At 39.8% G+C, this 284850-nt stretch overlaps 1 protein-coding gene and 1 pseudogene across 1 annotated transcript; both read right to left on the reverse strand.

The window, feature by feature from the left end:
- Positions 1-56442: 56442 nt before the first annotated feature.
- Lingo2 (leucine rich repeat and Ig domain containing 2) lies at positions 56443-228542 on the reverse strand. The gene is made up of 2 exons (XM_051157711.1): positions 228388-228542; positions 56443-58353 (listed from the first exon to the last, which is right to left on the reverse strand). Exon 2 carries the CDS (start codon positions 58316-58318, stop codon positions 56498-56500), a length of 1821 nt encoding a protein of 606 aa, XP_051013668.1. The 5' UTR covers positions 58319-58353; positions 228388-228542; the 3' UTR covers positions 56443-56497.
- On the reverse strand, positions 203245-203344 carry LOC127207546 (uncharacterized; annotated as a pseudogene).
- Positions 228543-284850: the final 56308 nt, after the last annotated feature.

Here is a 284850-nt window from a genome sequence, read left to right on the forward strand (position 1 = left end):
GCTCCCATGGCCTTTTTGGGATGAGTGCTCTGGCCAATTCTGAAAAGAAAGCTTTTAGCAAAAGTGATGCATGTACTTTCAAGTGGGAATGTCATAATATCTGTGAGAAGTTCTACAAATTATTATTTTCTCCACTGAGCTGGGGACTGGATAGGCAAAAAGGGTAATTCTTCACCACACTAGGTTCCTAGGTAATAAAAAATTCCCCTTGTATGTTCACAATATACATTGTGAAAGAGAGTGTAATTACATTTCTAGGCGCTGAGATTGAGGAGATAATTGTTGCAGTAAATTATGGCCTTTCTTGACTACTTGCTATGTGATGTTCCATTTCACAGTTCTAGATGCCATTTCTTTTTAAAATTAGCTAATTAAATTGTTTTTATTGAAAATAACTTTTTCATACATTATATTCTGATCATTTCCCCTTTCTCGTCTCCTCCCAGATCTTTCCCACATCCTCACCCATCCAACTCCACATCTCTCTTTCTTTAGAAAACAAACAGGCCAATAAAAAAACAACTAAGCCAAAATAAAATAAAGCAAATAGACAAAACAAACAAACAAACAACAAAAACAAATTAAAGAAAAAGCATGCATAAGAAACACACACATACAACGATACCCCTCCACACACACAAGCACATGAACAAGCTTCATGCAAAACAGAAAACTGAGTGGAGAGCATGGGTGTCTCTGACTCTGCTACCTGCCCTTGGAACCCTTGGCTGCCGCATCTAGCCTCAGTAGAAGATGCACCCAGTCTTACGGCTGCTTGATATGCCCAGGCTGGTTGATGCCATGGGAGGCCTCCCCTTTTCTGAAGAGAAAGGGAGGAGAAGTGGATGGGGGGTGGGATTGACTGGAAGGAGAGGAGGGAGGGGGAAACTACAGTTAGGTATCAAATAAATAGGTAAATAAATAAATAAACAAAAACCCTCACAAATTCAATAAATATACCAGAGAAGCAAAAGACAAGTATACAAAAATGCCCAAACAAAGCATTATGACACAAACCATCACCAAAAATACTAGTGAGTTCATTTTGTGTTGGCCATCTACTGATGGGCATGAGGTCTCACTTGAGTGTGGTTTGTGTACTCAGTGAGATTACATTGAATAAAACTATTTTTTTTTCCTTTGCAAGTGGTTGTCATTTAGAGATTGCTTCTGGTTTAGGGATCAGGCTTTGTGTCAACTTCCTCTCTCAGCACTGGGACCCCATCCATCTTAGACCTGTACTGGCCCTGTGCATGTTGCCAGTCTCTGTGAATTCATATGTGTATCCGTTCTGTTGGGTCTAAAAGATCTTGTTTTCTTTAAGTCTTCTACCCCACAACTGGCTCTAACAATCTTTTTTCCCCTCCTCTTATGCTTTGTCCCTTGAGCACTAAGGGAAGGGATTAGATGGAGACATCCCATTCATGACTGAATGTTCCAAGGCCTCTCACTCTTGCACACTGTCCAGTTGTGGGACTCTGTAGAGCCCTCATCTCATGCTGGAGGAAGCTTCTCTGATGCTGTCTGAGATAGACACCGGTTTATGGGTACATCGAATCATTTTATTGCTATGTTCCTTTAGCAGAACAATAGTATTTTGTTTCCCCCTATGTTCATGGCCTGTCTAGTCTCAGGATCTTGGCCACCTGAGTATTGAGCATGGCTTCCATCTCATGGAGTGGGTCTTAAATCCAATCAGATAATGGTTGGCTACCCCTACAACTTTTGTGCCACTAATGTACTAGTGTACCGTGCAGGGAGGGTCACCATCACAGATCGAAGGTTTTGTGTCAGAGTTGGTGTTTAGCTTTCTCCTCTGGAGACATTGTTGGGAAATTGTTGGAGGTTGGTCTGATGTATTTTGATGCTAATTACTGCTTGCTATCTCTGTGACCTACCTTGCCTAAGAACCTAACCTATTTGACCAATAAAAGGCCATCACGCCTGGGCAGGCCAAATGCCATAGGCGTGACTAAGATTCCCAGCTTTGGAGAGACAGAGAGAATCATGGAAAGAAGAGAGACCAGAGGAGAGGAGGAAGAAAAGCTGCCATGGGTTAGGTGGAGGAGAAGCACATGGCCAGTGTGGATGGGAGATTTGGCCCAGATGAAGAACATTAGCAAGTATATGGGATTGTGGACGGGAGGTAGCTTGATAGAAATTCTTAGAAGCAGATGGCATGGGATTGGGACAGTTATCCCTTACCTGCCCCACTATGGAAAGTAGTTTAGGGGACTAATATCTGCCCTAACCTCAGGTTAACTAAGGCTATTTTAAAACATAACTGGTGTCTGTGTCTTGATTGATCGCTAGCGGGTTAGAAAATACTGCTGTAATAATAATAATTATAGGCCTAATAATAAACATGATGGGCCATCCTGGTAGTTTAACTGCAACAGGTTACTTACAACTTTTGTGCCACTATTGTACTAGTGTATTATACACACAGGTCACTATTGTGGATCAAAGGTTTTCTGTCAGAGTTGGTGTATAGCTTTCTCCTCTGGGAGCATGAAGAGTACATTCTAATTCCATAAACACCAGTGAATGTGAAGACCATCAGCTAGACTTCTCCATGTTTGGTGAGATACGTAGGTATTGTCTTCAGCAATAAGTCCTTGCTATGCATTTGTGGAGAGCATCCAATAGCCTTAAAAATAGTCTTTGTAGGGGTGCGTTATAAGGCCCTTTGGCCAACAACTCAATTAGATATAATCCATTATGGCCACTGGAGGTTTTACTTGGTGTCAAGAGAGGTCTAGTTGGGGTTTTGTCTTTCCCAATATCTTATGATTCCATTTATATTTCATACATATACATATTTGTGAATATAGACATATAAACATATATAAGAGTATATATATGTATATTTCCATGGCAGTAGGATTTCATGTGGCCCCTCAAATGGCTCTTAGTGTTAGCTGTCCTTCCCCATATTCTACATATTCCCTTCCCATATTCTTCATTTTCCCACCACTTCTCTACTTAATCAATCCTTTTCAGTCTTCCCTCTTCTCTCCATAACTATATATTCTTTTTTTTTATTAATTTATTCTTGTTACATCTCAATGTTTATCCCATCCCTTGTATCCTCCCATTCCTCCCCCCCCCCCCATTTTCCCATTATTCCCCTCCCCTATGACTGTTCCTGAGGGGGATTACGTCCCCCTATATATTCTCATAGGGTATCAAGTCTCTTCTTGGCTACTTGCTGTCCTTCCTCTGAGTGCCACCAGGTCTCCCCCTCCAGGGGACATGGTCAAATGTGAGGCACCAGAGTACGTGAGAAAGTCGTATCACACTATCCACTCAACTGTGGAGAATATTCTGACCATTGGCTAGATATTCTATTTACACACCTTAGGCGCTCCTTCCCTGACACCTAGTCCGTTACTCTATACTTAACCTCTGTGACTATACAGACGGTAACATGGCTATAGAAGGTACAAAAGCTACATCCACATATAAGAAAATACCATATTTGTATTTTTGGTTCTGGGTTACCTTATGCCATAATGTAAATGCACTGTGTTTTCTTTATCCGCTTATCTTTATCCAAAGAGCCTGATGGACATCTAGGCTTTTTCCAATTTCTGGCTGTTATGAATGGAGTAGCAATGAACATGCATGAGCAACTGTCTCTATAGTGATATAGAGTCCCTAGGGTATACACCCAAGAGTAGCATAGCTGGATCGTGAGGTAAACCTATTCTCATCTTCCTGAGAAACTGCCGCACTGACTCCCACAGTGACTGTAAGTGTTTTCACTCACAGCAACAGTGGATGAGAATCCCCCTTATCCCATACCCTCGCTAGCATGAACTGTCATTTATTTTATTGATCTTGGATATTCTGACTGTTATAAGATGAAATCTCAAAGTAGTTTTGATTTGCATTTCTGTGACCACTGAGAACGTTGAACGTTTCTGTAAGTGTTTCTCCCATTGTGCTTGCCTTTTGAGAATTCTGCTCAGAAGTGTACCGCATTTTAAAATTTGGGTTATTTGTTTTCTTGATGCCTAGTGTTTTTTTTTAGTCCTTTAATATTTTAAAAATTAGCCCTCTATTGGATATGTGGTTGGTTATAATAACTCTCCACTCTAGCCAGCCAGATAGTGATGTCCTCTGCCCATACAGAAACTTTGTAGTTTCATGAGGCCCCATTTATTGATCATTGATTTTGGTGTTTGTTCTATCAGAACTCTATTTGGAAAGTCCTTTCCTATGACAGTGAGCTCAAAATTACTCTGCACTTTCTCTTCTATAAGATCCAGTATATCTGGCTTTATGTTGAGAACATTGATTATTTACAGTTAAGTTTTATGCAGCATGGTAAATATGTATCTATCTGAATTCTTCTACATGGAGCCATCCAATTTGACCAGCACCATTTGTTGAAGATGCTGTCTATTTTCCCCAGTGTGTATTTACTTCTTATATTAAAAAAATCAGGTATCTGTAAGTGTATCAACTTATTTTTGTATCTTCGGTTGATTCCACTGATCAATGTGTCTGTTTTATATCAATACTATGCTGCTTTTATTACTATAGCTCTTTAGTACAATTTGAGTTTGGAGATAGTGATGCCTCTAGCAGTTCTTTTTTTTTTTTTTTTTTTTTAATTTAATTTTATTTATTTATTTTCTTTTTTTTATTAATTTATTCTTGTTACATCTCAATGTTTATCCCATCCCTTGTATCCTCCCACTCCTCCCCCTCCCCATTTTCCCATTATTCCCCTCCCCTATGACTGTTCCTGAGGGGGATTACCTCCCCCTCTATATTCTCATAGGGTATCAAGTCTCTTCTTAGCTACCTGCTGTCCTTCCTCTGAGTGCCACCAGGTCTCCCCCTCCAGGGTACATGGTCAAATGTGAGGCACCATAGTACGTGAGAAAGTCATATCACACTCTCCACTCAACTGTGGAGAATATTCTGACCATTGGCTAGATCTGGGAAGGGGTTTAAAGTTTACCTCCTGTATTGTCCTTGGCTGGTACCTTAGTTTGAGCGGGACGCCTGGGCCCAAATCTGCCTATCATATTGTTCTACTTGTAGATTTCTAGGACCCTCTGGATCCTTTTATTTTGCTATTCTCCCATGCGTCTCTCATTTAGAGTCCCAATAGGATGCTTTCCCCTCTGTCCCAGTTTCCTGGTAAGTGAAGGCTTTTGTGGGACATGCCCCTTGGGCTAGTATGCAGATATAAGTGAGTATATACCATTTGAGTCTTTCTGCTTCTGGGTTAACTCACTCATTATGATCATTTCTAGCTCAATCCATTTATCCACAAATTTCGGGAATTCCTTGTTTTTAATAGCTGAGTAGTATTCCATAGTGTATATGTACCACAGTTGCTTTATCCACTCTTCTACTGAGGGACACTTAGGCTGTTTCCATGTTCTGGCTATTATGAATAAGGCTGCTATGAACATGGTTGAGCAAATTTTCTTGTTGTGTGCTGGAGCATCTTATGGGGATATTCCAAGGAGTGGAATAGCTGGGTCTTGAGGAAGTCCTATTCCCATTTTTCTGAGATAGCACCAGATAGATTTCCAAAGTGGCTGTACTAGTTTGCATTCCCACCAGCAATGAAGGAGTGTTTGTTTCTCCCTACATCCTCGCCAGCATGTGGTGTCGCTTGAGTTTTTGATCTTAGCCATTCTGATGGGTGTAAGATGGAATCTCAGAGTTGTTTTGATTTGCATTTCCCTGATGACTAAGGAGGTTGAGCATTTCTTTAAGTGTTTCTCAGCCATTTGATACTCCTCTGTTGAGAATTCTCTGTTTAGTTCCAAGCCCCATTTCTCAATTGGGTTATTCGGTTTGGTGGTGTTTAATTTCTTGAGTTCTTTATATATTTTGGATATTAGACCTTTGTCAGATGTAGGGTTGGTGAAGATTTTTTCCCAGTCTGTAGGCTGTCGCTTTGTTCTCTTGACAGTGTCTCCTGCCTTACAGAAGCTTCTCAGCCTCATGAGGTCCCATTTATTAATGGTTGACATTAAGGCGTGGGCTGTTGGTGTTCTGTTCAGGAAGTTGTCTTCTGTGCCAATATGTTCCAGGGTCTTTCCCACTTTTTCCTCTGAGTGGCTTAGTGTCTCTGGTTTTATGGTGAGGTCTTTAATCCCCTTGGATTTGAGTTTTGTGCAAGGTGACAAATATGGGTCCAGTTTCATTTTTTTAAACATAGACCTCCAGTTAGACCAGCACCATTTGTTGAAGATGCTATCCTTTTTCCATTGAATGGATTTGGCTTCTTTGTCAAAAATCGTGACCATATGTGTGTGGATTCATATCTGGGTCTTCTATTCGATTCCACTGATCAACCAGCCTGTTGCTGTGCCTGTACCATGTTGTTTTAATTACTATTGCTTTGTAGTACAGTTTGAAATCAGGTATGGAGATTCCTCCCGAGCCCTTTTTATTGTACAAGATTGTTTTAGCTATTCTGGGTTTTTTGTTTTTCCATATGGAGTTCAGAATTGAACTTTCAGAGTCTTTAAAAAATTGTGTAGGTATTTTGATAGGGATTGCATTGAATCTGTAGATTGCTTTTGGTAGGATGGCTATTTTTACTATGTTAATTCTCCCGATCCATGAGCAAGGAAGATCATGCCATCTTCTCAGGTCATCTTCAATCTCTTTCTTCAGAGTTTTGAAATTTTTTTCATACAGGTCCTTCACTTGCTTAGTTAGGGTAACTCCTAGATATTTTATATTGCTTGGGGCTAATGTGAAGGGTGTGGTTTTCCTAATTTCTTCCTCTGCAAGCTTGTCATTTGTGTATAGGAAGGCTACAGACTTTTTTGAGTTAATTTTGTACCCAGCCAATTTGCTGAAGGTGTTTATCAGCTTTAGGAGTTCTCTGGTGGAATTTTGAGGGTCACTTAATATACACTATCATATCATCTGCAAATAGGGATAATTTGACTTCCTCCTTTCCCATTTGGATACCCTTGATCTCCTTTTGTTGTCTTATTGCTCTGGCTAGAACTTCGAGTACTATATTGAAAAGATATGGAGAGTGGGCAGCCTTGCCTTGTTCCCGATTGTAGAGGAATTTCCTTGAGTATCTCACCATTTACTTTGATTTTGGCTATTGACTTGCTGTATATAGCCTTTATTATGTTGAGGAAAGTGCCTTGTATCCCCGATCTCTCTAAAACTTTAAACATGAATGGGTGTTGGATTTTATCAAATGCTTTCTCTGCATCCAAGGAGATGATCAAGTGGTTTTTTATTTTCAGTTTGTTTATATGGTGGATTACATTGATGGATTTCCGTATATTAAACCATCCCTGCATGCCTGGAATGAAGCCTACTTGGTCATGATGTATGATATCTTTGATGTGTTCCTGTATTCGTTTTGCAAGTATTTTATTTAGTATTTTTGCATCTATGTTCATAAGAGAAATTGGTCCGAAATTCTCTTTCTTTGTTGAGTCTTTGTGAGGTTTAGGTATCAATGAGACTATGGCCTCATAGAAATCTAGCAATTCTTTATTGTTACTCAGGGTTGTTTTTAGCTATCTTGTTTTCCGTGTGTGTGTGTGTGTGTGTGTGTGTGTGTGTGTGTGTGTGTGTGTGTGTGTATGTGTGTGTGTGTGTTTTCATATGAAGCTGGAATTTGTCCTTTCAGTTTCTATGAAGAATTGTATTGCATTTTGATGGAAATTGCACTGAATCTGTATCATGCTTTTGGTATATACCATTTCTTTTTAATTAATTAATTAACATTACATCCTGGTCATAGTCCCATCCATCCTTAGCTCCCAGTCCCCCTCTCTCCTCCCTGATACCTCCCCTCCTCTATTCCTCAGAAAAAATGAGTGCCTCCCCCATCCACACTAGCTCATCAAGACCTATCAGAACTAAGCATGTCCTTTTGACACAAATAATTATATTCTGCTGTGATGGCAGACAGAGCCTAGTAGAGTTGTTTTCTGAGAGGCTCCACCCAGCAGCACCTTGAAACAGATACTGAAATTCATAGCCAAACATTGGGTGATGTAGGGACTCTTGTGGAAAAGTGAGTGGAAGGAGAAAAGGACCTGGAGGTGCCAGAAGCTTCCTAAGAAGACCAACCAAGCCTACTAACTAGATACCATTTCTTAATAGATAAGTTACATGTATTCACTAATTATAAAATCTTTCTAGTTCTTGCTCAATTTGTTTCAGGTCCAGTGTTTAATGCACAGAGCATTTCTGCTCTGACTCTACAGCAACTTACAAAATTAATTTTATTGTTCGTGGACTTTTGCCACTCCTTGCCATTTGAGGAATTGTATACATATACAAAAAATGCTGGCAGCATTAGTGAGACCATGCGTTTTTATCCCAAAAGTCATCCGAGAAATCCTGTACTTCAAAATAAGCCCATACTTTTATCACATAAGTTTTATAGGCCTTGATGATATTTAGGTAATTAATTAAAAAATGTTCCTGGAAGACTCTTCCATATCTTGGGAAGTCTTTCATCTATTGTTATTGTCTCCTACTAACAAATGAGCTTAGTGTATACTCACCAGATATGTCCATATCTGCCATGTGTATGTGTAGTCTATGTGTGCATGTGTGTGTACAATGTGTACACATGTGTGCACATATATGTGTATGCATATATATGTGTGTGTGTATTACATATTTGTGTATAGGTGTCTATGTATGTATATATGTATGTGTGTGAAACATGTTATATAGACAATGTTGAAAGGAATTTCAAGATGGTAGAACCAAGAAATTATCTCTCATTAAGTGGTGTGATTTATTACGTTTATTTACAAGATACTTAAACATTTTTATTATATATGTGTATGTACATTGTATATAGTATTTTGTTAAATGACGACATTCCATACAAGCATATTAATATGTTAAACATATTCCCTCTCATATCTTTTCCACTTTCCCTACAACTAGTCCCCTTTGGTACACTAGAAAGTTTTACTTCTACTTTCATGTCATATGAACATACATGAGTTTGTATATGTATATAAAATATAGGAACATACATATGAGTAAATGTGTTTGTATTTCAAAAACTGCTTTATATCACTTAATATGATCATCTTCAGTTGTATCAATTTCAGGATGAAATACCTTCGTGCTTTGTGGATGAAATGTCTTACTGTATACATACAATACACTTTCTTATACTTTCATTTGTTTAATATATAGGCTGACTCAGCTTAGTATTCTGAGTAGTGCTGGAGTAAACATAGATGTGTAGTTTCCTGTTTTATGCTGACTTGGACTCCTTGGGGTAAATAATCAGGAGTATCTGACTGGGTTTTATGTAAGTCTTTTTTCACCTCCTTGAGGCACTGATTTCCATACTACCTGGTTTTGTTTGTACTGCTATTGCGCTGAAATTCTTGGGAGCATTTGTTGTAATTTAAAAAAAATTATTTCTCCTCATCCAAATATTTTTTTTCATTAAAAATTAAACAATAATTACATCATTTTTCCTATCCCATATGTCCCCTCATGCCCTCTCAAATTATGGCTTCTTTTTCTTTTATTACTGATATATATATATATATATATATATATATATATATATATAAATTCAACCTTCTAAGCATGTTTAATGTTGCTTGTTCACTTGCATATGTGTGATTGTAGGGCTGAGCACTTGGTGTTGGATAACCAGTTAGGGGGTTCATGTTTGGAGAAGATAAGCTCCTACTCTCAGCAACTCTGACTAGGGTTCGGGGCCTTGCACTATTTCTGTCTCCTGTGTTAGCATGTCCATTGGTATTGTCACTGTTCAGGTACTACTGAGTCATATTGTTGAGTTCTCATGAATATAGTTTCTCCATCATTTCTAGGAGACACCATCTCACAGCCAACTTCCAGGTTGGCTTACAGACTTTTTATCTTTTCTCCTTACTTGAAGAGAAAACCCCACAATAAGTTGCTCTCTGTTTTTTGACCAGCTGTAGCTTTTTGTAATGTTCTCTATCTGCTTCGAAGAGAAGTTTCTTTGATGAGCATCAAGAACTACACTTACATATGGATAAAAGGCTAAGTATTTAGAATACAGCCATATTCATACTGGAACATTATCTCCACAGGCAGCACAACTTCCCTGGGTTTGTATCAAATGCATAAATTGTACTTGGCAGAAGGGTCATTTTTTACAATGTCAGTTATCCCAATCCATGAGCATATAGGGTTGTCCTTGCATTTTCTAGTGTGTTTTTTGACCTCTTCAGGATTTTAAAGTATTCACTGTAGAAGTACTTCACTCCTTGGTTGGGTTATCTATCTATCTATCTATCTATCTATCTATCTATCTATCTATCTATCACCTATCTATCTATCTATCATCTATCTATCTATCTATCTATCTATCTATCTATAGCTACCCATTGAGGTTATTGTGAATATATGTGTGCCTATAATCTTGTTCTCAGCATAATTGTTTGTTGGTGTATAGAAAGGCTATTGAGTTTTAGAACTTGATCTTGTATTCTTCCATTTTGCTTAAATTGTTGGATATTTCTAGATGTTTTCCCATTATCCCACACATCTACCTTCTATTTTATATGTATATATATACATATATGTATATACACAAAAATATATGCATACACATATGTACACATAGATTGTATGTAGATATGCTTATGTACATATATGTATACACACATATATTTGAATTATGGTTGCTTGGATGTGAAGGGGTGTGGCATTGTTCACTGGAATATGTAAAACTTATTAGTAGATATACTCTTGAATAAAACAGAACCCCCTTTATTAGCCACTAACTGCTAATAGCTTTTCAGCTAGTGGTGGGGTCTCATTTACCACTCTTCCATTCCTGATGTAAGGTTGACACTCTCTGTTTTGATCTTCTGCAAGTAATCATAGGTTCTGTGAATTTCTGGGTTCAATAGCTGTGTCATGTGCAGAAGACAGTTTCAAAGCTTTTATTCCCCATCCTCTGTCTCTTATATTTTTGTACTTTCTCTTCAGCCATATTCCTTGAACCTTACTGGGAGTACTGGTGCTGTGATAGAAATGTCCCACTGACAATTGAGCACTCAAGTAGACACTTACTCTCAGTATCTGACTATGAGTCTTTACATTACCAACTTGAGTCTTACGTGTAGAAATTCTTTTTTTTCCATAGAAACCAATTTTGACCTTTCTTTGAGTTGGGGAGAGAAAGTTGAAAATAAGATTTCTTTATGCAGCCCTGACTAACCTTGAACTCAGTCTATAGCCCAAGCTAGCCTCGAACTCATAGAGCTACGACTGCTTCTGCCTCTCAAGGGCAGAGATTAAAGATGGGTCCTACCATCACTCCACATGTAGAAGTCTTAATGCTCAATGTGATTGTGTTAGAGTTACAGACCATTGAGAAGTTATTCATCTGTTGTTAGGTGTAGTATTCAATAGATATTCATTAACAAATTAAGAAAGTTTCCATCATCTAATGCTAATTTATGGAGAATCTCCTTAATCATATATAAACATTGAATTTAGTCAAATTATTTTTCTGAATTTACTAATGTGGTCATATGATTTTAGTCTATGATGGTTATAGTTAATTTTGAGTGTTGGATCAGCCTTGTTGTAAAGAGCATTATTGAACTTTATATACAATATTTTATAATTCATTTTTGTATCCCTCTCTGTATATGTGATATATGTATATATATGTATATTCTTATATGTCTTTAGTTTTTGCATTAGAGTAACCTTAATCTCATAGAAGAAGTTAAGAGTTATTCTCTTTGCCTATGACTCTTGAAAGGGTATTAACGTGCTTTGTTAGTTGAATGTTTGGTAGCATTCACCAGCAAACTTGAATTGTTAATAACTTATTTCTTTTACAAATTTAAGATCTGTTTTTATTCTATCTCTCACTTGTGTTTTATAAGATTGTGGCTCCAAGGAACTGGTCCATATTATCTATTGAATTGTGTTTATAGACATAGAGTTTGTAGAAGTATTTTATTGTTTTTGGACATCTATAAGATCTGTTTTATTGGTTTTCTCTTGGGGAGAATGCTATGGATTGTTTGATGGAAGTCATAGATGCTTCTAGAATAAAACAAAAAAAAAATCACAAATGTAAGCTGGTCCCAATGGCTTACATCTGTGATCTCAGTACTTGGGGAGGCAGAGGCAGGCGGATCTCTATGAGTTTCAGGCCTGTCTGCTCTACAAAATGAGTCCAGGACAGTCAAAGCGACACAGAGAAACTCTGTTTCAAAAAAGATAAGAAAACAAAAATCGAAAAAAAAATCACAAACGTACAAACAAAAACTGTTGCAGTTATTTTTATAAAACTGTGTTTGTTTCTCAGTATCTATCACACAAATAATTATTTATACAAGCTTCACAGCACAAGAACTGAACATTTTTTTTTTTTACTGTATTCTGAACCCTCTAAGGTAATTTGACTTCCTTTTATTTTATATCCCAGGGATACTTGCACTTTGTAGCTTTTCCTGTTCCAGTTCTCTCTGCTGATGCCTCCTGGACCTCACCCATTGTTGAATCTCTTACTTCCTCCTCTCTGACTCCTCCTCCTCTGGCTTGCAGGAGTTCCAGCCCTATCCTCTCCCCTGCTCAGTGATTGGCTTTAAGTTGCTTTATTAGGATACCAGGAAACAAGTGGGGAGCAGTGTTTATACTACAGTGAGACAGATGTTTCTTTTTCAAAAATATTTTTTATTAATTTATTCTTGTTACATCTCAATGGTTATCCCATCCCTTGTATCCTCCCATTCTTCCCTCCCTCCCATTTTCTCCTTATTCCCCTCCCCTATGACTGTTTCTGAAGGGGATTACCTCCCCCTGTATATGCTCATAGGGTATCAAGTCTCTTCTTGGTAACCTGCTATCCTTACTCTGAGTGCCACCGGGTCTCCCCCTCCAGGGGACATGGTAAAATGTGAGGCACCAGAGTACGTGAGAAAGTCATATCCCACTCTCCACTCAACTGTAGAGAATGTCCTGTCCATTGGCTAGATCTGGGTAGGGGTTTAAAGTTTACGGCCTGTATTGTCCTTGGCTGGTGCCATAATTTGAGCGGGACGCCTGGGCCCAAATCTGCCTTTCATAATGTTCTACTTGTAGATTTCTAGGACCCTCTGGATCCTTTTACTTTGCTATTCTCCCATGCTTCTCTCATTTAGAGTCTCAATAGGGTGTCCTCTCCTCTGTCCCAGTTTCCTGGTAAGTGAAGGCTTTTGTGGGACATGCCCCTTGGGCTAGTATGCAGATATAAGTGAGTATATACCATTTGAGTCTTTCTGCTTCTGGGTTAACTCACTCATTATGATCATTTCTAGCTCAATCCATTTATCCACAAATTTCGGGAATTCCTTGTTTTTAATAGCTGAGTAGTATTCCATAGTGTATATGTACCACAGTTTCTTTATCCATTCTTCTACTGAGTGACACTTAGGCTGTTTCCATGTTCTGGCTATTATGAATAAGGCTGCTATGAACATGGTTGAGCAAATTTTCTTGTTGTGTGCTGGAGCATCTTCTGGGTATATTCCAAAGAGTGGAATAGCTGGGTCTTGAGGAAGCCCTATTCCCATTTTTCTGAGATAGCACCAGATAGATTTCCAAAGTGGCTGTACTAGTTTGCGTTCCCACCAGCAACGAAGGAGTGTTCCTCTCTCCCCATATCCTTGCCAGCATGTGGTGTTGCTTGAATTTTTGATCTTAGCCATTCTGATGGAATCTCAGAGTTGTTTTGATTTGTATTTCCCTGATGACTAAGGAGGTTGAGCATTTCGTTAAGTGTTTCTCAGCCATTTGATATTCCTCGAGACAGATGATTCTTAGAACAAGGCTTGCAACTAGATATGAGGGGTACAGAAATTGGCATTTGAAATACATAATAGCCTATTGACTATAACTATCTATGTCTATCCATGAAACTTCTCTTCTTTTTTAGTATACAGCTTGGCTCCTTGGTAAAGAATTCATAATTTTTGGCACACTCTCGGTCTTACCTTCTCTTCAAAGCTGTATGTCAGATTCTGATTTTTGTAAATATCCAATGTAATTTCACTATGTAAATATAGAAGTTGACAAAAATACACTTTCTTCTTTAACCAGCTTTTTTGTAAAAATAGTGTTGTTTTGTTGTATTGTAATTAATATCATCAAAATGGAAAGTGATCCTCCCCACCAAATGAAGGCTAAGAAAAGAACAGCTTGCTTTTCTTCCCCATGTGAATCCATGTAGTCATTTTCTGAACATTGTTTTCTGGAAATTCTGATTGTGTTGGATAATAAATTCAGGGTTTTTTTTTTCATTTAAAATATGTTAAAATTTAGTTTCTATCACCTGTGGCCAAAATATATCTGGTGTTCTCCTTTATTTATACAAAAAGTCAAGACTCAGAATGGTAAAATGATTTGCTGTAGATCACAGTCAGAATTAGAATAAATGCCCAAATCTTTCAGGCTGAAACTCTTCCTATCTCACTCCTCCATATTTTAAAGGTGATTCCTGAACCCACAGCTTGGGAGGTTGGTGATTTTCCATCTTGCTTCATGTTCATTGTAATTCTCTGACTTTATCAACCTTTCTGTGTCACTTGCAAAATGAAGTTCCCAATCGTTCATGTCCCTGACACAGAGGCAATAGAACTGACAGATTCAGAGGCAATAAAAGAGATGCCTTTTTCTTCTGAGTATTTGTCTTCTATGAAATAAATAAACTTGCCCTTTGAAAGGATGCCTTGTGAATAATTCTTAGATTGTATATTCAGAGCACCACTATTTCCAAGGCTGTGGCAGCTACTACAGATGAGACTGTGTATTTTCCTGCTTAGCTTGACTTTAAAAATGGAAATTTTACTCTTCCTTCTAATATGAAACCTTCATAAACTGCTTCCTTAAAAATTCTAATCTAGGGAATGCTTTAAATTTTATTTTGGTAAGAATGAGAACATGAGCATTGATTTTAGTAGTATAGGAAAACCTTTAGTAGGATTTTGGAAAAGGTCTAGAAAGCTTAGATTGAAATCATCTTTGGCTTTCCAGTATATTACCATTATTAAATTAATTTGGAGGCTCATTCTCTCACTAGAACAATTCAGGAAGAAAAGCGTTTGGCCTTTCCACAAGGAGAGGTCTTGACCTTGACTTAGAGGCCAGCATTATGGGGGATTCTTACTCCTGCATCTCTGATATTTCATAACTACTTGAGGAGGCATTGTGAATATTAAAGTGAATTTCTTTCTTAAAGTACGTGGATGTGGAGTTTCTTCATCCAACAGCAAAGCCAAACACAGCCGTAGTAGCCTTGCTGCTCTTATCCCTTCAACATTATGAGTGTCAAGGTGATGTCAGGATGGCATGAGTGGGAAAGTAGTCAACTGGACGCCTGTGAACATAACATAAACCAAGTGAAACGCTACATAAAAGCACAACAGAAAATTGTGGCTGTGGCCATTCTATTTCCAGACGGAGTCAAAGGATAAGAATAGTTCTTTTTTGAACTAGTGCAAAAATCCTGCCTTCTGAATTGGAAGTCCCAGTTAGGGTCTAGCAGTTAAGAAGTTAATGTGGTATCGGTTTGCCTGCACAGAAGTGGACCTAGTTACTCTACAGAAGTCACGTATGTGTTTCTTCTCCTTCTCCTCAGTGGATGACTAGAAAAGGAACATTCACTTATAATGCACAGATGTGTCTCAGTCCTTAATATAAAGATTGACATTTCCTGTCTTTATATTTCTTTAGTCCTTTGAACAACATTTGATATAGGAAGAGAGTAGCTTTAATAGTAACCAGCATTGCATTTGATCTCTTTGGAATGAAAAATTAAAAGCAGTTATGATTCCATAAAGAATAGCTCCATGAGAGGTTAGATGTTAAAAGCACTTTTTGCTCTTCCTGAGTATATGATTTCAATTGTCAGCACCCACATATTTTGGCTCATAGCTACCCATAACCTCAAGTTCAGGGTGGGATCTAGCTCCAGGGGACCCAGCACTTTGTCTGGATTTGATGACAAGGACATACTCTGTGGATACCCATATGCATGTGCACATACCACCACTCAGACACAACATATAGAGACATATAATTTAAAAATATATAATGCAATATAAAATGTATAATTAAAACTTAACAATAAATCTTTAAGATAAACCTCCTAGATTTTATTGTCTGAGAAATCAGAAATAAGTCCTCTTGGCCTATATTTGTGGCTAACTCAATTCATTCAATAGGGAGGGCAATTTGAAGGAATATTTCATGTCTTTAACCCAGTTAATTGAGGAGAAATTAAAGAATTGCCAAAGGTCTGAGAATGTGCATCTTTGGTAAAGTGTTTGCCTATTATATGCAAGGACCTAGGTTCCATGCTCAGTGCCACAAAACAAACAAAAAGAAACAACAACAACTTAGAGGTATACACATATTGAATGGTATGTAAAGACAAATTTTGATGGACAACAGCAGAGAACACTACCAAGACTCTTGAAAGATTCAAGGCTGGCATTTATTGAATGGTACTGAACTAGTCAGAGCTATAATAGCCAACACCTTCTTTTCTTCAGAAGTTTATGTTGCTTCTCTGAATCCTAGCAACACTCAGAATAGGTACTGATATGTGAAATATAGAGGTCGAAAAACTTATCTCAGATTAAGTTGATAGCTAAACCAGAGACCTCACTTATATCAGAGACAGAATGCAGGAAGCGATAGCCAAAGATAACTTTGCTCTTCTTGTTTGGCTTTATTGAGAGAAGTCCCCAGGCCATACATGATCAAACCTAACACAGCACTTGGGAATGTTTCTTAATCTCCAGAGAGATTGCTGGTACAGCTTGGTCTTCAGACCTCTGGCAAGCAGGCCTGTTCACCACGACACACCATTTTACCAGAAAGAGACTGATGCCGGAGATGGTACAGAGAGCACGGGAGGCAAAGTCTGTGACTTACAATGAAATCAGACAAACATTCAGGCTCAAAAGGTTTAATGAGATCTTTAGAATCTCTTCCTTTGCTTCTGGAACAGTGTTGTTGAAAATTATCTTCAGCTGTTTGCTGATATATGCGGGTCTTTGTTAATTCTGGGTAGCTGGCATTGAGATAAACCAGGCAGCTGAATTGCTCTAGTAATTTAACATTTTGGCCAGCACTTAGACACCTGCTTTTTCCTGACATTCTGACTATCTATCTTTTTCTCTCTTTCGTCTCACTCGCTGTCTTGTTTTTCTTACAGGTTTTCTCCTGGGCTTACAATAGGGAACAAGGACTCTGACCAAGGAAAAAGGATTTGATGACAAGGACATACTCTTGGAAAAAAATAGAGGCTGTATTCATTGTAGGTTTCCTGGTCTACAGAATGGACAGAGCTTCTTAGCTCAGAGGATGGAGGTTCTCTCAGAGCTCAGGGCACATTCAGTAAAATGAACTGTAGTTCTTGACAACACAAATTTTGTGTTTTGTCCAAAGGGCTGCCCTAGTTTTAAGACATAGCACCATTCTATGTCGGTTTTGTTTGTTGCTTAGACTTATTTAAATTTTTCAGTGGCAGAGATGGCTCATTGCTTAAGAGCATTGACTGTTCTTCTAGTGGACCAGGGTTCTAATCACAACACCCACCTAGGACTAACAATCTATGACTTCAGTTCCAGGGCATCAGCTCCCCTCTTCTGGCCTCCATGGGTATTGTATTCATGTGATGCATAACATACATGTAGGAAAACATCCATATGTATAAACTGAAAATAAATAGGTCTTAAAAATTAATTATGAATATATATGTATGTGTGGGTGCCTGTGGGATCTGGAAGACCCCTGGATTCTCTGTAATCCCCTGTGGCTGACATTACAAATGATTGTGAGTGGCCTGACATGGGTGTTGGAAGCCAAACTCCAGTCCTCTGATAGGATAGAACAGGAAAGATTAAGAACTACTGAGCCAATTTTACAGCCCTTCCAAGTCAGTTTTATATCACGGGCAAGTTTCATGGAATGTCCAGTTAGTGCAGCTATAACATAGGGATAAAAACATCTCTATCACAACGTAATTCTAAGTTTTAAAACAAAAAAAAAATTCCTAAGAGGTGACACCATGAACTGTAGCAGTAACTGTGAAGAGCAGTTACTACAGAGACTTCAGTAACCACGAGCAGTTACTGCAGCACAAGGTGTGTGGTTGAAGTGGCTTGACAGGGTTCCACTCACTGTGGTGTTAAGTCATTCTTCTCCTGGCCATTACTTTTATTATTCAACTCCCATTATCCCCGCTTTTGCTAAGACGTCATGTATTAGCTAATTCTTTATCGCCATGTTAAAACACCATGATCAAAGACAAGAACTTACTTCGGCTTGGTTCCAGAGGAATAAGTAAATTATGGAGAAGGGGAGGCGTGACAGCAGATGGCAAGTGTGGTGCAGGAGCAGGAGGGGTGAGGGAGGCAGAGAGGGACGAAGGAAGGGAGGGGGAAGGGAGGGGATCAACACAAGAACAAAATAGCACTGTAAGGAACGGCTATGAATTCTCAAAGCCAGCTTTAAGTGATAAAGTTTCTTTATCTTGTTTGCACCTCCCAGACCTCCCCCAGACAGCAGTACGAACAACAGGGGACCAAATGTTCAAACACATGAGCCTATGGGGGATATTTCTTGTTGAAACCATCATTTAGTAGTGTGCCATCCCCACAGTATTGGTCTTGGAGTTAGTTTTCAAAGGCAATAATAATTAAAATACTGAGATTTGAATGTTTTGTTTACCACAGTAGAGTGACGCTTCTTATATACCTTGTTTTTTTCCCAAATGCATTGTTCTGAACATTTCAAATATGTAAATGTATACGTTTGAAAGGCCTATGTACTAAGTCCGTAGGCCCATCCTTGAAACTTCTGTTAATATTTTACTGTACTTGCCTTGTCACTTAACCTGGCAATCCATCTATCCCTCTAAGTGGTCATCAATCAAATCTTTGAGCAATTCAAAGTAAGTCGTAGATAATGGCATAAATTCACCTCAATATGTCAGTATATATGATGTTATTATAACTCAATATTTTAAAATTCTTTCTTTAGCTGCATTTGCAGGAAATGTAAAGTTCTGAGTTTTGACAAATGGGGCATACCTGTGCAAGCTCCCTCCTAGTCTTCCACAGCCTATATCCTCTAGCCCTTCTCTGAGGCCAAGTGCCTTAAGGCAGAGTTGAATATTAACAGGAGGTAGGAACACCTGGATATTTGATGGTTGGGGTAAGGATGGGAGGTTGGGGTGGAGGAGTGGGGAGGTAGGGGGTATACGGGGGAGATAGGGGGTAGAGGGGTGGGGGTGGTCTTGTGAATCTCAGCACTCCTACACAGTCAAGACGCAGAAAATCGACATTACTCCAAAAAAGTCCCTCCTTCAGCTTCCTGTGGAAGTAAGTCATATGCGTGCCTCCCCAGACAATTCTTGGCCTTCTGTTTAGTGCGTCAGAGATTAGCTCTAGAAACTTTCTGTCTGTGGAACCATAAGGTATGTATTCTTTTGTGAAATACTCTTTAGTTAGCATAAAACTTCTAAACATGGCTCTTATCACTGAAGGTTGTTTTCCTGTCTTTTAACACGCTGCACTTTTTAAAAAGCTCTCAACTAGTAAAGTCCTCACCTCATGGAGCTGCTTCATGTTGATGGCGGCACAATGAATCTACTGTGACCCTCTTCCCCTAGGAATTATTGGAGACATGATTGAATATCTCTTGGTTAATACACACATTTAGGCATACATATTGTACATATATATTTTATGTGAGTTCCTGTTGTTCACGACATTTTTAACAGTTGAAGTAACCTGTCTTCTTAACCCATTCATTCTGGTGTGTGTGCTAGTATCTCTTTGTAGTTTTCATATGCATTTCTATAAAGAATAGTTATGCTAGACCCTTTTTATATGGTTACTGACTGCTATTTTCTTTTCTCTCAGAATTTTGTCTACTTTTAAGTTATCTGACTGTTATCATTATAGGGATTCGTCCTTTTCTGAGATATATTCTTTGTTAGATATGCTTTTTGTGAATATTTTCTCTGAGTATTATTTACTTGAGGTTGTTTTTGGTAAAACTATGATTTCGATGAAGGTTAATACCTTTTTCTTTTTGTTTTCTGTTTGCATCTTGTGGAAAAAGCATTACTTATGTCTTAATGGTGATGGTATTTCCTTTTGGACAACTTCTGCTCCTATCTTTCAAGTTTAGGCCTATGTCCATCTCAAAGGCAGTTGTTGATTCAGTACCAGTTAGGAGTCAGGAGGGTGTTGGTCACTAACAATGTGTCAGCATCATTTGCAATAAAGGCTTTGTTCTCCTTGGGAGTTCCCTGGTGTCATTTTCTAAAGTGAATATGTAGATGTGTGTCTCTTTCAGAGTCTCTCTCTTGACCTGTTGGGCATTTCATTGATTCTTCACGCTGAAGCCACACTGCCCTCCATCTTCACAGTAAGCCTCGGCAACAAGATATATTTGCATTTCTAATTTATATTTCTTCTTTAACAGACAGTAGATACTACTTGGGTATCTAGTAAAATGTTGACTATATTGCGAGCAGACGTCCTTGCCTTGTCTAAGGGAAACGATTTTCAATACTTAAGGCAAATGACGGAATTAATTAATTCAGTAAGTGTTCACAAAAATGGGCAGTAAAATAGGTTATTTTAAGCATGAATGGATGAGAAAAAAGGATGATTTTCAGGGAAAAAAACCTCTAAAAAATTAGAAAATAAAGCCCCCACAAACATGAAACTAAGCTGTATTAAGAAAATATAAATAATTAAAAGATATCCAGAATTGGTAGTGAGAGTCTTTATTTAAAACATTTTACTTATTAATAAGTTTTTATTTACCTGTATGTGTTTGAGTGAATATATGCCACATGTACTCGTGCCCAAGGAGACCAGAAGATAGCATTTGATTCCAGGTTGCTGGAGTCACAGGCAGTTGTAAGCTGCCAAGCTTGTGTTCTGGAACTGAGCTAAAGGCCTCTGGAAGACTGGCAAGCACTCTTAGTCACTGAGCCCTCTCTCTGGGCCCTAGCAAGAACCTTTGCTGCTGCTGAAACAAGTTGGCGCAACTTTACTGCACGGAAATTAGTAATAACGACGAAGACAAATGTGTTCTAGCACTCTTAGCTGGTTATTTACTTGACTGGTGTGTTTCTAAGACTTTGATGTGCTGCTGCAGCTTGTGTGCCCCACAGCAGAGCATGCAGTATCAGCTTCGGCTTCCTCTGGCCACGTGATCATTCTCCCTCATGCACATTCCCATCATCATCATGTGCCGTGTGGTACTGTGCTGTTTAAAGTTTTATCTATCAGCTGAAACTGTGAATTAAACTTCTTTTTTTGTTAGTAGTCAGCTTCAAGTTCAAGCATTCTACTATATTAATGAAAATGGGCCTCTACACATCTTTCACTAAGACTTAGTCCTTCCTTTTATTCTTTCAGTATGTGATCTTTGCCAAGATAGGACGCTGGCCTTTTCCTGCTGTCTCATTCACGTCTTCCCAGATGTGGGACAGAATCTTATGAAAGCTTATGCTGGCCCCAAACTTGTTATATAGTCAAAGAAGGCCTGAGATTTCTCATTTTCCTGAGGCTTACACCACCACACCCTGCTGACACATGTGTGGACTTGAAAAGGTGGCCCTGCCTGTGTGTCTCCACCACTGACTGCCTCTGTCCTTTCTTTTGGATTCTGCCTGCAAGTAGTGCCTTCCACATTGTAATCCTCCTGACTGAATGTGTGTGTGTGTGTGTGTGTGTGTGTGTGTGTGTGTGTGTGTGTATGCACAGGGCAGTAAGTCTTGTCAGCTTCATGGATGGACCTTTTGAATCTGCAATGAACTCTACTGCTGACAAGTTTAAATCACATTATCTGACATCAGCTTCTTAAGAAGAAAGATCTGGAGAGATGGTCCAGCAGTTAAGAACACATGCATTCCTTTTTTTTTTTTTTTTTTTAGTGTTGCTTGTATATGTTATTTATTTATTAATTTATCATAATTTATTCATGTTGCATCCCAATTGTAAGCCCCTCACTTGTATCTTCCCATTCCCACCTTCTCTCCTTTTCCACCCTTTTCCCCTCACCTAGACCTCTGATGGGGGGGCACCCTCCTCCCCCACCGACTGACCACAGCATATCAGGTCTCATCCTGACAGCTGGCAACCGCTACCTTTGTGAGCCTGTACAGTCTCCCTGCCAAGGGGAGGTGATCAAATTGGTAGCACTAGAGCTCATGTCAGAGGCAGTCCCCACTCTCCCCGCAACAGTGGGGAACGAGCTGTCCATTGGCTACATCCAAACAGAGGGTCTAGGTTCTCTGCCCGCATTGTTCTTGGTTGTTGCAACAGATTGCACAGCTCCCCCTGTCTGCCACCCTGACGCCGTCCAGATCCGCCAGTCTTGATGGTCTTCTTGTGAGGCTCCTGAACCCTCTGGGTGCTTCCACCCCTCCCCCATTCTTCCACACAACTCTCAGCACCCGGCCAGGCCAGAGTCCAGCAGCAAGTCCCAGTATCTCTCCAGATCACCCAGGATCCAGGCTTTGTTCCCAGAGTGCACATGGAACTTCATAATTGTCTGAAAATCCAGGGAATCTGGTTCACTCTCCTGACCTCCACACGTACCAGGTTTTCACACAGTGCACATACATTCATGCAGGTAGAAAAATCACATGAATAAAATAAAAAATTGTAAAATAAATCTTAAAAAGAATGAAAGTATATTTTTCTCTTACATCTCTTCTCCTTGGTAGAGGACTTCGGTAGGAAAAAAGATGTCTTGAGAAAAATTAAAATAAGTGAGATTTTAGGTGTAAGATAATCATAAAGCTTTCAACTTCCACAAATTGATGCCTTTGCATTGAGTAATGGGATATTTTTCATGAGCTCTGCCTTGTTTTTACTGTTGCTTACTGGAATTGACAGGTTTTATGCCTTCTTTTATGTTTTACTCTTAGTTTTAATAAGATGAACTGGAGTTGACATCTTTGTCCACAGGGCAAAGGCTATTTTTCTATGGGCTCCATCAGCTTATGGAAGAGTTCTTGGGCATTAAAGAAGATATAGGCATTAGCAAACATGTCAGGCCCAACAGCAACATACCTTCTCTGCTATAGCCCTCTGGAAAGCTAGCTTTGTGCAAGAGGGATTAATAAACTTTGGCTTTCTTATAGACGATGTCAATTGAGTGTCTGCTTGGAGGTTAGTGATGTGAAGGTCCACAGAACACAGTGGTATTGGTTGGGGTGCGGAGAATAAATTAGCACTTACCAGAAGCTCTGGTTCACTGAGTTATTTATGTGTCTGAAGAGTGGAACTAAAAATAGGGCCTAACATCTCATCTATTATAGGATACTCCTTCCAGTATCTGTGCCTTTGTCTTGTCAGAGCATATAAAGATAAGGCAGTGTGGCCATAATTCTGTGTCAGCGCCAGTCTACCTTACCTGTTCATTCCTTACCACTACTCCCCCCCCCCCTCGGTGCCCCTGATTCCTGCTTGTCTCTGTAATGTTTTTTCGTAACTCTTCCCTCAAGCTTTTCCTGGTAGTTTACTTGACTTTTTCCTTTGATGAGCTCAGAACTTCATAGTAAAGGGTCTGGTATTATTAGTTAATGTTTTGCTTTATTTTATTTTATTTTTTATAGACTAAAATGCCATGGGAAATGATATTTGTTTCTTTTAGGCCCTTAGTAGAGCCCAGTCCTCTGTACCTCTAAGGTAACACTTTGGGATTATTGGGTAATTTATAACTTTTTGAAAATTTCCATGTATGGATGATCTAGTCATATCATTTCCCCCTCTTTATGTCATCCTCCCAACACCCACCCCCCAATGCTCACTCTCAGATTCATGGTCTTTTTCTTTGGTATTATTACACTCTGCTGAGTCCATTAGTGTTCTTGAATGTATCTACCTTTACAGCTTCCCACCACTTGATATTAGATAAACAACTAAGGGGCTCAGGCCTGGTGAAGAGGGCTTCTTCCTCTTGCAGCAGTAGTTAATTGCTGGTAGCTCTTCACCGAGAAGTGGGGCCCCATGAGATTTCCCCTGTGCCCATTTGGCATGTCAACTGGCGTTGACACTGTTCAGATTTTGGTATAAGCAGACATATTGTTGAGGTTTAACGGGGTTATTTTTCTTGTCGTTAGGAGAAGGTACTGTATGAAAATTTTAATTGACCATATAAAGGAGTGCTTTTTAATATTTTTAAATACAAAGATTTAAAATTTTCTTTATTATTGCTACAGTGTGTGTGTGTGTGTGTGTGTGTGTGTGTGTGCGTGTGTGCACGTGAACATGTAGAAACACTTACATCCATGTCACAGTGTGCATGTAGGAAGCAAGCTTACTAGAGTTTCTCTCCTTTCATCTTCACATGGGTTCTGGGCTTGTACTGGGCTAGCATGCCAAGTACTTTTATACCACTTAAAAACTAAATGTGTTTAGCCTTCTAAAGAACACACCTTTGTTTTTATTTATTATTTGTGTGTGTGATGTGAGGTCAGTTTTTTTTCCAAATTTTACTTGGATTTGGGGGATTAAATTAGGTGGTCAACCTTATGTGACAAATGCCTTTACCAACTGAGCTGTCTCAGCAGCTTAGAAAGGAACTTTAATTTCAATGCACTCAATGAAAACTATTTTTGCTTCCTTGTATTTTTTTTTTTTTTTTTTTTTTTTTACCAAAATTTCTTTGGGTCTTTTTCTCATTGTGAATTTACACTGAAAATAGTATTTTTAATTCTTTTTCTACTTAAAATCTTATCTTTAAAATATTGTCATTTAATCAATCACATAATCTTATGGCCTGACCTTATACCATAATTAATATAATAATATTTTGTTTGAGGGGGACATAAAATAATTTTCACTTTTTTGCTACAATACTAAAATTAATAGTTTCAAGTATGTAACTTTTTGTTCTGTCACTTTCTGAGGTTGAAATGCTAGAGCTTTGGTCCGATTGATAACAGGTGCTCAGAAAATGACACTTCCAGTGCTTTGATCAGTTAAATCACTACTCAAGCTCCATTTTTCTTTGGTTAACAAAGACATCTACAAACACTGTTTATCATAAAACACTTTTGTTCCTACTTATAATTTCAAACTTCTTTGAGTCAGGTGGAAATGCTGGAGTAAGTTGCTGACACGGTTGCTTTTCTGTTGGAGCCTCAGGCAAGAGGCTTAACAGCTTCAGAGACACTTACATCTGATGTTGACTTCCCAGACTAAAATTTCATGCAGAAAATTCTGCCACCCAATGATCTTGTCTCTACACAAATGGCCAGCACAGCAGTGTGTCCAGGGAAGTGCCTGCTGGCCCCTCTTGTATCTCTATGTTCAGTCCAGCATCCACTGTTCATTACAAATGCAGCAGGTTTGGCTGGAATTTATCATGGGCTCACCAGGCTATGCTCCTTTACAGAAATAATCACAAACCATAAAACATGCGAGAAATGAAACAGAGTGTATGACACTCATATAAGGACAGCTGTGATTTAAGAGACAGGAAATATAATTGTGTGCTGCTGAAGTTCTTGCCCTTGTTGGTGCATGCAAGGACACAGCAAACACAAAGTTTCTGGGGCCTACTGAGTCTCTGCAAAGTCTTATTCTGCCTTGGAGAGATGTCAGAAACCGTGCCTGATTACCTCCTCTCCTGAGATTGTACTTCAGAAGTGATCATAAATTGATTTGTACACACACACACACACACACACACACACACACACACACACACACACACACAGAGAGGGGGGGGAGAGAGGCATAATGTAGGTATTCCCATTTGTATACTGTATTTCTGGGTAATCCCTCTCAAGATTTTTGCTGTTATGAATCCATCTAAGTATTTCTGCAATGTAGGGGACAGAAGGTACGCTTAATCCCCAACATGCCAAGCATAACGGAAGAAACAGAAGGGGATGAGGAATGAGAAACACAGAGAGATATACTAGCTTGTTTCATATGTCCGCAACTGGCACTGCTGTCTTCACACTATGGGAAGATGGCTTTCACATCCCCCTTTCTCCCTTTGACAGTTCACGCAGTCAAGGTTCTTTGCGTGATACAGCAACCAAAATATTTCCTCTTAAAGGACGACATGGTTTGTAGTGATTCCATTGATGTTTAATTTGAGAGTCTGCCTTCAAAGTGAACAAACTGGCTTAGTATGGCTTTGTGGGTAAGAAGGGGAGCGCACATGGGTGAAGTGCCTGGGTTATGGAAGCTTGCACTAAGGTTCCTGGAAGTACGTTTCTGGACTTGTGTGGTGCAGAATCAGTGTCCCCACACGGAGTCTCTGGGAGAGACCATTCTGTGATGTGGTGAAGGGGGAAGCTTGAGGGCCGTGCTAGGACTGTGGAATGCTTGCTGAGGAAAGCTGCAGACACGGAGTTAGAGATGGCTCCAGAGAGGAGCTTTGTGTACTGCAGGCAGCAGAGCTAGAGTGGGCTACTCAAGGATGTTGGAACCTAGAAGACCCACTTACCCAACACGGAGATGCAGGGTTTGGTGTTTGCCCTGTTGGATTTCAGTCTTGCTTTGGCCTTTTCTTGCTAGGCCTGATTCATTCCACTTGGCATGGGAATGGTTATTCTGTGCTATTATTGGAAGTGTGCTATTTTTTTTTAACTTGCTCTTATAGGAGGTCACAGTTAAGAGAAGTTCTCTGAGAGAGAATACACCTTTTACTTTTGAACAGTGTTGGGAATGTTAAAGCCTATAGGGACTTACAGAGTTGGTTTAAATGTGCTTTGCATTATGGGATGAAAATGAGACTTTGAGAGCAAGGGGTTGAATGTTATGATTTAAAGCATTAGGTTTGGGTATCAAGTTGACAAGGGCTTATCTTGCCATCTTGTGATGGCTTATCTTCATTGTCAGTTTGACTGGATTTAAAATTACCATGGAAACACACCTTTTGGAATGGGAACGAAAATGTTTCCTGAAAAGTTTAACTGAAAAAACAAACAAACAAAACAAAAACAGAAACACAAACACAAACCTACCTTAAAATGGGTGGCACCATTGTATGGGATGTGTTCCAAATGGAATAAAATAGAGAAAGCAAGGTTGAGCAGTGGCTCTAACTTGTCTCTTCCTTTTGAATTATGAGTTATTGGCCTGAACACATTCTTACTACATATAGATGCAGTGTAATTAGTTGCATCATTCTCCTGCCACAATGGACTCTTTCTGCTTAAACCAGGAAGTGAAGCTCAGCTCATCCTCTTTAAGTTTCTTCTGTCAGATATTTTAACCCAGCAAGGAGAAAAGTAACTAACGCATAGGGAATAAATGCGTGAGAGAAGAAGGAGCTTTATCATAGAAACTGATGTGAGAGATAGTTGAAGAAACGAGTGTGGCCAGCATATGAAATGCTAGTGAGAAGCAAACACAGTTGAGGCTTTGATGTCCCACAGATTTCACATGAGACTCTCTGACAATCTTTGCAAATAGCTTCGATGGCAGATAGTTGTGTGTACGAAAGATGGCATGGGAAGAGAAAAGAAGCACCAACTATTTGCTGGCAAGAAGCAGTACTGGATCCTGGTGAGGAGTGTGTTAGTGGATAGCGTTCTGATAGGTCATTGTGAGAAGAGTTCCAGATAGTATACATTTGCTGAAATCATAGCAGAATAAAAACTGAGATCAGTAGGAAGTGCTACCGCACTTGCACTGTGACCAGTGGAGGGTGGATGTAGGCGTGCGAGAGGGCTTAGCTGATTACCAGCAGAGAGTGGAAACATTGCCATGCCAGGATTGTAGCATGGGTGCTACAGATGTAGAGTTAGAAATGACAGTGGAAAGGTCAAGATCTCTGTTTAGGGCAAAGAGTAATGGAGAAGACTGGGTGTTTGAGAGGGTGGTGTAGAATTGCCCTTAAAGAGAACAAAAAAAGGGGCCAGACGTGGTGCCACAAGCCTGTAATCCCAGCACTCGGAGGCAGAGGCAGAGGCAGGCAGATCACTGCGAGTTTGAGGCCAGCCTGGGAGCAAGAGAGAACAGAAGAGTATTCAAAGCAAACCAAAAGTCAAATGGATTGTCTGTTAACAGTGCTTATGTGTTGACTTTTTTTTTTTTTAACTCTTATTTTATTTTGGGTATTGACTGCCTCTGCCTCCTTTTCCACCTTAACCCTGGGTAAGAGAGAAAGGTTACTGGGGAGAGGGGGAGCAGACCTCTTTACTTCCCCCAGCTGTTTGGGGTCAATTGGGTGCTTGGGGGGGGGCAACGCTAATGCCAACAGCAAACTCAGCAAGTGGTCTCCTCTAAGCGGCAGTAATGAAATGTCTCTCTCCGAATGTCTCTGGTCTCTCCAAAGTACTACATGTCATCACCAAGGCATGCTAAACAGCATCACACACTGCCCTTTCTTCCTCTGAGCTCTTCTATTTATCTTCCTCAGAGTCCTAGACCACGCCTCTCTTCTTGCTGCTGCACAAGGCAGGTCATTACCAGCTGGCAAAGACCACAACAACCCTTATCAACCGTGGACAAACTAAAGTCCACACTAAAATCCCACACTTGGGGTTAAAACAAAAACATATTTACATAACATAACAAAAAACCCAAAACTTCTACCTATGTATTTATAGGTCAAAGGGAACACGCAGTCGGGCGCGGGGTGGCTTCTGAAGGACTGATAGCTAGATTCAAATGTAGTTATATGGGTCAGTGTTTTTCAGACTAGATGTAGGATTTGCATTGTAAATAGGTATCTTTCTTTAAAAGAACGATTGGGAAGAACACCTAAGAAATTCTATTGTGCTACGTGGTATATGAGAAGTCTTCAAATGAGCAATATTGCTCCATTTTATTTAATCCAATTTCCATGAAAGAGTTCTTCATAACTTGGATATGCTGGACAGCTCTCTTCCGCATTCTCCTGGACTATTTATATGTCTTCAAAATACCCAACTCTTCTCCTCACGTGCTTTACACAGGATGTTCCCTCAGCTCAGACCAGCCTTTTCCTTGTTCGTTTTGCATATGACTGTCTAGATAGAGAAACCGCGTGTTCAGGAAAGCCTTCCTTGGCTTATCTCACCTTTGTGTTGCTTGTGTGGACTGATCCGTTCTTCCTTTAGTCTCACAATACTATCACTCCACGCTGGTGTACCCCTTTCCTCTGCTAGATTCTAAGAGATGTGAAGCAGTGGATGTGCCACTGGGCCCCTAGATCTAAGAGTTGAAACAGTATCATGTACCATGGCATGTGGCTAGAGTGAGAACACTGAATGTTCTTTCCTTTCACCAGGTGGGTGCAAGAAGGAGAGGCAGTTGTAATAAAAATACCATCAAGTGTGGATTGGGTCTCTGGCGAAGTCACAAAATCAACAATATCTGTTAACTGGAGACTTGCACTTCTATATTTAATTGTTATGATTCACACAACTACACGTGCTCAGATATACATCCTTGCATGCACATGTGCATGCGTGCGCACATACACACACACACACACACACACACACACACACACACACACACACACATGTACATGCAATTTGGATTGCCTATTTTCTCAGGTTTTATTTCCATCTCCTCCAACTGCACCAAATTCCTTATGGATTTATGGCTGTTTTCATATTCTTCATGTTATTCTTGATCTCTCTCCCTATACAACATTTTCTTGTGTTCACTCCTCTGGGCCTTTTGGCCTTTCGTTTTGTCTTTTATTTCTTCACTGCTTTCTGGCTGCAGAAGGCTCCTCCCAAAAGACTTTGAATCGGAACACACTGAGGCTTACTTTGGCAGTGCAGATATTACACAGTGGCAATGTTCGATGCCTTTTTTTTAAACTACAGAGACTAGATGCACACAGTGTTTCATAGCTGGTTCTTTGTAATAGCATTGCAAAGGCAAAGTGTTAATCAATTATAGCAGCAGAACTAATTAAAAGGCATACATTATACATCTTGTGGACACTGTCTTAATTAGCATACACTCTCCATATTACAAATTCATGTCAGAGGGAATTAAAAGGAGAAACATAGAAATGAAAAGACTCACATTCAGAAGCCCTGGTACTTGTTTTCCCAAGACTTTTTCAGAGTGTGTCTTTTAATTTTTATGTGACTTTAAAAGAAAATTAATTCTCACCTTTATTTCTTTTTAAATCCAACCAGCCTTAAGACAATCAAGCTAATCCCACTCCCCTACTAAATCTCAGATCACAGCCAACAAACAGAAATGGAAACACTTAATTTTGTTCTTTCCTAATATCCTCCACTAAGCCTTTGATGTTAAGTACACAGCCATTTCTCTCAGATTAGTAATTCCGTTGTTTTCGGTTCACTTCTTAGTCCATACCTATCTTGGTTAGGTGCCAAGGGGTCAAGGACATATTTTCTTTGCCTAATCTCCACTTGGTTATTTGATTTCTTCCTGGAGGGGGGGAGGATGACAGCATTTGGAGGATGACTCGGGCCTAAGAGTATCAGACTGTTTTGTGTGTTCTGAAAGATTCATGAGTGTGTTAGTAATTCTCGTAACTTGATCTCTAGACCATCTGGAAACAGATGCCATGACAGAAATGATTAGGAGATGACTAGACATCCCTTTGTTCCTGAGGCATGTGACAGACGCTGGCATTGTTTTTTTTTTTGTTTTTTTTTTTTGTTTTTTTTTTGTTTTTTTTTTTGTTTTGTATCTAAGCATGAGTGATCATTTGCATCACCTTTAAAAAAAATTCTACCAAACTGAATACAAAAGCTTAAATAGTTTTCTGCTCACATACGCAGTTTAAGCTTTCCCCTTGCCTTCTGTTTTTGACACTCAGTCCATTCACTGTAAATGTGGCCTTGGGGAGCCACCACCAGACTGGGAGATTGGGGGTGGATCTCTGGTAGACAGACAGACAGACAGAATGACAGGTAACAAATAGAAAATCAAAATGGCAAAGCTGATATCCAAGATGGCGGCGAGCAGTGTGGACAGTGTTTAGAAGCTTCAGTAAACAATTCAGGGAATTGCACAGAATTCTGAACCAGGAACACCGAAGTCCCCACACCACTGCAGCAGGAGTGCTCCTCAGTTAGAAGGGACCAGGGTGCAGAGGACCTGCGTGCCCCTGCACACAAGAGGAGCGTGGATTTTCTTGGACTGGAGCGGCAGAGGCAGCAGCGGTGGCAGCGGCAGTGGCAGCAGCTGAGGTTTGCAGCTCAGAGCCCTCCAGCGCAGACGATTGGTGTGGTGGCCAGTGGGAGTTGCTGTGGGAGAGGGGACTCTGGGCAGGATTTGGGCCATACCATGTGGTTTGGGCTCCGTGACCCAAGCTCAATTTGGTGCATGGCTCATGCTCTGACCCCAAACTGGACTCGGTGTGCAGTTTGGCCCCAGAGACCCAGGCTCAGCTCAGCATGCAGTTCCACCGCGGAGACACAGGCTCAGCTCAGCGCGCAGTTCTGTGGCAGAGACACTAGCTCAGCTCAGCATGCAGATTCGACCCAGAGTCCCTAGCTGGACTTGGTGGGCAGGTTTAGCCCAGAGACTCTACCTGAATTCTGCGTGCATCGCGGCACTGAGACTCTGGCTGGACTCTCCGCGCAGTTTAGGCCCAGAGTCCTGGGCTGAATTCAGTGCACAGTGTGGGTCCAGAGTCCCTGGCAGGGCTCAGTGTGCAATTCCACCCCTGAGACTATAGCTGAGCTCGGCGTTTAGTTTGGGGCCAGAGTCCCTAACTGTGCTTGGCGGGCAAGTTGGGCCCAGAGACTCTAGCTGAGCTTGGTAAACAGTTTGGCCCAAGAGAACCTGGCTGATCTCAGAGCGTGGGTTGAGCCTGGAGTCCCAGGCTGGTCTTGGCAGGCAATCCCATTCCTGAGACTCTGACTGGACTCGGAGGGAAGTTTGGGTCCTGAGCCTCTAACTGAACTTGGTGAGCTCAGTGTGTGCTTTGGGCCCAAGACCCAGGTTGCACTCAGCGCTAACTGGACTAAGTGCGTGGAATAGGCCCTGAGACCCATTTGGACCCTGTGACACTAACCTGGACTCTGCAAGCCGTCTGGGTCTTGAAACACTACCAGGAACCACAGACCAGCAGAGCACCAAAGCTCCAGGACTAAGAAACTCTCAGGGAGACAGGGAGTAGAGTGGCCATCAGACCACCTCCACCTGACCTGCTTCAGGCCCTGGAGAGCTCCGGTGCTACAAGGGGACCCAGAAGGCTGTGGACACTTTGGCCTCACCCATTGCACATTCAGAGACCCAGAACGATTGCAGGACACACAGTACAGGGGAGCTGAGGATCACTGGCTGTGAGAATACAAAATGACAGGGCTATCCTCCTGCCATCCAGACCACTGAAGCATCAAAGCTTCCGGCCTAGGAAAATCATGAGAAAACAGGTGAATCTATCAACAGACTCTCTCCACCCAACTCTGGAAGCGACCCAACAAAAACAGAGATGGCAAGATGTCTAAAGGACAGCATAAAAGCATATGCAAAAAAACCCCAAAACAATATGGCATCTTCAGATTCCAGCTATTCCAAAGAAAACAACCCAGACAACTCAAACACAATGGAAATACAAAAAAAAAAAAAAAAAAAAAAAAAAAAAGACCAGAAATCCTTAGGAATGAGGATGATAATGGAGGAAACAAATAAAATTCATAATCAAATGCAGGAAGATGCAGCCAATCAGGTGGAAGACATAAAAGAAGCCAGTAGAGAGGCACTGGGAAAAAAAATCTCAGGAAAATACAAACAACCAGATGAAGGAAATCAATAAAACAGTTCAAGTTCTGAAGGCCTATAAAGAGGCAATGGAAGAAACTCAGGATTATACAAACAATCAGATGAAAGAAATAAAAAAATCAGTTCAAGATCTGAAGATGAAAATAGATTCAATGATAAACACACAGACAGAAGAAAAACGAGAACCTCAGACATCAGAGAAGAAGGCGAGCAACATAGAGACGAGCTTTTCTAACAGAACCCAAGAGATGGAGGAATGAATCTCAGGTCTAGAAGATACAATCATAGATCTTGAAGCAACCATTAAAGAAAAGGCTAAATCTGGAAAAATCCTGACACAAAACATCCAAGAAATTAAGGACACCATGAAAAGAAGAAATCTGAGAATAACAGGCATTGAAGAAAGAGATGATGCCAGACTCTAAGGCCCAGAAACTATTCTCAACAAAATCATAGAAGAAAACTTCCCCAATCTAAAGAAAGAGATGCCTATAAACATACAAAAGGCCTACAAAACACTAAATAGAATAGACCAGAAAAAAACTGCCTTTCACATAATAATCAAAACACAAAATATACAGAACAAAGAAAAAATATTAAAAGCTGCAAGGGAAAAGGGCCAAATAACATTTAATGGTAAACCTATCAGAACTACACCTGGCTTCTCAGCAGAGACCATAAAAGCCAGAAGGGCCTGGACAGAGATCCTGCAAACCCTAAGAGAACACAGATGCCAGGCCAGCCTACTTTACCCAGCAAAACTATCAATAACCATTGATGGAGAAAACAAAATATTCCATGACAAAAACAAATTCAAACAGTACCTATCCACAAATCCAGCTTTACAGAAGGTACTAGAAGGAAAACTACATCCCAAAGGGTCAAACTACAACCCAAACTACACAGGAAATAGATAACTATACCATGGCAAACACACAACTACACAAATGCTTGACTGGAATCAACATCAAAATTAAGACTCTTAACAGTCACTGGTCATTAATATCTCTCAACATCAATAGTCTCAATTCTCCAATAAAAAGACGCAGACTAACTGAATGGGTGCATAAACAAGATCCAACATTCTTCTGCATCCAAGAAAAACATCTCACTCTTAATGATAGACATTACCTCAGGGTAAAAGGTGCCATGAATCAAATGGATTAACAGATATCTATAGAACCTTTCACCCAAAGGCAAAGGATTATACCTTCTTCTCTGCACCCCATGGAACCTTCTCCAAAATTGATCACATAGTAGGTCACAAAGCAAGCCTCAACAGATATAAGAGGATTGAAATAATACCCTGATCCTATCAGATCACCATGGCCTTAGGCTGCAATTCAACAACAACAGAAATAACAAAAAGCCTACACACATGTGGAAACTGAAAAAAATCTCTGCTAAATGACACCTGAGTCAGGGAAGAAACAAAGAAAGAAATTAAAGACATCCTGAAATTCAATGAAAATGAAGGAACAACATACCCAAATTTGTGGGATACATTGAAAGCAGTGCTAAGAGGAAAATTCATAGCTCTAAGTGCCTTTAAAAAGAAACTGGAAACAATAGCACATAAGCAACTTAATGACAGAGCTGGAAACCCTAGAAAAAAAAGAAGCAGAAACACCCAAGGGGAGTACACGTCTGGAAATAATCAAACTCAGGGCTGAAATTAACAAATTAGAAACCAAGAAAACAGTCCAAAGAATCAACAAAACCAAGAGCTCATTCTTTGAGAAAATCAACAAGATAGACAAACCGTTAGCCAAACTAACTATAAGGCAAAAAGACAGTATCCAAAACAACAAAATCAGAAATGAAATGGGAGACATAGCAACAGACACTGAAGAAATACAAAGAATCATAAGATCCTACTTTGAAGGCATATATGCCACAAAATTTGAAAATCTAAGGGAAATTGACGATTTTCTCAATCAATTTCACATGCCAAATTTGAGTGAAGAACAGATAAACAAGCTAAATAGTCCCATTTCCCCTAAAGAAATAGAAGCAATCATTGATAATCTCCCAACCAAAAAAAGCCCAGGGCCAGATGGTTTCAGTGCAGAATTCTACCAGATCTTCAAGGGTGTGCTAATACCCATACTCTTCAAGCTACTACGAAAGATAGAAATGAGTGGAACATTACCAAATTCATTCTATGAGGCCATAGTCACATTGATACTTAAACCTCATAAAGACCCAAGAAAGAGAATTTCAGACCAATTTCTCTTATGAACATTGATACAAAAATACCCAATAAAATACTTGCAAAACGAATACAAGAACACATCACAGATATTATTCAGTATGACCAGGTAGGCTTCATTCCAGGCATGCAGGGATGGTTTAATATACAGAAATCCATCAATGTAATCCACCATATAAACAAACTGAAAAAAAAAAAAACACATGATCATCTCCTTAGATACAGAGAAAGCATTTGATAAATTCCAACACCAATTCATGTTTAAAGTTTTAGAGAGATCGGGGATATGAGGCACTTACCTCAACATAATAAAGGCTATATACAGCAAGCCAATAGCCAAAATCAAAGTAAATGGTAAGATACTCAAGGAAATTCCTCTACAATCGGGAACAAGGCAAGGCTGCTCAGTTTCTCCATATCTCTTCAATATAGTACTCGAAGTTCTAGCCAGAGCAGTAAGACAACAAAAGGAGATCAAGGGTATCCAAATGGGAAAGGAGGAAGTCAAATTATCCCTCTTTGCAGATGATATGATAGTGTACATAAGTGACCCTCAAAATTCCACCAGAGAACTCCTAAAGCTGATAAACACCTTCAGCAAATTGGCTGGATACAAAATTAAGTCAAAAAAGTCTGTAGCCTTCCTATACACAAATGACAAACTTGCAGAGGAAGAAATAAGGAAAACCACACCCTTCACATTAGCCACAAGCAATATAAAATATTTAGGAGTTACTCTCACTAAGCAAGTGAAGGACTTGTTTGAAAAAAAAATTGAAACTCTGAAGAAAGAGATTGAAGATGACATGAGAAGATGGAATGATCTTCCTTGCTAATGGATCGGGAGAATTAACACAGTAAAAATGGCCATCTTATCAAATGCAGTCTACAGATTCAATGCAATCCCTATCAATATACCTATAAAAATTTTAAAAGACATTGAAAGTTCAATTCTGAACTTCATATGGAAAAACAAAACAAAAAAACCCCGGAATAGCTAAAACAATCTTGTACAATAAAAGATCCTCTGGAGAAATCTTCATACTTGATTTCAAGCTGTACTATAAAGCAGTAGTAATTAAAACAGCATGGTACTAGCACAGCAACAGGCTGGTTGATCAGTGGAATCGAATCGAAGACCCAGATATGAATCCACACACATATGGTCACGATTTTTGACAAAGAAGCCAAATCCATTCAGTGGAAAAAGGACAGCATCTTCAACACATGATGCTGGTCTAACTGGAGGTCTACATGTAAAGAAATACAACTGGACCCATATTTGTCACTTTGTCCAAAACTCAAATCCAAGTGGACCAAAGACCTCAACATAAAACCAGAGACACTAAGTCACTTAGAAGAAAAAGTGGGAAAAAGCCTGGAACACATTGGCACAGAAGACAACTTTCTGAATAGAACACCAACAGCCCAGGCCTTAAGGTCAACAATTAATAAATGGGACCTCATGAGGCTGAGAAGCTTCTGTAAGGCAGGAGACACTGTCAAGAGAACAAAGCGACAGCCTACAGACTGGGAAAAGATCTTTACCAACCCTTCATCTAACAACGGTATAATATTCAAAATATATAAAGAACTCAAGAAATTAAAGACCACCCAACCAAATAACTCAATTGAGAAATGGGGCTTGGAACTAAACAGAGAATTCTCAACAGAGGAATATCAAATGGCTGAGAAACACTTAAAGAAATTGTCGACCTCCTTAGTCTTCAGGGAAATGCAAATCAAGATGACTCTGAGATTCCATCTTACACCCATCAGAATGGCTAAGATCAAAAATTCAAGCGACACCACATGCTGGCAAGGATGTGGAGACAGAGGAACACTCCTTCATTGCTGGTGGGAATGCAAACTAGTACAGCCACTTTGGAAACCTATCTGGTGCTATCTCAGAAAAATGGGAATAGGGCTTCCTCAAGACCCAGCTATTCCACTCCTTGGAATATACCCAGAAGATGCTCCAGCACACAACAAGAAAATTTGCTCACCCATGTTCATAGCAGCCTTATTCATAATAGCCAGATCATGGAAACAGCCTAAGTGTCACTCAGTAGAAGAATGGATAAAGAAACTGTGGTACATTTACACTATGGAATACTACTCAGCTATTAAAAACAAGGAATTTCCAAAATTTGTGGACAAATGGATTAAACTATAAATGATCATAATGAGTTCACCCAGAAGCAGAAAGACTCAAATGGTATATACTCACTTATATCTGCATACTAGCCCAAGGGACATGTCCCATGAAAATCTTCACTTACCAGGAAACTAGGACAGAGGGAAGGACATCCTATTGGGACTCTAGATGAGAGAAGCATGGGAGAATAGCAAAGTAGAAGGATCCAGAGGGTCCTAGAAACCTAGTAGAAGAACATTATGATAGGCAGATTTGGGCCCAGGGGTCCCGCTCAAACTATGGCACTAGCCAAGGACAATACAGGCCGTAAACTTCAAAGCCCTACCCAGATCTAGCCAATGGACAGGACATTCTACACAGTTGAAAGGAGAGTGGGGTGTGACTTTCACACGTACTCTGGTGCCTCATATTAGACCACATGCCCTGGATGGGGAGACCTGGTGGCACTCAGAGGAAGGATAGCAGGCTACCAAGAAGAGACTTGATACCCTATGAGCATATAAAGGGGGAGGAAGTTTCCCTCAGTCACAGTCATAGGGGAGGGGAGTTAGATGAAAATGGGAGGGAAGGAGGAATGGGAGGATACAAGGGATGGGATAACCATTGAGATGTAATAAGAATAAATTAATAAAATTAAAATAAAAAAATAAGTTAAAAAAAAAAAACCCAAAAAAGAAAATGGCAGAGTTTCTTCCTTATACTCCAGACCAGTCAGCAACAAATGCCTAAAGGCAAATTAACCATTTTCTCCTGTCAGTTTGGGTCTCTTGCCATCAGAAATGGTCAAGCAAGCTCAAGGCTGGACATTTTACCTCGACACTGTAGGCTTATCAGCCTCCCTGTTGTAACTTAGGGAAGAAAAACTCCTCGGAGACTCCTCAAACTCCCAGGTCTCAAGGAGAACCTGACTTTCAGGTCCCCAGTCCCCTGTGCTCTGCTGAGGGCTTTTCTCCCTGTGTGCCTCGTTGCATATGTTTCCTCACCTCTAAATGAAGCCTTTCTTCACTGGTTGATTCTGCTGCTGCATCTAAGATTTCTCCTGCTGCCATTCATCGTGTTTGAGACATCCCTGCCTGCTTTTTAATGCTTTAACCTACAGGGAAAATTAACCCAACAGGGACCCCTGGATGTTAACAGGATTACATCACATTCCTGTTAATGAAGAGGAAATTTCTAAGTTCTCTAAAAGTCTGATCGGTCCCTTATTTTATTTATTATTCAATTAACATCCCAGTCATAGCCCCCACCCTCCTTGTCTCCCCCTTCTCCTTATGTTCCAGAGAGGGGGGCCCCTTTACTCACCCACCCCAGCATATCAAATTGCATCAGGGCTAGGTGCAAATTCTTCCCCTGTGGTCTGGTGAGGCAGCCTCGTCTGAGGAACGCAATAAAAAAGCAGGCATCAGAGTCCACGTCAGAATCAGCCCCCATTCTTCTTACTAGGGGGTACCCACATGAGAACCGAGATGCCCATCGGTCCCATCTGTGTAGGAGGCTTAGGTCCAGTCCGTGCAAAATACTTCTTAATTGCCCTTATCATCATTTTTACTTTTCACATGACTGCGAGTCTCACCCGCTTTGCTGTTGGAGTTCTCAGCCTTTGAACACACGCCAAGCATATTGTCTCCTCGGAATCCTAGCATCAGCTTTCTCTTCTTTGTGACGTTCTTCTACTCCTGACGTGAACGACACACTGCGTTCATTCACATGTGGCTGTTCGTCTCCTTTGAGGTTACGTCTCCAACTAGCTCATCAGGAACGCTAGGCAGCACTTACGGCTACCTGATAGAGTGTCTACTTAACATGTGTATTTCCCCTCAAGTCTAGCAAAATCTAAGCTTCTGAGAGCTAGGACCTGTATACATTTTAGTGTCTTATAGCTGTGTCTAGAAGAGCAACTGTTACATTGAGGATACTTGGTTTGTACTAGTTGAATAAAAGAGTTTCTGATTTCTGAATTATCTCATCTACCATAATTGACTTAAGAAGAAGGAAAGCTGTTAGGCACATGCCTCTGAAATGCAAGACTTTGATAGAGACTGTTAGAACATGTTGAAAACACTGGAGTCTAGTATTGTGAGACAATAATGTAGTCTCAGGTGGATTTTATTTGTGCTTCACCTAAAAGGACAAAGTGGCAATATTTACTTTATTTAAGATCTTTAAAACTGGAATCTAGAGTCATTCTGTAGGAATGAAGGAAAAGAGCCCTTTTAGAACCTACTGGTTAATTTGTGTATTGGTTAATATACACACTATTAGATTAATTCATTACTATTTAACAAAAGCAATATGCTTTTATTAATGTTGATCTGGTAATTCTAATTCCAATAACTTCTTAAGGAAATGATTCTAAGCCCAAACAAAGACTTAGCTCCAAAGTTATCTTGTATACAGTTATTATTATAAGGACAATTAGCAATCTAAATATCTAACAATGTCTTTAGTTAGTTACATTATAGTTCAATTAAGTGACAGAATTCAGTGCATATAAAAGAGACTTACAATAAAATGCTTAGGGAAAAGATACATAGGAAGCAAAATGTATTTAGTAAAATATGTATGTGTCTAGAAATAAGGGCTTTTGTTTATGTTAATTTAAGCATTTAAGTGTTCACAATAGTTGTTTCTTCATGTGCAAATAGCTGGAAATTGTACTTTTTGTTTTGTTTTATCATAAGTTTTTATAATGGTTTGATAATAAATAATTTATGCAATTAAAATCGGCAGTAGAAAGCTTCACAATACGGTGTACCAAAATTCCTCATACAGAAAAGCATCTGGGGCTCGTTTGTGACTGTGTTCATTGGTTCAGTACTGTCTGTTTTGGAGCTGCACTTGCTGAGCATCTAGAATGTGCAAGCAGGGCAGCCGAATGAAAGATTTGCAAGGAGGCCAGACATCTGTACATTTCTTCCTCAGGTGCTCACAGGAAGCACCTGAGAGTAAGTTTACTTGTCTAGATTCCTCATATCCATCCTTGGGATGTGTCAAAATATAGGAAATTTGGGAAGACTCTCTGTATGTAATAAATCTGAGAAATGGAAGAAGGCTGTGGCAAACTGACAAGCAACGAGAGGGAACATAAAGGATGCTTGCTGTAAGGATCTGTAAAGATTGCCAGAGCGTGCAAAGACAGCCAGACCTGGCTCTGTTTAATAATATGAGGGCATTTAATTATAACTCCTAATAACATCTTAAGTTTCCTGTGTTGGAATTGTTCTGTGCCTCCTTCCTTATCTGTCCCTGAGTGAGGTGATTTCATACAGCGTGCGTACACTGTGTTATTCAGGACCAACCAACAGCAATGCATTGTGATGAAACGTTCTCTCCTGGTAAATGGGACCTGTGTGTGACAGTTTACAGTTGCCACCTTCTGACCATCTGCAACCTTGACCTCTGATAAGGCCAATAGCATTTATTTCTCTTTTCCAGTTAACACAAATTCTCAGTGATCCTCAATGGCCAGTGTATCCTGATAAAGATAACGTGTTCAGTCTTTGCTTTCTCCAAGAACCATCCTCTTCCACTAGAAATGGAAGTTCTATAGAAGAGGCAGAAATGCTCCCATGTAAATGGCAGAAGAGATTTCCTCTAGGGGAACTATGCCTAGTTTATTTCTTCTTTTCCTTTTTTTTCCAGTCAAACAATTTTCTCATCAAGAAAGATACATTGGACGAAAAACATAGCCTTCTTTCTTATATTTGAGGTACATAACTAATTTTCCAAACTACCTAATAAAAAGGGAGCTTATTATCAGGGTTGACAAATTTTGAAAGTGATAAGTGGTACCCATTGTGGTAGAAATTACAAGATGGCAATTCGGGGGTGGGGTGGGATATACCATTTGAGACAGTTGACAGGCTTTTGAAAAGCAGGCAACCAAAGCCTATACTATACCGTCATATGGTTGTTAAGTAATATTAAATTATAATTGTAGTTTTAAAGCATCTAATGTTAGACCCATGTTACTAGTAAGCAAGTTACTTGGAGGGTATTGCTGCAGAAGATACTAGGAGAAAGACTAAGAATCATGACTGCTGTCAGGGGACGTACAAAAAGAAAGAAAGAAATGAGTAGCAAAAGTAGGGCTGGGAGATGAGTCTTCCAGAAATCATAGACACTCCTCTGTGCGCAGAGATTATTAGGATTTATCCCACCTAGGAAAGCAAGAGCTAGGTGTAGAATGGCCAAGCGATTGTAATTAGACAGTTATAGGTGAACATATTATAACAGCAGTTCTTACTCTGTAGGTCATGATCCTTAGGGAGCGATAAATGACCCATTCACAGAGGCCACATATTAGATATTCTGCATTTCAGATATTTACATTAGAACTCACAACAGTACCAAAATTACGTCTATGAAGTAGTGATGAAAATAATTTTATAGTTGCGGGTCACCACAACATGAGAAATTGTATTAAAGGGTTGCAGCATTAGGAAGGTTGAGAAACATTTTGCTATAGTGATGAGAAAAATAAATGGAGATGCTAGGGTCACTTGGGAGAATAATTAATCTGTTTTTAGGCAAGTACGTTCTCAGTAGCTGGTAGCTGTCACTGCCTCAAGTTTGGAACTATAAATTTCAAAGATGCCCTTGTAGACTCGTTGGGTAAGAATATCTTTCCAACAGACATTTAAGGGCACAACTCTAGTGATGATCACTGTAGATTTTCATAGGATTCTTTTCTGATATTATGGATAAGAGAGTAGGCAGGTTACCTCTGGTTAAAGAAAAAAGTTATTTTGTTAGTAGTCCACAAAAGTGTCAGAAATGTTTCTCAGTGAGGGGGAGATTAAAGTGCAGGGCCCTACAGCAATCCTGGAGGGCTAGCGAAGTATGTGCCTCTCCATTGTAAAGCCCAACTTACGATCTTGAAAGGATCAATAAGGATGGTCCTCTAGTAATAACTCACTGCTTTTTAAAAGATGGGACTAGAAAAGCTCTTTTCTCAACCTCTGTGTACTTTCTAAATTGAGCAAGCAGATATTACTATTACAATTAGAAAAAAACATTACAATGGGTTTTCTATTCTAATTAGAGAAGTTATGTCTCTTCAAAAGTACCATTGGCAGAATGTTTGAAGAGCTGGCTAATGGTCAAGTATGTAAAAATAGGATGGTGATGTTCAGAAACTCAAGTTTCTGTTGTACAATTACCATAAACAAGATAGACACGTATCTTTAACTGTTTTAATGTTGACAAGACACAGGACAATTTGTGTCATGTGAGTAGTCTTGCTTAGCACAGACAAAACTAATCTTTAAAAAAAATCAATGTTTTGTACTTGACTCAATTTCTTAATCTTTTATTGTGTTATATGAGAAAAAAGTCTAGACCATTCTCCTTGGGAACCTCAGTATGTGTGCATACTTTTGACATACGCTGGCCTATCAGACCTTGGACACATGAAGCCAGAACCTGGTTTTCCACTGTCTACAGAAGAGCTGGTGCCAACTATGGAGCTTTCATGCACCACGAATGACTCTTCCTTTAGGTAGTTGTCTCTTAGATGCAAATAGTTCATGTCTTGTCATATCAATCACGAGGGCTCTTAGACAACTGACAGCTACTCTTAGCCAACCAGCAAGTGCTGAAATGCGGGGATTTCTATAAACACATTGATTAACATTTCCAGGCCTGCATAAGTAAGCCTGTCACCTGGCACCCAAGGATATGCCCGTCTGCCTACTGAAATGATCTAGTCGAGTAGGATTTAGAATAAGCCTTGGGTCATGGTAGGGAAAGGCAGCATATGCTTTGTCTTGCATAAAGCTCTCTTTAGCCAACGGAGGATAGAAGCACAATCAAAGGAAACCTGATATATCTGGAAGATTTGGCGGAAGGATGGCTTTTTCCAAGAAAGAAGTTAACTATGATATTAATTAAGAAAAGCCATTTATAGGTAGTTAAAATGTTAGGAGAATGTCTACACGGCTCTGGGTGAATTGTGATGAGCAAGAAGGTGCAGCCCTTTAAGGACCTTAGTGATTATAGTGAGAAATCATAGTGTCTCTTCAAAGCAAGACAACAGCGAACTTCTGCTTTACTAGTCTATTGCTGTGAGCAGGGACACAGTGATTGTAAAAAACTGACCAGCCAAGGAGACAGCAAATAAATGAAATATAGAAGAATATTTACTAGTGTTGAAAATCTTTTTCTATTCTGACTTTTGTTGTGTATATTAGCTTTTTGTTTGCTTTTTGCCTTTTGTTTTTTGTTTTTTGTTGTTGTTGTTGTTGTTGTTTTTTATTTTTTTGAGACAGAGTTTCTCTGTGTATCTTTGGTTGTCCTGGACTCACTTTGTAGATTGGGCTGGCCTCGAACTAACAGAGATTCTCCTGCCTCTGCCTCCCTGAGTGCTGGGATTACAGGTGTGTGCCACTGTGCTATTATATATCAATTCCCATCTTAACTAGAGGCTTCTATCAATGTTCAGTAGCAACTGCTGTGGACTAAATTGCTCACTTACCCCCAGTCTACACGATGCCAACCCTACTCCAAATGAGACTATATTTGGGAATAGGGTTGTCAAAAGTTAGAGTTAAGTGAATAGTGTGGTAGCTAATGTTCGTTGCTAAGTACTGGGCAGAGAATCAGTTAGGATATTGAAGATTCCTCTGAGTATGTCTCTGAAATCATTTCCAGAGAGGATTAGCTGAACCGCTGGTGAGATCATGGATTCATGGCAGGGAGCCTTAGGAGGAGGAAAAGAGGAAAAAGGAAAAAGCCAGCAAAATTGTCACATTTTTTCAGTCGGTTTCCTGGATTGCTGTGATGTGAAGGGCCATGCTTCACCTTCCAAACCGTGATAGTCTGATTCCTCTGAACCCATGATATCAAGTGAGACTTTCCTCCTTCTACACTGTTCCCTGTATCTTCTCGTAGTGACAAGACAGGCAATGGAGAGAATGAGGGTCCTGATCTGACAGAAGTGGTGGCTTTATGGGAAGATTTTCTGTGCCTCTGCCTTTCTGCCCGCCCTATGTGCAGGTGTGTACATGTGAGTGCATTATAAAAGACAATGGTAGCATGACGAAGGCCGCCATCTATAACCTGTGTGGATAGTAATCCCTAGGGATCAAGTGTACTGGCATCTGAGCTTGAACTTACCAGCCTCTAGCACTGTGAGAAAATAAATTCCTGTTGTGTCATGGGAGAATGGCAAAATAGAAGGACCCAGAGAGTCTTAGAAACCTACAAGAAGAACCTGGGGTTCTGCTCAAACTATGGCACCAGCCAAGGACAATAGATGCAGTAAACTTTGAACCCTGAACCAGATCTAGCTAATGGACAGGACATTCTCCACAGTTGAGTGGAGAATGGGGTCAGACTTTCACACGAACTCTGGTGCCCCATATTTGACCACGTCCCCTGGATGGGGAGACCTGGTGGCACTCAGAGGTAGAATTGCAGGCTACCAAGAAGAGACTTGATACCCTATGAGCATATACAGGGGGAGGAGGCCCCCCTCAGTCACAGTCATAGGGGAAAGGAGGAAGGGGAAAATGGGAGGGAGGGAGGAATGGGAGGATACAAGGCATGGGATAACCACTGAGATGTAATATAAATAAATTAATAAAAAAATAAAAAAGAAATTTCTGTTGTGGAAGCCACCAGCCTGTGGCACTTTATTATGGCGGCCAGAGCTGAGTATGACACCAATTGTGTTACAGATGCTTGGTTTTGTTGCAATTTGTTGTTCTAAGTTGCATTAAATTATCATGGCATCATGTTGGTGTAGAACTTTTTACGATACGTGTATATATGTTCCTCTGTGTGCATGCAAGCACATGTGTGCATGTAGAACCCAGAGACTGATGTTGGTGGCTCTTCCTCAGTCTGTCTCTCCTTTAGTTTTAGAAGGACGGTCTCTCCCTGAGTGTGGAGCTTGCAAATTCACCTAGCTTTGCTGGCCAACATGCCTCATCAATCCTCTTGTCTCAGGCTCTTTAGTGCTGAGATTTCAGGCACTACAGTAAAATGGACATTGGGGATTGAACCTGGTGCACTTCAGTTAACTGACTGAGCCATCTTTACAGAGCTTTCAAAAGTTACGCTTAGTTTTTCCTTTTTTTCTATATAATGTTTCTTATAGTTTCCCAAGTAATGGAAATAATACTCCCTGGCCATTTCTTATCACTTTTGGTGACATTTCCCATTGGTACTGGTGATGGGATAGACAAAAATCACTACATATCTTGAAAGGCTTTTTTAAAAACACTGATTTGCCTAACATAACACCATGTTTGGTATCAGATACAGAGCCTTTCCTCAATACTAAATCTTCTATTGCTCGCCAAGTGTATGTAACAAAGGATGAAGGTATGTGAATGGATTTAGAAGGTGAAGCTATTATAACTATGGCTAAAAATAGAACAGCACTAAGGAATCATTAAAAAGAAAAGGTGTAAACACTATTTTTGAACATTCAAAAACAAAGTACATTTTTAGGAAAGTATTTTATTTTTGTTTCAACAGATGAAACTCATAACTTTGTTTTTTGATGAGACAGTTCAAACATACAAATCAATTACAACAATTTATTTATCAGATTTCCCCCTCCCACCTCTATATTTTAAAGCGGCTAACAATTTTGAAGGACACCAAGAAAATAGGGCTTAGCTAGACAACGTGGCAATTAAAATATGGCCCTCTAAGAAAATAATTGCAACAGTTGTTGAAACGAATTTGTCTTTTGATCAACCAGACTGCAAAGAATCATCGTGAAATAAGAACTGCAGCTTCCTTTCCAATTAGAAAGAAAAGGAGGGAGCATGTCAAAACAGAAAGCCGGGGAGTCAGACTGAAAACAGCAGAAAGCCCTAGGCAAGTACTTCTTCGAATAAAATGCATCTACTTGAAGACACCTGTTCAAACTCCCATTCCTCGTCAAACTGAATATCATCAGCCTCCCCACCCCCAGGACCTGGGAGTGAATCACTTCTGTTCTCGTGTAAAATGAATAAAATTTCCAAGCCAGCATCTCTCAATGAGAGAAGAGAATTTTATTTCTTTAAATGAATTTTTGCAGAAGCCGGCGATGTTAAAGCTCAGCCAAGCCACAGAGGCCAGAGTGCTGTCCTCAGAGACCTGGGACTCCCAGGGCTGGCGTCAGGGCCGGGCGGGGTACTCACTGCTCTGTCCTAATCGAAATCCCACAGTAGCACCTTTGTGACAGGTGTGCAGTTCTGCACAGTGTCCTGCATGCTGTTCCCAGTAGTCCTCACAGCACCTTTGTGAGGTAGGTAGTGTTACAGTGATTTAGGACAGGATGCAGAGATGTGCAGGATTTTTCCCACAAGGAAAATGAATCCAGAGACAGAGTCTTGGGGACTCTCACTCTAGATCTGTACCCTCTAAGTGCTTAGCTATTCTGACTCCCTGAGAGTGGGTCATTAAAGCAGGTAGGCCCTTGTTGCCAGACTCATGCCTGGACAGGCGGAGACTAAGGACCATCTCCAAACCACCTAGTTTGGATGCTGGGATGAGAAGAAGGTTGTGATCAGCATGGAGGCCAAAGGAATTGATGCACACATTGATGATGGCTTTATTTAGTGATGTCCAGCTGAGCTACTTTGACTATGGATACTCTGCAGCTATTACATGAGCAAGGTGAGTCTGCTTGGATGGTGTGAAACTAAGTTTTTTGATATATATTTCCTAAAAACAGAAGCTGGAGACATTTGACTGGTAATATCTAATCAAAGATGGGAAGGAATTTAGCAACTTCATGAATTTTTCTGTGGGAATTTGAGCTAATATTGGCAGTGTTTGAAAATGAATAAATATAAAAACACTTAAAATTGTTTTGGATACAGAACGTGTCTGCTTATGGTTTGGTACCCAAACCAAAGGCTGTTTGTTTGAGGTGGTGTAGCATTCACAAACATCACTGGTTTTCTTCTGTAGCTCAACACGCTTACATGCGCTTACTCACTCACAGCCGTTTGTTGAAAGGTTTGTACCTCCCAGTTTGCAACATGTGCCGTTTTGAGAAGACACTGAATTGCCTAAACAGCAAACCACTGTTATCTCTCCTTACCAGCCAGGAGACAATTTCCAGTTATTTTCCATCTCTGTGAACCCATTTATTCATTTTAGACGACTCTGGGCAGAATGTGCTTACATTGAATCCAGTCCTGCACACTACTACCAGCTCCTTTATATCCGTGCCAGGGAGGACCCCCGAGGCCACCGAAGCACAGGCAACTGGATTCTCCATGTGCTGCCAAAATGAAAGGGCTTATATAAATCAAGGTGGTGGGGCTGATCTGGTGATCTCTTTGCATTACATGTTTGTTCTACACTCAGTGAGCTAATTCCCAGTAGGGTGTTTGAACTGATACAGTGGGAAGCTTAAGGAAATCTGTCATATGGTTCTCTGTAGCTCTGTCTCTCCTCTGTCTCTATGTCTGTCTCTGTCTCTGTGTCTCTCTCCTTCCTTATCTCTCTCTCTCCTCTTCCACCCCATGTGCGTGTTGAAAGTACTTAACTCCCATGGGAGCTCTGTATGTGTACGCAAGCGCTAATAGCCCATGGCTAAAAGCGTAGATTAGAAGCAGCACACCACTTCTATGCTATGGCACTAGCATCTCAGTGCCTGCTGCTAAGGAATAATATTCCCAGGGAGGCCACAGTTAGAAAAAGTTCACATAGATGTCACTTCTGCCTTAGAGGGATAGCTGCTAAACCAATTTGTCTCCTAATGTGACAATAAATACCTATTTTGCAATTGCATGTACGATTTAGGGCTTTTTCTGCCACAGCTCTGCCCTGTCTAGTGGACTGTGGTTCAAATTTCAGAGGATAGCTTCACAAAGATTCTCATTGTAATTTTTGATAATGACAATCTTCAGGTGGGACATAATCTCTTAATTACCTTTTCTTTTTATCTTTTTGTGAAAAGTACTTAGTAATATTGAGGTGTGTGTGTGTTAACCGGCATTAAAATTTATGTGACAAGGGACTTTTAAAAAACCAAGCCAAGGTTTTCGACGAAGGTTTATAATTTTTGCACTGAGTTATTTATAGGAATTGATGAAAGGCGCTGGGTGGCAAACCCTTGATGCTACTGCCTTCAGATTTCCCAGTATTGGTGGGAATGATAGGTGAATTTGCCCTCAGGCTTGTACTAGCCTTTCCTTGACATGGCTCTGTTACACATGTGTCTTCTTGCTCTGTTTTGGGTCTGACGATGAATAATTAAGAAAAAAACATAGGGTCATGTAATAGGCTTCTCTGCCTTAAAGGTAGGAACTCCTTTTATTTTTCACTGCATCGTGACACAGAAATAACAAAAGTAGAGCAGCATATACTCGTGAATGAGAATGAGAAATTAGAAACAATAAAACCAGAAACACAAATTTATGATGAATTTGTACTTTATAAAATAGTGCACAACCCAAGAATCTTCAGGAGCGTGGGGTTAGAAGCCGGGAAGTGCATTCAAAAACCCTGCTTGGAGTACATCTAGTGATTTTGATTCAAGGCATCATATCTTTCTCAATGCCTAAGAGCAAGTTCTAAAGTGGGGGGCTCATCACACCCCTGACAGGGTTCCCTGGACAAGCCAGATTGTGATGTTGGTGGGAGTGTGCACAGCACATCCTGAACCATGCTGTCATACCAAGTGATACCGTGATGGCTGTAACTAACTACTCTCTGACCAGTTCTGGTAGTCGGGGGAAATTGTTTTTCAAGGATAAGAAAATATTCATCAAGCTCTTCATTTTGAAATTAAAGAACAGCAAACTTCATTTTTTTTTTGGTGGACTTTCTCTAGCAGCCATAGACTTTGTACATATTTGCAGTGGCCTGGCAATGAGTCCAAGCTTTGTTGTCTTCTATTAGTGTGATATCCAGGTACCGTGACTGAGTTTCTCCTTCTTTTCTGCCTCTACCCTCTTGCCTGGAAGTCACACCATGAGCTGCATAGAATAAACAGTACCATAGCATGACAGCTACCTGAGCTTATCTTCATAAATTTATTCCTGGAGGTATACCACAGAAGGACTTACTTTTGCCAGTAAGATTGCTCAGGAAGAAGTTTCAATTTATTTTTTTTCCTTAACGCTAAAAAAAAAAAATTCTCTTATTTTCTATTAGAAATATGCCTATAGACCAGACACTTCTTTATTACTTTGCGCATTTTTACTATACACTACGTCTTGGATTATTAAAATACAGTTGAGCAAAGACTTAAAAAAAACCCAGATGATACTATTGCATGTACGGCTTGCTGGATGATTAAAAGTCAAATGAATTTTACAATTATATAAGCAATGAAGGAGTTATCGTCACTAAAGCAGCATATCGTTATAGTATGGCCGACCATACTTAGATTTCAGTGTCCAGCAGGTCAACCCATGACCGCTTAATAATACTGAAGACTAGAAAACCTCATAGCTTGTCCTCTCTGTGGGTCGTACTCACTCCATCCTCAGAAGTGGATTCAATCGGTTATACATCTTCCTGCACATTTTCCTTTACCTGTTTGTTGCTAATGATGTTTCCAACTGTCTTATGTTGCTTGTGAGGTTCCTATACCCTAACCTTTCTCAACAACGAAATGTTTCCCAGATGACTCCAATTGCTTTTTTTTTTTAATTACGCATTTCATTTTAAAAATAATACCACAACAGATTTAACTGAGATTTTAGATGTGTAAGCCCTTTTCATCTGCAAACAGAATATGTTTTCTAATTTATTTCATGTCGCTATGTTAACTTGTTAACATGGAAAGACTTCCCCACGTGCCCATGATAATTACCCAATAATAATCAACAACAAGACATAAATCTAAATCAAGGTCCTTTTGTCTTTAGCATGAATTTCCTTTAAGAACAAAATGAGGCTTTTGGGCTCTAAAGAAAAGATTTGTTAGGCTCCTGGTTAGTACCATTCAATCATGGTACACTCCTTAAGAGGAGTTTTGGGAAAAGCCACTAGAAGGAAATACAGGCATAAAATGTTTCCTTATTCTTTGTCCCATTCAGGCTCACCAACTTTTTAAGCAGTTACATTTAAAATATTTATAAAAGCCACCCACTTTTATATAACAGCTTTGCCACTGATTATGATGTAGGCTGTTTCAGAGTTTTTGAAGGCAAGTATATTGTGTACTAAATGCCCGAGGTAGGCATGGAGTACTTGATCTTATAGCTGGGGAAGAAAACAGGATGTTTCCATTGAAATGTCTACTATACAGCCTACACTTTGCTCACAACCCCACTTCACTTGTCTGTCACATGGATGTGTACACAGGTGAGTGTGTAGGTGGACACACTGTTGTAAGAAACGCGAAAAAAATCGCAAGTCTTTGTTAAATCTTCTTTCTCGTTATTATTTTTGACCATATGGCTTTAGATTTTGACAATTGTTTTGCACTGTAGAATAGGATGTTAAAGCAATTTAGAAAGGGGAGGTGTGCACCACTATAAAGGAAGCTAACACGCAGACAATGTCCGCTCCTTTGGAACCTCCTAGTTCAAGAACAAAGTTCTTAGATCAATTTTCAGCATTGGCAGTTACCTTTAGAACAGTATTGGAATTAAAATGTGGTTAACCGATGTAAAGAACACAGTTGCAATTTAGTGTTTTTTCTAAAGAATTTTTTTTACTATATTACAGGTAGAGCCTTTCTTAAAATGTTAAGTGTTCTCTTGATTATACCAGCTTGTTTCTTTTTTGTAAGGCTATAAATAAAGCTCTCTCGTTTAAAGTTGGCTTTATATCAGCCCACCTGCTTCTGGGAGGGAGAGAAAGAGAGAAGAATTCAGTCTCCAGATTTCTGCCAGAGTGTGATTATGAGAACGGGAAGCCTTAACTTGGAAAGGGTTATGTGCAAAAGACTGGAGGGATCCTGTGCCTCTCCCCCCACCCCACCCCGCGTCTCTCTCCCCACCCCACCCCACCCCTCTGAGACAGTTTCTAGTTAACAATACACAGGGAATTCTGAGTTCTAGCGAAAGAAGACTCTCTCTGGAGGGAGCCTTCATTGGTAAGGCATGGCAGCATCTTATAGGTGGCAGTGATGAGTAGGCAAGCGGAGAAGGACCTGCCATTTCAGGTCATTTCATTTGTGGCCTCTGAAAAGCCGCAGGAAGGAGGCAGGAATACAGGGCATCCCCTAGGCTGTCCTCCGCCTGTGGACCTACTACCAGGTCAGCTTCCAACGGAAAGCTGAAACGTATTATCATTGTTGTTCTGCCTCATTATCAGTGCTGTTATGCTTCCATTGCACCTAGTTTATAAAGTAAATCTTTTCAATAGCTATGTGTGCACAGGGTAAAATAAAGTATGCATAGGACTTGCTACTGGTTGAAGCTTCCACTACTGGCGCATGGGGGGGTTGGGATCTACTCCAGGACAGTAGGGGCATCTGATATACACCCTGCTGCTCCCTCATTTCTATTCAGAATGTCTTGCAGGGAGTTTGGGGTGATGGAGAAGGTGTATTGAAGCAAACCGAAGGACAGAAGTCTGGAGCTCATGTGAGCTTATTTTGGTCAGATTCCTATATTTAGAAAGAGAAGCATGTGTTCACCTCACTCTTTAAGCCCGTATGGACCTATCTTAAGCATGTCCTTGGTTGCTCTGGTTGTTTCCGTCCCCAGGGCTTCATCTTGGCCATCTGTTGAGAAGCTGACTTTGGACGAGGGGTTCCAGTCCCTGCGCACTTCTGGAGGAAACACACAGCTACATTTGATGTTCTCTAAACAGACAAGCCAATTCCATGTTAGAAAACCTATCATTCACTGTTGACTTATGGCATCATTTTTTAAAAAAAACCTAACCCTGTAAGCATAGATTTCAGCCCCGGGCCCCAACTTAGTCAAAGACCACAGCAAACCAACACTCATCTCTCGTCTCCTTGGCCCGTGTTGGGAAGACTTTTCCCTCCCAGTAATCAGTTTTGCTGGCGCTGTGAGAGGCTTTCACAGGAATGGCTTTTGAAGGTGGAAAGGTAGTGAAATTCGTTTCAAGTGTTTATATACCAAGATACAGCTTCTGTCATCTAGCCAAGTAAAACTAGTTAAAAAGAAGATGTCAAACAACTCAAAAATGTCATCAAAAAATATCGAGGGTGTTAGACAAAAGGGATTGAATAGAGAGAAAGCAATGCAAACGACTGGGCCTATGATGTGTTATTCTACCAGGAAACGTTCATTTCAGTAATAAAAATGATACCTCTTTAACTACCAGGTAGAATGAATGGATTTGGCCCCAAAGGACTGTTGTTGTTTTTTCTTTGCTTTTGCTTTGTTTTACTTTAAATTGGTTCACATCCACAGACCCCATTTGCAGTCCCGTGTGAGCCACAGATGGCCGGGACGCAGAAAGAGAAGATAAGGAGCAGTGAATGTTTAAAAAAAAAAACACAGTCAACGTGGAGAGAGAACCATAGACATGAGCAATAAAGGCAATAGAATTTAAATAGATCCCGTGTCCCCCTCCAGCCTTTTAAAAAATTCTTCATGTCTTTCCTGTCAGCTCTGAGGCTTCTCAGTTGAAAATGATCTATTTTTTCCCTTTTCTACAGAGCCTCAAGACACATTCTGTGTTGTTTCACAGTTCTGTGCACAGCCTCCAAGATAAAAGAAATGCTTTGACAGAGAGATGAAGAAAGACCCTGTAAGTAAAAGTTAATTTACACGGGGCTCTACGCAATTTTGCTTCTCTAGGATCGCACCCTCTCTTTTGTGCGTCTGATCCATAAATATATCTCTTCCTACTGGAGGAATGGAAAGTGACACAAGCCAGGCTTCAGTGGAGATGAGATTTAAATAATCATTTTTTAAGAGTCATAGAAGATTGTCACTTTTGAACTCCTATATGAACCAGGAACAGATTCTTTGACTGAACAATGAGAAAAAACAAATTCTGAAGACATTTGTCCTATAAGAAAGCTGTTGTTCAGAAAAATGTCTGAGAAAGATGAAGAAACTCAGAGTTTTAACAAATGTTCCTGTGAACATTTGAGGCTTAGCAACATCTGTATTATGCTTTCAGAATTTGAAAATACTTGAAAAGCACATGATTACAAATGCTATGGAAAAGAGTCTGGAAAAGAAAATACTATAAGGATTTCTGCAAAGTAGAATTTGCTTATCAGCACACCAAACCCAGATTGTTTGGGTGAGTTAGTTATTTTAGTAAACATGTTTACCAACTTTTGGGTCCATGAGTCAACTATGAATATTATAGCTCTGTTCAGGGAGTTTTATTTAATGCTAGAAAGAATAAGTGTTTCCTTGAAAATGCTTAATAACATACAGTCTACTGGTCAACCAAGAACAGCACGCTGGGCCAAATAGCTGTGTTTCTTCATAGGAAACATTAGAGTAGGCCCTCTTCAAAGAAGGAACAAAGAGATGAAGTGTCTATTGGGCCACAATACTGGTCTGGCCCAGTATATCCTTATAATGGTCTTGATTAATCTAACAGAGAGGTAAGCATAAAGAAAATTCCTTCTGTAAAACTGCACATGAAAGCCCCAGAGCTATGGTCAGTGGAACTCCAAAGTTTTGCAGACCCTAGTGATTTGTACCAATAGTAAGGAAATGGAACGTCAGATGCCCATTGCACTCTTTATAAATCCGTTAGTATACTGTTTTATGCAGGAAGTTGCCCATTCCTCTGGGAAAATCTGGTAAATATGCTATTCCAATAATAGTTGTACTCTTGCTAAGAGTTAAGAAGATTTCAGAGGGGTGCCACTCTAAGACTGACTACTTGAGAGCTATATAGAACTCCATTTTTTGAAGATGGTAACAGTTGAATAGGAAAAGTGGTACTTGGCGATCAAAACACTTTGAGAAAAAAAATCCCAAGGTGAAATATATTAAACACAGGACTTTTCAGAGGGTCCATTTGACGGCTATGGAATGTACCATTTGTTCAATTATTACTTAGTGGGTTTTCATTTTAGAATGTTGTTTAGTACTATCTTAGTTATTCTATGGATCAGAGAATAAATCGTGCAGAGAGTTTAATCTCTCCTCTCTTAATAGAATAACACATAAATCTTTGAGCAAAATATTTTATCTTTTAAGTTTAATCCAATTTCATTTTCCTCATGAGCTTCTTGGTCATTTTTTTTGTAATTTTTGACAGAAAATAGAACAGCAACCCCTTTCTAAAAAAATCAATTGATCACTTCTTTCTCCCTCCTTTCCTCTCTCTCTCTCTCTATCTCTCTCTCTCTCTCTCTCTCATACACACACACACACACCACACAATTTGCCAAGTGTATACTCTTTAAAGTGTTTCAAAGTTATAAGGAAGTAGATTCTCTTTTGTAAGACTCTCTTTCCTTTTTAACCTTTTTAATTGTGAGAACATAACATTTAATTATTTTCAGTTGAAATTTTGATAAAATTTAGCATAGGTTGATACAAATTGTTAGAAATGAGCAATTACATAAATGAAAAATGAATTCTAAAATATTTGTAATAATTACCAGGATACATAAATGAAATTTAACTGAAGCAGGCAATTACTTAGTCCTAAAAATATTTTCAGTGCCTACCCACTGGTAAAAGAGAAATGGGTTCAGATGTACTGACATCCAGTTTGCAAAACAATTTGTGAACCTTTTAGAAATCAAGGCCAATTTAATAGTATTGAAGTTCTTCATGTTTTCAGATATTTAAAGAGGTTAGGCTTCTGAGGGTCAGGCCCGTAACACTAAAAGCAGGAGGATCTCCCATAATTCTACATATCTTACAATGGATCCCGAAGAAGAACATCAAGATTTCCAAAATGTGGAAAACATAGAGACTTTGTTTATGCTGATTAAATCCATGTCATTTCAGCAATACCATCTGCATCTAATACTTTTTCAGTCCATATAAATATATGACTTGAAAGTTTTCCATGACTCGGCCAAATGGAATTATGCCTTCCTTAAGTAGGTCACTGATGATAAGACATTTACTGTTTTTTGAGTGGTAACATTAACACCAACTTAATTGGGCAAATATGCTCAGGTCAAGAGGGTAAAAGAATCAACACAACGTATTCGTAGAACTATAGGGTTAGCTTTTCCTCTGTGAAGGAACAAAAATTTATTTTTAAAATCTATTATTGGTTTTTTTTTTCTTTCACTGCTTTACACAAAACAGACTCCTCTTATTTATACAATATAGTTTTTTAGTGTGAAACTAAAAATTTCGATCAGGAAGCAGGGAAACATCCTGAAGGTGCCTAATTGTGTTCATTGAATAGAGGAACTGGGGGTGTCATGTGCTGTGCGTTCCCTCTGCCTTACAGCCATCTGTCAGGCAGCTGTCACACAGGAAAGCGATCATTGGCTGCATCATTGTCATGATGTGCCTGATCACCCTGCGCTCTATTGACTTCTGAAAACTCTCTATTCAGAGAGCTTTTGGGCAACAGAATTACTGATATCGGCTACTGGTGAACATTGCCAAATAATTCTATACAATGATTGCCGTCTTTTTCCTTTGTCATTAGCCCATTAGCAGTGACAGGTGAAAGTAAAACTAAGTGGATCACTTTTAGGAATGATACCTACCTTGCATTTTACAGGTGTATTTGGTGATCTGCCACCTTCTGGAGAAACCAAGGGCTTCTGTTACAGTAAACTGGTCCAGGTTGGTAGTGTGTGTATAAAAAATATTCCATTCTGTATCAAAACTAGGCACATGCCTTTATTTATAGTAACAGAAGTTAACAGGGTTAAGCAGTTTTGACCTGGTCCTGTTTCTTGGCATCCTACACCAGACATACACATCTCAACACATCTCTGCCTATTACTCCAGGGATTTAGTCTCAGGTTTATCTGTGGGTAAAAGGAAGGTGATACCACACTTGGATCTATACTGGTGAGTAACTAAAAGCAAACCTCTCATTCATATTGCTTTAAAACATATACAGCATATATGTTTCAAAAAAAAAAAAAGAATATATTGATCTCTTTTTTGGTGCTGAACCAACAGTATTGTATGATGCAAGGTTTTAACAAATGATAATAAATACAAATTTTACTGTAGAGTATGTTTTAGACAAATGTGTCTTTTTAATATGTAAATCCTACACTGTAGGTTGTTCTTTTTAATTTTTTTCTTTTTGTTTTTGCAGTGGTAGAAAATGTTGACTTATTGTCCATCAGCATGAGCCAAAGGTTCAGGTTCACTGCTGAGATCCCCAGAATGCCAATATTTGCAATGCAAACAATTAGTATCCCACCGTGTGAAGGGCTCTGACACATGCCTGCCTGCCTCTAATCAGCCAGTCTCCATGAGACGTCTTCCCGCGTCCATGGACCCCGCTTGGATACAGGAGCAGCTGCCGGAAGCTGCCCGATAACCTTGTGATCGACTCACTATGCCAGATGTTTTACTCATTACCCACAGTAACACAGAGACAGTAGGTGTGTGTGGTGGGCCCTTATATCATTTTCATGTTGAACCTCCTGGGCCCAGCCGCCTCCCCTTCCACGACAGCACCATTGTTTTTTCGGGGCACATACTCAAGGTCAATGCTGTTTTTGTGTTTGCCTTTTCCTCGGCTCCACACAAAGAGAAGGAGAAAACAAAATAAGACCACTCCCAGGAATGTGAAACAGCCCATGGCTGTAGATACCAGTATTGTTTTAAGGTCCAGGGAAAAAGTGTTGGCGTTAGTGCCGTTGGAAACCGTGTCGTTGGAATCGGTCATGTACATAGGGGTCCTGTTTGCGTAAAGGAAGCGATCTGAGGTGAATCCCTTCACAGTGAGAGATGCTGTGAAGGTGTCGTTCCCAGCAGCATTGCTAGCGATGCAAACATACATCCCACTGTCCTGATCCTGGGCAAAACGAATTTCCAAGGTGCCATCACCCAGCACAGTGGCCCTGCCGTTGGACTTGGTGGTGATAAAACGCCTTCGGGGTGTCACCCAGGAAATCACTGGCTGTGGGTCTCCATCAGCGTTGCACTCCAGCTGGACCGTCTGCCCTTCATCCACTAGGAGATGCTGTAATTTCTTTTCACGGATTTTGGGCTTTTTGCAGGTAAAATAGAAAGAAAGAGCAGTGCTATGGAAATCCTTAAATGACCTCTCACGGATGGTGTCTGGTCCGGCGCACATGGGCTGCTGGCCCCCAAACTTCAGGGTTGCCTGTCGCTGCAGGAGCCAGAGGAGTCGGCAGTCGCAGGCTAGTGGGTTGTTGTTGATGCTCAGGACCTCCAAAGCCCTAGGGGAGGAGAAGACATTCTCTTCCAATGTTTCCAGCAGGTTCTGAGATACGTTGAGCACACGGAGGAAGCGGAGCCCTTGGAAGGAGTGAGGTTCAATAGTACGAAGCTGGGCCCCGACTATGTGAAGCTCCTGTAGGCGGATCAGGTCAGAGAACATGCCTGCCTCGATGGTGCTGATGGGATTGTAGGAGAGGTTAAGGTGGGTCAGGTATACAAGATGTTTAAAGGCAAGGAAAGGGACAGTGGACAGGTTGGTGTTAGTAATGGAAAGGGATGTGAGGTTGAGACCGTAGAGGCTGTTGGCCGGCATCATATCCAGCAAAGGCCAATAGTCGATCTCTAGGTGTTTCAGGTGGAACAATCGTTTAAAGGCATACACGGGCATATTGTTGATATTAAGATGCTTCAGATGCAGGGTGATGAGGCTGCGGAGGTGGGAAAGGGCTTCTGTCGGTACCGCCGTCAAGTTGCACTTCTCCAGGGTGAGCTGCTCCAAGCTAAGTAGTCCGCTGAAGGCCCTGTGTGATATGTAAACCAAATCATTGTCCCCCACTTCTAGAGACTTCAGGTTATGCAGATCCTGGAACATGTAGTCCAGCAAAATGACAATCTTATTCTCACTGATGTCAAGCTTGGTGAGGTTGGACAGTCCGGTGAATACTCCCAAGGGCACCAGCTTAAGGCGATTGCCTTTCAGGCGGAGGGAACGCAGGTTAAAGAGGTTGTTAAAAGCCCCAGGCTCCACATTGGTGATAATATTGTCACTCAAGTCTATCTCCTCCAACAGAGGGTATGATATGAATTCTTCGGGGCTGACGCTTTTTAACCGGTTTTTGCTGAGGTCCAAGATTTTGGTCTCAATGGGAATGCCCTCTGGGATGGCGAGCAAGCGTCTTCTGTGGCAGCTAACAGATTTGTTCTGGGCGGAGCACTCACAGCGAGCGGGACAGGCCACGGTGGATCCCACGAAGAGTAACACCACAGCCAGACCCAGGAACGGCTGCCAACATGGTATGGCCGTGTGAAGCATGACTCCACTTCTTAGTCTACGCCTTGGTTATGGGCCTGCATGGATGAGCAAAGAAAAGGTAAAAAAAAAAAAAAAAAAAAAAAAAAAAAAAAAAAAAAAAAAAAAAAGGCAAGTTAGAGCAGACACAGAGAAAAGGCACATAAGTAAAGGAACTAAGTTTTAAAACAAAGATACAGGAGCATTCGGTGGTAACCAGACCTGAGATTGGGCTCCAGGGTTCCCATAATATCTACATGATCTTGGGCAAGTTATTTCATCTCTGTACTTAGGTGTTCATAGCTATTATGTGGGACTAATCGAGATGGAAAATGTGGGGGGGGGGAGGAATAAAAAGGAAAGGACATGGTTGCTCCTACCTATGGTCGGGGAGAAGGTGTATTGTGGATAGGAGCAGAGCATAGACAGAGACAGGGACATCTGGGAGAGTCCAGAGTGGCTGAGCCCCTGAACCATGGGAGAAGGTGGGGAGGGGGAGCGGGGGATGGGGGCAGTGGGTGTGTGTGTGTGGGGGGGGGGGGAGAGCAGCTTCTGACCAGGAGCTGTGGCCTGAGCCAAGACAGCAAAAGAAACAGCCAGCTAATCAACGTGATGGGTTACATATGGAAGGGCAGCCAGGGAAAGGGCAGCCCAGTCACTGGTTTGGAGAAGTTTAGGGTAAGGGGTGAGACATCTAGCCAGTTGGTCCTTGAAACAGGTAAGGGACCGAGGGATGCAGGGAAAACCTGACAGCCAGCCTGTGCTCTGATATGTTAATGGGCACCTCAGTAACCATTTGTCCTGGGCTTGAGGCCTCACAGGTGGACACCATCAGAACATCTGAGAGTGAGGGTGACGCTATAGAGGTAAGTTCAGTGTCTGGCGTAGACTACGCAAAACAACACACATTTCACATACAAAAGACTATTCCTTTTCTGAGGAGTAGAGGCGGGGCATTAGGGAGAAGAGAGAGGCAGGGAGGAGAGGAAGAAGAGAGCTACAATCAGGATGTAAAGAGAATACTAACTAAATTAATTAACTAATTAGTAAGTAAATAATAAAACAAAACCCAAACAAAGAAGTCTATCCTTAAAATTCAAAAGAAAAGAAAAGTCAGCGGTCAGTGGCTAAGAGGGCACTTGTTCTGATGAGTGAGCGTCTACAGCTCTACTGTTTGGGAGATCTGTGCTCTACTATAAACGAAGCTAATAAAAGCTTCATTAACAGGTCTGGGGTCCAGTACTCAAGTCAGTTAACATCTGCTGTGAGGTGTTGAGAACTTCTTCATATGTGTATGATGCACACACACAAAAAATAGCTTTCAATTTTAAGGCAGTCTTCAGTCAGAATTCAATAAATCTCGCCTGAGGAAACTTGCTTATTTGAGGTAGACACGTTTCCCTGCCGCTGTGTGTCTTACAGGGATGACACAGGTTCGAGGGCTTGAGAAACCACTGTGGCTGCAAAAAAAATGCTGCTCTTATGACGTTAGCATAAATGTCTAGGACGGGCAAAATGCAGTTGTAAGCAAACAAAAGTTTTATAACTAATAATGAGAAAATTAGCATGACACAAAATACAGGTGTTTTTTAACTGTATTTTTGTGAAACTTCTTTCAGTTACCAGCATTACGGAATAATATAAAATTCCTTAGAATAAATCTGACAAGCCGTTTTCAGAACTACCATGGCAACTACTAAATCCTTCTGATCAGTCCAAGTTCAATGGACTAAATAGAGAAACTACATTTAAATAAAAGAGGTGTAGAAATGTTATAATCATATTTTTAATAAAGTCATTACAAAAATATTTTTGAACTTAGAACTTAATTCCAAAGTTGAAATAATTGAAACACTATGTATTGACAGCTTAAGTAAATTTTATACTTCAGTAGAGTTTAGTAATTCACACTAGTTCAGTGTATTTAAGTTTTAATTTTTCCTGATTGATCTGTTACAGAGGAAAATAATAACTTTGTAAATGTTAGAGCTCAGTTATGTAAAACACCATGTCAGTAATGCACTATAAAATTATGTTTTCAGGATAAGCCCACACAATGAACCAAACAGAGCCATTAAAACTAAAGTAACAATAACACTACTATATAAAGATGTGAGATTATAATAAGACACTGATATTGATATAAATTATGAAAGCCATATAAGGAATTATTTTGAAATCTACTTGGGAATCAGTTTATATTGTTGATATTTAAAGTGAAGTGAGGGAAATTATAAGTAATTGCAGATATATACCTAGAAGAAAATTCAATTTAATATTAAAGAAGCATTTTTTATGAATAACATTAGAAACTAGGAATGAAAGGGCAATTATATTGTATAAATTTGCAATATTGGTATAGCAGACAAATATGCATGCACGCGCGCGCGCACGCACACACACACACACACACACACACACACACACACACACACAGAGCTTCTAACCTGGAGAATATATTTTAAACTCATATGAGAGGGAATGGGTCAGATGCTGTAATAAATGAACAGATGTGTTGTTTACAAGGAATAAAGGCAAATGCCAAAAAAAAATAATTAGGCACTGAATGTAATGAAATATGAAAATAGTCAATAAATACAATCAAAGACAATCAATTTCAATAGTAAGCTAAAAATGAAAATTGTCTAATATGTTCATCCTTCTGACACATCTATTTTACATCTAGAAATGCATCTTTACAAAATAATTAAATAAGTGTGTGTATCCACACACACTACCAGCTTGTCTAATGGAGGGAAACTAAGTTACATAAAGATTCATTCAGTCACACGATGAAATACAAAACAATCAATACACTATAAAGTGGGGTTCTAAATTTATTCACATGGAAACAAGATGTAACACATTCTCTCATTTTAAATTATGAATATTATATAAAAATGGGGTCATAGAAACAAATTTCTTATTCACTTTTTATTCATTATGGCCATAGCCCCTCCCTCCTCTCCTCCCAGTCCTAACCTCTCTTCCTCTTTCCCATCTCCCTCCTGTATTCCTCAGAAAAGGGGAGCCCCCCACTACCCACCTACCCTAGCTCATCAAGTCTCATCAGTACTGAACATGTCTTTTTCCCCTGGGGCCTGGCAAGGCAGTCACTCACCCAGGGGCAAGTGATCAAAAGCTGGCAAGAGAGTCCATGTCAGAGAGAGCTCCCCCTTCCCCCAACCTGGTTTCCTTACTAGAGAGCCCTCCTGAAGCCCGAGTTGCCCACTGGCCACATCTGTGTAGAGCACCTAGGTCCAGTCCATGCAAGGTCTTGGTGCTTCAGTCTCCACAAGGGGCTTGTGGAGAAACAAGTCTTTCCTCCAAATAATTGTACTGTCAGGCATCCCCACACATAGCACTGTAGGTGTTCCACAGCTCAGGTATTTATCTATATCTATATTTATATCTATATCTATATCGTGTCTCTATATCTATTTACTTTTCTTGTGGACACATAGTTGAACCTCCTCTTCCCCTAACTAGAATTTCATGTCCATTTATGAATTTCTTTGATATATTTTATTCAAATATTTAAATTTTTTGCCCACTTATAGTTGGGTTGCATTTACTCATTTAGATGTAAAAAGTACTTACATATTTTTATACCAGTTCTTTGATAATAAGTATATGTACTATATATATTTTCTGTGGTTTGTCTTTTTAATATTCTTATTGGTAACCTCTAAATAACAGGTTTTAGAATTCTCAGTAAGTCTATTTTGACATTTTGTCTTTTGTGATTTATGCTTTGCATTCTACATAAGATATCTGTCTATGCCACTGCAATGAGGATTTTCCTCTGTGTTCTTCTAGACATTTTACTTTGAGATTTTACTTTTAGATTTATCATTCATTCTTCTTCTACTTTGTGTATGTTTTGGGGCATATACGGAGATACCTAACAGTTTCTAGACAAAGTGTCACTCTTTAAATACACTTGCCTTACCTTCTGGATGGCCTTGGGGCATTATCTAAAGTCAGCTCAATATTCCCACAATTCTCTTTATCAGTCCAAACAAAACAAAACAAAACAAAACAAAACAAAACAAAAAAGGTTGCAGATAGTTAAAAATTTAAAAGGGTTTTGTTGTTGACTTGCCAATGGTCATCTTGATATGTATTCATATGCCTTCACTTCTGTGAGTGGCCTTTATTAGCTGGGGGCTCTATTGAGACAAGGTTCCATTTTGTATCCTGTAACTAGTCTGTAACTACACACACACACACACACACACACACACGTCTTTGAGCTAGGTAGGTCTAAAATAAAGGAAGCTAAAATAGTTGAGGGGAACAAATTAACCCAAGTAAATTAAAACTTAGAAACACAAAGGGTAAGGACAAAGATTAATAAGATAAAATGACATAAAACAGAAAAATCAGTAAAAACTAGACTTTGTTTCTTAGATAGTTCAGTAAAATTGGCAACTTTCTAGCTTATCAAAAAATGTAGTTTTTCACCAACCAAAATTAAAGACATGACTTCTAGGTCTTCCTGATGTTAGAGAGATAATGTCAGTTTATAACAACTTTCAACAAATACATTTAATATGTAGACAAAATGGAAAAATTCCTGGACTAAAATGACTGAAATTGACACCAGAAGAAATAGAAAATATAAATACTCTAAAGATCTGATTTCAATATTCAAATCATTAACCAAAAGAAAATTCTAGAATATTTGTTTTGCTGATAATTTCTTTCAAATACTTTAGAAAATAATATAGTAACAGTCTTAAGGCTTATGAGAAATAGAAAAGGTAAATACTTTCCAGTTGTCTTTGTGAGGCTTTACGTGTTGATTAAAGGCATGTGTCACTACCCTAATAAACCATATCTCATTAAATTATTTTTAATCAGAGTTTATAAAATATAGCTAAGCCTCTATGTGGAAGATGTTGTTTTAAAGGTTATTTTCAGATGAATGTTACTAAGGCTTGCAGGACCTAGCATGCCCATTGTTTAAAATTAACTCCTAGTTTTTCACTAATTTTTAAAAATAGAGTGGAATAGGTATGATCCATATAGTGTAGGAGAAGAACAAAATGCCTAAGGTATCAATTTTTGCAAAGGCTTTAGAAGAAAGAAACAAGAGATTTCCAACAGGGGGTTAACCACGTTAACTTGGTTGGTTTTAAACTTCAATTTCTACCTCTTCTACTGTGAGCACATATAAATTATTTATCAAAGTCCTTCCTGTACAGGTTGCTGGTAGTCAGCATATTGTATCTACATTCATTATAATTTATATGGTTGGTTGTGTTGTTTATATCTTATAAACATTGTTTTCTTTCTTTGAAGTTACCCAATCTGTTACTAGGAGATGTGCATTAAAAAATACTAAGTATGAGCTGGGTGTGGTGGCACACACTTTTAATCCCAGCTCTTGAGAAATAAAGGTTGCTATATATCTGAGTTTCAGGACAGCCTAGTTTACAGTTCCAGGATAGCCAGGGCTACACAGATAAACCTTGTCTTGAAAAGTCAGGAAGTAAGTTAAAAACGCTAAATATGAATAAATTTATTTCTGTTTCCATAAATTCTTTTTTAAAAGATTTATTTATTATTATGTATACAGTGCTCTGCCTGCAAATACACCTGTAGGCTGGAAGAGGGCATCATATCATATTACAGATGATTGTGAACCACCATGTGGTTGCTGGGAATTGAACTCAGGACCTTTGGAAGAGCAGGAAGCGCTCTTAACCACTGATCTATCTCTCCAGCCCCCTGTTTCCGTAAATTCTATAGCTCTTTTTCTATGTTGAAGCTCTGATCTTATGCATAGGTTTGATTTGGGATATAATAATCTTTTATTGTTGTGAAGAGTCCACATTAACTTAAGTAAGAATCCTGGTCTCAATTTTTTTTTTAGTTTTAGTTATTAATATTGAGTGTATTTAATTTTAGATCAGTTCATTTCAGTTTTCTGAAATAAAATATATGAACAAATCTCACTAGCTTTCAAAAATAATACTGGAAGCAACCTCATATATCAACTAAAAGAAATTTCTAAAGTGTAATTAAGATCTTAAAAGACATGCTACTAAAATCTAGTGTAAAATATAAAGAAATAGGAACTCTGATGAATATTACATATAGAGCTCAACCTGTGTCTGCTGTTATTAGTCCATTGGAAATGCAACTGCAGTCTAATTTTTTTCCCGAGGTCAAAGATTAAGTGAAAATAGTTATTAAAATCAGATTCTGAGAAATATGTACTAGCAATTATTTGTTTTACCAATGATTCTGTATGTTGAACCAATTTTTTCCCCTTGGTATTAACCTTTATCTGGGATCACAGGTCAGGTTTATGTGATATTTCTTAACTGCTAAGGTATCATAAAAACAAACAAAATATGATGTGCCATGTTGAATGAAAGAACAGCTTTTGCTTGCTTAAGCTTAAGGGTTTTCTTTTTTAAAATATTTATTTATTTATTATTTATACATATTCTGCTCGCATGTGTGCCTGCCCACCAGAAGAGGGCACCAGATCTCATTGTAGATGGTTATGAGCCACCATATGGTTGCTGGGAATTGAACTCAGGACCTTTGGAAGAGCAGTCAGTGCACTTAACCTTTGAGCCATCTCTCCAGCCCCCAAGGGTTTTCATGCTACTAGTTTTTCATACTTTCTTCATGTTTGTGTTTTAGCATTTTAACTAGCCTCTGTTGTAGCATATGGTGAGTTCTTGTTGTTGAATCCAGCCTGATGGTTTTACTTAGTCCATTTAAATGTAATATTCATTGATATGTTCCATTTATGGAAGACACTTTGATATTAAGTACTTGTTTCTTGTGTTTCCCTTCCTTTCCCCCCTTATCTTTTTTATTATTTTAATTTTTTTAGTACTGTATATCAATTCCTTCATTATTTTTACCTCCAGATTTGCACCATTGTTTTGTCGCTACCGCGAGTACAGTGAATATTTTAATTTTATTACAATCTATGTAGATTTGACGTTTGTTATGGTTTGGATCTTAGAGGTGCTACAAGGGCTTGATTTCCAGTCTCGCATGTTCTGGGGGAGTAGTGAAACATTTAGGAAGTAGGGCCTAGGGAAAGGAAGCTAGGTGATGGGGTGTGCACCCCCAAACGGGCTCTGACCCCTTCTTCACTCTTTTGCTTCTCAGTTCTGTTAAACAAAGGGCTCTTTTCTATAACACATTTCTGCCAGGGTGCATTGTGGGATCATTAGCACCAATCAACTGGACTGAGAAGACATAGATGGAAAACGCTCAAATTGGGAGTCAAAGTCTTTGATCCTTTAAAGTTGAATGTGTCTGTGCTTTGTCACTGTAGTGGAACACTGTCAGCATTGTACTTACAATTAAACTTCCCTATTGGGGGAAGCAAGGATGAAAGACTCCTAGGCACAGGGAACATATGTGTGAAGACATGTAAACAAGGAAGAAAGACTCCTAGGCACAGGGAACATATGTGTGAAGACATGTAAACAAGGAAGAAAGACTCCTAGGCACAGGGAACATATGTGTGAAGACATGTAAACAAGGAGGAAAACCCTGGGGTAGAGAATTTACAACAGTCCCCAGTGACTTGAACAAAGGGTGAAGATTTAAGGGGATTTGAAGAGGCAATTGAGAGAACGAAATTACAAGGTGTTTGTTACCTGTGATAAGCAATTTCTACTTTATCCTGAAAGCAACAGAAAGCCAGAAAAGTGTTTTACTCAAAGAAATGATGGCATGAGATTTATGTTTTAGAAAGATTAATCTGAAGGTGGAAAGGAAAGACTTGAAGCTGTAAATTTAGGACATTATTGTATTCAGTTGACCAAGAATACCAGTGTTACCCGGTTCTGGCTCTGGGCATCCCAGAGATACTCTGATGGAGAGCAGAAATGCTGCTCTTAGGAGCTGGCTGCAGAACGCATGGGGAAAAAAGCGGGAATGATGACTTCAAATCTTTCAACAACTGACTGGAACCTAGTGTCCTTAGTGGAGGATGTAGTAACCTTTATTGAAGACCTAGTGTCCTTATTGCTTTAAGGCCTTAAAACAGCAACAGTGTGAAGAATTCTTAGGTCCTTCAAATGTGTCCATTGCTGGAACATGAAGTGGGAATCCTGGAACAAGTTAATGATTTTCTAGTTTTATGCCAACATAGATGAGGGAAAGATCAGAAGCCTCAACTCTACAGAAAACACACACACACACACACACACACACACACACACACACACACACACACACACACAAATACACACACACCAATCCCCGCCTCCCCCCAAAACTAAAAACAAACCTCAGGCTACTAAGGAATGTTGAGAGTACAAGAAATAGTCTTCAGGGAAGAGCACACTAATTGGTTGTCCAGTATCAATTGATCATTCATGAAGACATGCGTAAAGTAACATTATATAGACCTCCACAGGGTGTATATGTTTGAGAATATATGTGTATGTGTCCACACATAAATATATGCATGTAACAACAACTAATAAAAAAAAGGCCCTGATTTTAAAGAGAATAAGGAGAGGTATACGGGAGAGTTTAGATGGAAGAAAGGGAAGGGAAAAATAATATAATTATATTATAGTCTCAAAAATAAAATTAAAAAATAATTAGATTTTTCAAATATATATACTTAAAATATAGTATTTCTTTTATAGGATAGGTAAATCTGTATTATAATTATGGTACTTTCTAGCATATAAGACAAGCCCCAATTTTAACTTTAACTTTTGCAGTTAAAATAAAGAGTTTGCATCTTGAGTCTGCTGTGCAGGGTATGCGTTGGAAGAGTAGTAGTCTTATATGGTGAATATACTCCAAACTCTATATTATACTCTGGGAAATATGCTATATGGCTCTGGCTCTCTATTTTGAGGACAAAGTTTTATTATATGACTAATTTAGAAGTTTTCAGTTTATTTTGAACTAACATTAAGGAACATACCAACTTATGTTATTTATTTATTTATTTATTTATTTTTCAACTGATCCAAAGTGTTTTTTTATTAATTGTTTTACATGTACATTTATATTGTTACACATATATACAATAAACTACCTATAGCAAGAAGAACCATGATATAATCAGGAATTACATAAATGTTATATTCTTAATGTTTTGGCTATTTGTATTTGGGAGCCTTGAAAAAAACATCTTTCTTATTATGGTGTGTCTAAAATTCTGAATGTAAATCAGTATGTATCATATCTTGTCATTATCAACTTATAACTGTCACTGTCTCATTTGGGAAGCTACTAACCTGCTCTCCAGTATACTCAGGTAATTAATTTTATTCCTTCTCAAGTCTCTGATGGGGTTGAAGACCAGATAGTTCAGTTTTACGATTAAGCTTAGTTGTTTAGGGGTTAAGATGTTTTTAGGTCTAGATAGATGTTCTAAGTTGATAATAACAATTTTTGTTATTTAAATTCTGCTGGAACATGTTGTTATATATGGTGGAGTTTGCTCAATGTATAAATAACCAATTAGATAGGATAATTGGCACACTATTCTGATTTATTTCAATAATGATTTAAGAAAAGGGTCTTTATTGGATCTGTTAATTTAACTAAGAGGGTGTGCCATGAAAAACACTATGTAATTTGATCCTGACTGGACTCTAAATTATGTCTAGGCACCTGTTTTGTTGTTGTTGTTGTTTGTTTGTTGTTTTTGCTTTGACAGTCTTATTATATAACTCCAGGCTGGTTTCAGACTTAATCTTCTTCAGTTTCCCATGCATTGTGATTACAGGTGTGTGTCACCACACTGGGCACTAATTTTTTTTCAAGTGAATTTTCTGGCTCTAGTAAAAATGCCTATCAAAAAAGGTATGTAGTCAGATGCTAGAAACATACATTGGAGAAAAAACTGCCTTTTCAACAAATGATGTTGTGCAAACTGAATATTAATTTGCAAAACAAAAAAAATCTAGATCCCTTTCTCTCACTTTGTACAAAAGTCATGTCAACACAAATCAAAGACCTTAATTTAGGATCCAGAACATGAGAATTGTTAGAGGAGCCATGGAGAAACACCTCAGGGTACAAGGGTAGGCAAAGGCTTCCTTTCTTTTTTTTTTAAATTTTATTTCATTAATTTATTCATATTACATCTCAATGGTTATCCCGTCCCTTGTATCCTCTCATTCCTCCCTCCCTCCCATTTTCCCCTTACTTCCCTCCTTTCAATAGCTCAGGAAACAATAGCAAGAATTGATGGATGGGACTGCATAAAATCTGAAAGCTTTTGCATAGGAAACAACTGTTATATGAAGGAATTAGGGAAAGAAAGAACCCTTCTTTAGCTGCATGTCTGCCAGATGGTTAATAGCTAGGACATACGTTGAACTAAAAAAGGAAGAAAACAAACATTCCAATAAACAAATGGTCTGATAAACAAGTATTTCTCAAAAGATGAAGTACAAATGGTCAACAAAAATTGAAGAAATGCTCAATATTACTAGGCATTAGAAAAATGCAAATCAAACAATGTTGAATTTTCAGCTCACTGCATTCAGAATGGCTGTCATTGAAGAAAGAATAACAAATGCTGGTAAGAACGTGAACAGGGAACTGTTATATGCAACTGGTAGGAATACAAATTGGTCTAACCCCCATGGAGCTCGGTTCAGTGTTTTGTCTTAGAACTAGCATATGACACAGCTATACCACTCCTGGGTATGTACTCAAAGGACTCCAAGTCAATATGACAGAGATACAGTTATGCTTATTGCTGCACTTCAGAATGCCCACATTATGGGAGAAACTTGGGAAGCCATCAATAGTCTGGTGGGTAATATATATCGGGATTTTATTTAGTTATAAAAATGAAATTATGCTGTCATCTAGAATACTTATACAAGTGGGGATATCATGTTGAACATAAAGGTTATATACAGAAAAAAGAAATAACATGTTTGATTTGTGGGTATTAGAATTCTTATATAAATATACACATATGATATGAAAAATATGAGGGAGACTTGGTGAAGGAAGAAGTGTAACAGGAAGTGTAGGCTAATGACAATGGAACTGAGGGTGAATATTGTTAAAATGCGTGATTTATTTGAAGGAAATTGTCTTCACGAAGCCTAACACTATCTGTGATGACTATACAATCAGAAAGCAGAAAGTAGGCAGCATTGCTTCAGATCTGAAACAATGTGGCCATCACACTGCAGGCAGCAGTGGAAGATCTGGGGCCGCATCTCAGACAAAATCTTTGATACAGGTAGAAACTACACAGGAAGGTGTTACTATATTGTTCTCACAAATTAGTTCTCTGTTTTAGTCTACAAGGGCTGACTGCTGATTCCGCTTAGTTCTCATTGTCAACAGAAATCTACAATCAAAGCTTGTTCATAATGTCCAGCTGTGACCGGGTTTTCACAAGATGAACTTTGCTTTGTTGAGAGTAAAGCAGGAAACCGAAATCCATAGGGCGCTTACGAGGTTCTTTCCACTAATTCTCATCAAAGGGGCTCTCTCTCCAGCACAATGATTAGTGCCTCTTTAAACTTTGTGTGTGAAGTTGTGTGTTTTCATAGTTACATGTTCTCTATGCTGGCTATTTGCTCCCCACTTATTCTTAAATTGGAGAAAGGCAGATGTAAGCATCAGGAATCACGTGACGAAAAAAAAAAAACCCAATCTAAAAGAATAGAACAAGCAAGTATCAGGGTTCACTTACATGGCTCAGATTCTGGCTCAGGGATTTGCTAGTGAATAGGCCGTGGATGGCCACATCTGTGCTGCTCACCATCTCCCCTGTTCCATTGTCAACATGAACCGGAACACCGAACACTAAAGGTGGATATACTAGGTGCCTAGCACATTAACAGCTCTCATCATCGCCATTAATAGGAGATAATGATTTGGTTTCTTGAGGCTCTGTTTGCCAGGGCAGAGATCAAGCCATATTAAGTCATGGATCTCCATGGAGGACAGGAGGTCACTGCAAGAAGAAAGAAGTCTTCTTGTGGTGACAGTGTGGCCAGGAGCAGCGGACAGTTTACACAGTGGAGAAAGAGAACAGGAGAGCTTTAAACACATGCCATCCGTTTAAAGGATGACATCTGGCTATGTGAGAAAGGAAGGGCTGGAAAGGACCAGCTACTTAGATGGAGGGTTAAGCAGTGATACAGAACTGGTAAGCATCCCGAGCTGGAAATCCTATGATTCAGACAACCCAACAAGAACATAAAGCAATAAATGGGCACTATGCCAGTCTCTATAACAACCTTATATTAGCAAATCACTGTCTTCCCCCCGCCCACGAATAAAGCTATTTCACAAGTGGAGAAGGAGCTGGGTGGTGAGGGGAGTGAGGCAGTGAAGAGTTTATAATTTATAGCCGGGCGTGGTGGCACATGCCTTTAATCCCAGCACTCGGGAGGCAGAGGCAGGCGGATCGGTGTGAGTTTAAGGCCAGCCTGGTCTACAAAGTGAGTCCAGGATGGCCAAGGCTACACAGAGAAACCCTGTCTCGAAAAACCAAAAAAACAAAAAACAAAAAAAAAACAAAACAAAACAAAAAAAGAGTTTATAATTTATTTATTAAATAAATCTGGGGCCATAAAACTGACTTAAACATTCCAGATGTCTAAAATTCCCAGTCAGAAATCTGGAAACAGCCGAGTACTTGGTGTTTTACAGAACTGACCGATTTTAAGGTGGGCTCTTCTGGAGTGGTGGCTTTCCTGGATCTGCAGTCAAAGGGCGTCTTATACGTGGTTCCCTTCCACCTGGAGGGGTGGAACTCGTTCACCCTCCTAGGCTGCAGCATGGTGAAGGACAGAAGGCAGCCATGCCACTAGCTTTCTCACGCACGCCGCATTTAGGACGTGGTAGACAAAATGCACCCTTACTGAAAAAGGGTCCTGGAAGTGAAAACATAGTCCAAGTACTCCGCCACAAGAAAGCATCTGCTTACAATGTATTTTGCAAAGTTTCCAGCCAAGAGTTAAAAGCTGTGAAGCATCGGTGGCTGCAGGGGAAAACTATTAAATATTTCACACAATCCCTTTTCACCTTCTCTCATGATTTTACAGATGGAATCACCGTTTTTTGCTGATGTCTCCTTTGCCTAAGGTTGCAGCCTCAGTACTGGAGAAAATCATCCTACCTACTATTTGCTTACTATTTCTCTTCTTATTGTATACACTTTGCTTATTTATTTTTGAGCTCTTCTATGTATTTCTCTTGTTCTTTTTCTATAAATTACTGCATAAAATTGTTTATAAAATAGCCGTAGTCTATCTCTCTATGTATATTTTTGTTGGTTTTGAGACAGGGTCGTACATGTAGCCAAGAATCACCCTGCCTATACCTCTGTAGTGTGGAGAGTGCAGGAACAGGTCACCACAACTCTTCTTCAAAATAGAAGCACATACAGTGTTCTCAGTTCCCTCTTGGCAATGCTCTGCTTTTTTCTCTAACCATAGAGAAAGACAAATCTATTCCAAAACATGAGTTCATCTTGTATTCTAGTGACTAACAGTTAGTGAAGATTGTCCTAAGCCATTAATAGTTTTCACTTAATCTTTCCTCTGCAGTGCAAGAGCTTCCCTGTGCTTCTGCATTTGTTTTTATCTCTTTGAAATGCAAATTATTGCTCTTCTCCAATAGTTTCAAATCTCCTTTTGGCCTACATAGAGTGATATTTGGATATATGGATATTCTATCCTACTTGAGGCCTTTTAAAGATGAAAGTAAAGCTGTCTAATTTAAGGTTTACTTCCCACAGAAAATAATATTACTAATCAAAAAGCAGTCACCCTAAAATGTCCAGCAGCCTCATAAATGTGACTCCAAGTGCCCACAAACTAGATGGCAGTATTTCATCACAGCCTAGAGCATTGACCTGCCTCAAATCTTAACATTGTCTTATTCTCAGTTTTCTTACTCAGAGAAGAGTCAGGAAACAAGCCTACAGGGGCAACAGGAAAACAAAGTGTGATAATGCAGCCAAAGTAAAGGGGAAAATCGCAAGTGTGTCAGACACCTAATATCCCAACGCATTCAAAATCTTTACTGATGTAATTAGCTACCTACTTAGAATAGATTAGGGTTAAGTAGAACCCATGGCCAATTTTTTTCCTAAGAAATGAGTTACATCTTTCTAAAGACAGGCAAAAGAAGCTCTGAGATGGTTACGGCTGTTTCCTTGGAGAAAAGAAAAGGATGTTTGACTGCTTCTTGCAGACCGAGAATTACTCTTACGGTATACCCCATCTAGTCTGTACGATGCATGTGGCCACAGAGGACGGCTGCTCCTTTAGCGGGTTGTTAAAGCTTACTTGAGAAACTGAGATCAAATAGAAGAGAATCCTGTTAGGCAGTTTTTCTTTTAGATTCCGGAGTTTCAGCTACTGTTTGACGAAGAACCCGACTCTTTGAAATGTGGATACTCACTAACAAAGGAACATCTCTCTGGAGGTTACCTGATTTAATTAGTTGGTGCTGAAAGCACCTAGACATTTTAGCTTCATTCTTATTAAAAGCTGCTAAGATAAGATAGCTGCTTTAAATTCCTTCTGGACCACTTTGCAAATGAAACAAATATAAATTTATACCGGCTTCTGTGACTGATAAACCCTGGAATATTAGTGACTTAAACTGTAGGTGTTTCTTAGTTCTGCTCCGTGAAATCACTAAGGGATTTGGCCTCTCTTCTGCTTCCATCGTCTTCTAAGTCCTGTCTATCCGAAAAGGGAGCACAATTCAAGGCTGTTATGAATAGGATTTGATGACCACACTCCATTTGCCACAACTCGGACATGGAGTTGCAATACAGGCTTGGAAATTTCCAGTTTGTGTGTTATCTTAGGAATAATGAGTAGAGTAACTGCCAACTGATTTTACTATTAACTTATTTTTTATGTACTGTTTTGTGTTTCTGTGTTTATGTTATCCTAGAATCAGCGTAAGCATCTGGAAATGGCCATTTATCTAACAATCATTAACTTTGTATCTATTTTTTTCATATTTTCACACATTGGAGATGTGTGAACCACAGTAAGGTTCAACCTTGGGATTTTGTTAATGTAACCATCTTTGTTAGAGGGAGCACTGTTTTCTATTAGCACCTATTCTATTTTTCTATTTTTTTTCATTTATTTTTCTAAATAGGTAAGAAATCAGATTTTACCCTTAGTAACTTTAGTGTTATGGAAAGATTTTAGTTTGAACAAAGAAGCTCTTCCTCGGCTATGGTGGCTTCTGTACTGTAAATGTGAACTAGAGTGCAAGAAATGACGCCACAACCCCCTATACTTAAAAATACACATGGAGAGTCCCTGAAAGATGACCTGGGCTGCTTGTCATTTCTTCTGAAGGCACACTAATGTTATACAAAATAGAAAGAGATATTATTTTGATAGCCACAAATAATAGGAATCACTGGATGGGAAAAAAGAGGAAGTCATTTCCTGTCAGCATAACAACATAGAACATGACAAATGAAGTGTCTATTCTTATCTCGCACCAACAGGAACTCTATTATTCTTATAGTCAATTTCTGAATGAGACAAAGAAGGCAAAATTCAACCTTCTAGAAAATTCTATAGCAGTCAAGCTGTGGAGGAACATCTAATTCTTTACATTCTCAAAGTGTCCATTTCCCCCTGTAGCTTGAGGAGATACTTTGGAACTTTTACTTATTTTAGCAACTGGGAGCTGTCAGTTTACTGCATGAATTGTAAGAGCAGAAACTGGAGCTGTGGATATAGCTTAGGAGCAGAGTCCTTGCCTAGCAAGCTGGGCTGTGGAAAGCTGTCAAGGAAGGAAGCACACCTAACTGAACTCAACAAGCACACACTGGGTAATGTCTATGTGCAAGACAGAGCTGGGGGCACAGTGCAGTGTAAATGCAATTCATGTTCTCAAACAGCTTATGGCCATTAGGAACACTACAATGACAAATTAATGCTATTAAATGTATCTCCTAAATTTAAATCAGTTATAACTGTAAACAAAGACACACCTTGTTACAGTGTTAAATATACTGAATTATTGTGAAAGTAATGTTTACCCTGTAAAAATAGCTATATTTATGCTTCTTCTCTTTAATTGTCCTTTCTACTACAATTAAAATGATGATTATAGAAGAGGTTTATGGGAAAAGCCCCAGTTCTTCTATTTAAAAAAAAAAAAAAAAGAAGAAGGAACGCATTTATGCCTTTGTGATTAATATAATTACAGAAAACTACTCATGCATCAAAGACTGGAAAGAGTACAACAGATGTGAGCTACCAGACTGTAGAGTAGTGCATATCAGTATGTCAACTCCTTTTCAGGAATCAGGCATGGGGATTGGGGAATGTAGACCCAGGTCTTCAGAGACTAAGGTAGGATGGCAACTTTAAGGCTAAGCCGGGCTGTCGAGTAGGGCACTATCTTAAAATAATAAAGGAAAGATAAAAGAAATGTTTCCAGTGACCGAGGGTTTCATTGTGTACTTTTAACAAGTAGGAGGCAAATTATAATCACAGAAACTTCTGGAGGGATAAGCAGCATACAGATATTATATAGTATATAGATGTTAGGTACCATGTCTTTACCCAATTAATTGGCCACATTATCAGGTTAGGATAGAAGACACGTTCGTTTTTTTCATTGCTACTTCTATACTCTCTGTTAATGTTCTCCAAGTTCATCTCTATCTCTAGGCTTTCTTCCATGTGTGTTTTTGTACAGGTGGTTTATTAGTTCTACAGTAACCTATATTCTATAAGTTGGTGTCTTTGTGTCTTAAAACAGTAGTTTTGAACAGTGGTGTGCCTAACTGTAAGTACAGAGTAGGTCAGTGGGAAAGAAACAGGTTCAATCAGAATGCTTCAAAGAGACCTGACCGCAGTCTTCGGCTAGTGGGTCTGCTCAGAGACTCCTCCTAGGGACCTGACCGCAGGCTTCAGCTAGTGGATCTGCTCAGAGACTCCTCCTAGGGACCTGACCGCAGGCTTCGGCTAGTGGGTCTGCTCAGAGACTCCTCCTAGGGACCTGACCGCAGGCTTCGGCTAGTGGATCTGCTCAGAGACTCCTCCTAGGGACCTGACCGCAGGCTTCGGCTAGTGGATCTGCTCAGAGACTCCTCATCCCCATCACTTATTTGAGTTCCACAGGAAGAAAGAAGGCTAGGGCTTTATTCCTGTGACTAACAGGAACCTTATACAAGATGTCTTCTAAGGTAGCAGTAACCATAGCACAGTGTTTCCCATCACCAAATGCTTGTTCCTTATGTCATGACTTTTGTCTAATCTGTGCCATCTCTACTGTTTACTACTTATTTTTACACAAACTCACTAAAAATAGTAAATACAATAAAAAATCACAATGGAAAATATTTGGAATTCACAATATGTTTGTGATAGAAATAAACATACTGTATCTAAAACTCATATTTAAAGCTAGAGAAGTGTTAAAATTATGCCATTTTCCTCACTACAATCTGAAGATTAACAGTGAACTTTTAAAAGGATGACTATGACTCTTTGACTTAAACCAAGTTAAGCACTCTGTACTTAAAGGTCAGAGGACCACACTGCACTCCTTCCCCACCATGGGAAATATTTTGAAGACATAAATGGCTTGCATACCTATGACTCATCTTAGATTTTGCCAAATAAGTCAAGAAAGAATGGGGAATTGTGAGAAGTGAAATATTTATTAAGTGGTAGGATGGAGACACCCTCATGGGTTCTCCTTTCTCAACTTTCTCTCATTCCCATCTCATTCCTGAAACACACTCCTTTGTTGGTACGGTTTTGATATTTCTTTACTTCGTTGATTGAGATAAATTGCTATAGATAGAATAATAATGAGTTCTCTCCCTCCCTCTCTCTCTCTCTCTCTCTCTCTCTCTCTCTCTCTCTCTCTCTCTGACAATGTTATTTCTAAGGAGTTAGCAGAGAAGTCATATTTGGCTTGATGACTTTATTTATTTCATTAGGTTGAAGATACACATATGACCTAGAAATTTAATTTATATATGTGTATGCTTGAGGATCAGTTGTCACTTGTGTGTCATATATACACGCACATCCACGTACACATACATATATACATATATATTACGCATACAGTGAAAAGAATGAAGAAAAAATATGCATATTTTCAATTTTATTTATATTTGAGTAAACATTTCTGGGATCTTTGGGATTCTGATCATCTGTAATACTGTGTTTACCTTACTCCACTTACATGCTAATTATCCCCATCTGGATAAATTATATGATTCAAAATCAAGGTGAAAACCAGCTACAGCAGGACAGAGCTCAGAGACAGCATCAAACAGAAATGAATCCTGGCAACGTAACACCCCTTCAGAGGAAACAATGTCTTCCAAGGCTATAGCCCAGCCACATGAGGAGTATAACTCATAGACTGTGTTTATATGAAATCTTCACTTGAGCATTTAAAACCAAGTAAAGTCTTGGTTTAGTTACAAGATAAGAAAATTATTATTTTAAGCAGGCCTGGCAATGCCTACCTATCTGGCCAAAGAAAAAAATAACAGTATTAACCAACATTAATTCTGGAACAGATCACAGGGTTCAGGGAATTGCAAAATAATGAAAACATGGCATGGTTACCTGGTATGTCTTTTCTTGGTTCTGTTTTTTATACACAGCCTCCTAGTGTTGGAATTGTTCTCACTGCCACTTTACAGAAGGAAAAGCTGGGTATCTGGGTTATGTTTATTTTACAAGACAGTAATTTGTAGAAATAAGACTAAAACCTAGGGTCTTTGTTATTCGTATCGACTAACAAAACATGTAGTTGGGTATCAGGCTATCAGAGTAGCCAGCTGAAAGCCATTCAAGCTAAAGGCAGAACTACAATTCCAAACATCTTAGGAAGGTCATTAACTTAGCTGAACTTCCTTGACCTTTGAAAAACATACGTATCGTCCTTAGCAAAGATAGGCCAGTGCTCTCATTATATTCTGTCAAGTAGATACACATCATTTATAGCAGTGGTTCTCAACTTTCTGAATGTGCGACCCTTTAATATAATTCCTCATGTTACGGTGACCCCTGACCACAAAATTATTCTTTTTTTTTGTTTTGTTTTTGTTTTTTGGTGTTTCAAGACAGAGTCTTTCTGCGTAGCCTTGGCTGTCCTGGACTCACTTTGTAGACCAGGCTGGCCTCGAACTCACAGAGATCCACCTGCCTCTGCCTCCCGAGCGATGAGCCAAAGAAGAGAATGTGGCCACCATCGAGAGGCAGAAAGGCCTTTCCTCTGACTGTCCTAGCTGTTGTTTTTTTGGGAACCTCAGAGTTATATAAATATTCTTGTTCTGGATATTGTTTTTAAAACCCTTTGATGTTTTTTAACATAAACATGAACAAAAATACACTTGACTTCAACTAATTTTTAGTAAAGAATATGAGATGAAGCCTGAGGTTTACGACTGGAATTCAATAGATTCTGCTACTTGGGGGTTGGTGATTCATCTTTACAGCTGAAAGAGACTGTTGAGAGTGGGAAGTTCGCATTTTAATGAAAGATAAACAACACTGATTTCTGTGTGCCATTTTTGCTGTGGGAAGAGCGGTGTTCAATGAATTCTCATAATGCCTCAGGATTTACTGGGTTTGGCTTTCAATCTTTTTTTTCTGAACCCCAACGTGAGAATTTTTTTGTACAGTAAACTTCTTTTTGTATCCACGATTCAATCTACGGTTGACTGAATTTATGGTCAAAGACGTAGAGTCAGCAGCTGATTGTACCCACATAATGGTATTCACTGGATACAAAATGCAGCCATGGAAACAGGACAGCATCAAAAGGAAGCAGCATAATATGGGATAGTCATATGGATGTCTAACTTCTGTTTCTTTAGCTGGTGATGTCTTGTTAAACTGTGTGGAGTCCTAGGACTTTGCTCTCTGATAGACATAGAAGCCAGCTCTATCTCATGGCATGTGTTCTGAGAGAAAAAGTGCATGAAGTGCGTGAAGTGGCTGAGGTGGAGAAGGCACCAGCGGATGTCTTCTGTCCTCACATCGTCACTGAAAATAGCCAAGCCAGACGGACACTCTGTAACTGTATTTTTCATAATTATGCAAAAATGCCACTTTTTCTTCCCTACCTTCCCCTTTCTCTTCCCTCTGTAACTCTCCAGCTTTCATCAATTTTCCTGATCCCTTGTTGCACCAGTTCTCCTGACTGCTAATCCTTTCTTTCTCTCTTAATTCTAAGAAGATGGCCAGAGTATTATAAGACATGTAAGGTGAACATGAAACAATAGAGAGAATCAGAAAGATAAAACAATTAGGTATTTAATTAGGCATAAGGCAGGCTTGTTTGTTTTCTTCTCACCATGTCTCTTACTTATGTATCACTCAAGGAATGTGGAAAGTCTTGATGAGGTTCTTCCCCACCCTGGAGGATGGAGCTCTCTACAAAACAGCTACAGGTAGCATAGTCTTCAAAAACTATTTCTTGAAACCAAATAAAAATCCTGGACAATTACCAGTACTGTAAGTTGGCAAACTTAAAAATGTTAGTGTTCATGCTTGTTTATGTAATTTTTGAGCCTCCTTGTGTCTTCCATATTAGGTCATATTAAATCAGGCCATAAATGGAATTTTAAAAATATGGATAAAAATGCGGAAGAAAAAGAAAAACCAAATCCTCGTTTGTCTTGCTTTAGGCTGTGGTGAGGGCATCTAAGGATATATTGTAGGAGTTTGGCTTTGTAGTGCTTCTTGGCATAAGCAGCTGGGTTTCTGTAATTTAAAGCTGATTACTGTCTAAAGAAATGAAAATGGATGTTAATTAGATAAAACTGAGAAGAGTAGCAACATTTTAGAAACCCAGGGTATAAGAACGTCATACTTTCTGCAATGTTGTTTAAAAAGAACAATGTTATGTCCTTATTCTAGCCCTCCTGTCCCTGTCCCAAAGGTACATTTGCAACCTGCAAGGCAGAATCTGTCACTGCTCTTCAGTGAAGAACGTGGACAACGTGGATTTCTAGAGCAGCTAACGTCTGTGGTTTGACTTTGGCATGCTATCACCAGCAGCTGTCCAAAAATCTACAGGGAGGCTAACTTGAAGATCTTCTCAGTCTCTTTTCACAAGTCTGTCTTTTTAGATATTTTATATAGACCAGCCTGGAGGCTCATGGGAGGGGTAAAAGCTTGTTTTACTACCCAGGGTGCTCTTCCATGGCTCTTCTAGATTGGAATCTCATTTTGATCAGTGCCCACAGAAGGCACCATGATGTTAATTTTCTGTCAGCTTAACTTTCCTGTAGGATGTCAGTTTGTAGAACCGTTTCCACCTGTTTCTGTGAAGTTGGCATTTAATTCACAGACTGAGTAAAGCAGAGCCACTCTCCAGTGTGGAGAATTAATTGGTTGAGAGCTGCAAGACAAACGGTGGCAAACAATCACCTTTGCTGTGTTCAGAGATGACTGTCTTCTGCTCTTGGATAGATAAGGTTCTGGTTCTTAGGTCTCAAGACTGAGACTAAATTCTAGCATTGGCTTTCCTTGGGCTCCATCATGAGGACATGAGAGAGAGAGAGAGAGAGAGAGAGAGAGAGAGAGAGAGAGAGAGAGAGAGAGAGAGAGAGGAGAGAGAGAAAGAGAAAGAGAGCGCCTAACCTTCAAAATCACATGAGATACTTATGACAAAATCAAAATAAAAAAAGAATCCCTCAATATCCCTTTGTGCAATGCTTCTATAAATGATCATCTCTACTTTTCTGGAGAAGCATGAGTAATATAATACCTTCCTGCAAAGCCAACGGGGCCTTGAAGCAGTATGTACATTAGTGTACCAGGAGCCATCTTGGAAGCAGCAAAGGAGGAAAGTGTTGTGGTTTATGAGATCCAAGAAAATTGCCATAAAGGGGATTTCTGCTTGATTCTAATTCAGTAGATGAATGGACCACTCTTCTAATAAGGAGCATAGATTAGGAAACTGTGGCTGCTGACAAAGGCTGTAAGAGTGGATCCTAAAACATTTAAGGACTGAAATGCATCACCAGGATGCTGAAGAAGGGACCTATCTGGTCAGTATAGAGACTCAGTGGGTGAAGGAGGAACACACAGCTAGCAAAGCTTAACCTTTAGGTTTGAAGAGGTGCTCCCAAGCACCGTTCCTATAGTGTTGCTCAGGTTTCTGAAGTTTATTAGTGCTTTATTAAGAGCCAGATTGAATGTCAGTCTTCAACGTGGGTGACTGATGTCATACATATATATGATATATTAGATCGATATTTATTATATATAATATTTTATGTAATAATATGTATGGCACATTCTGGTGACAGTATCGGATTACAGTCCATGGAATAAGGAAAATATGCTGAAATAACTCTCCTCTTGCTACTTAACTTCTAGCGGAGAGTGTAACTGGATTCCTGAGCAGGTAAAATGCCATTTCATGAGAAATCAGTGATGAATTCTGGTTTTGAATATGGTCAATCATTCTCTCATATGTCAGTACTAGATGGTGTCAGTGGAAAAAAATGGCTTTTCATAACAGCGTTGGGAATACACAGTGAGAAACTGTGATGGTGTGGCTGAAAGAATAAAGGTCATGTACTGTCACAGGGGCAATCAGTGGGGAGTTTGACCCCAGTGTTAGTCCTTGGTAATGTCTGGGAGCTCTTGCCTCCTCTTGGGACTAAAAAATTTGGTTTTAGCTCAAGGCTTTTTATTTGTCTCATTAAGAATCACAACAATGGGGTTCCAAGATGGTGGTGACCAGCAAGCACTGTATTTGATCTACTGTACGGAGACCAGGAGCTTGAATGGAGCCACAGAGTGCTACATCCAGAGAACTTTAGATGAATGGGGTCCTACACAAGGCAAACCACCAGCAGGCCTGGCCCCAGGTCAAGTAACAGACCACGGAGGTCCTGAACCCACTCTCCAGACATTTGAACAAAACCCACTTACGGGCTACAGTGGCAGATAAAGCCTGAATTCAGTGTGTGGGTCGGTACCGGAGCGTCTGGCCTATGGAAGTCACAGGGAAACAGGGGAAGCTGCCCTTGCTCCCATCCACCCAACCCATGCAAATTTGCAGAGGACCCAGCCACATGGAAACACAAGCAACAGGGTCCTCCTAGCTCAGAGAGAGCATGTGCAACCCACACGGCAGAACGGCCCAGTTGGAACTGAACACAGGGTACTGAGCGGCTTGTGTCCACCTAGCTCAGAGAGAGCAGTGTGCAGCCCACGGGGCCAAACTGGGCCCACATTGGAACAGAGCGCAGGGGACTGAGCCTACAGATCCGAGCAGTTAGAACCCAGCTTGGACACTTCACACAGCCCTGGCAGGATCTCCCACGGGGCTGGGTCCACCTAGCTCAGAGAGAGCACACACAACCCATGGGGCTTAATGGCCAAAGTTGGAGCTGAACGCAGGGTACTGAGTGGCTGGGTCCACCTAGGTCAGAGGGAACACACAGAGCCCCCAGGGCAGAATGGCCCAGATTGGAGTGGGCGCAGGGGACAAAGCCTGCAGACCTGAGCTGTTAGAACCCTCCTTAAACACCTCACACAGTCCCTGCAGGATCTCCCACGTGGCTAGATCCACTTAGCTCAGTGAGAGTGCACACAGACTGTGGGGTGGAACAGGCCCAAATTGGAGTTGGAATCAGGGTACTGAGCCTGCAGATCCAAGCAGTTAGAACTCAGCTTGGACACTTCACAGCCCCAGCAAGATGTCCCACACTCTCGGGAGAGGCTGGACACCCCTGAGATGTCTATATGTTGGTCTAAAAGGAGCCCATAGCTCAGTGGGTCTGAGCAGAGCAAGGTCTGGACTATAGGTCTACTGGAAGTGCAGGCAACTGGGAGCAACTTTCCCAGGCAGAGCTTGCCAGCCTCTATCTGAGACCCCATAACAGCTGGCCTGAATCACAACACTAACATGAAAAGGACCAGTCAGAAGCCTACCTCTGCTGACCCAGCCCGGAGCCTAAGATGTAGAGCAAAGTCTTCAGGACTGGAAACTAGGTCACCTGCCTGTTCCAGGGAAAAACTCCCTGATCCTCACAGGCAAAAGCATGTGGCCTATAATCATCCACCAAGTATCCACTCTCAACAATCAGTGAAGGACACCAGAAGACACATCCCATCAACAGAAACAGCAACATGACTAAAGGACAGCATAAGAGTGCAAACAACAAAAACCAAAATAGCCTAGCATCTCCAGATTCCAGCTATCCCAAAGAAAACAACCCTAAGAACCCAAACACAATCGAAATAAAAGAAAACGACCTCAAGTGCTTAGTGAGGAAGATGATAATGGAGGAAACAAATGAAATCTGCAAACAATTACAGGAGGATGCAACAAATCAGGTTGAAGACATAAAAGAAACATATAGAGAGGCACTGGAGGAATTTCAGGAAAAAAAAAGATGAAGGAAATCAATAAAATACTTCAAGATCTAAAGATGAAAATGGAATCTATGACAAAGGAACACAGAGAAGAAAAACATGACCGAGAGGCCTTAGAGAAGAAAGCAATCAGCAAAGAGATAACCTTCTCTAACAGAATCCAATAAATGGAGGAATGAATTTCTGCATTTGAAGATACAATCGTAGAACTCAAAACAACCATCAAAGAAAATGCTAAATCTGAAAATTTCCTGACACAGAACATCCAAGAAATTAAGGACACAATGAAAAGAAGAAGCCTGAGAATAATAGGCATTGAGGAAAGAGAAGATGCCCGATTCCATGGCCCAGAAAATATCTTCAACAAAATCATAAAAGAAAATTTCCCCAATCTGAAGGAGATGCGTATGAACATACAAGAGGTCTACAGAACACCAAATAGAATAGACCAGAAAAGAAAATCTTCCTGTCACATAATAATAAAAACACAAAATATACAGAACAAAGAAAAAATATTAAAAGCTGCAAAGGAAAAAGGCAGAGTAATATACAATGGCAAACCTATCAGAATTACACCCGACTTCTCAGCTGAGACCAAGAAAGCCAGAAGGGCCTGGACAGAGGTCCTACAAACCCTAAGAGACCACAGATGCCAGGCTAGACTACTATACCCAGTGAAACTATTAATAACCATTGACGGAGAAAACAAAATATTCCATGAAAGAAACAAATTCAAACAGTACCTACTCACAAATCCAGCTTTACAGCAGTTACTAGAAGGAAAACTCCACACCACAGGGATGAGTTACAACCAAAACTACACAAGAAATTGATAACTACACCATCACAAAATCACAACCTCACAAACTCTAGACTGTAACAAACATCAAAATGAAAGGACTTAACAGTTACTGGTCATTAATATCTCTCATAATCAATGGTCTCAATTTTCCAATAAAAAGAAACAGACTAACTAGATACATAAACAAGATCCAACATTCTTCTGCATTCAGGAAACACATCTCACCCACAAGGACAGACATTACCTCAGGGTAAAAGGCTGAGAAAAATATTCCAAGCTAATGGTCACAAGAAGCAAGCTGGTGTAGCCATTCTAATATCTAATAAAATAGACTTTCAACCAAAATTAATCAAAAGGGATAGGGAGGGATACTTAATACTCATCAAGGGTAAAATCAACCAAGATGACATCACGATTCTTAACATCTATGCTCCAAATACAAGGGCACCCACAACGAGGTAATCCCCCTCAGGAACAGTCATGGGGAGGGGAATAAGGGGAAAATGGGAGGGAGGGAAGAATGGGAGGATACAAGGGATGGGATAAACATTGAGATGTAAGAAGAATAAATTAATAAAAAAATTATTTCAAAAAAGAACTATTAACAAAGCTGAAACCACTCATCGATCCCCGCACAGTAATAGTGGGAGACTTTAACACCCCACTCTCACTGAACATTGAAACAGAAACTAAGCCAAGAAATAACATCATTAACCAACATCATGAATCAAATGGATCTGGCAGATGTTCACAGAACTTTCCACCCAAACACAAAGGACTATACTTTCTTCTCAGCACCCCATGGAACCCTCTCCAAAATTGATCACATAGTAGGTCACAAAGCAAGCCTCAACAGATACAAGAAGATTAAAACAATACTTTGTATCTTATCAGATCACCATGGTCTAAGGCTGCACTTCAACAACAACAGAAATAACAATAGGCCTACTCACACGTGGAAACTAAACAACTTTCTACTTAATGACACCTGGGTCAGGGAATAAATAAAAGAAGAAATAAAAGACTTCCTGAAATTTAATGAAAATGAAGGAACAACATACCCAAATTTGTGGGACACATTGAAACCAGTGCTAAGAGGAAAATTCATAGCACTAAGTGCCTTGAAAAAGAAGTTGGAAACATCCCACATAAGCAACTTAACAACACACCTGGAAGCCTTAGGAAAAAAGAAGCAGAAACACGCAAGAGGAGTAGATGTCTGGAAATAATCAAACTCAGGGCTGAAATCAATAAATTAGAAACAAAAATAACAATTCAAAGAATCAACAAAATAAGGAGCTAGTTTTTTGAGAAAATCAGCAAGACAAACTGTTAGCCAAACTAACTAAAAGGCAGAGAGACAGTATTGAAATCAAGAAAATCAGAAATGAAAAGGGAGACATAACAACAGACACTGAAGAAATACAAAGAATCATAAGATTCTACTTTGAAGGCATATATGCCACAAAATTTTAAAATCTGAGGGAAGTGAACAATTTTCTTGATCGATTCCACTTACCAAAATTGAATTAAGATCAGATAAACAAATTAAATAGTTCTATTTTGCCTATAGAAATAGGAGCAATCGTTGATAGTCTCCCCCCCCCCCAAAAAAAAAGCCCAGGGCTTGATGGTTTCAGCACAGAATTCTACCAGACCTTCCAAGAGGAGCCAATACTGATACTCTTCAAGCTACTCCAAAAGACAGTAATGGATGGAACATTACCAAATTCTTTCTCTGAGGCCACAGTCACATTGATACCTAAACCTTACAAAGATCCAACAAAATAAATACTCGCAAAACGAATACAAGAACATATGAAAGATATCATTCACCATGAACACCTAGGCTTCATTCCAGGCATGCAGAGATGGGTTAACATACAGAAATCCATCAATGTAATCCACCATATAAACAAAATAAAAGAAAAAAACCACATGATCATCTCCTTAGATGCAGAAAAAGCATTTGACAAAATCCAACAGCCATTCATGTTTAAAGTGTTAGGGAGATTGAGGATACAAGGCACATGCTTAAACATAATAAAGGATACATAGAGCAAGCCAATAGCCAACATCAAAATAAATGGAGAGATACTCAAGGAAATTCCTCTAAAATTGGGAACCAGACAAGGCTGCCAACTATCGCCATATCTCTTCAGTATAGTTCAAGGCAAAGTCAATATTTCTGGGAAAAACTGAATATACTCAATACACACACATGTGATCTTCTCTCATTAAAACTAAGAATCCTGACCACTAAAAAGTGAGAGAAAAAGTGATTTCACTAAGTCCAGTAAAACTGCGTGGATAGGCAAAAGGAGTGTACTCTAAGGCATACCCCCCCCCCCCCGAGGAAAAAAAATCCAGTTTCTAACAAAATTGAACAAATGCATTTCTCACATTAGGAAGTTGCTTCTTTCATCAGAAAATGTGTACAAACAGTCACTTTTTGAAGGTATAGTACTTCTATGCATGGGTGTGTTAGTGGAAGAATCACACTGCAATGCATGTTTTTCAAGGTGAAGTCACTATTTCTGGAAAACTGGACATACTCCAAACATACAGTGTGAGCTTCTCTCACTAAAACTAAGCTCCTACCTGAAAAGAGTGAGAGAAACAGTGATTTCCCTAAGTCCACTACAACTGCGCGGATAAGCAAAAGTACAGTACTCTAAGGCATGCCCCCTGAGGTAAAAATCCCATTTGTAACAAAATTGAACAAATGCATCACTCATGTTAGGAAGTTGTTTTTGTTCAGAAAACGTATAAAAACAGTTTTTGAAGGCACAGTACTTCTACTCCTGGGTATGTTTCCTGAAGAATCATACTGTAATGCATGTTTTTGAAGGCAATGTCACTATTTTTGTGAAAAAAAGAATACACTCAAAATACACCCACATAAGCTTCTCTCATTAAACAAAGCTCCCTGACCACTAAAAAGTGAGAGAAAAGGTGATTTTACTAAGTCCACTACAATTGTATGGAAAGGCAAATGTATAGTACTCTAAGCTGTACCTCCTGAGGAAAAAATCCCATTTGTAACAAAATTGAACAAATGCATTGCTCACATTAGGGAGTTAGGCAGAGCAATAAGACAACACAAGGAAATCAAGAGAATCCAAATGGGAAAGGAAGAAGTCAAATTATCCCTATTTGCAGATGATATGATAGTGTACATAAGTGACCCCCGAAATTCCACCAGAGAACTGCTACAGATGATAAACATGTTCAGCAAATTGGCTGGATACAAAATTAACTCAAAAAACCCAGTAGACTTCTTATATACAAATGATAACCATACAGAGGAAGAAATTAGGAAACCTACACCCTTCATGTTAGCCACAAGCAATATAAGATATCTAGGAGTTATTCTAAGCAAGCAAGTGAAGGACTTGTTTGAAAAGAAAAACTAAGTTCCTGAAGAAAGAGATTGAAGATGACTTAAGAAGATGGAGGGATCTCTCTTGTTCATGGATCAGGAGGATTAACATAGTAAAAATCTCCATCTTACCAAAGCAATCTACAGATTCAATGCAATCTCTATCAAAATACCAACACAATTTTTTAAAGACATTGAAAGTCAAATTTTTAATTTTATATGGAAAGAAAAAGACTCAGAATATCTCAAACAATCTTATACAATAAAAGATCCTTTGGAGGAATCTCCATACCCGATCTCAAGCTGTATTATAGAACAATAGTAATTAAAACAGCATGGTACTGGTACAGCAATAGGCTGGTTAATCAATGGAATCGAATCGAAGACCCAGATATGAATCCACACACATATAGTCACTTGATTTTTGACAAAGAAGCCAAATCTATTCAATGGAAAAAGGATAGCATCTTCAACAAATGGTGCTGGTCTAACTGGATGTCTACATGTAAAAAAATGCAATTGGATACATGTTTGTCACCATGCACAAAACTCAAGTCCAAGTAGATTAAAGACCTTAACAGAAAACCAGAGACCCTAAACTGGTTAGAAGAAAAAGTGGAGAAAACCCTTGAATACATTGGCACAGGAGACAACTTCCTGAACAGAACACCAACAGCCCAGGCCTTAAGGTCAATAATTAATGGGACCTCATGAGTCTGAGAAGCTTCTCTAAGGCAGGAGATACTGTCAACAGAACAAAGCAACAGCCTACAGACTGGGCAAAGATCTTCACCAACCCTACATCTGACAAAGGTCTAATATCCAAAATATATATAAAAAAACTCAAGAAATTAAACACCATCAAACCAAATAACCCAATTGAGAAATGGGGCTCAGAACTAAACAGAGACTTCTCAACAGAGGAATATTGAATGGCTGAGAAACACTTAAAGAAATGCTCAACATCTTTAGTCATCAAAGAAACGCAAATCAAACGACTTTGAGATTCCATCTTAACACCCATCAGAGTGACTAAGATCAAAAATTCAAGTGACACCACATGCTAGTGAGGATGTGGAGAGAGGGGAACACTTCTTTATTGCTGGTGGTAATGTAAACTAGTACAACCACTTTGGAAATCTATCTGGCACTATCTCAGAAAACTGGGAATAGGGCTTCCTCAAGACCCAGCTATTTCACTCCTTGGAATAAACCCAGAAGAAACTCCAGCACACAACAGGGACATATGCTCTACCATGTTCATAGCGGCCTTATTCATAAAAGCCAGAACATGGAAACAGCCTAAGTGTCCCTCAGTAGAAGAATGGATAAACAAACTGTGGTACATTTACACTATGGAATACTACTCAGCTATTAAAAGTAAGGAATTCCCGAAATTTGTGGACAAATGAATTGAACTAGAAATGATCATAAAGAGTGAGTTAACCGAGAAGCAGAAAAAGTAAAACGGTATATACTCACTTATATCTGGACACTAGCCCAAGGGGCATGTCCCATGAAAGTCTTCACTTATCAGGAAAGTGGGACGGAGGGGAGGACGTCCTATTGAGATTTAGGTGAGAGAAGCATGGGAGAATGAGGAAATAGAAGGATCCAGAGGGTCCTAGAAACCTACAAGAAGAACATTACGATGGGCGAATCTGGGCGCAGGGGTCCTGCTCAAACTATGGCACCAGCCAAGGACAATACATGCAGTAAAGTTCGAACCCCAAACCAGATTTAGTCAAGGGACAGGACATTCTCCACAGTTGAGTGGAGAGTGGGGTCTGACTTTCACACGAACTCTGGTGCCTCATATATGACCACGTCCCCTTGATGGGGAGGCCTGGTGGCACTCAGAGGAAGGACAGCAGGCTACCAAGAAGAGACTTGATACCCTATGAGCATATACAGGGGAAAGAGGTCCCCTTCAGTCACAGTCATAGGGGAGGGGAATAGGGGGAAAGCAGGAGGGAGGGAGGGAGGAATGTGAGGATACAAGGGATGGGATAAGTATTGAGATGTAATATGAATAAATAAATAAACAACTTTTTAAAAGAATGCCAACAATCTCTGCTCTGTTTTGTCTTTACCCCTGCATGTCTTGTAGGCAAGGTAAGTTTTGGATCAAAGTTTCTGTGGGTGGGTTGGTGTTTTCCTCCTTCCACTAGGAGTCATGTCCAGTTGGAGGGTGTCCTCCTCAGTCTACTAGGAGTCTCAGCTAGAGTCACCACTATGTTCTCCCAGAGGCCTATTCTGACTTAGCTCTCCAGCTTGTCGTAGTGATGCTTCTCTTTTCTCTGGAGGTCTTCTGTCCTCCCACCCCTGCTCTCCCCAGATCTGTTCCTAACCCTTATTTCTCTCTGCTCTCCCTCCCCTACCTTGTTCCCTCTTATTAACTACTAACTCTGTCTATTCCATTTCCCCTTCTGAGTGACATTTAAGCATCCTCCTTTTGGATCTTCTTGTTACTTTTCTTCTTTGGGTCTGTGCATTGTAGTGTTTATCCTGTGTGAAATGGCAAAAATCTGCTTGTGAGTGAGTACATACCATGTGTGTCCAATCAATGCCTGACCCAACCTAAGACCCATGCCCATGGAAGAAAGCCAACTCTTGACACTATTAACAATATTCTGCTATGCTTGCAGACAGGACCCTATCAGAGTTGTCCTATGAGCGGCTCCACTGAACAGCAGTTTGAAACAGATGCTGAGACTCACAGCCAAACATTGAGTAGATCATAGGGAGTCTAGTGGAAAAGTGAGGTGAAGGGTAAAAGGACCTAGAGGTTACAAGAGCTCCACAAGAAGACCAATAGAGCCAACTAACCAGGACCTGGAGGTGCCTGTGGAGTATGAAGCACCAACATAGGACCATGAATGGACTGGACCTAGGTCCTGTACATAGCTGTAGCCAGTGGGCAGCTCAGGTTTCATGTGGCCTACTAAGAAAGAGAGCCGGGGCTGTCTATGATATGGACACAGTTGCCTGCTTTTCCATCACTTCCCCCGTGACAGGACTGCCTTGCCAGGCCTCAGGGGAAGAAGACAAACTCAGTCCTGGTGTGACTTGATGAGCTAGGGTGGGTGGGTAGAGGCAGGCTCCTCTTTTCTGAGGAATAGAGGAAGAGGTGTGGGGAGGGAAGGTGGGACTGGGAGGAGAGGAGAGAAGGAGCCACAACTGGGATGTAAAGTGAATAAATAAATTAATTAATAATGATAAAAAGGGAATCGCTGCATAGGCCTTTAATACTAGCACTCAGAGAGGCAGAGACAGGCACATTGCTGTGAGTTGCTTGCCAGCCTGGTCTATGAAGTGTTGAAGTAGTTCAGAATAATAATAAAAATGTAGAAAAGGAAGGAATAGAGGTTGCTTCTTCTGAATCAGAAAAGGCCCACCGGTCCTTGCAGCTTGTAAGGTCCTTTGAAGAACCTTTAACAATCTGTTCCCTGCTGTTCTCATCACTACCTGAATGGCTACAGTATTGAGAATCTTCAGGACAAAATGAGCCCCACTCATTTTCAGTATTGTACTAAAAAAACTAGGTGGAACAGAAACCTTGTAGAAATATAAACAATTTCAGGAAAGTGGTAGGGTACAGCACAAAAAGTAGATTAGTGAATCTACTCCTCAATTTAATGCCTCAGTTGTCACTCACAAGATATTTTTAATTCACTGACATAGAATTTTGTATATGGATGCAAAATAAGTTTTAGATACAGTGGAATAGAATTCAAATGTAACATTATTCTTCACACACTATATATATGTATATTATATATATTTCTACTCTAATATGAGTTATTGTACCCATATAACTAAATTATAATACAAGGGTTACTTCCAAAGTGCTATCAAGCTGTTTAGGAGAAATAAGTTATACAAATTAAATGTTAGATTAAATTATGGTCACATCAGTTGCTAGTCTACTTTTATCACAAGAATATACATCTTAGGTACAGCAGATAGATATGACTCTATAGAAAGACAAGGTCTTCAAAAACCTCAGAGACATGCAGAATATGGCATTTAAAAATGACTTTATTACTTTAAAGATTCATTGACAATGAGACAGGTTAACTCCTGGCAACACCCATCCTACCTCAAAGAATATGATGAGCATCAAAGAACCTCCTTACAGAGATGGCTTCAAATATGGCAAACTAGCCACTGGAAAAAAGGTCCTCATTTCTACCACAGACAGAATTCTGCCTTAAAAAAGGTCAAGCTTGGATGCAGAGAGAGTCAACAGCCAAACTCTGTGAAGACAGAGTAAATAAGTCCTCAATAGTTTCTGCCTCACAAATATGTCTGTCAGATATATTGGGCCAAAAGGCTGAAGAAGATGCTCCAACGTTATAGAGAGTTTTGGGTAAAGAATGGATAATCCTAACCAAGGATGTGACAGACCTCTACAATGCAAAATTTAAATATCTGGTGAAAAAGAGGTTGAAAAAGACCCTAAAGATGTAAAGACATCAATGTTCTCATGGATTTGTAGAGTTAATAAAATGAAAATAAATATCCTACAAAAGCCAATTTTCAGGTTCAATGCAATTCCATTCAAAGTAGCCATCTTGTTCATTATAAAAAAAAAAAAAAAAAAGAACCAGCCTAAAATTTATATGAAACAATAAAAGAACCTGTATAGCCAAAGTAATCCAGATCAAAAAGATCATTGCTGGAGAGATTACCATTCCAGAGTCTGTGAAGATATATCACAGAGTCATAGTAATATGAACAGCATGGCACTAGCACAAAACATACATGTTGACCAATGGAATAGAATAGAAGATTCAAATATGAAAGCACATAATTAAGATCATCTGATATTTGATAAAGATCCCCAAAACATACCCCAGAAAAAAGAGGTGGAGTGAAAACTGGGTGCCAACACATAAGAGAATGAAGTCAAAGCTATATCTACTCTTTTACAAAAATCTAACTCCACAAGGATCAACAGAACAAAACAACAGACTAGGAAAAGATCTTTATCAACCCTACATCAGACAAAGGGCTAATATCCAGATAAACAATTTAAATAGGGTGGGTGGATACAAGACTAGCTCAAAAAAAAAAAAAAAAAAAAAAAAGTATTCTTTCTATATACAAATGACAAACAGGAGAGAAAGAAGTCAGGGAAACAACATCCTTCACAGTAGCCACAAATAACATAAAACATCTTTGTGTAACTCTAACGAAGCAAGTGAAAAATCTGTATAACAATAACTTCAAGTCTTTGAAGAAAGAAATTGAAGAAGACATCAGAAGATAGAACCAGTCTTCATGCTATGGATTGGTAAGATTAACATAGTAAACATGGCCATCTTCCCAAGAGCAATCTACAGATTCAGTGCAATCCACACCAAAATTCTAACACAATTTTTACAGACCTTTAAAGGACAATATTTAACTTCATATGAAAACCCAAATCCAAAACAAAAAAACAGGATAGCTAAAACCAGTAAAATTAAAGAACCTCCAGAGGTATCACCATTCCCAGTTTTAAGGTGTACTATACAAATATAGTAGCAAAAACCACTATGTTGGCATAAAAACAGACAGGTTGATCAATGGAATTGAGTCAAACACCCAAATATAAATCTAATCCCTTATGAACACTTGATTTTTTTTTTAAAGGCAGAAACATACAATGGAAAAAAGAAAGCATCTTCAACAAATGATGATGCTCTAACTGGATTTCTGCATATAGAAAAACACAAATAGATTCATATTATCACCCTGTGCAAAACTCAAGGCCAAGTGGGTCAAATACCTCAACATAAAACCAGATGCAATGAACCTGATAGAAGAGAAAGTGTAGAATAGCCTTTTACGCATTTACACAGGAGACAACTTCTTTTAAAAAAACACACGAATAAGCAGGCACTAAGATCATTTAATAAATGGGGCTTCATAAAACTGAAAAGCTTCTGTAAGGCAAAGAACACCATCAGTAGGACAAAAGGCAGCCTACAGAATGAGATTTTTCACCAACTTCACATCTGACAAAAGGCTAATATCCAGAATATATGAAGAACTGAAGAAACTAGACACACACACACAAAAAGCAAATAATTCAATTAAACATTGGGTACAGATCTAAACAGAAAAATTTCAGGAGGGAAATCTCAAGTAGCCAATAAACACTTAAAGAAATGGTCAACATCCTTGGTTACCAGGAAAATGCAAATTAAAATGTCTCAACTCTATGATTGCGTCTTTTGTCTGTCAGAATAGCTAAGATCAAAAATGCAAGTGACACTTCATGCTGTGAGGATGTGGAGCAAGGGGAACACTCCTTCTATGCTGGTGGGAGTGCAAACTTATATAGACACTTTGGAAATTGATATGGCAGTTTCTCAGAAAAGGCATCTATCTACCTCAATACCCAGCTGTACTGCTTCTGGACATACACTAAAGGATGCTCCATCTTACCACAAGGACACTTGCTCAACTATGTTCATAGCATCCAGAAACGAACACCACCTAGATGTCCTTTAGGACCTCTGAAAGATGGATAACAAAAATGTGATACATTTACACAATGGAGTATTACTCAGCTATTAAAAACAGCGACATTATAAAATTTGCAGATATATGGATAGAAGTGGGAAAAATCATCCTGAGTGAGGTAACCCAGGCCCAGAAAGACAAACATGGCATATACTCACTTGTATGTGGATATTAGCTGTAAAATAATGGATAATTATACTACCGTCCACAGCCCAGAGAGGCTAAGTAACAAGAAGGCCTTATGGGGATGCATGGATCTCCTTTGGAATGGGAACTAGAATAGATTTTACAACTGGACTGGAAGTAAGTGGCGATGGAAACAGGAGGGATCCAGTTGGGGCATGGAGGATGAGATTACTGGGAGAGATGAATGGAGTTGAGGATATTTTGGGAGTAATGTAGAAACAGAGTGCAATGGAAACTCCCAGGAGGGTAACCCTAGCAAAGACTCCTAGTAGTGAGAGATACAGAGCCTGAAACAGCTATCCTCTGTAATCGTGCAAGTTTTCAGTGAAGGGATTGGAATACCAAGCCAGCTATAAAACCTTTGACCTACAATTTGTCCTGCCTGTAAGATGTGCTGGGGTAAAAGTGGCACAGAACTTGTGAGAGTGACCAATAAATGACTTGGTATATCTCTTTGGGACCCATTTGGGTCCCATTCCACAAGAGTGAGGCCACCCTTCACAGTGCCAGGAATACCAGGAACCAGAGTCTGGATAGTCCAGAGACCTAGAATAGAAAAAACACTATTGGAAAAAAGTAAAAGAAATGATTTCTAATGATACTCTGCTATACTCTTCAATTGGAGCCTAGCATAATTGTCAGCAGAGAGGCTTCACCCAGCACCATCTTGTCAACTGCTATCATATGGATAAAATAGAATACTATTAGGTTGAAGTAATTCATACACAGAAGGACAGTACTCCATAACCTTAGTTATGTGGAAGCTAAAGAGTTAATTTGCCAGATGTTAAGAATAGAATGGAATTATCAGAATTTGGGGAAGATTAGGTAAGAATGGAAGGAAGTTGGCCATAAAGAACTAAACTGTGTTCCACAGAAGAAATAAATTCTAATATGCTACTGGAAATATAACAGAATGATTAGATATTAAATAATGTACTGTGTATCTTAAAAATCTAAAAAAAAGCTTGTAATTTTTCACCAAAATTATAATTTGGGGAGAGGCAAATATTTTTAAACTTATTTAAATATTACATGATATCTATGCACCTAAACATTGCATTATACTTCTTTATATGCATTCTATACATATATAACATATCTTTTTATATATTGGTTTCTTATATAAATTATAACAATTGGAGAAAAAAGGGTAGAAATTTTCTCAACGTTATCCAGAGGAATGCTAAGGAAAGGATACTTTTTGTTATACATTAAAATGAGAATATCTTTTGTTTAAAATGTACATAATCTAGATTTGTATGTTATACTTTTAGCATTTGAGTGGAACTAATAGTTTGAAAGCAAGTATGGTTTTTGCTACCTGTGCAGGACTAGAAGTCTATACAGACTAATGTTGAAGTATATGGGATCTACAAGCTGGTTCTATCCCTTACCACCTATATGAAAAAAAAATACTAAATTATTTAACCAGCTTACCTTAATTTTCCATTGTATAGTGGGATGAAAACATCTCATCAAATCATTCTAGTGGTTAACCAGTTGGCACATACAAACTGCTTAGAGCAGTGTTTGCCTTCCAGTAAGTATCCCGTATAGATAGTTCTAAGGCAACTTATAATAACTTAGGAAGGTAATTAAATTGAGTCCTAAGAATAGAACTTAAGAATATTGACTCACTGTTAGTTGCTGGGGGTAGGTGTGCAGAGAGTCAAAACTTGGCTATCATAAGTCAATCGTGCTCTAGTGGAAGGTAACACATCAACAATATTTGGACAACAAAAATAAGTCTTGAGTGAGTAATCTTGGGCTTAAAATTGGCCTTGATTTAAAAGAAATGGTCACATAGTTGGCTGTCCAGGGAAGAGGAAGGGGGTCTGGGAAACAATTGTGGGGTGAATATGATCCAAAGATATGAATTCTTAAAGGATAAATGCTTTTTTAAAATTAGTAAAAAAATAGTTCTTCTTCAAGTATTTCTGAAAGTAGAGGGACCTAGAATGTTTTGTTTGGAAGGAATGTGGAGGCAGGGCCTCCCCATCAAGGGGAAGTGATCAAATTGGGAGCACTACAGTTCATGTCAGAGGCAGTCCGTGTTGTCCCTCTCTGCTCCCCCATCACCTCACCCCCGCCAATGTGGACAATGAGCTGTCTGTTGTCTACCTCTGAACAAGGGGTCTACGTCCTCCTCATGCCATGGCCTTGGTTGGTGCATCAGTTTGTGCAGACCCCCTAGGTCCACATCCCCCGGGCTTCATGGACTCCTTGTAGGGTTCCTGAGCCCCCTGCTTCCTTCCGTCTCCCCCACTCTTCCATACCACTCTCAGAAGTCCACCCAGAGTCCAGCTGTGAGTCCCAGTGTCTGTGCTGTTCCCCTGCTGGGTAGAGTCTATCAGAGAACCTCAGTGTTGGGCTAATATCCACTTATAAATGCATGCCTTTCTGAGTCTGGATTACCTCACTCAGGGTGATTCTTTCTAGTTCTATCCATTTGCCTGCAAAATTCAAGATTTTCTCTTGTTTTTAGTAACTGAGTAATATGGGGAAGCAGGCTATCCGGATGAGACCGGATATGCTGTGGTCATATGGTGGGGGAGGGGGTCCCCTTCTGTCAGAGGTCTAGGGGAGGGGAATAGGGCAGAAGGGGGAGGGAGGGTGGGAATGGGAAGATATAAGCAAAGGGATAACAATAGGGATGTAGTTTGATAAATTATAATAAATTGAAAATTAAAAGATAAAGAAAGGAATATGCAGGCACGTCCTATGTGTTCTAAAGGTGGACAGCCATTCAGATCACTGCAGGGACTCCTGCAATATAAAATCATCAGTGTTCTTTCCCAGGAGTGAACTAATGTTGTGTAGGGGGCCTATATCAGAATTGTCTGTAAATTTTGCTCTGAAATAAACTTTGCATTTATATAAAACATGAAAAGATACTTAACATGCCATTGCCTGCATGTGGATGACATCAATTTGGCAGACAATAAGAATAATATTGTATTTTTGAGGGAAAATAATTGGATAGATGGGGAAAGATGTAGGAAAATGCCTTTCATTACTTCTTATTGTGTTTTATATGAATTTTAAATAACTTGTAAATTATGAGTTTTAAACATTGTAATTAAAATACAATACAAATATTGCACATAATTGTTAGATATCAATGATAAGAAAAAGGGCCATAACTGTGGGTTTCCCAGTGTGCTCAACCAAAACCCAATGTAAGATCTAATAAATCAGAACCCATTTGCTATATTGCCAGAATCCTCATAGAGCTGTTTTGGCAGTCTCTTGGGAACATGTATGGATTCCTTCAGTTACGGGAAAGACTGCTTTTGGGGGGGGGGCTGAAATGTTCTCTTCACTGGGAAAGAGAACACTGGTGATATTCTTATACATGAAATGTAAAATGGATGGGAGACGTCCTTGTGGATTCTATCTCCTTTAAAGTCATTACATGTGGGAGTCATTGACACTGTGAAGTGGGACAGGTGGGGCTTAACCTGACCCTGTCACAGAGTAACTCTGGGTAAGTCTATTAATATTTCTTTGGCTTTCTTATCTTTCAAATGGGAACATTAATAACTGTCTTGGTCAAATTGGACAAGATCTGAAACTATTTCAAAAGCACAAAGTTAATGTAAAAGGTAATTAACTGTGGCTTTGACAGATTGATTGTGCATTTATGACATTTTAATGACATTTCAGATTTCATTAGGACAGACGTCTCTTAGAAATCTATATCCCAATTGCTGTATAAGTAATTTTAGAACTGGACTAAACCAAGGCCTAAAAATGTCTTTTCCTCTGATAAGGAAAAGTAGAGAATCTTAATTGCCTGTCTTCGAGTTCAAGTTGTTCAAAGTTTGTCTTTAGTATCCCTAACACCAGGGAGGAGTTGATTTTTTTTTTTAATGGGGCTGTATGTATTTGACTTAACTTAGTCTACCATGCCCTTGCCAAAGAAAATACTTACTTTATCCAAATTGTTAGCTGCTCACAGGTTAGGAGAATTGTCATACATGAACCCACATAGATGTGGCAGTGAAATGAAGCAACTCAAGGAAGGAGCTTTTCTCTCCTCAGACCAAGCTTGCCACAAAGCCTCATCCTGCTTGCATGTTGCCTCTTGGCAAGGAGTGTGGTGCTCTCAGAGCCGAGTGCCTCTTTGATTACAGTAGAGCCATATGGTTACTACGATGAACTACTAATTCATTTGGACCTAGGCAAGTCTAGAATTTTCTTTTCTATATTATAGTTTTAAGGTCACGTGACACGAGAATACTATTAAATAGAAAATATTAGCTACAGCTCAAGTTCTAGGAAGAAACCTGGATCCAGCCTGGGCATCCTATGATTAATTCCTCATGACTCTATGGACTAGCTATGGCTAGACCCTTGTTTTATAGATGAGGTAACTGATTCTCAGAGCTCTTAGGAGTGTTCTTCATGTCTCCACTAAAACAGCCTGGTTCCAACTTTTGTACTCTGATCCAGTCTACCTCTGGGCTCATCCTCTGAAAGGAGACTATTTAAAGACTTCACCGTTAGCTTTAGAGTGATTGAACTTTAAGAGAGTGGTTCATTAATGCATAGGAAGGTGCATATGTGAATATTATCCCCTATATGTTTAAGAAAAAGCTGCACTGGAAGCCAGCCTAACTTGAAAGTGTTATTCGCGTGACAGGAATATGCGATGAACTGGACCACTCCCACGGCATTTTGCAGAGCCGGCTGTATATATTTTTGATCTGAGTTTGGTTCCAAGCACATAAATATCTCATGAGAAATCCCATGAGATGATTCCACTAAGGCAGCAACAAAAAAACTCCTGCCTCAATCGACTTTTTATGTAAATGAGAAAAGGATGAACAAGAAGCAAACACCTGAAAATTCATAAGATGCTGTCCCTCAGTAATTATGCAATATTCATGGAAATGTGCTTAGACATTGTGTGAAATCCTCGACTCTACATTCGCATTCTCCTAAACTAACAAGTGGAAGGGCAGGAAGGAGCAAAGATGCTGACAGCCACACAGCACAGAGACAATGACAGGAGGAGGTACTTTGGGGTCCCTCCTCACAAAGAGCACCTGAGAATTCAAGTTCTCAGACATCTAGGCTTCCTCCCTTGCTGGGAAGAAGATTCACAACTTGGATAACTATTTTATTGTTTTGGAAGACAGGGAATTCTAACAGGGTTTGTTCATTTTTTTTTCTTATGTGACTTACATTTCCTTAAAAGACTATTGCTTTTTGCTTTTGCCCTTCTCTAGGTGACCACAGCTCCATGGCTACTAGAATAAATAAATAAATATAAAGTATCCAGAGTCTTCTAATGCAAATGCCAGGAGTCTAGCGAATTGACTGCCTAGCCTCAGAAGGTGAGCTTTGTTGGGGGATATAGGCAGTGGGAGTACAATAAACAGCGGCCACATCTCTGGGCACATGCTAAATACTTTTATTTCTGCATTAGTGAAATATTTAAAGCAATTTGTGAGCTAATTCCCAATCACACTGTAGTTGTAGGTCACGGAGCTGAAGAAGAGTGTGACAACTGCATGGTGGCGCAGTGCTTTCCAGGAAAAGCGAATAAGCCAAAGAGTAACAAATACTTTTATTTTTAATGGGGGAGAAATACATCTAAAATTAAGTAAATACTAAGACTAGGCATTCAGAGAGTCTTCAGGCCATTTACTACAGATCCGGGCCTTGTAAACAAGCCCCAGTAGATCTCTCTGAAAACACCACTTTTGGTTTAGCAGTGTGTGTGCCTGAGTGCTTCTGGATCCCTATACCTGGTTGGTGGCAGTGGAGAGGACATGTAATACAAGAGCCTCTGAGACATGGCTGCAGTTCATGAGTGACCTGTGCTTTACCCCTTTGCTCCTGGGATGAAATGTAAGAACATTTTTATGTCCCGATTCATCCATGGCATTGATTCCATACCGAATTCTAAAGACTTGCCAGGCCTTTTAAGGCTCAAAACCAGCCATCTTGATGAGAACTGCAATTCCATGCAGCAGCAGATGCTTGAAGGGGACTTACAGCTTAGTGAGTGCAGTCCAGCCATGTACTCTAACATAATAGGGTTATTTCTAGGTGGAGTCTTGATACACATACAATATTTCCATCTTGCCAACATACAAGTGTTAAATCTCATCTCTCAACAGAAGGTTTGAGACGGACTCTTTGGGAGGCTATTAGGTGATGAAAAGGATGCCTAGGAATGGGATTACTGTCCAAAAGAACCCTCAGGAGGATGCATCCCTCAGGAGGATGCACTTCTTCTCCAGCAGGTGAGGACCCAGGAAGAGTCTACAGAAGAATACCTGTGTCTACTGATTACTTGATGCTGGACTTGCCTTCTCTAGAATTGCAAGAAATGTTTCTTCTGTTTAAAAAAGTACCAAACCTATGGTATTCTGTTCCGGCAGCCTGAAGGAATTAAAATGGATTTCCATTTGCCTTAATTCTACAATGTTTCAGCAAAATCTGCGATACTTTCAGAATGCTCTGTCCACGCTTCACACAGATTTTATTAAACAGTATTAAAAAATTGAAAAATAGAGACAGTTTATACCTATAGGTTTTTGCTGTACTCAGACTTGATCAGGGGAGTCAACAGTTAATGCATAGATTCATCACTGGGCAAAATGCTGAGGAAACGTGACTGTGAGTGCTCATCCCTCCTTCAAGCATCTTTATCAACCTCTTGCCATGCACAGGGAACATTATGGAAGAGATGACAAGAAGAACTGAAGGTTGGAAAATGGAGAAAGTACACTGAAATGACATGGATATTGCACTCATGTGCTCGTACTTAGTATGGCTGCTCACACAAGATTGGTACAAGATCAGGCCCTCCTAAATTTCAATACAGAGAAAAGGGAAGAAACTCATGAGGTCCTAGCCCTCACTGAGGCACTACTGGCAGTTTATAGCAACTAGGAGTGAGAATTACTCCTTTGAGGAGAGTGTGTATTGCCGCTGGGAGGTTGCCCATGCTCCAGTAGATGGCTCCACCCTCCTGCCTATTGAAACAACAATCAGCTTAGGGGTTATTAAAAGGAAAGGGAGAGAGAGAGAAAGAGAGGGAGGGGGAAGGAGGGAGGGCAAAGGGAGGAGGGAGGGAAGGGGGGAGAAGAGAGAGAGAATTAGGAATGAGGGGTGGGGATAATTGTATTTTATTGTACACTGGTATGACATACTCAAAGAACAATCTGTAAGGTAAATAAATAACTGTGCTTAAAAACAACAGAGAAAAGTGATCGATGCCTTTGGACCATTTAACCAACACCTCTAATTGAGAACTTATTGTTTCATGTATTAAGCCCCTCATGTACAGCCCTGAGCTTAAATGATATATAATGTATATGCTATATATTATATATTTTATATATTATATAGTTTTTAAAGCTTAAAATAGAGCCATCTCATTCAGCAGATGAGTGCATAGTTTGCAAACATTAAATTGTTCAAAGTCTCACATCTAGCAAACAGTTGAAATGATGTTGAATGTTGGTTAATTAAACTGCTAAGAAACAGAAAATCTGCTTTAACATGTATCAGCTATAGTCACCTGAGTGTTGGGTAGTGGCAGCTTCTAAGGCTGAGGATGGGGACCACCATGATCAGATGGCTTGTGGCTGTTCATGTGCAAGGATTTACCTTTCTTACTTTCATTTATTGATTTTTTATTGATTGGTTTTTCAAGACAGGGTTTCTCTGTGTACCCTTGGCTTTGTGGACTCTCTTTGTAGACCAGGCTGGCCTGAAAGTCACAGCAATCCACCTGCCTCTGTGTCCCTGAGCGCTGGGATTAAAGACATGAGCCACCTTGTCTGGCTTCACTTTTACTTTTTAATTTCACTTCTACTAATCTCCATTTTCTGTTTTAATTTCCAAAAAGTAAAAGGAAGGAATTATAATATATACGTGTGTGTGTATGTGTGTGTGTGTGTGTGTGTGTGTGTGTGTGTGTGTGTGTTATAGTGGAACAAACTAGCACATTCCTGATCACCATTCACCTTGTGATCTTGGAGTAGCCACTTTTTGTTACTGTTTGGATTTACCATGGAGTCTTCCCATTCTTCCCAGTCTGGCACCAAACTCCTGAGCTCCACCTTCTTTCTATACACAGCTGGGACTTCAGGCACATGCCACCCCACCCAGCTCTCCAATCTCCAGTTGATTGGGTGATATCTCAAACAATAGCTGCTAGATGTCGCTGGGTTGGGCTAAGGTACACATGAATTCACAGTGGCTGTCACTGTAGGCATGAGTGGCACAAGGTGAAGCCAGCCAAAATCTCACCTCTAGCCACAGAAGGAATCTCTCATGTAGTGTATGGATGCAACACCTGTCAGTTATAAAACCTATGGCCTACAGCTGAGGCAGGAAACATCTTGGAGGCAGAAAAAGTTCTGGGAGAAAGCCAGCACATGAGATTTGGCCTGTAGGATGTGAGGAAGGTAGACATTTGGTGCCTGAGCCCAGGTAACCAGCCGTAATGTGGAAGAATGTAAATTAGTATAATGGATTATTTGAAAGTTTTGAGCTGGTTAGAGAAGAGTCTACCTATATGAACAAGGTATTTGTAAATAGTTATCTTGAGATTCATGAGTCATTATTCCAGGAGCTTAGGGCCAGGAGGAAAAACCACCTTCCCCAACATCTAACTGACTGAGAACCTGTTGGCAACTGGTCATTACTGTGGGAAGGAGGGTCAGTATTTTACATAGGTGTGGTTCCTGTGATCTCATGTTTCTATACGTGGTCCATATACACATAAACAGCACTAACTTGGGAGGAAAAAGTGCCAGTGAGGTAAGGAAGGACTGGAGAATAGGATATGGGGATGAATTTGATCAAAACATAGTATATAAATGTATCAAATTCTTCAGCAATAAAAAGATTAAAAACAGTATATGCAATGTGCATTTTACCATACAATTAACAATTAATTATTTAAAATTATCCTGTACATTTTATTTTATATTGTTTAATATTGTCATCTCACTATGAGTCTTCCAGAGTTGAAAATAGATATATGATAACATAATTAACATTTATGTTAAATTCCAGCTTTTTATCCTTCAGGTCTCCTCTAAAATGTCACCAAAATTTGGAAGGCATCCCACACTAATCCTGTGATATGAGGTACAATGAAAAAAATCAAAACTTTTCTTACATAAGAAATGGAAAACTGTTACTGTATACTAAAAGACAAAGGCTTACAAAGGGAAAAGTAATAATAAAATAATCTAGCAAACTGTACTTTTAATGTAAATTAAAGCCACTGTCATTTTATGTTTTTAAAACAAAGAATCAGATTTTCTATGGGTAGTCGTTATTTGTTCCTCGTGAGGGAGGCAGGCTCCTGTTTCTCTTCTTCATCGACAGAGGGGACAGCACCTATCCGAACTCCTGAGCTTGTATACATAAACTGTTTCTGATTTCAGCTATTGAGAACTTTTAAATTTCTGTAGAGAGCAAGAATATTGATGAGTACCGAATCTCAAAGGTACAAAACATAGGTTCCTCTTTAAACAAGATAACAGAAGCATGCGTGGCAATGAAGCCATTCTGAAACACAGATGGAGAAATATGCAGGCGTAACAAAAAGGCCTTCAGCCTCTTAGGATGTTAAGAAATGGGAAATCTGCTTCCTTTTTATGTGCTTTTTTTTATGCCAGACATTCATTTTTATTCCCTGGCAATGAGCTAGCAAGAAAAAGATCTAATTAACAATATATTTTCTGGGTAAGTCTAAACTCCTTGAATGGAGTACTGATTCTCTGAGCCATATCAAGGCACTTGAAGCAATCTTCATGAAATGGTATATGTCTATATGTTTACAAACACGCATTTCGATTTTTGATTTCAAATTAAAGTGGCGGAATATACTATTCCTACATTTAAAGGGAATAGGTTTGATGATTTGACCAGCACTAATAAGATGGTAAGTATTTCGTAGTCTTTTACAGCAACATATACTTGCCTGGCCGTTTCTCCAGCCTTGGCTCCTGAAGCCTAATATTTCTTTTTATTAGCCAGGGGAGCATTTGTTTCTGGTCCTCAATGAAGGGCCCTGAATGTCCGTTGCAAGAGGCTGTTTTGTCTGGGATCTTGTGGTCTTTTGACAGGTTCTGTGTGAGGTCCAGGCAGGGTTCGAGAACAGAGGCTTTTGGAGAAGTGCTTAGGTGGCATTTTTTCCCTGATAAAGACACTGTGCTCATGTGTTAGTCTCTAGTGTGACATAATGAATTATGAACTAAAGGTAATTGGAAAATGTGTGCCCCCTGCGCTGCACAGAAGTTGAATGTAGGAAAGCAAACCACAGGTGAGTTAGAAGTCTTGATCAATATCTATATTGCTCTTTAACGAAAGAAAATAACGCTGATAGGTTTTTCTCAGGGTTTGTTGATATGAGTGTATTAGTAGACAGCAAGCGGGGATATTCATTTATCTCAGTCAAATTAAAATTTTATTAGCAAACCAGACACATGTGGAAAAAATTTCCAGAAATGTCCACTATCTTTCAAAGCCCCGTTTGTCTCTCATAATTAACATGTAAACATTCACTATGTGATAAGCATATATTTCTCTCACATTGCCTCATCTTCACCTCCCAGCAACATCATAGGCTGCTTCCTGCAATTACAGATAGGGACACCGAAACAAAGAGGAGCCAAGACAACTTGACCACTATGATATAGCTAATGCAAAACAAATTTAGACTCACACAGTCATGTTGTTTTTGCTTTTGTTTTGTTTTGTTTTGGTTTGGTTTGGCTTTTTTGACCTAGACGTTCATGTTATTTCTGCACACGCGCACTGTTTCCCAGAGGGATTGTGGAGGTCCTTTTGTTCCATGCCCTTGTCTGAGTGGAGATGAGAAAGGATAAAAAATGAGGCAGATGACGAGGAAAGGTCTCTGGAAGCAGCGTGAAGGAACAGTTTGAGCCCATCCAAAAGGGCCCGAGGGCTGCTGCTCTGCCTTCCTCTAAGAGCAAGGCCTCTGTCCAGTTAGTGAAAGGCCAGAAAGTCATATGTGCCACTTCAAGTCAAGTGATAGGATTTAGCGTGTGGGGCCTGAAAGCCCTTTGTGACCCACTTTTGTTCTACACAAAGGCCACAGCAGGTGGAAGTCCTCTGCTCTCTGTGTGGAGAAAGACTGACTTTAGACATCCAAGCAACATGCACCGCGCTAGAGAGTTTGAGGCTTAATCAATAGCATTGACTGGGAAAGAACTCAAAACCCACGTCTCCTCATGTTATGCTTCATGCACTGGGCGGGCACTGTCTCTCATCTTGTGTTTGATCTCGAGAATCTCTGAAAATTGTAGCTCTTCTTTCCTTCACGAAAATTTAAATACCAGCTTGCATTATGTTCAGTGGGCTAGAGCGTCTCTGTGGCACTCAGCTCCTGAAGTGTGGGGATCTTATCAGAGAAACATTTTAGTGATGACTACACTAGAGGTCAAAGTCTTGTCTTTTCCTGCTCTTCATACTGGACTATGTGTATTAATAGGTTGGTGTGAGTTCTTTTGATTTTCTTTTTCTTTTCCCATGAATATACTATACTCTATTATCTCAGTGATTGGAAATCACTTCTTCTGTAGACAGGAAATGAAATGTACTTCAGAGGCTATTGTGTGAGAAATTTCCAGGAATGTGAGAAACAGTTCAGGGTTCTGAAAATGCACAGCCACACATGAATACAGAAAGCCAAACACCCTTCTTCCTGCATGCTGGGACTTGTCCTAAGAACTTCACTTACATTCACTCAATTCCTCTAACAATCCCATCTTGCTCTCATTTTGCAAATGGTGTTGTAAGGCACATGAATGTTAAGTGACTTGTTTCATATAGCTAAAAACACTAAAGTAGTAGTGTTAATGGTGAAGAATCTCAATGAATCATCCTAAAGTTTATATGGAAGGAAGAAGATCCCAAGATAGCAAAAATTATCCTTACAACTACAAAAACAAAAAACAAAAAAAAAAAAACTGGTATACATATCAACATACCTGATTTATACTACAGAGCTGTACTAACAAACAGCATAGTGACTAGAACAAAACAGACAGAGCAAAGGACCCAGATAGTATATAAACCCATGAAACTATAGCAACAAGGCTTTTGAGATAGATGACAAAATCACACACCACAGAAAGATAGCCTCTTCAACAAATGCCTGGATAAACAGATGTAGCAGAATGAAACTAGATCGCTATCACTTATCCCGTACAAAAGTCAACTCTAAGTGATTCAAAGACCATAGTATAAGACATGAAACTCTGAAATTGAAGGAAAAGATAATGAAAACGTCATGATATAAGCATAGGGAAGGACTTGCTCAATAAGACATCAGTAGTTCAGAAAATAATGGCAACAATGGACAAATGGGTCCTCATGATTAAAATTAAAAACTTCTGTACAAGTAAATATTTAAGAAAATAGAAAGACTGACTAAAGAGAGCCTATAGAGTGTGGAAACCTGTGAGGTAAACATCTGGCAGAGGATTAATATCTAAAATATGCAAAGAAATTTTCAAAACCTAAGAAATCAATTAACCCACTCAATAAAAGGTCTAGTGGAATGTGAATGACAAAAAGCCAACAAAGCTTACCTTCATTAGTCATCAGAGAAATGCAAATCAGTTACATGGGTATTGTATCTAACCCCAATCAGGATGGAAGTCTTTAGCAGAACAAAAAAAAATGCTGGTAGGGATTTGGATAAAAAGGAACCACTATACACTGCTCATGGGAATAAAGTTATTCTAGCCACTGTAGAAATCAATACAGACATTTCTCACAAAACCAGAAATGCCTCTATGATATGATTTAGCTATATTGGTCCTGGGAATTTGCCTGAGAGAATTTAAGTCATTATATCACAGATACACTTGAACACCAGTGTTTGTTGTAATCCTATTGACAAAGCTAAATAACTGAACTAAGCTAAGTATACAGCTTAGAAAATGTGGTACATGCATATATGATATATTATATACAATATGTACATAATATACACCATGATATAAACCCATACAGAAGGATAAAGTTATTCCATTAGTAGGAAGATGGATGCAACTGGAGATAATCATGTTAAATGAATTAAAGTAGTCTCAGAAGGAAAAATATGTTTTCTTTCATATACAGGGTGGCCTAGATTTTTATAGAGATACATAAGATCATGTGTATATCAAATGAAGTTAGAAACAAAATAGTCTGAGGGAAAGGAAGTGATGAGAAATGAAAGTGCTAGGATTATTGATAAGAATTTGCTCATCATACAATGAACCACAGAAGATATAAGATTGCATGAAGAAATGCTCATTAAATTGTCCTTATTCTTGTACTATGTACATAATGAATAAATGCAACTAAAATCAAAAGTAAAATTTGATGCCAATGGGGGTCAATATTAGACTTGTATTATAAACTGTAAGTACACAGAGTAGAGGTGTTAATCATTTGAAGTAGGTGGGGCCCTCGATGAGGAAGTGAGATACCAAGTAGAACAAGCACAGCTCATTACCTATGGATTCAGAAAGTAGAGGCACAAGTCATCTATCCATAAAAAGTCGTGAACGCCACCTTTCACCCTTTCTGCCAATACCTCTACCAAGAAGTTACCAAAGATAGAAAACCATAGAAAGACATGATTGATGCATTCTAGGTTCTCCCCAGCTTGCTCACTAGCAGTGTGATGTTACACCAACTCTTCAGTCTTACTAAGAGGTACCTGATTTCTATACCAGTAAAAAATGATTAAGTGAAGAAACAGGAAGGTGAATTTCTATTTTATTCATACATCCAAGTGACTAGATCTCACTTTTATTCTAAAACTTACATCTAAGTTGCTCTTATTTAGGGTGGCACGAAATATGCCAAGACAATAACTATTAGTTTTTTTAATTTCCCAGCTTGTTTTTTTTTTTTTTTTTTTTTTTTTTTTTTTTTGGTCTTCCACTAGAGGTTTTTTGATAGGGTCTACATCAGAGTCTTATCCTCCTAAGCTAGGTGTAGTCTTGGACAGGGCTATGCAAAGAAAATTTCAAGGGGTTGGGGATGAGAGGGGTAGGGATGAGGGGTGTGGGATGAAGAGGGTGAGGATGAGGGGTGTGGGGATGAGGGGTGTGGGGATGAGGGGTGTGGGGATGAGGAGGGTGAGGATGAGGGGTGTAGGGATGAGGGGTTTGGGGATGAGGGGGTGAGGATGAGGGGTGTGGGGATGAAGGGGTGTGGGGATGAGGAGGGTGAGGGTGAAGGGTGTGGGGATGAGGAGGGTGAGGATGAGGGGTGTGGGGATGAGAGGGGTGGGGATGAGGGGTGTGGGGAGGAGGAGGGTGAGGATGAGGGGTGTGGGGATGAGGGGTGTGGGGATGAAGGGGGTGGGGATGAGGGGTGTGGGGATGAGGAGGGTAGGGATTAGGGGTGTGGGGATGAGGAGGGTGAGGATGAGGGGTGTGGGGATGAGGGGTGTGGGGATGAGGAGGGTGAGGATGAGGGGTGTGGGGATGAGAGGGGTGGGAATGAGAGGGATGGGGATGAGGAGGGTGAGGATGAGGGGTGTGGGGATGAGAGGGGTGGGGATGAGGGGTGTGGGGATGAGGAGGGTGAGGATGAGGGGTGTGGTGATGAGGGGGGTGGGGATGAGGGTGTGGGGATGAGGGTGTGGGGATGAGGAGGGTGAGAATGAGAGGTGTGGGGATGAGGGGTGTGGGGATGAGGGAGGTGGGGATGAGAAGGGTTAGGATGAGGGGTGTGGGTATCAGGGGTGTGGGTATGAGGGGGTGGGGATGAGGGGTTTGGTGATAAGGGGGGTGAGGATGAGGGGGTGGGAATGAGGGGTGTGGGGATGAGGGATGTGGGGATGAAGGGTGTGGGGATGAGGGGGTGGGGATGAGGGGTGTGGGGATGAGGGGTGTGGGGATGAGGGGTATGGGGATGAGGGGTGTGGGGATGTGGGGATGAGGGGGTGGGGATGAGGGGGTGGGGATGAAGGGTGTGGAGATGAGGGGTGTGGGGATGAGGGGTGTGGTGATGAGGGGGGTGGGGATGAGGGGGTGGGGATGAGAGGGGTGGGGATGAGGGGTGTGGGGATGAGGAGGGTGAGGATGAGGGGTGTGGGGATGAGAGGGGTGGGGATGAGGGATGTGGGGATGAAGGGTGTGGGGATGAGGGGGTGGGGATGAGGGTGTGGGGATGAGGGGTGTGGGGATGAGGGGTGTGGGGATGAGGGGGTGGGGATGAGGGGTGTGGTGATGAGGGGGGTGGGGATGAGGGTGTGGGGATGAGGGGTGTGGGGATGAGGGGGTGGGGATCGGAGGGTGAGAATGAGGGGTGTGGGGATGAGGGGTGTGGGGATGAGGGGTGTGGGGATGAGGGATGTGGGGATGAGGGGTTTGGTGATGAGGGGGGTGGGGATGAGGGGGTGGGGATGAGGGGTGTGGGGATGAGGGATGTGGGGATGAAGGGTGTGGGGATGAGGGGGTGGGGATGAGGGGTGTCGGGATGAGGGGTGTGGGGATGAGGGGTGTGGGGATGAGGGGGTGGGGATGAGGGGTGTGGTGATGAGGGGGTGGGGATGAGGGGGGTGGGGATGAGGGGGTGGGGATGAGGGGGTGGGGATGAGGGGTGTGGTGATGAGGGGGGTGGGGATGAGGGGGTAGGGATGAGGGGTGTGGGGATGAGGGATGTGGGGATGAGGGGTGTGGGGATGAGGGGGGTGGCGATGAGGGGTGGGGATGAGGAATGTGGGGATGAGGGGGGTGGGGATGAGATGTGGTAGAGCACAAAGAAGAAGCAAAAGCAGTAACTTTGATGAAATGAAGTGACACTCTGCAAAACAGTGGGCGGGAAGAAACGCCGTGGGTTTAGTCCTTGGAATTTTCTTTCACAATACTTAATAATGCAAATTTTATGGTAGTTTTAGCTGCTTTGAAATTATTCTTGGCTGCTTGGTCTATAACAACACCAATAACATGATGTTCTGCAGTTGATTTATGGTAGGCATAGCTTTGTGATGAGCCTTGCAGTTACTGACTTAATCGCATTAATGGTGCACCACTGCCTGTGGTCCTTTAAGCATCATCTCTCATATGTGAAACCACGTTTAAACAGTTAAGTGTTGAGCTGCAGAGCAACTGGCTTAAAATCTGCTAGTGACTCCACTTCTGGGTGTTCTTTTGTTAAGTATTGACTTCAAAATTTCCTTCAAACTCTAAGATGGAAGTGAAACACACCCAGTCATTTAATTACCATGCCTCCTGACAACTGGAATGAGCCATCTACATACATGGACTTTGGGCTTGGAAAGAATGAATGTTGTTCCTTCCTGAAGAAAAGAGATGGAATTCTACTACAGGATACGGCAAAATGCTGAATTTACTTTCTTTGATCCTAACTTAGATGCAGAAGTCATAACTTGTTCTTGTTCCTTAGAATTTTACACTTTAGAAGAAGAATGGAGTAAGGGGATTGATGCCAACTGAGAGTTACTATGTACCAACCAGTATACCTTCCATAGTTATTTACGATCATATTAACATTTTACAAAATAACTGTTAAATTACTGGCCCAGGGTTACTAAGTTGTAATTGTCATAGTGAGTTTGGCGAAGGATAAAGGGAGGGTAGTGCTTGACTACCATTCTATCAGATTAATACTGAGAACACCTGATGAAGAAGTTCCTTAAACATTTCTTATTGCAAATAATAAATCTGAATCTGCATTATTTTAGTTTACTAGGCAAGGTCATGGGCTGGAGACATAGTTCAGTTGGTCAGTGTATTGGCTGCTCTTGCAGATGAGCTGGGTTTGTCTCCCAGCACTCACATGACAGCTCAGGTTGACCTGCAGTAGCACTCCCAAGGATGCCCTATTTCTGGTCTCTTCAGGTACTGTCCGTATGTGATACACACTTGTAGATGCAGACAAAACACTCACACACATAGAATAAAAACAAATAAGCCTTTTAAAAAACACACATGAAAACCAAACAACCAAACTGCTCTAATGTTTTTTCTAACTGGGGGGTGAGGGCTTTTGTGTCAGTATCTCCTGGCTTTTCGCAGTGGGCATCACCTTGCATGGGGCGTATGCCATAGGACTTGATTTTTCCTACACCTCCTCTAGGGTTCCAAATCTGCCTCGATGTGTTACAGTTTAGTCAGTCAAACTACTGTTTCAATAAGTCTCATGTCCAAATGGTGAATCTAGGTATACAATGTACATGATTATTTTTAACTAGTTAGTTAAGTAGCAAAACAGTTACAACAGAGTAGCATGACAGAACTGTCGTCTAGAGACATCCTTTAATGGTAACTTAGGTGACTGTGCTCTCCCTCTCATTTCCCTGGTGCATCCTTACTCGTAGGTAGATACATGTTTATTTCAGGAGAGACTAGTAATACGAATTTGAATATGTGTCTTCAAAAGTAGCTTTTTACAATGTAGCAAGTCCATCAAAAACAATTCACACTGCCCATGTGGAATGAAAGGTTAGTCTACCCACAATCTTCCCTCTTCTTTATATATAGATAAGAAACTACATTTGGACTCAGAAAACCTTTGATCTTAATTCTACTTTTAATGGTCAGTTGTACATCGTTGGGTATATTAATGATACCAATTTCCTGAGACTTCATGCAATCCTCTGTGACTCGAGAACAATAATTCCTAGGACTCAGGAGTAGCTGGTAACACAGGAGAATAGGCTTATCAAAAGATAAGGGATTTTGAATACACATATTATATTGGTAAATATTTATTGGCTTAAATTAATTTGGATAAATATTTTTCAAGATTATTATTCTTGTCACTGTCTTAGCAGAATGAAATTAGCCTATCCAGAATTTCTGGAGACACCTACAGAGTGGCAGCTAAGCAGAAACAACTTGTTCTTTTGTCTTTAGGACTTGTTGGTACTGAAGGTATTTTTGCCACAACTCACAAAACTTCACACGGGTAAACTCATGATCATGCTCACAGCAGAGGAGATGAGAGCTCATCCTTCAGAATAGTTGAGAAAGGAAGGTTTTTCTGAGTGGCTAGAGGGCAAGACTGAAGAAAGAGCTTGGTGCAGAACTATTACGTGTGACTCTTCGCATCGAACCAGCTTCTTAGAATTAAACAATCACCAGTCTTTGACACAGCCTATCTATAGTGAAGGCAAAAGGCTGGGAGGGAAGAGGAACATCTCAAAAGTGACAAGGAAACTTTTAAAATCAGCACCCGTGCCGTCTAGAAGCTGATATAAGCAGACTTACGGAGAGGTCAGAATTTCGTAGAGATTATAAGAGTGAGCTTAATATTTTCTGTCCATATAATGAAGATCTGGGGGTCTCCATGACAGGCATCAAGGCTGTGGGCTTCCTTTTAGTATTGTGTAGGAATGCAGAGGAAAGAGAACATAAGTCTAGCCAGGGTCGGGACAGATACCAGCACATTGTGGGTGAAGCATCAGGAAACAGCTCTTTCAAGGATTTTCTTCATAAAACCTCTATGCTGATGCAAATATCAGAAACACAAAATGGAAGAAGGTAAGAAAGGAAAGGAAAGATATGAGAGAGGGGGATGAGAAAGGCTCTCAGGATTTGGGGGCCTCAATTATACAGATATGTTGCTACTGTTCCATTTATATTATATTAAGTAGTATCTTCTTGCACATGTTATTGGTACTTACTTAGAAATAGTGCATGCTTTCTTTTCTCTTACTGATTGTGAGGCATGCAACCCCATCAAAGTACTAAATCAAATCTTATAAAACAGCTAATATCCTTTCATTTTTAGATGTATAAAAATAGCGATTCTCACACCTGGCTGTGGTGGCACTTGGGAGGTAGAGGCAGGTGGTGGATCTCTGCGAGTTCAAGGCCAGCCTGATCTACAGAGGCAGTTCCAGGACAGGCAAGGCTCTATGGAGAAGCCCTGTCTCAAAACAAAACAAAACAAAACAACAACCAAAACCAAACAAATAAACAAATCCCAAAAGCAATTCCATATGCTTCCTCTTAATAGAAAAAGCATTCCTTGAACAAAACTCAGCTCTATTGTCGTCTTGTCTCCACTGGCTTCTGATTGTTTAAATATGTTCACAGTTGCCAAGCGTGCATATATACATCTCTCATGCAGACAGATGGCATCCACAATGGACGGTAGCAGGGCTTTAGCCCTGTGTGGAAAACCACATCACAAGTCTCCATCTCTCTATTTCCTTACTTGTCTGAGAGCCTCTATCCCAATGTGTACATATAAAGTGGCCTTTTAATACAGCCAGAAGGAAAGCCTTGGTATTAAGAAAACTTCATAATAGCTACCAGTTGCTTGTCTTGTTGCAGGCACTGTGCTAAACATTTTAAATGTATATTGTCACAGTGAGTACATAATCGTAAGAAAAGCCCCATCTTCCTTGCACTTCAGTGGAGGAAATGTGATATTCAGCACTGGAACGTTGGACCCATTTTACACAGACAGCAGTGGAAGGTGAGAATTAAAACCCGGGTCTGAATGATCATCAACATTCTAATAAGCTATCACATCTGCTAATTGTGCATCAAGGATTTTGCCTGGGGAAACGATTTAGGAGGCGAGGCAATAGGATTCTCCCACTGACTCTGCTGTATGGCACCTGATTTCCCTGTTGTGTACAAATTTGCTCTGCTGAAGAAGATAGGGAATGCTGTTCTGCAAAAAGCCACTTTCCACGTAGTAGGCAATTCCTATTAGCCCACTTCTTATTAGCTGAATCCAGGCATGTTTGATCATTTCAGAGAAATTTCATGCTATACAGGAGAAACAAATAAAAATGAGAGTATGACTCTGAAAATGCCAGCATCAAAAATTAAAAAAAAAAAAAAAGAGAGAAATGTCTCAGTTTAAGAGTACTTGTTGGGTAAAGATGAGGATCAGAATATGAATCTAACACACACATAACTAGCCAGAAGTCCTGTAACTACCCATATCAGAAAGATCTGAATCCCTCTTCTGAGCTTGGTACATAAATGAACACACACACACTCACATACACAAACACACACACTCATACACACTCACACACTAACACACACACACACATACGCATACTCACACATACACTCACACATGTACACATTCTCTCTCTCTCTCACACACACACACTCACACACACACACACACACACAGAGAGAGAGAAACAGAGAAAGACAGATATGGAAAGAGAGAACAACAGAGACAGGGAAAGAGATCTTTCTAAAAGTAAGAAAATCAACCTGTTATTCTAAATTCCTTCTTACTCAAAGTCCTGATATTTCAGTAGTCACAGGACTGAATAAGGTAGCCTGTTAAGCTGAATGAGAAATAATAACAAGACAACATTTTTTTGTGTTAGAGTTGTCTACAGCTTTTTTTTTCTTGAAGAGCTTAGAGAACATAATTTTTCTCTCTGACATGATTCACTTGCAGCTTTGATCCTTTTACCTCAGAGCAAATAAATATACTAGGTGACCTCCTAAGGCTACCCCATAAGCCCTCAAGATCTGCTCAGATGAGAAATCAAAACAAAGAGTTCAGGGTCTCGCTAGCACTGTTTATTGGCAACTGTAATTAGCGCAGTTCTCCAAGGCCTGCTGGAGACCAGGTGTCAGCATGGACTTATTTTTAGAATGATGGAGTTGGTTGCCCAGTGAAAGGTTACAGAAAGTGAGCAGGAACTAACAGTTTCAAGGACAACCAAACACAGAAATATAACTAACATATTGATTATGCAAATTTAGGAACCAAATGATGTCACGTTCTGCAGCACTGTCCCTAAACTCCTAGAAACAGTAAAGCATTAGAGGACAGTGAGGAATGCACAGTATTTCATGAATGTCAAAGGAAGTTCAGGTATGCACCTGCCTTACTTTGTAAAGACTGGACAGTCATATTAAGTTATACATTTAACTCTACCACACTATCTAGCTGAACTTTCTTCCATTTAGAAACTTGATCTTCATCATTGTCTTCCACTTGCTGCTCAGTTTTCACAAGGTTCCAGTTGTCACCGAAATCACACACTCATTCTCACTTCTGTGTCTGCTGAACCCACACCCTGACTCCACAGAGTCTCACCCTGGGTATTCAGATTGATTTCTTTTACTTTCCTGTTTCTGTCAAGATGCTGGCAAATGTGTTAATGATAACACAGTAGGCTGTGGCCCCAATAACCCACCAGCACTTTGATGAATCTTGCCTGAAAATATTCTCCAGTCTTTTCACTCACCTATGACTAAAGGTACTTTCACTTTGTTTAGACTCTTAAATCCTTTTATTTTTCTAATGTACTTATGCTAGGAGGAACAAATAGATTGATTAAGATCATTGGAATTTCAGAAAAACTGTGGCTATATAAATTATGGTAGGTAGAGCTCAAGTTATCATTTTTACATTCACAAACTTATACATATATATGTATATATACATATATATATATAGTTGTGTTGTATATATGTTTATATGATATATGTACTATGAAAGTTGAAATGTTGCATATTAGGTGGCAGATGTCTGGTTTTGTGCTTTTTCTATATATGATGAAGGAACATTAACTACACAAATGGAGCCTTGTATGGAGTTTTGCTTTCTAATGTGGATCTTGTCAAAACAAGAAGAAGAAGGAGGAGGAGGAGGAGGAAGATGAGAAGAAGAAGAAGAAGAAGAAGAAGAAGAAGAAGAAGAAGAAGAAGAAGAAGAAGAAGAAGAAGAAGAGACACAAGATCAAAGGGTTTTTCATGAGCAGACTCTTGAAATCCGCTTGTAGATGATCTCACCTTCACTACAATGGTCACATGGGGAATGACACTAACTGTCATGTGTTGTCACTAGGCAGGAAGCCAAGTTGTAACCAGCAATTTTCTGGGAAAACAGTTGATGATTAAAATGAAAGGCTTGGTGGCTGATGTCCTAAACTCTCTGGAGTCAGGTATTGATTACAGTGGATAGTGTTTGAATTACTATTGGATTCACAGGTCTTCTGGTGTCATGTATCCACCGACCGTTTTCATAGGTATCTTAGGTTAAGAAATTAGTTCTTATTTTTTTCTAGGAAGATAGATTTTGAGATCAAATTATAGATCATTACAGTATTATCATTGCTTTTTTGTAAATAAAAATGAACTCATTATTAACTCCTTTAATTTATAATTATCATATATAGTCTTCCCTAGCACAGAATCTTGTCAACAATAAACATTCAACAGATCTTCCTCTCTTGTCCTCTTTTTCCTAATGAATGATTCTCTACCTTAGGTTAATAATGAATTCCTTATAGGAACTAAACTTTTACATGTCCTGGGTATCACTACTTTATTCAATGATCAATTTCTTAGCTAAGTGATTGGTTTTATCTCTTACCTCTCAATACCTTATGTATTGTCCAAACCATAGAGGGAACTGAAAAAATGTTTTCCATTAAGAATATTTATACACACACACACACACACACACACACACACACACACACACACACACACAAACACACACACGGGAAGGAGTGCAGAGACAGAGAGCAAGACTTAGCTATTGCTTTGAACTTTGGCTGGCAGAACTCTCAAAGAACCTCCTGTATATCAAATTGTATTTTATTCTTCCAAAGGACATTCATACTCACATGTACACATTCAGGGAGATTTCTGGGAAAACTATCAGTTACTTCTGACATATAATGGTTCTTGCTAGTTTTATATCAAATTTAATCAACGCCCAAGACAGCATTCTGCAGCACCTATAACTTGGTAAAAACCCACAGGATACACAAGATCAAGGCTAATTGTCTACATTTGCACCTCCTGGCAGATGGTAAAGATGTTAGCTATGCATTTATTGGATGATCGAGGGTCAAGCTGTTCTTTTTAGAATTCAGCAAAACTCCAGGTGAATGATAACCATGGTGACATTGACTTTAAGATAAAAAAAAAATCCCAGCCATTTAGCATTTTGAGGTGTGTGTGTGTGTGTATGTGTGTGTGTGTGTGTGTGTGTGTGTGTGTGTGTACGTTAGAGAGAGGAGACAGAGAAAGGGGGAGAGGAAAGAGAGAGAGGACACACACACACACACACACACACACAGAGAGAGAGGGGGAGGGAGGGAGGGAGGAAGGGAGGGAGGGAGGGAGGGAGGGAGGGAGGGAGAGAGAGAGAGACCCTGCGTCCTGAGTCTAGATGAATTGGAGTTCTAATTTAGCTCTCCGAGGCTGTGCAACCTTAAAGACAACCTTGTTTACTTCTAGGCCTCAGAATTCTGTCTCTGATACAAAGCAGTTTTACTAAGTACTAAGTACTTTTCTCAGACTATAATTCTAACTTTAATTTACTACAAAGAGAAAGTTGTATCTTGTACACTTTGGAGTTATACACTAGGCCATTTACTTTAATAATTTTACACTGTATCAACTGAAATGAAGCCAATTAAGCCATCTTGGATTTAGTCACAATGGAGAGAGATATCTTTGTGAAAAAGTATCTTTTTGCCTTGATGGAGTGCTACCAATGTCAATGATTTCTTCTTTCTCCTAGGTCTAATGGCTTTTAAAAAAGCCTGATGCTATCTTAATGCACTCATTTTTCTGTCCCAGGTAGTCAGTCATTTTCAAAGTACACCCAGTGGATCAGCTGGCATCTTTCTCAAAGTGTATCTTCATAGGGATATGGCCTAACAGGAAATGAGGCCTGTTTTTTGGAGAGAAACATTACTAGGATACAACTATTTTGAAAATTATGGTGCACTAGTTCTTGCAATAAGCTTACTTGAGATCACCATAGCAGCCTGTCTCCAAGGTGATGCTCATCAATTTCTTTAAGCTTGCCCATACACACAGGGCACCAAGCACTTGAAAGACACCTGCTGCTCATCTTCTCTTTTTACTGTATGTTGGCCTGTGACTGCTTTGGCCAATAGAATAACCTAGAGAGTGGTGTCATGAATTTCTGGCCTTATCATCTGAAGCTTTCCAGTATCCAGCGTTGCTGGAGTCTGTTGGAATGCTTGCTGTGGGGGAGTGAGGCAGCTGCCTGTCACGCAGCCCCACTGCTCTGAGACCATGTGTGATATGGGAAGCCCAAGACGGCCACGTTGTAAAGCTTCCTGGAGACACAGTTGACTGATCCTCAGCTGGCCTACCACCCCTCCCAGACACCAGTAAGGAAATCCTTAATGCTCTAGGCTGAGTCCCACTCTGCCTGAAAGTGTATGAGTGCTTGAGAGAGACGAGAGATGCTCAGTTTATAATTGACAGTGTGAGAGAGGAGGATAAAGCTGTTACTTTAGTTCTCTTAAATTGGGGTGATTTTTTTGTGTGTGTCACGCTGTATAATTTTAAAAATATACTAAGCTCAGACTATCTTAGAAGATATAACTTTTCCTAATATAGATGACATATTCCGGGTTATAATTGAGAATACAGATTAACACCCTCCTCATAATTCACTCTATATTGTGTGTTGTTTAAAACCTAAGTAGAGCAGACCATTCCAGGATTTCTCCCAATGTAGAACTGTGAGGCAAAAAGCCCATCAGATCAACATTTAAATGTATTAGGAGAAAAAATTTAGTTTTGGTCCTGGACCTAAAGGTTCAGATTGTCCTTACCTGAGGTTATATATAAATAAAATAGTCCCAAACAAGCCATAATAGTGGACCCCAGGGCCTGGTCATGCCCTGAACAGAAAGCATGATTTGCCCACAAGAAAAATGGAGGGATGCCTTGTCAACAGATTGAGATGGAAAAGAAAAAGTGGTAGGCCTTAGTTACATATGCAACTTGCCAGCTGTGGGAGATGCTGCCTGCCCGTGGGTAGCTAAGAGCTTCTGCAACTTAGGCAGAATCTCAGGCCTATGTGTATGCAGGTGGCACAAGCAGATATTACAGGAGTGACCATAAGTCAGAGAGGCTCAGGCGGGCGATACCCACCGGGCTTTCACTATGGCAGTACATTTACTGTACTCACAGGTTGCCTCTGATGTCTTCACCTGGCAGCACCTGCCATCTAGATAGAGCCATTCAGATGGCCCTGCCATAGCCCTTTGGAAAGTTAGAGAAGTCAGTGAAGATGAAAACAGCTATTTCAAAGTCCAATGAAAGCTTGTCCAGAGGACTGCTACAGAGTCTGAGAAGGAGATGGTCAGTACTTGAAAACTCTCAGATGTTACTTAACTATAATAGAATTGCTCCATAAATTGTTAGAAAGTAGAATGGATTTTAAATAACAAAATCCTCTTTGCGCTCAGTATAAGCCTTTTGTACATGATATCAAATAATTGCTACAACACTTGAAATGAGCTTCTGTGGAGATTAGATTGTTTTCTAAAAATCTCTCTCTCTCTCTCTCTCAGATATGCAACAGTGGTGTGATATTGATTTTAGAAACTTCACAGGATAAGCTCAAGGAAGAGACTAGATGTGAGTGAATGAGGCCCCCCGCGTAGCACACATTCAGTGAAGAAGCACCGCAGAGGGCACTGTGGTGGAGCCTGAGGAGGAGTGGCAGGCAGCCCTTGGCTGGAATCAGCTTGCCTGCAGGTGTGTGTAAGCCAAACCGTGTTCCCACTGAAACAGTGCTATACAGGATGCTAGCTCTCCTGGGGAGGCTCCAGAAGTCTGAATTGGTGCACACTGGGATCCAGAGGCCTGACAGAAGGAACAATAGGAGGAATGGAAAGGGAGATTAGAGGCCGCTTTCTTCTTTTTTAAAAATATATTTTATTAATTTATTCATATTACATCTCAATTGTTATCCTATCCTTTGTATCCTCCCATTCCTCCCTCCCTCCCATTTTCCCCTTACTCCCCTCCCCTATGACTGTGACTGAGGGGGACCTCCTCCCCCTGTATCTGCTCCTTATTGGTTACTTCACTAGAAGCCATGGAAATCAGAGTCAGCAGGGATTGATTAAATTAAAAACGATTTTATTTTTTTGGAGACTCTCATACATGAGCACTGCATCTACATTATTTCTGCCCTTCTGTCTCCCCCAAATACTTCTGTATCTTCCTCTTGAATTCATGGTCTCTTTTTGGTAAGGATACATTGGAAAGTTCAGTAGGCACAGGGCTTTTTCGTGGTGCTGTGGTTATCAAAGGACTGTCTCTATTGACTATAATACTTTGTCTGCGGTTTGAATAGCACATTCAATCAGACAAGCATTTATGATCTCTCCCTCAAATGCTGAGCACTGACTGTGCTGAGCGCTGCAGAGCCAATGCTGGCTTCTTTGGATTGGTTAGGCTTGTGAAAAGTGTTAACTGTGGGGGTGGGCACTCTGATAGAGTTATTAGTGTTTTTATTCGTCAGAAATTCATGCAGCAAGCAACCACCACGGATCCCCTTCCCTGTGCCCTCTAATGACTTTACAGTGTGTTAGTACTGCTGTACTGTGACAAGATTAATATAAAACCTCATCCCACTTGTGCAGTTCTGCTTCTCCTGCCATGGCAGCTTAATTCTTAGTTGAGCAATGACTAAAGATGATAGTTCTCTCAAGACAATGCCGAATTACTTTAAAGAAGTGACTTAGATTAACTGATCATTACAGAGCAATTGCATTTTTCTTATTTCTACAGTTATCTGTTATGGATCCATAATCACCATCAACATAGTTTTACATATTTTTAGAGGAAGTTTTAATGTCTTTTGCAGAGGTTTGCAAGCCCAACCCCTCCCCAAAGAAGGAAGAAAGAAAAACCTCATAGAATCCTTTCTTCAAACAAAATCTTACTCAGGAATATCTAAAATAGATCAAAGTGAAAGGTGCTGATTGAAGCTGGCTGCTCAATGCCCTGAGCTCTCCTCCCCCACACTACTGTGGAAGACCCCCCAAGGTACCTCCAGGATTCCAGGAACCACAGAGCAGTCCTGAACTGCTACTGATCTAACAGAGCCTGAGATTTGCAGGATTCCAATAGTCAGGGGGTGTCATAAATGGTAGAAGAGCAGAGGAGGTCATCCTTAGTCACCCCCTGGTTCAGCCTCTCACTTCTGAGGCAAAAAGACTGAGGCGCAGAAAAGTTATGAAGGGGTAAGCATATAAGCTAAAAATCACAGTTCCTTTATCCAAGCTTTGGCTTTTTCTGCATCATTGCAAGCCTCTTGGGTATAAGGCAAAACAGGATCCTTTGAAAAAAGAATTTTTAAAGATTTATTTTATTTTATGTGTGTGAATATTTTGCCTGCATGTATGTCTGTGACCCCCTGCATGCCTTGTGCCCACAGAGGTCATGAGAGGACACTGGATTCCTTGGAAATAAAGTTATAGACAGTAAGCTGCCTTGTGGTTGCTGGGAATCAAACCTGGGTCCCCTTCAAGAATAAAAGGTGCTCTTGCCTGCTGAGCCATCTCTCCAGCACCCAAAAGGAATTAGTCACAGTGGAGAGAGTATCCAGCAGAGAAGATAAAACAGATACAGGAAGAAAGAGCATGAAACGTAGCCATCCCTCCCAAGTTCAAATGGGTAGAAACAAATCATTGTTGAGAGGTTTACAATCTAGTACAAAGAGAGAGCATTCAAGAAGCCTTTGCAACTTTGGTGATGTTCTCAGAAAATCACCTGCAAGGGGTGACAAGACTCTACCAAAACTTTGGTAATTGATAAATAAGATGTCATTGAGACATGGGGAGATTAATTGCTGTGACTTGACCACAGGGTTAAAAAGTAAAGCTTATATGGATTCTGGCATCTTCTCCACGTCTCCTGGGTGGGGAGGCCTGGTGGCACTCATAGGAAGGATAGCAGGCTACCAAGAAGAGACTTGATACCCTATGAGCATATACAAGGGGAGGAGGTCTCCCTCAGTCACAGTCATAGCGGAGGGGAGTAAGGGGAAAATGCGAGGGAGGGAGGAATGGGAGGATATAAGGGATGGGATAACAATTGAGATGTAATATGAATAAATTAATAAAAAATATATTTTTTAAAAGTAAAGCTTAGCCTACAGTTCGGCAGTCGAGTTCATAAAAGGAGCCCTCCAGCAAAGGGTTCATACAGCTTAGAATAGGGAGCTCGGTGTTACTGCGAGTCACAGAGCTGAGTGAGGACACAGTTAGCCGAGTTAACCAAATTGGCTATTTAGAAATTGAGTTCTACCAACATGAATCCAGGAACACAGGAAAAAAAATGACTCCAGGGAGCTCATAGTGTAGGCAGCTGTTAAACCATGGTTGCCTTTATCCAGACTCAACTCAGCAGTGAGGAGCAGATGTAAATTTGCTCTCTTCCCGCCTTCTGAGACTCTTCCTTCCACAGGGAAATCTAGCTCAGTTGCTTCATTGTTCTAAAACAGAAAACATGCTACCCGTGGGTTAAATAATCCATTCAGTGGCTCAAATTCACCTCTTGTTCAAATGATTAATTTTTTAAAAATCCTCCCAAAGCAAGCCTTACATTTGCATTTCCTCTGCATGGCTGCAAGTGTCCAAAAGGGAATTTCATTTCCAATGGAAAAATATGACTACTTTTTACATACTTGTATCTCCTGTGGGTGTGTGTGCGTGGATGTGCACATGCGTGTGTGCACTAGCACATGAGGGTAAACCAATAGTCAGCCATTTAGAGGAATGCCAATGTTTCTTAGTATTTAGCAGAAATTGAAGTCAGACTTCTACTCTTATGTAAGACGGTGGCAAATCCATACCTGTGACATTCATCCATTAGCAGGTATCTCTGAATTAGAAAGCACAGCTGAGAACGATGACGCGCGAGTTGTACTGACTCCCTCGTGTTTCTACTGCTATGATTATTGGTTGTGTTGAAGGATCTTTTCTAAAATGGAGGACGGAATCAGACTCCTGTTTGCTTTGGAAGAGATTTCACTTGTCCATGTTCTTCTCATTGTGGTCACATTATTATGTTTCTAAAGTATCTGAAATCCTGATGCCATATAATCCTGTATCCTAATTTGGTCCGGTTGCACCTTGTAAGTATCTGCATACGTGGCAACCTAGCTTCCTGACCCTTGATGGACTCTGAGAACAAAGTTAATGTTCATAGCGATACAAGTACGTAAACAGTAGTTGTGTGCATGTTTCCTTTTAAAATGAAGTTCCCATTTTAACACTTGGCAGCAGTGCAGAGGAAATGCAAACGTAAGGCTTGTTTTGAGAGGATTTAGAAAAAAATTTAATCATGTGAACAAGAGGTGAATTTGAGCCACCGAATGGATTATTTAACCCACGGGTAGCATGTTTTCTGTTTTAGAACAATGAAGCAACTGAACTAGCCTTCAGAATGAGAAATACAACTTGTATGATATTCTCCTTGAGACAGTGGCATCACTAGCTCCTTGCTGTGTATCTGTTTGGTTCTCAGCCTTGTATTTCAGGTATTTTTCTGATCTTTTCTAGTAAGAATTAATCACTTAGAACTGTGGGAAGTTCACATATACAAAGGACCATACATGACTTATTTGTGCTTTCCTTGTGTACTTTAAAATTAAACACTAGAGGGGCTGGAGAGATGGCTCAGCGGTTAAGAGCATTGCCTGTTCTTCCAAAGGTCCTGAGTTCAATTCCCAGCAACTACATGGTGGCTCACAACCATCTTTAATGAGATGTGGTGCCCTCTTCTGGTGTGTGGGCAGAGTACTGTATAACTAATAAATAAATAAATCTTTTTAAAAAAAAGAAAAAATTAAACACTAGAGAATAAATTTCATTGTATTATTTAAGTTAGCATTGTTTCTTAGTTTGTTTGATGCAGAGTCATCCTATGTAGCTCCGGCTGTTCTGGAACTTAATGTTTAGACGACACTGATGTTGAACTCACAGAGATCTGCCTCCTCTTCCTCTGAGTGCTGGTATTAAAGGCATGAGCCACCGTGCATGGCATGGCTTTAATACATTAAAAATAGACAATAGATATTAGTTACACACAGGTGGAGTTTTTATTCTGATTCATTTCCTTCTTACAGCCTGACAAAGTACTGTAGAAAATTATGTGCTCAATAAAACTTCCTTGAAACTACCTCGGCTTTAAAATGATCAGTGTTTCTGACTACCCTAAAAAACATAAGAATGATTGAGGGCACAAACCTTGACTGTGTTGGGTTAATGTGTACACTAAGTTTCAGAAGCTATCACAGGGCTGCATTGTTTATATTTTGTATTGTTCTTAAAGCTCAGCTAAATTGTTTCACTCTTTATCTAATTTCTGACTCAGGAGGACTTAGAACATACTGCCTTTTGTATTTTGTGACCTTGGTTTTGCTTAGAGTTCATGTATTTGGTTACAGTATGAAGAACATCTATTTTACAGTGCCTAAGTTGGGAAAAGAACTGTGCACTAGGTAGGCGCTCCTGCTGCATTTCCTAACAGGCATTGCCCCATCATAACAGTTAGCCCCGTCTATGATCACATGTGTGTGTGTGGCTATCGGATTAATGCACATCTTCCCTGGAGTTGGTAAAAACCATGAGGCAAACCAGGGTTGATTGCCAAAAGCTTCATCCCTAGAGTGTAGAATACTGTGAATACAAACCTTTGCGTTTAAGTAATTAAATGAAGTCTAAGAGAAAGTAGAAGTTGAACTGGGTTTTGGAGACAATTAAGAGATGATTTATCAGAATTCAAAGCAGATACTCTGTAGGACGAGACCTGACATGGAGATGTTGGTGGAGGTGGGAACTCTGGGGAAGGGCCATCAGAGTCACACGGATTACAACAGCCACCTCTGTGTTTGGGTAGCAGGATTCTGGGCTACAGGGATTTACTGAAGAAACGGATTTGAGTTTTTATCTGACATTAGTTAAGGACTCAGTGCTGATGGAGAGCCACAGCTACAGGACGGTGCTTTAAGACACATGGGGTTGGGCTGCCTTCATCATGCACGAGGAAAGTTCCATGATGCACTTCATTAGGCCAGGTTTCTGAATGCAGCAGGGTTTTGTGTTTGTCCCTGGAAAAAGAAAAATGCTAACTAGTTTTCCAGACAGCACAGGACTCTCAACTGGGTAAATGCCCTATTTCCCAGAGGGTGTGATGAGTGAGGCCACAGAAACTCTCGGTGCTAAGTCAGATCATTATTTTGAGTTCTGTCCACTCATCTACAGGCGTTTTGGAAGTGTAAAGCAAGTGTAACTGCAACGGTGTCAGCTGAATTGATTACTACATTTTTGATCCTGGTCACATGACAAAATTGACATATTTGTATTTTTCCATTTCTCTGAGATAATTAGGGGATAAAAGAGACAGGATTTAAACATTTTCCTCGGGTCTCCTGTCCTTTCTTTGCCACTGTTTGTTTCAAATCTGCATTTATTCAGGGCATGTGGTGCAGTGTCCACAATTACATATGCTTCACCCCCTTTATTTCTCGGTCTGTAAAAACTCCATCTTTTTTCTCTTCATAAGGTTTTTTCTTTCTTTCTTTTTTAAGCAATGTGGCTGTTCCCTAGTGTTCCCTGCTGCTGGACAGCAAGCTTGTTTATTTTTGGAGTGTATGTTCAATTGGTTTCACTTTGAGATTCAGTTCAGTTGTAGTTGTTGGGGAAACTAAAGAATGGCATATTTTAAAAATGCACTACTGTTGTTTTCCTTACAGCTTTGTAACAATACACTTTACAAACAGCTCCTTACAGGGCAACCAAGTTGAGGCCAAGGGGAAAGAAAGGCAAAGCGAAACAAAAATGCCTCGTGAGAAAGCATCTCAAAACGCAGAGATGGCCTTCTCATTTTGAGATAGTGAGTCTGGCCTAGTATTCATTCTTTGTCTGGCTTGTATTCAAGTCATTAATGCATGCAGGGGTAGCACTTCCTGTCTATCTTCTCAGAGATATAAGCCCTGGTGGCACCAGGAGCTCGTGAGTAGCCTGTATGTACTGATAAGCAATTATCACTGGGGCTAGAAGGAAGGGCTGAGGTCCAGGCCTACGGCAGGGCAGAGATGTTAAGATTTATTTTCACTGTTATCAGACTGTCTTGCGACCCAGGCAAAGCTCCTAAAGCTCGTGCACAAAGAAGGAAAGGCACAGGGGAGATTATATTTCTCACAAACATTTATCAATCAAACCAAGAAACTCTGAATGCCAAATTGAAACACAATCACAAAGTCAATTTTAAATGGAGGAAAGGCCACAGAAAACATGCTCCTTCTGAGGATTAAAAAAGGAAAAAAAAATCTTTACCTAAGATTGCCTGAGATCAAAATAGAGAGGGAGGGGCTATGCAAGGAAACAATGGTGTGGAGAGACTGATTTACAAATGATTTGGGGTTGAAATAATACATATAGCTCATAGTCAGCCATTGAGAACAAGATGAAACTATATAGAATGGGAAAATGACTTGTATTAGATCAGCTATACAGAGGAAGAAATACACTTAACTTTTGAGATGCAGATGACTTAAAAAAAAAAAGGAAGTCTGAGTTGCCCATGAGATGTCATTTAGTTCTGAAATTAGGGCTCACTTGTTTTTCTCCTTCGGCCATTCATTCCTGCAACACTAACTCACTGGACAATTAGCATGTGGACAGTGCTGGACTGAGTCCTGTGTTAGAGAGTGAACAAGAGGAACATATCCACCCTTGAATGACTTTAGAGCATGACATATTGATTTAGATTTATACTCTGTTTAAAAGCTCAAGAAGTTCCTAAAAACAAAACAACAGAAGAGAATCATTGAGTAACAAACGTGTGTTGACAGGCAAGTGTTTCCCTTGCAGGCAGGTCATTTAGCCCGTTTTCCTAACGTAAGAGTGCGATGGTGTGTGTTCTCCTACATGCTTCCCTTGATGGCCCTGTACCCGTGCATGCCTAGGCAGCACTTAGTGGGCTATAAAGGGAACAAAAAGTATAACACAGTGAAGATGATATAGAGTGGGCGCTGGGAAATTTGAGCAAGGGAAAGGACTGGATATGATCAAAATACATGGTACATGTGTGTGAAATTATACAGGAATAGATAAGTAAATTTAAATTTCAACTTAAGAAGATAGTTTCTAAAATCACTTGTTCGTGGACATGCTGTCGGTGTTGCAAAGAGCCCTAACACTCAAGAAAAGGTGGTAAGCACAATTTAACAACAGGAATCCAGGAGCATCCTTTATGCAAAGATTGAGGGCAGAGCTTGGTACATTTGAAATAGCAGAAATGCAGAACTGTGTCTGTCATGACAACTAGCCCCTTCCCAAATGGCCAATACCAAGAATTTCCAGGTTACTTGTACCAAAAAAAAAAAAAAAAAAGCTAGTCCAAACTATAAGAATATTCTTTTAATCATTTTATCCACAAATACCAATCTACTTTTTTTTATTTCTGAAATGCTAATGCAGATCCACTGAAAATGAAATAAGGCTCTATTTTATGGCAACAGATATGCTAAATTTTGTTTATATACTTAATAAAGGGTCAAATGGGACTTACAGGCACATTTGACAGAAAGACCATGTGGGTTAAAAGGTAATGGCTAGCTACTAGATGTTCTGAAAAGCTTTTCTTTTACTCCCTGTGCATATTAAATAGATTTTTTGATGGAGGTGTTTTGCCTGTCTATCTACCTACCCATCTATCTACCTATCTATCTATCTATCTATCTATCTATCTATCTATCTATCTATCATCTATCTATCTAATATGTACACATGTATAAACATATATACGTATATACACCTCATGAATGCCTGGTGAACAAAGAGGTTAGAAGAGAGTAACAGATCCCCAGGAACTGAAATACATGTCTAGTTGTGTTCCCACTGTGCACACTGAGAATGGAACCAAGGGCAAAAAGTGCTCCTAATCACTGAGCTGTCTCTCCAGTCCCTAAGCCCTCTTCTTTTTATGAGATGACTTTCTAAATAGAGCAAAATGTTGGAGAAAATACGATGGAATTATTGGTACCATATTACAGATAATTCCAATTAACTAACTTTCACCTACTGAAAACACATAGTCATACCTATGAGTTGCTTCATAGTGTAGAATTTCTTAGGTATCACCATCACCAGGTGTGTGTGTGTGTGTGTGTGTGTGTGTGTGCATTTGCTGCACAGTGTGCATATATATGGCTACCTTTGTAGAAGGTGGAACACAAGCCGTCTGGAAGGCAGGAACCCTCATGAGACAGTCTGACAGGTTCTCGCCTGTAACATTTCTCAGAAGCAGACATATCACTGGTCTGCAAAGGAGAGCTGGTTTATGTGAGAGACGACAAAGAAGAAAGAAATTGAAAGATGATTTCACTAAAGTGCAAACTGATGGGTGGTGTTCGAATCAAACCCAATGCGTTTGGCATATTTCTTAGTCCTCTGGCATGCATTTCTCTGCGTAATTAAAACTTGTGGGGTTACAGTACAGATGCAAGCATAAACCCACTCTTTACATTTTTGACTCTGTGTTGTATTGAAGCTCTTTGGGAAGCAATTGTGAAAGAAAAGAAATGAAAGGCTTATGGATAGTAAAGGAAGTAACAAAGCTTAACACTGTTAAGGGCAATCTTACATAGAAAATACAGAAAAATCTAAAATATGGTAAAAAAAAAAAATCGGTGCTTCTGAACAATCAGAGTAGGGAACTCCACAAGTAATTCTGTTAGAAACCGCAGCAGCACTGCTGTTGTATAGAGTTAATGCTGTACATACAAATCCCTGCTCCTTTCCTGCTTTTCAGAGACAGGAAAGCCAATTTGGAATTTACAAAGGACTAAGGGGAACCAAGGAGCCAACATGATTCTGGAAAGGAACAATACGGTTGAGTCTTATTTTGAAAACACACTACAAAATGATGATAAACAAAACTGTACGATATAATATAGACATATAGGCAGAACAGATTTAAAGGTCCATAAATAAATCCATTGAGTTTGCTAAGATAATACTAACACAATACCGATATGTTCATGAACTCTTAGTTCATTCACAAGTTGCACAAGGAGTCGCTCACTTTAATGTAAATGCTAGACAGCAAAACTCTTAGAAGAAAATGTAGAGGTAAACATCATGATTTTGATTCAGGTAAAATTTTAATTTTAATACCAAAACTATGAGTGATTAGAGTAAAGGACAAGTTGGTCTCTAAGTGAAAATAGGTCATGTTGCGCATAATATTAGTAATAAAATGAGCACATGAACTGAAGAATTAAAGAAAACCATTTTTTTTAGGATAAAAGAGTATGTCTAGGCTACAGAACTCCTTTGACTTAATATTAAAAAATAAGTAATTAAATTACAATTAGTGAACACTTGAATAGATACTTTACACAATAAAATATAAAAATAACTGTGAAACAGTTGAACAGCTATTAACCTCACTAAGTTTCAAGACAGAGCAGATGAGAAGCTCCAGGGCATGCATTTCCACTGCAAGGATGACAACAACAAAAGATATAAAATAGCAACAGTTAACAGAAACATGAAAACATGGGATCCTTTGTGTATTGCTGGTGAGAAGGGATCACTTTTGCAAACAATTTGAGTAAAATCACAGTAGCAATGGTGATACAGATTTACCACATGGCCTATAAATCCAGCATTATGTCTATGAAAAATCCTGCACATGAATATTCATAACACCATTTTCATACCAGCCAAAAAATACAAACCATGCAGACGTCCATCCACAGATAAAGGGGTAAACACATGCTATCCATGTCTAAACAAGAGTATTCCATAGCAATGAAAACATTGAAAAATTAGTACAAGCTACTGCATGGACCCTGATTTTCAAGAACTATAACCCATTTTTTTTCTTAAATAGAGTACTACATGGAGGCCCAATGTATAAAGCAGAAAGAAACCCAATTTCTGTTGTTTAAATGGAGCTGCAGGTCCTCAATCTTTCCCACCCACAGGCATTTGTCCAAGTTCCTGAGCCATTTCCATGTCGCTACAGAGTATTCTGAGTTTAGGCTGTCCCATAGAATATTGTTTAAAATAAAATTAGACAGTCTGGGTTACCTTTAAATATTTATTTTTATTTTCATTTTTATTTTTTATTTTTTTAATATATTTTATTGATTTAGTCATAATACATCTCAATTGTTATCCCATACCTTGTATCTTCCTATTCCTTCCTCCCTCCTGCTTTCCCCCTTACTCCCTCCCCTATGACTGTGATTGAGGGGACCTCTTCCCCCTCTATATGCTCGTAGGGTATCAAGTCTCTTCTTGGTATTCTGCTTTCCTTCCTCTGAGTGCCATCAGGCCTCCCCACCCAGGAGACGTGGTTATATATGGGCCACCAGAGTTCGTGTGAAAGTCAGACTCCACTCTCCACTCAACTGTGGAGAATGTCCTGTCAACTGGCTAGATCTGGGTAGAGGTTTGATGTTTACTGCACATATTGTCCTTGGCTGGTGCCATAGTTTGAGCAGGACCCCTGGGCCCAGATCCGCATATCATAATGTTCTTCTTGTAGGTTTCTAGGACTCTCTGGATCCTTCTATTTCACCATTCTCCCATGCTTCTCTCACCTAGAGTGCCAATAGGATGTCCTCCCATCTGCCCCACTTTCCTGGTGAGTGAAGACTTTCATGGGACATATCCCTCGGGCTTGTGTCCAGATATAAGTGAGTATATACCATTTGAGTCTTTCTGCTTCTGGGTTAACTGGTACATTTACACTATGGAATACTACTCAGCTATCAAAAGCAAAGAATTCCCGAAATTTGTGGGCAAACAGATTGAACTAGAAATGATCATAATGAGTGAGTTTACCCAGAAGCAGAAAGACTCAAATGATTACCTTTAAATATTAATATTGTATTGCTCATTACTTACTGGTGTGGTTTGTAATACAAAATCAGGTGTTAACTGTACTTAAGTGAAGAGGTTAGTGAATATCAGGGATGAACCAGTAGCAAGGGATTCAAGAAAACAGACTTTAATCAAGCAAGAACTGGGATGCATCACAGAAAATTAGCAGCGAGAAACACATGGAAGTCACCCGTAGGTACGAATCACTGTGTGTGTTAGACCAGTGTTTATTCATTTTCCAGATGGTCCTATTCACCTCCAACTAGGCTTCCTTTCTTAAAGAGTTTACTAACTCTCCCAACCTCACTACTTTCTGCTTTGCCAAACTTGGAAGGACACATCTAACCATAGAACAAAGGAACTGCATTTGTTGGAATGGTTTTTGGGTAACATAGATAGGCTTGAGTATTTGCAGAAAAAGAATTACATGCTTTGCATTATTCTGAGTTGGAAAGCAGCAAGAACTTAAGAGTAGAGGGGTTCAGGGAACAATGCCTAACTTAATAACGCATTATTTTTTGTAATTTTTTATTAATTTATTCTTGTTACATTTCAATGGTTATCCCATCCCTTGTATCCTCCCATTCTTCCCTTCCTCCCATTTTCCCATTATTCCCCTCCTCTGTAACTGTCCCTGAGGGGGATTTCCTCCCCCTATATATGCTCATAGGGTATCAAGTCTCTTCTTGGTAGCCTGCTATTCTTCCTCTGAGTGCCACCAGGTCTCCCCCTCCAGGGGACATGGTCAAATATGAGGCACCAGAGTTCATGTGAAAGTCATACTCCACTCTCCACTCAGCTGTGGAGAATGTTCTGCCCGTTGGCTAGATCTGGGTAGGGGTTTAAAGTTTACTGCCTGTATTGTCCTTGGCTGGTGCCTTAGTTCGAGCGGGACCCCTGGGCCCAAATCTGCCTATCATAATGTTGTACTTGTAGGTTTCTAGGACCCTCTGGATTTTTCTACTTTGCTATTCTCCCATACTTCTCTCATCTAGAGTCCCAATAGGATGTCCTTCCCTCTGTCCCAGTTTCCTGGTAAGTGAAGGCTTTCATGGGACATGCCCCTTGGGCTAGTAACGCATTCTTAATAATAGAGGTGGCCTGATCGCATTGCCTCCCATGGGAGGCAATGAAGGAGACCCAAATGGGGTATGAATTCAGATCTAAAGGATGTAAGCCAATGTGCTCCAGCAACTACAATATGTACACTAACCCTAAGCCCTAATCCTAACTGTAACCCATAACCCTAACCCTAACCCATAACCCTAACCGTAACCAATAACCCAAACCCTAACCCATAACCTTAACCTATAACCCTAACTCTAACTCTAACCCTAACCCAAACCCTAATCCCAATCTTAACTCTAACCCTAACCCCAGATCTAAACCTAACCCCCACCCATAATCCTAACCCCAAACCCTAACCTTAACCCTAACCCCAAACCCTAACCTTAACATTAACCCCAAACCCTATATGATGGTAGAATATGGGGAAGTGACATTTTGAGTCTTATCTGAAAGATAATGACTACCTCCTCACTAATTATAAGAGTTTTAAAAATGTTGCTTACTTGCTTTTAGATGTGTGATCAAAAGTTCTTCATGATTTTATCACCCTATGACTAAAAAGGATTTACTCATCGAAGTCAAGATTCTAGTCTTCTGAAGCATCCTTATGACAGTCCATTCAATGGTAGTAGGGACTGTGATGACTATGAGTTCTTGCAAGACTTCCTCTGACTTCACATTCCTGAAAGAATTACTTCCAATGGCATCAGCTCCTCTCTGATGTCATCTGACTCCTCTTGTCACCCAACTCCATAATCTCGTCAAGACCTTTGTTCTATGGACCCTCTTCAAAATGAACTTCAGATTTCTCTCAGGTGGAATTTGTAGATTTCTCAAGTGATTATTTGTTCATAGCTGCCACTTAATACTTCTCCAGAAAATATCCTAAGGATACACCCACACTTCCCTTTATATTGTCTGCATTAAAAATAACAATCAATTTGAAGCTGGTTATGAGGAGAAACTTCTGGAAATTTCTATTGTTTTCCTGTTGTCCTCAGTTTTGGAAGGCATCATAATTACTTACAGGGATGTTTAAAACCAATTCCCAGGCTCCACTCTGGCTCTGACTGCATAATTAAGTCAGGAAGGATGTCTTAGCATGTGTTTTCCTTGCAAGGACTCTAGAACAGTTGATGTTTATTGCTTGGGATGAGCATGTTGAACAACAACTGCTTTGCCAGTTTTAAAGCGGTGTGTTGCACACTATTTTAGCATCAGATGCCTGAGATGCCCTTTCTGAGCTCTGCTTCTTCAGTCTTCATCCTTTTATAAGCAAATGATGTATTTCCATATGTAAAGTGTCTTATTTTGGTATTTCATTGATGATTCTTCACTTTTTAATCTCTTTATTTTTTTAGCCTCGTTTTTCCCCCTTTCCCCAAACCTGAGTTCTTATATAAGAACCCCATGTGTTTCATATGACAAGGATGTGCAATGGGAGTGGAGGGGAAAGAGGGGCCAAGGTAAGCTAGCCTTCTGCTCATCTGCTCAACGCTCTGTAGTGATGAGTGGGCTCACTCCAGTTTCTAGGCTGGTATCAGGAGCTAGTCAAATTATCCACACAGTCTGCCAACTTTTGGTTTGGCCATTATTGGTTTCCAACAACTATTAAGTACAGGTGTCTAAATGTAGCAGAAAAGAGGAGGGCAACTTTTGGTGCTTTGTGGAAAGGTTCTTGTATGGAACTATGGAGCAGAGGCTTCCCATAAAGAAGTGAGTTCTACAGTGTTCATGCAGATTTCAGCTTGGTTAGGGAAATCACTAAGTTCCAGAACATGCAGTACCTTCATCCTCTGACCACGTGGAACTGGGAGACAACAGGGTTTTTAGCTAATTACTAGATTATTAAGTGAAAGGATGTTTCAAGCTGAAGAATGAAGCTGTCAGTGTGGCCCTTCTTTTATTTTCAATAGATAGGCATACTCATACCAAACTAAGGAGTACATGCCCTGAGATTCTGCTCTCTCACCCTGTTTTTGCAGCAGAGTTCTTCACGTCTTACAGACCTAAAATTATAGTGACTTAACGTGACACACGAACACAGTTGATGTGCTTTAGCACTGGGGAAATTATTCTGTAGAAGGCTAGTGAGCTGGAAGAAAGTAAAGAACACTCACCAAAGGGGAGAGAGTAACAAGAATTCTAATCACTAATGTATTAAAATTATAATCGGACAATAGTCTCCTGAGAAAGGCACTCGCCATTGTTTTGATAATTTCTGCCACTGGTCCACTAGGCCTCTGCTCACTTACACAAGCATCTATACTAACGTGCAAAAGAATGCGACACCAGCATTTAACTCCACTTAACGGCCTTGAATTCGATCCATTCAGTGGTATCCTATTAACAAGTGCTTGGAATCTGAGAATTTGACAAGCAGTTTCCCACTTATATGCCAGACAACAAATTTATAAAATATTTTCAATAATCCAATTGAGAATTATTTAAACTTTATACTGTGAAACCACATTGGATAAACAGTGGGATAAAAATTTGTAGAAACATTTTTAACTAATAACTTGTACAAGGTTCATGAAGAGCAAATGATCAATGAAAGAATATTTGAAGCTCACTGTTTAGATAAAAGGAGCAAATCATTAATCTTTCGTCTGTCTTTCAAGTCTGTATATCAAGTCCAGGCTGACTAAATCTTTTTTAAATTTTATTTTAATATATTTTATTAATTTATTCATATTACATCTCAATTGTTATCCCATCCCTTGTATCCTCCCATTCCTCCCTCCCTCCCATTTTCCCCTTACTCCCTTCCCCTATGACTGTAACTGACGGAGACATCCTCCCCCTGTATATGCTCATAGGGTATCAAGTCTCTTCTTGGTAGCTGAACTCTGGTGCCCCATATTTGATCACGTCCCCTGGATGGGGAGGCCTGGTGGCAGGCTGACTAAATCTTATCATTAGATATTGGTTATGAAATTGACAAGGAAAACAGGTCTTAGAAAGAATCAGAAGCCACTTGAAGGGAAGGGCAGAGTGCCCCAAGAAATAGCTCTATTTTGGTAAACAATGTATCAGACTATACATCTTGGGAAAAGAGCTACGATCATGAAAGTGAAGAATTTTTCCCCCTTTTTTATATTCAAGATATTCTATAACTCACATAATGATCCCTGTTGGCCTTATAGACCAAGATTTGATGTGCGCCTGCTGTGGTGGCTTGAGTGAGGGAGTGGCACTATTAGGAGGTGTGGCCTGCTTGGAGTAGGTGTGGCCTTTTGGAGGAAGTGTGTCCCTGGTGCAGGCTGTGTGGTTTGAGAGCCCTAGCCAGGCCTAGAGGCTCACTGTGGTCACTCCCTGCTGCCTGTGGATCAAGGCATAGAACTTTGAGCTAACTCTTGAGCACCATGTCTACCTGCGCACCCCCATGCTTCCCTCCATGACGATAATGGACAAACCCTCTCAACTGTAAGCCAGCCTCAGTTACATGCTTTCCTTTACAGGAGTTGCCATGCTCATGGTGTCTCTTCGCAGCAACAAAACCCTACCGAGACACATGCCTGGAGCTCAGCATGGTTACTGAGGATATTGGGAAAAACCATGAGAAACAGCAAAGGAAAGATGGTTCCCTAACTCTGTCCCTGGCTACTAAGGTGAAATGCAAAGCTCATCGATGTTACAATTTGAACACAGGTAAAAGAGCATATTGTGGCCTGGGATTGTAGCTCACTGGTGCAGCGCTTGCCTAGCTTACAGATAGTCCTGGTTTCAATGCTTGACCGCCAGGAAAAGAGTACTCAGGTTAATAGTAAATCAGATATATTTAACCTATGCGTAAAGCCATACGAACTAAATAAGCCACACTCACCAAATTTGCCAGAGTTTATCTGGAAGGGATACAGTCATGGCTGACTCTTATTTATTATTTATTTATTTTGCATACCTATACGAAGAAAACTTAAAAAAAAAAAAAAAAAAAAACAGTTTTCTTTAGGACTGCAAGAACATTGAGATGTTTTCTAAAGTAAGAGATGCCTATAGTGATTTTTGTTGTCAGTTCTCAGATCTTTGGCTAATTTTGTCAGCTAGTGAATGTCATTTGGCGAATTCTGCCACCTTCTTGGATTTTGGATTTGGCTTGTCAAGTGAGGAGACAGACAGGGGAAAGTTAACCAGTTAGAATCATTTGAGGATGCTTGTTAAAAAGACAAGATGCCCAGGAACACCTGAGACCAGCCGGAATCAGACTCTCACGAGAGAGACCTGACAAATTCGTAGGCTTTGTGAAGACAGAGAAACGTTCGAATTGGTTCTCCTGGTTTCCATTCATCTTGTTGTGACAAACACCCTGAAAAATGCACCATAAGAGAAAAGGAGTTTATTTGGCTTACACTGCCCGATTCCAGTCTATTACTGTTGGGAAGTCAAGGCAGCGATTTGCATCGTCACATCCTCAGTTAAAAGCACAGAGATTTAAGGTATCACATCCATAGAGGATACACATTTGGCCTCTCGACTGTTTGCTACTTCAGCCAGCTTTCTTCACTCTTGGACAGTCAGTCCTGTCAAGGCGGGTGTGGTTTAGCCCATCTCGGTCTACCTACCTCAGTTAAGAAAACCCCCAGACATGCTCCCAAGCCAAAATCATGCGGAAGACCCTTCAACCTAGGTTCCCTTCCCAGGTAACTCTAGGTTTTGTCAAGTTGACAGAGAAACTAAGTAACAAATGGATGATGTTTACAGTCGCCTCCATACTTAATGTGGTCTTTATTTTACACATTCTATATATTTATACACTAGACCAGTGGTTCTCAGCTTTCCCAATGCTACAGTCCTTTAACATAGCTCCTTCTGATGTGGTGCCCTCCAGCTGACATCCAAGAAAGCCCCCTGCCTATAGAATTAGACATATTTTGTTCCTGCTTCACAACTACAATTTTGCTACTGTTATGCGTTGCAACGTAAATATGTGAAGTGCAGGATATCTGATATGCGACTCCTCTGAAATGGCCATTTGACCCCTAAAGGGGTCTTGACCCATAGGTCCAGAAACAGCTGCACTAGATCTTTCTGTCAGCCTTCTGGAAGAACAGGACAGCCCTTGAAAGAACTGAGAATGAATATTCAGCATATATGTATGTGCGTACATGTGTGGGAAAACCGTTATCTTCTTAAACATCATTGCCATGAGGTTAATACATGCACAGTCCCCCTTTTCAACCTTCTGAAGTATTTAACGTATTACCTAAAGACTTTGTAGCCATCACATTGTGCAGTCCGTCACTAGACTGTCTCATCCCTTTCTGGTGACATTGCTCTGTCTTTTTTTACCCTTCCCATCTCCCTCCACTCCCAGCTGCTGGGGTACACGCCTTTGATGCTGCAAATTGCATTGTAAGTAGTACTTTCATTATATCTTACAAATAATTAAAAAATACTTTCATTTCCTTTTAGCTGATAATATTATTTTTTACAGATTTTCTCAGACTATTTGTTTTCTAGGATGTTTGTGATTTAATTTTAATACATATTGTGATTTTTTCCCCCCTCAAGTGGTTTATTTTGCTTATTTCTGCTTTAATTCTATTGTGGTCTGAGAACATATTTTCCTGTTCATTTAAAGTTGAGCTGATTTTACGCAACTTGTGTTCTAACTTGGTGTCAGTTGTGTGTTAGCCTAAGAAGGTGGCACATTAGATTCTAGAAGCAGGGGGGATTTCTCAGATGTCAATTAGGTCAAATCACAATTGCTCTTGATAGCAACTATTTCCCAATTGATTTTTCTTCCTGTTTGAGCTATCAATTTTTAAAGAAGGCTGTTAATGTTTCCAAATATAATGATGGGTTTGTCAATGACTCCTTGCTGTTCTGGAGCTCTGACCTCAATGGGTTCCCTGTGGGTTTGCACTATGTATTTTTGGATTGTACTCTTGGATAAATGAATATGTAGTTATGCAATGCTTTTATTTATTCCCCAAAATTCTGTGTGTTTTGAAATTGCCTTTATTTGAATTTGTATGACTAGTTTGTTGTAATTATGGAATTTTTTTATTGCTTTACTTTTAACCTCTAAAATTTGATTTCTTATAGATATCATAGAATCATAGAGTTGACCTTGTTTTTTCTTTAAACCCACTTTGGTCTTCATTATACAGTTTCTTTGTTCAGCCATAAACATTTAAGACAATCATTTATACCACTAAGTTTATATTCATCATGTTTATAACTATTTTATTCTATTTGTAAAAGCATGTGCCCCTTATTTGGCCATGTCCCCTTGATTGGGAGGCCTGATGGCACTAGGAGGAAGGATAGCAGACTACCAAGAAGAAACCTGATCCCCTAGCATGGAGGAGGTCCCCATCAGTCACAGTCCTAGGGAATGGAGGAAAGTGGGAGGCAGGGAAGAATGGGAAGATGCACGGGATGGGATAGCAATTGAGATGTAATATGAATGATTTTATTTTTCAATTAAAAAAAAACAAAAAAAAAAAAAAAAGCATGCCTCACCACGGAGCCCAGGTTGACTCCTTACATCAACCTCTGAGCACTGGAATGTTCTAACTGGAATAAAGTTATTCTCTGTTCTTTTTATGCCTTCTTTGCATTTAATTGGGGATTTTCTACAATGCTACTTGTGCTTCTCTCTTACAATAGCAACTATTCTTCATAAAATCCTCATTTAAAACATGTTATCAATATAAAAACTTAAACTATTCTAAGCACATGATTAAATAAGACTGTGTTATTTATTATGTAGTATAAGTGTTTTATTAACAGGATATTTCCAACTCCTCTCCTCCATACATATGCCACTCCCAGAATTCATCTCACAGACCCACAGGCTACAATCACAAAGTACATAGGTGCTATCATTAAGCAGCTGTCTTTTGCACCAAGATTAAGAAAAATAAATCTATGTATATTCCTTCTATGATATAATTCTTTTATTTACATATATCTTAATGTCTTACTATATAATCATGGTTCTCTCAGAGGAATCCATTTTAGAATTTCTTGCATGCCAGATTTTTCTGCCAACGATATTGGCCAGGTATGCCTGAACCCTTTTAGTTCCTTCACATTTGAAGAATTAACTTCCTAGGATATCTTACTTTTTTCTGTTTCAGCAGCTTAGCTATACCATTCTATGATCTTCTTGTTTGTATAATATATTTATTTTACAAGTTTGGTGTAATCTGTATGCTTTTGTATTTTTGAGACAGAATTTCACAGGCAGCTCTGGCATTGAACTCACTGTGTAGCTGAGGATGACCTTGAACTCCTGATCCTTCTATGTCTCCCTCCTGAGTGACAAGATTACAGGCGTGTGCCACCGTATCTGTTCTAAGCGGTCTTGGCAAGCGAACCTGGGGCTTTGTGTGTGCCTCACAAGCGTGCTATCAGCTAAGCTACATCTGAAGGCCTGTGGTTTTTCCAATCTCCAAATGTTTTTCTAACCAGAAACCTGAGCTTCTTTCCAGTGATTTTCTTTTCGTGTTTTATTTCTGTATTATGAGTGCTTAGGTGAAATTTATTTATTTATTTAAATCATGGTTTCTGACCTTTGGTAACTATTATTTTCTGTGGGAAGTAATACTCATCATTGCTTTGAATGTTTCCTGTACTCCAATTGTGCTTCTTTTTCCTTTGGAATTATTGTACTGTTCTTGCATAAACTGTTGCATTTTTCATTGTCATCCCTCAGAATGTATGTGGTGATTTATAAGGTGTTTTTGTTTTTGTTTTTTGTTTTTTTGAGACAGGGTTTCTCTGTGTAGCCTTGGCTGTCCTGGACTCACTTTGTAGACCAGGCTGGCCTCGAACTCACAGAGATCTGCCTGCCTCTGCCTCCCTGAGTGCTGAGATCACAGGCATGCACCACTGCACTCAACTTGTTTTCAAGTTTTTATTGACTCATCTCACAGATCGTTGATTATTTCTCAATTTCTTAATTGTTTTCTGATAAGTTCATTGAAATCAGCCTGCTTTCCATTATTAAATATAATTTTTGAATATTTGAGTTTCCATTTTCACCGACTGCATTGCCCCTTTGTTCATACACATCCCCTGAGGCATGTGACACGTAAGTGCTAGTTGAATCCCATGCCTTCTCCAGAGTTCCAATGCCGATGCCTGGGCGAGTCAGTGTCTTTTCTCTGTCTGTTCAGGTTATAATTCATCTTGCGTTTTGCCATATTTGGAGATGTTCTGTTGAAAGGTGGACCTGGTGGGTTAGGAGCGAGGAGCTGAAGTGAACAACCCTCTGCTGCTCCTTTACCATCTGCCTGGTGAGGAGTTGGAGCACACGTGGTAGTTGTTGTATTTTCACCAGCGACTTTCAAGTCCTTTCAATCTGTGTCTTGTTGAATACTCTGTCGTTTGTTCACTGGGGGCCATTGCTATGACTTAATGACAAAGTATGGGAAGGAAAATTTGCATAGGTTTATGAACAGATACCTGGCATTTAATGAACATGTGCTTCTCGGACACCGCTTCTACAAGTATTGGTTTCTTTATACACAGGAGAAGTAGGGGTGCCGCATGTGGTTGAGTCAGAGAAGTGAGTGCCCCTTTTCCTGAAGTGGTGCGGCTGAGGCTCTGCTTCTGTTTTTCTCTTGATAGTACACATTTGTTATGAACATTCTGCTGGGAATATTTCACAACGTTTCTTTTCTCTTGCCAAGTCCAAGAATTGGTATTTTCTGTCTGTTTAATGTGACAATCTGTTGAACTTTTAGAGAATCTAAAAGTATGATATGCCTAAAACCATGGCACCTAGGAATTTCTTTTCAGACAGATCCCGTGCAGCTCCTGACAGCTCATCAAGCCCACCACTGGGCTCTCCCTGCTAGTGTCTGGCTTCCGAAGCATCTCTCCAGGTATGCCATTCTCAGTCGCAGCCCTCTGGATTCATATCTCCTTCCAGGTTTTTTGGCTCAAGTTTGCTTTGTGTCTTCCAATCTTTTACTGGCCCAAGAGAAGCTCTTGGTTCTCAGGTGTTCAGCTTTTTCTACCTGTGACAAATGACCTCTTTCAACCACATTAGATGGCTGGAGCTAAAAACTGAAAGTAGATTCTTCTCAGGGCTCCACAATCCTCTACTTTTCGAAATAACTTTTAACAACTCTATACTTGAGCATTTAAGAGTGTTCGTTGTTAGTGCCTATAATTGTGACAACTGTGGTCTACATAGAGCAACCATCCCAGTAGGCATGAAGAGCAGCATCTAATACCTACAAAGCACTTGGTGGGCTAACAGCTGACCCTACACTGCAGAATGAGGCCAAGGAGCCCAAAGGCCAAACTTACCAATTACAATCCTCCTATAAAGTATCTTTGACTCTTCCCAGCTCAGTGTCCTGGGTGCATGTGACTTGTCCCTCCAAAAATTGATCTACAATGTTGAAACATCTTCTGACCCTGCCTTCATCTCCATCCTCTCTCTTGGGAAGGTGAGGACACCCTTTATTGCATCTTCTGCTTGCCTAGCTGCCTGGTTTGACAGTGTGCATTTGAAAGCAACAAGTGGGTCTCCACGTTCCATAATTAATGTCGCAAATGTGAATGTGAGCCTGAGAGCTAGAGAGTAGGCTTGCGTAAAGCAGCCAACTTCTGCAACATGCAGTCAAATGGCACATCCAAGAGGGGCATTTCAGAGGTGTCTCCCGAGCTCTGAAAATGAATTCACGTCTAGGGTGGGTGGGTGGCTATAGAATCTGGTAGTGTTTCTGGCATGGCACCAGCAGCAGGCAGCTCCCCATTTGTTTTACTGCCTAGCACTAGAGCGAGATCACTGTTTATCATGGCTCAAAGGCAATAATCATTTCACATAATGCGAGGACTTTTTTTCACTCAATTATTTTCGTGCTTTGGGCTGATGAGAATAATAATCATGTGTTGATTACTTCTGTCTTGACTGATGATGGTTAGACATGCAGGTCACTGCTCACTGCCAGCCATTTTCCTGGAAACGCTGAAGGTGATGATTCGGAAACTCATGCAGCCGGCCAACACTATCCTGTCCCCAAAGTTTCCGATGCCAAGAAGACAGCCCAAGATAATATTTTTCCAGGGGTCCCTAATTCCTGCAGTCTGCCCTATGGGATAATTTATGCTATTTTTTCTAAAGAGACAGACATACATAATTCATGTCTTGTGCATTGTGGATTTTGGCCATTGAAAATACTATCGCTCTTCTGGCAGTGCTCGCAGGAACTAGCTACAATAAACATTTCATACCTCAGCGGACACTCTTTTCTCAGCTAATAGAAGTCTGACTTAAATGCAGACTTCATCATGAGAGGAGTGTATTTAATAGTGGATTCAGCTAGGCATTTTTTTCCTTCCAAAGCATAAAATGAGCTTATTATCAGTATCAATAGTTGGTTTTTCTCAAAAGGAGTCAAGGTGTGAACAGGCATGAAAGGGAAATTAAATTGAAACTCTTGGTGGTTTCATGGTCGGAGGCCAGTTTAAAACTCAAACTCTAATAAATGCTTTTGAACTAGCCAGGGGAACAGTAAGGTCAGAAAGTCCAGAGATTAGAAAGGAGGTTTTGGGGCTGGGCTTTCCATGCAGAAGGCTGAGGGCCTGAAATGATAGAGATTTCTGAGGGTCTGCGGACTGACAGCAGGTGAATTGAGACAGTGGGATGAAATATACATTGCAATAAAGCCAAAGCAGTCTTCTGAAAGGACAGCTCCTGTCTACATGTCTTCCAATGGCTCTCCATCTTGGCCAGAAGGCCAAGGAACCTGGATGATGAGTTGGGTCTCTGATGATGCCTGTCCATCTTTCAGCTTCCTGTTGCTCTTCCTATCATCTTTCTGTGACTGAGTTGGTCCTTCTCTATGACCACGCGCCTTTAACTGGGAAAAGCCCATTCATAGAATTCACCCTAAATGCTATTTTCTCAGAGACTGTTTGTGGTCACTATCCCACCTGACCCCACCCCGCTGCTGTCATCACTTTGTGAAATGTGCACACGTACTTTACTGGCTTCCATTCTGTTTTATATCGTTTGTGTCATCTTTCATTTTTTTTCTTCCTCTTGTATATTTTTATCCCCCAATTTGGCTGAGTTCCTTAAAGGCATCTGGATTGCTGATGTAGCTGCCTAGGGCCTTAGGAATCCTCCGAAGACTTATTAATTGAAGGAGTGAATTAGAACACTGGTTCTCAAGTATTTAAGCTATGAGAACAACCTGGCTGGTTTGCTACAGCATAAATGGCTGGGTTTCTAGAATTTTAGATTTGTGGGGCTGGATCCAGACCTTTGCATTCCTTATGGGTTTTCAGATCATATGAGAGCCACACATGGAGCACTGCACAACAGTGGATACTGCCCCGGAGCACAGTGTTCTGATCATGTCACATTCCAGATTCACTTCTGCAACTGACGACATGGAAGGTCCGACACAGGCCTTTGACAGTTCACTCGAGTAACCGATACATCCTATGCCTAGTTCATGGGTAGAATGCCTGTCTGTCTCTACTTCTTGCTTTCTCTGTGTTTCTATAGGTGGGTATGATAGAATCACGTTCCAGTCACTAGAACCACACCTTTATCTTGGGCCTGGTTCCCACTCGCTGCCCTCTGAAAATCCTTTGTTTACTTTATTACTAGTTTTACACGACTCAGATGCCACCATCACTATGCTTTGCTATTTATCTAAAATGTTAACCTACAGCTTCTCCTTTGTGCGTTTTTTCTTTTGTCTCTAGTCAAAACTTATTATTTAATTTCTCGTAGCTTATTAAATAATTGTCCACCATTCTTGACAGCTGTCCATGGCGTAGGGACTAGCACCACGGTATTTTTGTCCAGATGAACTAGACGTAATCCCAGAGTTAACTACATTCTCAGACATTCCCGTCAGACAGGTAAAGTTACTGAGCATGCGGCTTCCTTTCCCGTACAGTAATGATGATCATAAGAAACTCTTAACAGGAATTACTAGGTACTTGCATTCTTCCAGTCACTTTGAACATCAGTTTATTTAATCTTAAAATAAGAATCCATATCTTACAGCTATATAAATGGTGGTTCAGAGAACTTCAGTCCCTTAGGGGAAAGAATGATTTCAACCAGTGGTTCTCACCCTGTGGGTTGCTACTTCTTTGGGGGGTTGAATGGACTTTTCACAGGGTTCACATATCATCTATCCTGCATATCAGACATTTACGTTGCAGTTCTTAACAGTATCAAAATTATAGTTATGATGTAGCAATGAAAATAATTTTATGATTGGGGTCACCACAACATGAGGAATTGTATTAAAGGGGCACAGCATTAGGAAAGTTAAAACCAGAAATGTGGCTATAAGAGATTTTGGTCTTACCTTTCATGCTATATTGACTGAAGTGTGGTCCAGAAACTATGTAGTATTACCTATAGTACTAAGAATCTGTGTGTTTATGCCAGTTTACTGAGCTACATGTAATTACACATTATAGTCAGCAAGCTTTTATGTAGGCTCAATTTTCTTAACAAATATGATTTATTACGAACTTATTAACTGAGAATGCCTCACTTATTACCCATCTAACCTAAACAATAGGAAAAGAAGATTAAAGAATACAATAACAAAACCATAAGGATATCAATTCCAAGGAATGATTCTCCTGGCATAATCAGCAGGATTTCTTCTGCTGGAACCTGGAGTAACCAGAACCTGGAACCTCAGCAGGAGTACGGAGCCCCAAAGCCTTCCCTCGAGCAGTTCTTTCTAGGAGTATCTCGAAGTGGAGCGATGAACAGCCAAAACTACCCCAAGTCTCCAAAGGCCGTGCCTCTTGTTTTTGGCTCACATCTATCCCTCCTCTCAGCATTTGTTCAAGGATGTTTCTCAGCTGCTTAATAACCAATCTCCCCCACATGGTGGTTCGACTTCTAAGGGGATAAACATCACCTGCTCTCTCACAAGTCTTTTTCTCATGCCCCACTTGTGATCTAAACAAAAAAACATGTTTATCTCTCTTTCACTTTTATGTATAGGGAGATACAGAAGACATCTTGGGAACCAGCACTTAATGAGATACAGCATGAAATCATTACTTCCTAGTAATGGAACCAGAAGATTCATACTGTTCCACATTCTATGCTATGTAATCTGTGCCTCATGACTTATTTTTATGGTATGGATACCATGACTGGCATGTAGTTCAGTGGCAGATTCTTTGCCTACTGTGCGCAAGGTTCTCAGCTTGATCAACTGTGACATAAGAAGGCATTGGACTACAAAAAGTGGTTGCCTCGATATATAGTCAACATAAAAATAGGAAAACATATTTCCAAAGCTATATAGGCAGGTGGATAATATCTAATGAAAAAGTAATCAAACTGAGATTTCATAAAATGATTTGCAAATAAGCTTTTAACCATTTGTTAACTAATTATTGAGAGCCTGGGTGTCAGAGATTATATTCGACATGGAGACTTCAGAAAAGAAAATGTGTGTCTGTTTTTCTCTGCAAACCGTTTTCAGCATCCATGAGGCATTCAGATTTCTGTCATTTACCTCTTGACCATGGTTAAAATGGCTCTATAGCTAACTTTAGGCTTAAACAGGAAATATACCAAATACTTTATATTTGATCAGTGTCAGAAGCCAGGTGCCTCCTAATCTAGCTTTTCAACAATAATGCATCTTCATTTCCTCCTCTGCTATTTACCACCCATGCATTTCAAGCCAGCATTCTTGACACAACAACAGAGCTGTACTATGGTGAGATGAAAGAATATTATAGATAGTCAAATTATGAAAGAGGCAAGATTTGTGTTTTTATATAGACTGAACTATTTGTACACAAATTATATATAATATCACTGAAACAACGTCTCTCTCTGCAAATATATATGTAAAGCAAATATATGTGCATGTGGTTTAGAGATACACACATCCACAAGCACCTATTTGTAATCATCCAAAATTTACATCTTCTGAGCCTATGGGACAAATTTAGTCTTAGTGCAGCTCTGCATAGAAAAGTACTTATTAGGTGCTTACCAGGAAGGCTCCTAGAAGCTTCAGAAATAGGCTTGGCCGGTCCGAATGAAAGTGAATAGATAAAAGGCCCTTCCTATAGAAAGCTCTGACATTACATCTTTCTCTTTGTAAAGGATTATTTACAAAAAATATTTTGTTGGATAGTATTTAGTTATCTGAAAATAGAGAACATTAAATAAACAAGTGATCAGACCATTTTTCATCTAGAATATTGAATTTAAACCTCCATTACATATTACTGTCACTAGAAACTTCTGGGGGAAAAACCCTCCAAACAAAAACCCCACCAAGTCAGACTCACAGAATCATCTTTTGAGAGAGGGACCCAAGGAATATGAATTTTAAGAAGCATCCCAACTCTTCTGCCTTTGATATGTAGCCAACACCAAGGTGTAAATTAAAAACAGGCAGGGTACCATTCATAGTTGTTTAAAAAAGGAGACAGGAAGAGGAGGAAGGTGCAAGATTGTCGGGAAGAGAGAAACTTAAGGTGCTACAACATTGATAGGCATGTAAGGAGATTTATCACCTGCAGTGCCCACAGTGGGAGGAAATATGAAAAATCATGCATTCAAGGATGATCAAAGATAAGATGGAGGTGAAGCTGTCAGAAGATGCCAAAAGTGACCGGAGATAGGGAGTGACAGACATGTTCAAAACACGTGCACTGGGGTATTCAAAGATTAAGTATGCAATTATTTTTGGTTTTGTCTTTTTAAAGTGTTTTTTTTTTCATTAAAAGTAAAAACACATTCTTATTTTCTAAATAATATTTTTAAATTTTCAAAAGCACATAGACCCATATGTATTCCTGCAAAGATTTCACGTCAGTTTCATCACTAGCTACTGGAAATTCTTAGCTCTTTCGGAAAGTAAAGATAAACTTCCTGAGTTACTGTGGACATTAGATTCAGTGATGTGTGGGGAGCACTTAGACCAGATCTTACCACATCCATGGTATTTGCCAAATTATATTTATCATTATTAATAATTAAAATGCAGTTATATGACTGTACATGGTGTGTCCTGTTGGTTAGACAAAGGTTGTGGGTTAGACAGCAAAGCTTCAAGACGCAATGGTTGAGAGTGCCCAGAGAATTAGTGAAGTTCCTATTGAGAGTGAGGAAGGACACATCTCAGGTGAAGAACAAAAAGAATTAAGGTAGAATCTTAACAATCAAGAAGGATGTTGTCATGGGTACCAGAGCTCAGAAGACAGAAACAAGTCTGCAACTGAGGTGAAGCCATTCTGTCCTGAAGAATCTGACCTATGCTTAAGCAATAGCTAGCTGCCAGTGAAGTTGCCCACAGAGTGAAGTTGCCCATGGGAGATAACAGTGTGGTAAATGAGCATTTTGGCACAAAATAACTATTTTTAACACACACTAGGATATAAGTGTATATTACTTTAGTCTTACAGTACTGAAATTTGAGTGATGAATTTGATATTTTCACGTTGATTAATAATCATAGCTCTCTGATGAACTCATTGGCATTTAAGTAATTATCTCAGAAAACTCCAGAGAAATGCATGACTCTGCAGAGGTGGAGAATGCCACTCATTTAAGAGCCATAAGTAGGGTGATGCAGATGACCTGGAAATGGATAAGGGAAACATATGCAATAATTGTCCAGCAGCAAGGCGGGACTTGCCTTGTTTCCAGTGGTACAGTAACCCTGCAGCAAATGCCCGTTCCTTTAGTGTGAGTGACTAATGCACTCTGGCATTTTCTCAGAAGCTAGTATTAATGAAGATAAAGTCCTTGATCATATACAGCCGACCACCATGTAGCTTGAGAGGATGGTACTATTAGGGGCAAATGACAAGGACCAGTCTCATGAAGATGGGACATTGGAAGAACTGTAAATGATGGGCTTAGACTCAACAGCACAGTAGAGCTATTAATTTACACACTCACTTTACATCTCTATACTAGTCCCCTCCCTCCTCTCTTCCTGGTCCTACCCTCCCCCCACCAACCCATCCCTGCACATGAGGACTGAGGTCATCTACTGAGGCCAGGCAAGGCAGCCCTGTTAGAGGCAAGTGATCGAAAGCAGGCTGCCAGGGGCCATGTCATAGCTAGCACCCATCCTATTTACTAGGGGACCCACGTGAAGATTAAAGTGTCCATCACTTACATGTGTGTAGGGGACCTAGGTCCAGTCCATGCATACTCTTTGGTTGGTGCTTCCATCTCAGTAAGCTCCCGTGGGTCTTGTTTGTTTTTGTATGCTTGTGGTGTTTTTGTTTTAGCTTGCAGTTTCTTAAATACAATAAACTCATGTTACTTTTTTTGCAGGGGGGTGGGGGAAGAAACTGTGGAGACAAATCAGCAATGGGTACCATATTGCTTACTTTACACTTCCTTTGTCTGATAGATCTGAAATGTAGGTAGCAATACAATTAATGGCCAGTAGTGGTCCAACTTATAGAATAAAAGGTAGACCTTTAATAAATGAATACAGCTATGCACTAAGCCCACCTTTAGAAGTTGAAAACATTGCATTGAACAAAAAAAGATATGCCTTTTTAGGGGAAAGGAAAGAAAGAAAGAAATATAGCTGGTCAACAATGGTTAAGTCCTTAAGAAAAAAATAAAACAGGGGGAGGTAATGAGGTATCAATAAGGACTCTATGACTTAAACGAGTGGATAAAGAAGGCGGTGAATTGTTGTGAGAAAGGCACGTAGGACAAGAGCAGAGCGATCTCTGGAGAAAGAGGGGCCCTGACAGAAGAGACAGCAAATGTGAAGCCATAGAGGAGGAAGGAGGAGAAAACAGGAGTCTAAGCAACAGTGAGATGAGGCAGGTAGCATAGGTATCCTTAGTCCACTTGACTTGAGGTCTGGTGTGAAACTATTGCAGCTTCTTACATGTCACAAAACCTTAAAGGGTCAGAAGAGGCTCTAAGGAGGCAAGAATGAACTGGTTTTCGAGGACTAATAAAACAATCAGACAACAAAATGACATGTCTTGTAAAACTGTGGTAAGAAGAGTTGAGTTCAAAGTGTATACTAAAGGAGCTCCGATGTGCACGGAGGGCTGGGTAAGCAGAATGCTAGAGAAGTTAGTACGTGCTGTTCCTCAAGGTATGGGAGAAGGCCTTTGTTTTTCTCCTGAGAAGGAATCTCATTCTGTAGCCTAGCCTGGCTTAGAGCACCCAGTATCAGACAGGCTGGCCCTGCTGTGCTGGGATGCCCCTGACTCTGCTTTGTGAGCACTGGGGTTAGAGTTGTGTGCTACCACTCTCAGTTTGTAAGCATGCTTTGTCTCCTAAAGTGGTCTTTATGCAGACAGATAACAAACCACTCTGTTTGATTCTTTAAGACCTATGGGTTTGGATCAGAGAGATTTAGTCAAAGGTCTCACTTCAGAGTTTCTGACCAGAAGAGACACTAGTGTCTTTCAGTGTCACGCCTCCTCATGCCTCTTCAAAGCTGCCAGGCCTTTCTACATTGTATCTAGTTGTGATGCCAATCATGAATAGTAAAAATCAGCTTCCTAATCTGTGATGTCACTAACATTACAAATCCACCTAGTTTACACAGTACTGTCAATCTGGAGCATCACCCAAGGATGTTAAATCTCGCAGACACCCCACTCTACCTTCGTGCTGCCCTTACCGGTCTCTCTATCCTCTTAGCAGTACTTACGTGGGAGACACTCAATCTATGTTTCTTGGTGAAAGGTGTAATTGGGTTGAGGGTAGGAGGGCCAGGCGCGCCTGTCAGAATCAGTGGGTAACCTCCATGGAAACAATTTCCTTTCTTAGATGGCAGTGCTACTCTGCGTTTTCAGAAATAGTGACTTACAAAGTTAGTGTAAATGCAGGTACCCAGGGAGCAGGCTTTAGTGAAGAGATAAGAATGACTCATAATTAGTATATCAATCAGTAGCATGTGAATAAATGCCTCAAAACAACCTATTTTTCTTAAGTAGCTTGAATAGTCTATTGCAAATGTGTTTATCCTATTAATTTGCTTAGCAAACACTACCTTCCCTGGTAGGTGCAAATCTAAATTTCAGTTTACTTTCCCATTCTGCTTAGCATCCCAGTATCAATTCTGAATGTGGTATTCATTCGTACACCTTTAAAAGGTGCTAAAGTCCACAGGGCCACAAGGCACACACACACACTCACACACATACTCCCGCGCGCGCGCGCACAAAGATACAGGCACGTTATGCACGCACACTCGGTGTATTTCCTAGGAATAAAGACTTAACCCCTCCACCCTCATCCCTTCCATACTCCTCTTAACTCTCACTATCCATTCTGTAACTGTAACACATAGTTTAATGTGGGATTTAGAGGGTGTTAGAACACATTAGTTGAACTGGGCCCCTATTGTTTCCCGGTGTCATGACTATTTTTTTTCTCTCAAAAACCCACTTTCTGCATCTCCATGGTAGGCCAGTGAGGTTGCCACATGGTGGTGTTGGGTGGCATTAGCTGCAAGAGCAGAACTGTGGGTCTTCAGTGAAGGCTGTGATTCCTGTCTGACTGGACACATTTAGGAATCTGCCAGCTCACCTCCAGCAGTAGCGGGTTAGAGAACACACTCTTATCTATCAAAACAACAAGAACAACAAAAAACAAAAGACAAAAACCAACACCAACACCAACAACAACAAATACAACCCCCCCAAAGCAAACCAAACCAAACAAAAACCCAATCATTACTGAGTGCTATTAGCAATTCTATTCTCAAACCATTAGGCAAAAGGACACTTCACCATAATCCTCTGAATCCTCCTTAAAATACCTTCAATCTGGCAAGCTGTTGTGGCAGCCAACTGTGTGGGAGGCAGGCAGTACCTATTAAAAGTTGTTTAAGGATTAGGGCTCAGAGAACAGCTGGGTGCCTTTGTTACCGACAGCCTGCTGACTCAAAAAGATGAAGAAAAAAAATATTCCACACGGAAAGAAAAAGCATAGACCACAGAGTTGGGTAGGAGTAGTGGGGCGGGGGGGGGGGGGGGGCGAAATAAAAACAGCTTTGGCCTTTGAAAATAGAATGCTCTGCTGTCCTGTCATGAGGTAGGTGCACGGGCATTTGCTGTTCCATATGGGACCTAATCCAAGTCTTAAAAAACAAAAACAAAACCGACATGATAAAATCCTGTTCCAGGTGCAGGCTGTTTTTTCTTGCTTTCTTGGCACTGTGTTTGAGGAAGCACATTGTTGTTGGGCTTACATTAGGAGAATGTTCCTACTCCTCCCCTCCCTGCCATCCCCACTATCTGCAGGAATGCTGACCACGGAGGGTTCGCACTAGGTTTTAGAGGGCTTCTGCTTCCTGGTTCCAGGCATTCAAGGATTTGTGGAGCAGCGGATACTAGAAATGTCTTTCATCTCTCAGTGCCTCTGGGCAGTTCTCCACAGTACTGGAAGAGGCCTGGTAAAGTGGCAGAATAGATTTGTACAGCCCATTTTACAGATAAAACCACGGAGACAGGGCTCCTTCAAGCGTCCTAGCCACAGCGACAGTTGGTGAGACCCTGAGCATCCTGGTCTCCTATTGGGTAGCCACTGGTGTAGGCAGCTCCTCCAGAAAGTCTCTGCAGGCCTGTGACGCTAACTATGAACATGGTGGCATGCAGTGGTTGGCCTTCAGTCCAATGGAGTGAGATGAGACCCAGGCAGTGGTGCTGTCTGAAGACAATAGCCAGCAGAAAGAAGTACATTTTAAGATGAAGCCTCCTACTGTCTTTTGCCTAAGAGAGACAAGCCTGACATTTTTACTCCTAGGTAGCTTCGTTCTTTCTATGACAACTTTCCCAGAAGAAATCCCTGTAGCTCTCATGGTATATGTACTAGGAGACATGGCAGACACAGAAGCCACTACTACTGTGACTATTAGGATTCTCGAGTGGTTCTCCTTGCTGTATCTAGTTTATTGCATATATGTGTAGTAATATAAATGTATATGTAAAAAAATTTAAAAACATTCTGGGAAAACAAACAAACTGACTTTCTGTCCTGTATTTGCTGCTATGGTTCCTCGAGGCATGCTTCAATGGCATTTGCACGCTCTTCAATCACATCCACTGGGTCCAACTCATAATATTACAATAATAAGCATACTTCCACTGTGAGACACAAGAGTGCCAAGAAGGCAAGGGCTGGCCAGCTTAGTATACACAGCGGAGACCAATGGAGAGATTCTATCTCAAATGTGGTAGACTATGTAGACCAACATCTGAGATTGTCCTCTGATATTCATATGCAGGGTACCATGCATGTACCCAAAGCCATGTGCATAAACACACACACACACACACATGCATACACACACACACACACACATGCATACACACACACACAGACAGACAGACACACACACATACACACACACACCAAACACACACACACACACACACACACACACACACACAGACAGACACACAGACACACACACAGACACACACACATACACACACACACACAAAACACACACACACACACACACTCTCTTTGTCTCTGTCTGTCTGTCTGTCTGTTTCTCTCTCTCTCTCTCTCTCTCTCTCTCCCCCCTGGAAAATAAATACACTAAAATGTCAATTAGGAAATTTCATCTTGGCTGATTTTTAAACATATTCTCTCTATTGTGGTGAAATGCAATCCTGTGCAAACCTTGGGGCCCTTTCATTCTTTTCAATGCTAAATACCGTTCTTCGTAAGCTAGGGTCATCTGTGAAATATTTTTTTCATCTGTGAAATATTAATGAGTATTAAAAAGGAACAAATCGTGGTCATCGATTCAATTCAGCAGATGACAGCAGAAGCTTTGACTGAGTTCATTCAGCTGGTTTGGCATAGAGATCAGCTCAAGTCATGTGGTGCATAGTCTCCTTGAAGGACATCTGCAAATAACGGTTTCGCTTCTGCCCCACCCATCACTTTCCTCTGAGCCCCTGTGAGTTCTATTCTTGTAAACATGACTTTAAATAGCATTTCCAGTGGTAAGAGGGAGCTCATTTGTATGAACCTCTGCAGACCTGCCTTAGTGAGGCTCCTGTTTGTCTGGGGGCTTCCCTCCCTCCCCCTTTATCCACCCACTTGTCTACCTCACACCTGTGCCGTGTTTGTTTCCTGGGGCCAGGGCTTGCTGGGGCACTGAGCTGGCCCTGCAGCAGCTGGGCTCTGCTCCCCAGTGCACAGCTTGTAACAACAAAGCTCCTTTGCCCGCTGTTGAACAGGCAGAGAGGCATCTGTGAAGGGCAGAAGAAAGCTGATTATTCATTTTCTCTCCTTCGGAAGTTCTGCTCTGGGATATTGTTCCTGCTTAGAATGTTTCCCCAGAAGCCCATTCTATTTAGCTCTCTTGCTAGGGAGCATTTTCTGTCAATTTTCCAAAATGTGTATATTCCAGGCAGTTAGGTAGTTGGGGGTTTTACAATGTATTCTTGTCGGGAAGGCACAGCCTGGGTTTTCATTGTCCCAGAAGCCAAAAATTTTAGTAACTCTCAAAGAACTCAAGTATTCTTATGTGTGATGCTTGAAGAAGAGGGCTTTCCTAGCCAGACTAGGAAAGGAGACAGTGTCTCTTGGCTGTAGAATAAACTACAAGAGGTCCTCGCATTCTGACTTGGAGAACAAGGGCTTGTCTCCCAGAACACATTCTCGTGGGACTCTGACATGGCTTTTTCCAATGAGATAAAAAAATGATGTTTAAGTATATAATTTCCTATGAACATATATAGGAGGAGGAGGTCCCCCTCAGTCACAGCCATGCGGGGGGGCGGAGTAAGGGGAAAATAGGAGGGAGGGAGGAATGGGAGGATACAAGGGAGGGGATAACCATTGAGATGTAATATGAATAAATTAATAAAATTTAAAAAATAATTTCCCACTTTTTCTACAGAGAGACTTTTTACATTTTTTTCACGTTTTTTTTTTTTATCCTGTAGAAGTAGAATAAAAAATCAGCTGGGTCAATTGGGGATTGCTGGTGTGTTGGAGCCACAGACTGTGAAGGAGTGAAAGGTCTGCAGTTAGCTCTGAGCACTGTAAAGATGAGCAAAAGCTGTCACCTAGGCCCTCCCTGAACTAAAGATTTGCCAACGACAAGACCAGCATCTATGTTGTGATATTAATTTTTTTAAAAGTATGTTGTGTATTAGCTTATATCACAGTTACTCTAGAAAAATCTGTTGCTGGGGTCATTTGATGGGTTTGGAATTGTTTCTGTCCCTAACTCTTTGCTAACAGCTACTCAGGTAATACATGTTCCTTCTTGTTTTATGATTTATGCTTCAGAAGGGCTTATATAGGCAAAAAATGGACAAACAAAAAACGGACATTAACTTGGATTCAGAACCCATGCTCTCAGAATGGGTTTCAATGCCTTTTTCAAAAACAATCCAGTAAAGAATTCCAAGGGAAGTGACATATTTATGAAGGCTTTTACAGTTAGCATGACTACCTTAGACAATTAAAAGTGTATGTGATGTGCTACAGCACATAGAAAAATCTAATAGACTCTATAAACTGAGCTGCTAAAATCTTGGTTTAACTCAATAAACTTCATAATTTGCACACGTGTACTTTTAGTTCTTTATTTAAGTGAGAAAGAAATGTACATAACAAAGAGTAATACCCAATCATATACAACGGTGATATAACATGACCTAATTAGATAGATGGCTTAAAGTGCTTATTCCATGCCTATCCTTCAACGTTCACTATTGATTATTGTTGGAACTGTACCAAATACAAACAGGAATATAGTTTTTAGAAAAGAGCTTTGAGACTTAGGACATCTCTCTCAGGTGCTAAGAAAGAGTTAAATAATTTAAATTAGAATCCAGGTGTTTTATGGTGGTGGCAGCAGCAAGTATGGGAGCAGCCACAGCCCCCCCCCCCACCACACGCCCCAGGCAGCAAGGCTGTTTTGTGTTCACCATCTGAAACTAAAGAGGGAACTTTGGAGTAGACGCCGAAGATCGCATAGACATTATGTACTCTTTAGAGACAGTCTTCTTCCTAACCATTGGGAATTAGTTATTCCTTCTTATTGAAAACAAAAGTGCACAAGCCATCTGGAGGCCAAAGGAGTCAGACCAGGGACAGCGAGCCCAGAGCAATACATTTACCACGCATGTAATAGATTCTTTTTATTTTGTCCTTTTGTTGTTGTTGTTGTTACTCTTGGTTAGCCAAACCACAGGTGTTGGGAAAGCCAGCAAAGCTGAAGTTCTCTGTCCACTTCTAGTGCATCTGTGTTAAAGACACTGTCTTGAAGGCAGAATTTTTAACGAATGAAGTTAAAATTTTTTTAACTAATGAAATTTTGCCAAAGAAATTGCTTTCCTTAGAAAGATGTCCAAAGAAAATATGCCGCTTTTAGACAGATACAACAGAAGAGAATGTAATAATGTGGTAAGATTTCAGGCAATATTAGTCATAACTACACCAGGAGGTGGAGGAAGATGTGTGCTTCTGTCCTACTGGTCCAGTGATATGCCTCAAGTGAGAAGATACAAAGAAGCATCTAAAGACAACCAATAAGGTAGGTAGATACTATGTACCTACTTAGCTAAGGAAAATTCAGAAGCTATAAACATCAGAATGCTTCTGGAAATGAAACAGCAAGAAACTCAGCCTGGACCAGAGATCAAAACAAAACCAGGGAATATGTAAAGCTCCTACTGTTGTAAATGAGGGGCTGTATATAGCAGAGAAAGATATAATGCATATCTCAGTTAGTTACCAAGACCTCAGTATAACACAGCTATGCAAACTGCTTTTCTTATTCTGATTAACTCTCTATTTCAGGAATCAATCTTAAGAACTCCAGTCAACTCATAGAAAATGCAAATATAGGGGAGGCAATGGCATACCTGCTGGGCATAGCCCTGTCTCTGCTCAGGGTGTGAAAGCAACTCTGTGGTAGAGCTCTACCTAATTATGTGGCGAAGGTCAATCTCTTTAGCTTTGATCTCTTTCTGGATGGTTCCACGAGTTTGCACTGTTCCTTTCTGCAGCTCTAACACATTAGCACTATTCTGGGGCGCAGGTCTGAAGCCCTATCAGAACTTTACACACTCTGTACTTCGCTTAGACTGGGCTCTTCTGATTTTCTCTTATGGATGCCACCTCACTCTTAAGCAACTCTGCTAATCTTCCGTTTCCTTACAGAGCATCTTCCCAGAGTCCAGAGGCAGCCTAGTTACTCTGCAGTCATTTTTGTCTCTTAGAAACTTTTTTTCTGTCTTGCTCTCCCCTGAAATCCCCATGCATATTTGTTATACCCAGTCTATGCATATATGCCCCTCCCACACACATTTTTTTTCAGTTTGTGATCTCTTTGGGATAAACAACTGTGTCTTGATAGGTTTTGCAGCATCACTGCTGGCACAGGGCTAGAATTTCCATGGAAGAGGATCAATACATGGCTACTGTCTCGATGGTGTCTCTCTGTCACTATAAGAGTACCACAAACTGAATAATTGATAAGGAACAGAACTTTGCTTTTTATAGTTTTATAGTTCCAAACCTCTAAGCTTTAGGAAATTAGATTTTAACATATGGGAAAAAAGAATAAAACAGAGGATGTCAGGGGAAAGGGCAAGAGAGGCTGAGAGTTCGAATAATCAGGAGAAGGGAAGACCACCTTTATAAGCAGTCTCAGGTAACAAAATGTGGCACATTTATACAATGAAGCTGTTAAAACAGCAAAATCATAAAATTTGCAGGCAAATGGATGTAACTAATAAAATTTATCCTGAGAGGTATTCAAGAATTACAAAGTAAAATAAGGTACACATTTCCTTTATATGAATGCTAGCTGTTAAGTCATTGGTAACCAAGCTACACTCTGTATAGCCATAAAGTTTAGGTATAGAGTAAGGGACTGGGACAGGGGGCAGATAGATCTTGTTAGAAATGGGAAAGAATAGATAGCTATGCATGGATTGGGGAGGCTGTGACTGGAAGATCAAGTGCAGGTTGTGGGGGGAGAAGAAATACCAGGAGAGAGCTAAAATTAAGGGCCATTTGAGGAATACTATGGAAGCCTAACACAGTAGAAATTTCCTGAAATATATACACGTAAGAAGGTGATGTAAATGAAATTGCCAAATACTGGGGGAGACAGCGCCCCAGCTGAACATCTCCTGTCACAAAATGAAGCTTCTAGTCTCCAGATAGGGTTACATCTAATTGAATTGTTGGCAAAGGGGTCTCATGGGGATCCATTCCCAAACAGCCCAGGCTGTTGCCAAGAGTATAGGCTGTTCCCAACAATCTGATAGCAAAGCTCCATTGCTGAAGACAGCATCCCAGGATCCATTGACAATGGAGACACCAAGCTGGTGCCTATATAAAGCTGTCACCCTTAAATTCTAGAGTCTTTACTATAGGAAAGTACCGTGCATGACATCAGAAGAGAAATGTAAATCCCAAGAGGTCACAAACCCTTCCTGCATGCAAAATATGCTAGTTCATTGGTGATGCTAAGCTTATGGGACTAACTAATCAATATCTGATTTGATCTGAGGACCATTCCGTGGGATGGCACCCATACCTGACATTGCTTGGGTGGCCAAGAACTTCAGATTATATAGCCCAGGAACCTAGGGCAAAACAAAAAAAGCTACTGTTCTTTAAAAAACAAAATACATGACAATAAATGACTCCTAATGACATTCTGTCATACTCACAGATGAGTGCCTTGCTCACCCATCATCAGAGAAGCTTCCTCCTGCAGTTGATGGGAACAAATACAAAACCAAACACTAAGTAGGGAAAGAGAAACATTGAAACCCTCAGCCCTAAACAGAGAGTCTCCATTAAATTCCTTCTCTCAGGGTTCACGGGACCCCCACAGAGGAGGAGGCAGAAACAGTATAAGAGGCAGAGGGGATGGAAGACACTAAGAAAACAAGACCCTTCGTCAACATGAACTCACAGAAACTGAGGCAGCATGCACAGGCTCTGCACAGGTCTGCACATATATATACCTTATACACGGGTGTGTATATATGCTATGACTTCCAGTTTAGTGAGTTTGCATGGGATTCTGGAGTGTACAAATAAGTCTCTCTTTGTTGTGCCTTCTCTTGGGCTCTTTTCTTTCTCTTTGTTTGCTTTGTCCAAGTCTGATGTATTAGTTTTTGCTTTATCTTATTATATTATATTTTAATATTATCCCTTAGAATGCTATTTGTTTTCTAATGAGGGACAGAAAGGCAGTGGGTCTGGATGAGAGTCGTAGTGGGGAAGAAGTGGGAGGAGTCAAGGGAGAGGAAAACATAATCAAGGTATAATATGCAAGCAAAAGTATATTTTCAATAAGAAGAAAAAAAGATTAAAAAAAAAGTCCATTCTCAACAACTAAGGTATTCACTTCGTCAATAAGGCTAGACCCACTCAGGGGTGCAAAATCCGCAGGATCTATGGTCACCTGCTTTGTTCCACCTTCCAGCACACTTTCACTGGGGATGATGTGTCCTACATTGTAACTGTACAGACTACACCAAAGCCTGAGTAACCCTCAGTGAGTGCAAGGCCGAATGAATTAAATCTAGGGCCTCAAACATGTTTCCCGACATCTCTATCAACTCTGCAGTCAGTTTCAGTAGGACCCTCCGGAAATGCTTCTTATTTGGACATTTGTGCCAGCTGACAGCCATGCTACGTATAGAGCTCATTCATTGACAATGTTATCATGGTGCCAGAAGGTAAGTAGTTTTAATATTTTATTCCATGTGAGGGACCTGAAGCATAGTGAAGTAACTCTTTCAAGAACGCATCAACGATAGTGGCTGACCTAAGGCTCAGACCAGGGTAGTACATTTCAGAGCACAGCCCTTGACTAACAGAGTACCCTATATTTCAGGGAAAAGATTTGTGAATGTAGGTTCTTCTTGCCTAATTCTGAGAAAAAAATTGACCCTGTAATTTCATTTTCTGGTAGCATAAGAGGCATTTTAGCCTAAGCAACATTTATAATGGATTTAATTTGAGACCATGCCAGGACAGGCATTTATCATGGTTCATTTAAGTAACTGTTCATTAAGTGGTTGGGGAAAGGAAAAGCACTGTGAGGCCAGAAGGAGCATCTAATGAGAAAACGTGTGTGTAGAAACCCAAGAATCTTGGATTTCCAGTGTCCCTCGTCCCCACACTGTTGGGTTTGAAAAGTATTGCTGCTAAGATACTTATGCTTAGAAAACGGAGAATCACTGGTTTCCAATGACTTGTGTGGGCATCCTGTTGAGTTTTATTTTATTTTATTTTAAAGTTACAGTTTCTTTTTTTTTCTTTTTCTTTTCTTTCTTTCTTTTTTTGTTTTTGTTTTTCCAAAACAGGGTTTCTCATAGAGTCCTGGCTGTCCTGGATTCGCTTTTTAGATCAGGATGGCTTTGAACTCACAGTGATCCACTTGCCTCTGCCTCTAGAGCGCTGGGATTAAAGGAGTGCGCCACCACGTCTGGGCTCCTGTTGAGCTTTAAAAGTATTGCTGAAGCTTATGCTTTAAGGGAGCAGCCCAGCACTAAAGTTAAAGCAAAGCAATCCTGCAAACAGTATATTTTTAAAAAGTAGACTCTTTATTTGCATTTTTCTTTCTTTTTAAAAAAATTTATTTTACATGTGTGAGCATTTTGCTTGCATGAATGCCTGTGTGGCCTGTGCTTGCTTAGGGCCTGAGGGTCAGAAGATGTCATTGAATCTCCTGGAACTGGAGTTACCTATGGCTGTGAGCCGCTATGTGGATGCTGGGAACTGACTTCAGTTCCTCCGCACAAGCAGCCAGTGCTGTTAGCCGCTGAGCAGATTCCGCAGTCCCTTGGTGCATTTTTTCCATCAGAGACTACAGAAATATTGCCAAATTCCTTTGTTTTCGATGACCACTTTCCTTAGATCCCACCTACACTTGCTCTGTGGAACTTCTCTCAAAAAAATAAGCCCCGGATGAATCCCATAGCGCTGGTATCACTGGGAAGGCCCTTTTCTATTTTCTTTCTGCTTGGACAGATGCTCTCTCTGACCCACTCCCTGGTGTGTGTTGTTTGGAGCTCAAGTTCACAAGCTCCTGAAGGCCACTGCTGGCCTTAGTCTCTCTCCCTCATGTAAGTGCCACCCTTTGTGAAAACAGGGGCTCCATTAAACACACTGTGAGCCCAAGCCTATGTTCTAGCCAGTTCCCCATAGGGTGAGCTGTTTTATTTCAGTTTTAGGTGATTTTCCAGAACCACTTAGCTTCCTTTTTTACTGCAGTTAGAGCATAAATCAAGTGTTGAGTCATTATTGTTTTCATCGTCACAAACTACATTTTACTTGCTTTCTTCTTCTTATTTTTTTGTTAATGCTAGCAAAAGAGGTTGATTCATTAGAAGTTAACTCGGATCTCTTCAGTTTCCCACCAAGATTTATGCAATTGCAGAAAAGGCAAATTACTAGTCATTTATCTTGACCCATATAGCTTGGGGACTGATGGAGGAGCTGTCACTACCGAAAATGAACCCAAGTTTAAAAAAACCCCATGGAATTGGACTCTCGTGAACTCACATCTTTGTTATCCCAGTTTTCCTTTTATCCGTTCATCTACTTTTGTGAAGGTGGTCTCACTATGCAGCCCATGCCGGCCTTGAACTTGAGATCCTCCCCCTGGATGTTGGGCTTGCATACCCGGCTCATGCTAGTTTTTAAGTACTTGAAATCTCTCTGGGTTCTTTTCATTGCAGAAGAGATTGGCTGTGATAGGTAGTAAAGAATCAGACTACCTCAGATGACGAGTCATTTCAATACGTTTTCATCACATTTTCAGTTACAAGCATTTCATCTCCATCGATGAAAGGCAGTGTTATTGTCTATTACTGTATGGCTCATCCTCCAGCTACCGACCACCATTCTAGTGTTCCAACACACACTGAGCGCTGCCCACTTCACGTTCTGTCATTGGCAAGAGCACTCAAGTGTGCCCACTGTTTAGCAGCTGCTTTTTCTAGACTGCTTCCAAAACCGACCACAGACCAAGGACATAGTATATTAGTCTTGTTTTGTGGATCAGGAAACCAAGGTTCAGAATATTTAGTTGGCTTTTTTTAAAGACTAATTTAGCAGAGCTAAGTACTTGGAACTCAGGGATTTTGTAGTTCCGCAGTTCTTTTTTTTTTTTTTTTTTTTTTTTTTTTTTTTTTTTCTGTGTAAAAATACATTTTGCTACCCTCTTTGATGCACTGCCCATTACCTATTGGCTCTCAGTTATTTGGCACTGAGGTAGAGGGCTTGGGCTTTAGAAGATGTTGGATGTATAAAATTGGCAGGTAAGGTAGTTAAATACTGATAGTGTCTGTCAGGAAAGACTTCATCAAGTAGAACATTAGTCTTTCATTTGGAGTCCTGGTGCCATAGAACCACTGGGGTTTCTCTATGAAACCTACTCTGCACGGATGTTGGATGTGTGTGTGTGTGGGGGGGGGTGTAGGTACACGTGTCCAGCATGTGTGAGGCCTGGAGTTCAGTCCCAAACACTGACCAAAAGAAAGAGAAACTCACACCCTGAGTTAAAAGTAATAGAATTAAAAAAAAGAAAAGAAAAGAAAAACATCCCTTAAAAGACACCCTGAACCTCGTGAGCCTGCATCAAGTACTGATTCACTCTCTGCTCAGACTCCTCAGCGGTGCTTCTTGCAGAGTTTGAAGGAGGGAAAAGTCAATTCAGAATCACACCAAAGCCAACACTCTCTGAATTTGTATTCAGAGCATCATAGGAGTCAGCGAAGACAGTGGGGCAGACAGATGAACTACACTGCCGTCTTAATGCTCAAAATGTGCCCTGTAGCGGCACTGCCTACAATTATCCCTTCCTTCTGGATTCTCTGTGTGAAATCTACTCTGAGTTGTTGTTCTTTGAATAAGAAAAATAATGTGAAGTGAGCAGGGATGGAAGCGGGGGGGTGGGCATTAACATAGAAAGCCAACGTGATATCTTTCAAAAAACCAAGCCCAGTGGAGCATCAGATTTTGGAAAATCTCAGTGCTGATTGAAATTTGCAATCCATGAGTCAGAAAATGGGAAATGACAAAAGAAAGGGATCACTCAGAGATGTAGGATCTAATCAAATCTCCCTCAATTTTTGAATACAGATAATGAAGGTATTTTTTTTTAATTCAGTACCACAAAAAATTAGTAGCAAATCACAATGTCTACAGCTCTGCTTGGCCACGACATGTCCTCCTACATGAGCACACAAGTTAGCAGTTATACTACTTATCATGAGTTTGAAGGGCTACAACTCCGAAGTGCCTGGGAGAATTCTTCTACAATCTACGAAATCTGTTAGTGCCAACTCTTTTTTGTTTCCGGAGTCAATGAGATTCAGTACGAAGGGCAGAGATGTTAGTAAGCTAAGCCCTGTGACTTCCAAGACGAGACAGAGACTTTCTCTAAATGTAGTTCTTTTCATCTGTTCAATGGTGATGATAACATGGCCATAATACACTTTCTAAAGATTCAGTTAAGTAAACTGTGCAAAGCACCCAGTTTAGCAGTGGTACCCAGACCGCTTCCTAGATTGGTGAGCACTGACGATACAGAGGGGTGGGATCTCTGGCTGCCTGCTCCCTTTGCTTCTATTTTAAAACTCACATATTTCCTAATAAATAAATAGTGCTCTTACCAGGACCAGAGTGTATTTATCTCACTGAAACCTGATAATCTGGACCACTGTTACCACCTTCAGCTTGTTACCTCCTGCTCTGTTCTGAAACAATCAGTCTGCTCTGTATTGAATTGTCAAGTTGCTTAAAGCTGACAAGGCCAATGATGCCTTTGGGAGAGGACATAGAGAAGTCACTGGTATATGCTGACAATTTGGTGATGAGCTGTCTTAGCCTGACTGTCATGCAGAAGTTTTTAATGGCATACTGCTTTTCCCCCTTGAGTCGTGAAGGGAAGTTACAGGAGAGAAAGTGACTTAACCAAAGGCCAGCATCCTTCATCCACAAGCCTGGCATTAACATGTTCAGGGTATAAAAGAAAGAGGTAAAATTCTAGGAGGTTTTTTTTTCCTGTCATACTTTAAATTTAATCATGGGCCTTTCACACCTTTAATCTATTTTTCAGTGGTTTTTGCTCCATTTCAGAATCTCACTAGAATCTCAAAATGATAACACTTGTTTCATTCATATCCTTATATAAATAATATCTCATATGTTTGTTTTTCTCCCTATCGATGCTCTTTGCCCATTTTCCCTCTCCCATTAATAAATATTACTAGTTATATGAATAATAATTCTTCATAGTACTGAAATAGAAAGAAGTACTAATGAAACATTGCCTCATTTTGTTTCTGGATTTTCAAGATATGTGGTTCCATAGCACTGGGTAAAATGAATATAAAAATAAGGAATAAATACTTCCTCAGAATACAAATGCACCTTAGGGGTCTAATGCAATGTGAGTTCACTACATTTTATGGATTGAATAAAAACTGTGCCCAGATCTCTCTCTCTCTCTCTCTCTCTCTCTCTCTCTCTCTCTCTCTCTATCACACACACACACACACACACACACACACACACACACACACACACACACACCAATTTGGACACCCTGCCTGGCAAAGCCCCTAGTGTTAATGAGACACTCTATAGGACAGCCAGGCTTCATCAACGAGTCAGGAGAAGATGTCAGTGTGTGTCTCCTAGGCATTGAAAGTTGCCACTAATTTTCAAATTTCCTTCCTGCCTAGCAGGAACAATTTCTCAAATACCTGATGAGATTGCAGCCCACAGTGGGATGACAAGGCTCTGGCAGGACCTACTCCGTAGAAGCATTGTGCTCACTAGCTATATCGATGATATACCCCTAGGACACACACACTCTCTCTCACACACACACACACAAACACACACACACACACACACACACGCTTGTGCACAGGCATACTTACCTGTGTATGCACACACACACACATGCATGCACATACATTTGGACACAGGCACATGTACACACACACACCCCACTCAGGATAATGGAGTACCTCTTCTTAGTCCAACACTGAGGAAGAATTTTTATCTGAGGAAATTTGCCCAAAAGTGGTGGGTAATGTAGGACAGGAATATGGCAGCTAATGCAGAGGCTGTTGAAAAGCACAGTGGGACTGAAATAATGTGAACCTGTGTGCACTTTACAGCGGAAGGAAGGAAGAATATGCCCTTGCTCGGAGCTCGGAGGGCAAAAGGAGAGGTCTGGTTGCCATTCTAGTTTCACCAGGCATTTTTAATGGAACATTTCAAATATAAGTGAAGAGTGGGGTTGCTGAGCTTCGCTAATAATCAAAGGATGGCTCATTTTGTTTCACCCGCTGGTCTCTCTTCCCTTTCCCACCCCTACACCCCTGGGGGACCCAAGCAACCCCAAGTTAGTTTTCCTTCCTCTCCAGTTATTAAATACTTACCTCTAAGAGTTCTTTGAAGCCTCCAGATCTTATGAAATAACATCTTATAATTATCAAATGCCCATTGGATCAATATTCTCCTTTTCTTGCTTGAGGTTTTCTTTTTTGAATTTTTTTCTACTTTACATTGTGTTTGAATATAAAATCTGAAGAGCTACCTGAGGCCATACCATTTCAGATGGTTGCTGGTTTGTCTCTTACATGAACATGTGTGGAAGAATGGTTAATCAACTTTGGATATATCAATGTTGGTGCATGCATGCATTTGGTTGAACATTGCTCATGATGTAGTTGTAGTTGAGGAATGCTTACTTACTGCAACATAGACTAAGTTATTTTTGAGCTCCATATACTACTTATAAAGTGGGAATGATAACAAACTAAGGATCCTATGACAATACTCAGAATAAAAACATCACAGCATTATTGTGCTTTGAGGAAACCTTACCAGGTTTAATATTAGAGTATTTGGAACCAGAGCTTGAAATACTTTCCCATATTAATATCTTGCCCTTATAAAAGCATGTTTAATTTTGTTCTTAAATTTCTTAAAGGCTTATCTTTGTAAGTCTACAACTATATAGCATGTGTGCTGGAACACATGAGGTCAGAAGAGTTTTAGATCCTCTGGTATTGACACAGCTACTGAGATCCGAAGGGCAGGAACTGCTCTTAACTGCTGAGCTATCTCCCATCTGTCCCACACCACGTTTAGGTTTTTCAGACTCTAGAAAGCACAGAACAAACAGAAGGCTATGGTGTTTCTAATCATATTAGAAGAAACAATAATTCTATTTATGCTGCAGAAGAGAAGAATCCAGGCTAGAGAGAGGTAGGGATAAGAATTTCAAGTAAGAGGGCAGAAGAGTTTGAGGAAGGTGGAAGGCTTGTATGTTCTTCCATTTTCTGAGCAGAAATTTCAGGAATAGAGAGACCTTTTCAGAAGTTGGAAAGATAGCTGAAAATTGAGGCAAGTGGGAAGCATTTCTCTTTCTCCACTTGGAAAAAGATCCCATCTTTTTTCAGAAACACATCCAAAGAAATGTAGGGATGACAGCCTTAAACTGTCTCATGAAGATGGCTGGAGGGACGAATGTTCAGACACTGTCCAAATCCTGCATGTGCCTCTACACAATTCTGAGTCAAGGAGAGGGGAAGAAAAGAAGACTTTTTTACCCCCATGACCATATTCTCCATGTAAACATTTTCATTTGTTCATTTTTTAGCACAACTCTTCAACAAAAACAAGCATTCCCTCCTGCCAGATTCTGTCTTGTGAACAAGTATGGAGGAGGAGGGAAACAGGAAACATGGGGAGGGAGAGATGGAGAGAGGGAGGGAGGAAGGGGATGGGTAAATGTATTGAGAAAGGAAGAGAGAAAGGGAGGATGGAGACAGAAAAGAGAGAGGAGGGGAAGAGATGACTTGACCTTGTTTGTACATTTCACAGATGATGTGGTTCGGATCAGCATTGGCTTCTTAGGCTCATGTGTTTGAATGCTTGGTCTCTAGTTGGCTGAACCCAGTCTTGCCCTCTCAGCCTGTAACTTGAAGAGAAGACGTAGCCCCCAGTCACTCCTCCTGTGCCATATGTTCTGCCTCCTGCCACGCTCCTTGCCATAATGGTCAATGGCTTATCATCTAAAGCTGTAAGCAAGCCCCCATTGAAATGTTTTATTTTATAAGTTGCGCTGGTCATGGTGTCTCTGTAAAGTAACAGAAGAGTAACAAAGGCAACAGGTGAATGTGCTAAACTGAAAGGGGCCCTGATGCCTTGGACAGCGAAGGCTTAGTTTCCCCACTAACAAGTAGCACGATGAGAAAAGTCAATTTTTCTTTAGAACTTAAAAAGCTACATTGTCTTTGTACATCTGAGTGTTCCGTGTAATTCCAACCAACAATATACAAAGGTGAGGAGAAAACGATTTCAGAGTTCCCTTCATTATATTACCACTTAAAACCAGTTTTAAAGATTGGGAGCAAAACTGATTTGTCGCTCTATAATGTGCTTCTGTTTGTTTGTGGTAGCCTACGGGGATTGTCCTCTACCCGTCTCTGTTTCGTTTCATTTTACTACTAATAATACTTGAACTTAAAATTTTTTAACCTGAAGAATTGGTCTGATTGAATGCATTATCTTTATTGAGCAATGACTGAGCAATGACTGTGCTGAGCAAGTACTGAGAATATAAAAAGATGAGTAAGTCATGGTGTGAAATGTCAAAAACAAAAAACAAAAACCAAAACACAGCACAATGGGACGAATGTGCATGAGTGGCAAGAAGAATTCAGCATCATTTGTGCCCTAGCTAAAATGAGTCAAAGTGCTCCCTCTGTCTATTGTGATTCATCCCTGGATGATGCTATAAAGATGGTGGAGGATGGTAAAATGAGATGTCAACTCAGATTTTCCTTTGTTCCTTGCTAGGTCCTTAGGAAGGAGTAGCGAGACACATGCTGCTGCTGATCTGTCCTTGTTTTGCGTAGTGAACGCAGCATGACATTTGTTGGTACAGCTGATGTTAAGCTAAGACTGAGTTTGATGTTCATGCCAAGAAGCCAATTATTGAATGAAACCTCTTAACGATGAGATCCATTTGGGCTATTCTGTTAACTAACTTCCCATATATCCGTGGGATAACAGATACGAATGGATGAGGGGAAAAGGTGTGCTGCAGGGCAAATAGTAGGAGGAGGTAAACTTCACAGTTGCAGGGCACATTAATGAACCCCAGCATGGAGAAAGGAAGTGGATGCAAAGTTTCCCTCATAGCTGAGCAGCTATTGATAACCGAGAGCTGCTGGGAGATGGTTGTACACCCAAGAGTCTATGGCAGGACAAACTGAGCTTGATGGGTGTAAAACCAGTTAAAACAGAAGAGGAATGGAAGTTGAGTAGACTGGGGAAGAGGAGGATAGCTCTGGGATGTATTGGGGGTGTGTGAATATGATCTAATTATATTGTGTACAATTTTCAAAGAATTGATAAAAACAACAATAAATAAATATAAAAAAGAAGAAAAAAATTTTTTTATCAAGGTTAGAGTTGTCAGGCTGTAATGTATATCAATAATTGCCTGGGAGGCTTGTTCAAAACAGAGATTGGGTGAGCCTCACCTTCTGACTCACTGAGCTAGTATGGAGCCGTCCAATTTGCATTCTAACACTGAAGTTTCCGCATGTTGTTGTTTAAGGACAACAAATCTTACTTAATTTCCTTTTTGTGATCTGGAGACCTCCTTTTTGCAATCCTGGGACTCTGCCCTCAAATAACAAGACACGGAACTTCAACGAGGTCAGTGTAATTGTTGGACAGTTTAGTGATAACTATTTTACCCAGATACTCTGTCTCCTTATAACCTGTATTGACTACACATATACTTTTTCTTTATTTCAGCTCTGTCAAATATATCCTTTCCACTTCTCAGCCATTCAGCTCACATACCTCTTCTAAATTCAACCCTTCCGTAGCTCCCAATGAAACGCCTACTCGTAAAATTTAGAGACGAGAGCAACTGTGGATGTTGTTGAACGGAGACTGTCTCTTTTCATAAACTGGTACCACATACGTAGTAGCACACGGCTGAATTTCACTAGTAGTCTTGAAGGAAGTTTTCTGAAAGTGTATTCTAAGTAAACACTTGAGGAGAGTTGCTGGCTGCAGCAGAGAAAATGAAAATGTACTCTCAGTTGGGAATACTAATTGGATGGGTAGGAATCTAAGCTCCTCCTTTAAATAGTGGGTAGGTTAACAAAGCACCAGCAACTGGACTTGTCATCAGGATGATTGCCATCCCATTTTCCTGGTATAAAGTCTAGACTGCTGTGCTTGTGAGAATTACCCTGCCTCGCTGCCATCTGAAACTGTATCATAGTTAAATAGCTATTGACTAACTCCTTGCGTACTTACCTATGTGAAATACCTGCCTTTTTTTGGTGTGAGCTCAACATCTGCTTATGGAAGTTGGCTCTCAGTTTTGGGGGCAGAGGAGCAGTTTTCCTAAAGCAATGAGAAACCTCCAAGCAAATCTATCATTTTCATGTTTAAAGAGAAAATTGTTTTTCTCTTAACACAATCGAAATACCAGCTCTAGCACAAGAATTTTCCCTATAAATCTGACTCAGCGTTATTAGCTTCATAACCTGTAATTCTAGTTTAACACATACAAGGTAGTAGTAAAGAACATGCCTGTGGAGTCAGGACAGTTCTGCATGCAAACCAGAGCCCCGTAATTGAACAGCCATGTGACACTGGAATTGTCAGTCCAAACCCGCATCTCCATACAGGCATTATCATTATGTCATGACATGTGTAATGAGTCAATACGTGTAACTTTAATTAACAGAACATTGAGTTCATATCACATTAGAAAGTGTGAGTTATTTTATAAAAACAAAGTAAAACATTGAGGTGTACAGTGAGTGAGAAAAGAGTAAAGTGGCCTGTAAAATTATTGGAAGTTATTTTTCTGTTAAAATAATGGTAACTATTATGTTTGCTTTAGTGAAACTAAAAATCAAAAATTTATATAATAATAATAATAATAAGAAGAAGAAGAATCTAATAATACTGATAAGTATGAATCCTCAGACAGGCACACAGCTAGTAAACATTTTCTTCCCATTCTGTAAGCTGCCTCTTCACTGGGATGGTGGTGCCATTCCTGTATAAAACCTATTTAGTTTCATGAGGTCCCATTTATTAATTTTTGGCCATAGTGCCTGCACTATCAGGGTCCTGTCCAGAAAATCCTTTTCTGTACCAATAAGTTCAGGCATATTCTCCACTTTTCCCTCTATCAGGCCCACGGTGTCTGGTCTTATGTTCATTTTACTACATTAGTCATGCAAACTAGACCAGCAAGATTTGATGAAGATGCTGTCTTTCCACCAATGTACATGGTTGGATTTTGTTTAAACAGAAACAAACGGTTGGCTACAGAAGTGTGGATTTATATGTAGGCCCTGTATTTGTACTGGATGGTGATTAACATGGAGAATCAGAGGCTGGAGAATTCCCAGCCTTAAATGGGGTATCTATAGCACACTCCCTTCTTCCCAGGTTTGGGAATCACTTGGATAAGGGACAGAGAAGATAAGAGCCACAGGCAGTAGATTACTACAAGAGAACAGTGTCCTCAAGTTGCAGCAGGCAGCTTGTACATACGAGCTCACCCCAATTGTGATTGCACATCCAAAGCCTGTACAATCTCAAGCACAGAAAGGAAAGAAGAGTATAAAGCTCCGTCTTCAGCTCCAACCTCAGTGATGGAGCTACTGGAAATGGACAGCTGCTGAAAGGAGAAAAGTCAGAGCCACACATTCAAGAGTACATGGGCAGCACAAATTGGACTTGGTGAGTGTAAAAATAAGTAAATTCTAAAACTTTAAAAAGGAGAACACAAAATTGAATGGGCAGGAAAAGACAGTGGACACGGGGGCATTTGGGAAGGTTATTATGATCAGGACAGAGACTTGATACCCTATGAGCATATACCGGGGGAGGAGGTCTCCCTCAGTCACAAACATAGGGGAGGGGAGTACGGGGAAAATGGGAGGGAGGGAGGAATGGGAGGATACAAGGGATGGGATAACAATTGCGATGTAATAGGAATAAATTAATAAAATATATTTTAAAAATAATAAAAAAATCAATTTTTAAAACTCCCAAAGAGTGAATAAAAGTATTTCGTATTAAGCACCAGCCAAGGACCTTGCATGGACTGGACCTATGGCTCCTACAAAGATATGGCTGATGGGTGTTTGATGATGTATGTGGGTCCCTAGGAAGGGGACTGAGAGCTTGCGCTGATATGGACTCTCTTGCCAGCTCATCAATTTTTTTCCCCCTGGCAAGAAAATTTTGCCAGGCCTCAGGGGAAGAGGACATGCTCAGCCCTGATGTGACTTGATAAACTAGGGTAGATGGGAAGGTGGGCGGCTCCCTTCTTCTGAAGAATAGGGGAGGGGGATAGGGGAGAGGAAAGGAGGCTGATGGGACTGGGAGGTTAAGAGGGATGGGGATACGACAAGGATGTAACATGAACAAATAGATAAGTTTAAAAAAGAAAAATAAGAATAGCAAGCTATATGCACCACAACATGGAAATACATGCCCAATTGTACAATAATGGCACTTACGTCTTAGGAGCAACCCACAACGGTCTAACTGAGCTAAAGACCTTCTTAGTAGGAGAAAATTTATGCCTGGTACACTAAACCGAAATAACTACTGATGCTTAATGAGGCCACCAACCATGAAGGAGAACCTACTCTGGACACCTTTAAACAACCAGTATACTTTTAAACTACATTTTAAATACTTATTATTATGCCTTCACAGACACAGACACAGACACACACACACACACAGACACCACTGATGGTGGGATACATCTATCACACTACCCCTATAAATTAAAGCCCAGGAAACATCACAAAAGAGGGGACAGAAGGAAAAGAGCCAGAGAACCAGGCCATCTGCTTACAGATAATATTTTTTATATATGACATGGAAGCTGCACATATAAAAATCTCAAAAATATGGTCACCTAACCAAAATCTGCACATCACCGCTAGTTGATGTGTCAATATAGGTGGGAGAAATATCAGATCTTACTCCTAGATAAAGAGCTACAGGCAATGTTCCCTAAGGATAAGCCCCTTGATAGTTTATCCAACTCAAAGTCCTCATCCCTATATACACACGTACACAGATGTAGTACACACACACACATACTTTCTTAATGAAGACCAGGTAATTAATCTTAGAGGGAATAGAGATCATGGGAGGACTTTGTGTTGGGGTTGGTGAGGTGGATATGGTGTAAATACAGCACACATATATGAAATTCTCAAATATATTAAAATAAAATGATATCAAGTCATCTGCTCACACCAGAGAAATGTACACATTTAGCAAATTTCAACTTCACTAGTAATCTGACATTTTACAGCTCAATAGAATTCTTATGAAAAACATGGGAGAAGGTGATTGTGGCAGAAAACTTGAAATGGGGAAGAGAATATGCTCCTACCAGATATTAAACGTCAAAAAATGTCTGAATTTGTGATTGTGTTGTACTTGTAGAATACCAAGAAAGATGTGGAAAATAGTAAAAAAGCTGTAGATACACAAAAATATGAAAAATAGCATTCTTAACAAAAGTAAATAGGAAAAATTTCTAAGTAGTATTAAGATAAAACTCAAGAGGCTTGCCTCAAAGAACATAGTAATCACCCCAAGAAACTCAAAGAAACTTTGACATGCTGAAATGTATAAAAATTGGTAACATCTGCTAAAATTTCATATAACCAATTTTAATTGTTATACTAAAGTTACAGATTAAGATTTATAAAATTTGATCATTACTCTCAAACTTAGAAGGAAATGTAAGTACCTAATGAAACAATAAATAAAAGAAATTCAGACACAAACCTACATATGGAAAAATGAATTATAAGGAAACAAAAAAATATTTTTCAGTGAATTCTGAGATGTTAACGACCCCTTAAAGTTAGGACTGTTAAAATATTGCTCAAGTTTAAGATATTTGTTACTTATTCCCAGTGCTTTTTAAAATTGATATAGTTCTTCTGAGAAATAATGTTGATAATAATGATGATGTTTATAATCTGTGATCCTATTTTAGTTTCTAGAAGTTTTCTTTTTCGTTTTATTATTATTATGACTATTATTATTATACTATTACTATTATTATTATTATTATTTATTCACATTACACCCAGATTGGTATCCCCTTGCTCTGATCCTCCTGTTCCCACCCTGAGATCCATTCCCCTCCTGATACCTCTGACAAGTGGGGCCTTCTTCCCCCACCATCTGACCATAGCCCATCAGGTCTCATCTGTATAGTCTGCAATCCCCTCGTCTGTGTCCCCACAGGGCCTCTCTCTCCTCCAAGGGTGAATGATCAAATCCCAGGCACAAGAGATCTTGTCAGAGGCAGTCTTCCCCCTCTCCCTTCCTTCCCCATGTGGAGAATGAGCTGTCCATTGGCTACACCCAAACAGGGGGCACAAGTCTTCTGTTTGCACTGTCCTTGGTTGGTGTACCAGTCTGTGCAGGTCCCCCTGGGTCCAGATCCATCAGTCCTGATAGTCTCCTTTTAGAGCTCCTGACAACCTCCCTCCTGCATCCTTCCATCCACCATCTCTTTCATACAACTCACAGCTCTTCCCCCAGAGTTCTTTGGCAAGTGTCATTATCTGTCCCCATGCCCTGTTGGGTGGAGTCTCTCACAGGTCATCTATGTTGGGCTAATATCCACTTATAAGTGGGTATATAGCATGAGTGTCTTTCTGGGTCTGGATTACCTCACTCAGGATGATCCTTTCTAGTTCCATCCATTTGCCTGCAAATTTCAAGATTTCCTTGTTTTGAAAGCTGAATAGTATTCCACTATGTAAATGTACCAAATGTTCTTCATCTGTTCTTTGGATGAGGGATGTCTAGGTTGTTCCCAGATTCTGACTATTACGAATAAGGCTGCTATGAACATAGCTGAGCAAATGTCCTTGTTGTGTGGTGGAGTATCTTTTGTGCATATGCCCAGGAGTGGAATATCTGGGTCTTGAGGTAGCACTATTCTCAATTTTCTTAATGAAACCATTAACAGAAACAAAATCTATGTTCAAAACAGCTATGTATGATTGCAAGGGCTGAAATAGGACAAGTGTCCAAGATTGGAGGAATAGATGAAATGTAATTAATCCAGGAAAATATTAATGTGGTCAACAAAATATGGTTATGAAAGCATTGAAATGTGTAGAATACAAGTAAATATAAGTTTGTATATGCTTATATTTTATGTTCACAAGCAAGTACAATGGATCACACCCTAAATATAGTAGGTTACATACATTTGCACTTAAAACACAAAAAGTATTTTTAACAGATTTAGGGAATGAATGTGGCTAGCGTTTGGTTAGTGTTTAAAACCATTGTTCAATCACAGAGGCTGGAGCACCATGCACAGGGCCTGCACGGGTTAGCACCAGGTTCTCTGTGTTTATATCATGGATTCCAGTTTAGTGTTTTTATGAGAGTCTTGAGTGTGCAAACAAGAGGTTCTGTGACTCTTACCTGGTCTTGGGTTATTTTTTCTTCTATTGGTTTGTCTCATCCAACTTTGATGTGATAAATTTGTTTTATCTTATCATATTTTATTTTGTTATATTGTATTTTCTCTTAGAAGTCTGTTCTTTTCTAGTGGGAGACAGAAAGGCAGTGGATCAAACAACGAGGAGAGGGAAGATGGGGAGGAGCTGTGAGGAACAGAGGGTGAGGAATCCATAATCAGGGTATGTTATGTAAGAGGAGAATCTATTTTCAATAAAAGAAAAAATAATTGTTCAATCTATATTCTTTATATCAGTTTCAATATAACTAAGTAATTTGTCTAGTTAGGTGACACAATTTAGTTATTGCTTTTGGGTTTATTGCTTTTGGGCTCATGTATGTACGCTGTTAAGTGTATCTAGGGCTTTTCAAACTTAGCTGTATCAGAAAACCCAACACAACTGTGGCTCTGTGGCCGGTGACCATAGTCATCCTCCTCTCTTCTAGCCAATGTCTATAGAACTGATACCTTGGCTGTGAATAATAAATGGTTAGTCCTGATAGTCTATAAGAAATAATGGCCAACAGGTATAAATTATAATGTACTTAAACACATTACTAGAGTTACACTAGGTCAGATGTGCCTGGCTTTTGTATTTAATTCAATGAAGGAAGTAATGCCTGAGTTATAGAGTTAAGAAGAACTAACTGGGTAAAAGGCATGGGTTGGAGAAAGGGCATTGTGTATACAGAAGGCATAGAGGTAAAGAGTAATGCAGCCAGTGGGGAACCCTTAAATGGAAAAAGCAAGACCTTTTGGTTCATGTTAAAGTTTTGGTTCTGGTACTTATAGTTTTTGGTGGGTAAGATTCAGATAATCTTATTTACCTCTCAGACTAACAAAAGGATTAAGTGTGAGCTCTTCAGTAAAGGGGCACTGTGGTGCTTGGTATATGGCAGCTCAACAAATGGAAGGTACTCAGACACTTTAAGGCTCTGTTGTAACTGTATTACAAGGTGTAATACAGGATGAACTGAAAGACAAGAGGCAAATCTGATGGTCTTTTTTATTTGTTTACAGGGCTTGGACTCTATTCCATAATTCTTTGACTCCTCTGCAGGTCTTTCATCAAGGGATGACATGATCAGGGCTGATGTTTATATGCATTATTCTGAAGACTGGTTTCAAGTTGGCTTGATAGGACCAAGACTGGAAACTAAGAAGTCAGGCACCAAGAAAGACCTAATAGTTCTGGGAGATATGGTCAGGGCCTGAGATTGGAAAGAAAAATAAGAAAATTGATGGGGAAATATACCTCAAGCAAGAGTGGGTGGGGCCTTATCACACAGTAAACCATAACTTATGTTTGTAAAAGGCTCGCATGTTGGTAGGAATGCCAAAAATAAAGCGCAGTTTGGTTAAAGTTACCTACTTGGTTTCTTAGGAAAATAAGACAACACAAAACAAAACAACAGAAACACTTTAAAAGTCATAACAAAAATAGTCCTGCAAATGCCAATCAAGGATACATTTCAAAAACAACCTGGAATCTTCTCAAACATTAATTTCATTAAAAACAAAAAGTTGGGGGACAAAGCAATATTAAGGGGATTGCAGTCTGGGCAAGCAGAGCAAGCCTGAGATGACCTCCATCTTGGCCTCTCTTAGTCCTGGCAGGCAGACTATGCCTGAGATGATCCCATTCTGAACTCATGTAGCTGGGGTAGGCAAAGCAAGCCTGAGATGTCTCCCCCCCTCATGTTACCCAGGCCCTGACAGGTAGACCACACCCAAGATGACTCCTTCCTGGTGCTACATGGGTGGGGTACAACACTCCAGATACAAACCTCGACACCCAAAGGTACTGGGAGCCACTGAGATGAGCAAGTAAGTGATAGAAAGAAGGAAAAGAAAGAGAAGCAGAAGGATGTGTCCGTAATGAAGAGAGCCAGAACAGGAGACTTGAAGGACAGTGAAGAATAGCCTGATGTGAGCAGTTAATGATGCTACCTAAGTCCATGGCTGGGTCTTTGTCCCTGCAGCAGCTGGGGGTTGTTACCACCAAAGGCCAGGCTGATATCTGGGCTGGTGCCTGGAGCCAAGTTTGTGTCTGAAAGCTGTGCAAAATTAGCCCTGGCACCCTTGCCAGCTGCAGCAGAGCTGGCCCTGGTTTCAGGGGAGGGGTTGCGTGTAAGCTGTCCCAGGTTCTGAAGATCTGAGCATGGAAGAGATGGCCCTACTACTTCTCAGCAGTGCAGTGGTGTGGGCATGCCTCGCCCCTTCCAACGTATTACAGAAGGGAGAGCTGGCCTCAGTTTACGAGGGTGGGAGAGCTGGCCCAGCCCCTCACTGGTTGCAACAATCAGGAGAGTGGGCCCCATACATTTTCTGGTCAGCATAACAGAGCTGGCCCTGCTGGAATGGGATGGGTGAGCAGGCCCCTCCCTTTGCCATCTGCCACACCTGGATGAGCATTTGGGCAGTGCTGGAGAGCTAGCCTTGAGCATTTGGGCGGTGCTGGAGAGCTAGCCCTGGTGGTGTGGGTGTCAGAGAGTTGGTGAGCTGAGCAGCTCAGCTACCACCCAGGCCCAGACTCAGGGCTTTGGGTTGGCCCGCCCCAACATCTAATCCATAGATGACCTGCTGGAGAGTGTGAGCGGGCTGGTTCTACAAATCCAAAGCTTCAGGATCTCTGTGACACAGGGCAATAGCAGGATCTCCAAGAGGAGTACAGATGAGGCTCTAGTATTGATAACGCAGCAGAAGCAATAAACTTATTGCAAGGAACATTTGCAAGTAAAGATGTGGGTACAAAAGGGTATCTGATGGTTCACACTGCCACACACTACAGCTTCCACAATGAGATATATATTTTTTTCTTTTTGGTGGGAGGAGGTGGCAAGGGCAGAGGGTGGGTACTAAGGCACTAAGGGAAGATGAGTGAGATTGGGGTGCATGATGTGAAATTCACAAAGAATCAATAAAAAGTTAAGTAAATAAAAACTAAATGAATAAGATGATACAATGAATACAATGCATGATCAGTGATTAGGTATTGACTCCCCCATCCAAATCCAGGCGGTTAAAATGACATGACTATGAAAACAGGGAAATGTTGTACAAATAAAGTTACTGTCGCTTTACTGTCAAATGTCTTACACAGACCAATGTCATTGCCTCCATATAGGAAAGCTAGATATTCAGATACAGATGGTGAAATACATAAATAAAATAGATAGACCTAGGTGTCTATAATTTACAAATGTTTTTATAAATTTTTTATAAAATGTTTTTATATTTTATTTTATACATGTGGATATTATGGATATATGCAGATACAGGACACATGTGGATAAAGCAAATATTCAATGAAGTGATTTTAGGTATAAATATATATAATTGATTGTTTTTGCACCTCTGTTACGTTATGTTGGAGTTTTTTGAGACAGTGGCTCAGGTAGCCCTGGATATTCCTCAACGTGCTTTATAGCTGAGTCTTTTACCTCTCCTTCTACCTGGATTACAAACACACACTACCATGCTCTGCTTGGACTTTAATTTTTGTACTTTCTACTAATTTGTAGATTTTAATGTTCTGAAAAAACAGTTGGAAAAACAGAGTGAGGCACATGCTGTGATAGGAGTGTGTTCAGATAGTATTATCCCAGTGCCAAGTACAGATGGCTGCTCTTTGTTCTGTGGACCCTTCTCTCAATTCCAGATTTTCACTCATCCCTTTGTCTCATGTCTTCTCTATGCTTACATTTTTTGTCCAGTTACCCAGAATGTTTAAAATCTATAATTGTTAGCAAAGTTCTTTCTGTGTTAGGAAGTCATATTAGTCCATTGGATTGTGGAAACAGATAACTGTTGATTTCATGAGTGGAAAACATGGGACCGGTTGTGGTGGTTTGAATAGGGATGTCCCCATAAGCTCATACATTTGAATAATTGGTTCCCAGTTAGTGAAACTTGCTCGGGAAGCGTTGGGAGGTATGGTCTTGGTGGAATCTGAGGGGCCTTTTGGAAGAATTGGTTTCAAAGTGACAGACCCAGTTTCTCTCTCCCTCCATTTGGAGGATCAGATGTAAGTTCTCAGCTACATCTGCAGCTCCATGCATGCCTGCTGCCTGTATGCTGGTCCCACACTCTCTGCTGTGGCCAGAACAGACTGACCTTCTTAAACTGCAAGCAGGCTCCCAGGTAAATTCTTTATTTTATAAGTTGCCATGGTCATGGTGTTTCATCACAGCTACAGGACAGTAACTAAGACACCAGTATAGATAGTTTTTTTTTTTTTTAACCTTATGAAAGATGTACTTAGACACACTATTAGAACAAGTTTATAAAACACAACCAATCCATATGTCTCCAACAAAAAGTTATCCTCAGATAATTTCCTATAGCAACCTGTTCTTGAATCTTGTCTGCTGAATAGATCATGTGCCCTTTCAACACAGATTTCAGGAAAAAACCCAGTTTCTATTATTATATTCTAGTACTCCTATGCATCAAATATTATTGCTGATAGTTTGCATATGTAAATACCTGTTTATAACAGGCACCCTTCAAAGCAGCAGAGACGCAGGAGTGAACAAAGCATCTGTCTGGGAGCTGATTACATCCTAATGATCTCATTCATACCTCACTTATGATCTCATTCAGTCTGCAAGTAACCCTGAAAGGGAGATTTGATGAGACTTCAAATCCTGACTGACATTTTAGTGGAGTCCCAACCATGTTCTTTCAAGGCACACACTTTTTCTCTTTTTTTCACTACTTTCCCACTAACTCATAATCACTGAAATCTGAGGAAACTGCAAGGTGATTTGATTAAGCAGGAAACAGATCAAGAGCTCAGAGATTATCTTTCATAAAAATGAAACAAAAAAAAAAATCAAGATACACATTCTCTCCAAAGATATACAAGGGAGTTGGAGACATAGTTTGCATGATGAAATGCAGGCATTTCTTGTACCTAACAATAAAAAGAAGCATAGAATATTCAAAATGACAGTTGCCCAGGGCTCCGCAGACACTGCCCAGGAGTCCATGCCTGCCTTGCTCTTCATACCGTGGGTGGTGTCTCCTGCCCTGCCTTCCTCCTCTACACTCATCGCTTTGATATGCTGAGGAGCTTCAAAATCAGCAGTGGGTGGATTGGGCCCAGCTAGTGTTCCAGATTTAAATTTTAATTCATTAGAGAAGCACGCAGTTCTCTGTAGTGAAATTCAACAACAAAATTACGTATTCTGCCGAAGACAACCCAAACATATTCCCGTGGCATCTTGATCTTTGACAAAGTAGAAAAGTGCTGCAAGTGTTAGAGCTGCTTAACGGAAACAACAGTGATGGCAGGGAAGGGAAATTTAAAGTGCTAATAGCTGCAATTAGAAGTAATGACTAGTTTATTATGCTATCATTTGAGCAACAGTATTTCTGCTTCAACACAAAACACATTGCTCACAACTCGTGGGTAGGAGGCGGTGTCTACTCTGGGGAACCTGGGGGCTTCTAAAGAAGCTAAGGCACACACTGAGGGCTTGAGGATCTTACTGCAGAGTGCACTGGTTCCCAGGGATGCAGCCTCACAGAGGGCCACATGTAGCCCAGAGCAATGTTTCACCTGTAATAGCAGAAACTCCTATCTTTGTACTTGAGTCTCACTGGTGAATTTGTAATGTTAAGTCCTTAAGAGTGTGGCCAGCAAAAAATCACTTAGAGTCAGAAAGAAGCTATGCTGTGCATTTCTAAGGGTTTGTCTGCGGGTAGGGGAAGTATGCAGCACTTTCTCCTAGTTTCAAATTTAAGTTCAAAGAGGCAAAGGACTTTCTTAAGGAATCACATCTAATACATGGAAAATCAATGACCAATTATTTGGACATTTTATGCGAGTTATTTGAGTTTGCCACATCTAGGAAATTGTCACTTATCATATATACATGCACATAAGTAAAACCATCTATCCAGGGCTTCTGAGATTGCTCAGTGAGTAAAGGTGTTCATGCCAAGCCCAAATGACCCGAATGATGTGTAGGGTCTACGTGGTAAGTAGTGGGAATGCCTCGTACAAGTTGTCCTCTGACCTCCACACATGCATTGGAACATGCACATGTCTGTCCCCTCCACATGCAACCAATGAATGTAATAAGTTAACTAAAAAGGCATTAATTGAGCACCTATTGTGTGCTTTGACAAAGCAAGAATGTGGGGCTATAATGGCCACTGATGCTGGCATGCTTCTAGTGCTCATGAAATTTAGAATGCAGGGAGCAGCACTGAGTGGTAAACACACAAGGACCTTTGGCAAGCTTACCTGAGAAAGGAAAAAGAAATTGCCACGGAGGTCATTGGAAAGCCCCACAATTCCACTTGGAGTCAGCAAGAGTTAGCAGGACAAATCGTGTCTATGAATAGTATATGACAACTATGCCAAAGTTCTGAGAGTGGAAAAGAATTAGATAGCGGAGAAGCACGGATTGTGGCTCATGCAGAAGGAACGAAGCACGCAGGGGCCCAAAGGGAGAATATGGAAAATGCCGTCAGGAAAGACAGACAGTCATCCAAGTCAACACTGGAATTCTGAAGAGAAGCATCATAAAGACCTATGTGTGAACAGCATGTAATTAAAAATGTATATAGGTTGATAAATGACACTTACTTAAAATGTGTTTTATAAAAATGAAAAGCATTGAAACTAAGTCTGGCAAAGTTCTTTAAAAAAACCCAAATTTTAAAGAGGTTAATCATTCCCTGGTCATGATAAATATGCTACTCTTTCCTAAAACATCACAGACTGTTGCGGGTCAGGGAGTATTTAACATCAGAGTGCTGTGGCCAGCCTCACAGGTCGTCAGTGAGAAACTGGTTCTCAGCCCTGGCTGCAAGCCAGGATCACCTGGGAAGTTTTAAAATAATCTTCTATTTAGACCTCACCCAGATTTAGTAGTCTATATCAAGGACTGGATATTAGCATTTCTACAGTAGGCCTGTAAGTGATAGAAACAATCCAACAGAGACCATATGCCTTCTGGTCATAAGCTGTTTGCCGTCTAACTGGGGACTATGGTCCTCCATGGTTATCATTGTTTTTATTATTTTCAACAGAAAAGATAAGCAAATGGAAATAGCAGTTATTAACAATAGCCATGAAGAACAATGAAGGACTACACTATTTAATCTGTGTTTAATGCCATTTGCCAGATGGTAATATCTCTTTAGAATCACTTTCTTTTAAATCTATGTTTGGCACAATGCTTCCCAATGCGTGCCCTAATGAATGTGTGTTAAATAAATGAATCAATGTCTATTTTAGATGTAAGAAAAATTTAAAAAGGCCTACTCTTTCCAGATCATCATGTTATGAATGCTCACGAGATTTATTCAAGGGCAATCTATGGAAAACACCCTTATAAACATCTTGCTTGTAGGAGCCATAGTGCATATTAGATATTTCAGCTAGTTTAGTGAGAACTTTGTCTCTTCCACTGGTCAATGCTTATTCAAAACATTTCCACAGTAGCTTGACTGTTTTATTATACATGGAAGCCATAACCTACTCCTCCTGTAGATGCTGAATTTGCTGAAGAGTAGAGACAAGTTGTGAGCCAGCAATAGGAGCTTTGCTGATGGAGTAGATCTGGGCATAAGTATGAGGTAGTGATAGGAGCTTGCATCAGAGATGGAAAGTAATCTGTTATAGAAATCAAGTGGTCAGCCTGACGGGTCATTGGGAGATCTGGTCCTTTCTGCTCTTATCGACAGTGACAGAAATACTGACTTTGAAAGACAAGGTACGAGAAGAAAAGGCATGGAATACCTCTAACCTTATCTCATATTGTTTTCTTGATTTCAACCAGTAGGAGATCTCAAATATACCTTAGCTTTTTTTCTTATGACTCTGAATTTTAATTTTCTTGTTTTTTTGTAACACTTTAATTTAGATGTTGTAGACATTGAAAAGTGTAAGAAAATCGTCATGATCTACGATGGTCACAAATATTTTTGTTGTATAGACATACATATACACAACATTCTTATTTTTGGCTTAACCAACATAGCATATACTACGGGATATAAACATTAATGTGTTATATTTACTAGATGAAGTTTGAGGTTCTATAATCTTTCTCTCTATATATATACATATATACACTTTAAAGCAGTATATTTAAATGTGTATATCATTTATTTTCTTACTTAAAAAATAAAATAAAATAAATAAGAGACAATCAATTTGTCTTCCTCTCAATTAAAAGGTATTTAAGTAAATATGCACATAACTTTAAGGCAGAAATCTACATTGACATTATTTGTGGACACCAAATCATAAGTAGAAAAATCACATGCAGGTTAAAACGATCAAGGATATTAAATTTTCATTTATTGTCTATGTAAAACTTAAGCCTTTCCAGAGACCTGAGCACTTTCTACATCTATCTATCTATCTATCTATCTATCTATCTATCTATCTATCTATCTTTTTCTTTGTCTCTTTGTGTGTGTGTGTGTGTGTGTGTGTGCATTTTCAGTACTGCTAATCTATGAGAATTTAAGCCAAATTCTCTTAGCCTCTTAATTGTGAACAGTGTTCATGAAGTTTTAGCAAAATTTAATTCACCCTTTGATGAAAACACAAAGCCGACAATATATGCCTTCCAAACAGAAGCTAAAGTTTACTCTACTATTTCTAAAAACAGCGATGTTTTACTTAAAAGCATTTTACAATAAATATAAAATGTCTTTCCTGGTTTCCTTGGGATTTATCTTTACATATAAGCTGGGTGATTATCTTGCATTCTTGTTCATAATTCCTTAAGAATGGAGAGGTCTTCTGCCTAAGGGTAAGGCCCAGAACTTTTGCCCTGGCTCCTGTGGCTGTTTACCATTTGTTTGTTTTATTCTGCATGGCACAATGTTATCATGTTTAAGCATGACCAGGTGGTGAGAAATGGTTGCTCAGGTTAACTCTATCAAGCTCTAGTCATGGGGTCTGAGGAATCAGAGCATTTAAAGCATTGTCACTTAAGTAACACTTTCTGTTGTATGAACATCTGGGTTGGCTCTAATGGCATTAGTAGTAAGTCTGTTTGCAAAAAGCATAAAGTTTCATGGAAGGAGGCCAAGGCTCATCCTTAGGAAACCCTCAAGTACGGGGTTTGTGGGCTGGTCTTGTGGGTTTAGAATTGGCCATTTCAATGACTTCTATAGCTTCAGTGTTTTCTGAAGAACTTTAGTTATATCCTAAACATAGAGCATTAGTTCTGTGTTTCAAGTTAGTTAGCTTAAGTTAGGTTTCCATAGAAGAATAGGAAGAAAGAAACTAACATTTGTTAACCATAAATGGTATCGGTGTGGCTTTGAAATAATTTTATTGAAAGATATGTACTCAAAATTTGGTCTCGTAAAAACTTTTGTTCTGTCTGAAGCCCATGGGATATAATTTGATTAAAGGAGGCCAAGCTTCATTGACGAGTCTACGTGGCTGGAGTAAGTTTCCAATTGTTGCTACTAGGGTAGAAAGTACAAGGAATATATCTTTGTCCAGCTTTTGTACTTTTACCACGGAGAACAACTCTTCCTATATTCAATAAGTATGCAGAGCTCAGGTGGCTCATCTAATCTAATCTAGTGCCAAGTATTTTATTGCATAACAAAAGTGCCAATAATGAGGCATAACATTTAGAAGGAATTCTTCCTCATTTGATGACAGTGTTGGGCACCACAGATTCAGTGGTATTCTTCATGAGTTCCAGAAGAAAGCATATATGAAAGGATTGTCAGGCTTATGGGACCTCAACCACAGACTTTTATTTTAATGTTTCCTCGCTGGAAGCCATTTTTGTGTGAATGCACAATCAAAGAACACATCGGAATGGGCAACACAATCATCACAGTATATTTTCAGAATACCCCTATATCCTTGACTTTTCCTTAACTTACCCAAACTGTATGATTGAAAACGTAAGCACTCTACCTTCAGAGCTTAAGGCAATTACCATTGTATCCACATGCCTCAAGGGAAGTCTGTGGCTCTCTGCCCTGTGTCAGCTCAATAAACACACACACACACACACACACACACACACACACACACACACACAGAGAGAGAGAGAGAGAGAGAGAGAGAGAGAGAGAGAGAGAGAGAGAGAGTCCTGTATATACATACCGAATATGACATAATTTAAACAGTAGTACCTTATAGGAGATTAAATGAGACTAGATAGTCAGGCCAAGGTTAGCCTCATTTAAGATTCAAGTCCAAAATGAATTGTATAACTGCTGTTTCAGACTCCAGGAAACCTGGACTGATCTTGAACCTGAACTCTTACACGGTGACTCTTTTTATTTGGGAACTATCATTCTCCTCACAGTGCTGTGCTGATATCCACATGCTCCTTCTTCTTGCTATAATAGACCCCCAGCACCTTTCTGATAGGAACTTTAGAGCCATTCTTTTTCTTATCCTTCTTTTCTCTCTTCTCCCCAGGCTAGGGAAGACACATGAACACATACTTATATTCCTTTCATACAATCTTTACACATAACAATTAATTATTATGGCTAATTTTAATTTTATTTTTTCCTTTTAGAGGATAAGCTCTGTTTGTATTCTGATTAGCATATATCTATACATATATCTATATGTGCATACATATGTCTATGTACCTACACATAATCTACATATAACATATATATGTATTATATATGCATATGATATATAGATACACCCCCCTTCTCTCTGTCTCTCTCTCTCTCTGTGTATATATACCTACACAGAATCTGAAGGTTTTCTGGGCAAATGAATGGAAGGTTTCCTGCTGATGTATGGAAAGCCTTACAGGTAGAAAGGTCTGTAAAGATAAAATATAAACCAACTGCAAGGCCCAGTGTACCATGGACACAGCTGGACAAGCAATTGAGCTCACTATTGATGCTCTCTTTGAAAGTTAACTCAGCAGACTAGATATTGTCCCATGAACATAGAGCCTCTGTTCTTGCTCAAGCTTTGTAAAAACACCGATGATCAAGCGAAAACTATGCATTGCCAGATAGTAAACTGATCAAGACCACAGGCTACCTGGAATTAAATTTTGCCTTTAATCTCTCCAAGCCTGAACTTCCACAAGTGTATAATGGACTTAACAAAGCTACTTAAAGTCTTGGGATAAGAATTAAAATAAGCAAGAAGAGCAGAAGTGTTTTTCACGGTCCTGGAAATAGCACTGCTACTACTACTACCACCATCACCACCACCAACGGAACATCTAAAGCCCAGCGGGAGTAAAGGCAGTGGTTCTGTGTGAAGGGCATTCTATCTTGCTGCCAGCGTACCTTTATAGCAAGGACTTTGTTAGAATTTCCAGAGATAGAAACTTGACCAAGTCCTGATATTTACACATTGCAAAAACAGAATGAAAATGGAATCCAGATCTGAAAATAGCCCGAGCCATGTGGAAATGATTTCAAATTTAGATGCGGTGTTGGAACAGCTTCTCTACTCCCATGGAGTGCAGTCCTCCAGAGCACTGTGCAGAGTGGCCATGGAATTAGTGACTGTCTTCCTTTTAGGCTTTCTTCCTTTTTGTTCCATTAAAATATTTCATTTATAAGTTAACATTTTCCATTTGGCGACATGCATCCATTAGCATATACCTAATATCATAGCATGCTTTAACCCATATGTACACATATGTGAATTTTAGTTTCTCAACATAGATTTTTAGTGACAGCTATATTGAGCTATAGCTCACATCTAACACATAGCATCTCTCACTCAAATGTGCTTTGCTTGGTCTTTCAGCTTCTGCGTTGGGTTCTGCAGTTAACCCTACCTTCTCATCAGTTTCTCCAAAACATCTGTCCTCACTGACTCCCATTCCTTCCCTTCACTAACACCCAGGCCTACACAGCCACGACTCTGCTTTCTTTTTGCACTGATTCCCCTAATTGGAAAGATTCATTTACCTTCTGTAATTTTATTACTGTATTTAATCCTCACTCTCTGTTGACAAAGTGTGTACAGGTTCAGAAGGATGCAATGGCATTGTTCTGCCAGAAACTGAAATAATTAGAAACAAGGGAAAAAGACCTCATTTGCAGACTAGTTTCTGTAACAAACCAGAAGATGTAGGCCTAGAACAACTTATACGTCCTTTGCTGATGTTTCTTTAATTTTCACACATGACTGTAAGCACTTAACACTTTATAAAAACTTCAAGCCAGTCATTTTTTCATTCATGTATTAATTGAGCCACTTTAACAAGGAGGAGGCTGGAACTGAGAGAAATAAAGTGACTCCTCCCAAGTCACTCAACTCACACACTGAAGAAATAAGGACTGAATTCAGGCGTGTCCACCCTACATCAAGTCACACACTCTGTTCGCAGACAGCCCCGTTTTCTAACAAAGACTGTGCAGGAGCACACTCCACAGACAGGGTTTTACTATGGGGTTGCAGTGTGGAATTCTTCTGCACAGCGCAGGGCTTCCTCTCTTTAATTGAGCTGTGTGGCTGAGAACGAAAACCCCCAAGTACGGAAGCCTCCTCTCCTCCTTTGCTCTCGCCCCACCTGTCCCACATGCAGAAGGGCTTAGCTGCCCTACCCGAGCCTGAGAATTTACCCTTCTCTTCAGTCACGCCTCAGTACACAATACTCTCTCTTGGTTATTAAATCCCAGGAGGCTTGTTGCAAAATAATAATAAAAATAACAGAAAAGGAAATAACGTGTGATCATTTTCCAGAAAGAGTCACAAGCTAGAAATTCAGTTAGAAGAGACAAAGAAGCGAGGGGGGAAAAGGGAAGGACAAATCCAGACGACAGCGGCAGCAGCAGCCGCGGCAGGAAAACACCAGAGAAACAAACGTCTAGTCACCTTACCAATCATTGTGATCTCTTGCTGTGTTTAGTACAGTGTGTTTCAGGGTAGATTGCTGGTTTTCTAGCCACTAAGTGCCTTCGGGTGGGAGGTACTGGCATTTCCATGAGTTGTGCACATTTAACCCGGGGCAGGAATCATCTTCTGCAGTAGGCACGGCTGTCTACATGCAGGCTGGGTTTCTAGAGTGCGCTGGCACTGGTCTTCGTTGAGAGGAAACAGGGCCAAGCCAGGCAGGACTGCATTGATGGATCAGTCAGGCTTGCCTTGGTAAAGTAACCTAATAAACTCCAACTGTGAAAGGCACCGCTGGTGCTGAGAAACCTGATTGTTCATAGTAACGGGACTCTCTCCAAGGCGCTTGGTGAAAAATTCAAGTGGTCTAGTCTGCTAGTAATATCCGGGGCACTACCTCATCCATTTAATTAACCCCTAGAGAGCAAGCCAAGGAACTGCTCTGATTACAAAATAATAGGTCCATCAGGCACAATTAAGACCCAAGTGAAACATGGCACTTTGCACGAAAAAACGATTGAAGTAAACAATCCCAGGACCTGAATGGGGCTCTTTTCCTAATTAACCCTTAGAGGGCTAATCTGTTTGCCTGAACAAAACCTAGCATTTGCCAATTGGCATGTTGAGAAGTGATTTTTGCATCAGATCGTGCTACGCGTGGTACCGGCGAGTGGAAGTGACAATTCCCAAAGACGTTAACACTGAAGAACATCTTGAAAACACACAAGTTCAGTGAATGCATCACATCGCGATTTGATAAAGCATTAGGCGATCATAGAGTTCCCAGAAGAGGTAGAAACAAGCCAGATCCTTGGTCAGCTCAGAATTTCTGCACTCACAGCTTGAGGGCAAGATACTCGCTTTACCTCCCTCCCCCCTACAGATAAACAAAGCCCTTTGTAATTCTGACAACCAGTAGGTCACAGCTGAAGTTATGGACCAGAAGAAAACGGTTGGATTTCCCAGTCACAGATGAAGGAACAAACACAAATACCCAAATCATCTCTCAAAATATATTTCAATGTCTTTGTTTTCCTTCAATCTCCCGCTGAAAATGTATGTTTGCTTGCTCATTGCCTGTCCTCAGCCCTCAGCCTCTAGAACAGTGTTTGGTACAGGTCTCTGAAATCCAGCTTTTAATAAATGTATGAGTGACCTTAAAGACAATAAAGTTACTGTGAGGATCTAGTATTAGCAGCAATTCTCTGGAAGTATATACCTAACTCAATAGAAAGAGCAATTGGCATTAGGCGTGGAGGTTTCCATCTTTAATCCCAGCACTGGGAAAACAGGCAGGGAACTCTCTGAGTGCCAGGCCAAACTGGTTGACATAGGTCTAGGCCAGCCATTGCTATATGGTGAGACACTGTCTAAAAAAGAAGGCAGTGGCTTACAGCTCATCAGTTATGGTTGTGTTACTACCTATTCACAGTTACAGTAATTTAAACTTTTATTGCTCTTAACATGTACATACACAGACCTCAACATATGTGTGAATGTATCTAAAATATTCAGACCCAAGAGGCTGCTCACTCAAAGAGTGAAACTTGTCCCTTAATGCTCAGTTTAAGGGTGTTCTAGGGGGACAGGAGCAGATTTGCATTAGATCTAGTGAGATGTACTGGTATAAACCAGTGTGCTGGCTTGCGAATGGGGCTATTACTTTCACAACAAGAAGCTTAGCAATTTTAATTCATGGTCAGATTCTAAAGACAATGATGGAGCAGTTGGATGTAATAAGGAGCAATACTCAGTTGTTCACAAGTAGAGGAAAACAGTGCTGATTCACGTTTCCTTATGCCATGAACCTACACACACATGGATAATGGCCTTCACACATATCTCCACAGCTTACAACAATAAGCCTAGTTACTTTGTGGCCTTTTCTATGTCCAAACCAGCACACAGAAGGATGTGTATTGTATAAGGATACAAGATCCTGATTTGTTCAGAGCCCCAAAGTTTTCAGTGTTAGTGACCCTTTGGTCTATTACAGTAATTTACCTTGCCACAGGGAAAGCCTCCATCATTTTTGACTGTCAGAACAATACCATATACTCAAGCCAACGAAACCTACTGACTATGTGCCACAGGAAGAGCCTGAATTTGTCTCCCTGCTTTTAATTGTCGGATCAGTGGCAGAAATCACATGCATAATACATTTGATCAGCAGAGGAGGGCTGTGTTTGGCAAGTATCAGTAGTTGGCCTAGTCTTCATCTGGGCAGATGAATACTAAACGCTGGCTTTCATCTGCCTACTTAGCATGGTTATTGAAATATCCGCTCAGGGTGGCAGCTTGGCAGTGACAGTATGAGGCCATGAGCTCATGCTGTGAGGAAAGGCTTCTCAGCTGCGCTCCCTGCGATCCTGAAATTGTATCATGACCTCAGCTCCTTTGCGGCTTCCTAGTTGGAAACCTTAGCATGGAGAATAGGAACGCTCTTGGGACCTGCACTGGACCCCTTGCTACACAAGGCTCAAGGGCCCTGGGCTGTTTTCTCTTATTCAATGGATATATTTAAATGATAAAATAGTAAGACATTTGTACCTTTTTGGTTTTTTGTTTTGTTTTGTTTTGTTTTGTTTTGTTTTTGAAGAGAGAGAAAAATTTATACTTTGTTTCCCTGAGTTCTTTCTTTAAGGCAGACTTAACCAGATGTTTAAAAAATAGAAAGTGTCTTTAAGAAATCCATCTTCCCTCAGAATGCCCAATTCACTTTACATTCCTGGGAGTCAGGCTGTGCTGTCAATAAAATCTGAACAATAATGTGTCTATGCCTCCATCAATGTCCTTGCTTGCTCTTGTAATTCTTTAGAATAATGCTCAATGAAGCAATTTCCTCTTAACTTCTACTTGTGCCAGGAAGAAGCCCATCTGAAAATTCTACACCTGATCACCATCCTCTCTCCTGAGATTTCGCTACAACTTAGACCTCTCATCATTTGCTTAATAAGCAATATTTACAGATGTGAAACATGGCTATCACTTGTTATTTTATGCTAGTGTTCAAGTTTCAAAATATGCAGAATCACATACCCTTTTTGATGTTTACTGGTACAAAATATTTTATAGTGATAACTCTTTAAAAATATTATGGAAGATGAATAACAATACAGATGTTCTTTTAATCTTAATTAACAATTAACAAGTGGTTTCTTGTTAAATTGTACACTGGAGAAAGTTGCCAATAAGAATGCTACATATTTATCTCCAAATTACAAGTCTTGGAAAATTACCTAAACTGTCAAGTTATCTCTATTGGCATGAATATCATAAGGGAAGTAGGGTTTTATTCAAAATAACATCTACTATATTTGGCAATCACAAAACACATGTATTAACCCACCCCAACATCTACCCCATCGTTGTACTCTGGAGCATGTGAAGGGGCTGGTCCTGCAGATACAAAGCTGCAGGATGCTCAAGACACAGGACAACAGCAGGATCTCGAAGAAGAGGTCCAGTGAGGACCCAGTATTGATAGCGTAGCAGAAGCCAGAGTCCTTGAGCCAGACCAATGACTCTTTGCCATTAACATTTGCAAGCAAAAAAGTGTCAACAGAAGGGTTACTGTGGGACACACTACAGCTTCCATAATGAGATTTTTTTTTTTCCTTTTAAGAGGGCAGTTGCAAAGGCAGGTATGAGGGGACAGGGAGATGACTAGGATTGGAGTCCATGGTGTGAAATTCACAAAGAATCAATAAAAACTTAATTTTAAAAAAACTAGTTAACATAGAAAAAAAGAAAGAAAAGAAAATGTTTATTTATGCGGTGGTGGCAATAGCTCAATACCCAGACCTGTGCCAGTTTTGAGGATTTATGTGTACCAGTGGTGTGTTCTGTGGCCACTCACGGCTCGCTTTTCTTCTGTGCTATGGGTTCTTTCCTGTAGAATATGGTTTGCTGGGTTGTTTTGTTGACTTAGGACAATTAATGCTCTTGATAAGTTCTAGGATGATTACTGTTTCTAGGTGTTCAGGAAATATTGACAAGATACTTAATTTTCAAAATGAGAGGTGCCATTTAAACAAACATTTAAAATTTTATTTTATTTTAATTACGTTTGCCTGTGCTGAAGGTATACAGAGAGACTACAGTTGTTGGAATCTTCTAGAGCTAGAATTACAGGTGTTTGCATCCAACATGGGTGCTGGCGACCAGTCTCAACTCATTTGGAAGAATAGTATGTGTCATCTCTTAAACCTTTAATTCGTGGGTCTTTAGTGGAATGATATATTATCAATGAGATCTTACCCTTTATTGGCATTTAGTTATCATCAACTTTACTCAACTTGGTTACTACAGCAACGCTAGGAAGCAGATATACTGGGTTATCATTTTTCTTTTATAGGTGAGGAGATGGAGTGTTTGGAAGGTATAATAGGGAGATGCTGGGACTGTAGTTTCTTAATACACTTTAAAGTCTTGTTAAAACTCAGTTCTCTGGAATGATTGATATATCCAAGGGTCTTTGATATTCTCTTGTTTTGTATCCAGATTGCTCAAATTTTATAAAAACACAATTTCTTTATTCATTAATTTATATATCCACTTAAGCATGCATTTATGCTGTTTGTGTTAGCTCAAGGTACTGTAACAAAATGTTGTGGATCAGGCAGTTTCAATAAGACACTTATTTCCTCAGCTAGGGAGATAGCTCGGTGGGTAAGAACACTCACTGTACAGTCACAGGGACCAGAGTTTGGACCAAGCTCCCACTATCACCAGGCATCCTGTAAACGCTTCTAACTCTACCTCTGAGGCATCCAATGACCACTTTCATAGTCTCTGCACATGCACAAGCACAAGCACAAGTGTACATTCTGACACACATACACACAAATAGAAATCAATCAATCAACCTACCAATAAATCAATGCAGGAGCAATGGCAAGCATCTTCTGAAACCATACTGATCTCCCACAGTTCTAGAGGCTGGGATGTCCAAGCATTAAGTGTTGGCAGGTTATGTCTTATTTAGAAGCCTCTTCTTTGACTTATAAGAAACCGTTATCTTGCTATGTTATCTGATGATGTCTTTTTCATCTCCTATGTCCAGGGGAAGGAGAAGAGCAAACTTTCTGGTATCTCTTTTTTATTGGAATACAACTGTCCTGGTAAAGACCCGTGTTCATGAAGGACACTTTATACTCATCAAAGGTAAAGTCAACCAAGATGACATCACAATTCTGAACATCTATGCTCCAAATAAAAGGGCACCCACATTTGTAAAAGAACTATTAGCAAAGCTTAAACCACACATTGATCCCCACACATTAATACTGGGGGACTTCAACACTCCACTTTCACTTAAGGACAGATCATTGAAACAGAAACTAAGCTGAGAAAAAAATGACATTAATCAGCTTCATGAATCAAATGGATCTAACAGATATCTACAGAATTTCCAACCAAACATAAAGGATTATACATTTTCTCAACACCCCATGGAACCTCCTCCAACATTGATCACAAAGTAGGCCACAAAGCAAGCCTCAACAGATACAAGAAGATTGAAATAATACCTGGTACCCTATCAGATCACCATGGTCTAAGCCTGGACTATAACAACAACAGAAATAATAAAAAGTCTACACATACACGGACACTAAACAACTCTCTACTTAATGACACCTGGGTAAGGGAAGAAATAAATAAAGAAATCGAGGACTTCCTGAAATTCAACGAAAATGATGGATCAACATACCCAAATCTGTGGGATACATTGAAAGCAGTGCCAAGAGGAAAATTCATAGCACTAAGTGCCTTTAAAATGAAATTGGAACATCTCACATAAGCAACTTAAAGACACAGCTGGAACCCCTAGAAAAAAAGAAGCAGAAACATCCAAGAGGAGCAGACTTCTGGAAATAATCAAACTCAGTGCTGAAATCAACAAATTAGGAACAAAGAGAACAATTCAAAGCATCAACAAAACCAGGAGCTAGTTCTTTGAGAAAATCAGCAAGATAGACAAACCATTAGCCAAACTAACTAAAAGGCAGAGAGACATTATCCAAATCAATAAAATCAGAAATGAAAAGGGAGGCGTAACAACAGACACTGAAGAAATAAAAAGACTTATAAGGTCCTACTTTAAAGGCATATATGCCACAAAATTTTGAAAATCTAAGGGAAATGGACAGTTTCTTTATCAATTCCACTTGCCAAAATTGAGTCAAGAACAGATAAACAAACTAAATAGTCCCATTTGCCCTATAGAAATAGAAGCAATCATTGATAGTCTCCCAACTAAAAACAGCCTAAGGCCAGATGGTTTCAGTGCAGAATTCTACCAGACCTTCAAAGAAGAGCTAATACTGATACTCTTCAAGCTATTCCAAAAGATAGAAATGGGTGGAACATTACCAAATGTATTCTATGAGGCCACAGTCACTTTGATACCTAAACCTCACAAAGACTCAAAAAAGACAGAATTTCAGATAAATTTCTCTTATGAACATTGATGCAAAAATACTCAATAAAATACTTACAAAACGAATACAAGAACACATCAAAGATATCATTCACCATGACCAGGTAGGCTTCATTCCAGGCATGCAGGATGGCTCAATATATAGAAATACATCAATGTAATCCACCATATAAAAAAAACTGAAAGAAAAAAAACACATGATCATCTCCTCAGATGCACAAAAAGCATTTGAAAAAAATCTAACACCCATTCATGTTTAAAGTCTTGAACAGATCAGGAATAGAAGGCACATAGCCAAACATAATAAAGGCTATATACAACAAGCCAATAGCCAGCATCAAATTAAATGGTGAGATACTCAAGGAAATTCCTCTAATATCAGGAACAAGGCAAGGCTGCCCACTATCTCTGTATCTCTTCAATTTAGCACTTGAAGTTCTAGCCAGAGAAATAAGACAACAAAAGGAGATCAAGGATATCCAAATGGGAAAGGAGGGAGTCAAATTACCCCTATTTACAGATGATATGACAGTGTCCATATCTGACCCCCAAAATTCCACCAGAGAACTCTTACAGCTGATAAACACCTTCAGCAAATTGGCTGGATACAAAGTTAACTCAAAAAAGTCAGTAGCTTTTCTATATACAAATGACAAACAGGCAGAGGAAGAAATTAGGAAAACTACACCCTTCATATTAGCCACAAGTAATATAAAATATTTAGGAGTTACTCTAACCAAGCAAGTAAAGGACTTGTTTGAAAAAAAACTTCAAATCTCTGAAGAAAGAGATTGAAGCTCACATCAGAAGATGGAAAGATCTCCCTTGTTCATGAATCAGGAGAATTAACATAGTAAAAATGGCCATCTTAACAAAATCAATTTACAGATTCCATGCAATCCCTATCAAAATACCTACACAATTTTTAAAAGACATTGAAAGTTCAATTCTCAACTTCATATGGAAAAACAAAAAACCCAGAATAGCTAAAACAATCCTGTACAATAAAAGATCCTCTGAAGGAATCTCCATACCTGATCTCAAGCTGTACTATAGAGCAACAGTAATTAAAACAGTATGGTACTGCCACAACAATAGGCTGGTTGATCAATGGAATTGAATCGAAGACCCAGATGAATCCACACACATATGGTCACTTGATTTTTGACAAAGAAGTCAAATCTATCCAATGAAAAAGGGATAGCATCTTCAACAAATGGTGCTGGTCTAACTGGATGTACACATGCAGAGAAATGCAATTAGACCCATATTTATCACCATGTACAAAAGTCAAGTCCAAATGGATTAAAGACCTCAACATAAAACCAGAGACACTAAATCGGTTAGAAGAAAAAGTGAGGAAGAGCCTGGGACACATTGGCACAGGAGACAATTTCCTGAACAGAACACTAACAGCCAGGCCTTAAGGTCAACAATTAATAAATGGGACCTTATGAGGCTGATAAGCTTCTGTAAAGCAGAAGACACTGTCAACAGAACAAAGTGACAGCCCTCAGACTTGGAAAAGATCTTCACCAACCCTACATGTGACAAAAGTCTAATATCCAAACTATATAAAGAAATTAAACACCATCAAACTCAATAACCCAATTAAGAAATGGGACTCAGATTAAAGAGAGAATTCTCAACAGAGGAATATCAAATGGCTGAGAAACACTTAAAAAAATGCTCAATGTCTTTAGTCACCAGAGAAATGCAAATCCAAATGATTCTGAGATTCCGTCTTATATCCATCCAAATGGCTAAGATCAAAAACTCAAGTGACAGCACATGTTGGCGAGGATGTGGAGAAAGGGGAACACTCCTTCATTTCTGGTGGGAATCCACATTTGTACAATCACTTTGGAAATCTATCTGGCGCTATCTCAGATAACTGGGAATAGGGCTTCCTCAACACCCATCTATTCCACTCCTTGGAATATTCACAGAAAATGCTCTAGCACACAACAAGGACATATGCTCATCCATCTTATTCATAATAGCTAGAACCTGGAAATAGCCTAAGTGTCCCTCAGTTGAAGAATGGATAAAGAAACTGTGGTATATTTACACTATGGAATACTACTTAGCTATTAAAAACAAGGAATTCCAGAATTTTTTTGACAAATGAATGGAACTAGAAATGATCGTACTAAGTGAGTTAACCCAGAAGCAGAAAGACTCACATGGTATATACTCACTTATAATTGGACACTAGCCTAAGAGGCATGTCACATGATAGTCTTCACTTACCAGAAGACTGGGATAGTTGTGAAGGGAAACTATTCGGATTGTAAGTGAGAGAAGTATGGGAGAATGCGGAAACAGAAGGATCCAGAGGGTCTTAGAAACTTACAAGAAGAACATCATGATAGGCAGACCTGGGCCCAGGGATTCTGCTCAAAATACCAACCAAGGACAATACTTGCAGTAAACATAGAACCCCTTCTCAGATCTGCCCAATGGACAGGACATTCTCCACAGTTGAGTGGGGAGTGGGGACTGACTCAAATGTGAACTCTGGTGCCCCATATTTGAACACTTCCTTGTGGTGGGGAGGCCTGGGGGCACTCAGAGAAAGAATAAGCAGGCTACCAAGATGAGACTTGATAGCCTATGACCATTTAGTTGGGGAGGAGGTCCCCCACCCGCCACCCCACACCCAGACTCAGACATAGGGCAGGGGATTAGGGTGAAAGCGGGAGGGAGGGAGGACCAGGAGGATACAAGGGATGGGAAAACAGTTGAGATCTAATCTGAACAAATTAATTAAATAAATAAATTAAAGAAAAAGACCCATCCTCATGATTTCATCTAGTCCTAAGTATCTCTCAAGGCCTTATTTCCAAAGATCATCATGCTGAGGCTTAGGGCTCTACTATTTGAATTTTTGGTTTATAAAATATATTTATTCATTTAATAGTAATCATCTACTTAGTTGTGATAATTGTAATCAATGGTGAAAAGAAATTGGCCTTCAAAACAATTTGGATTTTTCCTAGCAGCAATTCTTATTTCTACTGGGTTTTGACACACATCTGTGATCTTAGCATGTGTCTGGTAGTAGTAGCAGATTGTAAGTTCAAGGTCAGCCTTGGGAACAAAATAAATTTATAAATAAGTAATGGAAGTCTCATAGGCAAAGCCAAGTTTTGAGGTAGGCTTTTGCGTTCAAATCCAAAACTTTATATGCAAGTTACAAAAGGGTTAATTGATTTGGTTATGCAGAATATTGATAGGGATTTCGTTGTGTGCTTGGTGGATTTGGCAGTGAACAACTCTCACAGAATTATGTTGCCCCTTGGAAGCTCATATTCTAAACCATTTACCCTTCAGAGGTACTCAGCGTGGAAGGGCAAGCGCACAAACAAACCCACAGAGTGGGAAGCAGAAAACACAGGTGTCTCAGACGTAAAGGGCAGGTAATGTAAGGGGCTTTAAGGGGCATGTAGACTGCCTTTGATATAAAAACAGAGAAAGTTTAGCTCACAGAGAAGTACTTCTTATGAAGGCTGGAGGAAAAGTGAAATAAAGATGTCAGCAAGAAAGGAAAAGGATTGCAGGTTTCACTGGAGTGCCAATCACTGCTCAATATTTACTGAAGTAGCTGTGAGGAATTCCAAGCACAGATGTGGAAAGTAAGGCAGAAAAGAGAAAAGAAAGGAGTCAAATCAAAGTGTGTGTGTGTGTGTGTGTGTGTGTGTGTTGTGTAAGAGTAGGCTGTCTACACTTTTAACTAAACCAACCAACCAACCAAATAAGACCTATTCTCATGTTAGAGAAAGGATATTGCCAAGGCTTCCCACTTTCTTTTGTTTCAGGAGGACTTACCTACTAACATTTTTGTATTCAGTCCAAGGCATGGGATCTGATATCCTTTCTGATGCCATTTTCCCACCACTCAAAAATGGAATTTCAGCTCTAAGAATTTCTGACCCTTCAGTTTCGCCAAAATTTTTGAATGAATAGCAACATTTTAAGGCCAGAGATCCAAAAGCTAAGCTCGTGGATAGAGTAGAGACATTCCAAGTTATAGAAATATAGGTCTCCCTATTTCTACAGCATGCTGGATGATGCTTTGAAGTTTCCAGTGGGGATCCCATCATTGGTGGTTGCTGGGTGAGGTAATGAATTTTTTTAAACTTCCAAATGGCCATATAGAAATGAAAGCTCTTCCAGAAATGGCTGTGAGTGTGCATGTGCACTGCAGGGAGATGCAACAGAGCATGCACACTGGGTAAAGCTGGCTCAGACACACAGGTGGCAGCAAGGAGAGTAGTATGCTCAGACAAGCTATCCATGGTCTCCTTTCCTGGATGTCAGAACTCTCAACCAGGATCACTCATATCGCCTAACACTGTCAAAATTCCCCCATTTGCTCTCACTGATGTTCAGTCCTCTTACATGGTTTACTCTTGGTCACTTCATAATTACCACTAGATATATTTGTCCAGAACCTCCCTCAGTTTTGGTCTGCAAACGTTCCAGAGAATGAACTATCTGGCATTTGTGTGTGTGTGTGTGTGTGTGTGTGTGTGTGTGTGTGTGTGTGTGTGTAGGTGTGTGTGTGTGTGTGTAGGTGTCCCTTATGTATGATTACAAGACACTAGAATTATTTTTCCTTTTGATTCTTTATCTGTGTTTAAAACTTATACTTGGTCTCTGCCAAAAACAACACACAGACTAATTATGTCACTGTCCTATATTCTTGTCTTAAATTTCAGGATGGGTTTTTCATTTATATATATATATCACAGCCACATTTCCATTCCCTATAAAGCCACAGTCTGCAAACCTTAATGTCTTAAATATTAAAACAAACCAATATTGTGACAAACCTTATAACTAATTGTCATGTGGTGTTATATCACTATGGATCAGAAATACTGTTTTCAAAAGCGTATCAGAGAAGTTAGAGTCATATACCTGTCTATGAAGCCCCTTTACTATGGCCTGATGCCTTCTTTATTTACAGAAGGTTTTGAGTCTCATACTTAGCAGGAGGTAACAAGAAATCTTGTTCTTATTGTAATGTCCAAAATCCAGCAAGGAGCGTCATGACTAAAGTGACAGTGAACGCAGAGCCGCCCATTACAGACAATAGCAATAGCTCATCTTACAGAATCAGGTAAAGGTGATGCTAACATTCAGGTATTTATGGTGAACATTCAGAAAAGTACATGACATATACCTCTGTTCTACTGGGGAGTTTTGAAAGTGAATTACCACCACTTTTTTGGGTGGGGGGTAAGGGGCTTATTATCCTTGCACTAAAATTAAAATAATGGCCCTAAGCTTTTCGTTGCCAACCAAGTTCTCATTATCTATAGGCCGCTTGTGCAACATAATATGGACTAGGTTGTGTTTCTTCTTATTTTTCTGTTTACGTCTATTTAATTCGGAACCTTATACTTTTCAGCTGTTTGTACCTTTTCAGTCTCTCATCTACTCTTTGTACTTATTCATTCTATCTAAACTGATAATTACATATTTGGTGCAAATTTCTCCAGGGCTTATTACCTGGTGAAGCTTTGCGTTTCACTGGATTTTCTCTAGATGGCTTTATATGCACATGTATACAACACTCAAACTACACTGTATCAAATCTCTAGTTATATCAAGGGCCATAAAACACACAGCTTCTTAGTTAGTTGAATCTCCACTTAAGATATAAGGAGCTTTTGGCTAGATCTGGGTAGAGATTTGAAGTTTACTGCATGTATTGTTTGACCATGTTCCCTGGAGGGGGAGACCTGGTGGCACTCAGAAGAAGGATAGCAGGCTACCAAGAAGAGACTTGATACCCTATGAGCATATACAAGGGAGGAAATCCCCCTCAGTCACAGTCATAGGGGAGGGGATTAAGGGGGTAATGGGAGGGAGGGAGGAATGGGAGGATACAAGGGATGTGATAACAATTGAGATGTAATATGAATAAATCAATAAAATATATTTTTAAAAAGATATAAGGAGCTTAACACCAGAGACCTTGACCCGTATCAACCACTAAATGAGTGATAGCAATTAGACATACATTCAGGTACACCTGACTCTAAAGCTTTGGCTCTTTCTGTTCTTTGTTCTTTTCACTCTGTCAGACACACAAATATAATTATAAAGATAGATAAAGACGTAAAATATACTTGTGGATTGTATTTTCTGTCCTAGGGTGAAAGCACAGATAATCAGAGCCCCATTCTATGTGGTCTATAAGTCTTTAGACAATGTACCTGTTGTTAAAGTATAGGTTTTTATTAGAACAAAATCTTACCCTCAGGCATCTTTCTCCATTAAAAGTACTTAATTACAAGTTGTGTCTTTTGTAGTCACCCAACACAAAACATGACTGATTCCAAATAAATAGTGGACGATGCTGACTTAGATTTTTCCATTTGTGTGTTTTCTGGGAAGAGACTAGCATGGTGTGCTGGTAACTAATGTCTTCAACACCCTTTGGGCAGAGCTGGAAGCTGGACTTCTCGCTCTGAATCCTGAGACCTCCACTCTTAAGTCACGCAGACTGACACAACTTTAACCTTCCTCCTCTGGATTCTCCTGACAGGCGCGCACTCAGGGGAACATTAAACAGGGTTTGCCATTGACCATTCAGAACGTTCTCTATCTCTCAGCTTTGAGAGAAGCTGAAAACTTTGACATTCTCACCCTAGAGCTGGCCTGGAAGAAGCATCTCAGTCAGAAGTGAAGATGACAGAATACTTTGCCTAACTAGATTTCCCTTGGAATGATGAATCATCTGCTCTAACTGTAGGCCTTTGAGCTATTTCTACCCCTGACTTGAACTTTTAAACAATAACAATTGGTAAATGAGGCAGAACCTCTCTTTCTGAATTCTTTTGTTTTTGTTTTTGGTTTTTTTTTTTTCCAGGAAGTAAGATATGAACTCAGCAACTGTATTCGTTCATGGCATTTGTACTTTCACCAGTTTAACATATGCTAGATTTCCATTCAAATGTTATTGCCAAAAGGTCATGTATGGACCATTAAAAACACAAAAAAAGCAAGGTTATAGAGCATTCCTGAATTCAAGTGTTTTCAGCTAAAACCATGAGATACTGTCTTGAGTTTCCCCTCCATTTGCTTCTAAATTTTCTTCTGCTTTTTGGTGATTATAGACTTGTGTGGTATTTAATCAAAGTTCTCCAATCTTCACCTAATATCTGCATGAGGACTCATGACCTCTTTGCTGGACACCTCAATTCTAGCCTTACCTGCCTACACCTTACCATGTAGATGCTGTTTCAGTGTGTCGTACCTCCAGTCCTCTTCCTGGCCACCCACTAGCTTAAAATTTCACAACACTGTTGATCATCAAAGCAAGTCAGGATTGGGACTCAAACTGGGCAGGAAGCTGGAGGCAGAAGCCAATGCAGAGGCCATGAAGGAATGCTGCTTCCTGGCTTGCTCTTCATGGCTTGTTCACCCTGCTTTATTACAGAACCCAGGATCACCATCCCAGGGATGGCCCCAGCCACAGTGGGCTAGGCCCTCCCACACCAATCCCTAATAAAGAAAATACTTCACAGGCTTGCCTACAGCCAAATAATATGGAGGCTTTTTTTTTTTTTTTTTTTTTTTTGCAATTGAGATTCCTGCCTCTCAGATGACTCTAGCCTGCATCAAGTTACCATAAAATTAACAGCACACCAGAGATACTGAAAACTTACTTAGTTCTTGAATAAGTTTATAAAGAGAGCAGGGACATGAAGGAAGGACAGAAGGAAAGAGAGAGGACAGAAAGAATCCTTTGCTTGATGACAACCTCATGATCACTCTAGCAGCCTCCTTTTTCACAGAGGACCTACTCTACTGCATCCAGGAAGGAACTGTGATTCAATCTCAACTCTAGAAAGTGGTGCAGCTGTGACCTGTTTTCAACGTGCAGGTGTTAATGACTAAATGGTGATTAAAAACATCTATTTTGATATTTGAAGGCTAATAGAACAAATGTGGGTTGTGCTTAAGAATATGCTGATAAAATACACGTTTCCTTTTTTCTTTCTTTGAGTCCTTGATCTGTGTGAATATGAAGGAAAGGTTGCCTTGGAGAGAAACCTACAACAGCGAAAGTCTCCTGAAGCCCAGTGGATGTGAACTACTCAGTAAGTCCTGCCTCCCCCAAAGATGGAAATGCAAGCAAGAAGACAACTGAGAAGATTTCAGTGGACCACAGTCTTATTGTCAGCAGTGGGTGAAAAATGGGGGTGAACAGACTGAGCAGTTAGAGACTAACTAGGACAGTGTTTTCGTTAAACAAAAGAAACAATGGATAACCAGATGGGGAGCTAGGGAAGTGGCTCTAGGCTCCAGGGTATTTGCTGCTTTCTCGCAGGATTCAAGTTCTGCTCTCAGAACTTACAAGGCAGCTCCAGTTCTAGGGGATCTGGTGCCCCCATCTGGCCTCCTCAGTTAGCTGCATACATGTGGTGCGCGCGCACACACACACACACACACACACACACACACACACCAAGAATCTTTTGAAAAACCTCACAAAACTAGACATTTTTAAATGTATTTAAAAAGAAACTATTATTTTAAAAACTGGGTGAGCAACTAGGAAAAAGAACAGTGATGCTAGGAGCCGCCGTGTCTCTCACAGCATTGACGTAGGCCATTCCATCCTCACCGCACTCTATGTTGGGGCCAATACTCCAGTTCTTCCACTACCACAGAATCAGAACATATTTTTAACTAAATTGATTTTTAAAAGGAAATAACAATGAGACTATAGGTGCAATTCTTTTGTAATTTGGTGGCTGTATACTGATTGTTACCCCCCCATCCCCCACCAAGTATGATATTTAAGAAAAGAAAGAATCCTGGTGCAGTGCCGTCCTTCATCCCATGGTCCTCCTCTGACTGGTGTTTTTTATTAAGGTTTAGATGGATTTTTCAGGTGACCAGAAACTAAAGTATATTATTATGCTTCATAGGAGAATCTCAGCTTGCCTAGAAATATGAAACTTAATGAAGTTAATTAGAAAGTAACAGTTGATATAAGCACATCTTATTAAACACAATTTCACAGTTTAGTAGGAAAAAAAAACATGACTTTAGAGAACAATGGGTAAAATGCAAGGAAGGAATAATAAAAAGCACTGATAATCGTGCTCACACCCAAACATGCCAGTAAAGACATGCCCAGCATGCACTGGCCTGCCTAAATGCACTGTGGGATTTTCTTGTGTATTTCAGGTTTCTTACACTCTCTTTTCAATTGCTCTAAAAGATCACATGATGTTTTCTTACATAGACAATGTTACCTTATTTTCACCTATGATCTATGCTAACTATTAAAGGCTGAATTAAAGGGTTTTCTTTTTTATTTATTTATTTATTTTTATTTTTTATTTATTTTACTATCATCATTTTATTCTTTTTTTTTTATTAATTTATTCTTGTTACATCTCAATGGTTATCCCATCCCTTGTATCCTCCCATTCTTCCCTCCCTCCCATTTGCCCCTTACTCCTCTCCCCTATGACTGTGCCTGAGGAGGACTTCCTCCCCCTTTATATGCTCATAGGGTATCAAGTCTCTTCTTGGTAGCCTGCTATCCTTCCTCTGAGTGCCACCAGGTCTCTCTCTCCAGGGGACATAGTTAAATATGAGGCACCAGAGTACATGTGAAAGTCATACCCTACTCTCCACTCAACTGTGGAGAATGTTCTGTCCATTGGCTAGATCTGGGTAGGGGTTTGAAGTTTACAGCCTGTATTGTCCTTGGCTGGTGCCACAGTTTGAGCGGGACCCCTGGGCCCAAATCTGCCTATCATAGTTTTCTTCTTGTAGGTTTCTAGGATCCTCTGGATCCTTCTACTTTGCCATTCTCCCATGCTTCTCTCATCTAGAGTCCCAATAGAATGTCCTCCCCTCTGTCCCAGTTTCCTGGTAAGTGAAGACTTTCATGGGACATGCCCCTTGGGCTAGTATGCAGATATAAGTGAGTATATACCATTTAACTCTTTCTGCTTCTGGGTTAACTCACTCATTATGATCATTTCTAGCTCAATTCATTTGTCCACAAATTTTGGGAATTCCTTGTTTTTAATAGCTGAGTAATATTCCATAGTGTAAATGTACCATAGTTTCTTTATCCATTCTTCTACTGAGGGACACTTAGGCTGTTTCCATGATCTGGCTATTATGAATAAGGCTGCTATGAACATGGTTGAGCAAATTTTCTTGTTGTGTGCTGGAGCATCTTCTGGGTTTATTCCAAGGAGTGGAATAGCTGGGTCTTGAGGAAGCCCTATTCCCAGCTAAAGAGTTTTCTTAACTCCATTTTCTTTATAAATAAATACTCCATGGGTGATAGCATCCCTTTCGAAATGTTGAAATGCGTTTTCATGATAACTCTGACTTCACATGTCATCGTGTTTGTGTTACATCACATCGCATGTCCTGCATTCTTCACATATGTAGCTGGGCATCATATCAAACATAGCACATTTCCTTTTGAGCACAGGCTATTTTATTCTAACCTTCTTAGCCCCCCCCCCACCTGTTCCTTTACAGTAATAACTATCACCCTCAACTCAGTTGTTGAAGTGAACATCTGGGTATCATTTTTTTATATTTACATCCCTTTTATAAGCTGTCCATAACCCCAGACCTTCAGCTCCTCCTCCAGATCAACTCCTGCCAAATCATAACCCAAGGAAGACATCATGGTGAGTTGAGAGACTCTCTGTTTGACTTTCTGATTTCAGCAGAGCCTCCTGAAGGACATCTTCCAAAGCCAAAGGTATCTTTCAAACCATATATGAGCTTTCCTTGTGTCCTTATTTTAAGCTCCCTAGTGGGTGTTTATTGTAGTGAAAGAGAATCTAATTTTCTACTCTGACATATGAGTCCTTTACTGATATGGTTTATTGTAGTTTTTCCAATCTCTTCTCTGTCCTTCAGTAAAATCAAACCACAGGTGCTTTTCCTCCTGTTTTTCAACAATCAAATTCATCCTTGCTCCACAGATTGGATCTTTCTAGTCCTGTGGCTTAAATTTATTTTCGCCTTTAAAAATTATATATATGCAAATATGCATGCAGCTTGCCATGAGGTAGTGAGCACATGAAATGTATCCCAGGAATCCAACTCAGGCTGTCAAGCCATCTCCCTGGCCAGCAACCTCATTTTAGAAAATGCAATGCTTTATGAATTTACTTATCACCCTTGCTCAGGAGCCATACTAATCTTCATATTATCCCACCTTTAGTACATGGGCTGCCAAAGCCAGCGCTGTCTCCATTTTCCTGTAATTATTTTTTTCTCTTGTCATTTGTATTTAGTTCAACGTTTCCATCTCAATAAGGACTTCTTCCTGTCCTGGCTTCTAACAGAGGCTCTTCTCCAACTGTCTTCAAGACAAGCATCATCCCATGACAATTACCTTTCTTGTTTCATTTCCAATCCTCTCCCCTCAGAGCATGCACAGCAGTAAGGTCCTGTCTGTAGTATATCAAGTTGGATGGAGATCACGGTATATAGGGGACGGTATTTTTTTTTTTTTTGCATTATGTATAAATTAGTGTTGACAATTTCAGTTTAGATATGTAAATTCTAATAAGTGTGGAATTAATCAAGAGAAAATGATTGAAAGTAAGCATATTCAGTCTGATGAAGATGAAATTGTGAAGAGAGAGCCAGACCCTTGGGCTTCTTTAAGGGGAAGGGGACATGGTGGATGGCAACAGTGTACATCACCAACTGGACAGCAAGCATGGTTAGATCTTTCTTTCTGGGGAAGTCAACAATTTCAGAACAATACTATCTGGCAGGCTTTCTCAATTTCAGCACTGTGGACATCTGCGTTTCCATGGATCTTTGTTGCAGGTACTGTTCAGGGCAATTTGGAATTTTTTTTCATTATGTGGAAATTTATTCAAATAAAATGATGCCCCACCCAAACTTCTTGAACAGATCACTGATCCAAATTTTGAAAATGACTCTTTGCATTATACTTCGCAGTAAATGGTTATTTCTCATCCCATTGACACCTCATCTTAAAAAATACATAAAACAGTAGAGAATTGGCATACTTTCATAGTTAGCCATGGTTCATTGAAAAACCTGATCTCAAAATCCTTTGCAGCTTACCCACAGGCCTGTGGCAGACTCCATTCCTGCCATTGAAGAAACACCGATGCACTATTCTTATCACTCACTGTGGGATATTTAACAGCATTCCTGGCTTCTACCCGCTAGATCCAATAGATTATTCAGATGACTGGAAATGTTCCCCAACCTCACAAAATCTCCCCAGAGGGAGGCAGAAGTAAAGTCAGCTCTGGCTAAGATTTGCTGTTCAAGACTTCCGTCCACACTCACACAGATTTGCTGTTCTAGACTTCCGCCCACACTCACGCAGATTTGCTGTTCTAGACTTCCGCCCACACTCATGCAGATTTGCTGTTCTAGACTTCCGCCCACACTCACGCAGATTTGCTGTTCTAGACTTCCGCCCACACTCACACAGATTTGCTGTTCTAGACTTCCGCCCACACTCACGCAGATTTGCTGTTCTAGACTTCCGCCCACACTCACGCAGATTTGCTGTTCTAGACGTCTGTCCACACTCACACTTCCTTCACATTCAACGGTCATGCCAGTTATGAGGAAGCATCACCTTTAAGGAAAAGACCCTCACAACAAAGTGAAAATTGGCTGTGACATCAGTGGTGGTGCGCAATGAGTGATAGTTACTTAAACACACATATAATATTTCAACTTTCAAAATAAAGAGTATTCAGTTAAAGCCAGCGGGACAAGCGCTTCAGATGCCAAGCCCCACACATGTTTTGTGACGTCCTGGGTATGGAATGGTATACGTAGAGTCAGTGACTGTAAACTGCCACATAACAGCTATGTGACCTCGGGTGTTTTACCCAATGAGACTGATTTCAGTGTTCTTCTTCTTTATGACAGGAAACGCAAACTCTGTATTTGAGAGGCCTCAGAAAATGAACTGAAGCAATGAATGAACATGACTGTGTCATATAGAAGAGATTCTTTTTTGGTGTGTGTGTATATATATATATATATATATATATCTGGAAAGTTGGCACCATACAAAAGTAGCTAATGCAAAAATACACGATGATTAAAAAAAATCACTCTATAGTGGAAATATTCAGGAGCTGACCTTACGATGTGGGTCGGATAGAGTCTGACAGGAGTCAAGTATCAATTAAACTGCTGCTTTCTGACTACACAAAGGGCTCCCTGATCATAGAGACCGTCTTAATTGGGTCTAATCTCTATTCCTGGCACTGAGTTTCACACTTTTAACCTCTGTTTTAGTAATTTTATTTTTGAGGTTTACATTGCTGCTAGAAGTAGATTGGGCACTCCTGTCCCTGTCCCTCCTTGGATTTAGAATAACAGAGATGTGGGGGAAAAAAACCACACACCAACAAAGCCCACCTGTTCTCCTTCAGAAACCCTTCTAAGGGAGGTTAAGCAGCAGGGATTGCCTTTAGGAGTTGATTTCCAATGACCTCATTGCAACTGGGTAATGGAGCGATAAATTCTGCCACTGTCAGTCTGTCTCTTCGTCAGTCTATGCCCAAACTCAGGAGAAAAAGTGTTAATATCATTTTAAGATGCCAGACCTCAAAATCTCATAATTGATTGTCTATTCAGAGGTGAAGCCTCCAAGACCATCTCAACACGGACCCGAGTTGGATCATAACAACTTTTCCTTCCCACAGAGAGGTGAATGTGGCCTCTCAAGATACATCATGTACATGACATTTGAAAATGACGTAGACAAATGATCTTTTGAAATAAATGATATTTTGAAATTTCCGAATTATGATTTCAAAGCCATATTTGTTTAGTTTTTGTGCATTATTCTATTTTAATTTTTTTTTTTACAATGAAAAATATCCCAGTTAATAAAAGGCTCCATGTCATTCATTCTCTCTGATCTTTTTTCCTTCCCTTACTCCCTAAAACACTTTTTTTTTTTTGCACTTGGGGAAATTTCTCTTTGTTTTACCTTTCTATGGATTATCCTGCCTTTTTTACTGCCCTTCAGTCAGAAAAATCAGAGCCAACCTTCTCTGTGTGACTTATGGGTTTATGGGTTCAAGTGTTCCCTTGGCATGATTTTTATGACTTGTGCATTGCTCCTCCCTGCCCAGGCCCTAGTATAAGTTAGTACTGTCACAGCACTGGAACTTGTCTTAGCAATAGCCTTTGGTATTGTAACTCTCCTTTTCTGTCTGCTTCCTGATTAGTTTAAAACCATGTCCGAGATTTCAGGGCCTCTCTTCAAAAGCACTATTACTTTCTGTGCAATCCTCATGCATGGCTAAATAGCACGTCTAAAACTAAACCTTCCAAGCTGGATGCACTTTTCAGACTAGAAGATATGCCTGTGGGCAGTAGTCTAAGTGTCTGTTCAGGAAAATTTTGTAGGCTCCATCGTCCCTGGCTGTGGCCTCAGCTTTCTTTGGACTCTTACTGACCATGGTTGGTTGTTTTAAGGAGTTATCTGTCCTCTCACTGTTGTGACACTGGGTGAGTACAGGGACCCATCTTACTTTTGTTCTAAGGTGGAAAACTTTTATGAGTGCTCAGATAACAAGGAAGACAGTACTTTTGCTCATCATACATAACACACTGGCTACTACAAATTACCCTGTCTGATTGGCATAGCTGTCAGCTTGCTCATCCCTGTACATCCCAGAAGGGTAGGATCTCAGGAATTATACCTCCCCGAATCCCCTTAACTTGAACTGCAGTTCAAGGGCAGGGTCTGCATCGTAGAAGGCAAGTAAAGTGACACAAGCATACTGCCTGGCAAGAAACAGATAAATGTTGCAAAATGCTAGTTTTCTTTCTTTCTTTCTCAACCCTGCATACTGATGCTCCTTTTCAGGGTGTATGAGCCAAGTCTTACTTCCATTTTTTAGCTTTGAGAAGGCCATCAGATGTATTTATTAATAACAGTGATCATTTTTTCCTAACATTATTAACTACAAAAATTGCAAAACCTGGAATTGACCCAGTATCAAGTTAAAGTGAGGAAGAGTAAAGAACATTTAAAAGGACACATGTGTTTGGAAATTCCTAGAAAAGAGTAATTGTACATTGTGTATCACATTAAGATTAGGATCCATTTTTAATTAACTACTAATGATAATGCTGTCCTCTTTCTGTGTTCTGCATATCTTCCTAGAACTTCCTGGGCTTAAAAGTACAATCTGCTGCTAAATTAATTAAAAGAAAACTGGAACATTCTCACGTACAAGAGCAGAGAAGGGAGCAGCCACACACAACGCACTCCTGGAACATTTGCTGTCTTAGAGAGTGTGTCACCTTCTAGTATGGCATCCTCAGACATCATCTTTGTGGATGTCAGAATCATCTTAAAAAGGCCCCTGTTTTTCTTTTCTTTTTACACATCCATGTAACATTATGTCAACTGAGAAGGTTGTATTTATATATATATGAGAGAGAGAGAGAGAGAGAGACAGAGAGAGAGAGAGAGAGAGAGAGAGAGAGAGAGAGAGAGAGAGAGATTGTGTGTGTGTGTGTGTGTGTGTGTGTGTAAAACAACAATTAAAGAAAAAGAGGCAACGAATCTGAGAGAAATCAAGGGCATTCACGGGAGCAGTTGCAGGGAAGAGAAAGAGTGGGAAAAAGGATGCAACTATATCATACTTTCAAATTATTAAAGTTATTATTAAAAGTAAAACATAATAAAGCTTTAAAATCATAAAACATATGTTAAGAATTTAAAAGCCCACATATGCTTCATATTCTTGGAAGAGCTCAGAGCTGCAGCCCCCACAGACAGTATTTAGCTCTCAGGTAAAGCACCAGGAGTATTCATGATACATTTACATTGACATCTCCCTTCCCCACCCCACTTTGTCAGCTGCTTAGCCAAGTATGCAGAAAGGTTTTTTGTTTTTGTTTTTTAAAGTTTTTGCTTGTTTGTTTGTTTGCTTGTTTTTGTTTTTAGTCCCTGAGTTCATCCAACAGAAAACAGCATCTCACTGGTTCCCATATCCAACCATATGACATAACCACAAGCCTTCAGTATGCCACAGTTTGCTTCATTGTTAGTAAGGATCAGCCTTGATATCACTACTACTCACCCACAGAGCATGCACCTTTGCTTGCCTTCCTAGTCACCCATGGCTCTACTTTCTCCTCCCATTCTCTTTACCTTGCATGTCTCAGGTCCATATTTTCTGGATTTGAAGAAACCATACAACATGCCACACAGGGAAATTACTGGACTAGGCTTTTCAACATGGGATTAAGGCCAAACATGAACAATCAAAAGATGTTCCTAAGCCAAGCACCTCAGACCTTATCCAAGTAAGAGTGACACATCTTTTATTGACAGTGAACATTTTTATAACATGGGGGGTGGGGCATAAGCATTGTTGTGTGTGTTGAGCGCTTGACTCTGCGTTTCCTACGAACTGCGGCTTCAGTTCTTACCCTAGCCATATGACACACTGCTGCCACTAGTTCAGTCAGGTACAGAGGCTGCTAGGCAGCACTAAGGAACGTTCAAGGTCACATAGTTAGCACATAGTAGGATAAGATTTAGGCTCTGCTAGTGAAATCTCAGGAACTTCCTTTCTCACTATACAAGTCCCCCCAGTGCGGTGTGCACAGGTTACAACCTGGGCTCTGCTCCTTCAAGGGGTCTTAGGCCAGTCCTGAGGCTCTCCTGCCTTTCAGATAGGAATGTGAGCAGCAATTTCCATGGCGCATTTTCCTTCAGAATGAAGGGACTCATTTCCGTGTCAGAGAGCTACAGACACCTTCGTAGAAAAAGATACCCACGGTCATTACCAGGAGCATTAGTGGCAATCTCTGACAAAAAGCAAAGGATTCTTTGTTCTGATAATGACAAAGACAAGCATCTGGGTGAGGCTGGCTGACAGTTCAGGAGTATCTTGCTTTCAGCCTGTCGACATTGTAGCATAGTGAAGTCCAAGTCATTCATAGCCTATATTTAATGTGGCAATTAGTGCATCGTAATCATCCATTCAACATCGGGTTCCCTTACCTGTTGCCTTTGCCAAAATTCTTAATATTTTCCAATTAAATATTAACGTCAGACACATTGTGGCACTTTTTCAACATTCAAGAAAGCTTTCTGTTCCCAGGAATGGCATTTTTTAAAAGCCCCCGTTTCTCATCTGAGTATGCAGCATGCTGCTAGCTGGAGTATTCTCTAGCCATTAGAGAGCCATTTTTACCCTCAGCCAGGAACATCAGTGCTGGCAGACACAGCTCTCAGTCAGCCTGGTCCGCTAGCGAAAACCTTGAAACTGTCTTTCTCAGAAGCCTCACGTTTGTAAACGCAGCCACCCACAGCCATGCCGAGTTCTGACAGCCTAGCCACAGCCACTTTCAGGAGCTTGCCAGGAGTGCACATGCTTCAGAAAGATCACTTTGTCCTGCTAACTGCCATGTCTCTGCCAGTCAGAATTTTCCAGCATATTCTGGATGTGACCATCAGAGGGCCCAGCACAGGGTTAGTCATGCAGTAAATATGATTTGAACAAGAAGTTCTTCTTAGAAAAGGCCCAAAACTAATAACATGCATAAATGGCTCCCGAGGACAAGAATTTTTAAAATAACATTTGGCATAACAGATGTGGTTTAATTAGGAAAGGGAGTGATTGTTGGATATAACCCTTTTTAGTGGAGGAAAACTAAGTTAACTTGCTAGCTAGATGAGCGATGGTTATTAACCACTAACAAGTGAGTGCCTCTGTGTAGGGCTCACAGGTTAGCAAGCTCTAGGAGAAGAAAAAGAGTCATCTATCTCTTTGCTTTCTCCATCATCCCAATGCAGCCTCTCCAAATGAACAATCCCAAGTCATTAACCCTTTGTAGGTGCATGTGGCTGTTTGAATGAGAACATCCTTCATGAGCTCACACAGTTGCCTGCTTAGTCCCCAGTGGATAAATTGGTTAGGAAGGATTAGGAGATGAGGCCTTGTTGGAGGAGGTACATCATGGGAGGTGGGCTTTGAGGTTTCTAAAGCCCTCACCAGCCCCTGTCTCTGTCTCTGTCTGTCTGTCTGTCTGTCTGTCTGTCTATCTGTCTCTGTCTGTCTGTCTCTCTCTTTCTGTCTCTCTTTCTGTCTCTGTCTGTCTGTCTGTCTCTCTCTGTCTCTGTCTCTTTTTCTGTGTCTGTCTGTCTGTCTCTCTTTCTTTCTCTCTTTCTTCTACCATCTCCCCCTGCATGATGCCTGTGGATCAGGCTATAAGCTCTAGGTTACTGCTCCAGCACCATGCTTCTCACGTGATGGTCATGGACTTACCCTCTGAAACTGTAAGCAAGCCCCTACATAATGTTTTTCTCTTAAAAATTGCCTTGGTCATGGTCTCTTCTCACAGCAATCCAGTAGTAACTAATACGATGCATCTCCCATTGACGGTGTGTTTGATAGAGAATATCAACATATCATTCTATTTGTCTCACGTTAGGAAAATATGCTCTGACATTACAAAGGTGCCATATGGTCCATAACCCATGCATAGTCTCCATATATATGCTAGTGGGGGTGTTAATGTTTTCCTTTTGAGCACCCCGATACATTTAAGAAGCTAACATTAGAGCTGGGGTTTCATTCTCATGTCTTTTATTAGCAACATTAGTGATGAACTCACACTGAAGAGGACACTTCTGTAGCATGCCTCCTTGTTACTCAATGAAGCCCTAAAGGGTAATTTGAAGTTCTTAAAACAGAGCAAGCAAGTCGTTCTCTCACTTAAGTTAAGGCTGCATGGAAATACAGTGCATCCTTAGTGGTCTCTTTATGGAAACAGGAGATTAGACATAGGTACACCCTAATTGCAGAAAATCCACTTCGGAAGTAATGTCTTCGGAAGTAATTAGACGTTAACTAGACATATCTAAATCAGTGATATGATATCTTAAGATTTTAATAACAATCTAATTAGGTTCTACAATTAAAAGTTTAACATTATTTCTGAACTCTAAAATTTTCCAATCCAATCCATAATTAAATCTCATTTCTCTCAGAAGACAGAGCAGGAGCTTCAGTGTAACACTGGGAGAAAACCACACATCATTAGCATAAGACTTTCCAACCAGAAACGACACTGCTTTATATCACTGGCATGGTCTACTGTCTTTAGCACAATGTAATTAGCATTAGACCTCAGACAACCCCTGATCTTGCTACTCAGTTAGCCATGTATTGACGAATGTCACCAAAATGGGCTTAAAAATGGGAAGAAATGATGGAAAGAGGAAGGGATAAGCTGGATACCTAGTTTAAGAAATGGTTCACACAGGCCTTATCAATGTTTCTCTTAATTTCTTCTAGGCATACACACACATTTAAAAATCAGCAATATTCCATATTCCCTTGCCACAGTTTCTTTGTTTTAGAGGGTATATTTTGTAGCACTTAAACTTTTTCATGTAAAGTAGTTATATCCTTGTAGCATGGGTCCTTCTCCTTTTTAGTATGTGGTATAGATATGTTATATATTGGGTATTGGTCACTCTCAAGGTACATATGAACTGAAAATATTAAGTAAAATATGAGATTTTTTAGAATATCAGTCATCAGGTGTCATCTATTGAAGATGCTGTATTAGCATTTTTTATGTTGCTAAAATAAAATAGCATTAACCAAGGCAACTTTTCTAAAGATGAGTTTATTCGGGGCTAGACTCCAGAGGCATGAGTACATTTTGGCATTGCTTAGCTGCGAGTGGTGGGCATGGCAAAAGTATTAGAAACCCAAGAGCTCACATCTTCAGATTCAAGTTCGAAGCACAGAGAGACATGGAAGTGGCTTTTATCTCCTGAAACCAGCCCCCAGCAACTTCCTGCAACAGTCTCACCTCCTGAACCTCCGCAAACACCACAGCCAATGGGATGGCTGTTCAGATCTGGACCCGTGAAGGCCGTTATCATTCAAACCATTGTAAGTGTGAAGATAAGAGTACAAAAGCAGGTAGGAATATTATACAAGATACAGGAAATGAAACAATCAAAGCTATCATCCATCTTGACTAAGGTCAGTAGATTATTCGTAATAATGTAGAAATGCTTTAGTAATGCATGGTACTGTGATGGAAAGTATCTTACTTTTCTTTTGTGATTTAAAAGGCACATCGAAATGAGTAAGTTAAGAAGAAATGGGTATATTTTGACTTATTCCAAGAAGGAATGACAGAGGAGGTTGGTGACAGCAACATTGGGCCAGCTCATCACACTGCATCAGCCATGTAGAAGCAGAGATGAAGTAGGAAGTGCGCCCAGGCTATAAACTTGCAAGGCCTGCCCCTAGTGACCTGCTTTCTCCAGCAAGCCTGCACCTACTGAAGGTTCCACAATCCTCTCCCCACCAAATAGCACCGCAAGTTGGGGCCAAGTGTTCCAATCCACAGCCCAATGGGGGCATTTTACACTCAGAATATCACAGGAGAGAGCAATGGATATGACTGTATTATGAACCAAAGAGGGAATATGTAACCTTTCCAGTTGAAACTTGCTGATTGTCTTTGGAACATGTTTTAGGCTACTGGAAATGACCATAAACCCCAGGTCCCATGGACTCTGAATTCAATGTATTATATTCTAGCTGCAGAAAAACTAAAAAAGTGGGACCAGAGCAGAGAAGCTACCATTACTCTTTACTAACCAAATTGGCAGAGGCCTGTCAGTGTCCTTAGAGTTGAGCCATTTTATCTTTCCCTTCTATGCCAACGCACCAGCTCCTGTGACCTAGAACATTAGTAAGAAAAGTATCTAGTAATTACTTTTAACCTGCTATTTGAATGGTAAAATGAAGTCTGAGAAAGCAAAAGACTTTATTTAAGAAAAGAATTGCCCAACTTTACCTGTCCTAGACTGAACAGTATAAAAAGAATTAGCAAAAAATAAAAATAAACATAACTAGCAGTGTAGTTCATTCTGTGAGTGAGGCTAAAATACTGTGCAGACAATGCAGAGTAAATGTAGGCTTCCCTTACACACTCAATGATTTACTACTTGTTGTATTCTGTCAACTGCTCTATGCGGGCTCATCTGTGGCCATGAGTAGTTCCTTACATTGGAAGAATCAAAATGAAAGAGCCTCTACGGCAATTACCCATAGCGTTACCTTCATTATCTCTGTTGCTCCTCAGCCTCCATATTTATCTGCATTGCTCCATTGTAGTTACTGACTCAATGAAACCGCTACTCAACAAACCCCTTCGGTACTTGACTTCTTAGGAGCCATGTCTGCAGTGAAAGCTTACGTTAGGACTTTGTTTCTTTTAACTAAACATTTGGGTTTTTTGTTTCTTTATGTCCACACACATTACATTTTCACAGTGTATTTGAGAGAACATTGCATCAGCCGGTGTAGGGACCAGTGAGACTGCGCAGTTGGGGGTAGGCGTGAAAGGAAGCCAAGAGACAAATGGTTGCTCTTGAATGCCTTCCTCAATCATAGTCTCTCTTTTTCAATTGTGGTGCCATAATATTTTCACAAGGATTTCTTTAAAGGAGGAATAAAAAGAAGTTATGAGAAGCATTGCAGACCTAGGGCCATGAAACAAATAGAGAGGGCAATATAATGAAGCGAGTGCTGGCTGTGTCCGATGCTCAGTCCAATTCAACACCCACATTGCCATCTTTTCCCTCTAGGCTATTTCTCTCTACAGTTAGACCTTGGCCACGCTATTGATTGATTGCTCACTCTGGATCAAATTGTGGAGCTGTGCTTCTAGGCTTTTGATTAATTATTTCTGAATTCGCTAAGCTATACGTTTCCAGCAAATATTAATCTACAAAATTAACGTGAGATGGTGCTTCAAAATAAACTGTATACTCAGTTTTAAACAGGTCATTCCAAGGCTACTGCTAAAGGAGAAAAATTGCTTCTAATTGCTTTCTACTGTAAATGTTGCACAGCCTAATACCTCACAGTGTGAAAAGTAAATTAGAACAACTTTTCATTGACAAAGATTAAACTTTTTCATCATTCTTAAATTCCTGGGGATTTCCCCCACTGATTCTATGTGTTTTAAGCTTTTCAATTAAATCTCCTGGGTAGTGGTTACAAGAATACCCACTGACAAGGGAATATTGGTATCTCAGAACGCTAAGCTCTTCCAGCAGCTGCATGCCTTGGTTTTCCCTGTATAGGCTTGATCTCTCAGTGATGGTACCTTATCAGCTTCATCAGCACTCATCACTAGAAGCCAGGTGCAGGCTACATTACCCTGCCTTCAGAACTGAACTAATAATAAACGTAGTTTTAGAAGGGAAAGTTTGTGAAAAGCCAGGAAGTCGAAAAACAGTCAACCTTGATAACCAGCTTGTTTTCTACAGGATAATTTATTTTGACATTTGGGTGTATGCATCAAGAATGCAAACCCTAGTGAATATGTCACCGCAGACCGGTATGACAAATAGAAGCTCCTGCGTTCCAATTTTCCATCCGCTTTGCCTCCAGTTCACCTTAATTCCTCCCACCGAGGGTTTTCAGTGCTTTTGTGGGTTGCCACAGAGGCCATGCTGGCAACACTGCTGTTCTTCTCTGTCTCTGGGCTGGACCAGTCAATTAATATAAGCTTAGGAAAAGCCTGGGAGGGGATGCATTTTTTTAAATAAAATATTTCTGGTGGGGTTTAGGGAAAAGACAGCTTTCAATTTTAAACAGTATATTTGCTTGAATGATAGATCAAATAGCCATGAGTGTAAACCTGTGGCTTAGAGGGTTGTTGTGGAGAAATATAATAATATTTAATAATATAATATATATAATATATAATATATAATAATATTTTAAGCCCAATTACTGATTCTTATTGAAAAACATAAGGCAGAGAAGGGGGTCCCTTGCTGCCACGAATGAGGAAAAAGTTCATTTTACAAGATCCTTATTCCCTGAGATTGAAACTTGCCTGAAGCAAGAGAACCATGGCAAGATGCTACAGACAGGGTAAGAGGGCAAAGAAAGCAGCAATTTTATTTTAAATATGTTGTATATGTTTAATTGTTTCATAACAAAAATTAGTGTGAGAGATTGCATCTGGGAAGGCAATGGAGCTGTTGATATTCTCTCTCTTTCTCTCTCTCTCTCTCTCTCTCTCTCTCTCTCTCTCTCTCTCTCTCTGTGTGTGTGTGTGTCTGTGTGTCTGCTGGTGTGCATGTGTGTTTGTATTTGTGTGTCTCTGTGTGTGTTTGTGTGTCTGTTTGTCTATGTGTGTGTATTTGTGTTTGTGTGTCTTTGTGTGCGCACACATGTGTGTAATCTGAATAGCATAAAATAAGTTCAATTCAGAACTGCTAGACACTTAAAATCCATAGCCTCCTTGATAAAGTAGGCATTCTTAGTTGACAAAGACATAGATATAGCTTGATCACTCTTGTCACTCATAAACCCAACAAAAATGTTAAGAAGTTTCTTTTCCAAGCATTTATCCACAATAACATAAATGGAGTATAAGTATTTTGAACACCAGATAATGACCAGATATCCCTCTATGAAGTATGGAAATTAGCACTTAACCATGGAGGTGGGTTTTGGGCAAGAAATTGTTGTGGAACTGGCACATTTCAGTTTTCTCCAGTTTCCCTGATTTAAATATGTTTGCATATAGGCAATTGTCTTATAGTTTTTCAAATTTAAATTAGCCCTGATATCAAGAAGTGTTATTCATATATATTTCCATTACCCTAAAAGAATTTGAAGGTATATATGAGCCATATTGATGAAATCTATTCTTTAAATTTCAGTGAAATATTGAGGAGATAGTTTTTAAAACATGAACTGCGGTGGGCTATTAAAAACATGGTCACAGTTCTTTGTATCTCGTCTCACCTAGACAATTTAACTGGGTACACCTGTAATCTCAGAACTTCTGGAAGGATGAATCACAGGTTGGAGGGTTGGCAGTTCCAGGGCAGCCTTGGATGCGTGACAAGACTGTATTTTTAAAAGGGGGGGGGCAGTAAGGATACAAATGAGTGAATAGATGTCATGAATCTACTTCTCTGTCTCATTAGTTGGGTCGGCTATGGCTTCTTTTAGACAGTGGAATGTAGGTTAGCCTATATGAGTTCTTCCTCACTTCACAGCTCAGTGTCTGTTCATTCTCGGCCGACTCTGAGCTGCCCTGTGAACAAGCCCAGATTGGTTTTCTGGGTGATGACACAATGCTGCTTGGACTGATCCTATTGTAACAGGCAACTATATCAAGGGGCAGAGTTCCCAACAGATGATCATCTCACCTCAGATGTGAGTGAGCTGGTGAACCTCAGCAGAACCGTGGACTGAGGCACATGAAGATTGCTGACTAACAAGCAGCCGCTGTTCCCATCCACTGAGGAAATGATTGGTTGATGTGAACAGAGAATTAAAATGAGAAAGCTATTACTGCTCTGTGTGATGGTTTGGATATGGAGGGTCACCTGAAATGTTCGGGTATCGAAGGTCTGTTTCCCAGTTGATGGCACTATTGAGAGAGGATTGGATCACAAGGTACTGAACTTTCGCCATGGGTTGACTTACTAGTGTGCTCATAGCTGGGCAAGCTTTGAAGGAGTGCATCACTGGAAAGGCACCTTTGAAGGGTGTGCATTGTCCACAGACTCTTCTTCCCTTTTATGCCCACCATGTCTTCTCCCTGTACCTTTCCTCCTCTCCTTCTTCTTCTCCCCTTACACTCTCAACTGGCATGGAATAAAAACACAACTCCATTTTGTTGTGCATCTTCCATAATCATATTCTGTCTCGTCACAGGGCCATAGCAATGGGGGCAAGTGATCATGGACAGAAACCTTTCAAACTGTGAGCCAAAATAAATATTTTGCTTATTACTATTTTGAGATGATGACATAATTACAGCATTTTCCCCCTTCCTTTTTCTCCATCCAAACACTCCATACATCCTTCCTCACTTATTTTAAAACTTATGGCCTCTTTTTTCATTGATTGTTACTGCACGCATATATGTACATTATATACACATATATATTTCCACTCAGTCTGCATGTTACTTGTATGTATGTATATTCCCATGCAGTCCATATAATGCTATTTGTATATATATATGTATGTGTAGGGCTGACCATTTGACACTACAGAAACACACAACCAATCCAGTACCAATGGATACATCTGCCAAACACACCTGTATATAAGGGTCAGGAAACATTGTAGAAGAGGAGGTCAGAAAGAGGTTAAGAGCCTGAGGGTCAGGGAATTTGCTTTGAGACCGTGTCTCCTAGCAATAATAGAAGCTACACCCATAAAATCAGCTATATGACTCTCCCAAAATGTAAGCTAAACAAATATGAAGCCAATGGACATGCCAACTGGGTTGGGGAAGCCTAGGAACTTTACCCTTGCATAAAGAACTATAGGCAACTAAGGAAAGCTGGAAGCAGGAGAGGTGGTCTTCTCCAGGGAAGAACACACCCAAAGAGAGTTTTACTTAAGTTTTTTGCTTGGAAGTTGATCACAGTGGTGAAAAAAAAAAAAAAAGGCTAACAGAAGTAAGAAACTGCTACTTTAACTCTCTTGAATATGCAAAGGAGTGAAGACGTAGATGATGACAAAACTATGTATACCCACCCCGCTCCCACATACTTGCAAATTCACGTGTGAGTAAGAGATTTTTAAGTGATGAGATCACTAGCAACTGAAAACATCCCCATTTAGGCCTGCCACATACACATCCTCTGAGCATCATCATTGCGACCTGATTGCAATTAGTGTTAGGAAGTCAGACTGGCAGACTTTATTCTCTGGATATACAGTAATCGATATCTAGAGGGAACGTGAGAATATGCATGAACAGCTGAGGGCAAAAATACTCCTCTGCTGTTGCTCCTCTCCGGAACTGTTCCGAAACACCAGGGGGTAGTTTGTCTTGTCTTGATGAGAAGTCTCACTATTAGGAAGTACTCAGAAAATGTGCTCTCCAGGGAAGCTCTCAGAATATATGAGAAGAAAATTGCTGTTTTTCTCATTCGGCATGTGTCCCTCGATGTCCTGCCTGGGCTAGGAGCTGTTCTGGGCACTGAGTGCATCACGGCAGACAAAGAAGTGCTCTACAGAAGATGACGCTGTAGGCTGAGAAGGAAAATCACAAAGATGAAAGCCAGCAGAAATAAACGAGTGATGTGCTCAATGGTACAATGGCAGTGTTAACCAATGGTGGTTATCATGACAAATAGCTACTTTCTGATTGGATTTGGAGGCCTGCCTCACAGAAGAGCATAATGTCTGGTACTGCACACCTGGCCAAAGTCCATGACTGTAGAGATCATAGACCCTAGGGCGGAACCTATTAGTAGAGTTTCACTAACTAGCCATTTGTTTTTAAAGTATCTGTTTATACCCATAGAGTTCTCAGCCTTGATCAGAAAAGCTTTATTTCTGTAGGGCATAGTGGTAATGAAGATTACTAAGTGGCCGAACTGTGGACACAAGGTTACCGTGAATGCTCAGCTGTAGATGAATAATGTGGATTGACCCCCTTCCACTGAAGTTTCAGAGGACATCAAGGAAGAGTGGGCAGAAAACATGTGAGACATAGAGGGTATAAAGGGAAGTGTGAGATGCCTTCTGAGCATTCTTTGATTGCAGAACAAAGCCTCCTATCTGTGGTACCTGCACAACACATGCAGCTAGTCAACATGCCAGCACAGTGTGGGAACAGTCTCTCAAGGTCCCGCCCCTTTCACGGTAGCCATTGGTGGTTGAGAACAGCTGCGGGAAGGGAGTCACCATCTTTTGTTTTTATGGATGCTGGTAGGTTGCCCATGCCCAAGTGGACATAGGTCATGTGGATACAGTGAGCACTAGGGGTTTAATAATAATAATGACAATAAAAAATAGAACAGGAAATTTGGAGAAAGAAAAACTGGTTGTGTAACTCCTGACAGAATTTGCAGGGTTATGGTAGGATCGAATTTACATAATGATTTACATAAATATATTGTAATCTTATATGAGAATTTCAAAAAATAGATAGAAATTATTTAAATCATGACTTTAAAACAAAAGACTAAGGAGGAGGAAGACACCTTATTTCAATTTGTGTCTTATCAAGAAGGTTTCCATAGTTACATATACATCCCTGTTAATATTGCAGTCTTCACCTCATTGCTCTAGGTCTACTGTGTTTCTCCCAGCCACCCTTTTCCTCCCATCTCCAGGAGGACTACAGAGTGATCTAAGACACGACAGGTATGAAAGCCAGATGGTTGTGCACACTAGCTCTGATGCGCTCTTGTATTATTTTATTTTATTTTTTTAACTTTTAAATTTTATTTTATTAATTTATTCTTATTACATCTCAATGGTTTTCCCATCCCTTGTATCCTCCATTCCTCCCTCCCTCCCATTTTCCTCTTACTCCCATCCCCTATGACTATGACTGAGGGGGACCTCCTCCCCCTGTATATGCTCATAGGGTATCAAGTCTGCAGGCTATCTTGTATTATTTTATACAAGCCACTTCTTGGTTTCATTATCTACAAACTGATGGAAAAAGGTACCTTCAACTCTAGGGATACTGAGAGATTAAATAAATTTAAATAAAAGAAGGATTATTGTTCATATAAAATAATTTAGTTTTTTGAATCTTAGCCCTGCCTCTGGGGCTTGCAACTACTCACTGTATAGGTCAAGAACTCCAGGCTTTCTCATGCTGTTCCCATGGTATTATTATTATTATTATTATTTACCAACAATTGTCCATGTATTTCTCCTCCATTTCTTATCTGTACTCATAGTCAATTATGTTTCTTTAAATCTCATTTCATTGTACAATTTCTTTGAGTTTTTTGAATGCTTTGCTTATATGTTCACAGAGTGTCACACACTTAAGACAACTGAGTCTTCTGCATCTCTACATGACTAAGGTTTTCCTCCTAATGCTTATACTTTATGAGAACTGAAATCATGTTTACTTGGTTTAAAATTATGTCCTCAGAACTTGTTACAAAGATTAATATAAAAGTTACAATGACATCTTTGAACACTTAAAAAATTTCCTTAAGTGCAACCATTTTGTGTCTTAAGTTTTTACCATTCTCTGGGACTTGGGTTTGTGACTTGCTAAGGTTTGTTCCACCTCTAATCTATGGTTCTTTTCACTCTCCATGTTTTGGGGACATTCCACCACACCTCATGTATTTGTTTCAGTTATTCCCACTTCTTTACTTCTGATGCATGCCATTTTAACTCTAATTGCTATAGAAAAGAATGTTCCTTAGGGGTTATAAGGAAAGCATACTGTCTCGAACCTCTTTTAAGCAGACCAGTGAGCAAAGCAAAAAGGCCAGTGCTAATTCACCAAGTTACAGTTGTTAATTTATGTCAGTTAGTTTACTGGACCTCATTCAAACTCATGTCTAAGGATGCTTAGACAAGCCTATATGCTTGTTTACTTTGGGGGGAAAATAGTGAATTGTTAAAGATATTGCAATCTCTCCTACACTTATCTAGGAAAAAGCACTAATTTTAGAACCTCATTTCATGCTTCAGGACACAGAGTGGCAGAGTTTGAAGCATAGTCTTCAAGAGTTGTTTTGAAGCGAACAGAGATATGAGAATAAAGCCTTGTGAGTTCCCTGATGCTCAGTTGGGAACAGAAAGGCAGCGGCACTGCCAGGACCTTGCTCAAATGGGTGTAGACAAGCCTGAGAGCTTCCCTCAAATTAGCCTTCCCTTTGCCCTTGGTTCCGAACGCTCTCTCACAATTGCAAAACCCAGTGACTCAAGTCCAAGCACCATCTTTGAAAGGGAAGACAAGCTATGAGGTTCCTTTAAAGGTCATAATTAGGTCATTTCCCTTATGAAAAGCCTGGAGGAAAGGCAGTGTGCGATCTCTCTCTCTCTCTTAGAGAGAAAATTACTTCTGAAGACTCTTCAGAAGTACAACTATTAAACGGCACGCCATACTTGATGTGGCAATTTAACCTTTTGGTATACTTCCACGTAGGGAATCTTTCCTCTTATACTAGCTATCAATCTTTTATGCTCACTCCCTGGCATCTTCATCCCACTTAGAATGTTCTAGCACTGACATCAAATTCAACAAAGAGAAAGAAGAAAATAGAACTAGACGCTCCTGTAAAAGGGTAACAGTCTGGCCGAGGCTTCTCACTATTTTATCTGTTAGGCTGGTTAGGTGTAGATGAGATAATAATAATACAGAAGATGAGCTGAGACTGTTTGTCCTTGGCAGCTAAGGGCCTCAAAGGACGAAAACTAATACTTCTTCATTACTTACCACCAGGCTTTAGTTTGAGCACTTTGTTATTTATTTACTATTTAATATAAGTTTCCAATCATCAATATTCTTCACTATTTTTATAAATGAGGCTTTGTAGTCTCAGGAAGGTGTGCCAAAGTACAGAAACTAATATATGGGTATCAGCCTCAAGGCCAGGGAAATAAAGGCTTAAATCTGATTGCTGTCGTCATCATCATCATCATCATCACCATCATCATCATCATTATGATCGAATGGTGTGTATATGTTGGGAATTTACATGCTCTGGTGTCTGTGTGGAGCTCAGAGGACAACTCTGTAGAATCAATCCTCCCCCCCCTTTCCAGGGTCTCTGGGGATCAAACTCATGTCCTCAGGCCTCTACAACCATCCCTTTATTAATGAGCCACAGTGTTGGGCCTATGCGCCATCTTTCATTCCATGCCATGAAGAGTAGAAATAAAATAGACTGGCATCATCAGTTCTTATATGACTTTAAATGAATTACACAGAAAACAATTGCTCTAGGGAACTTCGAACTCTGACCAGCTGTTTCATATTTTAGGAAGAATATAAGCAGAATGGATTTTGCTAGCTCAGAGTAATTGCTCATCTGATCATCTATTAATTCAGCAAATATGTTTACCCTTTCCCCCAAAAGAGCTTGGAAAGGAGAAGATGAATGATTATTACAGTATGGCCAACTTAACATAAAGTTTATCCAGTTAATTGCTGCCAAATGTATCCTCCCCCCTTGTTAAAACAGATGCCAATGTCACAACAGAGGTATAAAAAAGCATTGAAGTTCTGTAGTGGGAAAAGATACATTACTTTTTAAAGAATAATATTATTCTATTATATAATATTATAATAAAATGTTATATTTAATGGCATATAAATGTTATATTTGTATTGTACTATAGAGGATGCAGTAAATGTTTAATATTAAGATCAGTCTGAGTAAACCAATAACAACAAAATTAAAACATCGAGATTAAAGACAGGAGATGGGAGAGAGTTGAATAGGCAAGGCTGATGACTGAGTATGGATGCCTGACTGGAGAATAACATGTGTCCTTTTGTTTTAAATAAAAAGCAGTTATATGATTGCTCAGAGCTTACTTTGAAGCCATGCAATGTATAATAAAATACATGAAGATATTTCTGTATTTCTTCAAACCTTAGGCAATTTTTAAAACATAAAAATAAAGTTATAGATGCTCTTTCGCATTAGTAAACACCAAGAAACACTTGTAACAGAGCAGAGTTGAAGCACGAATCCAGTTTCCCAATGGTATCGAGAAGGCAGGAATATATAAAGTGCGAACGGTTTAGAGCAAACCTTAGCCGACTGATGGTTTTTTTTGGAACCACTGGTTGCTGATTATTTTCTCAAAAGAATAAAATAGACATAAAGGTCTAATTGCTATACAGATAAACGGGTGTATGTACGTTCATTCTTATGTATAAAATCATAGATCTCATCTGCATTTATGCTAAAGTTTTTGGATATACACTAAAATGCACCAGGAATAATCTGTCAACACATTGAGTGTAGTTCTAGTAGGGGGTAAAACCTACATGCACAATAAATGTACTACAAAAATAGAAAATGATACCCATCAGTTTTAGAAGAAGCTCACATGTTCTTGAGTCTGTGATAACTGAAGAACAGAGACTGAATAGATTCTGGCAAAGTCTGAGTCTTGAAAAGGAACCATGGGAAGATGAAAGTGTTTCAGCACCCCGGACAGAAACCAAGAGAACAGCTTTGTAAGGCCTTGGCTTAACAAAACCTCAAATCTAATGAGAATTCAAAAAATGAGTTTAAATGTGAGGAAACTTAGATGTAAAGCCAACTTAGCTCTCTGGCCCTTGTGTTAAAAATTAAAATGGTCTTCATTACATATCAATCTAAGATATGTTTATCAACGTGTCTCTCGTAAGTGGAAAATACACCACCCTAGTTATCTTCACCCCCAAAATATGGGTGAGTGAACTGGGTAAAGCAAGATAATAAACAAGCCCACTGCAGTTCTCTCCTCACATTTAAAATAATTCAACCACAAGTAATTAATTTACATTATACCATCACCACCCCCCTTAGATACACATCATTGAAAAATCAGCAAAAGTTGAACAAATAAAAACTGCATTATACTCTCAAAGCGTTGAGATATACTTAAAGTTCCAGCTGAAAACGGTTCCTTAAAAGGTAATATGGCAACTTAACAAGCACATTTCCCTTAAAACAAACTAAAGAGAAATAGGATTGATGCTAATGGAACCGAGGAGGGAATTAAATAGAGTATAAAAGCTTATTCTACTATCCCAAGCACAAAGAGATGTGGAAAGCCAATCTAAGGTAATTCAGTTCATCACAAAAACACATTGTCCAATTGGAGGTTCTGTGAATAATACCTTAAGGCCTGTCACAATAGATGGGAACAGTCTTTCTTTTATTCTTTTATTCTGAAGCAATCTCTTTGTGAAACTTTATTTGTATAGCTAACAATCTGAGTGAGGGAGCGCCTGTGAGGATGTGTGCACAGTTATCGTTGCCAGGGAAACTGGGTCTTAATTTCTAATGGCGGAATGCCAAAGAAAACAGGCTATAGAGGGAGAGCGGAAACTTCGTGTGACTGAATTTGTTGGGAATATTCCATGTGTTAGAGGCTTCTGCTTTGGAACTCACAATTGGAAGAGTGTAGTCCTCCTCTCCCTCCCCTTACACTCTTGGCTTAATTACAACACAAATAGCAATTTGATTTTTAGTTGATGCAGCAAGATGGTGATTATCATTCATAAAAATTTTTATACTTAAAATAGAAAAATAATTAATGAATGCAGGTCCCTCTTCAATTTCTCTGGAGCTAACACATAATTATCCTTTTTGACAGCTCAAACCAGTTTTGGGGAAAAGCTGACACTTTCAATTTACAAGATGGTTCTTGCCCAGACCTGGTATTTTTGTGCTTTGTGTGGTTTTATTCAGTGGCTCACAACGGTCCTCCTCCAGCAGGGACAGAAAAGGCAGGAAGAAACAAAACCTCACACCATCATCTTCAAAAACACAGATCCCATATTGATTTATTTAGAATTTGTCTGGTTTGGTTTTGGATTTTAGGGGATATTTTAGAAGCTATTGATGGCCTTGGGGGTTTTGAGGCCAAAATCAATTATAGTCTATAAATCTGTGGCAAAAATCCTATAGAACATACTAGGAAGAAACAGGAGAAAAGAGGATGGAATACGGGGGAGGGAGAGGGCTATGGGGAAAAATGTGTGTGATGTCTCACCATACAGAGGCATTTGTTTCCTTCCTCAGCATAAGGATTCCTGGACAAGCTGCCTGACCTATATACAACCAGACTTAAAGTAAAGTTTGGATGTTGGTGAACACCTTTAGTTTTCCTTCATCCACATAATGGAGACTGACCCTGAAAAGATCCTTTTCCTTGCTCTTACAAAGGGTTTAGCCTCTTTAAAAATTTAAATTTGTTATCTTTGATTCTTCTTCCTCCTTTATGCGTTCTTAATCTCTGCTGGATTTGGTTGCATTCCCGTGGAACCTTAGGAGTAACAAAAGGACCTGGTCCTGTTTGTACCCAGAGGTACTGCAGCCAGTAGATACGCAATCTAAATGAAATCAGCTGAGTCTTCCAGCAGCGAGCCACAGGACAATAGCACAAAAGAGTGTAAACTGTGTCTGTATAAGAATGCTCCACAGAGAAATACCCTAACGCTTCAGAAATACATCTTTACGAAATTGTTTTACTTGACAAAAAATAAAAGCTCTTCTAAAGATCCCCAAGTGGAGGAAAACCAGGTGCCTAAAATATTCACTTTTTTCCTCCTTATCCCATTAGAATATAAATCTGTGGAAATAGGTGTGAAGACTTCAGAACTGATGAATTATAGATTCAACCTCCATGTTATTAAAATAATTATCTTGCAAACATGTAATATTTAATGTACTTTTATGTTCATGAGAATGGAAGTTTTATAGAGTTGACAAGTCCAAGGGCCATCATCTTCATTTTATGTATGAGTGAGAGTACAGGATGAATTCCTGGGAAATCTGAATTGAGAGGCTGCACTCCTAGACTTCAAAAAATCAGAGAATAGAATTTCCTCTTAGGTTGTTCCTTTATTTCACTGTCTTTAGCTTCCTTAGACAAGATCTAAGGTAGTTTAATACAAAGCACAATAGAGTGTGCTTTCTTAATATCTAGATTAGTGACAATTCATTAGAAAACCCATTAAAGTAATTTTATGGAAAGATAGGTTCAACCTGTATGATACTATTAATAGCAAAATATGTTTTAGGATTATTAAAACCTATTAAGAATTCCTAATGAAACAAGACCATATATACAAAATTCAGAGGCTAGAAGAAGAAAAACTCACAAGTGTTTGTGCCTCAGTAGATTCTACGTGTATTTAAAACCTCACCCAAACAGCATAATTATTTTGGCATATTAGGGAAATTGCAACTATGAGTTTGGAGGCTTTGACCATCTTCATACAGGCTCTAATGGAGTTGGAACCAGTTATAGATGTCTGTATCCTGAAACTTTATTTCTTCATGTTTGTTTAACCACGCCCTCACACAGAGAAACACCTCTGTAGGTTCAGTGTGCCCGTACAATTATTCCTGCCCTGGAATATCTTCCTGATGGTAAAAATCATTCCAAGAATGACACTCATTCACTCCTCACTTGGCTTTTCTATGTCCAAGCCTTCACAATAAAACTGCAAGTGGCATGTTATAATGTACGTATGTATGTGTGTATGTATGTATGTATGTATGTACATATGTATGTACTTTGTTGCATATTACTACATTTCAGGCTATTGTAATGTACTTTCATGAAACATGTTGTGGAGTGCTCTGATGATTCTTGTAGTTGATATGCCTATATGCCTACTGTTGTTTGTTTGCTGATGTCATAGCACCATTCAATCTTCAGAATTTATGCATGACACCTAAATGAATGTCATTTCAGTTGCTGGTTGTGGCCATTTGCCTCCATAATTCTAGCTACCTCTGAGGTTGCAGCAGATAGCAGATAAATCACAAGTTATAGGTCTGCCCAGGCAGTGTTACAAGTTCGAAGGCAGCCTGGGCTACAAGGCTCAAAAATAAACATAAAAAGGGCTATAAATGTAGTTCATTGAATAAACACTTTTGTCCTTTTTTTTTTTTTTTTTTCCTTTTTATCTTTGGGTGAAACTCTAAACATCTAGAAAATTACTGAGTCTCATGTAAGAATTTCCTTCCCATTCTTACATTCATCTCTTTGTTGCTTTGCCAGGACCAGAATTAAACTGAATATTTGAGAAGATTTAATAGTGCTATCAGAGGAGAGGCCCACTTCACAGATCCACACATTTTAAAAAGTAAAACCTAGGCAATTCTCTCAGTTTTAATGAGTTGGTCTTTGGAATCACATAACATTTTCAAAAGGATAAATCAACATTGGCAATGAAACACTTGGCTGCAGGTATATCTTTCCTAAAGCCTCACCCTCAAAGAGAAAAGATAGGTTTCTCCACAGAGGGGGCACCGGCCTTCAGGCAGGAGCGACTGCTCTCGCTGGTTCTCAGGGCACAGAATACAACGTGCAGTACACTTCCAAGATGGGGACTCCAAACTATTTTGACACTGACCTCCTGACTAAAATTAAAGGAAAGGTAAAGAGTTCTGTACTAGAGTGATTATCTATTTTTAACCACCAAAAATCAACATTTGAAAAAATTCAGTGTTAGTATCTAAAAGTCAATTTTGAGATACACCATGTTTTTCCCCCTCCAGTATAGTGTGAGTGTGTGTGTGTGTGTGTGTGTGTGTGTGTGTGTGTGTGTGTGTAAATAAAAATGCAGCCACTTTGACGATGGGATTGCTATCTGTAAGTGGTATACTGTTGAGGATCCTCAAGGAGCGTCTAGAAGCACAAGGCACTTCAAGAGTGTCCTACACTTTAACAGACAATGGCCCCTTGACACTATAGAAACTTCTAATTCCATCTGCATTCAGAATATCTTATCTCATCCTATTACTTTGAGAATTATATTTAAAGTTAACATGGTAAGAATTACACAACTAATGTTTATGGACATGACCTGAAATCATACTTCAGGGCAACTAAGCTACTTTTTTTAGAGGATATTGGATCTTCAGTTTTTCCCCCTTCATTGGTAATTTTACAACCAAGTATGTATAAAGAAAAACAGCTTTTCTACACATGTTATAATGATAATAGTATAGATTATAATATCTGTGTCATCCAGTCAAACGACAGGAAGCCAAGTGTGGCAGCTTAAATCTGTAATGCAAGTGTGCATGACACTGAGGCCTGAGACTTACAGACAGTTCAAGGAGAGCATGTGCTTCATACTGAGCTCTAGGCCAGTCTGGTTACAGGGTGATTCTATGTCTCATAGCAAAAAAGAAACACACACAGACACACACAGACACACACATACACACATACACACAGTGGGAGATGAGAGAGAGATATAGAGAGACAGAGAGAGACAGAGACAGAGAGACAGCCTCCTGGGACAATTTGATCTTGTTTGTTTCTTTTTAAAGTTATTTTTATCTATTTCTTTAATGTTGTGATGCTTGCGTATGTGTATATGGGGGTCTTACATGCCTGGGCATGCTCTTCATGGGTCAGAGGCTTATACATGTATTTTCTCTCACTCTCCACCTCAGTTTTTGAGACAGGCACTGTTACTGTTTTGTCTGTACTGACTGGCTGGCAAGGAACTGTAATTGCTTTGTCCTTGTTCTCCACAGCCAGGGTATCAGTCCATGCCTGACTTTTCATTGTCACTTTAATTTTATATTTTAGAGATGAAAATACATCACAACACTCACCGCTTCCCTTTCCACCCTCTAAATTCTCCCACACGTGCCTACTGCTCTCCTTCCAATCCGTGGCCTACCTTCAGTCCTATTGCATGCATATATGTATCATACATATTCCCGAATATAACCTGTTGGATCCATACAATGTTACCTGTCTGTTGGCTGTCTTTCAGAAGGACTGTGTAGAAGGAATAGTGGTAACAGTGTGGTGGGTGCCGGCAACTTGAATCCAGGTCTTCTTGTTCTCACTGAAAGCTCTCTTATCCATTGAACCATCCCCAGGTCGCAGATGTGCTTTTCTTCATTTATCTGAGTAAACAAAGATCAAATTTACTTCTTCTTAGTGAGTTTAATAGTGGCTTCTTTTGTAATAGTCTACTGGCTGCCTGAGAAATGGAATCCCAACTACAGCAGCTGCTAGCAGTGCTTAGCAATGTTCTGGGGCATAGCTACAATAAGGGGTGGAACAAACAGAAAAAAAAAAAAAAAAAAAAACAGGAGCAAAGGAGGAGTCCATATGTTATACTCGAGTAAACACTGATCCTTCAATGAACTCAAGCCTCTATAATGAGCAAATAAAGATATTTCTAACAATACTACAAGAAAAGATTATTTTAATAGTAATGATGGTTACCGTAAAACAGAGGGGTGAATATCACTCATGCTAAATATATAGAATGAAACCGACTCCCACAGAAAAAGGAGGCTGGAAACCTCATTTCAAATCTCAGTGTCAGAGGAACGTGTTGAGCATGCCCAATTTGGAGCCAGCTAACAGAAAGCCAAGTACACGTACTTTCTCCAGCTAAAATACTGGAGGGAGAAGGAGGAGGAAGAAAAACCTGTGTGTGCCTGAGCAGCTCAACTAAAGCACCTGAGTACCAGAGAAAAGTCATGGCAATACATACCACCTTATGAAAGCACGGCATGCTATTGGCTTAAGCTGAAACGAGAGACATGTGGCTTCTCCCATAATTAAGGATCTCTACTGATGTGAGGCATTTGTTCATCTCAGCAGTCAGTGTTTATAAACGCATTTGTCACAGAGAATATTATAAACAGAGCTGCTCTCATGTAACAGTATAAAAGCTATCTTATTGTAATAATTTATGAAATACTGTAGTGGCGTTCTGGAAATAGAAGGTACTAAGAATGTCAACCAGATGTTGAAACTAAACCAAGATGGTTCCCTTCATGCTTATATGCAGTTGACTGAGGTACATTCTGGCTGATTGGTGCAATGTCATAGAGTATCTTTCCTGTTCGGGGGAGGTATCTGCTGTGGATCATTAAGAGACACTAAAATTTCTAAGACCAGAATTCTATGGATGGGAATAAGTAACATAGGGGGAAAATCTAAGAGGAAACAAAAAGGATGAATGAAACTCATGAAAGGAAATGCTGAGATCAATGAAGGACTGTTATACGGCTTCAGATGGATCACCTGCTGGGAACAGTCCGGTTCACATCCACTTCCAGAGGTCTCTTTTTTACATTTCCCAGACAATTTTAATTTGCCAGTGTAGTTATCCCATCATCTGCGATAAGCACTCTCTGGTGAAAATTAAGTACCAACTGATCTGCATCTCTACTCCATACCAATAGGATCTTAGATTCAAATCATTCTAGTTAAGCTTAACACAGCTGATTTTATTTTTAAAACTGTATTGGTCTTTATTCATTTGTACATGTACCTGCATGCTTCTCTGTGCATGCACTACGAGTGAGAAGTACTCCCAGAAGCTGGAAGAGGGCATTGGGTCTCCTTGACTGTGGGGTGCTGCTGAAGAGGTCAAAGTCTGGCATATCGCTAGAGCCAACTGAGCCTGGTCTATTATGAGGAACTCCCTTTCTCAGTGGGGTTCTCTCTTCCCCTGATCTGTGACCCCCCACAGATCCTGTAAGAAGTGTCACTTAACCCTCAGAGAAAGATCACCAGTCTGACCTTTCGTGATTAAAGAAAACAAATTTAACAAACACCTGAGGATTTCTGAAGTGCCACATTGTATGTGAAGGAGATCCTAGCCTTAAGCAAATGACCTTTAACTGTATCTAGAAGTTCTGTATTTTCCTTCATGTGATATGACGCGCTTCTATTGCATGTAAATGAGGTACTGTACCGAAGGTAGATTAAATATCTCGGCACCCCTAGCCCCATCTACTCTCTGATGAGCTTTTACTGTCATTTTTATAACTAAATATGTGATATTGTATTCTGTGCTGTGATTTGGTTACTTGACTTACAATAAACATTCATTTCTTTAGAGTCAAAAGTATCAATTGAAATTTAGGGTAACTACTAACTCGATCTCATCTTATAGACTGTAGGCATTCAATTAAAGAAGTATCGAAAATTGATGGCTACAAGACAAAGAGAGAAGTCCCCTACCCCACCAACCGTGACACGGAGACTTGAATATCAGAGTGGTTTATGGGCCTCTACCACCTTACCATGATGCTCCCAAAGGTTGATGTGTCTGCTATTTCATTATCATCTGTGAGTAAGGTGTTCCCAACTGTGAATGGAATGCTTGAGATGGTTGGACTAGAACACTCCGTCAGCTGGAATCCATTACAGGCAATTTGGACATCGTTAGAGAAATGTTCACCTAGCTAAGGACTTGTAGCTTTTCTGACTTAGAGGACTTAGCACGTACCAAGAGGCCACAGATAACTGTACATCCATTTTAAATGTGTGGTAAATGAGAATGTAGAAGCCTTTCTGTCCTTTCTAGAAAGGGTGCTCTCGACCCTTACTTCATTTTGTTCCTCATGAGGGAAGGGCACGTGGACTCAGCATTCTCTGTGAATGAAATTCAACTATCTCTTCAGAGCAGAGGTTCTGCACCTGTGGGTCACAGCCCATTTAGGTCGTCACATATCAGATATTTGTGTCATGATTTGCAACTACAATTATGAAGTAACAGTGAAATAATTTTATGGTTGGGTGGTCCCCACAACATGAGGAACTGTGTGGAAGGGTCACAGCATTAGCAAGGTTGAGAACCACTGCTCTAGTGATTCACAAACCCCTCGATTCCTAGGTGGAAGCTCAGGTGTAACTGATTCTGTCTCTAGAGCTGCCCATGAGTCTTTTTTTTTTCTTTTCACTCTGGCCATCTAGAAAGGGAGGCTAATGTTCTTTCCCCTGAATTTAAGACCCTTCTCACAGTTTGCTTAATAAAATATAATATAAGTTGCACCCTGGGATGCTGGAGTCCAGTTCTCCCAGTACTTGAAGTGTTCCCAGTAAGGCTTAGGAAATACATAGTGACCACTTAACATACCACTATTGTATAAGTAAAGAGTTGCCCAAAGGAATACAGGGGTGATAGCCCTGGACAAGACACCATTGCTAATACCATACGAAGTAGTAGAGTCATTCCCACCCATTTAGCCCTACCCAACTTGCAAGAGTGACAGGTAAATACAGAACACTGTTGTTTCAAGCCATTAAATTGTGGACTGGTGTGTTAGATAACAAAGAGAAACTGATAAAGGATTCCCAAACCCCCATTATTATTTCTACTGTATGGTGCTGGCTTCCCTACCTATTCTTTTGGGGTGGACACATTTGGCTGAGTCATGGGGTAGTAACCATGTAATAGTATATCAATGGACGTGCCCAATTCCAAGGCTTCTTATTATTTTAAACAAAAGGGCACAGTGCTTAACCCTGTGAAGGAGGCATGGTTTTTAGCCTTCATCTTGTAGGCAAAGAAAGTGAGGGCCAGAGATGTGACATGGGTGGCAGCTGTGAAGTTCTAAGCCTGGGATCAACACTGTGTGGCATGGTGATTCCAGCGCTTGGTCTTCATTCCTGAGCTGCACTGCCTGGACGTTCTTGTGGCTGACATGCAAATATCATGACCAGGGTGTATAGCTCAGTGGAAGGGTATTTGACAGTAAATATGCTCAACAGAGACATGCAACCATGAGAAAGACTTAATTTTTTTTTTAAACAAACATTGCATTGCTTTATCACCAGGGCTGGGCTGCATGTCACTCCCAGAACTGTCCCCAGAGAGCAGGTGTGGATAGTACATTGAAGCATCTCTTTCAAGTGTTTTGGATGTGAACTTGGGGATGGAAGCTGTGTGAGATCAGCTGAAGTGTATGTGAGCAGAGAGTGCCTCTTCCGGCATGTGAGGAAATAGATGCTCACTGTTTTGGGCTCATCCTGGGTTCTTCACTTCCTAGGTATGGAAATAAAACTACCATTTTGTACTTGATGTTACATTGGGTATGATTTTTTTCCCAACTCATTGCAGCAAGGTGTCAATTTAAACTCAGTTTTGTAGCCTTTGTTTGCAAAGGGTCTCTAAATATCAAATCTCTACTTCCATGGTATCCCATATGTAGAACCCATTGCCTGCGAGATAGCTAAATATCCCAGGATGATCTGGTTAGATGTCAGGGAAAGTTAACAGTATTACAGAAAGTTTAGATGAAATGATAACAACAGCAATCACGCGGCTTAACCACGTGATTTCTCACGTGGAGCTGCTTTGCTCCTGGATACCCCACTACAGGAACCTAATATACAGTCATACAACTGCAATGAGTGCTCAAAACTGGCCAGATCCAGCCTAGTGGGAGGGATTGAAGACCACGGCTTTGACTGTTCCGAGATCTGTCCTCTTTAAAAGTGGCTGTGACTTATCAATTCAGAAGGGAAAAGAAAACCTGAAAAGTAGATAGTTGTATTTATTAGCAGTCCAATTTTATACGTGGATGTTTCTATTAATCAAATTACAGTAACTTAGTGTTTTGGTATTCTGGATGTTTGAAAAATTAACCCATTCAAAGTACTTTGTTTTTATATCCATTTATTTTCAGTTTACAAAAAAAAAAAAACTTCATAATGTACTTGAAAAATAAACAGAAGTGTAGGAAAGAGAGGCGTACCCCTTCCTTTTTAATAGAATGAACAATGACTCTACAGAGACTGGCAATATGACTCAGGTACTATAACTCTGTATGCTATAGTAATTTACATTGCACTGGTCTTCTATTTTGGCTGACTTTCCCCCATAAAATGCAGGGAACCACACAGAGTGACCTCTCCAGACTACTTCAGATGCTTTAGGGTCTCATGAATATATTTATTGATCTTTAGGTAAACTCTAAGGGATTTTGTCAGATCTGACATTGATTCTCAAGCCCAATGGTTGGATTTTTCTAGATTTAGAGTTGGACTTCAATTCTGACCACTGGTTTGAACTCTGGACCCTCTAAAATAGATCTTAAGGCCATTCATCATATTTTCGACACTTGCTATTACTTTCGGATTCAACTATATTTGTTCAGCTATGACTGCATCGCTTTGGATTCAGAGTTTAGCAGCTGATCTGTCCGGTATCCCGTTCTGTTAGCTGGATACTCTAGGTGGTGAAATGTCCATGTGGAGTTTTGAGTTACTAAATATTAAATTCATATTCTTCCTGATCTATACTCAAGATTTTATGAACCACGTACCATATGGACACTGACAATTTATCTTTTTGGTTAGAAATAGCTATAAAAATCAAGAGATCGTTTCTACCTCAAGGGGTTTATAATGTATCTGGAGAAAAAGGTACACACATGTGCAGACATAATTAATAGCATCAGACATAATACCACAGATATTATTAATAAATATAATATTATCCAGAATTAGGTATGGCAGGTAGAGGATAGGAAAATTATCTTCAGGCTAAGATGGCCAGCATTTGTGGCAAGATATCAGAGCAAGGTACTGTTTCTATTAGCAGATATTATGGGACAAATGTGCTTAAGTCATGGACTGAAATGCATGCTTATATGCAACTATGCTGTCATTGGGACCTCCCATGACAGGACAAGAAATCTATATCCATTTCTGTTATCTCTCCCAAATGACAGTTTCTGCAACTTCTGAATAGGAGTAGTTGTAATGACCACCTGTGCACACCTTCGCTGCTTTTGCTGTATTTCCTCCTTGATATGTAGTGTGCTCTTATATCCCCTGTCTTATGTCTCAGTACAATGATGAGAGAAACAATAATCACTTCATCTGAAAAAGAGATAATAGTTATAACAACTTCCAAGAGGTTCAAGCCTAAATATTTTAGTAGCTACATTTTATAAATTCATCAAAATAGAACTTTGCCCTGTGGCATCTGCTTCCAATAGTTCTAGATTTTTCACTTTATTATACTGGATATTAAAAGGTACATATAAGCTTCTAAATAAATCATTATAATTATATAAATTGAGTAGTAACTGATTCTAAAACAATTGGAAGATAAAATGGGATGTCATAGTTGTCATGACTAATACATATAATTATTGAGTTGAAGAAATGGGGCTCACATAGATTCATGTGGTTCTCCCTCACATATGACACCTTCCCACTAAGCTATGACTTAAGGAGCCACTGCAAGGCAAGGAGGCAGATGCTGAGAGCTATGGCTTTGGAGTTATAACCATGTCCAGTACTTTGCCAGACTATTTTCTTACCCATTCTGCAGATTTTCCTGTGATTACATGATTTGATAGTGAAAGAATTTGAGATAGAACTTAAAAAAAAAAAACCAAGTAACTACTTATTTTTTACTCCTTTATATCAAAGACTAACTTTAAAAAAATTAGATTTGGATATAAGACAACCACAGCTGCTTTTGGTTTACATATTTTGATGTGATGAGGACTGTGTTTAGTTTGTCATTCATGAAGTAGAGTATACTGTGTCATGAAGGTCTCAGATCATTTAAAGCCTCTTCACATGACATTTTCAATGAAAAAACAAGGCTGGCCTTGACCTATTTGCCTTCAGTTGGCACTTATGCAAATATCAGCAACCACTGTGTCCTAAACTGAAACATCACGCCAATGTGAGCAGACACCCCTGTCTACCAAATGCTGATCACCACATTCATGGGGAAAGCTAAGTGAGCTGTGGGGAAGGCTGTCAGCCCATACATTTTCTAATATAAATATGCGAAGAATAAGCACCTTAAATGTCACAAAAATACAGAGAAAGGCAGAACTAGCCTCTGCCTCATTATATCAAATCACAAAGCCCTGACATTTCTTAAGAGGAAGATTATTCGAACAAAATTGCTCAAGAAAGCTAAGATTGTCCTATTCACAAGTAACCTTTGAAGAGATTAAGATATAAAGCAAAAGATAAATATGAAAAAAAGACTTATTTCTAGAGTACTTTTCAGGAAATTCCCATATATTAATAATATACTATATATTATGCAATCACTATCTATTGGTTCTTTAAGCTACTATGGCATTTTAATATAAGGAAATAGAAAATGACTGCATAGTGTCTCTATTTAATGCCTGCTTTATATTCATAATTATGGACATATATGTTTAAGATCTGATTAGATACTTATGCAGAGCTGTGAATCAAAAGAGTGACATTTAGACTCTGGGAGAACACCCAAAGTAGTAGTTTTAAATGCAAAGCGGCAACATCAGTCAGCATTTAGAATTAAACCTTTCATGTTACATATTCTTTCCAGGTAAACTTGGATACTAGTGAGTGGCTGGAGTGTTATTTGTGGTAGATCACTGAACTGAAGGGCATTCCATGGGTCTGTGAGCTCCGGAGACACCAAGGGGCTGCAGGGGCGAGGCTCAGAGGGTTCAGATGAGTTTCCATGAGACATGCTCTCAATTTACCTCTGTTTAGCCATTCCTTTTCCATCTTCCTTGCTGGTCCTTATGTTCCCCTTATTTAAGTTGTGGTATATATTAGTCTTTGGTCCTTGGGTCATTATTTTTATTAAAATCTCTTTATACATCATATTAAAATTCTGTTACAAATGCTACCTGAGGTGTATTAATGTTTCAATTTATATTGCCAACCTAAAGGCATTACTCTCTCCATATATAACACATTTTCTCAGATCCCTTTTCTGTTTCCTAATGTTTAGCAGCACAGACACAAAAAGACCTCTCAGGAAGTCAGCAGTGTTCATATCCAGCCTATTCCTCTGAATCTGAAAATATGGGTTGGGTCCTTAAACATGGTTTCCCCTTACTGAGAGTTCTCCCTTCACCAAGTCTTTTCCTTCTATCTTTGGAACATACTTCATATCTGATGACTCATCACCTCTCCTGCCATTCTGTAGTCTTAGCCACAACCACTGTAGTCAGAACTACTGAAACATCCAGCTTTCTCTGTATTTCTCCTTTTACCTTCACCAGATTAAAATTTTTTAATCAATCATGACGATCATTTTTTTAAGTCAGAGAGATAAATCAATATAAATCTGGTTGTAGAGGCTCAAAAGATAGCCTGTTAAAAGGCACTGGCTGCTCTTCCAGAGAACCAAGATTCAGTTTTGAGAACCCATATGGCAGCTCACAACCATCTGCTACGCTAGTCCCAGAGGACCTCACACCTTCTGGTCTTTGTGGGCACTGCAGGCATGTACATGGTGCACAGACATACATGCAAATGAAACATTCATGCATGTAAAAAATAATAAAATTTTAAAAATTAAAGTCAGGGTTGCAGTTTTCTTATATATTATATATACAACAAATATCCTGTCATGTCTCTTAGTATAAAGCATAGTAAGCAATAATAATACATGACATAACAAGAGTTGCTTTATTTAGATTTTCAGAACATGAAACAGAAAGATGCTGCAATTATGGATAATACAAAGACTCTTAAGAGCTGGGTATGTCTGAGCCACCCGGAAGAGAAACTAGATGAAGGCTATGCTATGATAAAGAGACAGCATGCTCTAGACAGCTTCACATGCTGTTAAATGTGAGGAATCTCTTGGAATGTGAAAACCAAGTGCCTTCCAGTTATAATTACAGTATTTTACAAGAGCTATGCTCCAAGAAGGCTTCTGCCATAGTGCAGTTGTTAAGGTGATGGATCTAATAGTACTGTTAGATCAGAGAAAATGCCATGACATGTTCTGAAAGTATCTGTCATATTGCCTTGGACTCTGAACTTGAGTGAGAAGACATGAGATCAACAATTTTGCAATGTATACAAATTAAAAGTATCAAAGATACTTATCTGGATATTATAGGCAATGCGCAACTTGTACAGATTAATGTTAAAAAAATTAAGTGTGTGTAATTTTTTTCTTCTGGGAAAATAATTCAGTTAGAAACATATGTACATATATCTACACTCATAAATTGATTGATAAGTATATCATTTATAAAGCATGAGTTTGAAAATATTTGTCATAGGAAAACAGCTAAGACAGTGTAGAGGGGTTTCCAGGTCAGCTGCCAAGAAGGTGGAGACTCATGTCAACTGAGGGATCGGTTCAAGTCCAACTCTAACCAGGAGAAATGATGGTTTGACTTCCAAGCCAAGCGCTCCCACTCTGCCTACATCTGGAGCTCTGGAATTCATGTGTCTAGACTTAGATTTTACTAAATGCATTTAACACAGAGAGACAATATATATTTAATGGAAGAGCATTTTCCAACCATCTGCCTGGTTCTTATAGTAAACAGAGAGTTATGTAGAGGTGAAGTAGACAGAGGCAAGCCTTAAAGATAAACAGATTCTGTTTCTGTAAATATATTCTGGCACCTGTCTTAGTCCTGTGAGGATAGGGTGAAAGTTTCCCGAGGAATATGTGCAAAATAAGCTACTCATAGTTGGAAAATTAGTCAAGGGCAACATATCAAGGTGCATGTTGTAGTTTTTTCTTTTATTTCTTGAATTATCAGATTTCAAGAGATAGAAAAGTATTCTAAGACATAGGCATTATCAGAAACTAACTGTCAAATTATTTTCTACTAAATGCTTCTTCAGTGTTACCAAGTTCATGCTTTTAAAGCCTGAAGCTAGCTGTCATCCCTGCTTTATAGGCGAAGAAAGCTGAGCATCTGGACAATTAGTAAGCTTTCCTTAAATCAAAGTATGTGGTGACCAGGTTCTGATCTTCCAAGTGTGACTCAGAACTGTAGTCTGCGCTCTTTGCTTTTCCCCCACAGATTAAAACCAAAGCACTCTTCAGTTCTGTATATCTCCCTGCCCCTCCTGGGTTTTGCTTTTGCTTTTTGCTTCAGCAGCATCTGCAGTAATTGTGGCTCCTTATGAAGAGACATAGCCGAAGACTGTACAGTGTGCTTCGTTTGCATGTAGGGTGTGTGGAAACAAAGATGCTTTCCCAGACAACGAGTCAGTGACAAAGCTGAGGACTGAAATTTTAATTCTGCCCTCCTCATCAAATGCAGAATTGATGCGTCTTTCTTCATGAGACAATTTTTCATATTTGAATCCACGATAAGTGATGCAGTGAGATAATGTAATTTCCTTCCATTGCCTGCAGCCTTTGATTAAAGAATTATGGTCTTGCTTTGAAAAGCCAGCAATTTTTTTTCCAGTGACACATTAAAATAGTCATGAACTGCATTCCACTTCCTTTTGTGGTAGTTCTCATGTCCTTGAGCCTCTTTTAAGAATATCATATAAAAGCTTAATGATACTAATATTAACAAGCATATAAAATGCATGCCATAGTAACCAGCCCTAAACAATTTATATAAACTCTTGCATATTCATTGAACAAACTAAAATGTAACAAGTCTGCACAAGATTGAAATTCCACAATGCAATACGTTTTCCTAATTTCAAAAGCAGGGGACAAGGAAGATGAGAAAAGTATCAACTGTAGCTTCACGAGGTAAGGACTGTTATTTGTCTAAGAGAAGGACAGGCTATTTTACTCTAAATGGTCAATTTCACCAAAAGTTTGTCCTTTCACTATAACTGATCCTCTGAAGGGCCTGGCTTCTGGGAGGGAGGGGTCTGCTCAGCCATGCCTGAAGCTATTTTTCAGGTTAGTTAAGTATCAGAGAACTTACAGAAGCCCTGCCGAGTGTGTCATTATCTGCCACCGCACAGGGGACAGCAATGCAGGGTCTGGATTTTAGACCTGCCTTTCAGTAATTACTAAAAAGGAATCACCAGAGACAGGTCTTTGGCCGTTGGCAATTTGACCTTGGCCAAAGAAACCTTAGCGTTCAACAGCTTTATAGAGATGACTAAACTCAGCATATATAAGCCTTAATTATAAAACATATACCCATGGCAGACAAATGTCAAAGTAGAATAACATAGCAGCTCAAACTATGTGCGTGGAATATCTTCCTTTTCAATGGATACCCACTTCCTAACCCTGACAGCACCCTGGATTATGCACCTACATGTTCCAGAGGCACAAATAGAGGCAGCAAGGCTAGTAAGAGAAAGGCAGACAGATAATTTAAAAAGTCAGAAAGAGAAGCATTTCTATAGTTTCCAAACAGAAAAGCTTAGATTCTTTCCTTGGCTATTATTAAATTTATATTTTCCTAGTATGCTATTTAGTTTAACATCTAAAGCGTTATTGTCAGAATACTTTAAAGAAATTGTAATAAGCATCCAGATGTGCATATTGAAAACCAAGAAATATATCTCAAGGTAAATAAGATATAGGAAGATACAGTAAAAATTACAAGAATAAATATAGGGAAACCTATGTGGTTTTATTGGGGAAATCTATTGGTTTTAATAGAAAAGGGTTATTTTTCCAAGCTACTAATAGCTATATCCTTATTTATGTGGGGTTTTGCTATTGATGTTTTGATTATTACAGATTTCAATGTCATCAGCTCTAGCTGTATTGGCAATGACTTCCCCCAAATTTCTGGAATTGCAAGGCCACACACAAGACTGTACACATTTTCCATGGTGGCTGTCAGTGAGAGACAGGCAAGCACCAATCAGGGATCACTCATGTCTGTAAGAACAGTGAATTGGGGTCTCATTTGGATTCTTCAGCTTTGGGCTTTAAAAGACTATTAAAGCATTATAAATTTCCTGCATTTGTTGGATAGTCCTAGAGGGTTTTTTAATAAAGGGAAAAAAACCCAGGAAGTTAAATGTGGCGTCCTACCACTGCAGCTAACCTAACACCTTCAATGGAAAGAGAAGAATTGCTACTTTGGATTTACAGAGATGTTTCATATCTTGAAATTGATAATCGCCTTTATATCAACACCTCATAAGAACATATTTCTGTAAGCAGTGGAGGATCAGAGCAGCCGAATATGTTGTAAAGAGAACACAAATGAGCAAAGAGGCCTAACCCAGCTAGAAAATAGATGAGATAGTGAATCAAATTGCACTCAACTGTGGGTTGAGTATTGAGTGAAAGAATATTCAATCATTTTATGTGTGAAAATAAATATCATTGGTAAAGACAAGGTTTGGGCATATAGAACAAACAGGTAAATAGAAATTCTGGTGATGAAAAATTTAAAAAAGTTGGAGTCAAAATCAAATATATTTCTAATATATGTATTTCCAATCTCATAACAGCCATTACATCACTTATATTGAAAATATGAGAAGGAATCAAGGCAGGAGAGACCTCTCAGAGGGCAAGAAGCTTGACACATAAGCCTGAACCCCAAGTATGGATAACCATACACACATGGGACGTGCACATCTGTGATCCCAGTTACGGTGACGTGAGATGAGATGAGGAATCCTTGAGGTGACCGAGCTGCCAGCCTAGGTGAATCTGTGAGGTCCTGGTCAGTGAAATAACTCATATCAAAACATGAAGAGAGTGACTGAGGAAGATTCTAAATGTTAACTTTTGGCTTCTACATGTCTGCAAACATTTGTATATGTGTGCTGGTATGTGCACATTACACACACACAGACACACACATACACACACACACATGAACCCACACACAAGCAAACCACTCATGTCCAAAGTATACATTCCACATACATAAACAAGACACTTCACACACCTACACACACACACACACGCACACACGCATGCACGCAAACACACACACACACACATGAACCCACACACAAGCAAACCACTCATGTCCAAAGTATACATTCCACATACATAAACAAGACACTTCACACACCTACACACACACACATGCACACACGCATGCACGCACACACACACACAATCAAATAGCTCATGTCCAAAGAAATATTTTGATGACAGAGAACCCTAATGTAATAAACAGCCATTTTTATACCTCTTATATCTTTTGAGATTTTAAAATGTTTAAATTCTTCTGTATCATATTTGCAATTTAGAAACCATAGGTTTTTTCATCAGATGGTGGATAAAGAAAGAGGTGAGGTGGGTGGTGGCCAAATAGAAAGATAGGTAGATATGATTAGCTTATATTTAGCTAAATTTTAATTAAAGTACTTTTTTAATTGCACAGAAGGTGTGGTGGGTTGGAAATGAGAATGCCTGGGATTTTTTCGATCTTGGGGAGCAATAATATATGCAATTTTAGTGAAAAAAATATTTTTCTTGGGCTTTCCAGATATAGGCTTATTTTATCTGCTAAAGTGTCTCTCAATGTTGGCTATGAACAACAATTCCAAGCAGGTTGTTAGAGATAAGGATTCTCAGGATCTGTAGCAACCTGCTGAGTCAAAATCTGCAGTGGAAGAACAGGAGGTTTTAAAGCGCTACTGAGAATTTAAAAGTTCTAGAATTGATCTTAGCAGCACCCAGAGTTTTAATATGTAAATATTTCAGAAAAGTGAATTTTAGTCTTTTGGGGGAAACAAGTAAGATACTTTTTTCCCCCTGGAGGTTTTGATCACTTCAATGTGTTAAAAGGTGATTCACTCTAGTTGAGTGTTAAAAAGCTTTAGGCTGAGAAAACGGCCGACGGTAACAGCTGCCACAAAATAAGCTGCCTCTTAGATTCTCTTCGTCTTCCTTCATGCCCTGTGCATCCTTTTGTCTCTCTCATCTCCCATCAGTTATTATTACTCTCTCCATGTCTCCTTATACACATTTATGTAACACACACACACACACACACACACACACACACACACACGTATGTATTAGAGAGACTATTTATTATTTGTCTTTCTGAATCGGGATGACATCCCCTTATGTTTCCAAGTCCACTCATTTCCTGCAAATTTCATGGTTTTATTTTTCTTTCCAGATGAATAAAATTCTACTGTGTGTGTGTGTATCATATTTTCATTTCCAAATGATTCCATAAGCTCCCATAAAAATTGTTGTACTTCCGTGTTTCTTGCTGCTCTACTCTCTATAGTAAGGAAACGGAATCATCCAAATGAATGATTAATGACAATGACAATGGCGCATATGGAATTTTTGGCATTTTTTACATTAACATGTGTGTGTGAGTGCGCGTGCGCGCGCATGCGCAGGCATGCATCTGTGAAGTTTAGAGGACACTTGTGAGAACTAATTATCTTCTTCCACTCTGTGGGTCTCAAGGGTTGAACTCAGACTGTGAGGCTTGCTGGTGGTATGCTTTCTCAGAGTCATCTCACTGTCCCTTATATGGAATCCGTGCTTTTAGGATGTGCACTAACTGGGGCAGGTATAGGCAGTATAACCACCCAACTCTCTGCCCTCCACAGTCACCTCTTGGTGGCTGCCCTGGAGATGCTAGCAGTGCCCACTCTGGCCTGTGGCGTGCCAGGCACTCCCAGAAGACCAATCATCACAGAGCCCAATGACAGTGATACTACTCTCATCTCCATCATAAAGAAGAGGAGGCAGAACTCTTCGGGAGTGAGATGTCTTCCTCAGTGATAAGGGTACTGCGAACACCAAAAAATGGAAATTGATCTTGAAAGGAAACGATGGCAGTTGTACTTGATTTCAGGAAAGCAATGCCTGTGATACAAAGTCAATATTTTTCAGAGATTTCTTTTATATTTTCCATGCTACAGTTTAAACATGGTAGAAATGTTAGGTTAGAAATGCTCAAGCCAAAACACTTTAATTATCAGGAAGAGGGGGCTGAAATTCTGAAAAATACATCAGTGTCCTAAACAACAGTCTCCTCCTGGGAGGGCTGTACAAATATATAGCTCATCTACTGTCTAGAACTGTTTCTTTAAACTTTTATTTCCTACAAGTTGTTAAAATTGCTATAAAATAGTTCACACCCCAAGGGTTTGTCCCGTCTCTCCCACTCTCTGCTGTTAAGCACCTGGTGGAGAAGAGACAGTTAATGCAAATGCTAATGGGAAATTAATAAATTAGGAAAACTATCAAATTACACTTTTAAAGTAGCTAATAAAATAAACACACCACTAGCTAGCACAATCCAGGAATGAACGAGAAACTACAAATATTGATTGTAGTTGGACAAAGCAGGAAGAACTGGTGATGCCACAGAAATTAAATGTCTGAGAACCTAGATGAAGCAATAGATTTTTCTAGGAAGCCCTGAACTACCAAACTTTACTTAAGACATGATAAAACTTGGACTGGTCGGTAATTATTGGAGATATTAAGAATGTCATCAGACAAAGGTCTAATATCCAAAATATATAAAGAACTCAAGAAATTAAACACCACCAAACCAAATAACCCAATTGAGAAATGGGGCTTGGAACTAAACAGAGAATTCTCAACAGAGGACTATCAAATGGCTGAGAAACACTTAAAGAAATGCTCAACCTCCTTAGTCATCAGGGAAATGGAAATCAAAACAACTCTGAGATTACATCTTACACCCATCAGAATGGCTAAGATAAAAAATTCAAGTGACACCACATGCTGGCAAGAGTGTGGGGAGAGAGGAATACTCCTTCATTGCTGGTGGGAATGCAAACTATTACAGCCACTTTGGAAGTCTATCTGGTGCTATCTCAGAAAAATGGGAATAGGGCTTCCTCAAGACCCAGCTATTCCACTCCTTGGAATATACCCAGAAGATGCACTACCACACAACAGAAAATTTGTTCAACCATGTTCATAGCAGCCTTATTCATAATAGCCAGAACATAAAAACAGCCTAAGTGTCCATCAGTAGAAGAATGGATAAAGAAACTGTGGTACATATACACTATGGAATACTACTCAGCTATTAAAAACAAGGAATTCCCGAAATTTGTGGACAAATGGATTGAGCTAGAAATGATCATAATGAGTGAGTTAACCCATAAGCAGAAAGAATCAAGTGGTATATACTCACTTATATCTGCATACTAGGCCAAGGGGCATTTCCCACGAAAGCCTTCACTTACCAGGAAACTGGGACAGAGGGGAGGACATCCTATTGGGACTCTAAATGAGAGACGTGTGGGAGAACAGCAAAATAAAAGGATCCAGAGGGTCCTAGAAATCTACAAGTAGAACATTATGATAGGCAGATTTGGGCCCAGGGGTCCTGCTCAAACTAAGGCACCAGCCAAGGACAATACAGGCGGTAAACTTTAAACCCCTACCCAGATGTAGCCAATGGTCAGAACATTCTCCACAGTTGAGTGGAGAGTGGGATATGACTTTCTCACGTACTCTGGTGCCTCACATTTAACCATGTGCCCTGGAGGGGGAGACCTGGTGGCACTCAGAGGAAGGACAGCAGGTTACCAAGAAGAGACTTGATACCCTATGAGCATATACAGGGGGAGGTAATCCCCCTCAGGAACAGTCATAGGGGAGGGGAATAAGGAGAAAATGGGAGGGAGGGAAGAATGGGAGGATACAAGGGATGGGATAACCATTAGGATGTAACAAGAATAAATTAAAAAAAAAAGGGAGGGGGCTTCAGATACATACCTAGCTGGAAACCACAAAAAAAAAAAAAAAAAAAAAAAAAAAAAAAAAAAAGAAAAAGAAAAAAAAAGAAAGAATGTCATCAGAGAAACACCCTTAAAGTGTGCCAAACTGATCCTTTTAATTGCCACAATATTAAGATATTAGTAATATTCACAATTACACATTATAAACACACATCCAAAGATCAATATAAAGTAGTAAAAATCAATTTAATGCCAATATTTGATTGGTATTTTCCAGGAAAAAAAAAAGATCAACAGTCCTTTGTCATTAGTTTTCTTTGCCATTTTGAGATGTGTTGACAAGTGTGCCTAGTAAATAGCGTTATGAGTCTTTAAATACAAAGCACACATAAATTTCAATTTGATATAAAAACTCTAAATTACATTTAATAAGCCTCAAAAACAACATACATATAAGAAACATTATACATACTGAGCACAACTTATTTCTTTATTTAGAAATATGTATATGTGTGTGTGTATATATGTAAAATCAGCTAATCAAAGAAGGCCATGAGTTTTGAAGAAGCAAGGAGGATATATGGACAATTTCAGAGAAATGAAGGAGGAAGGGAAAAATGACGTAATTATAATCTCAAAATATAAAATCAATAACTTAAATTTAGTAAAGAAATTTTGCGTCCAGATAAACTTCCCTCCTTTCATCCCTGGCTCTGCAGCAGACTACCTGCAGCGCCCTTCCCTTCCTCTCTGAGTGCATCTCCAGCAGACCTTGCACATCTTCTCCTAACCTCCCCCTCACCACTCCCTTCATCTTAAATACTCCCTGGAATGGCCTGGATAGAACTGAAGTATGGATCGTCCATGGACCAAACACTGCTGTTGAGATTCTACAATACTCATAGATCAGTGTCCTCCTCAGCCATCGTTGGAGACGTCTCCTCCCACAGCAGACGGGAACAAACACAGAGACCCACAGCCAGACAATGTGCAGAGAGCGAGAGACACTCAACTCTAAGTCGGTGTCTCCATCAGATCCCTCTCGTCAAGACTCAGGGATTTCTGCAAAAGAGCATCAGGGAAGAGTAGAAGAGGCAGAGGAATGGAGGGCACCAAGGGAATCAAGGCATTCTAGCTAACAGGGCTGGCCCACATATGAATTCACAGAGACTCCGACAGCGTACACAGCACCTGCACAGATGTGTACCCGATGAGGTCCTGGATCTGAAAGGAGTGGACACACCCCGCCCTATCCCAGAAGCCTGATCCAACTGATAACCACTTGAAAATGAAAAGTTACTTTTTTCCAAGGGCGTCTCACTGGGGAAACAAACTCTGCCTAAGGGTAGGTCCTACCCTCAGCATGGATGACCAACAGAAAAGAAACTCAACAGCACCTTTGGACATTTCTGTCTCATTGTATTAGAGAACTTTAAAAAAAAATCTTACAGATCCTTTGTGTAGGTAATATGACTTCTAGTTTTGTGTTTTTATAGAATTCCTGTGTGTGAAAACGTGTGGGTCTCTGCGGGCACTCGGTGGGGGGGAGGTAGGGGGCGTAATTGGAATATATTGTATGGAAAACATTTCAGTAATAAACTGTAGCCAAAATATGACTCATTAAAAAATGTAAAACACCCTGCTATGGCAGTAAAGCTATAAAAAGTTAAGGATAAATGTGACACAAAATAGGAACTTTTAGAAATTAAAAACTCAAAAAGATTTGATTTTTGTATTGAACTAACTAACTCAATTTTATGAAGATATCAAAGTCCCTTTTATTAATCTAAAAATGAGATGCTCTGTATTGCCATCAAAGTACAAAATTGCTTTATTATTTATTTAAAAGAAACTGTATGCAATGATTCTTAATTACCTGTTACATTTCTGTGAGGACTTCATAACTCTCAGATGTATAAAACGATAGAGTGATTAGGAGAATGCTAGTAGATTAATGGAACCAAAGTACAAATGGCAATGTAATGCAAATAAAAGCTGCCCTTAGAACTAGTCATTAGTAGTAGTGCAGTACTGTCAGGACGACCAGAAACTCTCCCAGAGAAGAAAGCCACCGCTGCCTTCCTCTCTGTGTCCCGCTACGCGGAAATGAGGCTTCACTCACCATCTGGTACTTCCAGACACCACTTTGCAACACTGCAAAATCCTCTAAAGAGTGCCTTTGTGTTCTTGTGAGTTATCAGGTGGGAGTGATAGGCTCAGGCTATGAGTTTGCGGTCTTCAGCTTTCTGCAAGGAACCATAGACCACCGAGGTCCGTTAAACACACCTACCAAGATAACAATTGCATCGTCATAGTTATCCAAGATTGGACTGCAAGTAAGAACATGGTTGGGTAAGAAGAGAGGTGATTTTTCTTCAATGAAGGAAATCAAAAGAAAAAAAAATAGAATTTGTTTTACTTTTTACTACCAGAAGAAGTTTTAGAAATAATTTGGCCTATTTTTCCTTCAATCTGTAAGTACCTTGCTGTTAGAAGAGAGAAAGAAAAAAAAATGTTGCTATCTTGTAGTTGCTACTGGTTCTAAGTGCCCCTTATAAATTCCAGCAAAGAATTGCTGTTCGTGGTACTCTGTATTTGTATTTTATTAGAGCACAGATCTAAGTGTATTCATATTCATTAGAGGAAATTTGAGGACGATCTCTAAGCAATGAATACATAATGGTTTCCAGCTTTGGAAAAACAAGAGTATTTCAATGATCGCTCAGTTACAGCAAGAATCCATACCTTAGATTTCTATAAAATTCAACAACTTGTCCTGGTCAGGAATCCAGATAAAGGGAAACATGTTTAGTTGTGTGGAGTTATGCCTACAAAGGCCTCCTTCCGTGCTCCCGCTGAAGGTCCCCACTGCGCCGAGCTTGTTGGTCCTTTTCCTTCTGCCTCTGCTTACCCTCCGCCCCATCTTCTGCTCATCCTCACAAAACATAAATCTGAAAAAAGCATCCTCTGCTGGCTGCCTCTGAATGGAAGGTACGTGTACAAATATCAGCAATGCCCCTCTATACACCATGCTTTGTTAAAAGATCAGAGTAAGCATCAGATCTCATACTGAGTTGATATAACCGTGAATATGTAAGACAAGATCATCCCCGGATTTCCGGAAATAGATGATCTGAGGTGGAACTCATAGACTAATCGTGTACTAAGTGGTGGGGCCTCTCGGAAGTCGTTAGGCCATGAGGGATAACTGAGACTGCCCTTAGGAAATGGACCCACATGTTCCTCCACCCTTCCCACAGGACACAGAAAGAAGGGGCCCATCTGTGCAGCAGGAGTAGCGTCCTCAGATGATCCTACGTATGCTGGCCACTTGCGCCTGGTCCTCTTAGCCATCAGAGCTTTGAGAAAGAGGCTTCGTTTATTTACAAGCCATGCAGCCTGTAGTATTTTATTACAGAAGCTTGAGGGGACAAAGATAGCTAGTTGTTCCTGACTTACTACACTCACAAGAATTATTCACCACCACAGAGAAGATTTCACGGAAGCAAGAATCTGTGAAATTCCGGCTACTCCTTCCTTGTTTGCTGGATCCAAATAGCTCTTACAATTTCATCATATATATGAAGCAATTGTATTTTGACAACAATAATATGCAACATGGTGGGTTTGAGGCGTACAATATTCTTTAAACAAGGGACAAGACAGAGAATGCTCCTTCTCCACTAGAGACAAATGAGACTCAATGCAATTCAATAGGATAATCACTCAAATGAATGGTTCATAAACACATTGAAGCCATAATCACACAACGTTAAAGAAGCAGCTACCCACGAGGCAAAGCTCTTCACGTTTCATACGTTTTCTCGCTTGTCTCTGAGCATCCTCTCTGCATCACCCATGTTCTACAATTCAAGGTCGGACAGACACAGACTTAGCTTTTCCAGGGTGAACAAGATTTTCTCAAACTTCAGGTGGGTCAAAATGTAATTAATGCAGGATTTTTCTGTGACACATTAAAGAAGAGAACTGGCAATCTGCCTTGAGTTTAGAAAAGAGAAAAGAAACAGGGGTATAATTCACCAATATCTAGCCAATCGTAGCCAGAAGAAAGTCACTGCATTAGGTGGATGACAGCCTCCCAGCTGCCAAATTTTACAGTCTTTATGAGAACAAGGCTCTGTCCTTGGCTGCCTGGATAAGTTGAAGAAATGGTGATGGTGCTAGGGTATGTTTGCAACATCTGGCTCTTTTCCAAGAGTCAAACTGTGGACTGTGGGTGCATATCATCTTAAATTTTACATGTCATCTATCCCTGTTATTTTGTACTTTGAATGAGAAAACTAAAAATCAAATATCTTGAAGAATTTCTTAGATCGCAAACTTGTTTTATTGTTTGTTTGTTTGGTTTTGTTTAGAGTAGGGCCTTTATATATAGCACTTACTCAGTGGTTCTCAACCTTCCTAGTGCTGTGACCCTTTAATACAGTTCCTCATGTTTTGGTGACCCCCAAGCATAAAATTATTTTTATAATAAACCTAATACAAACATATAAATTTGTTATAAATGTAAATACATATAATATGCAAAATAAATATATACAGTTTAAATATTTAATAAATAATAAATTATTATTTCAATGCAATTCTGTAACTGTAATTTTATTATTGTTATGAATTGTAATGTAAATTTCCAATATACAGTCCCCAAAGGGGTCATGACCCAGAGGGTGAGAACCCTGCTGGACCAGGCTGTCTGTGAACTCAGAGAGATATGCCTGTTTCTGCCTTCCAATGCTGGGTCTAAAGGCATGGGCTACCATGCCTAGACAGATTATAAAATCTGAATTAAAGCTTTTGTGCCCTCGCTGTGTTCTTTTTGTCCTTTGTGTATAGAGTCAGATCTATTTAACTGGACCATTTTCTTCACCTTAACCATGATTCTATATTTGCCCAGAAACCTTGGTTCTCTGAGTTCACTGTGTAAGATGGGCCTAAAAATGAATATTTAAGATAGCTGAACATGAGAACTTATACTGTACACAGCACCATAGCTTTTTTAGTCTATTTAAATCTGGGGTCAATTTAGTGACTATGACACCTCGGTACCATAGTGTCTTACTAGCCTGTGATCAAAAGTGAAAAAAAAATCTAGTTTTTGAGACTGCAAAACTGAGAACTGAGGAGACAGAGTTGAGCCTTACGAGCCCCAGTCCTGAGGAGCAAGGAAAAAGACCACGCCAGGCATGCAAACCCAGACCCTGACCACTGCTCTCCTTTGCAGCACACCACAGTTTGCTTTCCTCACATTCTCCAGAAAGTGATGTAAGGAAGTGCCCCTCGTTGCTAGAAACTTTCTCAGAAGAGACCAATTAGAAGTATAAACTGTGGCCGGGCGGGGTGGAGCACGCCTTTAATCCCAGCACTCAGGAGGCAGAGGCAGGCGGATCGTTGTGAGTTCGAGTCCAGCCTGGTCTACAAAGTGAGTCCGGGATGGCCAAGGCTACACAGACAAACCCTGTCTCGAAAAACAAAAACAAAAACAAAAAACAAACAAACAAACAAAAAAAGAAGTATAAACTGTGGCGGGCCAATAAGGAGTTTCCAGGTAAGAGAAAAGGCACTAAAGGAAGGTAGGGAGCGGGAGGACTGTGGGCTCCTTTCTCCCCTCTTCCGTCTGTCCTCAGTCTCACAGTCTTTCTCTTAGCTCATCTCTCCTTTCTCTTTCCCAATCGGATGAAAATTCCCAAGGGGCTCAGTGAGGAGGAATGACAGGCAAGATTACGGGCAGGAGGAGGCTTGTGAGTTGCTACCTGCCTAATGAGGAAGGGCTACTCTGGCACAAACAGCTGGGGCTGCCCTTCTGTGGAGCGCTCCTCAGCACAGGTGCCCTGCAGTTCCCAAGGAGAGTTCCCAGGGGCAAGAATATGATTTTACAGCAGAGACACAAGCACTGCCTTCACAGAGCAGGCTGTGGGGAGGGGCGAGTGTGAGCTCCAAGTGTCAATCCCACTGTAAATATTTATGAAAGGCTGCCTTGAAAAACATGCCTCTGTTTACAAGGGCTCTTCTTTAACCATTTACTTTGCTTTAGGGCCAGATGGAAATAATAAAAGTGGAGCAATAAAACACAACTAAAGGGAAGAGAAGAGACCTGGCCGAGGAGAAACACAGAGCTGAGTAATTGCTGTGCTCTTAGAAAAATCCTCATTTTCACACTTAGGTAGATGACAAATTGCTTTACATATGAATGATAACGCTAACTACATATTGTCTCCTGTTTCATTACTGGAATTGCTAGTTTTTTATATAATACAAAATATTTCAGTTTTGGCTATGGATCATTTAAAAGTGATCTAGACACCAATTCTTCAAAAATAAAATTAATTTCAGGTAAATTGCCACTAAATCAAAAAACTGAAACTATGCTATGCATATTTAAGTCCATTATAATTCTATAGCTAAAAAGTGAAACTATTTGTCATAAGTGTCTTCTTAAGGCTTTTCTTTATCATTTCTATTTGTGCGTTTGTGTGTGTACCACTTGCATGTAGGTGCCTGTGCAGGCCAGAAGGCATCACGGTCCTCGGAACTGGAGTTACAGAGTGGCATTGACCCATTTGGTGCAGAGGTTAAGACAAGTGTTGCCATGCCTTGGAAGACAGCTGGACTACATTCTAAGTTTCAGAGCAGCATGAGCCACAGCTTGAGACTCTGCCTTAAAATCAACCCAAAGAATCATCAACAGCAAACTTCAAATAAATTTCAGGTGGTTATGAACATCTGGTATTTGAATAGGCTTCCTTTTTACTCTATATAAAACAACTTCTTGCCGGCAGATGCATTTAAGATGACATTTTTGTAAACACAAACAAAAAGCAGGGTGTATGTGTTCAGAGATAAGCAACTCAGGGCTCCTGTCTGAGGCTCACTGACTGGGAGCTCCTGGTTCCTGTGACTGCTGAGGTGATGGTGTGCCCACCAGGCTTTGATGGGTACAGTTTTCTGGAACAGTGTTAGCTTAAGAACAGGCAGCCAGTGCAATGGCATGGAAGTCAGTGATGCTAGACCTTACCATGAAGTTAAGCAGCATGATGTAAGAAAAACTCTGCTGGGTAGCATTTTCTTGTGGGCCCTGTGCCCGGTGGAGTCGTTTGGACTCCAATAAACACAAAATCTGGTTTTGGAAAAAAAAAAAAAAAAAAAAAACCTCTAGGTGACAGTGAATATTCTGAGAGTCTCTCACTAAAATGCTGCCGCTTGAGAATATCATAGAATAAAATGAGGCAAATAAGAAGGAAAGAAACAATGAAAAAAGCCCCACAAAAAGCAAAGAATTCCATGGGGCTAGAGAGACAGCACACTAGCTGAGAGTGTGTACTGCTCCGTGAGGACCCATGTTTGGTTTCCAGCACCGACACTGGGTACTCACAACTACCTGTCACCGCAGGGCCATGGCACCTGCTGTCTTTGGCCTCCTCAGGAACAACCTCCCTTCACAGATACACATATGAAGATATATAATTTAAAATTAAACAATTGCAAAACAAATACAATGAGGTGGCACTCAGAGGAAGGACAGCAGGTTGCCAAGAAGAGACTTGATACCCTATAAGCATATACAGGGGGAGGTAATCCCCCTCAGGAACAGTCATAGGGGAGGGGAATAATGGGAAAATGGGAGGGAGGGAAGAATGGGAGGATACAAGGGATGGGATAAGCATGGAGATGTAACAAGAATAAATTAATAAAAAAAAACAAATACAATGAATCTTAATATATAATTTCTTTTTTACCCCTTTCACACTTTTTTAAAATTTGCTTTCGTTGAGACAGGGTTTCTCTCTGTAGCCTTGGTTGTTCAACTTTGTTGAACAAACTGGCCTGAAATTCACAGAAATCCTCTTGCCTCTGCCTCCCAAGTGCTGGGATTAAAAAATACTTTCTAATTGCTAATTGCCTAATCTTTTTTCAGTAATATGAAAACAATTTAGTGGGATTGTCTGTTAATTTTCATTTCCTTTTACATTATTCCCCGTCCCTATCATCTCAAACATCCAGATTGTTCTATAAACAAAACAAATAAACAAAAACCACCTTGGTGTCTGGGAAGATGCCTCAATGGGTAAAATGCTGGCTGGATAAGCCTCAGAGCAGGCCATAGCTGCATGTTTCTAGTCAGTGGTGGGGAGAGGGAAATGGGCAGATTCCAGGAGCTCTGTGTGTCAGTGGTAGGGAGAGGGGACAGGCGGATCCCAGGAGCTCTGTGATCCGCCCACTTAGCTGGAGTGGGTGAATTCTGTGAGGATCACCATCTCAAAATTCAAGAGATACCCAAATCTTCCCTCCGTGCTCCACATGCACGTATGCAGACACAGTCCATGCCCTGTGAAACACCCCTCAGCCCCTTAGCCTCTGTGCTTCTCAGTCTCCTGTCCACTCTGGTGAGCTGCCGTTCTTCACTTATGCAGTCTAGTGAGCTAAAAATTGCTCTATTCATTTATTCATTCTTCTCAATGTATGCATTTATTCACAAAATCTTCAGTGGTTCTAAAGTTGTGTCAAGGCTCCAAGTTGAATACGATAGCTGTATTATTGGTTGGAACCAGTGGCAGTAAGATTTTTCAAAGAAAGCCGGTTGTGCTCTAAGACCCAAGGATAATTTAAAGCAAAGGAGGTGGTGGTGCTATTTTACATTAAGCAATTGGAAAAGCTATAATTAAGAAAGCCCTGATGGCAGTGAACTTTTAGCACTGATGTTAAAGACATTCTGCTGTATTCAGAAGATACAATAAATTTGCGTGTGCTTATTTATCCTTTTTTCAGAGAATAAGTAAAAATTAATACATACTTTAAATAAGACTTACACTTATTTAGCATCAGTATAAGCTAAAAGACACCATAGGCCTCATTTATGCATGGGGGAAAAGTAAGAGGCAAAAGTGGAGGGTCCCCCTCAGGGTGAAAGTAAGTTTACTCCAATTTCCTTTACATTAAGTTCATGTATGTTGCAAAGATAGTGAAGCTACCATGTATAATAGGAGCAGATAGCATGTTCTGTATCTTAGGTGACCTAGAGAGACACAGACTTTCTCTGATCACTTATGATTTTGTCTCCGAAGCATACTTCGAGATCGCTATCTAATCTTACTTTAGAAATTTACTTCAAATATTTTCCCCATGTCATTCCAGCCTTGTAAAAATTAACTCACATCCCACTCTAATTTATTTCACTACATTAGCAATTGTTTCTTGTTGAAGAATGTGTAATATCAAGTATTAAAATTTTTCTCAAACTGCTATAAAGCAGCAGCTTCCAAATATTTCACTAGCGTTCCAGCGGCATGTGTAAGCGGCAAAGAAAAGGCAAGGGAGTTGCAGGAAGAAAGGAAGTCTTTACAGTCAGTTCAAAATTTCTTTGAAGTTTTATTTGATTATAGATCCAAACAGTTTGGGCCAAACTCCAGGCTATGGGTTTATATATTGTTGCATATGGTTGAAACCAACATCAAACTAATTTAGGCAAAAGGAGAAACATGTAGGTAACGAAAATAAAGAAATCTCAGGAATGATTCAGAGCCATTTCTAGTGTGGACATGGAATGATATTGAGTCTATGCCTTTCCTCTTCTCTTGCTGTGGGGCCACAAGCCCGCTCTACTCCTCTGGGCCTAGTAAATCGGAGTTTGTTTTGTTTTTTTTTTTTAGTTTTTCTATCACAGAGCTGAGAGTTCCCACATCTATCTGTGGTATGCAGAGGGTGGTTTTCCGTATCATCTATTTGGAATAAAAAAAACACTAGAAACTATTTAGATTCATTGGGTTGGGGCAGAAATACATTCACCCAAGGAGGCTGACATATAGAGCAACAGGGAACTTTCTCAAAGCTTCCTGCTGCCAGTGGGACTAGTCTTTTCCCATGAAAGGAGACGTGGCGAGGAGATAAAAGCAGCAGTATCTACTCTCGTGTACTATGGAGTATGATATGTAGTGATTCATTTGTGATTCTTGGTTATTAGTGTTTTAGAAAGGCAGGCTATATATGCATTTTATTATTTCTATTTCCTTGTATTTTCCTACTCTGAAATAGTATGCTGTTGTAGAAGTCATTGCATATGGTAAAACTCAGATATAATTTTTCATACATATTAGCTCAAGACAAATATGGTATGAACATTATCAATCAATGCCTAAAAATAAAAATGATCTGAACGGAGAGAGAAAATGTAACTGCCTTCAAAAAATATCCAGGAAAAAAAAATGCCGTTGTATAGGAACAGACGTGATGTTTCCTTTAAAAATATTGCTGATGTCAAAGGAGACACTTACAAGAAGCCAACTGCTACTTCACTCTCAAGGAATAGGGAGGGAAGTATAGCTCTTAATTCCTTAGCAGCAGAATTAAGTCAGAGCTCTCAAAGCCTGGGAGGATATATATATGGGGGTGGGGGGAGCTGCCCTTAGCAGCCCTTGGCTTAAAACATTGGGCAATTTCACCTTGTCTGTAGATTCCATTCTTTATACCTCTGTCTGGCACGTAGTAGGCTGAGGTCAGCCCAGGCCATTCCACCCGGACCTGGGAACTGTTGTATGACACGTAGCAGGCTCCTCCGGATCCTGGGAGGCTGTTTGTTTATCTTGCTTTCATAGCTGTTCCCTTAGAGCTCACTCCCTAATCTTGGAGTTCTTCCTGCCAAGGACGGATGGCTGGATATCTGCCGTTAGGTTCCCACAGCAGCGCTGCCCTTGCCGTAGATATTACCTATATAAACCCTGTAAGAATTTTCAATAAACGGGGCTTGATCAGTGTTCAGACTCGCCCTCACTTCTTCGTGTCTCCTGTCCTTTCACTTCTGCACCGCCTTTCAGGTTCCCTTTGAAGACCCCGCAGGCCAGGGCAGAATTGGCGCCCAAGGTGGGGCCTGAGGCACGGGGTATCATGCAAGAAGCACCGTCTTAAGACTGCAGTCGCATCATATATTGAGGTCACCACGGAGATAGTCCACTCCGTGAGTGAAGACCAGCAAAGAGGTCGCCAGGGAGAAACGCCAGCTCCATGAGTGAAGACCCGCACAGAGATCGCTGTGGAGAAACACCCACTCCATGAGAGAAGATCGAGGTAAGCAGACAGTGATATTATGGGACAAGGAATTAGTGTACATAAGAAGTTCATAGGTGGACTTAAAGATTCTCTCAAGGCACGAAGAACTAGGGTTAAAAAAAGGATTTAGTTCAGCTTTTCCTCTTTCTCAAGGACATTTGTCCCTGGTTCCTGCAGAAAGGAACCATAGATGAAAAAAGATGGAAAAGAATGGGTGACGCTTTGAATGTTTAAGTTTGATTAATGATATCTTGTATGTTAGAAACTTTCATGAGGATATAAAAAATGTATTAGATGAAGGTGAAAATTTTCTTAAAGAAGAACTTAGAAAAAGTCTGGGGAAATGTAAAAGCTGGCCTACCCAGTTTCTCTTCAGTACCACCATTAAGGCCAAAGTCTGTAAATCTCCTCTGCCTGAAGAGTCCCCTCTAAGACCCAGACTCTAGTCAAGGAATTAGGTAAGGCAGCCGCCACTCTTCTTTGTCTGTCTCTCTGTCCCTCCATGTTTGTTAGTTTCATTTTGGAGCTCCTCGAGTATTTAGACTAGTCACAATGTCAAGGTTGCTTTTTGCCTGTGCCAGGAGATAGTGTACCTCCTGACAGGGAGGCTGGAAGATGTTCCTGACTTCCAGGAGGGGGAGTCAATCCCCCTCCACTTGGGGGGTGCTCTCGGCCCGCCTGATCACTGGGTCCAACCGCTCACTTGGTTCTGGTTTTGGTGTAGTCCAGACTATTGTGGCTCTTGGTGCCATTTTCTGTTTTTGCTTATTTGTGTCTATTTGTGTGGACTTTCTCGCTATGAGACAGAAGAATCAATCCCCTTGACTGTTGTCTTAGACCACTGGACAGACTGACTAGGGCATGTAACTTGTCCCTCATAGGAAAAAAAAAAAAAAAAAGACAAACTTGTCACTTTTTACTCTTTGTCTTTGTCTGGTGTTTAAATGTTGTTTTATATATTATATTCTGTTGAAAAAAAAAAAACCTAAAATTTCATCTGCTGGCCATTAGCTCTAACTCATTTCAATGATTCTCAAGAAAAAAACCAACAACAATAAAAACCGATAAACTAGCTCTGTCCTTGGAGCCAGGCTGCCTGGATCAAACTGACAGAAATCCTAGGGCTGCCTAAACTCCTAATGATGTGCTCTAAACTCCAGCCAGCCCAAGTCCCTCAAACATGGTAAGTGCAAGGTCACTACCCACAACAAAAAAAGTTAGGTGGCTAAAAAATGAGAGCTAATATGATGGGTCTTTCCAAAAACTGGATGGTTAGCAATGACCAGATAAAGCCACTGGTAAGGTCTTTTTCAGTCCTTTTCACTCCTTGGACTCCTTGGTGATGGGCTCTGAACAACTTTCACTGTAAAGGCTGTGCATTTGCAATAGGGGCTTGATCAGTGTTCAGACTTGCCCTCATTTCTTCGTGTCTCCTGTCCTTTCCCCTCGGCGCCCCCTCCCAGGTTCCTTTTAAAGACCCCCACGGGCTGGGACATGTATGCACACTCACATTTTTAGAAAGCAACATGTATGGGACTGTACAAGGGCAATGGGAAAAAAGAACAGAGGAGGAAAGGCAGGATTAAACAATAAGTATGAGATACTGGCATGAACATCACACCAAAAGATTGCTAATTCAGATTCCTTTCTAAAGAGTAAGAAACAAAGAAAGGAAAAGAAGAAGGGGAACAAAAGGAGAGATTGTGTATATAATAGTTTATACGTGGTGTTCAGTTTTTCTATAATACATGTCTCCAAGAAACTTAATCGATTAATCATCATAAAAGGCTAATAACTACTTGCAATTATAAGCAATGGAGCCAGTAGGATTTGTCAGAGGAGCAGAGCGTTCATAGGCAAAGCCTCATTGCCTGAGCTGGATCACCAGGACTTAACACTGTGAAAAGAGAAAAGAACTCTCCCAAAATTAAAAAAAAATGCGTGTAAGAAATCAAAACGACACTGAGATTCCATCTTACACCCATCAGAATGGCTAAGATCAATAACTCAACTGACACCACATGCTGGCGAGGATGTGGAGAAAGAGGAACATTCCTTCATTGCTGGTGGGAATGCAAACTAGTACAACCACTTTGGAAATCTATCTGGCGCTTTCTCAGAAAAATGGGAATAGGGCTTCCTCAAGACCCAGCTATTCCACTCCTTGGAATATACCCAGAAGATGCACTACCACACAACAGAGATATATGCTCAACCATGTTCATAGCAGCCTTATTCATAATAGCCAGAACATGGAAACAACCTAAGTGTCCCTCAGTAGAAGAATGGGTAAAGAAACTGTGGTACATTTACACTATGGAATACTACTCAGCTATTAAAAACAAAGAATTCCTGAAATTTGTGGACAAATGGATTGAACTAGAAATGACCATAATGAGTGAGTTCACCCAGAAGCAAAAAGAGTTAAATGTATATACTCACTTATATCGAGACACTAGTCCAAGGGGTACGTCCCCATGGAAAACTTAACCTACCAGGAAAGTGGGTCAGAGGGGAGGATATCCTATTGAGACTTTAGGTGTGAGAAGCCTGGGAGAATGAGGAAATAGAAGGATCCAGAGGGTCCTGGAAAACTACAGGCAGGTCTGGGCCCTGGGGTCCTCCTCAAACTATGGCACCAGCCAAAGAAAATATAGGCAGTAAACTTCAAACCCCTACCCAGACTAGCCGATGGACCGGACATTCTCCACCGTTAAGTGGAGAAGGAGATCTGACTTTCACACAAACTCTGGTGCCCCATATTTGACCATGTCCCTTGGATGGAGACGTCTGGTGGCACTCAGAGGAAGGATAATAGGTCATCAAGAAGAGACTTGATACCCTATGAGCATATACAGGGGAAGGAGGTCTCCCTCAGTCACAGACATAGAGGAGGGAAATGGGGGGGGGGAAGCGGGAGGGAGGGAGGAATGGAAGAATACAAGGGATGGGCTAATAACTGAGATGTAATTTGAATAAATTAATAAAAAAAATAAAAAGGAAGATTAAAAAAAAGAAGAAGAAATGCAACAATAAAAGTTATCTGAATGTAGTTTCCTTCTCTTTCTAATCTATTTTACGGAACATCATAACAACCTCAGGGTCTCATAGCCTGCTTTTTCCTTGTTGAATAAAAACTTTCATTGTTTTGATTAAAGTGAACATTATTTTTTTTTTAACGAAATTCATGGAAAGTAGTTGAATATGCACAGCCAAAAGCCTCATGACCCAAGCACTTTAGAATACCACAGCCAAAATAATTAGGACACTAAATGTCTAATGGGCCGGTAGCATAGAGTATAGACACACTGAATGACAGGGCACACATGTCTTAGGGGGTTGTGTAGAGCTGAGATTTCATTGTGCTATTCTAACTGGTGTAAAATTTAAAACAGGTTATTTTGACAAATTTTCACCGAATGTCTTGGAACACAATAAATTGTGAAAGCCATGGGTAATGGAAGCAGGTGAGATGAAATCAAAGATAATGCAGGACTATACTGATGTGAGTGAAACACTATTATTCGAAGACTTCCTTAAAATGTATTTGGAATACTCCAGTGGTTTGTTTTCAGGGGGACAGAATAAAATGTATTGGAAAAGTAATCTATAGAATCCAGATGGGAATCGGATACAGGATGAATGAAAGACTAATATGGCTTCAAAGAAACGTGGCTAGCTCCATATGCTGCCCCTGTTAACTTATTCTTAAGGAAAAAGCAGATAACACTAACAAGGATGCACATTTAAGGAACCAACCAAATGAAGGTTGTGATGCAAAGTTACTCTGCCTGTGCATCGTAGTCCGTCCTAAATACCAGCACACACCACATACAGCCACGTTTTCTGACTACATGAAACCCAACCTGCCTGTTTACAATTCCCTAGAGTTTTCGTTACAGTTCTGATAATAACTACACAATTGTTTTCACTTTCTTATGTAATAAGAAACTCTTCCACAAGAAATCACAGTTCTCTCATCCCTCACTTGTGACATGATCAAGATGAGTGTAGGCCAGTGCGTTTGTCAGGGAAATGATTCTGTCTGTGCTGTGTGAGATCAAAAGCACCAAATTAATCAGAAGTGAATTTCTCTAAGTGTTGAAAATTGTTTTTTGCCTAAATGCGATTTTGGAACAACAATAATGAGAACAACACAAATTTCTGGTACTCTAATCCTAGACCACAGTGGAGCCTTTCTGGCAGTTATTAAGAGGTTGATGATATTATCAATTTCAATCCTAACTAAGGTAATTGTTTAGACAGTGGCAGAATCTTTATAAATTTATGATTCCTGACTCTTTATTTGCTAGCTTATTAGGTATTTTCATGTCACGAAATGATAATGACTTCACTGTTAAAGCAAGAAGTTACGGAATGCTGTGCTTGCCAGAAACTAGCCTAACCATTTCCCACAGCATGTTACCACCTTTGGAAACTTCAACCATGTCTATTTATTGATGAAAATTGGGACACAGCCTAGAAATCTACAAGTAGTACATTATGATAGGCATATTTGGGCCCAGTGGTCCCGCTCAAACTAAGGCACCAGCCAAGGACAATACAGGCGGTAAACTTTAAACCCCTTCCCAGATCTAGCCAATGGTCAGAATATTCTCCACAGTTGAGTGGAGAGTGTGATATGACTTTCTCACGTACTCTGGTGCCTCACATTTGACCATGTCCCCTGGAGGGGGAGACCTGGTGGCACTCAGAGGAAGGACAGCAGGTTGCCAAGAAGAGACTTGATATCCTATGAGCATATACAGGGAGAGGTAATCCCCCTCAGGAACAGTCACAGGGAAGGGGAATAATGGTAAAAGGGGCGGGGGGAGAATGGGAGGATATAAGGGATGGGATAAACATTGAGATGTAACAAGAATAAATTAATAAAAAAATTAAAGAACTAAGAAAAACAAAAAAAGAAAATTGAGACACAGAAATTAGGTAATTTGCCAAAGAATACATAGCCCCTAATTGTTACAAATGAGTTTTGGATCCAGGTAATCCATCTCCAGAGCCCACTTCTGGCAAAGTATGACAAGTATTAATGACCCTGGAGCAGCACTCCATCAGTGCCACTTACAGTACAAGAGGGCGCAACATCCCAACACCGGGTATCTGCAAGGCCTTTGGGCAAAGAGCTACCTGTGCACATCTGGACTCCTACATAATCCTCTCTGACCCTATGAGAGCATTCAATGAGTTCCTAAGGAGCATCCATGGAGGGTTCCTGAAGATTTTTTCTGCAGCCATAACTCAAGTTTCTCTCAGTCATGAGGATGGCTACTTAACATCTCCTCAGACATGGGATCTCAACTTGAGTGTGCATAGTTTACTGAGTCAGAAGACAGTTAAAGGACAATATATGCAGATTCTGCAGTTGGTTTGTGTGTGTGTGTGTGTGTGTGTGTGTGTGTGTGTGTGTGTGTGTGTGTGTGTGTGCTAGGAAGTTTTTCTTCTCCTAGTCTTTTGGCTTTAAAATTCTGGACATCTAAGCTTCCATTGTCCTTAATTTATATCTATTAAGTCTTTTAAGGCGGTCTTATGGATCCCTGCATTGATACAGTGACAAGAAACTTGTCCCTAAGCACAAATTCCGAGACCATTGTGTTTGCCTCACCTGTGTCTTTTCCTCTGATGAAGTACAGATGGTCTCTGTTGTGTGCTGTATAATGTGTAATGCACAGTTGTTCAGAGCATTTCTCCAGTTGTCTAGTTGACTATGTGGGAAGAATGAGTTTGCTCTGACTCACTCTATGCATCTGAAGTGTCATTGATAATATCATCACCCTACAGGTTAAAATGCAGGGCAGATAGTTTTAAGAGAAAGCTGGGCTTAGGAAAAACGGGGTTGCTGAAGCAGTCACCTCTTCCCACCCTGTGGGGAGTATTCCTTCCCAGGGGAGAAGAGTTGTGATTTGGAACAGGCATCCCTTTAGTCTTTCTCAGACAACTGTCATGTCTTCATACTGAGCACAATATGGTCCCTGTATATAGGATCTCATTTTATCCTACACATATTTGAACTTCTTGGACAGAGCCTTTCTTCCTGCAGTATGGATGATGGGCTGTGCACAGTTGGTTTGGAATAGAGCCTGTCTTAGTGCCTTCATTTGTGTCCTGACTCTAGAGGAATGTACAGCTAGATACCAATAGGTTAAGCTCATCAGCAAAAGAGCTTCCTTTCTGCACAAACCATACATTGTATTTTATTCTTGTTATTTCAGCAAGAACTGTGTCTTTCCCTAAGCACTATGATGTTCTGATAACTATGAGGCTAAAACATTTTATGCATGTCTGAGGTAGACTAAAATGACAACGAGGAGGCTTCTCTAGAAATTAGAAAACACTTTCCCTTTTCCCTCCTATCTCTAGACTCAGTTTCCCTGGTTGCAAAAATTCACCCGGTGTGCTTGTTACTTCTAATAGGTGTCATCATTTTGCTCATCTGGGTTTGCACTGTTAACAGACTGCTTTTCAAAGGTGCTTACGTGGTTTCAAATGGTTATCTTTTACAAAATGAGCATGTCGTATAGATGCAAAACCCTACACAGAGAAGCAAATACTCCAAGGTTGAATCATTTATAGAATTTAAGCTGCATTACAATTATCATAGAACATACAGATTCCAATGGAGAGACTAAAGCCAGTCAACACAGGAAGCTGTCATCTGTATCTTTTCACACAAGAGACTGACATGTCCTTGTGTAGTTTCAGTATCCACTCAACTGTCCTTTAGTAACCCCATTCACTCATAAATGAAGGAATAGTGTGGTTATTGAACGTCTGATAGGTGCTAACAGCCACCCTGACTGTTGACGTGCCTCGTCTTATTTATAGATATTACAAACCTATGAGATAATGACCATCACAGGAAGACGGAGTGTGGATGAGCCCTTGGGCCCTTAAACCTACCATCCATTAAACATAAGGCATGTCTTCTTAAATCACTATGGGACAAAAGGAGAACATATTCACAGGAACTTAATGACTTGTTCCTCAGTAAGTGTGTAGTGTACATTCTTTTCTACAGCTCTAGCACTCTTGACTAATCTTAGGCAGCTTGGAAACCAGATTATCATAAAGGCCAGAGTGTGTTCACTTCATGGCTTCAAAGATAATAGAGATGAGAGAATGATATTCAGGGGCAGAGGGCAAGCTCCTGTGCTCTTAGCTTGTTACTCATTAAAACGTGTACTTTCTTCCATCCCTAATCATATGTTCTCTGAACAGCTACATCCTTACTATGAGACCAAGATGTTTGGGCAGGGGAGGTGCTATCATAAAAGAAATGTTAGCAGTTTCTGGAATTAGCTGACAGCTTTTAGCACAAGACCACCCTTTTGTCTAAGAAAACAATGTTCAAACTGTATCTAGAGGCACTGGAGTATTCCTTAGGACTCGAGCTCATCCAGGAAACTTCAGGACATGAATAAAAGGCTCATAACTTCTCCGGTTGTGGGAATGTCTTGGTTCCCACACAGTCAATGCAGGCTCCCTCCACCTTCGAGGGGAGTCTCTACTAAATTTTCATGAGTGTTTGTGCTCACTTGGCTCTACTTATTTATAAAGTCTCTTTCAGAAATTCAGTCTCTACTCAGCTGCTCCAATGAACTCAATTCCCTAATGCCTTTATAACTTGAGCATTTCATAGTCATTTTTTTCAGAATTTATAGACAGCTATACTAGTTTCTGATTTATAATGTATATATTTTGACAACTAAATCCAGTCTTGCATAGTCAGGGCAACAGTACATAGAGGAGGAGGGAATATCTGATCAAATCCAAGCCATTATACATAGTTGACATTTGTTTCTATATAAATATTCTTTAAAATCACTGGAGTTGAAAAGAGAAGGTAAATAACTTCTTTTTGTAAAATAAAACATCTCTGTTGCATTGAAAATATGTAGTAATTTAAAAGTTTTAAGTAGAAAGAGAGTAAAGGCTTTTCAAATCATAACTCGCCACAGTCATAGCTAGAACAAAATATTATTGCAATAACATATCAATAAGTGTAGCAATTCTAATTTTCTCTTACAAATTATATTATTCATTAATTATCCATTGGCCAAACATTTGCCAAAGGCCTATTATATATATTCCTAGGAACTTCCACAGGCTCTGATGATACAGTAGTAAATAAAATGGATGAAAATATTCCTATTTTTTGTGGACCTTAAATTTTATTAGTGGAACAGAGAAATGACATAAGCAAAAGGATGCAGGGCAGAGTCAAGAAACACAAGAGGAAAGCATGAGAAGCGTCCCTGAGAAGTGGGTTTGAACAAGGGGGAACAGCAGTACAGAATGCGTCGAAACAACAGTGTGAACTTTGCCTGGCACCCTATCTGCCTGGACAGCTTTCCACTCAACTAAGTTCTAATATAGTTCTCAGATATACTCTTCTTGAATCCCATCTCTCTGATAAGGCTTTCTTTGGTCCCCTATTTTTATATTTACATTACCTTCCATCCCACCAGCATTCCTTATCCATATGTTCTTATACAACTGTTGTCTTTGTTTATTATCTGACTTGGTCTAAAAACAATGGGAATTCCTAAAAGGAGATCACTTTCTGTTAAATTTCTGGTAAGTCATTAGTGCCTAGAACAGCACCAGGCACTTTGCTTTTTCGGAATAAGTGCTCATACGGATGAATAAACAAATTATGGGGTGGGGTAACATTTTTTGTGGTATAATATGGAGACTGAAATGTTGAGTGCAATACATAAGCTTTGCTCCACAGCGCTTTAAGTTACTTTATTAAATGTATTGGTTAAGTTAATACAAACATTTTATTTTAGTATCTATTAATGTTTCTAATAGGAAGAAAAGCCAGCATATATTGACATGTAAGCGATAGCCATCTGTAATAATTCATTCTATCTTCTTAACAGCAGCAAGTAAAACAGAACAAAACATGCATAAACTATGTGTCTTTTCACTGTGGTCCTGAGGATACAGGTTAAGGTGGCTAGCCTCAATATTCTCTTAAAATTCTCATGCTTTCAGAATGGGCCATATATCGGCTTCTAGTAACTGCTTTAATAAGTTACCAAACAATTTGGTGACTTAAAACAAACAAACAATACTGTCATTTATTCTGGTGTTCTCATGTCTCAATTGGGATTTAGGGCTACATTTTTGTGCTACAGACTCTGGGAGAGACACTTTCATTGTCCTTTTCTGTAGCTGGGTTTTAAAGCCTTGCCTAGATCAACAGTCTCATTTCCTCATTTTTCCCTCTGATTTGCTTCATTCCTTTGTTAGTGCCCTAGACTAACAGAGATCATTCAGAAGTGCCTTTCATCTTCAAGGTACTTAGCTCGAATGCATTACCAAGTCTCTTCTGCAACAATGTATTTAAAGGCTCTGTAGCTTAAGACCTGGACATGTTATGGAGCCATCACTCTCCCTGTCATAGATGATTTGAACACAACTTTATTGAGCCCACAATGATTTTCTAAACAAGAGCATAGACACTCATTATGAGGTGGCCAAACACCTTCCAAAAATGCAGTGTTTGATTGTAGAGGTACTGATGGGACAATGACTCAAAAGGTTTCTACAGAAATATCAAGATAACTTCTATCCCAGTAAATTAAATCCAAGACAATCTAAATTGTAGCAAAGGGGCCATGAGGAGGGTTCATAAGTTCATAGATGAAACAGCTAGTTAGAAATAGTGGTTGGTACCTTCCCTTGGATGACATCTTCTGGAACCCTACAAATTAGCCCTCACGGATTCAGCTTGGATAGTCTAATTCCTGTACCTGAAGAGCACTGTGTCTTCAGCAATAGAGAGTTGCCTTAACCCGTTGGAAACATAGACAGTATTCTTCAGATGGACAGAGGTGTAGGAAAGGGATTTCTTCATAGGACCTCTGTCCCAATAATGGAAGCCAACGAATGATACGTGGAATTGTATATAACAAAAAAGCTTCTGCACAGCTTAAGAAACGATTGGATGAAGAGGAAATCCACAGAGTTGGAGAGATTTTTTGTTATTTATTCATTTGTCAGAGAATTAATATCCAGAATATATTTAAAACTCAACAAAATCCCAAAACTAAACAAACAAATAAGCAAAACCAACCCATTACAAAAATGGGCCTGGGCCCTGAACAGAGTCTCCTCAAAAAGGTAATTAAAATGACAAATAAATATCTCAAAAGATGTTCACCATCCTTAGCAATTAGGGAAATGTAAACCAAAACAACCTTGAGATTTTATCTTTCCCTAGACAGAGTAGCAAAGATCAACAGAACAATTGACAGCAAATAATGGGAAAGGCATGAGTGCATGCTCATGCACACACGTGTGTGTGTGTGTTGTGCACACATAAGCCACAGTTCAAGTGACACCGAGGAGGTGCTCAATCTGAGATATTTCAAGTCCCCAGGAGTCCCTTTGATCAATTACTACCAAGAGCTTCTAAAGAATCTGACATCTTCAACCCAAAAGAAAACAAACTTGACAGTAGTCTGGCCTGTCATAGCCAGAGGTCAGGTTTGTTAAGGCACCTTCTGCTTAGGCCAGATGCCGGTGCTGATCCTGTGTCCAGCATCCATGTGAGGCATCACTGGACTCTCTTGGTCTGTGGCCAACCCTGTTTTTATTTTCCCTATGTGCCTGTGTGTTTCTTCCAGTTCTGTTGGTTGGAGGAACATATCCAAAATGGAAGAGGGAGTGAGCATCCCCAGGACTGGGGCCAATGCTGGGTGGACTTTCTACAGGCTTATGGGCCACACACCGTGCAGTCCACATAGACACCCTCCAGCAGTGACTGTGGCTGTGGCAACTGCTGCTGTTTCTATAGTCAAGCAGGTAGTGTGGTGGGTGTGAAATGACTTGGCACAAAGTGGGGTTTGCAGATGAAGATGGATATAGTGTCTATTTCTTGCACAGAAAACTGGATTCTCTGTGATATCAATTGGCCCTCCTTTGGAATCTAGGCCCAGTGACAGTTCAAACCACCTGGATTGTGGTTACTGGGAGATGCTGGCTACCCCCACCAGATTCCCTGTATTGACCAGTGTAAGACACCCGTCCTCCCAACCCAGCTTAAGACCTGTGTCTTCTTGCTAGGGACCCAAATCCTCTTGGCTCAGCCAGGTCACCTAGAGAAGCCCTAAACCTCCACCAATTCTTTCAGCCCCAGCAAATGTAATTGAGTTCCCTTTCCCACGTCTGGACACCACAGTGCAGGCTGACTACTGTGTATCCTTGCTTGGCTCCCACTTGAAGTCCTGTTCCCCGTGTGGAGGTTGTGAGGAGGCTGCCTCTCATCCAGGTGCTCCTGCCATCTAAGGGAGTGCGCACACAGAGGAGGAAATAGTTTCCCTCCACTCACACTTGCTCCCTCCAGCCCCTGCCTGCTCTAAGAAATCGGCTGTACTAGGGGTGAAGGACGACATGTGTTGGGGGCATTCTACAGCTTCTTCTTTCATAGTTGGTGTCACCTTTTCAAGCAATGGTCTGTATAACTGGAAACTTCAGAACCTACAACCCTCCAAAAAGAGTAGAAAAGCTGGGTCAGGTGGGGTTCAGGGAGGAGGTTCTGCTGCAGGACAGTGAAGCCTGGATAGAGCCATTCCCGCCTTCAGACCTGATGGGGACCCCCAACATTGACCATGGTAAGGAAACTCTAGATAATGGTTTTCAGGCAGTTATCTTTTAAAGAGTTAACTTTTAAAGAGTTAAAGATAGCTGCTAGAAAATATTGCTTTGTTATGCAGTCAACCACACATATTTGAAAAATATCTTCAGAAGTTCAAAGGGTTTGGGAATATAAATAGCTCCCAATTTTTGGAGATTGGTGAAAACGTTTACAGTAACCAAGACTTTAGTGAAAATAAGCAGAACAAAAGATAAATGAGGGGAAACCCCTTCTCCCTGAGCCCCACGTGACCCAGCAGGTGTCACAGGCTCCATTGTAGTTGGAACTTGTTGAGACTGTTCCTCAGAATCGGAGAGGATTGGGCTCCTCTTCATGAGACAAGGAGGTCTCTATATGACACTGGGAGGAACTTGCTGCTTTTATGCCAACCTGTGATGGATAACTAGAGAAAGTTTGGCTATGGCCAGAAATAACCTTTAAGAAAGAAAGACAGAAAGAAAGACAGACAGAAAGAAAGAAAGAAAGAAAGAAAGAAAGAAAGAAAGAAACATCAAAAATCTAACAACCAATTGCAACCTTTCTTCTCTTGGTCTCTCTGGTTCACTACTCTTTTTACCTTTTGCTCCCAACTCTTGCTATCAGATTCTGTTTGCTCAACAGCCTATTTAGCTATATACAGCAGAATACTAGTGCTAAGGATATGATTTAATGCCCCTGCCCCCCCCCCCAAGATTTGACTCATACCCATAAAACCAGTGTATTATATCCAGACCTTAGCCCAATAGATGAATGATGGAATTACCATCTTGGCCTTGAAACCCAGCACATAGGCAGCAACACCTGCCAAAACGGGGAGGAAGACACAATCCGTCAGTGTCCATATTTCTGGGAAAGTCCCTAAATATACTAACCCTGCCTTTTAGCCTCTGTAGTTCTGCTTCTGGCTGTTTCCTTGGTAACTGATGTGTGTCAATGCACGATTTGTGATTGTGTTTAAATGTTCACCCTGAGAAAGGCTAGGGCTACACTGGGATTCCAAACACTCAGTGTGGTTGCTGGGCCACTTATAAAGGCTTTCTATTGGCTTAAGTCTCAATCCAAGTAGTCATCTCTGGTGGATCCCTCACACTGTCCGACATGGAGATACAGAATTTGTTAGCGGCCCTGCTGGTTTTCAGACTTGTTTTGGCCTAGTGTTTCCTCACTGTGACTCCTTTCCTCCCTTTCGGTATGCCAATGTATACTCTATGCCATTGTAAGTTGAAAGTATGTGATCTGTATTTTTCAGTTTAGTTTTACTGTTAAGAGATTGCCTTGCACCTTAGAAGAGACTTTGGAGTTCGATTTTTAAGCAATGTTGAGACCAAAAGACTATGGAGACCTTTGAAGGTGGACTGAATGCATTATACAATATGGCATGGCTTCAAGGCTAAGAGAGTCAGGGAGTGGAATGTGGTAGTTTGAATGAGCACTGCCCACATTGGCTCAGAGAGTTGCATGCTTAGCCTCCAGTTGATGAACTGTTTGGGAAGGATTAATAGGCATGGCCTTGATGAAGAAGGTATATCCTTACTGGGGGAGATGTGTTATGAAGACCCATGCCAGGCCCAGTCTCTATTTCTCTCTCCTCTCTCCTCCTCCTCTTCCTCTTCTTCTTCTTCTTCTTTTCTCTCTCTCTCTCTCTCTTCCCCCCTCTCTTCTTGCTACCTGCAGATCAGCATGTGAAGCTCTTAGCTACTACTCCAGTGCCATGCCTTCCCACGTCTGTCCATGATAGCAATGAAGCAATCCTCTGAAACTCCAAAGAAGCCCCTAGTTAAATGCTTTCTTTAGCAGGGTTTCTTTGGTCATGGTGTTTCTTCACAGCAATAGAATACTAACTAAGACCCATATATAATGAAAATGTGGTACATATGCACTATGGAATATTATTGAGCTATAAAGAAAAAAATCATGAACTTTGCAGGTAAATGGATAGAACTAGAGATGTTCATATGGAATGAGGTAAACCAGATGCAGACAAATGTTGCATATTTTTCCCAGCTCCAGTTCTTCAGATATGAGTATTTAAACGGAAGTAACTTTAGAAAGCAGGAAAATAAAAAGGGAACCTGGCAGGGTGAGCAATTTAGAGAGAAATAACAGAGTATATGTGATTTGAAAGGAGAAACAGGGAATGGCTTTACTCTAGGAAATGGGAGGAAGAGGATAAAATTACAGCAAGAAAGCCTGAAAGAGTCATAAAAATAATTATCTATTTACTTAAAATTTTACTTTTCTAAAAATTATTTATTTTATTTTTCAAGACTATAATATAATTATATCATTTCTACCTTTCCTTTTCTTCTCTAGACACTTCCATATGATCTCTTTCAAAGTCATGGTCTCTTTTTTAATTAGTTCTTCTGACATACATTGTATATGTATATGCACATATATTTCTAAATGCATAGGTATAACTTGTTCAAGTTGTTACTTGTGTCTATGTTTTCAGGAATGGCCGTTTATTATTGGAAAATGAATTGGTGTGTTCTTCCCTGGAAAAGACTATGTCTCTCATTCTTGCTGTTCTTTAGTAGTCTATAGTTAATTGTGTATGGTTGAGGCCTTGTGGGATTTCTTCTTCTGTCCACTTCAGCATATCCATTGCTGTCCTGCAGGTCAGGCTTAGGCTGCCATGTTGCTGAGACTTTGAGTGTAGCTTCCGACATTACTAGGAGACACAATCTCATAGCGAGCTCCTTGATCCTCTGGCTCCTGCAATCTTTCTACTCCCTCTTTATCAATGTTCCCTGAACCCCAATTGTGGAAGTTTTTTTGAAGATATATATGTGTTGGGACTAGGCTCCACAGTCATGTGTTTTGATTACTTGTGTTTTCTGCTCAAATTCTAACACCTAGCCTATTTTTTGATGGCTGAGAAGTGGACACGTGGACCCTGGTAGAAGTACGGTAACGGAATACACTGCCACTTCAATTGCTTTGCTGCTGAACCAGGCGTAGCTGAGGGCTAACAAGAAACTACTTTCCAAGATTCATCTCCTTGACTCCAGAAAGAGCCAATAGAACAGTTATGTACAGTTATCTTCAGTTTACACTTCTGTGTGCTAGAGACACGGTGACCCATGTGTTGACCATTTCCATTATAACACATCAAGCCCTAAAGAGTAAATCCATAATAAAGCCTATAAGGTTCCTCATTAACAAGTATCCATGAAGAGAAGGATGGAGGAATGGAGGGGAAGGATGAAGAGATCGATGTTAGGAATTCACAGACTAGAATGCTGAGTCTTAGGATTTTCTTTGGGTATAATCCTCTCAAATACTTCCTCCCCACAAAGCTCTTCCTTTATCTTCACCAACTCTTTATCTTATGATATATTTTCATTTTATTTTATTTTATTTTATTTCATTTTATTTTTGCCTCTAACAGAACAATTATGCTTTTTCATCCTCAACTAATGGATGATAAGGAAAAGAATTAGGGCTAAAATACAGGCATTGTCTGTGCTCCTTTTTACAGCTTTTTTCTCCCAAGTATTCATGAATTGGAGTAATGGCCTGCCATTCCCCTGGCATCCAGTACAGGCAACTGCGGCTCTTTGAAACCATCCTCTTTAATTGCAACTATTACACTCAGCTCCTGTATTCCCAAGAATTTTAAAGTGGGTAGTCTGGTGGCCCCAAATCAGGAAAGACAAGTTCTCCTTTCAAAATACTCTCGTTGATTGTAATTTAAAGAAATCCTAAAGGACTTTAAGTCTTTTTTATTTCAAAGAAAGCGCACAGAAATGAATGAGAAGCTGTAGGATGCTGGTGCTAGTGATTAGGAGCAGAAAGCAAGTGGGACTGCAGTAACACCTCCTAACTTGTGCTTCCTTTCCCTTTATTCTTTGTCTTCAATTCCATGAAGCTACACTAGCCTACTCTCCTCACAGTGCATTTATATCTGTTATTTTCCCCCTTTTGACTGCAGGACTTGATGCTGTGCAGCAGATAACTGAACTCTAGGGGAGTAGAAAATTGCAAAGTTAGATATAACCTGAGGAAAAAAATGAAAGGAAGAAACCACTTTTTATGGAGGCTTAAAAAAATAAGATCTGTTTGGGGTTGTACACAGACACTAGAGACCATAAGGTAAGTTACTCATCAACCGCTAAGTTAAAGAGGAATGCAGTCCCCCATGGGAAGCTGGTCATGCTGGAGATGGGAACACTGTATTTAATCTGTTTATGAAGAGTTTATAGAGCACTGGTTCTCAATCTGTTGGTCATGATCCCTTTGGTGTCAAATGACCCTTTCACAGGGGTCACATATAAAATATCGTGCATATTAGATATTTACATTATGATTCAGAACAGTAGCAAAATTACAGTTATGAAGTAGCAACAAAAAAAAATTTGTGGTTGAGTGTCATCCACACTATGAGGAAATATATTAAAGGATTGCAGCGCTGTGAAGCTTAGAAACCGCTACTATAGAGAGACAGGGCCATGGCTCCAGATAAAGAAATACCATGTATTGCAAGTGTTATGACATAGTATGTTTTCGCCTAGAGAATGGTTATTAGAATGCTTCTGCACTGTCCGTATGATTTGTGAGAAATCGATGCTTTAAAATTCACTTAACATGGTCTGAATGTATATACAGTATCTGCTACTGTATGATTTGTTGCTGTATTGGAGGTAGGCAGTGCCAATAACTTAGAGTCAGAAAACCTTAACTTGCTGCAATATTAGAATTAAATGGTCATTACACACTGTATTTTAAGATTTTATTAATTCCACAGTTACCAAGCTCAGAGAAATGATATGCAGATTGCAATTTTTAAGTAAGACATTGAGATTTTTTTCGGTACAGTATAGGACTACAGTGAAATACCTCACACACTTCCAGGGAAGGTACACTAATATTTCTGCAGCAGAACAGAACAATGACAAACCTCATAAGCCACATTCCTTTTAAGCAATTCCAGAGACTGCTCAGTTTAAGATTCAGCTTATATGCCTAGCAGCTGCTTGTGTGAGCTGTGACATTTCTAAAACGAGAAGCCACCCAGAATTATAAGCCTTCATTCCTCCTAGAATCATAAAGATATAACAAAAAGTTCCTTTTTTTGAAGATTGAGAAATATACTATGAAATCAACACACAGTGAGTCCAAACAATGGCACAGCAAGCAAATCACTTGCTTTGAGTATATTGAGTGCTGCTTGCTCATGAATATTTTCCCTCTTCTTGAGCTCAGACAAGACTGAACATGTTCAGGGTGATATGGCTGGAGAGACAACCTTCATCTTCTCCATCACCATGTCCTCCCTGATACTCTTAAATATTGCTGTATTCTAAAACTGTCTGTGTCTGTCTGTCTGTATCTCTTCATCCTTCCCTCTCTCCCTCTCTGCTTGTCCATCTGTCCCTCTGTCTGTTTGTCTAACAGATACTTTCCAAATAAACATATGCACTCAAAACTAATTTTTGCTAACCTGTACATCCAGAGAATAAATGCTGAATTTTATCTGGGTTCTATCTTTTTTTTCAGATTCTTTCGTGGCATCATGTACTATCTTTGGGATATGTATCACATAGTCAGGTAACTGCCTAAATACGTTCACATTCCACACAAAACCTCTACGATGATAGAAACCATGTCATACACAGACCTCAAAATGTGTTCTATGAAGGAGAGTCAATAAACCATCATTAAATTGATGCTTCAAGAGTCGAGTCTACAAATACAGTAGTATAGAGGCTGAGACAGGAGGATTGTTACAAGTTTGAGGTCATCTGGTGCTTTATAGTGAGTTCTAGACCAGCCTGGAATGAAACACAAGGGTATTACCTATCTGTCTGTCTGTCTGTCTGTCTGTCTGTCTGTCTATCTATCTATCTATCTATCTATCTATCTATCTATCTATCTATCTATCTGTCTACCTACCTACTTATCTTTGGTGGTTTAAATTAGAATGGCCCCCATAGGCTCATACATTTTTGTTTAATCCTCAGCTGATGAACTGTTTGGGGGAGGATTAGGAGGTGTGGTCTTCGTGGAGTATGTTCATTCTTGTTGGAAGAGGTATGTCAGTTGACTTTGTCTTTTATCCTTCAAAAGCCCATTCCAAGACCAATGTCTCTCTTTCCTCCTGTTGCCTATGTATTAGAATATAAAGCTCTTAGCTACTGTTCCAGTGCCATACCTTACTACCTCCTGCCAAGATGATCATGGAATAACCCTCTAAAATTGTAAACAAGCCCACAGTAAAGTACTTTCTTTTATAAGAGTTGCCTTGGTCATGGTGTCTCTTTACAGCAACAGAACAGTGACTAAGATACTATCTATTATCTATCTATCTATCTATCTATCTATCTATCTATCTATCTATCATCTATCTATCTACCTACCTATTTATCTATCTAATCTATCTATCTGTCTTTTGTTTAACTATTTATTTACCTAAATCAGGGTAATAGAATATCTTTTGATCTACGATGAAACTTATTCATTGGACGACTGAATTAAATTCCATAATGTTCTAGTTGATTGAGACAAAGAAAGCATAGGATGCCTAATGATTTAAAAAAAAAAAAAGAGACTTTTACCAGGTAAAATGGTAGTATCATTTCCACTACATGAAGAAGACAGGAATTCCTTTTGTTCTGCCAGAACATGGTATTAATCACTGGAATAGACACATAAGCTTATCTAAGACTGAAGTTACTAGATGTGTGAATCATGTAACAAACTTTGGATTTGAGTCCAGGTATTTTAAAGTAAACTTGTGACTATCTATTATGACAGAACATTCATATGAGAGTTTTCTTAATCAGTGAAAAAAGAGAGCACTCCTAAATATCACCAATACATATAGGAATCAAATTGTTGTGCTGAAAATGCAAGTAAGACTGTAGAATAGAAAGAATTAATGAAAATGCTACATACAATGGCAATTTGTATATGTGGTCATTTGCCTACTCTTCTGTCATGCAATGTCACTTAAATTCATGTATTACACATAAACATATAGAAGGTGTTCTCTAAAAGTCATTTTTGAAATAAAAAAGCACATGGGTCTACTAGTTACTGTTAGCAATCTAAAGGTTTATTAAGCATAGAATGTTTCCAGTTCTGAACTATGATAAAATAAGTATAAGTACTACTGTAAATTCAGTAAGATAGAATGAATGAAATAAAGAATAATATAGTAATGTACAACATGGCACTGTGTAATTAGCTAATATGTGATATGTCATTGTAGAAACAATAAGGTATGCATTTGAAATCAGTTCTAGAAGATGATGATGAAAATAGAAGCATCTCAGATACAGTCTAAGTGGGACTCTGATTTACAGGTGCACTTTTGAATCACGTGTTGAGAACCACTAGGACAAATTCTAAATTAGTTACATATGAAGTACAGGATGAGATGATCTGACTTGTAGGTGTGACAGGCTCTCCGGTGTCTCGCCTATGAATCATCTACATTAGCTGCAATATATCTAGGATAGCCAGTTAAAATGCTGCTCCGATTAACACTTAGATAATGGGTCTTGTGGTGAAGCCCAAGGAGCTATCACACCTATGTGTACTGGTGTTGTCATTTTAGCCAAAAAGAAACACACAAAAGCGAAGATGATATATTATCTACACACACACACACACACACACACACACACACACACACACACAGTAGCTCCCTGCTAAAATAGCATCATATCTTTTTAAAGTAAGTTCAGCAGTCTCCATGTATACAATGTACACTCGACTTTTAAGCTCCCCAAGTAGAACTAATGGTCCATATGTCATGCACAGTAGGTGCCCTCTTGTGACATGACTTCCACCTAGGATATTTTTTCCTGAAAATTTTCCATCTTAGATTTTAAAAGAAGTTTATCACTCTCACATACGACTTCTGTAACAAGTGGCCTTTTGCATTGAATTAATTATACCTCTTATTTTGTAGCATTAGAGAACCCTGTTTATATGTTGACGGTGTAATTTCACACTGAATTTTAGTTTTTTTAATGTGGGGTATATATATACATATGTATGTATATATATATATGTATATATATATACACAGTCGGCTAGGTAGTTATATCCTTAAAGGTAAAATAAACTGCATTTCAGTATTTGGATTCTTATTACCAAATCAACCATGATTAATAAAATGCTAGTTGCTTGAATTTATTGAAATACCAGTCATTTATATACATTGTAGTTTACATACATTTTTGTCACATTTGTTTTCACTTATTCCTGCAGTGAGGCAGATATTTTTACGTTGCTGATGAGAAAATTTAAAAAGACTTGTGATCATTTTAGCACAACTCCACAAACATCTCTGGGATCCTGGTTAGTTTTGGACAATTGTCCTCCGTTCCCTCCTCAGAAAATAAATGCATGCCGTCTTAATTTCTAAACTTGGTTCTATCTGCCTTTGCTTATTGTAAACCAATTACCTGACATCCAGTATCACATTTCCAGCCTTCACAGTGTCCTATACCGATCAGACTGAAGCTAAGGCTCTGACCTTACACTGGTTAGCTTTCTAGTCCAATTCCAGAAAAGTTAGCATCTGAACTGTCATCTGATTGGCATATCACTTCTGAAGTCTAATGCACCCTTTAAAGATCATGGAAAGATGGAGCTGCATTTCAATGTCTAAATGTGCATTAATTTCAACAGCAGATACAGTTTCTCACCAGATTCTTTTTCACTACTGTGCTGTGCTTCCAGTAAAATTACAGATAGTGATGTCAAGGATGGCTCCATTGAGAACCTTTATTCAACTATTCTTTCTCTGTCTCTGTCTCTGTCTGTCTGTCTCTCTCTCTCCCTCTCTCTCCTTCTCTCTTTCTCTCTCTCTATCACTTCTTTCTTATCTATTTAATCTATATACATATCACCTCTATCTTCTCTCTTATCTATCTATCTATCTATCTATCTATCTATCTATCTATCTATCTATGTATCTACCATCTCTATCTAATCAACCTATTTATCTGTATACCATCTATCAATCTATCTGTATAACATCTAACTATCTATCATCTATCTAACTAATCTATTTATCTATATATATATATATCAATATACCATCTATCTATGTATCTATCTATCATCTATCTATCTATCATCATCATTCTATCTATTTATCTATCTATCTATCTATCTATCTATCTATCTATCTATCTATCTACATGTTAGAAACTTTCAAGAATAAATAGCTTGGCAAAGTTCAGCCATTGACTCTGCCTGCATCTAAGCTTCCCATTCTTAAGTAGAATTCTATCTGTGGCAGGATTGAGGACATTTTGCAGTGTGGCTGGTTTGCTACGTTTGAAGCCAACTCCATAAGGAGGTTCTTTGATGTTGATCATCTTCTTTGAGGTAAGCTGGGTGTTGCTAGGCATAAACTTGTCCCGTTGTTAAAGAATCTTTAGGATAATGAAAACATCTTTAAATATTCTGTAGGTCTCTGAGGCTTTTGAAGACCTTATTTAACTATTGTACCATATATATATATATATATATATATATACATATATATAATCATATCTATCTATTAAACCTAGGATATAAGACAGGGTAAGCAAGTCCTCAGTAGTTCCTGCCTACCCAATATGTCTGTCAGATATATTGGGCTAGAAGGCCAAGATGATGCTCCAATGTTATAGAGAGTGTTGGGTGACTGTTCAGGCAGTAAACTGTCTCAGTCATTTTTTCGTTTTAGAAGCTGCTAACCTGCACTTCCAGTTCACTCAGGCATTTAAGTTTTATTCCTTCTCAAGTCTCTGATGCGGTTGAAGACCAGATAGTTTAGTTGGTTAGGGGATAAGATCTTTTTAGATCAAGATAGATTATTTAAGTTAATAGAGATGAGATATGATAGATATTGACTTTCATTCTGAAATTTAGACCCAACAAGGTAGGAAAGATGTTTACCTCAAACTTGACAACTACAGACAGCCAGATCACTATGAATGTTACATTCATATAACCCATGATTGTCTCATGGTTCTTCCCGTTGTATGTAGTTTATCTTATTCATGTGTAATGATATATGTATATGTTAAAAACATAATAAATTAACTTAAAAATGAATAAATAGCTTGTTGAAATGGAAGTTTAAAAATGGTTCTGAATTTAAATGCCCAAAGTCCTGAAAGATCTTCACTCTGTAACCTGTTATTCATAGCACCTTTAGGGGAATCATAATGTATACCTTTGAATTTACCCACAGCACATGGAACTAATGCTCGAGGAACTTCTATGTTCATCTAAATTTGAGTTCTCCAGACAACCACTGACTGTCAGGAGCTATTCTAGCCTTCATTATCTCCCCCTGTTGAATGGGAATACAGGGGTATCTACCCCATGGCTATCATGATGACATCACTTATTATTTTATAGTATGTGGGATGATGGGTCTAAAATGCCTCATGGTGTCTGGCGTATGTAAAATATCCAAGAAATACTGTTATGCATGCTGTGGGGGGAATAAAATAATAGGGTATTTAGAATTCCAAAATACTTGGCTTCCTCCTGGACATTTCAACTCATCTTTTGCAAAATTTTCCAGAAATAAGTTTCACTAGCCTTCCTAAGGACACCTGACTCAAAAGGAGCAGATTTGGAGGACTTCTTCATGTACTACTATTTGTCAACAGGTGACACTAATAATAACTTACTATCCCCCTGCTAACAAAGGGACATGTGCTTTCCACTTTCCAATCAGAGAGAGGAGCTTTGAAGGTCATATAAAAAACTATGTAAATGGAGATTTCTCTCCCTTTTTCTGCCCTCTGGCCAGATCCAGGATCCTTGAGAGCTATGAAGTTTACTTGTAAATTATCATCAACCATTGGCATTCCATCACTTTATCTCTGCCTTCTCTCCGAGCTTTAGCAGATTGAAACTGATTGGCATGGCATTGTCTATCTGCCTGACACTTCAGGGCATAAACCATGGAGTGAAATCACACTGCAGACACTAGCAGCTCCAGCAGTGTGATAAAACTTAAATTACAGTTCAGAGCAGACAGTGTATACATTATATTAAAATCTCTGGCTCTCACATCCAGGAAGAGAAACCTTGAAACTACAGTTTACAATATCAGTGAATGTGCAGGGTCAAATGCCTCATGTGAATGAAACTCACATCCAAAAATGACAGTGAATGCTTCTATAAATTTCTAATTATTAGTTAGAGCCAACGCATCTCTTACCGAGCAGAGGTGACTTGATTTTTGAGGGTACAAGCACTAATATTCATTACAGAAAATAAGAGTGGATATCCAGAGAAGAAACGTCAGCAAATCTTTGGTGATAACAGAAAATTACCTTCTTATCTGTTAGGGAACATTTTACTCTCATCTCACTAGCTAAAGTTGACACTGAAAGTTACGTTCGTTTTAGACATATACATTTTTCTTCTCTAAATATGTTCTTTTCATAGCCTGATTTTCTTGTTTTCATTCAGGAAATTACAATGTAATTACAGTGTAATTGATGCTAGCCGAGTGCATGTCATGGCTATTATTAGTGCTGGCTGCAGGGTCTCCTGCCCAGGACACCTCCTGATGGGGAAAAGGAGTCAGGGGAACAGTGTTACAAAGTCAGTTTTACTAGCTTCTTTTGAAGGCAGAAGTGACACAGCCTACATTTTCCATTTTTGCGAATCCATGCACCAGTGGATTATATTAGGTTTCACCTTTAACATCAGCCAGATAGATTTGAGAGGAGACAAATTGAGATTCAAAGGATAATATAGTTTTTGAAGATATAATAAAGCCTACTAACATGAATTGAATAGCACCTTGGAGCAAGTGTGAAAAAATTGCTCAATCCATGGAATTGGTCTCTGCTAGAGCCACTCATTTAAAGTTCTTCCCATATTTTACTGAAAAGTGATACTTAAAAGGATTTATATCATGGCCAAAGAATCTCTTAAAGCTGGCCTTCTGTGCATGCAAACATTCAATTTTAACTCACTTTCTTTTATACCATAAAAAGGATTTATAGTATTTTTCCCTTAAATAATCATTTACAAAAACAAGCTACCTTCTACATTTATAATGCCAGCACCACTTTGTTTTCTCTTTCCCACTTTTTTTTTTCCTTGCTAAGGTAAAGTTGCACTTTCTAAGAGTATCTATTAAGTGGGCTGTCTTGGCCAGAAATAAGACTATGGAATAAATTAGCAATTTTCTTTTTAGATGCACTATTATAAGAAGTAGCCACAGGTTCGGAAGTCAGTCAAAAAATTAGGCTTTCTATTCATATCTTCTGTTCCCATCACTGATTTTCTACTGACCCCGTGACCTTGGGCAAGGGTGAGCTTTCTGCAGCACCTCTGTGAATTAGGAAAATGAAACCAGATAAGCTCTCTGCATCCCACAGAAGGCTGGTCCAGAAAGGCCTGGGAAGGTGGAGCAGAATCTGTTTTATCAGTTGCCATGGGCTTCTTATTTGCCAGGCTGCTGATTCCCTCAGGTGGACTCTGTGTCTATGGCTGTGGGCACAGGTGCATCTTCAGAGATAAGAAGGATTCGTGGTGAACTCAGTAGCCATTTCCTGGGATATCTACACCCCATAGCTCGTCCAGCACTTTATTATGAGCAAGTTTTCTTTTTAACTTCCAGTTATGTGTTTTGTGTGTGAAAGCTGTATGTGTATGAAAAATAGTCACATGTCCTTCCTCCTTTTTTGATTAGCATGCTTATGGAAAGAGCCCATCCCTCTCCCTGCCTCTTTAAAAGAAAAGGACAAAGGACAGACAAGATCCCATGTCTTGCTTCTATAACACATCATATTTTCTTATGTTTTATTATTCTCCATACTTGTGCCCTCATCCCGGCTTCATCCTCGCTTCATTTTTACTTGGGTATGCCTGGCAGCTAACAGCTAAAGCTACAAAATGAAGCAATGCTGCTGACAAACATTTATGTATTAGCCCAAGGATACATGATTTTGGAAAGATTCAGGACCAGAGTTGACTCGATGATACGATAAATATCACTGCCATTCCCCGACCAAACGAAAAGAATCTAAGGATTGTAACGCAAGCATGCACACAGAAGCATGCACACAGGAGAACGGATGTGTGATACTTGCTTAGACAGGAAAATGGTGAATTGTCACCAGTCTAGTAATGTAGTCTGTCCAATTGGGGGCTATATGCCAGTATAGTCTCCTAGGTACTTCCATTGAAGTAAAATAGCATTATAGGAACTGGAGGTGTTAATATATGAAAAATACAGTCATTCCTTTAAAAACCTCCATTCTAGTTAATGGAGGTGATGTAGACAGCACACCCAGAGGCACTCTACTAAGGTCAAACTATACTTTCTGGGCCGTCTGTCAGACACCAAAATTGCCATTAGAGGGCAGTACTAATGGATCAACTATAAAAGTTACTGAAAAAACTGTTTTTGATTGAACAATATTGTCTCATTATTAAGTATCTTAGAGTTCCTTCGTAGAAAGATGAATTGAGCTAATGGACCTCAAAATGCAAGTTGTAGATCAGAAGCTTTCACACCTCATGGAGTCTGGTTAGAAATGAGAAACAGAGAGACTGAGTAATACGGAATAAATGCAGAGGGGCAGGTATGGATACAACATATTTAAGGCATTTCTCTTAAAAGCAGAAAGTACTAAACTATCTGGTCTTCAACTCCATCAGAGACTTGAGAAGAAATAAAATTAACTACCTTAATAAGCAGGAAGTGCAGGTTAGCAGCTTCTAAAGTAAAAAAAAGAAATGACAGAGACAATTTGCTGCCTGAATAGTGACCCAAAACTCTCTACCACATTGGAGCATCATCTTTTGCCTTCTGGTCCAGTGTATCTGACATAAACATTTGTGAGGCAGGAAGTATTGAGGACTTGCTTTCCCTGTCTTGGCAGAGTTTGGCCGTTGACTGCCTGCATCCAAGCTTGCCCATTTTTAGGCAGAATTTTGTCAGTGGCTGGTTTACCACATTTGAAGCTGTTTCCATAAAAAGGTTCTTTGATGCTCATCATTTTTGAAGTAAGCTGGGTACTGCCAGGACTTAATCTGCCTTATTGTCATTGAATCTTTAAAATAGTAAAAACATCTTTAAATGCCATATTCTGTAGGCCTCAGTGGTTTTTGAACACCATATCTAACCATTTTACCTTAGCAGTTTAGAGATTAAGATATTTTTAGGTCTAGATATATGTTTTTAGTTGGTAGATATAAGATACGGCAGATATTGATTTACATTCAGAATTTTAGACTCACCAAGATAGGAAAGACATTTTCGTCAAGGTTGCCAAATACAAATAGCCAAAATATTATGAATATAAAATTAATAAAATTCCTGATTGTTTTGTAGTTCTTTCTGCTGTATGTAGTTTATTTTACATATGTGTAATAATATAAATGAGTATATATATATATATAATTTTGGATTCCATTTTTAATAATGAAGGTGGAAAATATGCTGTATCATGTTGATATATTTTCATTAACTAATACAATTGAAATGACAACTAGAAAAGGTAACAAACAAACAAACAAACAAAACAGGCGATAGTACACTAAAGCAAAATGTTAACACAAAACTCCCAGAAAACAAACTGGAAAAGGCCAAAACCACCCATAGCCCTAATCACAGAATAAGACAACATCTGCTGCATTGTCTGACCCAGTACAAATAATCACGCATAGATTCTTCATTCTCTGCAAACTGTAAAGCATGCTAATTAAGTGGAGGCTGATGAAACACTGGAGGAATTAAAAAAACAAAAGCAAAAAAACTGGCAACCAAACCAAACAACAATAAAACTGCTTTAAAACTTGGAGGAGACACAAGCAAAGCAGGAGAATGGGCAGGGGTGGTGGCTGATGGCCAGAGAGTGGACAAGAAGGGTCACACTTCTGAGATACCACCCACCCCGGGTACCAGCTCCTCCATCCAGCACATTGTTAAAATTATTCCTCTGACTGAAGCATCTCTATTGTGTGGAATTTTAAAAAAGTAATTAAATTTGGTCAGGATAACACCAACAATAACTAGTGTGTAAATATCAGGGGTATAAACTAGGATGTCTTGTTACATACAATTTAGTTTTTTCAACGTTATACACAATGCAGGATTTTTAGAAGTACCCTTATGCGTCTTTATAGTGTCAATAAGGTCTGTCTTATGAATTCCATAATGCAGTGTCAGTGTTAATCAAATGTGCTTTCTAGAATATTCAGAGTATATAATTCTTCTTTCTCCTTGACTAATAAATAACATTGTAAGGGAAATACTTTTGTAAATATGCCTTATTTTGTATTCATGGTATATCACAATTGGTAAAAATAAAGAATGGTTTGTAAAAAGGCCTTCTTAGCTCTTTTTACTCCAAATGATCTGTCCAAGATATATAATTTATCCAGATTACATCTCAACTGTTATCCCCTCACTTGTATCTTCCCATCCCACCTCCCTCCCTCTTTCACTCTATTCCCCTCCCCTAGGCCTGTGACAGAAGGGGACCTCCTCCCCCACCATATGATTACATCCTATCAGGTCTCATCCTGGTAGCCTGCTTACCCTTCCTCTCAGTGCCAACAGGCCTCCGCGCCAAGGGGAAGTGGAAAAATAGTGGGCACCAGAGTTCATGTCACAGCTCTCCACAGTCCATTGGCTAGATCTGAATAGGGGTTCTAGGTTTAATGCATGCCTTGTCCTTGGTTGGTAGAGTAGTTTGAGCAGACCCTCCTGGGTCCAGATCTATCAGTCTTTTTTTTTTAATTTTTTTTATTAATTTATTCTTGTTACATCTCAATGTTTATCCCATCCCTGGTATCCACCCATCCTTACCTCCCCCCATTTTCCCATTATTCCCCTCCCCTATGACTGTTCCTGAGGGGGATTACCTCCCTCTGTATCTTAATGAATCTTCTTATAGGTTTCTAGGACCATCTGGATCTTTCTATTTCCCGTTCTCCCATACCTGTCTCACCTGGAGTCCCAATAGGAAGACCCAACATCTATCCTAATCTCCTGCTAAGTGAAGACTTTCAAGAGGCATCCCTGTTGGGCTAGTGTCCAATTATAAGTGAGTATATATCATGTGTATCTTTTGGGGTCTGGGTTAACTCACTCAGGATGATCATTTCTAGTTCCATCCATTGCCTGCATATTTCAGGATTTCCTTGTTTTTAATAGCTGAGTAGTACTCCATAGTGTAAATGTACCACTGTTTCTTTATCCATTCTTTGACTGGGGGACATTTAGGTTGTTTCCGGGTCCTAGCTATTATGAATAAGGCTGCTATGAACATAGTTGATCAAATGTCCTTGTTATGTGGTGGAGCGTCTTTTGGGCATATTCCAAGGAGTGGAATAGCTGGGTCTTGAGGTAGTCCTATACCCAGTTTTCTGAGAAAGCTCCAGATTGATTTCCAAAGTGGTTGTACAAGTTTGCACTCCCACCAGCCAATGAAAGAGTGTTCCCTTATCTCCACATGCTCGCTAGCATGTGCTGCCACTTGAGTCTTTTATTCTTAGCCATCCTAATAGGTATAAGATGGAATCTCAGAATCATTTTGATTTGCATTTCTTTAAGTATTTCTCAGTCATTCGATATTAGTCTGTTGAGAATTCTCTGTTTATTTCTGAGCCCCATTTCTTTTTTTATTGATTTATTCATATTACATCTCAATTGTTATCCTATCCCTTGTATCCTCCCATTCTTCCCTCCCTCCCATTTCCCCTTACTCCCCTCCCCTATGACTGTGACTGAGGGGGACCTCCTCCCCCTCTATATGCTCATAGGGTATCAAGTCTCTTCTTGGTAGCCTGCTATCCTTCCTCTGAGTGCCACCAGGCCTCCCTATCCAGGGGACTTGGTTAAATATGGGGCACCAGAGTTCGTGTGAAAGTCAGACTGCACTCTCCACTCAACTGTGAATAATGTCCTGCCCATTGGCGAGATCTGGGTAGGGGTTCAAAGTTTACTGCATGTATTGTCCTTGGCTGCTTTGACATATAAAGCAAGAGATACTTTTTTTCTTTTAGTATCTTGTCTAGGTAAATGTAATATAAGCAAAAATAAGAAGCTCAGTGAACATGTACTTTCAGTCTTTTGGGATGTATCACCTACTTCTTTTATCCACCTTTAATTGTCTGTCCCAAACCTCTTTTCAGCCTGAGAGTTTCCTAGGCACTATCATTTTATTCTAGACCGAGTTTTATAACTTTGACCTTTTGACCTTACCAATTAACTTGACTAATCCTAATCACTTTGAGCTAAGTTCACAGAGCATTCCTCCTTCCATGTAGCCTATGGGTATTGTACTTAAGTTGGCTTCATAAATCCTAAACAAGAGCAAGTTCAGGCATGCTTCTTGCCTCTTTTAGAGCGTTTACTG

The sequence above is a fragment of the Acomys russatus genome, chromosome 2 (genome assembly GCF_903995435.1).
Source record: "Acomys russatus chromosome 2, mAcoRus1.1, whole genome shotgun sequence".
Classification (NCBI taxonomy): Eukaryota; Metazoa; Chordata; class Mammalia; order Rodentia; family Muridae; genus Acomys; species Acomys russatus.

Coding starts and splice junctions, on each gene's coding strand:
- Lingo2 (XM_051157711.1), bottom strand. CDS start 58,318: ATGCTTCACACGGCCATACCATGTTGGCAGCCGTTCCTGGGTCTGGCT.